This window comes from Anguilla rostrata, chromosome 13 (genome assembly GCF_018555375.3).
Source record: "Anguilla rostrata isolate EN2019 chromosome 13, ASM1855537v3, whole genome shotgun sequence".
In the NCBI taxonomy this organism is placed as follows: Eukaryota; Metazoa; Chordata; class Actinopteri; order Anguilliformes; family Anguillidae; genus Anguilla; species Anguilla rostrata.
Window position 1 is genome coordinate 4,884,660 of NC_057945.1, and position 219,935 is coordinate 5,104,594.

At 43.3% G+C, this 219,935-nt stretch overlaps 6 protein-coding genes, 3 long non-coding RNA genes, 29 other non-coding genes and 1 pseudogene across 46 annotated transcripts; 26 read left to right on the forward strand and 13 right to left on the reverse strand.

Moving 5' to 3' along the window:
- Positions 1–14,595: 14,595 nt before the first annotated feature.
- Positions 14,596–23,325, reverse strand: LOC135238389 (SE-cephalotoxin-like). Of its 2 annotated transcripts, none has more exons than XM_064306225.1 (4): positions 20,604–23,325; positions 18,274–18,419; positions 17,244–17,362; positions 14,596–14,793 (listed from the first exon to the last, which is right to left on the reverse strand). In XM_064306225.1, exons 1-4 carry the CDS (start codon positions 23,320–23,322, stop codon positions 14,664–14,666), a joined length of 3,114 nt encoding a protein of 1,037 aa, XP_064162295.1. In that variant the 5' UTR covers positions 23,323–23,325; the 3' UTR covers positions 14,596–14,663. The 2 variants fall into 2 exon arrangements, with proteins under 2 accessions (XP_064162295.1, XP_064162296.1); XM_064306226.1 differs by lacking the exon at positions 20,604–23,325 and adding an exon at positions 19,009–19,154.
- A 15,269-nt stretch (positions 23,326–38,594) lies between these two features.
- On the forward strand, positions 38,595–39,237 carry LOC135238285 (heat shock protein beta-11-like; annotated as a pseudogene).
- A 4,720-nt stretch (positions 39,238–43,957) lies between these two features.
- trnan-guu (transfer RNA asparagine (anticodon GUU)) lies at positions 43,958–44,031 on the reverse strand. Its single transcript has one exon. It is a non-coding gene; the product is annotated as a tRNA-Asn (tRNA).
- A 128-nt stretch (positions 44,032–44,159) lies between these two features.
- On the forward strand, positions 44,160–44,232 carry trnak-cuu (transfer RNA lysine (anticodon CUU)). Its single transcript has one exon. It is a non-coding gene; the product is annotated as a tRNA-Lys (tRNA).
- Positions 44,233–44,316: 84 nt separating this feature from the next.
- trnan-auu (transfer RNA asparagine (anticodon AUU)) lies at positions 44,317–44,390 on the forward strand. The gene has a single exon. It is a non-coding gene; the product is annotated as a tRNA-Asn (tRNA).
- Positions 44,391–45,486: 1,096 nt separating this feature from the next.
- trnan-guu (transfer RNA asparagine (anticodon GUU)) lies at positions 45,487–45,560 on the reverse strand. Its single transcript has one exon. It is a non-coding gene; the product is annotated as a tRNA-Asn (tRNA).
- Positions 45,561–45,686: 126 nt separating this feature from the next.
- trnak-cuu (transfer RNA lysine (anticodon CUU)) lies at positions 45,687–45,759 on the forward strand. Its single transcript has one exon. It is a non-coding gene; the product is annotated as a tRNA-Lys (tRNA).
- Positions 45,760–45,843: 84 nt separating this feature from the next.
- On the forward strand, positions 45,844–45,917 carry trnat-agu (transfer RNA threonine (anticodon AGU)). Its single transcript has one exon. It is a non-coding gene; the product is annotated as a tRNA-Thr (tRNA).
- Positions 45,918–47,006: 1,089 nt separating this feature from the next.
- Positions 47,007–47,085, reverse strand: trnan-guu (transfer RNA asparagine (anticodon GUU)). The gene has a single exon. It is a non-coding gene; the product is annotated as a tRNA-Asn (tRNA).
- Positions 47,086–47,204: 119 nt separating this feature from the next.
- Positions 47,205–47,277, forward strand: trnak-cuu (transfer RNA lysine (anticodon CUU)). The gene has a single exon. It is a non-coding gene; the product is annotated as a tRNA-Lys (tRNA).
- Positions 47,278–47,361: 84 nt separating this feature from the next.
- Positions 47,362–47,434, forward strand: trnat-agu (transfer RNA threonine (anticodon AGU)). The gene has a single exon. It is a non-coding gene; the product is annotated as a tRNA-Thr (tRNA).
- A 1,096-nt stretch (positions 47,435–48,530) lies between these two features.
- trnan-guu (transfer RNA asparagine (anticodon GUU)) lies at positions 48,531–48,604 on the reverse strand. The gene has a single exon. It is a non-coding gene; the product is annotated as a tRNA-Asn (tRNA).
- A 126-nt stretch (positions 48,605–48,730) lies between these two features.
- On the forward strand, positions 48,731–48,803 carry trnak-cuu (transfer RNA lysine (anticodon CUU)). The gene has a single exon. It is a non-coding gene; the product is annotated as a tRNA-Lys (tRNA).
- An 84-nt stretch (positions 48,804–48,887) lies between these two features.
- On the forward strand, positions 48,888–48,961 carry trnat-agu (transfer RNA threonine (anticodon AGU)). Its single transcript has one exon. It is a non-coding gene; the product is annotated as a tRNA-Thr (tRNA).
- Positions 48,962–50,051: 1,090 nt separating this feature from the next.
- On the reverse strand, positions 50,052–50,125 carry trnan-guu (transfer RNA asparagine (anticodon GUU)). Its single transcript has one exon. It is a non-coding gene; the product is annotated as a tRNA-Asn (tRNA).
- A 123-nt stretch (positions 50,126–50,248) lies between these two features.
- On the forward strand, positions 50,249–50,321 carry trnak-cuu (transfer RNA lysine (anticodon CUU)). The gene has a single exon. It is a non-coding gene; the product is annotated as a tRNA-Lys (tRNA).
- Positions 50,322–50,403: 82 nt separating this feature from the next.
- On the forward strand, positions 50,404–50,477 carry trnat-agu (transfer RNA threonine (anticodon AGU)). The gene has a single exon. It is a non-coding gene; the product is annotated as a tRNA-Thr (tRNA).
- A 1,086-nt stretch (positions 50,478–51,563) lies between these two features.
- Positions 51,564–51,637, reverse strand: trnan-guu (transfer RNA asparagine (anticodon GUU)). Its single transcript has one exon. It is a non-coding gene; the product is annotated as a tRNA-Asn (tRNA).
- A 126-nt stretch (positions 51,638–51,763) lies between these two features.
- On the forward strand, positions 51,764–51,835 carry trnak-cuu (transfer RNA lysine (anticodon CUU)). The gene has a single exon. It is a non-coding gene; the product is annotated as a tRNA-Lys (tRNA).
- An 83-nt stretch (positions 51,836–51,918) lies between these two features.
- trnat-agu (transfer RNA threonine (anticodon AGU)) lies at positions 51,919–51,993 on the forward strand. Its single transcript has one exon. It is a non-coding gene; the product is annotated as a tRNA-Thr (tRNA).
- Positions 51,994–53,084: 1,091 nt separating this feature from the next.
- trnan-guu (transfer RNA asparagine (anticodon GUU)) lies at positions 53,085–53,158 on the reverse strand. The gene has a single exon. It is a non-coding gene; the product is annotated as a tRNA-Asn (tRNA).
- A 125-nt stretch (positions 53,159–53,283) lies between these two features.
- On the forward strand, positions 53,284–53,355 carry trnak-cuu (transfer RNA lysine (anticodon CUU)). The gene has a single exon. It is a non-coding gene; the product is annotated as a tRNA-Lys (tRNA).
- Positions 53,356–53,439: 84 nt separating this feature from the next.
- trnat-agu (transfer RNA threonine (anticodon AGU)) lies at positions 53,440–53,513 on the forward strand. Its single transcript has one exon. It is a non-coding gene; the product is annotated as a tRNA-Thr (tRNA).
- Positions 53,514–54,607: 1,094 nt separating this feature from the next.
- trnan-guu (transfer RNA asparagine (anticodon GUU)) lies at positions 54,608–54,681 on the reverse strand. The gene has a single exon. It is a non-coding gene; the product is annotated as a tRNA-Asn (tRNA).
- Positions 54,682–54,807: 126 nt separating this feature from the next.
- trnak-cuu (transfer RNA lysine (anticodon CUU)) lies at positions 54,808–54,880 on the forward strand. The gene has a single exon. It is a non-coding gene; the product is annotated as a tRNA-Lys (tRNA).
- Positions 54,881–54,964: 84 nt separating this feature from the next.
- Positions 54,965–55,039, forward strand: trnat-agu (transfer RNA threonine (anticodon AGU)). Its single transcript has one exon. It is a non-coding gene; the product is annotated as a tRNA-Thr (tRNA).
- A 1,094-nt stretch (positions 55,040–56,133) lies between these two features.
- On the reverse strand, positions 56,134–56,207 carry trnan-guu (transfer RNA asparagine (anticodon GUU)). The gene has a single exon. It is a non-coding gene; the product is annotated as a tRNA-Asn (tRNA).
- A 127-nt stretch (positions 56,208–56,334) lies between these two features.
- Positions 56,335–56,407, forward strand: trnak-cuu (transfer RNA lysine (anticodon CUU)). Its single transcript has one exon. It is a non-coding gene; the product is annotated as a tRNA-Lys (tRNA).
- An 84-nt stretch (positions 56,408–56,491) lies between these two features.
- trnat-cgu (transfer RNA threonine (anticodon CGU)) lies at positions 56,492–56,565 on the forward strand. Its single transcript has one exon. It is a non-coding gene; the product is annotated as a tRNA-Thr (tRNA).
- A 1,094-nt stretch (positions 56,566–57,659) lies between these two features.
- trnan-guu (transfer RNA asparagine (anticodon GUU)) lies at positions 57,660–57,733 on the reverse strand. Its single transcript has one exon. It is a non-coding gene; the product is annotated as a tRNA-Asn (tRNA).
- A 128-nt stretch (positions 57,734–57,861) lies between these two features.
- On the forward strand, positions 57,862–57,934 carry trnak-cuu (transfer RNA lysine (anticodon CUU)). Its single transcript has one exon. It is a non-coding gene; the product is annotated as a tRNA-Lys (tRNA).
- A 7,607-nt stretch (positions 57,935–65,541) lies between these two features.
- pfkmb (phosphofructokinase, muscle b) lies at positions 65,542–99,391 on the forward strand. The gene is made up of 22 exons (XM_064305677.1): positions 65,542–65,875; positions 72,868–72,941; positions 73,838–73,915; positions 78,138–78,327; positions 80,950–81,115; positions 82,311–82,355; positions 82,578–82,686; positions 82,773–82,868; positions 83,156–83,248; positions 83,668–83,793; positions 86,091–86,155; positions 86,981–87,044; positions 88,149–88,295; positions 90,684–90,754; positions 91,155–91,242; positions 91,742–91,894; positions 92,901–93,065; positions 94,060–94,121; positions 95,537–95,648; positions 95,749–95,848; positions 98,420–98,525; positions 99,159–99,391. The coding sequence occupies exons 1-22, from the start codon at positions 65,788–65,790 to the stop codon at positions 99,292–99,294; spliced, it is 2,334 nt and encodes a 777-aa protein (XP_064161747.1). The 5' UTR covers positions 65,542–65,787; the 3' UTR covers positions 99,295–99,391.
- A 266-nt stretch (positions 99,392–99,657) lies between these two features.
- On the reverse strand, positions 99,658–99,897 carry LOC135237551 (uncharacterized). The gene is made up of 2 exons (XR_010324852.1): positions 99,809–99,897; positions 99,658–99,696 (listed from the first exon to the last, which is right to left on the reverse strand). It is a non-coding gene; the product is annotated as an uncharacterized LOC135237551 (long non-coding RNA).
- A 1,086-nt stretch (positions 99,898–100,983) lies between these two features.
- On the reverse strand, positions 100,984–104,909 carry LOC135237552 (uncharacterized). 2 transcript variants are annotated; one of them, XR_010324854.1, is made up of 2 exons: positions 103,707–104,909; positions 100,984–102,153 (listed from the first exon to the last, which is right to left on the reverse strand). It is a non-coding gene; the product is annotated as an uncharacterized LOC135237552 (long non-coding RNA). The 2 variants fall into 2 exon arrangements; XR_010324853.1 differs by lacking the exon at positions 103,707–104,909 and adding an exon at positions 102,949–103,170.
- On the forward strand, positions 103,171–140,481 carry itgb7 (integrin, beta 7). Of its 2 annotated transcripts, XR_010324851.1 has the most exons (17): positions 103,171–103,319; positions 114,080–114,149; positions 120,458–120,537; positions 121,988–122,183; positions 125,176–125,346; positions 127,458–127,699; positions 128,023–128,181; positions 128,836–128,931; positions 129,724–129,813; positions 130,547–130,687; positions 131,391–131,581; positions 133,268–133,494; positions 134,187–134,397; positions 135,124–135,323; positions 136,472–136,632; positions 137,842–138,190; positions 138,693–140,481. XR_010324851.1 is itself a non-coding variant. In XM_064304770.1 (16 exons), the coding sequence occupies exons 2-16, from the start codon at positions 114,086–114,088 to the stop codon at positions 137,905–137,907; spliced, it is 2,295 nt and encodes a 764-aa protein (XP_064160840.1). In that variant the 5' UTR covers positions 103,171–103,319; positions 114,080–114,085; the 3' UTR covers positions 137,908–140,481. The 2 variants fall into 2 exon arrangements, 1 of the variants encoding a protein (XP_064160840.1); XM_064304770.1 differs by having other exon boundaries at positions 137,842–140,481.
- Positions 140,482–141,680: 1,199 nt separating this feature from the next.
- Positions 141,681–168,515, forward strand: espl1 (extra spindle pole bodies like 1, separase). 3 transcript variants are annotated; one of them, XM_064304991.1, is made up of 32 exons: positions 141,681–141,881; positions 142,348–142,434; positions 142,890–143,192; positions 144,593–145,309; positions 146,024–146,122; positions 146,730–146,841; positions 147,615–147,742; positions 148,156–148,349; positions 149,041–149,286; positions 149,698–149,842; positions 150,512–150,668; positions 151,436–151,575; positions 151,756–151,890; positions 152,482–152,601; positions 152,748–152,919; positions 153,944–154,072; positions 154,742–154,898; positions 155,421–155,530; positions 156,556–157,709; positions 157,924–158,347; positions 159,251–159,400; positions 160,230–160,443; positions 160,579–160,781; positions 162,077–162,204; positions 162,488–162,610; positions 163,372–163,521; positions 164,094–164,261; positions 164,501–164,605; positions 165,197–165,312; positions 166,748–166,831; positions 167,030–167,194; positions 167,787–168,515. In XM_064304991.1, exons 2-32 carry the CDS (start codon positions 142,354–142,356, stop codon positions 167,986–167,988), a joined length of 6,531 nt encoding a protein of 2,176 aa, XP_064161061.1. In that variant the 5' UTR covers positions 141,681–141,881; positions 142,348–142,353; the 3' UTR covers positions 167,989–168,515. The 3 variants fall into 3 exon arrangements, with proteins under 3 accessions (XP_064161061.1, XP_064161060.1, XP_064161062.1); XM_064304990.1 differs by having other exon boundaries at positions 141,681–141,868; positions 142,336–142,434; XM_064304992.1 differs by having other exon boundaries at positions 141,681–141,868; positions 142,336–142,434; positions 160,230–160,440.
- Positions 168,516–171,750: 3,235 nt separating this feature from the next.
- pfdn5 (prefoldin 5) lies at positions 171,751–177,269 on the forward strand. The gene is made up of 6 exons (XM_064305301.1): positions 171,751–171,908; positions 172,723–172,825; positions 173,177–173,208; positions 174,511–174,585; positions 175,383–175,488; positions 176,234–177,269. Exons 1-6 carry the CDS (start codon positions 171,843–171,845, stop codon positions 176,311–176,313), a joined length of 462 nt encoding a protein of 153 aa, XP_064161371.1. The 5' UTR covers positions 171,751–171,842; the 3' UTR covers positions 176,314–177,269.
- A 1,496-nt stretch (positions 177,270–178,765) lies between these two features.
- On the forward strand, positions 178,766–207,166 carry LOC135237824 (la-related protein 4-like). 4 transcript variants are annotated; one of them, XM_064305316.1, is made up of 17 exons: positions 178,766–179,264; positions 191,377–191,503; positions 191,965–192,126; positions 192,367–192,460; positions 192,912–193,048; positions 194,332–194,435; positions 194,729–194,839; positions 195,691–195,744; positions 197,738–197,950; positions 198,496–198,602; positions 199,481–199,522; positions 200,659–200,847; positions 201,574–201,625; positions 201,842–202,000; positions 205,108–205,229; positions 206,029–206,224; positions 206,657–207,166. In XM_064305316.1, exons 1-17 carry the CDS (start codon positions 179,151–179,153, stop codon positions 207,026–207,028), a joined length of 2,355 nt encoding a protein of 784 aa, XP_064161386.1. In that variant the 5' UTR covers positions 178,766–179,150; the 3' UTR covers positions 207,029–207,166. The 4 variants fall into 4 exon arrangements, with proteins under 4 accessions (XP_064161386.1, XP_064161387.1, XP_064161388.1 ...); XM_064305317.1 differs by having other exon boundaries at positions 206,032–206,224; XM_064305319.1 differs by lacking the exon at positions 178,766–179,264 and adding an exon at positions 187,239–189,050.
- A 2,751-nt stretch (positions 207,167–209,917) lies between these two features.
- Positions 209,918–215,535, forward strand: LOC135237608 (uncharacterized). Its single transcript, XR_010324875.1, has 2 exons — positions 209,918–212,840; positions 212,884–215,535. It is a non-coding gene; the product is annotated as an uncharacterized LOC135237608 (long non-coding RNA).
- Positions 215,536–219,935: the final 4,400 nt, after the last annotated feature.

Sequence of the window (219,935 nt, forward strand, 5' to 3'; positions counted from 1 at the left end):
GAGATGTCAGCCAGGCAGGAAGAGATCTTATCATTGACCTGTGTGGCCGAGGGGGGGAAAGAAAAGAAGAGTTGTGTGTCATCTGCATAACAATGATAGGAGAAGCCATGTGAATTGATAACTGAACCAAGAGATCTGGTGTATAAGGAGAACAGCAGAGGACCCAGTACATATACCTGCGGTACTCCCGTAACAAGTGGATGAAAAGCAGAGGCAGACCCCTTCCAGGTGACCTGGTAGGTCCTATCTGCAAGATAGGAAGCAAACCAAGACAGGGCAGTCCCGGCAATTCCCATCCCAGCCAAGGTGGAGAGGAGTATTTTATGGTTGACCGTGTCAAAAGCTGCAGACAGGTCAAGGAGGATCAGGACAGAGGAGAGGCGTGAGGCTCTTGCAGTGGCAAGTGCCTCCTTCACAGCTAGGAGCGCAGTCTCTGTTGAGTGCCCGGATTGGAAACCAGACTGGTGAGGGTCTAGCAGGTTGTTCTGATGGAGAAAAGAGGTTAGTTGTTTAAGAACTGCTCGTTCAAGGGTTTTGGACAGAAAGGGTAGAAGCGATGCGGGTCGATAATTCATTACATCGGAGGGGTCTGAGGTGGGTTTTTTGAGAAGTGGGGTAACACGAGCCATCTTAAAATCAGAGGGAACATGACCAGAGGAGAGAGAGGAATTAACAATGGAGGGCAGATAGGGAAGGAGCTCGCTGGAAATGGATTGGAGAAGTGTGTTGAGCTAGCCTTTATGGAACTGACACAATAGGTAAATACATTTACTCTGTGAGTTGACAATCTTTATATTGACTAACCTCATCGTCTCTGTTTCTTTTTCCCTGGGGCTCCTGCCCCTACATCGCCCTGAGTTCACAGACTGCTCCTGCCTGTTTCAGATGACGTTGTTCACTTGGCCTCATCATACTGTGACCTTCGATGCACACGAGAGCGGTTTGCAGCTGAGCGTGATGAGGTCGGAATGAGGATCAGCACCTCCAAGTCTGTGGCCATGGTACTCTCCTGGAAAAAGATCTGCCCTCTTCAAGTAAGGGAGGAGCAACTGCCCCAGGTGGAGGAGTTCAAGTGTCTTTGGGTCTCATTCACGAGTGAGGGAAAAAGGGATTCGGAGATCGATGGCCGTCTAGGTACAGCGGCCGCAGTAATGCGGGCATTGTATCGGACGGTGGCGGTGAAGAAGGAACTGGGCCGAAAGGCAAAGCTCCTGATTTACCAGTCGATCTTCGTCCCTACTCTCACCTATGGTCACAAGCTATGGGTAGTGACCGAAATAGTGAGATCGCGAATACAAGCAGCCGAATTGGGGTTTCTTCGTAGGGTGGCAGGGCTTACCCGCCTTGATAGGGTGAGGAGCTTAGTCATCCCGGAGGACCTCAAAGTAGAAACGCTGCTCCTCCGCATTGAAAGGAGTCAGTTGAGGTGGTTCGGGCATCTGCTAAGGATGCCTCCTGGGCACCTCCCTCTGGAGGTGTTCCGGGCTCGGCCACCGGTGAAGAGTTCATGGGGTAGACCTAGGACATGCTGGAGGGATTATATATTCTTGAAAGAATTGAGGAAATATTGGGTAGCATTGCTTTGGAATACATCTTATTTAATTTCGGTGAGGCAAGATAGCCTATATTGTTTGTAGTACCATAACTTGGCGTCATTTTGATATCAATACTTTTAATGGCAGGCCTGGATTTTGACAGTCTGAGTGAATGCGTTATAGACGGTGTATGTCTTGTACGTGTGAGTAACTTGGCATTTTTGTACGTTGAAAACGTGTTTTTGATGAGATATCATTTCTTTTTGCGAAGCGTTTTATTATGAGAGTGAGAAATGCAAAGTGACGTGTACCGTGTAGCAGTTTCAGTTTGCTATATATGTAAAACAGTGGCTGTGACAAAGGGTGCGGTGGCATATAAGTGTAAACGCATCATAAGCGCCCGTGAAATATAGCCAGGGTATGTACTCACGGATTTGACGGCCATCCAACGAGCCTTGATTGACAAAAGAATCAGCAAGTCTGTAGAATTAGAGCTCCCTAGGTCGCAACTTGTGTACCCTTCTGTCCTGCTCCGTTGTCTGTTATTTCGTGGAGATGCACTTTTAGTGTTTGTAAGGTTTATAAGGCATTTTGATAGGCTTATCTGCAGGTGGGAATCCTCTTCGCTGTTTTGCTAGGCTAGAACCGGAAAAGTTGATAGTAGAGATTAGGAGCAGACGCATATGTCCCAGCAGGCTTTGCTTATGAGAAAATAACAACAGTGTGAGAGAAATTAGGATGAAATGATGAAATTGCGTAGTTGAAACAATATGTTTTTAGCAGAATGGGCATGTAGGTGAAGGTTGACATGATCATAGAGTATAGTGCGAAGTAAATGGAGTGACCATGAGCGAGCTTATTTTTGTAAGAGGAAAGTCAAACTGGGACCCAGAAAAGGCTGGCATTTGAACGAGCCTACACGCTGGGACTCATCCTGTACTTCAAAGGACCCGAGAGCCTTGTGATAAAACAATAGGTTACTCGGACTTCCTCTGGATGAGCAGGCCATTTGGCTCTCTGGACTGTTACCCTCTGGACAAGACTGAGAAGGGGAACTGGACTGGTTGTTTATGGTTGTGTGAGCAAGCCGTTGGCTCTCTGGAATGTTGCCATCTGGACAACTAAGATAAGGGGAACTAGTCTATTTGTCTAGGGTTGTGGGTGTGTGTGTGTTGGGACCATTAAGGGTGAAAAGATCATCAGGCCTCTGGCCAAATGGTGGGGCAACTGCGCGGGACAGTACCACAGTGCCCTTATGTGGGCCCCTCTGCCATTACACTTTTTATTTCTTTTCTGGATCTGGACTCTAAACCATCTGTTTATCATATTCAAAAACCCCGTAAAACCTTACAAACCATGCACGTTTTCATTATATTACTGTATTATGCCTTATGTAGTAATAACATGGATTGCATGTAAAATGGTTCAACAAAAGGGTATTGTCGTGACAACTGCACCATAATATTACATCCCCTTGACATGTTTGGTATGGACGTATTCAGGGAAATTCAAAAAATTGAATGAAATATGTTTCATACCAAATAGAATTTGATAAAACATAGTTTCAGAAACTATGGGGGAAGGGAAAAAACTATCCCAATGGAATGTCCTCTCTGGTAATCATCTCTTTTTCCCAATTTCCCCACTAATTGTTTTGACAACAGCCCCCAAACGGTGGGGCCCTAAATTCCAGATTTTATTATTCGTCCAGGTTAAATTATGGCAATGCCGCCTAGATCAAACACGGGGTTTGGCTTAAAAGGAAGGGAGACAAAACAATCGAGGAAGATCGTAATCGACTTCCCACATTGCACATACTCTGTGCTCTGTGTGTAGCTAGACAAGGAAGATCGTAATCGACTTCCCACATTGCACATACTCTGTGCTCTGTGTGTAGCTAGACAAGGAAGATCGTAATCGACTTCCCACATTGCACATACTCTTTGCTCTGTGTGTAGCTAGACAAGGAAGATCGTAATCGACTTCCCACACTGCACAGACTCTGTGTTCTGTGTGTAGCTGAACAGGGAATGTCGCAATCGACTTCCCACACTGCGCAGGCTCTGTGTTTTCGTGTGTAGCTAAACAGGCTGGAGTAAAAAAAAAAAACTTTTTACTCTATATTTATGTTTTAAAACCTTCCATATTTTAAATTGATTGTGAATTTGAAGCTAATGACCTACCTGCCTGTTAAATAAATTCTTCTTATTTTTAACTTGCGTGGTCTTCATGACTCTAATCCATTTTATCTTCTTTTCAGCCGAAATTCCGATTAAATACTCAGGGGGACAATTATGACTAGGACCTACTGATCAGGGGTCTAGTACAGCGAACGTCTTTAGTGAGGTCCTCAAGTTAGATAGGCGACCACGATCTGCCCGCTAACGGGATTGGTGTTGTATTGGTTCTGGTGTTTTGGCTTAAGAGGACCCATGGGCGTTATACGCCGGTTCTTGTCAAATTCGCCTTAAGGAGCCCGATAGATACACACTGTCCTGGGCTCATAACTATCTATGCGCAAAGGAAGGCATGTATTATGGTGGTCAGCCTCCTACCCTCTGGAGGCTTCACCGAACTTGGATTTAACAATAGTCCTAAACCCGGGAGCATATATTCAGGAATGATGGCACAAGATAGAGTCGAGTGTAACCACTCCAAGATCCACGTATAGTTAAAACCAAATTTTAAATTTTAATTTCATTTGGAGTCAGATTATTACGAGAGTAAAACCTAGTAACTGTTACGCTTACTTGCTGTGGTCAGGGATATATTTGATGTGTTGTTCCGCTCATTTGTGAGTATTCTGATGCTCCCATTGGAATATTGACGGTCCGGCGACAGATCGGATATATCTCTGATGGCAGCATAGCCCCGTTTGCGAATGGAGAGTAACCAGAATGCTACTGGTCCGTTTCAGGCCCGTCTTACCCGTGGCGACAGAACCAGTGCATTCTTAAGTATAATTGTGCCCTGTTCTTACGAACAGAGGAAAAATAACTAGCATCTCGGTTTTGAATCACACCAGCCAAGGGAAAACATGCGGTGCCTTCCCCTCCAGCTACAAACCCTCATTGGTCTAGCTGTGAGGTGTTTACATTTTCCTTATCGAACGGTATATATAACAGTCGCTATAAAATACTTGTTATCAAAGTGGATAGTTAAGTAACGTGTGAAATCTATTGCACTGATGTGTTTTTCTCATGTTCGGTACTAGTAGTTATAATTATGAGTGAATCGTGATTTTAAATGTAATGTTTTATTGGGGAGTTGCAGGACGTACATACGTAGTAATTGTTTGTATGTGGCTAGATGGAGAACAGGGCGAGGTAACCTGAATGTAGAAACGTGGCATTTGCTGATAAGAAGGTTTTGTACGGTAGCCAAGTGAAGAAATATAGTTAGTAGAAATGACACAGCGGTGAACTGGTGTAACTTTTTAATAAAATGAATACATTTGCTGTCATGAAATGCATATGGGTGGCCGTGAGTGAGTTTTGGTAAAGCAAATATAAGCGTAAGAAAACGTTAGTGTAAAAGAGGAAATTATCTGCCTGAGGGCGAGGCGGGATTCAAGCCTTCAACCGGAGGTTTGCCAGTCTGTGACTTTGTTAGGGCAGCACCATGACATAGCTATGCAATGCGTGAAATATCATTAGCAAACCTGTCCGTGGTTTTAAAGAAGAACACAGGCGAGTAAGCACAGAAGAGCTCCCGTTGAATCCATATGGCTTTGCAATATTGTAGCCGGTTAATAATTGAACGTGCAGACGATACGTCATAATGCAGTGTATACGTTCGGTGAACGGCGGGTAGCAAAAGCAATAATTGAGAAGTAGTAGACAATTATTAGTGAGGGTAAAAGCAAGTTAAAGAAACACGCTCCTAGCTGGGCTTGAACCTACAACCCTGTGTTTCCAAGACTGTAACCTTGCCCACTAGACCACAGGCAGACTAGCTGTTTGTACTGAAAATGTTTCAGAATAAAAAGGTATGGGTATTTTGCGTGTGTATGCGAGTTTTTGATTGGCTCGTGTAGGTGAAGATTTGGCTGGTGTCGGTAAAATGTCCAATGGGGAGACATGTTATTAGTGGGATAGGTGGCAGGAAAAATAAGAATGAGAAGAAGAAGAAGAAGAAGAAAGAGAAGAAGAAGAAGAAGGAGAAAACGCAAAATCCCCTTAGTTTGGGGCTTTATTGTGTGGACATGTGAAGTTGTTTATGAAATCTGTCTGTTGAAATGGGGTCAGAATGTACAGAATTTAATGTTTTTAAGGGCTGAGTGTCTGTGGCTGTTGTGGTTATTTCTGTGGGGAACCCTGAAAAGTGCCAAACTCTCGGTGCTGTATAGGTATAGGGCATGCCCCCGCCAAGGCGTAACTTGGCGGGATGGCATACCTGCCATCCCAATAGGGCATGCCCCCGCCAAGGCGTAACTTGGCGGGATGGCATACCTGCCATCCCAATTACCCAGTAAAGGACTTTCAACCCAGCACAACAGATGCAGGGAAGTAACTTACTCAGTTTATTCTCCGGGAATAGGTCCTGGTTTTGCAGGATCCTGGCCAGGTTCTATGTAATTTTTCTGTTTGCTGCTTGGCTGAATGGCAGGTAAGTGGTGATAAGTGCTAACGACTCATATCTCCAAATATGAATTGTATGGTGTGTACAATATTTGCACTGATAGTGTTCTTAGATAGGCTATCAGGCAGCAGTGTCAACGGAATATAATTCTCCTACAGTTATTAAACAGGAGGTGACAAGCGGACCGTTCTGTGGATTCCGCTTTCCTTCATTTTTTCCATACCCTTGTTTGAGCAACAAATTATTTCACGCTTTTTTGGCCATAGATTTTACTTCTTTTTTTTATTACGTTTCCAAAGAGGAAAGTGAGTCGCCTATTGACCAGGTGTGTATTTGTCAATGTCACTTACACTGTGAATGAACATGCGTAGAAAATTAATTCCATTCAAATAAAGTAATCGGTTCAAGCGTTTACATGGGTAACATTCTCCTACTGATCAGATGAACAAAAGGTTTACACCACCCCTTTCAAACTGAATGAAACTACTTTTTGATGAATGAAATACAATGAACAGAACAAAGAATGCATGACACAGATTACAAAAGGGCCTTCAAATCTGAAAGAACACAGAATAGGATTAAATAAATAAAAGGAAAAAAATAGAGTACAGGAACTGAGAGCTGGAGAGCAAAAAGGCCCCCCCTCCCAGTACAAGTCAATTAATTCAATAAACTTCATTTATCCCAGAGGGCCAATTAATTGCTGGGAATATCTTAAATCAACATCAAAAACAGACACTACACAATATGCACAGCAACCTGACGTCACATAAAACTGAAATAGACAAGCAGAAAATAGAAAATGGAGTAAAAATGTGCAATAAAAAAGGTATCATGTATTTATATATGTGTGGTGTGGGGATGGCTGGTTTAAGCAGCCACACCTGCCCTGGGTCAAGTTAATTAGACCTGGCCAATTGGATAATTGGTTAAGAATTAGATAATTGGCCAGGCTAATTGGACCCAGGAACAGGAGTGGCTGCACCTGTGCGTAGTGAGGTAATCACTGCGCACAGCTTAAATCTGCCATCCCCACCCACACAGGAGAGCCTTCTGTCATGACAGGGTTTTACATCTGCTCATTTGGCTGTACCATCTTGCCAAACCCTTGCAAATAAATGTGGACTGCTTGAACATCATCTTCCTGTGTCTCTGTGCTGGAGGGCCCCAAGGAAAGCCACTTCGGTGGCCTGTGGCAGGCGTGTTTGCCACAATATGCAAAAAACACGCACATGTGCATTGACTTGTGCCCTTCAAGCTCGTGCAGGGGAGAGGTGATTTTCAAAGTAAATTGTCAGATAAAATCTTGGCAATAAAATGCAATGTAATGGGAGGAGAAGTTAATGATAGTTGGGGACTCAATTCTTACACTAGGAGCACAGCCCAGCTACAAGGCCTGTGTGCTCCCCAGCAGGGGTAAAGCAAAGTAAGCAACCGGAGAGAGAAAGATTCAAATTAGGAAATAAAACAATTGAACATAGTAACAATTATAGTTATTTAGGTTTAAAAATAAGCTCAACAGGAAGCTTTAACTTGGCGGTAAATGAATTGAAGGAGAAAGCACGCAGGGCATTCTATGCCATAAAGAAAAATACCCAAATTATACTGCCGGTCTAAATTTGGCTTAAAATATTCCAATCAGTGATTCAACCAATTGCATTATATGGCAGCTAAGTGTGGGGTCTGCTCACAGAGCAAGATTTTGCAAAATGGGACTGTGGCAAACACGCCTGCCACAGGCCACCGAAGTGGCTTTCTTTGGGGCCCTCCAGCACAGAGACACAGGGAGATGATGTTAAAACAGTCCACATTTATTCCACGAGGGTTTGGCAAGATGGTAAAGCCAAATGAGCAGATGTTAACCCTGTCATGACGGAAGCTGCCTGGTGTGGGTGGGGATGGCAGATTTAACCTGTGCGCAGTGATTACCTCACTACGCACAGGTGCAGCCACTCCTGTTCCTGGGTCCAATTAGCCTGGCCAATTATCTAATTCTTCACCAATTATCCAACTGGCCAGGTCTAATTAGCTTGACCCAGGGCAGGTGTGGCTGCTTAAACCAGCCATCCCCACACCACATACCCCCAACGCCAAACTGAGGCCAGGGAGAATCACGGGCCGAAGCCTACACCCCCCCCCCCCCCCACCCCACCCCCACCCCCACCCCCACCCCCACCCCCACACTCCCAAAGCAAAAGACAACAAACAAAAACAAAAACACTCCCAACACGCTAAAAAAAAAAAAAAAAGTCAGGGTGGGGGGCCCCGGAACAGTCCAGTACATGCGGCGACCCTCCTTCGGATGACAAGGCAGCCCTTCTTCCTCCTCCCTCCTGGAGCATGGGAAGTCCTGGGCTGCTCTGCTGGCTGGTGGGGGCGTCACCGGCTTGGGCTGTTCCAGGGGCTGTGGTGGGGTGGCTGGGCTGGTGGGCTGGTGGACTGGCCGTGTGGTGCTGGGGACCAGGAACCCTCGTGGCTGTGGTGGCCGCCAGTCGGCTCTGCTGGCAGGCGGCTGCAGGCTTATCCCCTCATGGGCTCCGGGCAAACCAACCAGGCCAAAACAAAGAACTAAAAACAACCAAAATGGACGAGAAAGGAAGCAAAACGGCGCGGCCACCGCTCGTGCGCCGCCCGTGGCTGACCCGCCTTCCCGGCCAAGTCCAGCTCACGGCGCGACCACCTCTCGTGCACCGCCCGTCGCTGACCTGCCGTCCCGGCCAGGTGCAGCTCCTCAGCATCCCAGCTGAGGATTGCCTCCTTCCCCTCCCTGGTCATCTTCAGCCCCCCATTTTTGGCCCGGAGGATCCACCCGAAGCCCTGTCGGGAACACCTCAGCCGCCCCTCCTCCAGTGTGCTTCCTGGCTGGCCCTCCTGTGCCTCTTTCTTGTGCCGGAGGAGCCCCACGTTGGGCGCCACTGTGGCAAACACGCCTGCCACAGGCCACCGAAGTGGCTTTCTTTGGGGCCCTCCAGCACAGAGACACAGGGAGATGATGTTAAAACAGTCCACATTTATTCCACGAGGGTTTGGCAAGATGGTAAAGCCAAATGAGCAGATGTTAACCCTGTCATGACGGAAGCTGCCTGGTGTGGGTGGGGATGGCAGATTTAACCTGTGCGCAGTGATTACCTCACTACGCACAGGTGCAGCCACTCCTGTTCCTGGGTCCAATTAGCCTGGCCAATTATCTAATTCTTCACCAATTATCCAACTGGCCAGGTCTAATTAGCTTGACCCAGGGCAGGTGTGGCTGCTTAAACCAGCCATCCCCACACCACAGGGACAAACACCCCATAGAAACCCTACATGCAAAACTTTGTAAAAACATCCTCCATGTCCAGAGGAAAGCAACAAACAATGCATGCAGGGCAGAATTAGGCCAATACCCATTACTGATTAACATACAAAAAAGGGCAGTTAAATTTTGGATTCACCTCAAAATCAGCAACCCCCACTCTTATAATTTTGGACCCCAGGAAGATTAGCTGCACACTGTGTATTGCTAATGGGGATCCTAAATAAATAAATACATTTCAAGGCCCTGAAATACAAAGAGATGAGCCCAAAGAAGAGTCCCCTCAGCCAGCTAGTCTTGAGGCTTAGTTCATTAACTCTTACCAATACAAAGCAGCCTCAAAACAGCAACATACAAACAATTAGAGTCAACCAAATTATAGCAAAACACAAACAAAATTACATCACCCATTGGGACGTACAAACAAGAACACAAAGCTAATCAGAGTGCTATCGGACCCTAAAAAGAGAGTATACTGTGGCAGATTACCTGACCACAGTGAAAGAATTAAAAACAAGGAAAATATTGACAAGATATAGACTCAGTGAACACAACCTGGCTATTGAGACAGGTAGACACCGGCAGACCTGGCTGCCCAGAGAGGACAGGTTGTGCTCACTTTGTGACATTGAAGAGGTGGAGACAGAGCTTCATTTCCTCATGAAATGTGAGAAATACAGAGAGGCAAGGTCACTGTTCTTCCTCAAAATGGAAAAAAAATCTGCCCACAATTTGAGATGCACTCAGAGACAGAGAGGCTGCCATTCCTTTTGGGAGAGAGAAGGGAATATGTGGATTTGGCAGCACAATACATTCCCATTTGCCACAAACTGAGGGACAGTGAGTAACACTGACACCAAAAAGCAAAGTTATTATAATTCATTGCCATTTTGTATGCGTTATCTTCTAGATGTAGAATTTTATTTCTGTCTTCTGTATTTTATATTTGTTCTGTTTATTGTAGTTAAATTGTTATTGCCTATCTGTTATGTTTGTCACAGCAGTGTATGCTTTGGCAATGTAAGTGTACCCTTACCATGCCAATAAAGCTTATTTGAATTTGAATTTGATTTGAAAGAGAGAGGGAGCTCCTTCTGACAAGGTCCTTATGTAGGGAATGCACTCCTTAGTTTTGGTCTTCCTTATTACTTTGGTTAATTGTATTATTGTATTATTGTTAGCACCTGTCCCTAGTTGTCTTTCCAGTTAGTGTCTGTATATATACTGCTCTTTTTCCTTTGTTCCCCACTCGGTCTTTTGTTTTTGCTCAAGCTCCTAGCCCCTCGTGGTCCCTTGACTGTTTACTGATCCCTCGACTTTGCTCTCAGTGTCCTCTGTTTGTGGTTTGTGCTAGTTCTAGTTTATTACTTGCTTGTTTTCTATTTTGTTATCCTTATCATAATGTGTTGCTATTTTTGTCTTAGTGTTTAGTTTGTGTTTCGTTCCTTTCAAACTCAAAGTGCTAGAGTACAGAACCAAAATAACAAAAAATGTATCGCTGTTCAATGAATTACGGTGCTCACTGTATTTTTAAATAAACCAATATGTTCCCCATCCTTGACCTACTTGTGTCACACCCACGCTGGAAGAGGGTCCGTGGGCCCTGAATAATCACTAACCGATGGCACAACCACATGTAGCACTTTAGTGCAAGGATGTTTACTTGCGGTTTGGGTCCTCGCATTGCCGAAATGAGGAAGTTACGGAGAACACAGAAGATAAGGGCCGTAGAGAACAAACAACACCAACGCCAAAGACAAACGAAACCCAAGCTGTGATACGTAAAATAAAACATGAACATGAGTACTAGTATGTGTGTTTTCTTATGAAAAATGGTGGCCTGTTTGCAATACAGTTGTTAGACGTGTGAAATAGGGATAAATGAGTTCGGAATGTGTACTTGCATTAGTTAATGTGCTCACTCACTAATTAAACAAACATACCATTACAGCTAAACTAAAATGAAATATAATTTAAATAACCCACAGCCACTATCCACACACACACACAGACACACACACAAACACACCCTTTGACCCAGACACAATTGCTACGCATATGCTGGTTGTATGTATGTAAGTATGTGTGCAAGTGCTGCTAGTGGATTATGTGTGTGTCAGAGTGCTACCGGAGGCCAGCGACCAAGCCCTCGATCACACTCTGTTTCTCTTGTAATGGCACATTTTTAATACCTTGCCATTCTTAATATCTCAGGCATTCTGACTCCTGGTTATTGTAACACAAGGGGTTTCTGGGTTCTAACAGCTGGAGTGAACTCCAATTTTTCTTATTCTTTTTGGATTAGATGTGTCTCTTGAAAAAAAAAAAAGTAATATCCACTTTGTCATTGGTCACATTTACATTCACACAGTAATGCTATTATTGTCTGTACTGCGAGTAAGGCAGATTAAACCCATTTACATGTTTCTGCAGAAAGAGCCGTTTCCCTTAGACTACACTTTACATGTAAACAATGGATAATTTGATTAAACTGTATTAGCCTAATCAGAGGGGCCAGGTTTTCCTTGGCCCTACTCTTCTTTACCCTGTCCCGCCACTTTTCCTCACATAAATTAGCCTGCACCAGCTGTCACAAGTGCTACAATACTACACGCTTCTATCTGCCTCAGGTACACTATATGGCCAAAAGTATCTGGACACCCCTTGTTATTCATGTTTTTGGCTAGGACCCTTAGTTCTAGTGAAGGCTAATTTTAATGCTATAGCATGCTATCACATTCTAGACGATTCTGTGCTTTCCAAACAGTCTGGGGAAGGCCCTTTATTGTTTCAGCATGACAGTGCCCCCGGGCATCCTGTGAGGTCCACATACAAATAGTTTTGTCAAGAACGGTGTGGAAGAACTTTAATGGCCTGCACAGAGCCCAGACCTCAACCCTATCCAAAATCCTTGAGATCAATTGGAAAGCTAACTGTGAGCCAGGTGTAATCGCCCAGTGCCTGACCTCACTAATGCTCTTCTGGCTGAGTGTAAGCAAATCCCTGCAGCAATGCTCCAACATCTAGTACAAAGGCTTCACAGAAGAGTGGAGATTATTATAGCTGCAAAGGGTGAACCAACTCCATATTATTAAAAATAAAATTAATAAAAAGAAAGAGCTGTCAGCTTAAGTAACGTGGTTTGACAGAAATGGTGAAAACAGGTGGAAAAAAAGACAGACTGAAGTCGGAGTGATCTACCAGCCCACTGTCCCACAGGTAGGCATTGAGGACCTTTCCTCAATAGCACCAAGCCAGTAGAAACTTGGTGCTTGGATGCCCCCCTGTTGCCGATCAGTCAAATGGTTAATCACACACTTTTACAAAAGCTGACAGATCGGTTTTGGATGGAAACATGCAATTATTTCAGCTGTATGTATAATGCAATTAATGAAATGAAGCATTATGGACTGCTAAATTGTTTCTTACTCTGTGGGACATAAAAAAATTATTTGCTGGGGAAGGTCTCTTACTGGAATGGCTTCACACACATGTATTTCAGTAAATCAATCAGCGTATTAAAAATGACAAATAAATACTCTTCGTAAACCTGGTGTTTCTTGTATTGTTGACAAATGGACATTTATGTTCAGGGATGGGCACATAGACCCCTTGTGGCTGGGGCCCCGGCATCCTGAGATCATTCAGCTCAGGCATTTACTGCTCCTGCAACCATTCTATGAGTGGAAACTACAAACTCTCTGTTCTAGCTTCATTAGTGGACAATACACTACAAAGATACCAAATATGGGGTTTACAAGCACCACCAATATTGTGTAGTTCATCCATTAACAAGCACTCCCAGCCAAGTCTCATCTACAACTATAATGATCAAGGTCATATTTTACCATACAGTTGTTCTAAAGCAAAAAGGTGTATTTTCAATACAATATTGAAAATACATATAATAGAAGCCACCATAATAATTGCCTCACCTTCCTGACACACTTGTATTATGTTTCCGAAGAGCACTGAATTTGCACAATGTCAAAGCCCCCACTATTCATGACAGCCTCACGTTCCAAAAAATGTTTTTATACTTCTGACATTTCAGACTATTACTTCTATACATCCTCTTCTGTTCTCTCAATCCTCACTGCCCCGAGCCACCCTTACAACAATTTAGCTTTTATCAGTCTTCTGTAGGCACTTGGTCAGTTTGCACCGTCCTTGTGAAAATAATGACCATCTCTTTAAGACCTTTATGTGCATGACATCATCTGCGCATGCAGAATTCTTAACCTTCATCTCTCAACACTGGTGTGAAGGTTTCCTTCCCCCCACCAGGTGAATAAAAGTGAGCGACAGCAATCTCTTGCTCTCTCTTCCTGACCTTTTCACCCAAGATGCTATTGTCCTTTTAGAATTCTCATAAGCCTACCTCCAGTTCTCACAGGTAATTGGTTGATTGAGTAACTAAGGGGCTAATTACTTTTTCACATGGGTGACATGGATGTTTGATAACTTTTTTCCATTTTTACGGCACTTCCTTTCCAGAGTGGAATGATTTCATATTACATTTATGCATATTAATAATTTTCTGTAAGAGTAATAGCCTGTGGACACAAAAATGGAAACATATCCTCTTTGACCCGTAAACATCTGTTGGCACCAGCACCAAGAAAAATTCCTTATCCCTTGCTACATAAATGGTTGAGTGTCCTTATCAGAGCTTTTGAATTTGTCATGGTTGACAGTTGACTAATGCAGAAATTAAGGCACATAGAGTCAGCTATGTGACTTGAATGTGGACATTCATGACTTCATTTCAAAAGCCTCTGTCAGTTGCAAATTAATCATGTGAATAACCAGGAAGGAAAAGCTGAGGAAAATATTTTGGTTGAGTCAATCGAGCGTAAAAATGCCTTATATGGGCAAACTGCTAGGGTTATCAAAAACATACTGACACAGGTATGCTCAAAGAGTTTATTAATAATAGTCAGAATACTTTGAATATGAGGACAGTATTAATATTTCTGCAGAAAGATGCCAAAAAAAAGCAAGCAGTGAATTTGTCACACGTCACTGATCCTTCATATACATCATATTTGATAGATTTACATGTGACAGATGTGTATATGAGAGAGAGATGGTTCCATTTAAAGCAAAGGTTTTCTTAATTGACAAGAAATAAATGTCTATTCTATGTTTTATGTTGATCAAACTCAATAACTTTTTTTAAAAAGTATAGAAGTGAGTGATTGTTGAAAGACAAAACATGCTTGCATTTTCCCCATCAGGATTCGATGAGTCTAAATACATCGTTTTTTCACAAGAGTGTAGAAATTGCCATCACGGTTACCCCGGTTTTCAAACCCATAGTGACACAGCAGTCCACTTCGAGTGTTAAAAAGTTTCCCTGGAATGCCATTGCTCTTCCGGCTGAAAGACAGAAAAAATACGGTTATTATATGTGAAATGTGACACTGCTCTCACCTATAAGAACAGAGTATTTCCCTGTGTGTGTGTGTGTGTGTGTGTGTGTGTGTGCGCGTGTGTATGCCAGTAAACAACTATTATCTCTGTGTGGAACAACAGACCACATTAAAAAAAACCATCATTTTAGGGTTAAGAAAGTTGTTCAGTTAGGGTTACAATTAGCAAAAATTCAGATTAGGGTTAAGATTAGGGTTGAATTGGATTGTGGTTATTTTTAGGGTTGGAATTTTGGTTAATATGGGCTAGCAGATTAAGTCAAAGTGGCATTCTGAATGCAGATTTTGTTTTTGCATCGCCACAAGGATAAGCCAACATGGCGTTTGTGTGTGTACAACCTTCATAAGCTCTAATGCGGTGACTGAAAGCTGCTGCATTTGACAGGAAACGAGAGTTTCCACTGAAGCCACTAAATAAGAGTCCTCTCCACCTGGTTTCATATACAGTCAAATCCCCCGTCTCTGTCGAAGAGGGTTAGGGTTAGGCGGTGCTGCTACTATTTACAATGGCCTTATTCATGCAATTCCAAAACCAGATTATAAATTTGATTCCTTTGAAGTGTTAATAATGAACCTTTCTCAGCCCAATGACGGTAGGCACTGCCCTTTTTTCTCTGCCCATTGTCTTGGTGACTGTTTACAGACCTCCTGGCCCATACTCTGGCTTTGTTCATGGCTTCAGAATTTCTTTCTCACTTAGCGACAAAGTGGTGACGTTAGGTGACTTTAACTTGCACTATGAAATGCAAATGATCCTCATACATCTGTGTTTATGAACAACTGGCTTAACTAAAAATGTTGTCAGTCCCACACATTATTGCGATCATACTTTAGATCTGGTCTTAAGTTTTGGTGCTGATGTCAGTGATGTTGTAGTGCACCCACATAACCCTATTCTGTTTGACCATTTTCTTATAACACTGCATCGACAATTGGCCCACCCCATTACATCAGAAGATGTACACAGGTTGCACTATTACTTCTACCATTGCTACAAACTTCATTGATATACTTCCAGAATACTTTGATTTAGACATTTCAGCTTCCTCCCTGTCTGTGATCTTGCAGAGGGATTAGCTATTGCATGTAAACCCCTTGATGTAGCTGTTCCATTAAAAAGTAAAAACGTTATTGAAAAGAGACTTGCTCCTTGGTATGCTGACCATGTGCAAGCTCTTAAACAGATTCCATCAACTGGAATGCAAGTGGCGTTCCACTAAACTGTAGGTATATCACCTGGCATGGAAAGAGAGTTTAAGTGCCTATAAGCATTCTCTCTCCAATGCAAGGTCTACTAACTAACCCCATACTCACAAAGCTACTGAAGGAGCTATTGCCTGTTCTTAGCAAGCCAATTCTCCACATAATGAATTCTTCACTGTAATCTAGCTATGTTCCTATATCCTTTATAGTATATAGGAACATAGAAAGCATCGTAGTACTGAGACAGCCCTTGCCCGAGTATTGAACGATCTGTTTCTCTCCCTCGATTGTGGATGTATGTTCTTGTCCTGCTTGACCTGGCCTGAGCCTTTGACACTATAGGCCACCATATCCTCCTCCATAGGTTAGAAAAAGTTGGTGTCACCGGGCAGATTCTTATGTGGTTTTAATCCTACCTAGCTGGCAGATCTCAGGCTGTTAGGGTAAACAATATGTCTTCTGAGTATTCCAGGGTAAATTCTGAAGTACCTCAAGGATCTGTGTTGGGTCTTTTGCTCTCTTCTAATTTATTAAAAGCGGATGTCTGGGCTTGGGGCAGCACAGTGGTGGGTAGTACTGTTGCCTCCTGGGTTAGAATCCTGGCCTGGGCATTTCTATGTGGAGTTTGCATGTTCTCCCCGTGTCTGCGTGGGTTTCCTCCAGGTACTCTGGTTTCCTCCCACAGTCCAAAGACATGCAGTAGGCTAATTGGTGACTCTAAATTGCCCATAGGTATGAGTGTGTGAGTGAATGGTGTGTGCTCTGTGATAGATTGGCGACCTGTCCAGGGTGTATTCTTGCCTAATGCATGCTGGGATAGGCTCAGACACCCCCCTGTGACCCTGCTCTGGATAAGCGGATATAGATAATGGCTGGATGGATGGATGGATGTCTAGGCTGGTTAGGGAGCTTGGCGTGAAGAGTCAAGCTCGCCCCTATGGAGCTGACATACTAGGTAGCTTAGCGTTATAGTGCCATTATATAAATGTACATTTACATACATTTACTGTGTATGTACTCCTCACAGGGAGTTTTCTTTACCACATTGGGATTTGGGGGGTCAGGTCTGGTGTTTGCTCTGTCTCTTCCCTTGCTACTGTGTAAAGCATCTTTGTGACAGTGCTCATTAAAAAGCGCTATACAAATAAAATTGAATTGAACTGAATTAAAAACTGAAGCTGAATGAAGACTCACCTGCACACCAGGTAAGTGATCCAGGGCCATGGAACAGCCTGGCCAATCTCAACGGAGTTGGAGTTCATCCCGCCACTCAACCACTGCACTCCACTGCCACCACAGGGGTCCACCAGCACCTACACAAACAACCAAGGGGCCAGCTTTAGCATCTCAACCTCAGCACCCTGCTGATATCTATGATTTTCGCTCAAAAAACCCCCATTGGGCTCCATTCATTTTTTACTTTGTGCATTATATTAGAAAGAAAAATCACTTATTTTTCCAAGGTAAGATATTTTCTCCTACCACACAAACAAAGATAAGAATTTATTTATTATTATTTATTTTAGCCAACATCATATTTGCGCGTCCTAGTTGAAGATCTCTACACTTCCAGAATACTTTGATTTAGACGTTTCAGCTTCCTCCCTGTCTATCGGTGATCTGGCAGAGGGATTAGCTATTGCATGTAAACCCCTTGATGTAGCTGTTCCATTAAAAAGTAAAAACGTTACTGAGAAGAGACTTGCACCTTGGTATGCTGACCATGCGCAAGCTCTTAAACAGAAGTCTCATCAACTGGAATTCAAGTGGCGTTCCACTAAACTGTAGGTATATCACCTGGCCTGGAAAGAGAGTTTAAGTGCCTATAAGCATTCTCTCTCCAATGCAAGGTCTACTAACTTTCAAAGACTATACAAGAAAAACTGAATAATTCCCAGTTTCTATTCAAAGAAAGTTGAAGTATGTACATTTTAATTAAACAATATTTGGACATGTCATGATTGCATTATTTATTTATTTAGAATAATTGCACGATTAAAGACCATTTAATTATATCCATGTTTTAATTTGAATTATATAAATCGAATAATTCTTCAGTTTTAAATCAGTCATGTAAGCTTCACATTGAGGACAGATTAATTCCATGTTCAATAATATATTTAAACGATTATAATTAAGCTGAAGATCATGGAATATTTCGGTGATCCTTGTTAATAAACATTAAAAATCGACAGAAAAAGCTCATGCAGACACTCACACATACCTCAAAACTGGTAGCCCTCTTTTCAGACCAACCATATTCATAATTGCAGGTGTTGACATTATGAATCCAGATCCATCCTCCATGCCATCCGCCATCTGGGCCTTTAGCTCGACAAACATGGCGTCCCGTTTTAGACGTCACGGTATCTGTGAAAGGTCAGAAATCATGAAGAAGTCTCATTTATTTCTGTCAGGCTGCTGTTCTGCTATTGTGGTTTTACGATCATGTTGGGCCTGTGATCTTATCAGTGCAGTGCACTGGTCCTCACAGTCATCAATGGCCAAATACTGCAGATTTTGTCTGGTCACAACTCAAACATTGCTGCTGTGCTGATCCAATGCTCAAACTTAGCTAACGTTAGCTACTTGTTACCTGCGATTATATTAACGCTAGCTAAAGCCATCATTTTAGCTTCCCGTTCTTAGCCATCTACAAGCTTGTTGAAATAACGTTGCTAGCCAACTCCAGTAACATACTTTAGCTAGCTTGCTACCTGATGCGCCACTAGACTCCATAGGACAGATAGTAACTTACCATTAAATCTACCTCATTGTTTTACGAACTGGCTATTCATTCTAAATTTTCTAATGATAACGAGCTAGTCGTTGTGACTACAGAAATGTTGATAGCCTCGCAAATCCACGCCCACATCTCTGCCATCTGTAAGCTAAAGCGAATGAGAACAGCAGTTTTTTGGTTCGGCACCTTATAATAAGTTAGTTCTGGGTTCTTTACCCTGTTGGTAGTGCATCCCATCACACAGCAGCTTTTAGGCATTTTCCTGTTGTTTGCTAGCAGATGGAAATGACAAGGAGGCACCATCACGCAATACAAAGTCAATGGAGAGCAATGAGCAATGAATTGTTTTCCCCTCCGGGGTGGCGGGACTTCATTGTGCTCTGTCTCTATACAGCCAAAAATTAGCCTGGGGGGGCACTGGTGGAAAAAGATTGAGAACCATTGCTATAGGGTGTTGTCATGGGATTTAGATATTTACATGAAGGATTGGTGGACTTCTCTGAAGGTCCAGCTACGTGGTTCATGAATGCATCACTGATGCCCTATGGTAAAGTATAATCTGAAGAAAAACATGTTTTCAATTTACAAAATTGCTCACACATAACATAATAATGAGAACAGGCCATTCAGTCCAACAATGCTCACCATTTTCCAGACTAAATTAAATCTGATTACCTACAGACTATATAGTATCTAACACTGTATCAAGCCTAGTCATGAAAATTGTTTATTTGTGTCTGACACGCACTTCCTGTTTGTGCTGGGAAGAGTGAGGGGTGTTTGAAAAAGTTTGTTACAGGATTGTATTTTGCTTTCAAGTGTGTATTTGATATTAGTTTGAGCTTTTTGTTTAAACAAAACCCCCATATTACAAGTAAGGTGAGACAGTTTTGCTCCTAAGAGGGAACTCGTTGTTGCTGTTAGGGGACGGGGGGCTTTTCAGCTTTGTTCCTCCCTGAAGCACTCCGATAGTAAACTAGCCGGTTAGATAATTCGGCCTCCTTCTTGCTGAACGCAGGTTTTTTTGTGTGGTTTTTTAACCTCCCAGGAGCAAAATATGATTGTAGTTAGATAAGGGTATTGTTGCATGCTAACATTAACTGTAGTTTATCATAATATTATAATCTGATCCCGGGTAAATTTAGGTTGTAGTCTGTGAGATAAGCAAAATATTTCTTAGTACAGGGGTTCCTCCAGTCATTGCTATTTAGTAAAGTGCTAGCTAAGTTAGTTGTTTATAACCAGAGGAATTCCACTCTGGGTAGCTCTTCTCAGTGTTATTTATTCAACGTTTAACGTTAGATAGTTAAAAGTGCCTTATTTATTTATTTTTCCTCTCCGGTTTCTGCTGCTAGTTGTCCAGAGCCACCTGCAAGTGTGGTCTTCATGCTTCCGTTTCGGCAGTAACTTACTTTAGACATAGGGAGAGACAGGGTGATAGTTTAAAAAAAGAAAGCGATTTCCAGGGCGAGTTTGTCTGCCACCATAGCCAACTGGTTGAGCACCTTGAGAGTAGCCTGTGCTACAAATTCTGTCCAGATCATTACATAGCACCAGATCCAGAATCGATTGCCGTCTTGTAGGCTGATTGACGTACTGTGCCAAAAAAGGTCATTTATAACATCTAAAAATTCTTCATTGACAGCCCCTAATTGTAAAGCATTACCACAGTTACATCCACAAAAACTCAAACCTGATGCAACATGATAATGATAAAGGACTGGATGCAGGGTTCATGAATACTATAAAAACCACATATTTACAATAACTCTTTTTACTTATTTAATCGTTACTCAGCTCAAGCTACGTACTTTGTGGTATGCGATCCAAGGATGTACAAGGCTCCCATCTCAGGTTTTGGTAGCGGCATCCATATGAGTGTGCATCATGTCCATTCCACAGAATCCAAGGACTCACGCAGGTGCAGTGCTGGACATGGTTTGTGGTGGAACACCGTGCATTTAGCCCACAGGGAAAGACACTGCATCCATCCACACATTTAGCATTGCGGCACACTTCACTGTCTCCACACACACTGTCCTTGGTGCATCTGTTACAAGCTCTGGGAGCGAATGATGGACAGGGCTGCTTGGTGCATCGGTAGGTGTCACTGGTCTGTCTGTCATCAATGGTCCAACCACTAGAGCAAGAGGCTGTACAGACCGTAGTTCCATTCTCAGACTTGCAGGTGGTGCTTCCCCTCCTAGGGTGAGTGTAGCACACAGGCAGGGCACTCCATTGTTTTTTAGAACACTGCACTGTCTTTGGAAAGGGCTGGTAATCCTCTTGGCATGTCAGTGGGACCTCCTGCTGGTCTGTGCTGTGATGGGGCTTCTCACAGTAAGTGTTGGACAGGAGCTCTGCCTTGAGCAAGCCACAGCCGTTCCTGTTGAACAGGCTCCACTGCTCAGATACATAATGTTTAAACACACTTTTGAGGTATTCATCAGACCTCATAAGTGCACGTGCTCGTATCATTTTTTTTACAGCTGTAGGGCCGTACTGCAGTGCTTCTGGAGTCACTCCCTTTTGTGACTCATGCTTGATCAGCAAATACCTCTGCCATCCTAAGACGGCTTCCTGCTCCATAGCAAACATAATGCGAACAAAATAATCAATTCTCTCACTGTAGGATTTAGAGCATACTGTCCTAGGATTTGATTGACTCTTATCATCTTGATTTAGTGGTTCTGTGAGCAGAGATTGTCGAAAAAGGTCCAGGATATTGGATTTATCTCCAAAGCCTGTCCCTTGCATCATTAGATCAAACTTGTGCATCATGTAAAGGAATGTGTTTCCTTTGGTAAAAAGGGATTCAACCTCAGAGACAAATTGATCCTGAGACATTGTTTCATTTTTAAGGAAATTGTGCACTTTTGCCAAATATCTGAATTTGTCAATCACATCATTGTACTTAATGAATATTTGTGCCCACTGGATGTCTTGCCATAGGGTGTTAAACAGAGCTCCTACATATTCTTTCATTTCCTGAAGACCAATATAAATAGCAGTCAAGTCTGGTACAGGCTGGTAAGAGATACCAATGACTTCACTCTCCATGGCTGCGTAGTCAATGTCATCCTGAATACTTCCCTGACAGGTTGGACCGTAGAACATTTTCTCACACTTACAGATTCCGCTTGATGTGTCTTTGATTTGTCTACACTCACCTTTGTTACAGTTCACATCAGAGCAAGGATGATTTTCAACAAGTTTCTGACTCTTTAAATAGACTGTATATGTTTCATAAACTAATATAGGTTCAAGCAAGTCTAAACATTTTAGTTTCACAAGCTCATTATCAATTGTTTGAGCATAATCGGGTCGTTCATGAATGTATTCTAAATATTTCATAGTTCTCCTTTGGAAAATAATGGGCCACTGGGATATTTTGTCCTGACAGAGCCTTCCTTTGCTATTCCACTCCCGTTCCATTTGAGCTTTCATGCCTTGATGTACAGTGAACCCTTTTTCCCTGTGTAGGAGATGTATTACTACTTTGTCTTGAGCGATAACTTTAATAGAGTTTCCGTAGGTCCTCTCTTCTTCATCTTTTTTATCATGCACAATGACTGTCCAGTTATACCAGTTGAACTTCTTGTCCAAGTGCTCCTTGATAGTGTATGCAAGATGCTTATTGTCTGGCAAAGGCTTTGTTCCAATTTGCTGCACATCCTTCTCTGCCCAAATCTCAAAGCTGTCAGCACAATCAATCAAGACATCCTGTATCTTTGTGTGAACATTATTTAACTGTGTGACTGCCTCTCTCACTTTATTCTTACCATCATAGCCCTTTAATGCATAATAATAAAGATTCAGTTGCAATCCAGTGACCATCAGGGAAGTAAAATATGCAGTGAATTGCACAAGGGTTTTAAAATCCCCTTTAGACTTTTCAGTGACAAGTATCAAAAGGTTCTTATTTAGACTGGCTGGGTTGCTCTCAGTCAGGTACCCATGAAAGTTATGAACGCTGCTCTCTGTTCCAGTATTCTCGTAGAAAGTGGTGAATCTTTCAGCTAATCTGGTCTTCTCCTTTTCCGTTTGTGCTGCAGAGGCACTGTCTATGAACTCTCTCAGTTTGGTCCAGGAGTTTTTGATGTTGTTTTCATCATTGGAATAGACACTGGCATACACTGTCCATTCCATTTCTTCTGCCAGAGAGTTTATTTGGAGTGAGATGGAGTCCAGTTTCCTGTTGACCTCTGAAAACTGGACCTTCATGAACTTTAAAATGGGATTTTCTTGGGGGATAAAAGCAAGGATAAAACCCACCAATGCCCCAACAAAACCTAGAGCATATGCAATCTTTCCCAGCTTTTTAAAGACTTCCAAGACTTTTTGGATTGTCTTTGCATCTTCTTCTACAGTCAACTTTCCCAGTGCACCAAGACCTTCTAATAGTTTGACATTGGTGTTTATCCCTTTTTCCACTTGAGTTACAACAACTGGATTGAGATTGGCAGTTGAGAAACTGCTGTATAGCAGGAGATAGAGCACAGAGAGGAAGATTCTCTTGGACTTCATCATTGTTTCCCTGTAAGACAACAACAATCAACATGAACAATGTCAATCAAAAAGCAAACACTGTATTACTAATGAAATGGTAATGTCTCCCTTACTGAGGCATTTCAAGGGGAGATTTGTCTTTTCTTAGTGTAATATGTAAGCTGTTTTTAAAAAAGCATTTTCTACATATAGTAAATGTAACAATGCAATTCCCCATAAACAGAATTTATCTGGGTGGTCTGCCCAAATAGATTTCCTGCTCCTGTAAAGAATTTTTTGTGTTTAAAGAAGCATCAGGTTAGTTCAGGCAGGCTATGAGATTCAAGTCCATCTCCGGCTGAATCAGCTGTTGGCTTGGCTGAGTAGTGATGTCCACCTCTCACAGTCCATTCACATAACGGAATGGTCTATTTAATGGCCACCCTCAACTCATTTGGCTGCTTCCTGCTGTAGAGTATGTGCATGTTTGCTGTGCACTGCCAGTGTAAGCATGTAGGCCTAGACTATACACCATGATGAGAGTGTTGCGATTTATTTTGCATTTTTTCTTACCTCTAAACTCCCCACAAGTGTGAGCTAGAGATTGTGGCTAGGTAATGTCATGGACTTTCACTTATTCCATGTTTAATCAGATTAACAACCCAATCAGAATAAAAATGTCTCACTTAACCACCTCAAACGGAATAACCATCCCATTTTGAGATTTCATTCGGTTTGAAAGAAGTGGTGTAAACCTTGTGTCAATCCAATCGATAAGAGAATGTTACCCATGTAAACAGTTGAACTGACTACTTTATTCGGAATAAACGTTATTTCTATGTATGTTCATTCATAGTGTAAGTGATGTGGACGAAGACACTACTGGCCTGTGGTCAACTCACTTTTCCTTGTGGAAACATTAAAAAAAAGTAAAATCGCAGAACACCTTGATGGTCAAAAATCCACAAATATGAGTTGTTCAAACAAGTGTGTGGAAAAAATGAAGGAAAGCAGAATCCACAGAACTATCAAGTCGTCTTCTCCTGTTTAATAACTGGAGAATTAGCATATTACTAACATACACCAGTATTCATAAAGATTAGAAGTGGTCAGGAGATTGTAGGAAGGATACAGCTTAGCTAGGCTATATTTTCTTACTTTGCAGTAATACACGTTTAACACTGGATAACTATTTTGTTAGATGTAACAGTCAACTTATTCATAATATTACTTGCAGCCATATCTCTCAAGGCTAATAAAGAAAAACTAATATGTTAATTTCAATATTGTCTTAACAACAATTAAATTACTTAACAGTCTCATCTCAAACAATGAAACCATGTAACAATCTTATCAAGTGTCTCTTTGTAACCTTAGTAAAACATGTATACTAAAGTAAACTGCAAGAGGAAGCCTACGAATAGGCCGGTGCAGAACAATATAAGACAAAATACCTAACCAAAAAAGCTTTAAAATGTAGATTAAAAAAGCATTTTAAAAAGCGAATATAACTGCAACACGTTACATATGTTGAAGCATTTTTGTAGTTAGGGGTGTGGTATTTATTAAGTTTGAAAACATTAACATAGTGCAATTATATAGGTTTGGTTACAATGACACAACTGACTGATGTCACCATACCGGTCGCTAAATGCAGTTTTCATGCAATGGCATGCCAATTTGCAATTGAAAATCCTGTTTTATAAATGCTTGATATTATGAATACATCACCACTATTATCAGTATTTGGTTGTTAGGAATACGTTTGGTGGCTTGCTTCGCAGACACAAAATGGCATCTTTTAAATTTTCTATATGTGGTCCTATTGACTGAAATGTACATGTATAGCTAAACATTTGCCATTTTTGCAATTCATTTTCCATTCCCTTTTAACTCTCTATGGGAATTTTTCCCCCAAAAAAACTTAAATATATCGAAAACTATTTGGAATTTCAAAAAATATTTTAATTTGAACAAGCAAACTGCTCTGAACCAAACTTAATATTATGAAGTTGGAATGGTATGTCTTGCTTAAAAGCTGTAGGAGGAGTAGCGTACAGAAATTTAGGTGGAAAGAAAATAAGAATAAGAAGAACAAATAAAACCACAAGCGGTAATTAATGGGCTCAAAGCAGAATGCAGTAATTATTATCTTTTTAATCTGTAAGGACCTATATTGGATGAATGGTACAAAAATTTTCAGTGTCTGTCCCAAAATTGGTTGTACCTTGCTTTTGTCAACAACGTTACATTTCATCACGACCAGCCATTGCTAAGCATTTCACATGCCCACTGAAACATGATTTGCTAATGGTGGCCATAAGTTTTGTGGTGATCAGACAAAGCATTCACAAGTTACAACTGTTTTAGTAAAAATGGCCATGCCCACAACAATTGCTATCCCAATACTGTTTTAAAACTTCCAACATTTTTGATAAATATTTAATTACAGACTCCACAGATTCTTTTTCATTTTCTGAAGCAATCACACTAATAAGGATACGTATACAAGAGAACAGGCAGTGGGTTGCTGAAGCTACCACGCTAATAAGAATAATAAGTATGCAAGAGAACAGGCAGTGGGTTGCTTAAGCTACCACGCTAATAAGAATAATAAGTATACAAGAGAACAGGCAGTGGGTTGCTTAAGCAACCACGCTAATAAGAATAATAAGTATACAAGAGAACAGGCAGTGGGTTGCTTAAGCAACCACGCTAATAAGAATAATAAGTATACAAGAGAACAGGCAGTGGGTTGCTTAAGCAACCACACTAATAAGAATAATAAGTATACAAGAGAACAGGCAGTGGGTTGCTTAAGCAACCACGCTAATAAGAATAATAAGTATACAAGAGAACAGGCAGTGGGTTGCTGAAGCAACCACACTAATAAGAATAATAAGTATACAAGAGAACAGGCAGTGGGTTGCTGAAGCAACCACGCTAATAAGAATAATAAGTATACAAGAGAACAGGCAGTGGGTTGCTGAAGCAACCACGCTAATAAGAATAATAAGTATACAAGAGAACAGGCAGTGGGTTGCTGAAGCAACCACACTAATAAGAATAATAAGTATACAAGAGAACAGGCAGTGGGTTTCTGAAGCAACCACACTAATAAGAATAATAAGTATACAAGAGAACAGGCAGTGGGTTGCTGAAGCAACCACGCTAATAAGAATAATAAGTATACAAGAGAACAGGCAGTGGGTTGCTGAAGCAACCAACTAATAAATATTTTATAGTATACAAAGACAGGATGGGTTTGCTGGAAGCAGCACATAATAAGAATAATAGTATTCAAGAGGGGCTTTATTGTGTGGATGTGTGAAGTTATTTATGAATTCTGTCAGTTGAAATGGGGTCAGAATGTACACAAATGAATGTTTTTAAGGGTTGAGAGTCTGTGGTTGTTGCGGTTATTTATGTGGGGAACCCTGAAAAGTGTCTCAGTGCTGTATAGGTATGGGGCATGCCCCCGTCAAGGCGTAACTTGGCTGGATGACACACCTGCCATCCCAATCTACGCACTGGCTGCCTTGTGAGACCCAGCAACCTGCCCTAAGCTTGTATATATGCTTTACATCTTCAGGATTAATATAACTCAGTGGGTTGGCTGTTGTAATATAGAATATGTGTAAGTAAATAAATCATTTATTTATATACATGTATGTAATTAGATACGGTTAACTGTAGTCATATAGACTATGTGACTGAAAATGATATGGAATGTTCTGGTGGGCGGGGTATATTTTTTTTTTAAAAAGAGAGTTAGTTCTTATCCCTGTTCTTAGCCTTTGTCAATCCCCTTCTTGCATCACCTCAATAATATAATTTTATAAATTGCTGATAATTAAGCACAGATGAGGATTGACATGGATGTTTACAAATTCAGTTTGATTACTTACTACCGTGGACATACTGCAGTATTTTTAAATCTGATGAAAAATATTAGTTACTCACACACACAAAGCACTGTCTGTAAGTCATTCATTCAAATCGAGGCCCGGCATTAAAAGTATTGATATCAAAATTGCGCCACATTACATGAAACAATATTGTCTTAGCTCAGACAAATTAAACAAGCTGTATTCAAAAGCAATGCTACCCAATGTTTCCTAAATTCTTTCAAGTAACTTGGCCCTGTGTGTGCAAACATACAGTGCATTAATGGGGCAAACGTGTTAGTTTTGCAAGATTCTAGATTTATTCAATAGGCCTCAATATGTGTCATATCTGTATTTATGTATTTATACTTGACTTGAATTTTGCTATTTTCCCCGCTGCAATACAATACCCTACCAGTCTAATATATTTCCATTTAAAATCTGTCTTCTCTCCCCATTACTTCACTTACAGGGGACAGAATTTCTCAGTGGCTTTACCTCAAAATCCCAAGAGCAATCCCCTGGCAACACCTACGGTTGCTAAAAATCTCCAGGAATGTGATTTTCTAATTCCTGGACATGTCTTGCCCACTCATTTTAAAAAGTACATGAAATTAAACATAATGCTGATTGACTCTTATTTTGTGATATCTGAGTGAAACCATGTTCCTTAGTCATACATGCATACAAACGCAAAATAACCAGGCGCACAAAATGAATGCTTGCTCATTGTTCTCAGTGGTCACATTATCCTGCAGGAAATGAACAAGAAGGCATCAGAAAACGACAGTTTACCTGACAGTTCGATGTAACAATTGTACTTTCTCAAGATGCTATCATTAGTAACACTTTTTTGTTTGATTACAATCACCAAATTGTGGAGTAAAGACCCAAATCAAAAAAAATACGTCTTTGTCCCAAACATTATGGAGCTCATGTTATTTTGCGAACATTTTATATATGCATTTAAAAAATGCAGTATTTCAGAACATTTGCATTTTATAATTATAGGCCAATTTTAATACTTCCATTATTCCCTAAAGTTTTAGAAAAGACAGTGGCACAGTAATTAATAGTATTTTTGGAGCATAATAAATTGTTACATGCAAATCAATTTGGTTTTAATCCCAGGTACTCAAAAGCTTTATAGATGAGAGAAATGTATTTGGAACCATCTTCTTAAATCTTAGAAAGGCTATTGTAACCATCAAGCATGTAGTGTTACTTTTCAAACTATCCATCCATCCATCCATTATTTATACCCGCTTATCCTGGGCAGGGTCGCGGCGGATGCTGGAGCCTATCCCAGCATGCATTGGGCGAGAGGCAGGATTACACCCCGGACAGGCCGCCAATCTATCACAGGGCACATACTTTTCAAACTAAATAATACATTTTTTGTCTCAAGCAAAGACATGGTTTGACTTTTTCATATGAAACAGGTCTCAGCTGGTCATTATGGATCATTAGAAATCTCTTTACTTTGAAAATAAAATGGGTGTGCCACCAGGTTCCGTGCTTTGTCCACTGCTGTTTAGTTTATTTATTAATAAACTGATTTCTCCCTGACTGCTGCAAAGTGCATATTAAGTACTGTGATCAAGAAATGTTGCAAGATTACAAGTACCCGAGGGGTATTTCTGATTTCACATTCATCATTTTATGGACAAATTCAATAATAGGAAGAACACTCAAGGCATATCTTTTTTTACAGATCAGATATGATCACAATCATCATAGTGTGTAACTTCCTGGTACCAGGTATCAGCCTCTACCACAAGACCATTAACATCTCTCTATAATCAAATTAAAGTTCTGGCCAAGAAACCCTTCAGATCTCATCATTGCAATATGTTAAAAAACAACTTGCTTAGTTTTGGCAATTTAAAAAAATATAAATATAATCTAATCATATTTTTAAAGTGTCTTCATAATTGAGTTCCTTCCATGTTTAGCGCTTTTGTTTCTCCCATTCACTATACAACTGTAAACACAAGGGTCATCTCAGATAGAGACTGTCATACTACTACACTTTGCAGGGCTTCCTTTGGTCAAACTGCATTTTCAATCAACAGTGCAATGTTATGGAATTCTCTGAAACAAATTTGGGACTTTAAGGGTTTTTCAACAGCGTTTAAGTCCTGGTTGAAGATGGAACATAACTGAGGTCATTTACTGAAGTAGTACAGTATGTGGGTGAGTGTATGCCTATTTTCCCACTGTCATGCTTTCTGTCATGTTGATTGCATTTTGTTAATTACAAAGACTTGGCTTACAATTATTTAGAATTTTTATGAATATTTTGATTTTGTTTTCTTTTTTTAGATTGGTTGTATTTCATAATATAATTGCTGTATATTTATTACCTATTACAGAACTATTGTTGAAATTAGCTTTGGCCATAAACACGCTTTGGATATATGTCAAAGCTATCATAAATGTCAATGTTATCTGTACTAGTCCCTTTTAAATAAATTCATACATGAAATGAGAATGAAAAAGACTGTATCTGTTGCCATATGTAGCATTTTTCTACAAAGAAAATAAATCCTTACATTTCATATTAGATTTATCCATTCTCATCAAACAGAAGTCACATAAATGTCACACAACAGAAACAGAACAGAAACAACAGAAAGCCTACCTTGATCTCAGCAGAGACTCTAATTGTAATGTGTGGTCTGTGCTGCATATATAGGTGGTGGGCCCACTGTGTGGGGGCGGTGTGGGTGCGGGTACATTTTGTGGAATTAGTAACTCCCCATCTGTTAGTTCCCACCTGTCGGGACACTTGAAGATGGTTATTGTGGTCGTTATCAGAAGTCCAACATCTGTGGAAATGTTTCCCCACGCACATTCAGGCGAGCCTCAGTCTGATCAGAAGAATGCTCATGCCTGCCGCCACACAGCTGTCCTCAAAATAGAAAGAGAGAGAGAAAAAAAACTCAAGGAGTGTGTCCAACAACACAGCTATCTTTTGACACACCGAACACAGGACAGGACATTTCCATTATTTATCCGAAACTTTCTATCCAAAGTGACTCATATCACATGAAGCAGTGGCCAGCCTCCCCTAGAGCAATGTGGGGATAAGGGCCAAGATCAATGCCCCACCTGGCCCTGACGTTTTCAACCAGCAATGTTTTGGCAACCAGCGCAGCACCCTAACCACTAAACTACTGCCCAGCACCCTAACCACTACAGTCTAGCACCCTAACCATTAAACTACAGCCCAGCACCCTAACCACTAAACCACAGGCCAGCACCCTAACCACTAAATTACAGCCCAGGACCCTGACCACTAGACTACAACCCAGCCCCCTAACCACTAAACTACAGCCCAGCACCCTAACCACTAAACTACAGCCCAGCACCCTGACCACTAAACTACAGCCCAGCACCCTAACCACTAAACTACAGCCCAGCACCCTGACCACTAGACTACAACCCAGCCCCCTAACCACCAAACTACAGCCCAGCATCCTAACCAATAAACTACAGCCCAGCACCCTGACCACTAGACTACAACCCAGCCCCCTAACCACTAAACCACAGCCCAGCACTCTAACCACTAAACTACAGCCCAGCACCCTGACCACTACAGTCTAGCACCCTAACCACTAAACTACTACCCAGCACCAGAGCCACAACAACCGAACCTGAAACCCCTAGACTACAGCCCAGCACCCTGACCACTAGACTACAACCCAGCCCCCTAACCACTAAACTACAGCCCAGCATCCTAACCACTAAACTACAGCCCAGCATCCTAACCACTAAACTACAGCCCAGCACCCTGATCACTAGACTACAACCCAGCATCCTGATCACTAGACTACAACCCAGCATCCTGATCACTAGACTACAGCCCAGCATCCTAACCACTAATGCCCAGCCCCCGAATCACTACAGCAGAGATCAATGGCCATCTAGGTACAGCAGCCACGGCATGTATCAGACGGTGGTGGTGAAGAAGGAACTGAGCCAAAAGGCAAAGCTCTCGATTTACCAGTCGATCTCCGTCCCTCCTCTCACCTATGGTCACAAGCTATGGGTAGTGACCGAAAGAGTGAGATTGCGAATACAAGGCGGAAGTCGCTGCAGAGAGGGACATCTGGACTGCTCTGCTTTCCCCTTTGCCACCGCGATTCTGACGTGGACTAAGTGGTTAGAGAACGGATGGATGGATGATTAAAGTAAACATTCCATGTGTTACCATTCTCTTGTGGAATCAGCGGAACTTGTGCATCCTGGCAATTGATGTCCTAAAGCACAGGCAGGAGCAGCCACAGGAGGAGCAGCAGGATCAGCCACGAGGAGCCGCAGGAGGAGCAGCAGGAGCAGCCGCAGGAGCACCAGGAGGAGGTACCATATGCCCAGGATATGGACAGGAAGAGGCTTTGCCTCATTCATCTCATGCTGCATTCACCTGCTCAACAAACTTTAATTACCAGCCCTGGCACTTCTATGGCCTTAGATGATGCACTTATCCTAGCCTACTAGAGAATGTATTCTTTTCTTGTTTATTGTGTATGTTGTTTATTTCAATAGACAAGGAGGAGGAGGAGGCGCAGGCTGAGGTACCACATGCCCCAGATGTGGACAGAAAGAGGCATTATCTCATTTGTCCCATGCACCATTCAGCTGCTCAATAAACTTTAATTGCCAGCCCTGGCACTTCTATGGCATTATATGATAACATTATGATAGCCTACTAGATTACGTGTTTTTTGTTGGTTTTGGTTTTGTATCAATGTCAATATATGTCTGGTGTGCATGTTTGATGTTTTTATGTACATGCTTTTGTAATGGTTATTGTGCAAAGCAAGTTCCCCTTGGGGCAATGAAGGTTTTCATTCATTCATTCATTCATTTGCGAGCCCATATGCAACATATAGTAACGAGAATTCTAATTTACATAAATTAGCTGACTTATTCAGACGGAGGAAAGCGAAGATGCCCCATGCTCCTCCTGTCCCAGTCAGAGGAGGAGCATTTATTGACCTCTCCTCCAGTAAGTGTAGTGTTGATTGAAATTGATTAATATTAGTGATATTGCACAAATGTATAGTTATTGAAATCTTATAAAGGTTATAAAGTCACATTTTCCCATACAGCTTATTTTAAGCAAAAAGGCATGTTTTCAATATCAGTACATTTCTCAGTATGACAAAAAAGTAAAGAAAATATATATACAAGGTTCTTTCCTGTTCTTTACTGTCCAGGAAAGAAATGTTTGCAGTCCGGGAACAGGTCCATGTTTTGTTGGATCATGGCCAGGTTCTATATAATTTTTCTGTTTGCTGCTTGGCTGAATGCCAAGTAGGTGGTCATAAAAGAGTCTAGAGACACTCTATCATGTGTAAATAGGTGTGTGTGCATGGGTGTGTGGGTGTGTGCATGTAAAAACATTTTATATTGGGATGGCAAATATGCTATCTTACTTCAAATGGTAAGATGGATAAACACAGAGCCAAGTTACCTGATTATAATTTAGGAACCATTGGGAAGCAGTGCTTTGGAATACAGCTTGTTTAATTTGTGTGAGCTAAGATAGCCAATAGTGTTTCTTGTAATGTGGCCTAATATTGATATCAATACTTTCAATGGCAGGCCTAGATTTTAGTATGAGTGAGTAACTTTTTTTGAACACTGAGAACGAGTGTTTTTTTTTCTTCAGATAGCACTTCAAAAACATGGTCACAAAAAGTGCTTTACAAATTTAAAAGAACATTACATTAATGTAAGGTTCTTTTAAAGGGATTAAGGGATTAAAGGGATTAAATAAATAAACAAGATAAAATTCTGGCAGTACAGTAAAAAATCACAAATAAAAGATCACTTCACAAGCTAAGGACCACTCCGTCAACTGAATGCAAACAAGGATGTTTATTCAGCAGGTGTTCGCAACTGAAAGCAATAAATTGTAGATAAACAATGTAAATGTATCGATGACCAGTATGCGGTATGGGGAGAGAGGGAGAGAAGGAGAGAGAGGAGAGAGAGAGAGAGAGAGAGAGAGAGGATGATGGGGCCCATAAAATGAGAATGAAGAAGAGCAAACAGGTATGGTGAACAGGAAGGATTCTTTTAGGGAAAAGAAGAAGGGGTGTGTTTGAGGTGTTCCTGCTCCTGAAACTCAGCTATTATTGCTTCAATTTATGACTTAAGAACCACACCATCAGCTGAACGCAAACAAGGATGTTTATTGAGCAGGTGCTCACTACTGAAAGCAATAAATTGCATATTGTATTCTATTGCAAAAAAGCATACAGTCAGGTCCATAAGTGTTTGGACAGTGACACAATTTTCATCATTTTGGCTCTGTATGCCACCACAATGGATTTGAAATGAAACAGTCAAGATGTGATTTAAGTGTAGACTTTCAGCTTTAATATAACGGTTTTGTCAAAAATATTGTGTGAATAATGCAGCTGCCAGGCCTCTACTGCAGCTGTCTTCAGTTCCTGCTTGTTCTTGGGGCGTTTTGCCTTCAGTTTTGCCTTCAGAAAGTGAAATGCATGCTCAAGTGGATTCAGGTCAGGTGATTGACTTAGCCATTGCAAAACATTCCACTTCTTTGCCTTAAAAAGGTATTGGGTTGCTTGCGCAGTATGCTTATAATATAGCCCTATACACTTCAGAATTCATGCATTTGTCAGCAGTCACATCATCAATAAATACAAGGGAACCAGTTCCAGTGGCAGCCATACATGCCCACGCCATAACACTACCTCCACCATGCTTCACAGATGAGGTGGTATGATTCGGATAATGAGCAGTTCCTTCCCTTCTCCATACTCTTCTCTTCCCATCATTCTGTACAAGTTGACCTTTGTCTCATCTGTCCATAGCATGTTGTTCCAGAACTGTACAGGCTTTTTTAGATGTTTTTTGGCAAACTCTAATCTGGTCTTCCTGTTTTTGAGGCTTACCAATGGTTTACATCTTGTGGTAAACCCTCTGTATTTACTCTGGTGAAGTCTTCTCTTGATTGTTGACTTTGACACAGACACGCCTACCCTCCTGGAGGGTGTTCTTGATCTGGCCAACTGTTGTGAAGGGGTTTTTCTTCACCAGGGAAAGTATTCTTCTGTCATCCACAATTGTTTTCCGTGGTCTTCCGGGCCTTTTGGTGTTCCTGCGCTCACCAGTGCATTCTTTCTTTTTAAGAATGTACCACATAGTTGATTTGACCACACCTAATGTTTTTGCTATCTCTCTGATGGGTTTTATGTTTTTTTTTTTCAGCCTAATGATGGCTTGCTTCACCGACAGTGACAGCTCCTTGGACTTCAAATTGAGAGTTAACAGCAATAGATTCCAAATGAAAATGCCACACTTGAAATCAATTCTAGGCCTTTTATCTACTTACTTATAAATTAAATAATGAGGGAATAACACACACCTGGCCATGGAACAGCTGAGCAGCCAATTGTCCAATTACCTTTGGTACCTTAAAAAGAAGGGGACCACACCTAAAAAGTGCTGTAATTCCTACATCGTTCACCTGATTTGGATGTAAATACCTTCAAATTAAAGCTGATGGTCTGCTCATATTCATAATTTAATTTTAACTCCAATATGCTGTGGTAGACAGATAAAATAATAATAACTTTGTCAATGTCCAAATTGCTGCGGACATGACTGTATGTAAAGATATGGAAGACCAGTCTGCGGTGTGGGGAAGACTTTGCCAAATGATTCACATTAGCTCCCGGGCTCAGTGAACCCCCAATGTCTTCCTAAGGAAAGAGCGCTGACTGCGCTACTCAAAGATCATGTTTATCTGAGTGGACATACAGTTCATGGGCTCAAGATGACCAGTAATCCATTAGTTTGATCGTGTCACCTGATACATCTTATCATAAAAAAACAAAAAAGCTAGCAGGAACATGGAGGAGGGTGACACAACAGGGAAGTCACATCACGGCTTGCAACACTGTTATGGCTGCTACCTTTTCTGCTTCCAAAATCACAAGCTAACTAATAATTTAGTATGCCAAAATAGGATATGAACATTTTTATAGATGTATGAAATGTACAATGTATGAAACTATAGTATGCATCAGTTATTATAAATATCATGCTGCATCTGGTGAAATTTCATAGTATGCAAATACAGGACACTATGCTGGCATGAATATAGCACAATGCATTATGATAGTTCACAAGCCAAGCAACCAGACATAAACTAATAATAGTAGAGGGTGGTTCAAGTGAAGTGGAGAGAGAGTGGAGAGAGTTAACTCCGTTGCGCAGATGCCGAATCTTGCCAATCCTTGCCCATTCAGGGGGTACCCTATTTAAAGCTTTATAACTCCAGATGTAAGAATCACAGAGACTTGAAAAATGACTTAAATGAAGCAAGACGATGATTCAGCTTCCATAATATTGTACCATTTACAATACTAACTTAGATGAATTTATATTCGTAATTTAGGAAGAAATAAAGTGCCACCACAAATGCAATTGTCCAGGTAAAAAAGCAAAAATTCATTCATTTTTCAGTTCACAATGAAATACTGAGAGATCCACATATAAAACAGGTCAAACCATACATGTCCTGGATAAAAAACTTCTTGATCACAAGTACAGAAAATTCTAAGGGTGGATGTGTAGAACTACTCAAGATCTATGAAGCAAAATGTAAGCAGTGTACCCAGTGTATCCAAATCTATCCAAAATGTCTAAATTATGCATTATACAGATCTGGGGAAGGGTACAAAAAGAATTCTGCAGCATTGAAGGTCCTGAAAAACACAGTGGCCTCCATCATTCTTAAATGGAAGAAGTTTGGAACCACCAGGACTCTTCATTAGAGCTGGCCGCCTGGCCAAACTGAGCAATCGGGGGAGAAGGGCCTTGTCAGGGAGGTGACCAAGAACCTGATGGCCACTCTGACAGAGCTCCAGAGTTCCTCTGTGGAGATGGGAGAACCTTCCAGAAGGACAACCATCTCTGCAGCACTCCACCAATCAGGCCTTTATGGTGCCGTGGCCAGATGGAAGCCACTCTTCAGTAGAAGGCACGTGACAGCCCGCTTGGAGTTTTCCAAAAGGCACCTAAAGGACTCTCAGACCATGAGAAACAAGATTCTCTGGTCTGATGAAACCAAGATTGAATTCTTTGGCCACAATGCCAAGTGTCACATCTGGAGGAAACCAGGCACCACTCATCACCTAGCCAATACCATCCCTACGGTGAAGCATGGTGGTGGCAGCATCATGCTGTGGGGATGTTTTTCAGTGGCAGGAACTGGGAGACTAGTCAGGATCGAGGGAAAGGTGAACAGAGAAAAGTACTGAGAGATCATTGATGAAAACCTGCACCAGAGCGCTCAGGACCTCTGACTGGGCGAAGGTTCACCTTCCAACAGGACAATGACCCTAAGCACACAGCCAAGACAGCGCAGGAGTGGCTTTGGTACAAGTCTGTGAATGTTCTTGACGGCCCAGCCACAGCCCGGACTTGAACCCGATCAGACATCTCTGGAGAGACCTGAAAATAGCTGTGCAGCAACACTCCCCATCCAACCTGACAGAGCATGAGAGGATCTGCAGAAAAGAATGGGAGAAATACCCTAAATACAGGTGTGCCAAGCTTATAGCGTCATACCCAAGAAGACTCGAGACTTTAATCGCTGCCAAAGGTGCCTCAACAAAGTACTAAGTAAAGGGTCTGAATACTTTTGTAAATGTGATATTTCAGTTTTTAAATGTCTAAAAACCTGTTTTCACTTTGTCATTATGGAGTATTGCGTGTAGATTTATGAGAATAAAAATAAATGTTATCAATTTTATAATAAGGCTGTAACGTAACAAAACGTGAAAAAAGTGGTCAGAATACTTTCCGAAGGCACTGTATGTACATGTGCGTATGTACGTATATATATATAAATATATATATATATATACATATACAAATATATACACATGTATATGTGTGTGTCTGTGTGTGTGTGTGTGCTATTTTCAGGAAAATGTGATGTCTACACCATCCATTATAGGTTTAGCTTTTTTTATGCAACACTCAGAGACAATAAGTGGCTTATCGTTAGCTTTATATTGACAGAATATCAACTGTCATCTTCATAAAAACAAATGTAAAGCAGAACTGACTTTTGGACCCTTTAAAATTAAACTGTTTCGAATCATTGTTCGGTGACACAATTTTGTTCCAAAAATAATGAATAAAATATGAAATTCCAACCTATTTCTTTATGCTTTCATCATTACATGATAATTTAGCACTGAAAGCATCATGGATAAATATGTTTTCATTAGTATTCTGAACATTTTAGCACCCAATACATTAAGTAAAGGCATATAGTTTAATATAAAATTTTAAAAATAAAAGTTGTGATGGGTATTCACCTAAAAAATACGAAAGTATAGCTGATCAAAGAATGGCCTAATCATAATGAAAATCTGCCGACACAATTATATTTCTTATAGGTTGACATAGTTGACATAGTCCCTCACTCTTGTTTCTGGTACAAAGATTATAACTTTTAAATCTATATATACTTTGTTTAGTTTACTCAATGAGCTCTCTAAGCTATTAATATATGTGTTTTGGCATAAGTATATGTTTATGATTTCCAAGATTTTTTGGATCTGAGTGAGTAAAACCCAGGCTCATGAATTTGAAGTTTTGGGGATTTTTTGGGATTGGACTGAATTTCGGTTCACTTCACACATTTAAAAAGGCAGTTGAAAATACTGACCAGAAAGATTAAAATACAAGTTAAAATATTAACGTATATTTTAATTATGGGCAGTTTCTTAGACTACAAAATCGCTTCAAAGATAAAAACACACATGTTGATGGAATGTTACCTATTATGGAGGAGGGTTTTCACAAACGTGACATCTACAGTTTCCATTATGGTTTTCTTTGACAATAAGCAACTGTCAGTGAGAGTAGACGGCATTCAAGAAGCTTTACATTGATAGAATATCAACTGTCATTTTCATCAATACTAATTTTAAACTGAAGTGATTTTTGGATCCTTCAATAATAAACTGTTTTGATACAATGCTATTTAGTGGACACAATTTTTTTTAACCAAAAACATTTTTACATTCAAAAATAATTCATATTTAGCGATGTTGGACAGCGAGTAAAATAAAAGTGTAAAAGTATTATGTGTAGAGACTACAGTAGACATGCTAGAGGTGCATGTGTTAGTCAGTATAGTAACTCTGTGACCCTGACAAATCTGGCAGGCACCCAGCCCTGTACGTTTCCTGCTGTGTAATATGACTGGAGCAACGTCATCACGCAGTGGAAGTCGGTGGAAATGACAGGAATGTTCCTGAAGTGTCGGAAGCTCTCAGTGCGTTGCTTTAAAAGCTCTGAGCTTTGACTGCTGTGACAGAGACACTCTTAGCTAACTCTGCGCACACTGCAACTTACCAGCAAAAAGGAACAACGCCGACCCCTCAGTGACGTATTCCAGCCTTCCTTCGGCCACTTCATGGATTTCCACTGGCCCGCACGCAGTGTCTGGCCGCAGATACAACCTCTCTTCTTTCAGGAGGACATGCTGCAGAGACACATGCAGGACATGAGGAACAGTCTGAACCTGCTAGACAGGCTTCAGCAAAGGATCTTTGAGCAGAAGCACCAAGCCCCAGTCTATTAGGCCATCCAACCAGTCTCATATAAGCTGGAGAAGGAGGGAGATCACTTTGCCCTGACACTGGACACTAAGGACCTCTCACCAGAGGCGCTGACTGTAAAACAGGCGGGATGGAAGCTACAGATGTGTGGGAAGATGGAGAGGAAGCAGGAGGATGGAAAGGGCTCCTACTTGTACAAAAGGCAGGAGTTCAGACAGGAGTTTGATCTGCTTAAAAGTGTGAACCCCAATGTGTTGACGTGCTCCCTGTCGGACGGGCAGATCTAGATACAGGTGCCAACGGCGCTGTCTGGGGGGGCCGAGAAGAGAGTGGTGCCCATAGACCACAGCCCGGGAGAGAACAGCCCTGCAGTTCCAGAGCTCACAAGCAGAGGGAAGCACAAAGAGACACAGAATCACCAGCAGAGAGCAGAACTGCCCTAAAGACTGTTGAAATGTGACATTTAGTATACTCTAAATATTTTCGAAAATAGTTTTAAAAAAATGTGTCCATTCTCATAATGTGCATTTTTTGTTTTTTTTTAATTAAACCTCATGTAATAGCTTTATATGTAAATAAAATCTTAAATCCCAACATGCTTCTTTTTGGCTTTGTGACTACATGGTAATTAAGCAGTGAACATGAGATTCTTTCTCTAATAATCACTCGACTTGGATCTCATGTATATTTAGGATTCCACTGTGAAGCAGAGAACCCTAATGTAATTGCTGGAATTCCTATTATTATTCGCCTGTATTTTGTCCGATAACTCGTTTCATACATTGGTAACGTTTTGTCCATTTCGACACACAGACAGTCCAGGCCACGCGTAACCTGGCCATAAATAAATGGCATAGATTGGCCCATAGGGGGCGCTACAATAAGCATTCTAAGTCAAAGGCTCATTGCTGCCACCACCTTTGTTCTAGTGAAGTGAAACTTGATACACATATGCAGCTGGACATTCTGAACAATTTTGCAATTGGGACCTATAATAAACGCCTATAATTTTTTCCGCCTTTTTAAATAAAAAAAACATTCAAAAATCGTCTTCTCATGAACCATAAGTACGAATGACACGAAATTTGCAGGGCAGGTCCAGGGGATATGCATGAACATAGTTTGAGAAAAGCTATGGGATTCCTCAAAATTGGGGAAATTATTAAGCAGTCAATTTTTTTAATTCAGAGAAATTCAATTTGCTGTAAAATCATGACACAGTGATAAATCCACTTGGAATTTGTCAGGACGGCTAGAAACATGATGGTAAACGTCTACCAAGTGCCATGGTGATATCTTGACTTGATATTTGAAGAAAATAAGGCCGTTTCAACTTTGACACACCTATCTTTGACACCAAAAGTGGCACTGATTGGCCCATAGGGGGCACTATAAAAGCACTGAAAGTACAAGGCTCAGCCCGGTGTCCCGCTTGTCCTAGAGATGTAACCCCTCATTAATTAACCCATAGACATATATACATAGACGCCACGCCGCATTGACTGCTTCGGCCCATTGCTGTAATACGTCAACGTCGCCTTCATATTGGACTAGGCAAGACTGGCCTGAAAACAAATAGAAGTAAACACGGGAGCATTTCTCAACCGATTTCAATGACTCATTTTTATATTCAAGGGTTTATGATCTATGTGGAGTCCAAAAAATAGTTTTATCTTCAGTTACTTAGAATCTCGATAGTTAGGCTATAATCGCTGCTAGACGCTCAAGAGAGGAGTGTGTATCAACGTTAGGTTTACGTGAACTGAATTACTTGGAAAATAATTCATTGTCATAAGGAATTGCCACAGTTAATTTTAACCTGGCAAGCTGGCTAGAAAGTAATAAATGCATTGCTAGCTAACTTGAGTAGGATTGTAAGAATTCAATCAAATCAATCAAATCTTCAATCAAATCAATCAAATTTTATTTGTATAGCATATTTTACAGCAGTTGTCACAATTAGCTTTACAGACAACCCTGGCTTAAACCCCCACAAGAGCAAGCCTAAGGCAACAGTGGCAAGGAAAAACTCCCTGTGGCAGATGGGAAGAAACCTTGGAAGGAACCAGGCTCAAGGGGGAAACCCATCCTCCTCTAGTCGGCTCAGGGTGCCAACTGGTGACCAACATGTCAGTCAGTTTTATAGGGTTTATGATGTGGCTCAGATGATGGGTGTGGCTGGGTGGCGGTGATGGGGAGCAGTAGGTGGCGACAGATGTGGGTAGGGTGGAGGCAATGACGAAAGAGGGACTGGACCACAGAGGTGGGGGAGACCAGACGACTCTCAAAGCACTCTCGAAGTTGGGGGCAAGGGCCCCGCCGGCAGCGTGGGGAAGAGGGTAGAAACGGCTATTAGGGAATTTGCAAAATAGCAGACAGTGTGTAAAGTGGAAGTAGTATGTATACCCCGCCAGGAGTAATATATGGTATATAACCTTGATTGTAAGGCTAGCTTTGCTTGTTAGCTACCTACCAATGTTTTCTTGCAAGTCATGTAATGATTTTGAACAAATTAAACTGAACATAACCACAATAATTTTAACCTGCCAAGCTGGCTAGAAAGTAATGAATGTATTATTAATTTTAGCTGAAATGTTTTTCATTAGAACAAGCTTGATTTCTTGCTTTTTGCTTACTAGCTAATGTGAGTAGGATTGCAAGCATCATTTATCATTTATAAAGGCTAGCTTTGCTTGTTAACAAGCTACCAATGTTTTCTTGCAACATTAAATATGTGTTTTGATTTATTATTTTAATACATAACATATTAAATGTCCAAATTGCCCCGAATAGTTTCAGGCTAACCATTTGCTTTCTAGCTATATTAAATTGTAACATTATTGTGGTTATGTTCAATTTAATTCAAAATCAAAACAAGACTTGCGAGAAAACATTGGTAGGTAGGTAACAAGCAAAGCTAGCCTTACAATCAAGGTTATTTGATGCTTACAATCCTACTCAAGTTAGCTAGCAAGCAGTGAAAAAAACAAGCATGTTCCAATGATAAACGTTTCAGAATCAGCATCTAAATGTTATAATGCATTTATTACTTTCTTGCCAGCTTGCCAAGTTAAAATTAACTGTGGAAATTCCTTATGACAATGAATTATTTTCCACCACGTAAGTAATTCAGTTCATGTACCTAACGTTGATATACACTCCTCTCTTGAGCGTCTAGCAGCCATTGTAGCCTATTAGAGATTCTAAGTAACTGGAGATAAAACTTATTATGTAATCCACGTAGATTACAAACCCTTGAATATAAAAACGACTCATTTAAATCGGTTGAGAAATGTAAACGTTATAGTGCTTTTTATCCAGAAAAACCGCAACTCCCCCGTTTACTTGTATTTGTTTTTAGGTATAGGTTTTTAGGTCTTGCCTAGTCCAATATGGCGACGACGTTGAGGTACGATCCTAAGCAAAGGCACATGTATATATGTCCACATGTACATGATGATACTTGTCTAACTGATAAAGTTTTCTTTTCTGCACTTCTGATTTGTCAAAACAACAGGACAACAGTTTCTACAATTACGATAGGTCAGGGGGGCGGGATTACTGTATTAAAGACGTGTGAGCAATGAAATCTCTCTCTTTCCTTGTGGTCAGCAGTGTGAAGCCCCCAGTGCAATTGTGTGCGTTTATTTTCCATTTGTACCGCCTAGCTACATCAGTAAGTGCTTGTAATAGTGCTGGTTTTAATAGAATAACGTTACATTCGTCCACGTCATTGTCAAAGTGGGTGTGTTGTTATCAGAGCGATTCTAGTGGAATCCGCATCAGTGAGCACCTGTTAAGTATTATCGGAGCTAGCTAGCTTGCTATTGCTACAGAGTGTTGCTTCAGCTTGCATTTAGCTTTATGGCAATTTAGCTCGCGCTAACATAATGCTAGCGCACATTCAGCACTGGGGACTGGAACCAGAGACTGTAAAATATGGAACCTGGACACTGGCCGTTTATCCAGATGGCGCTCTATGCTACCAGCAATAGCATAGTAGCACCTCTGGCACCGGGAAACCTGACAGCGCTCTGTGTGACCGGAAAAGCACGGAAGCACCTGTAGCAGCAAGGGAGAAAATCTGCATCGTTCACAGTAAGCACATTTCGATCAGGCCTGCAATGGGGGTTCTTTTATTCTTTATTATTGCCGGCTAGTTTGTTTTATCTTGTGTGTGGGCCCACAAAGTGTTTGCAATTGTATTGTATTGCATTTAAGGTGAACACTTGTAATTTCACTGCTGTCTTCTATTCTGGTAGCCATTCCTGTATGGATTATATCAATATTGATAGTATAACGTATTGACGCTAATAGAACATTATTATTGAAATATACTATGTTGTATACATATATTATTATAGTGTTTTAAATAATATTTGACAGCTTACTAGCTAAACTTGTTGAATTCAATTATTGTATGAATACATACTAAACTTTGAGCTAAAGAGTACCTACAACTTAAAGGTATATTGTGTTCAGTAACCTTACATTGAGTGAAAGATAGGGTTCACTTTATTTTTTGCATACTTACCTTAGGGGATAAAGAGTGTTTCTTTCATACTCGCCTCAAGTGGTTTGTTTCCACTTACCCTTGTTTTACTATTTAACTTAAAGGGTTGAAGATTAAAAAAATTATTCCAGTGACACATTTTTATTTTAGTAAATAAATTACATATTTTTGCTACATCTTTTTTGTTTATTTAAATAGATACATTGAATCTATCAAGGCTGCAGGTTTAATTCTGTTAACATCGGCCATCTTCTATCTTATGGTAGGGTCATATAATATTCACCTCGGTGATCAGAGTATATCCAGTGAAAAGGGGAAACACACTTAAGACATACTGAGTAATCTTAGGGTTAAAAGAACTCAGGCGCTGTATATCATGTCCAGGAGTACTGAGGCAGCGTTACAGAGCGGTGATACTTGGTCCAGATGTATATCTGGACTAATCAAACAATTCAGCCTTTACGATCAATTTTGTCCATTCCGTGGAACCCGGTCCATTGCTGCCATGCAGCTATATTTTATCTTTTTTTTTTATTACTTGGGCACCTCCTTTTTTTGTGGTATTTATACCTGGGACTTTGCTACCGACTACATTACTGGGACTCCGGTGTCACTGTAATCTCTAGACAACAAGCTAGACAAAAGCCTGCCGTCCCTGGGTGGGCTCGAACCACCAACCTTTCGGTTAACAGCCGAACGCGCTGTCCGATTGCGCCACAGAGACTGACGTGCGAGCGTGTCCCTAGGTGTCTTTTTTTTTTTTGAGTCGTGCCACTATCCTACGTGAGAACGTCAGGCACCAAGGCGGTGTCACTTCCAGGAAGTGGTGGTTTTCCCGATCGTCTGGGAGGGGCCCGGCTAGCTCAGTCGGTAGAGCATGCGACTCTTAATCTTAGGGTCGTGGGTTCGAGCCCCACGTTGGGCGTGGTGTTTTCCTCAAAAAACATTTCAGTAAATGAAGAAAAGGGGTTTTGAAAGAGCAGGTTCCCACAGGTCGTGCCTGCTGTTTGGCGCCGTGGCTTAGTTGGTCAAAGTGCCTGTCTATTAAACAGGAGATCCTGGGATCGAATCCCAGCGGTGCCTCCGCCTATGATTCCTTTGGTTTTTACCCCTCCCAAGCCTGACCGCCTCCTTCCTGGTACGCAAAGGGCAGAGGTAGGATTCTCCTCTAGGTCGTGTGCGAACAGTGGTCAGCCCGAGGCCAGGGCTGGCGACACGATCGTTCAGGACACGTGTGACTAAACATATGCTTTGGATACGTGTTTCATGATGCCATGCTTTTTTTCCCCATCTCATGCGAATGTTCCGAAACAGAGCTACAAAATGAGTTATCATTTTATGAGATTGGGTAAATATTTCCAGTGATATAACTTTGAAACTTCTGTTCTTTGCAAGAGACAGTTTTCAGTAAACTGGTGTCAAAGATTATATTGGGAATGTTGCCCTTTCTCATCATAAAATACACCCAGAAACCAAGAAGTATCGCATGAAATTGCTACATTTTGTAGTCCCCAACCCACTGCTGGCTAAAAATTCAATGAGATTAATTATGGTGGTGTTCAAAGCAAAAATTCATGAAAATACGAAAGACACACATCCCCCAGTTTAACCCCTGATTTAGGTAAATAAAAACTAATCAATTTTCATTCTTCCACTTGCCTAATTATTTTGGCATGACTCCCCCATCATCACATTACTTGATAACATTGACACCTGCTCTCCTTATTGATATATAGCCTAACAATAGTCCTTAAAGCAGGTCCCCTAATTTTGATAGCCTCCATCGACAGGTACTTACCTCTGGTATGTTAACTCTGCCCTAATTGCTTGCATGTGAATTCTTAGAGGACACTGTTGGAATCGTCGGATTACCATGATTATTGAATTGTTTGGACCTGTTTTCTATATTTGCTTAACACTCAGCGTGGGACCCTACCAGTGATAAAGACTTGGGTGAGATCAACCTTTTTTTGGCTTTTTTCATTTTTTGATGAAGATCAAACATTTTGGTCTGCAATGATTGGATTATATATTTTTTCGCCAATTACATTTTTCCTTCTGCATTCCTGTTGCTGGTCCTTTTTTTCTGGTGTTTATACCTGGGACTTTGCTACCGACTCCATTACTGGGACTCCAGTGTCACTGTGATCTCAAGATGACAAGCTAGACAAAAGCCTGCCGTCCCTGGGTGGGCTCGAACCACCAACCTTTCGGTTAACAGCCGAACGCGCTGTCCGATTGCGCCACAGAGACTGACGTGCGAGCGTGTCCCTAGGTGTCTTTTTTTTTTTTGAGTCGTGCCACTATCCTACGTGAGAACGTCAGGCACCAAGGCGGTGTCACTTCCAGGAAGTGGTGGTTCCCCAACATCTAGGAGGGGCCCGGCTAGCTCAGTCGGTAGAGCATGAGACTCTTAATCTCAGGGTCGTGGGTTCGAGCCCCACGTTGGGCGTGGTCTTTTCCTCAAAAAAGTTTTCAGTAAATGAATAAAAGGGATTTTGAAAGAGCAGGTTCCCGCAGGTCGTGCCTGCTGGTTGGCGCCGTGGCTTAGTTGGTCAAAGTGCCTGTCTAGTAAACAGGAGATCCTGGGTTCGAATCCCAGCGGTGCCTCCGTCTACGATTCCTTTGGTTTTTACCCCCCAAGCCTGACCGCCTCCTTCCTGGTACGCAAAGGGCAGAGATAGGATTCTCCTCTAGGTCGTGTGCGAACAGTGGTCAGCCCGAGGCCAGGGCTGGCGACACGATCGTTCAGGACACGTGTGACTAAACATATGCTTTGGATACGTGTTTCATGATGCCATGCTTTTTTTCCCCATCTCATGCGAATGTTCCGAAACAGAGCTACAAAATGAGTTATCATTTTATGAGATTGGGTAAATATTTCCAGTGATATAACTTTGAAACTTCTGTTCTTTGCAAGAGACAGTTTTCAGTAAACTGGTGTCAAAGATTATATTGGGAATGTTGCCCTTTCTCATCATAAAATACACCCAGAAACCAAGAAGTATCGCATGAAATTGCTACATTTTGTAGTCCCCAACCCACTGCTGGCTAAAAATTCAATGAGATTAATTATGGTGGTGTTCAAAGCAAAAATTCATGAAAATACGAAAGACACACATCCCCCAGTTTAACCCCTGATTTAGGTAAATAAAAACTAATCAATTTTCATTCTTCCACTTGCCTAATTATTTTGGCATGACTCCCCCATCATCACATTACTTGATAACATTGACACCTGCTCTCCTTATTGATATATAGCCTAACAATAGTCCTTAAAGCAGGTCCCCTTAATTTTGATAGCCTCCATCGACAGGTACTTACCTCTGGTATGTTAACTCTGCCCTAATTGCTTGCATGTGAATTCTTAGAGGACACTGTTGGAATCGTCGGATTACCATGATTATTGAATTGTTTGGACCTGTTTTCTATATTTGCTTAACACTCAGCGTGGGACCCTACCAGTGATAAGACTTGGGTGAGATCAACCTTTTTTTGGCTTTTTTCATTTTTGATGAAGATCAAACATTTTGGTCTGCAATGATTGGATATATTTTTTCGCCAATTACATTTTTCCTTCTGCATTCCTGTTGCTGGTCCTTTTTTTCTGGTGTTTATACCTGGGACTTTGCTACCGACTCCATTACTGGGACTCCAGTGTCACTGTGATCTCAAGATGACAAGCTAGACAAAAGCCTGCCGTCCTGGGTGGGCTCGAACCACCAACCTTTCGGTTAACAGCCGAACGCGCTGTCCGATTGCGCCACAGAGACTGACGTGCGAGCGTGTCCCTAGGTGTCTTTTTTTTTTTGAGTCGTGCCATATCCTACGTGAGAACGTCAGGCACCAAGGCGGTGTCACTTCCAGGAAGTGGTGGTTCCCCAACATCTAGGAGGGGCCCGGCTAGCTCAGTCGGTAGAGCATGAGACTCTTAATCTCAGGGTCGTGGGTTCGAGCCCCACGTTGGGCGTGGTCTTTTCCTCAAAAAAGTTTTCAGTAAATGAATAAAAGGGATTTTGAAAGAGCAGGTTCCCGCAGGTCATGCCTGCTGGTTGGCCCGTGGCTTAGTTGGTCAAAGTGCCTGTCTAGTAAACAGGAGATCCTGGGTTCGAATCCCAGCGGTGCCTCCGTCTACGATTCCTTTGGTTTTTACCCCCCAAGCCTGACCGCCTCCTTCCTGGTACGCAAAGGGCAGAGATAGGATTCTCCTCTAGGTCGTGTGCGAACAGTGGTCAGCCCGAGGCCAGGGCTGGCGACACGATCGTTCAGGACACGTGTGACTAAACATATGCTTTGGATACGTGTTTCATGATGCCATGCTTTTTTTCCCCATCTCATGCGAATGTTCCGAAACAGAGCTACAAAATGAGTTATCATTTTATGAGATTGGGTAAATATTTCCAGTGATATAACTTTGAAACTTCTGTTCTTTGCAAGAGACAGTTTTCAGTAAACTGGTGTCAAAGATTATATTGGGAATGTTGCCCTTTCTCATCATAAAATACACCCAGAAACCAAGAAGTATCGCATGAAATTGCTACATTTTGTAGTCCCCAACCCACTGCTGGCTAAAAATTCAATGAGATTAATTATGGTGGTGTTCAAAGCAAAAATTCATGAAAATACGAAAGACACACATCCCCCAGTTTAACCCCTGATTTAGGTAAATAAAAACTAATCAATTTTCATTCTTCCACTTGCCTAATTATTTTGGCATGACTCCCCCATCATCACATTACTTGATAACATTGACACCTGCTCTCCTTATTGATATATAGCCTAACAATAGTCCTTAAAGCAGGTCCCCTTAATTTTGATAGCCTCCATCGACAGGTACTTACCTCTGGTATGTTAACTCTGCCCTAATTGCTTGCATGTGAATTCTTAGAGGACACTGTTGGAATCGTCGGATTACCATGATTATTGAATTGTTTGGACCTGTTTTCTATATTTGCTTAACACTCAGCGTGGGACCCTACCAGTGATAAAGACTTGGGTGAGATCAACCTTTTTTTGGCTTTTTTCATTTTTTGATGAAGATCAAACATTTTGGTCTGCAATGATTGGATTATATATTTTTTTGCCAATTACATTTTTCCTTCTGCATTCCTGTTGCTGGTCCTTTTTTTTCTGGTGTTTATACCTGGGACTTTGCTACCGACTCCATTACTGGGACTCCAGTGTCACTGTGATCTCAAGATGACAAGCTAGACAAAAGCCTGCCGTCCCTGGGTGGGCTCGAACCACCAACCTTTCGGTTAACAGCCGAACGCGCTGTCCGATTGCGCCACAGAGACTGACGTGCGAGCGTGTCCCTAGGTGTCTTTTTTTTTTTTGAGTCGTGCCACTATCCTACGTGAGAACGTCAGGCACCAAGGCGGTGTCACTTCCAGGAAGTGGTGGTTCCCCAACATCTAGGAGGGGCCCGGCTAGCTCAGTCGGTAGAGCATGAGACTCTTAATCTCAGGGTCGTGGGTTCGAGCCCCACGTTGGGCGTGGTCTTTTCCTCAAAAAAGTTTGCAGTAAATGAATAAAAGGGATTTTGAAAGAGCAGGTTCCTGCAGGTCGTGCCTGCTGGTTGGCGCCGTGGCTTAGTTGGTCAAAGTGCCTGTCTAGTAAACAGGAGATCCTGGGTTCGAATCCCAGCGGTGCCTCCGTCTACGATTCCTTTGGTTTTTACCCCCCAAGCCTGACCGCCTCCTTCCTGGTACGCAAAGGGCAGAGATAGGATTCTCCTCTAGGTCGTGTGCGAACAGTGGTCAGCCCGAGGCCAGGGCTGGCGACACGATCGTTCAGGACACGTGTGACTAAACATATGCTTTGGATACGTGTTTCATGATGCCATGCTTTTTTTCCCCATCTCATGCGAATGTTCCGAAACAGAGCTACAAAATGAGTTATCATTTTATGAGATTGGGTAAATATTTCCAGTGATATAACTTTGAAACTTCTGTTCTTTGCAAGAGACAGTTTTCAGTAAACTGGTGTCAAAGATTATATTGGGAATGTTGCCCTTTCTCATCATAAAATACACCCAGAAACCAAGAAGTATCGCATGAAATTGCTACATTTTGTAGTCCCCAACCCACTGCTGGCTAAAAATTCAATGAGATTAATTATGGTGGTGTTCAAAGCAAAAATTCATGAAAATACGAAAGACACACATCCCCAGTTTAACCCTGATTTAGGTAAATAAAAACTAATCAATTTTCATTCTTCCACTTGCCTAATTATTTTGGCATGACTCCCCCATCATCACATTACTTGATAACATTGACACCTGCTCTCCTTATTGATATATAGCCTAACAATAGTCCTTAAAGCAGGTCCCCTTAATTTGATAGCCTCCATCGACAGGTACTTACCTCTGGTATGTTAACTCTGCCCTAATTGCTTGCATGTGAATTCTTAGAGGACACTGTTGGAATCGTCGGATTACCATGATTATTGAATTGTTTGGACCTGTTTTCTATATTTGCTTAACACTCAGCGTGGGACCCTACCAGTGATAAAGACTTGGGTGAGATCAACCTTTTTTGGCTTTTTTCATTTTTTGATGAAGATCAAACATTTTGGTCTGCAATGATTGGATTATATATTTTTTGCCAATTACATTTTTCCTTCTGCATTCCTGTTGCTGGTCCTTTTTTTCTGGTGTTTATACCTGGGACTTTGCTACCGACTCCATTACTGGGACTCCAGTGTCACTGTGATCTCAAGATGACAAGCTAGACAAAAGCCTGCCGTCCCTGGGTGGGCTCGAACCACCAACCTTTCGGTTAACAGCCGAACGCGCTGTCCGATTGCGCCACAGAGACTGACGTGCGAGCGTGTCCCTAGGTGTCTTTTTTTTTTTGAGTCGTGCCACTATCCTACGTGAGAACGTCAGGCACCAAGGCGGTGTCACTTCCAGGAAGTGGTGGTTCCCCAACATCTAGGAGGGCCGGCTAGCTCAGTCGGTAGAGCATGAGACTCTTAATCTCAGGGTCGTGGGTTCGAGCCCCACGTTGGGCGTGGTCTTTCCTCAAAAAGTTTGCAGTAAATGAATAAAAGGGATTTTGAAAGAGCAGGTTCCTGCAGGTCGTGCCTGCTGGTTGGCGCCGTGGCTTAGTTGGTCAAAGTGCCTGTCTAGTAAACAGGAGATCCTGGGTTCGAATCCCAGCGGTGCCTCGTCTACGATTCCTTTGGTTTTTACCCCCCAAGCCTGACCGCCTCCTTCCTGGTACGCAAAGGGCAGAGATAGGATTCTCCCCTAGGTCGTGTGCGAACAGTGGTCAGCCCGAGGCCAGGGTGGCGACACGATCGTTCAGGACACGTGTGACTAAACATATGCTTGGATACGTGTTTCATGATGCCATGCTTTTTTTCCCCATCTCAGCGAATGTTCCGAAACAGAGCTACAAAATGAGTTATCATTTTATGAGATTGGGTAAATATTTCCAGTGATATAACTTTGAAACTCTGTTCTTTGCAAGAGACAGTTTTCAGTAAACTGGTGTCAAAGATTATATTGGGAATGTTGCCCTTTCTCATCATAAAATACACCCAGAAACCAAGAAGTATCGCATGAAATTGCTACATTTTGTAGTCCCCAACCCACTGCTGGCTAAAATTCAATGAGAATTATTATGGTGGTGTTCAAAGCAAAATTCATGAAAATACGAAAGACACACATCCCCCAGTTTAACCCTGATTTAGGTAAATAAAAACTAATCAATTTCATTCTTCCACTTGCCTAATTATTTTGGCATGACTCCCCATCATCACATTACTTGATAACATTGACACCTGCTCTCCTTATTGATATATAGCCTAACAATAGTCCTTAAAGCAGGTCCCCTTAATTTTGATAGCCTCCATCGACAGGTACTTACCTCTGGTATGTTAACTCTGCCCTAATTGCTTGCATGTGAATTCTTAGAGGACACTGTTGGAATCGTCGGATTACCATGATTATTGAATTGTTTGGACCTGTTTTCTATATTTGCTTAACACTCAGCGTGGGACCCTACCAGTGATAAAGACTTGGGTGAGATCAACCTTTTTTTTGGCTTTTTTCATTTTTTGATGAAGATCAAACATTTTGGTCTGCAATGATTGGATTATATATTTTTTCGCCAATTACATTTTTCCTTCTGCATTCCTGTTGCTGGTCCTTTTTTTCTGGTGTTTATACCTGGGACTTTGCTACCGACTCCATTACTGGGACTCCAGTGTCACTGTGATCTCAAGATGACAAGCTAGACAAAAGCCTGCCGTCCCTGGGTGGGCTCGAACCACCAACCTTTCGGTTAACAGCCGAACGCGCTGTCCGATTGCGCCACAGAGACTGACGTGCGAGCGTGTCCCTAGGTGTCTTTTTTTTTTTTGAGTCGTGCCACTATCCTACGTGAGAACGTCAGGCACCAAGGCGGTGTCACTTCCAGGAAGTGGTGGTTCCCCAACATCTAGGAGGGGCCCGCTAGCTCAGTCGGTAGAGCATGAGACTCTTAATCTCAGGGTCGTGGGTTCGAGCCCCACGTTGGGCGTGGTCTTTTCCTCAAAAAAGTTTCAGTAAATGAATAAAAGGGATTTTGAAAGAGCAGGTTCCTGCAGGTCGTGCCTGCTGGTTGGCGCCGTGGCTTAGTTGGTCAAAGTGCCTGTCTAGTAAACAGGAGATCCTGGGTTCGAATCCCAGCGGCTGCCTCGTCTACGATTCCTTTGGTTTACCCCCAAGCCTGACCGCCTCCTTCCTGGTACGCAAAGGGCAGAGATAGGATTCTCCTCTAGGTCGTGTGCGAACAGTGGTCAGCCCGAGGCCAGGGCTGGCGACACGATCGTTCAGGACACGTGTGACTAAACATATGCTTTGGATACGTGTTTCATGATGCCATGCTTTTTTTCCCCATCTCATGCGAATGTTCCGAAACAGAGCTACAAAATGAGTTATCATTTTATGAGATTGGGTAAATATTTCCAGTGATATAACTTTGAAACTTCTGTTCTTTGCAAGAGACAGTTTTCAGTAAACTGGTGTCAAAGATTATATTGGGAATGTTGCCCTTTCTCATCATAAAATACACCCAGAAACCAAGAAGTATCGCATGAAATTGCTACATTTTGTAGTCCCCAACCCACTGCTGGCTAAAAATTCAATGAGATTAATTATGGTGGTGTTCAAAGCAAAAATTCATGAAAATACGAAAGACACACATCCCCCAGTTTAACCCCTGATTTAGGTAAATAAAAACTAATCAATTTTCATTCTTCCACTTGCCTAATTATTTTGGCATGACTCCCCCATCATCACATTACTTGATAACATTGACACCTGCTCTCCTTATTGATATATAGCCTAACAATAGTCCTTAAAGCAGGTCCCCTTAATTTTGATAGCCTCCATCGACAGGTACTTACCTCTGGTATGTTAACTCTGCCCTAATTGCTTGCATGTGAATTCTTAGAGGACACTGTTGGAATCGTCGGATTACCATGATTATTGAATTGTTTGGACCTGTTTTCTATATTTGCTTAACACTCAGCGTGGGACCCTACCAGTGATAAAGACTTGGGTGAGATCAACCTTTTTTTGGCTTTTTTCATTTTTTGATGAAGATCAAACATTTTGGTCTGCAATGATTGGATTATATATTTTTTCGCCAATTACATTTTTCCTTCTGCATTCCTGTTGCTGGTCCTTTTTTTCTGGTGTTTATACCTGGGACTTTGCTACCGACTCCATTACTGGGACTCCAGTGTCACTGTGATCTCAAGATGACAAGCTAGACAAAAGCCTGCCGTCCCTGGGTGGGCTCGAACCACCAACCTTTCGGTTAACAGCCGAACGCGCTGTCCGATTGCGCCACAGAGACTGACGTGCGAGCGTGTCCCTAGGTGTCTTTTTTTTTTTGAGTCGTGCCACTATCCTACGTGAGAACGTCAGGCACCAAGGCGGTGTCACTTCCAGGAAGTGGTGGTTCCCCAACATCTAGGAGGGGCCCGGCTAGCTCAGTCGGTAGAGCATGAGACTCTTAATCTCAGGGTCGTGGGTTCGAGCCCACGTTGGGCGTGGTCTTTTCCTCAAAAAAGTTTTCAGTAAATGAATAAAAGGGATTTTGAAAGAGCAGGTTCCCGCAGGTCGTGCCTGCTGGTTGGCGCCGTGGCTTAGTTGGTCAAAGTGCCTGTCTAGTAAACAGGAGATCCTGGGTTCGAATCCCAGCGGTGCCTCCGTCTAAGATTCCTTTGGTTTTACCCCCCAAGCCTGACCGCCTCCTTCCTGGTACGCAAAGGGCAGAGATAGGATTCTCCTCTAGGTCGTGTGCGAACAGTGGTCAGCCCGAGGCCAGGGCTGGCGACACGATCGTTCAGGACACGTGTGACTAAACATATGCTTTGGATACGTGTTTCATGATGCCATGCTTTTTTTCCCCATCTCATGCGAATGTTCCGAAACAGAGCTACAAAATGAGTTATCATTTTATGAGATTGGGTAAATATTTCCAGTGATATAACTTTGAAACTTCTGTTCTTTGCAAGAGACAGTTTTCAGTAAACTGGTGTCAAAGATTATATTGGGAATGTTGCCCTTTCTCATCATAAAATACACCCAGAAACCAAGAAGTATCGCATGAAATTGCTACATTTTGTAGTCCCCAACCCACTGCTGGCTAAAAATTCAATGAGATTAATTATGGTGGTGTTCAAAGCAAAAATTCATGAAAATACGAAAGACACACATCCCCCAGTTTAACCCCTGATTTAGGTAAATAAAAACTAATCAATTTTCATTCTTCCACTTGCCTAATTATTATGGCATGACTCCCCCATCATCACATTACTTGATAACATTGACACCTGCTCTCCTTATTGATATATAGCCTAACAATAGTCCTTAAAGCAGGTCCCCTTAATTTTGATAGCCTCCATCGACAGGTACTTACCTCTGGTATGTTAACTCTGCCCTAATTGCTTGCATGTGAATTCTTAGAGGACACTGTTGGAATCGTCGGATTACCATGATTATTGAATTGTTTGGACCTGTTTTCTATATTTGCTTAACACTCAGCGTGGGACCCTACCAGTGATAAAGACTTGGGTGAGATCAACCTTTTTTTGGCTTTTTTCATTTTTTGATGAAGATCAAACATTTTGGTCTGCAATGATTGGATTATATATTTTTTCGCCTATTACATTTTTCCTTCTGCATTCCTGTTGCTGGTCCTTTTTTTCTGGTGTTTATACCTGGGACTTTGCTACCGACTCCATTACTGGGACTCCAGTGTCACTGTGATCTCAAGATGACAAGCTAGACAAAAGCCTGCCGTCCCTGGGTGGGCTCGAACCACCAACCTTTCGGTTAACAGCCGAACGCACTGTCCGATCGCGCCACAGAGACTGACGTGCGAGCGTGTCCCTAGGTGTCTTTTTTTTTTTTGAGTCGTGCCACTATCCTACGTGAGAACGTCAGGCACCAAGGCGGTGTCACTTCCAGGAAGTGGTGGTTCCCCAACATCTAGGAGGGGCCCGGCTAGCTCAGTCGGTAGAGCATGAGACTCTTAATCTCAGGGTCGTGGGTTCGAGCCCCACGTTGGGCGTGGTCTTTTCCTCAAAAAAGTTTTCAGTAAATGAATAAAAGGGATTTTGAAAGAGCAGGTTCCCGCAGGTCGTGCCTGCTGGTTGGTGCCGTGGCTTAGTTGGTCAAAGTGCCTGTCTAGTAAACAGGTAGATCCTGGGTTCGCATCCCAGTGGTGCCACCGTCTACGATTCCTTTGGTTTTTACCCCCCAAGCCTGACCGCCTCCTTCCTGGTACGCAAAGGGCAGAGATAGGATTCTCCTCTAGGTCGTGTGCGAACAGTGGTCAGCCCGAGGCCAGGGCTGGCGACACGATCGTTCAGGACACGTGTGACTAAACATATGCTTTGGATACGTGTTTCATGATGCCATGCTTTTTTCCCCCATCTCATGCGAATGTTCCGAAACAGAGCTACAAAATGAGTTATCATTTTATGAGATTGGGTAAATATTTCCAGTGATATAACTTTGAAACTTCTGTTCTTTGCAAGAGACAGTTTTCAGTAAACTGGTGTCAAAGATTATATTGGGAATGTTGCCCTTTCTCATCATAAAATACACCCAGAAACCAAGAAGTATCGCATGAAATTGCTACATTTTGTAGTCCCCAACCCACTGCTGGCTAAAAATTCAATGAGATTAATTATGGTGGTGTTCAAAGCAAAAATTCATGAAAATACGAAAGACACACATCCCCCAGTTTAACCCCTGATTTAGGTAAATAAAAACTAATCAATTTTCATTCTTCCACTTGCCTAATTATTTTGGCATGACTCCCCCATCATCACATTACTTGATAACATTGACACCTGCTCTCCTTATTGATATATAGCCTAACAATAGTCCTTAAGCAGGTCCCCTTAATTTTGATAGCCTCCATCGACAGGTACTTACCTCTGGTATGTTAACTCTGCCCTAATTGCTTGCATGTGAATTCTTAGAGGACACTGTTGGAATCGTCGGATTACCATGATTATTGAATTGTTTGGACCTGTTTTCTATATTTGCTTAACACTCAGCGTGGGACCCTACCAGTGATAAAGACTTGGGTGAGATCAACCTTTTTTTGGCTTTTTTCATTTTTTGATGAAGATCAAACATTTTGGTCTGCAATGATTGGATTATATATTTTTTCGCCAATTACATTTTTCCTTCTGCATTCCTGTTGCTGGTCCTTTTTTTCTGGTGTTTATACCTGGGACTTTGCTACCGACTCCATTACTGGGACTCCAGTGTCACTGTGATCTCAAGATGACAAGCTAGACAAAAGCCTGCCGTCCCTGGGTGGGCTCGAACCACCAACCTTTCGGTTAACAGCCGAACGCGCTGTTCGATTGCGCCACAGAGACTGACGTGCGAGCGTGTCCCTAGGTGTCTTTTTTTTTTTTTGAGTCGTGCCACTATCCTACGTGAGAACGTCAGGCACCAAGGCGGTGTCACTTCCAGGAAGTGGTGGTTCCCCAACATCTAGGAGGGGCCCGGCTAGCTCAGTCGGTAGAGCATGAGACTCTTAATCTCAGGGTCGTGGGTTCGAGCCCCACGTTGGGCGTGGTCTTTTCCTCAAAAAAGTTTTCAGTAAATGAATAAAAGGGATTTTGAAAGAGCAGGTTCCCGCAGGTCGTGCCTACCGGTTGGCGCCGTGGCTTAGTTGGTCAAAGTGCCTGTCTCGTAAACAGGAGATCCTGGGTTCAAATCCCAGCGGTGCCACCGTCTACGATTCCTTTGGTTTTTACCCCCCAAGCCTGACCGTCTCCTTCCTGGTACGCAAAGGGCAGAGATAGGATTCTCCTCTAGGTCGTGTGCGAACAGTGGTCAGCCCGAGGCCAGGGCTGGCGACACGATCGTTCAGGACACGTGTGACTAAACATATGCTTTGGATACGTGTTTCATGATGCCATGCTTTTTTCCCCCATCTCATGCGAATGTTCCGAAACCGAGCTACAAAATGAGTTATCATTTTATGAGATTGGGTAAATATTTCCAGTGATATAACTTTGAAACTTCTGTTCTTTGCAAGAGACAGTTTTCAGTAAACTGGTGTTAACGATTATATTGGGAATGTTGCCCTTTCTCATCATAAAATACACCCAGAAACCAAGAAGTATCGCATGAAATTGCTACATTTTGTAGTCCCCAACCCACTGCTGGCTAAAAATTCAATGAGATTAATTATGGTGGTGTTCAAAGCAAAAATTCATGAAAATACGAAAGACACACATCCCCCAGTTTAACCCCTGATTTAGGTAAATAAAAACTAATCAATTTTCATTCTTCCACTTGCCTAATTATTATGGCATGACTCCCCATCATCACATTACTTGATAACATTGACACCTGCTCTCCTTATTGATATATAGCCTAACAATAGTCCTTAAAGCAGGTCCCCTTAATTTTGATAGCCTCCATCGACAGGTACTTACCTCTGGTATGTTAACTCTGCCCTAATTGCTTGCATGTGAATTCTTAGAGGACACTGTTGGAATCGTCAGATTACCATGATTATTGAATTGTTTGGACCTGTTTTCTATATTTGCTTAACACTCAGCGTGGGACCCTACCAGTGATAAAGACTTGGGTGAGATCAACCTTTTTTTGGCTTTTTTCATTTTTTGATGAAGATCAAACATTTTGGTCTGCAATGATTGGATTATATATTTTTTCGCCAATTACATTTTTCCTTCTGCATTCCTGTTGCTGGTCCTTTTTTTCTGGTGTTTATACCTGGGACTTTGCTACCGACTCCATTACTGGGACTCCAGTGTCACTGTGATCTCAAGATGACAAGCTAGACAAAAGCCTGCCGTCCCTGGGTGGGCTCGAACCACCAACCTTTCGGTTAACAGCCGAACGCGCTGTCCGATTGCACCACAGAGACTGACGTGTGAGCGTGTCCCTAGGTGTCTTTTTTTTTTTTGAGTCGTGCCACTATCCTACGTGAGAACGTCAGGCACCAAGGCGGTGTCACTTCCAGGATGTGGTGGTTTTCCCGATTATCTAGGAGGGGCCCAGCTAGCTCAGTCGGTAGAGCATGAGACTCTTAATCTCAGGGTCGTGGGTTCGAGCCCCACGTTGGGCGTGTTCTTTTCCTCAAAAAAAAAAAAAATGTTAATGAATAAAAGGGGTTTTGAAAGAGCAGGTTCCCGCAGGTCCATTACATTACATTACCGGCATTTGGCAGATGGTCTTATCCAGCGCGACGTATATCAAAGTGTATAACCATAACCAGGAACATGTGTGTCGAAAACTCAAAGGAGAAGTACCATTCCAAGTGCAGGGAACAACCGCATAGTTCAACTTGGACCCTGTAGGTTAAACTGATTAACACTAACACAAACAAGAACAGCAACAACAACATGCAGGCTTTTGTCTGCATTAAGTCACCTACAAAGCAGCTACCTAGTTACAACCCTAAGCTTACAGTCAATTTAGAGGTTTCAGGGAGGGAGGGAGGGATGGGGAGAGGTGAGTCTTCAGTTGTTTTTTGAAGTGGGTCAGTGTCGCAGCTGTTCTGACCTCCACGGGGAGGTCATTCCACCATCGTGTGGCCAGAACAGACAAGAGGGGGGTGCGAAGAGGGGGAGGTGCCAGGCGTCCTGAGGTAGTGGAACGGAGCGGTCAGGCCGGCATGTAGGTTTTGAAGTAGAGCCCGACCGATGCCGATCCCAATTTTGGAGAGTCCTAGCCCACCGAATACCGATGTTTTGATCGATATTTTGTCAAAAAGTTCAACATTTACAAATCAATTTGAAAAACTTTTATTTTATCAAAGTTTCTATATTTGAGGACATTTAACTTATAAGCAAACACATAAATAAAAATAAACACACAAATAACTTTTTGATAGATAAAAAAATGTAAAAGATGATATTAAATTAAATATATATACCATCTTCAAGTGGTGTGAATTCAAAATAACTCCACACGTTGCTTTTACTCCTTTCTTTTCTCGCCATCTATAAAAAAATTAATTTAAAAAAATCGGTTTTCCAGTTTCAAACGTATTTTTATGAATATTATTATTGTTGTTGTTGTTGTTAATTTGTTATTATTATTACTTAGTATCTATTCTCAGTAAATGAATTATATTTTCTTATTTTATTCCTACTACATGATCTCAAAGAGTAAGACTTTATCTAGAGAGCTTCCCTGTCCATAAGAATTTGGAGGTGAAAAAAACTACAATGCGCTGTGACGCGTGACTAGATGACACACATTCACTTGCAATAACGCATTAGCTATTGACATAGCCTCATTATTTCTTATTATTTATTCTCAGTAAGTTAAATGAATTATATTTTCTTATTTTATTCCTACTACATGATCTCAAAGAGTAAGACATTATTTAGCGGAGCTAATGAGTTAATCAAGTGTAATGTTAGATGAAACTCATTGACGTAACGTGAGGCTTGTCCATAAGGATTCAGTGGTGAAAAAAACTACAATGCACTTTCGTGCAGGTTAATCGCGCTAAGTGTTGGTTGATTCACTTCTCCAGCAGCAATCCTTCTCTCATGTTATCACAACAAAGGTAGATAACATGGCTTAAAATGATCCACGTTAGAAGTGTTTTGTCTGCGTTTTTACTGTCTGGTTAGCTTGCTATGATGACGCGTGACTAGATGACACACTCGCTTGCAATAACGTGTTGGCTATTGTCACAGCATCATATAGTAGCTAATATCATTATCTCAGATTAAAAAAACAAATGTGACGCATTCAATCACCATTTTATTTTGGCTGGTTATTTAGTTGAGAATACAGCAATGTCCTCTGGAAATGTAGATCCTACGCTGCTTATGTGCTCACTGCCACTATATAAAGGCTTGCTAGCCAGCTAGCTTGCTAAAGTGAACCAAATATGTTAGCTAGCTCGCTCGCTTTATAATGAGGATTGATAAACATAGTGGTCGTATAAACGCATTTAATTAAAAAAATATACATACCTTTATTGCGGCAATCCAATCTGTGCAGACACTCTTGCAGTGGGGAATATTAACTGCCGATCCCGATGTTGTCAAAAAAGTCAAATAATGGCCGATATATCGGCCAAACCGATATATCGCTCGGGCTCTAGTTTGAAGATCTTGTGGAGGTATGCTGGGGCTGATCCCTTGACTGCCTGGTATGCTAGGACCAATGTTTTAAATTTGATGCGAGTCATAACAGGCAGTCAGTGGAGGGTAGTGAGCAGGGGAGGGACGTGGGAGTGACTGGGGAGGTTGAAGACCAGATGAGCTGCAGCCTTCTGAATGAGTTGCAGGGGTCTGATGGCAGATGCCGGTAGTCCAGCCAGAAGAGAGTTGCAGTAGTCCAGGTGGGATAGTACCATTGCTTGGGTACTATCCCAGAGAGGGTCAGTTTTTTTACTTCGCTTACAAAAGAAAGATAATTGTTAAAGCCAAAGCCAGAACAGCCAGAATGTTATTGTAGCTAAATGACCCAAGCATCTGATTGCATGCATAATCAGGATGGAGGCTAAAAAATCGAGTAGACTGACTAAGATATTTTTTAAATCATTGTTTGTTTTTATGATGGATGGTTGCACTGCAGCTACCAGATCATCCACTTAAATATATGCTGAACTTGGTTTTGTTTTCTAAACTAAGGTTCAGATGGAAATTACTTTCGGAGCAAACCTTGGAGTATAAAATATGTAGAGACTGTGACGCCAATAGAAACCTATGGGGAGCACATCAGAAACAGTACAAATTTTTCACTCAACAGACATGCTCAGATGTGTCCTTGGTCCCATGCTTAAGTCACATGTACAACAAGGATATTGCAGAAATAAGTTAAAATAATTTTTAAAAATTAATATCTTTGTCTGTGTGGCAGGAAAACACATTTGACCTATTAATAATAATAATAATAATAATAATAATAATAATACATTTTTCCACCTCATCAATTTTCAGCTCAGCAACTGCCACTGGTATTTAGGCTACCTTTATCGAAGCATTTAGGCAATGTTTTAGTTAGTTTATTAGTCACCATCCGTTAATACTTCAAATAACAGAACAAAATATTGGTGAGACTGAACCTGATTTGTGCAGGGTTTTTAAATTTTTATTTAGAAGGGCTTAAATTTATTCAGCCTCCAATAGCTTAGTGTAAGCTATTATGATGATGAGACTTCAGTTTTTTTATGCTGTCCAGTAAGCAGATTGCTTATGTAGTACATTGTGCTGCCTATTTGAAAAAATGTGATCGTTGAACAGCTCGGGGCATACTTGACAGCATTACTGAGAAAACCTGATTGTAATCTGTTTTCAATAGCCTAATTCCCTCCACATAAGCTGTCCAAAATGGAGAGACAAATGCATTGCAGTTGAGTCTCTGCATTCACAAGTCGTGTTGTAGTAGCAGTCCCAGGCAGTTAAATGAGTGAATCCACGCTGCTCCGTAGATACGGTATCAGCATGGCATCGGTAGCAATATCAGAACCAAAAAATATGCTCAGGATGGGAGCATCTGTGGATCCCCCCCCCCCCCCCCCCCCCCCCCCCCACAGAATTAATTGCATAAGATGGTGCCCTGTGCAAAGATAGAAGCACAATACACATACACTCCTGCTGGGAGCAGATTCTAACTAAGGGTATAAAGTGACATCACTTCTATTAATATCAATTAATTCCAACATGGGAGCTGTATGTGAGAGGCACAATGTGGGAGCTGGTTGTTCTGGTCTCCAAGTTGTTTCTCTGCACTGGACTGGTTACCTGTGTGGGACTCTGGATTCTGAGAAGCACACTGCATGGTTCTGATCAAGGCAACGGGTTGTGCTGTGAGTAATACCTGTGTATGTGGCTGTTTGACTTTATGTGAGTGCTATGCTGTGCCTGCACTGGTCAAACCCAGGGGATGACTCTGCAGTTCGGTGGATACCCATCTTAATGTGAATATATTTTACTGAAGCACAAAGTATTCATTGAGAAAAGGAAAGTGGATTGGTAGAAGGAAACAATTGGTGAAATTGCTTAAAATAGTTTGGCTACAAAGTATATTATCACAGGTTAAAATTGCTTCACAATTATATGGATATCTATGGTGGTTATGGTAATTTGCCACCCTTATTATTTGGTAAATGCTCTTTTATTAGTTAAACTTAAGCTGTTAAAAACACAATTAAAACTGATAAAACATGCTAATGGGCCATATGCGTTCACTAGACAATTCATTTTAGTCAATGTAAAATGAACGTAACTGTAAAATGTTCACAAATGGGATGGTGTTTATTGGGAGGGATTTTTTAGCCATGAGAGAACTTTTCCAAATATCACTCAGGAATGGGTCATTCTGATTACTTCTTAGAGTAGGAAATTACTTTATTCAACAATTACATGACTGTCATGGATGTATTTTGCCAGCCTTATACTAACATGTGCAACGACTTATGCACTAATAACATTTTTTTTTAATTAACAAAGACAAAGCCTGGATTGTAATATCTTTTTTATTATTTGAAATTGTCAGAAGTGTCGGTTGTTTTCTTACGCCAGCCCTTGTGGTCAACATACAGTAGCTAGCTAGCTAATGTTAGCCAACTCATTTCAGATCACCTGACATATCAATAGAAGCAATATAAAATAAACATTAAATTATAAAAAGATAACGACTGCTGTCTGCATGAAGCTGTCCCTGGCCTATAATCATGTCTGATTTGGCTAATTTATTCAGACACATTATTTAAATCTAGGTCTACAGTAGCATAGCCATGTAATAAATGTGAAGACATAACCCATCTCAACAGATATAGATTTTGTACAGTATATGTTTTACATTTCTAAATACACTTATTATGTGCAGCTATTTTGTGTTTTTCCTCGTTTGGTATTTAGCTATTCTAGGCCCTATTTCACAAAGCAGGATTACTGGGTTAGCTGGACTCCAGTAATACTCTATTAATATGACCCAATAAATGGTCATTTCTTTTTTTTTTTTTTTTTTTACAAATCATTGAATTTATTGTTTCAATGTGTTCTGTTTTACCAGGCATGTGAGAGGATATGGATGAGGCACTGGGCAATAGGACTGAATTTACACTCATGAAACACACATTACCTTTTCATTTCACTTTAAAAATAATTCTCATAATTGTCAATAATTATCTATAATTGTCATCATCACTCAATATGTTTAATTTCTACAACACCTTTTATGAATAGACTCATTTGGGGGGGAGGGGGGGTGAGAATACATGGGAATGGCATTAATATTCAAAACTGAATTTTACAGTCTAGAGTGAAGAGGCTGTGTTTCACTAATTCCAGTATATCTCCGCTGTAAAGATAATGACAGGCATATTTATTGACCAGGAGATGTCACTAGAGAGGCGGGCGTCAAATGCTTCGTGACACGACACCTCAAACAACGCAATTGCCTCAATCACGTCATTGCTTCAGAAAGCTTCATTCTGCTCCTCACGACTCTCTTCCTCGGGTGAGTCTTTTTAAAGCCTGTTGCCCCAACCTCTCATCCTCTTCCCCACAGGTGCTCTGCATCTTGTACCTTGATTCAGTTATTAGTGAAGCTGATTCAATGATCACCCCACTCTTAAAGGGCCGGCACACAATTTCCGGTCCAGGGGATCTGCTGGCATCAGCATTTCTAAGGGGAGTGTAGATGAGACTGTGCATAGTACTGTCGCCCTCGTGGCAAGAAGGTACCAAGCTTGACTCCTAGCCGAGGGCCTTCCTGTGTGGAGTCTACAGGCTGTCCCCGTGCCTGCCTGGGTTTCTGCCAGGTACTCAGATTTCCAACTACAGTCAAAAGACATTGGACACAGTCTAATCGGAGACTCTGAATTGCCCGTAGGTATGTCGTGTGAGTGAAGGTTGTGCGGGCCCTGCCGTGGTACCATTCACCCACTGCATGCTGGGATAGGCTCCAGCCAGGATGCAGGGTATTCGCTGATAAAGTAGTATGCTAACTTTCCAGCGAAACTGCTGTTATTCTCCATTTATGCTACATTCCGTCCTCTCATCCCATGGCCTGTTTTGTCACTACTGTGCTGATGGCACACAATGTTTTCTCTCCTTCCCTCCAACTGATACACTGGTCGCAGCGAAAGACGTCTCAGGTTGGCCGATAAACCATCACATGAAGCTCAGCTTAGCTAAAACAGACCATTCCCAGTCAAGGCCTCCCGCTCCAATTGTGCAGGATGAAACGAGCAGCTCCACCTAGTGGCCAGGCACGACTGAGCTACTGTATCCTGAAATCCTGACTTTCAGTTCATTAAATCACTCCACTGTTTACAGGTTTGATTTGAGTCTCTACCGTGAGCTGATGTCTGTAACACATGATCCAGGGAGGACAAAAGGAACGTAATCATTATCTGATTTTGTACATTAATTGGAACCTGTACATTTGAGTAAGATTATACTTCTGTTTGGCCAAACATGGCTTTTGCCTTCTTTCACTAGAAGGAAGAAAAGGCTAAATAAATAGAAAGGAACAGAAATCTGTATTTTCCCATTACAGTACATCTTTGGATCCAAGCATTTTGATGTTTGTTTAATAAAATACACTTTAAAAAGGGATATTTCAGGTCTCGTGTGGTGCAGCCCGTAGAACGCTTTCCCTATGCTCATTGTGAGCTGTGACATCGGCAGTTCGACTCCGACCGCTGACCTTTGTCGCATGTCTCTCCTTCTCTCTCCTCATTGTTCTTCCTGTCTCTCTCCACTGATCTGTCAAATAAAGCCCAAAAGGGAAAAAAAAAAAAGATATTTCTCATGCTTAAGATTATACTTCTGTTTGGCCATCACTAGAAGGAACAAACGGCTAAATGAATAGAAACAGAACTCTGTATTTTTACATCTTTGGATCCAAGCATTTTAATGTATGTTTAATAAAATACATTTTAAAAAGTGATATTTCACGTTTATTAACATGAAGGGCAGCTGCAGAATTAGCATATTTCTGCTGAGCCTGGCCAAGCTTCAGTAGACAACAAGCATTTAAGCTAGTGGTTAATTCAATTATATTTTTTGAGCTGGTGGTTAATTCAATTAAGGAAAAGTGTTTATGTGTCTAAGAAGCAAACAGACAAAAGAAAAATAACAGACAGTTGAATTATATTCTCAAATTTAAGGGCCTTGTCATGTTAATAATAAATGTGAATATGCTTGAGTCTGATGCCATTTGCAGAACTCCTGTTTTCCTGATCGGTTCCTTTAGATTTAGATGATACATCCAACATGTATTGGCACTCAAAATCGCATGATGATGCAACTTGAATTCTGCCAAGCACCCACATACTGCAGATGTAACCTGATCATCCCAAAAAAGTCAACCCAGGTCACAGGCAATACTGGCCCTCTCATCTCAGGGTTGTTGCCACTGGAAACACGAACAATCCATGTTCCACATGGTCACAAGGCACCCAGAGCTGCAAGGTAACACAGGCCTGGGTACCTAAACAAAACATTTCCTTACAACATTAACTTGAAAGTTCTTGTTGACATTCAAACCACAAAATAAAGATATAATTACACAATATAAACCATTATTGATTGTGCACTGAGATCACCTTTCACACATTACTTGTAGAAATTATTGCTGTTGTTGTAAATTGAAAAAAGTTTGTGACAGAGTTGATTTAATATTAGGAGCAGGGGGTTGGGGTGGCTGATTTTATATTTAGTTCAGGGTGGAGGGAGGTGTGTGTGTGTGTGTGTGTGTGTGTGTGCGTGCACGCGAACATGTTTGCGCGTTGGTGTACTTGATAGCATGGAAACGCAGCGCCTTATAAACTGATATCTTGCCCCCACTCATCCCCAAGAAGCAAGGAGCTAGCCTGTGGGGAGCTTTCACGGAGAGCGAACTGGGTCGGCCTTATCCGCCTCTGCCTTCTGTTTCTACACCTCTTTTTCTTCCCTCTCCTCCCTTTCTCCTTTAGGCCGCCCGCGGTCGCCTGCCAACGCCATGCATCAGCCGGAGAGTTCAGTCGACACCAACAAATTGGGTGTCGGCCGCTCCATCGCGGTGCTCACCTCTGGGGGTGATGCCCAGGGTAAGCTATGCGCAGTGTGGGGTGGGCAGGAGGCACATGGTAAAATGTTATTTTCCTTTACGCCCTGGAATGGAAGCTCATCACTGTAAGGAGAACTTCGATAGGAAGAGAAATTCAGTTCATCTGATTTTGTTCAAGGAGGATAAAGGTTTTCGCAGTAGAACACGTGGCATGTCTGTCAGGCTGCAAGGGTTCGCTCCTATTCAAAATGTCTCCACCGCAGTTAACTTATAGGCACATCCTGAACAGTCAGTGCTTCAGTTTTAATATTTGCTTGCCATCTGTGTTGAGCAAATAGCTTGTACGTCATTTTTTTCTGCCTGTTCAACTTTGTCAGTCTACTTTTTTGTGCCATAATGTCTACCAGGATTCCTTTTTTAAATGATACAAGATTTCTGCACAACACTGATGACGTGGGACTTGCAATGATAGCTATATTAATAAAGAACTGAAATAATTGTGAAACTGTGATGGCAAATAAGGGACTCTGCTTTTCTAAAAATTGATATTAATCGCATTGCATCATTTAAAAAAAAATAGGGTGTACAATTCACACTTATACCTAAGCAAAGTTATACCTATTGTAGCTCTCTTGCAGGAATGTTGTAAAGCGCTTGTCTCTGAGTTTTGTAATGCACTTGTTGTAAGTCGCTCTGGATAAGAGCGTCTGCTAAGAACCTATAATGTAATGTAATGTAATTTCATCATTGACATGAGTAGCTACCTGCGATTAACTAATCAGAAAGGTAGTGCACGTAATACAAAACTCTGGACCCTGGCTGGGGAAGTCAGGATGATATAGAGAGAGGGGAAGGACCAGAAGTATTTGAAATAATATACAATATAAACAACGTGGCTCAAACATTTGAATTAAGACATTCCTTTTACTTGGCCACCTCTCTGAGCCTTAGCAATAACTGTGGTGAACTCGCTTTAAATAGCATCTTTAAACTGTTGCTGCAGGCAATTAAACTGTCTCTCTGCTCTCAGAGACAGATTTGTTTGTTTTGTCAACATTTGTTTATGACTTTATTGATGCAACTAAATGCAAGGGTGCATGTAAATATGTTAGCCTTTCTCGTAATAATGCATGACTGCCAAGAAAAAATTAACATTTGTTTACTTGTGTGTTACTTGAGTTTGTGAACATCAAAATTTGACATTGTAAAAAAAATGAAATTAAAGTTTAATAAAAAATAAAATGAGTTCGAAAGTATAATACACATTTGCAAATTATAATTTGTAACTGATTACAGTCTGTATTAATTAATTATTATATATCAGTGGCCTTTAATTTCAAAATGATTGTCAAAAATTTTAAATAAATAAAACTAGTGGTCAGGGATTTCTTGAATGTTAACAACAACCTCATACACTTCTTCTCAGGTTTGTAGAAAGAGAATTATTTTCAAGTTGGCAGAAACCATTTTATGACACGCTGTTGCCTTGACCTTTAATTAAGTGATATTATTCACCTTTGACCTTTTCTAGTGTCTCCTCCTGTATAATGTGATCATGTAGCACGTTATATATAAAGTTTTTTTTCCTTCTTGCTAGTGAATTTTTTGTCTGGATTTCCGGAACTGTTAATCCTGACCTTTGCTTGGAAATATCTTCTCCCTCCCTCCCTCCTTTCCTCTGTCCCTCCCAGCTGGCTAATTCAGTCACTTTCTTTTACTAATAGCACTTTATTCATCAGTTAGATTTGACAATTAGCTATCACATCGTCCCCAAAATGTATCAAAATATCATCCCTACTGTCTAGATAAGAGAGGTAAGCCACAGAAACAATTTGTGTTTTAAGACTCCCTCTCTCCCTCTCTCCTCTTCTTGCTGTCATAAGGGGATAATTTTACAGGCGTGACCTTTAGGTCACATGACATGGGGCAGTAGAGGAGGGAATACTGCCCCATTCCGCAGTTCTGCTCTGTTGAAATGCGAGCTGCCACGGGTGAATTTGTTGTAACCTAATCCAGACTCCTTGCCCTTTAAATCTGCCTGCATGTTTAAGAGAGACAGACGATGAAATCCCCACAGCCTTACACAACAGGCTGTTTGCTAAAGCACCATTTCTCTACTGGTGGCATGTCCTGCTAAATCAGTATTTTTCTACTGTTGGCATGTCCAGCTAAATCAGTATTTTTCTACTGGTGGAATGTCCAGCTAAATCAGTATTTCTCAACTGTTGGCATGTCCAGCTAAATCAGTATTTCTCTACTGGTGGCACGTCCAGCTAAATCAGTATTTCTCTACTGGTGGCCTGTCCAGCTTGCTTCTCTAATGATGGCATGTCCAGTTAAATCAGTATTTCTCTACTGGTGGCCTGTCCAGCTTGCTTCTCTAATGATGGCATGTCCTGTTAAATCAGTATTTCTCAACTGGTGGCATGTCCAGTTAAATCAGTATTTCTCTACTGGTGGAATGTCCAGCTAAATCAGTATTTCTCTACTGGTGGCCTGTCCAGCTTGCTTCTCTACTGGTGGCATGTCCAGCTAAATCACTGCTTCTCTACTGGTGGCATGTCCAGTTAAATCAGTATTTCTCTACTGGTGGTATGTCCAGCTAAATCAGTATTTCTCTACTGGTGGCCTGTCCAGCTTGCTTCTCTACTGGTGGCCTGTCCAGCTAAATCAGTATTTTTCTACTGGTGGAATGTCCAGCTAAATCAGTATTTCTCTACTGGTGGCATGTCCAGCTAAATCAGTATTTCTCTACTGGTGGCACGTCCAGCTAAATCAGTATTTCTCTACTGGTGGCATGTCCAGCTAAATCAGTATTTCTCAACTGTTGGCATGTCCAGCTAAATCAGTATTTCTCTACTGGTGGCACGTCCAGCTAAATCAGTATTTCTCTACTGGTGGCCTGTCCAGCTTGCTTCTCTAATGATGGCATGTCCAGTTAAATCAGTATTTCTCTACTGGTGGCCTGTCCAGCTTGCTTCTCTAATGATGGCATGTCCTGTTAAATCAGTATTTCTCAACTGGTGGCATGTCCAGCTAAATCAGTATTCTCTACTGGTGGAATGTCCAGCTAAATCAGTATTTCTCTACTGGTGGCCTGTCCAGCTTGCTTCTCTACTGGTGGCATGTCCAGCTAAATCACTGCTTCTCTACTGGTGGCATGTCCAGTTAAATCAGTATTTCTCTACTGGTGGTATGTCCAGCTAAATCAGTATTTCTCTACTGGTGGCCTGTCCAGCTTGCTTCTCTACTGGTGGCCTGTCCAGCTAAATCACTGCTTCTCTACTGGTGGCATGTCCAGTTAAATCAGTATTTCTCTACTGGTGGCATGTCCAGCTAAATCAGTATTTCTCTACTGGTGGCCTGTCCAGCTTGCTTCTCTACTGTTGGCATGTCCAGCTAAATCACTGCTTCTCTACTGGTGGCATGTCCAGTTAAATCAGTATTTCTCTACTGGTGGCATGTCCAGCTAAATCAGTATTTCTCTACTGGTGGCCTGTCCAGCTAAATCAGTATTTCTCTACTGGTGGCATGTCCAGCTTGCTTCTCTACTGTTGGCATGTCCAGCTAAATCACTGCTTCTCAGTGCAGTTTCAGTGGACGGGGCACAGTATTCTCCACCTCGTCACCTTGGTCTGTTACCTACCTGATGTCCAGCATTCTGCCACAGTGGTGGCACAAATCAGCTGCGGGACAACAGATTGATCGGAAGTTGTTGCCATACATGAGTTTGGCAGGACTTGCATGTTTAGCTTCTGATTTATCTTCACTGCTCTAGTGCAGATGCCTTTAAATCATAAGAAAGGGGGAAATCATATTTCTTAAAGGTCATATATGAAAATGCCCTATAATACAGCTGCCTATTGCCACCGGGCCTCATTCAGAAACCTTTTCCTAAATTCTTCTTACATTTGTTCTTAATTAAAGGTATAAAAAGGCATGATTAGACAATTAATCCAAATCCAGCAAATATACCATTGCTAAGTGTTGGGTTTGGCTGTGGGACTTAACGTGTCATAGAATAGCATAACATAAAATTACGATGGTCTTAAAAATCCCCAGAGTATCTGCCCCTACTACATAACCTTGAAAGCGATTCTACACAGTGACTACTCTCTGTGTGAAGAAATACTTCCTGATGTCTGTGTGGAATTTACCTTTTGCTCATTTCCATCTATGGCCCCTCGTTCTACTGACAGAACTCAAACTGAAGAATCCCTTGTTGTTCACTTTGTTAATCCCTTTTATGAATTTAAAAGTCTTAAACAAATCACCCGTAAGTCTCCTTTTAAGCATCTTAACTCTTTCCTCATAATGTTTATCTTTCATAGCAGGAACCAATTTATTTGCTCTTCTTCAAACTTTTTCCAGAGCCTCTATATCTTGCTTGTAGTAGGGTATCCAGAACTACATATAGCACTCTGAGTGCGGTCTGACAAATTTATAATATATGTGTAACTTCCCTTGGATTTATATTTAATATATATCCCTGCATCCTGTTGGCCATTTTAAATTGTTACAGCACAATGCCTAGAAACTGAAAGGCTTTGATTAACTACTGCTTTTGGAAATTGAGCATGTTCAAAGTTTTGTTCCTTCCTTAAAGTAGTCCAGCTTCTGCTTTATGTTTTTATTATCACAGATGTAGAACCTTATGCAGAACTTTACATTTTCTATACTGAATTTCATTTGTTAGGTTTCTGCCCACTTCTGGGTTCTATTTAAATCTTCTTGGATCACTTTAGTAGATTCCAAACTGTTAGCTGAGCCCCCCAGTTTTGAATCATCAGTAAATTTAACTAATTTTTAGTATTTAAATGCCCATGTCAAGGTCATTTATGTAAATAAGTAAGAGCAGTGGTCCCAACACCGATCCTTGTGGAACTAAACTTCCCACAGTACTCTGCTCAGATAAGATCCCTCCTACTATTCTTTGTGTACTACAATGTGCCCATTCTGAACCCACTCTGAAATAACTCCTGTAATTCCCACTGTCTTCATTTTGATAATGAGTCTCTCGTGTGGTACTTTACCAAATGCCTTTTCTAAATCTTAAGCCTTGTTTCAGGTAGCCTCCTCAAAGAATGCCCAAAGATTTGTCAGACATGACCTTGAGCTATCCCTGAGGATGTTGTTATTTTCAAGAAATAAATCCAACTTGTCTCTAAAGATAGAAGCCAGTATTACAAGTGGTGCAAGTCAAACTGACGAGCCTGTAGGTTCCTGGATCAGTATGGTCTCGTATATATTGTTATTATGTTACCTCGCTTGCAGTCATCCGGTATTTCTCCAATTTCTAAAGACTGCCTAAAAATACCTGCTAGCGGTTTATAAATGAACTCTTTGAGTACCTTTGAGTATATGCCTAAGGGCCTGCTGCCTTATTTGGCTCTAGTTTATGTCTTTAGGTCATTTAGGTGGTATTCACACTGGCAGTTCAGTCTGAATCCAGGATTGGTTCACCTAAACAGTTGGTAGAGTGAAGGCTTTTTCTGACCCCGGGTGGAGACCAAGGAAACGTACCGGAGTTTACCTGGACAAGGAGATCTGAGAACAATTCCAATTAAACTGTGGTACGGTTCACATCTAGGGACAAAGCAATCTGTTCTCATGCAGGAAGAGAAATTAGGTGTGCGTGCCAAAATATGGTGCCTATCATTTTGTCATTTTATTAATAATCATATTCTGTGCATCTGCAGCATGCCTACATGTGAGACACACAGGCTCAAGTGTCCTTCACTGTTCTCAGCATTGTGATAGTGACCAGAGGCGATCGTTGAGCTGAAAAACTGATCATTGGTCTCAAATTAATTAATAAATTTTCCTTAATTACCAAGCCTGCCAGCAATGTGAATAATCAATTGGCAGGATTGTTCAGATCTATGAATAATCCATTGCCATGTAAACACACAGTGTCTTCCTGATCATAATTTTAAAGAAATTAAATGTTAGATTCAATTTAAATGTAATGTTGGAGTACTAACATTAAATGTCTTTTAATCCTTAGGTACCCATAACAAAAAAATATACACCACTCATGCGTTAGCATTCAGGACAAATGGATAAGTAGGCTATCGACAAAATACACAATTTTGCAATGCAAATTTAAAAAAAAAAATTTATTACTCGCTTAATAGCCTAATTGAGGAGAACTGGTCATATCTGATAGTATTGAGTGAGCTAGTTTGTGATAAGAAACAGGTCAAGACCAATAATCAGATCAAAGGGAATTTTTCCACCTGTCAATTTTCAGCTCATGGGTTGAGACCCCAAATAAACAAAAACATAACTATAAACAAGAATTTTAGGCCTGCATTGTTTTCCATTTTTACTGGTAGTCACAAGTTTGTGTTCTGTTGGCGAGCTAATAAGCTACTCACATAATAACCAATAACCAAATCGAGCGCACTCTCCTCCAAGCCTCGTTGCCTGGCAACAGTGGTAAACTGCTGCTGGTGGCACTTACATTGATGATGAAAGTATTACGCAAATGTACCATGTACAATAGCTTATTTTGTATTATAATTACATGGTTATATAAATATAATTGTATTGATAAACATTTTGTTGTTAATATGAGGTCTGTAACTACTTAAAATGCATAAATAATTAAACATTCTAAGTAGAAACCTCTTCAGCATATATGCCTTTACGATGTAGATTTCTATTGTACCGAAGAACAAATTCAGATAAAAATTACGAATGCCAAAATGTTCATGGAAAGGTTTGTGAGCACAATTAGCAGTCGGATGTCATCACACACGTTTCGTGAACGAGGTCCAATGAGCTCAGAGGTAGAGTGTGCCTGGAAAAATAGTTTCTAGGGATGATTTATTATTCTATCAAATAAGAAATAATAAAAATTGATGCAGCTGTTTCCTGCCTCCCGCCCAATGCGTGCTGGGATAGGCTCCAGCGACCCCGCTCAGATGAAGCGGGTATAGATAATGGATGGATGGATAGATGGATGGATGGATGGATGGAGTGAAATACACCATGTAGCTGGTCCCTGAAACCTGTGTTGTGTTTCAGGTATGAACGCTGCCGTGAGGGCAACTGTCCGAGTCGGCCTCTACACAGGAGCCAAAGTCTACTTCATCCATGAGGTCAGTTCTCTGTTATCTACAGCAGCGGCTCTGAGCTGGAGGGGGAGGGCCATGATTCATCAACCCACTGGTTTTTTTTCTAAGAGAGCACATCCAGAATCATCTCCCGTCTCATCAGTATTAACCTGTACGGCCATGAGTCTGAGGGTAGGGTTCGGTAGCTGTGACCTTACAGAGCCTTTATGCGTCCCTTTTAAACACTCACAGGCAAAGGCTCTTCGGAGGGTACACGAGAAATATATACTGTGAAGTGAAAGGTGTAATCAGCATATATGTGGCATGTAAAGCTAAAAATGGCGCAGGTGTTTTGGAGAAAGGGTATGTGATTCAAAACCCAACACTCAATCCAAGGTGGTAGACTCATAGGCCGATGAGATCAAGAATCACAGGATTTTGTTTTATGTTTTATGTCTTGGTAGGATTCTTGCTTGCTGAACAAGCTTACTCTACAGGGTTGGAGTCCTGATCGATGTGGTCACTTCTGGCACTACGATCCTTACTTCACTCTAGTGTTTCTTTTGCGCCTCTACATCATGAAACCTATGCACTTGTTGTACGTCACTCTGGATAAGAGCGTCTGCTAAATGCCTATAATGTAATGTAATGTAATGTTTTAGCGTAAGCCAAACACTACAGGTGTTTGAACAAAGGTGACATTATAAAATATAATCTCGGTATATCACAACACGTGTCACAGTTCTTTATTGCAGAAAGTAAATTTCTGAGAATTGTATTAGACTGGATGGCTTTGAAAGCCTTGTATTTGTATGGCATTGAGAGGGTTTTAGGGCGGATGTGGTGAGATGTTTGAAACGTAGTGCGTGGAACGGCCGTTTTTTCCTTGGTTGAACGTTACCTTTGCCAGTCTGAGATGGCCATTGTGTCAATCTCCTCAGGGCTACCAGGGTCTGGTGGATGGCGGGGACAACATTCGACCTGCCACCTGGGAGAGCGTGTCCATGATGCTGCAGCTGGTGAGTCCAGTTAATTCATTAACACCAATTAAATTCAGATCAATTCAGTTAAATGTTTGTTTGTGTAGAGTTTTTTTCGCAGAGGATCAGTGTCTCAGATCCAATTCAAGTCTAGCCCTCGGGGCCCCATGAGCAAGCCAAGGGCCCCATTAATTAGATTTCTCAGATTTTGTTTATCGAGGGTTGCCTGGGGTTAGTCGTAGAACTGCTTGGCAAAAGGTTATGAGGCAGACATCGCGTCGGTTTGCGAGATCATGCTTTCTATTATTAACAACTGTAATGTACCTCTCCCTCTATAACTGCTTGTTGGGGCCATCTAAAATCTGTGGGGAACAAATTTCTCTGGAAGCAGCATAAAGAAAACAAAATAGAAGTACGCTTTCATGTACAATAAAACCAACGTGTTAATGTGTTTTTCAGTGTACTGCCAGGTGCATTGGTTCATTAACAGTGCTAGAAGTTTAAGTCAAGCTGGGTCAGCAGAAGCTACTTGTGTGCCTACAGACTGTTTCCTCTTCAGTAATACTCTGTCGTTCACAACATGGCACATTTCACAACCTGAGAGTCTGCTCAGTGTAGGATCTTTAAAGCCTTTTTCTTGTAACTTTCAGTCGCCCTGCAATCGATGAACATAGACTACAGTCATTATGACATTACTCTACATTTCAATAACGTTTTCATTTTGAGAATGCAAGATGATAGCATTTTTTGCTAGCAGTCAGATCAGGGTCCTGCTTCACGTATATAGCTAACTGAGTTAACCAGATTATTTCGCAACATTTTGGGATAAACCCAGGAGCAAGTTCACAATTTAGCCAGTCTTGTTGCCGGGACAACAATGTCTTGAGCCCAAACCTTCACCTGGTTACCTGAATAACATGAACGTAGCCTATATTAACCACCTGGTGAAATCACACACACACAGCAGTATAAATGGATGCACGTTTGTAAGATGTTCTTGTCAATGAACGAGCCATCATTGAAAGATGAGCATTTAGATAAGAAATGTGTTTTTAAAGACCAACAAGATCCCTTAAGTCAATGGAATGAATATCTTTATGAGCACCACTGATTTAGTTATGAGGGAGTTATTTACCACCAGCAATGAAAAATTTTAACAGGGCAAATAAATATTTGGAAGAAATAAAATGAGAAACACTGTAAATATTGTTTTATTTTTGCCAAATGAGCCTGTTTAACCTTTGTGGGGACACAGTAACCCAACCTAGCCTGGCATTTGGGACAAGACTGAGAGAAGGGTGGGTGAGCAGCTCAGATGATGGGATCAGATACTCAGGAGCCAAATGAAAATACCAGAGATTGACAGGAGAGTTCATCAAGCATGACGTTTTATTTCTTTCCGCCTCTTTCTCTTTCATCGTTCTTGTCTCAGACACACTTTTTCACACATTCACTCACTCATTGACACAAATCAAATACAGGCTGCCAGGGCCTGTCCACTGGGACAGACTGTAGTCCATGTACCCTGTGTGAGTCTCAGTTTTGCATTTCTTATGGGGAAGACTTTAGAAAGGTTTAGTGACATCGGAGTAGTGGTACACCAGTCCGATGTGCAGCGTTGCCTAGGCTGCACAAAAATGATCTGCACGTTGTCAGAAGGAAATCTTTCCTGAAAGCTCATCACAAAAGTCAATATTTGATGAGTGCAAGACAGATAAGCCAGAGACTATTTGGAACACTGTAAAGTGGATTGGTGAAACACAAATTTAACTCTTCTGGCTATAACCACCAAAGATACATTGAAGAAAAGTGCACCTTGCCAACCGTTAAGCATGAGGATGGATTTATTGTGCCTTGTGATTGTGTAACAGCCTGTGGCATAGGAAAGATTGTGTATAGGTAGAAGGAAGAATGGATTCAATTAAATATCAACAAATCCTAGAAGCTAATGTCCCAGAGTCTGTGAAGAAACTGAAGCTGAAAGAGGTTGGCTATTTCAACAAGACCAGAATGTACCTCAAAATCAAGCAGGAGCTACATAAAACCCCTTCATGCTAGCCCCCTAGTGGCCAGGACACCGGCGTCCTGAGACTGTCCAGCTCAGACATTCAATGCTCCTGCAACCAAACTATGAGTGGAAACAACAAGCTCTGTGTTCTAGCTTTATTAGTAGGCAATACATGACAGCTGTGTCCTCCCACAGTCATGTCCTCCCACATGCAGGTAAGCTAATTGGAGACTCTAAATTGCCCATAGGTATGAGTGTGTGAGTGAATGGTGTGTGTGCACTGCGATGGATTGGTGACCTGCCCAGGGTGTATTCCTGCCTCTCACCCAATGCACGCTCCATCCCCATGCATCCCCGATAGGCTCCATCCCTGTGACTCTGCCCAGGAATGAGCGGGTATAGGTAATGAATGGATGGAACAACATAAGCTAACAATAGCCTGAAGGTATGCCAATACGGTGGTGAAAAACACTGCTCACCAAATAGTGAAATAAAAAAGAGGAATTCTAGTGTATACCATGGTGGCTCAGTCATTGTTATGTTTGGTGTTTGGTTTTTATGGTGAAGTTGCCAAAAAAAAATTTTGTTAGTGGAATATCATTTTATTACTGTAAACTTATTGTACATAATGTGGGGTATTAGTATCTCCGTGGGCTATACTTGTCACAAAATACTGATTAAATTTTACTGTGTGCTGATATGTGGTAGATGAATGTAAAATTTCCCTTGTAGCGATCATAATTAATAACATTTGTAAAATGTTGTCTCATCCCGATGCAACAAAAGATTACACATTGTGGAGTAGTCTAAAAAATAAAAAATACAAGAGTGAATGATTACGTGTTTACTGTAGGTATGTGTACCACAGTGTGTCACAATGTTTTTTCATTATTCTTCAACGTTATCATCTTAAACGTTCATAAGGGGCAAATGTATATGCTTTATAATGGAAAAATTATGGACAAACATTTTATTCATTTTTGGAGAGGTTTTGAATAGGTCTTTGGACCCCTAAATATCTTAGACCCTATACTGATTAAAAGATCGAATGGTAATTCCAATTTGAAAATTATGTAAAAAATGAGGTTTATGAGTCAAAAACGGTTGATTTTTCATGAAATAAATTATTAGGTTTACAGCAATGTATAATTTAGACATTTTGGATAGCTTTAGAGACACTGAGGAACACCAGGGTACACTACTTACTATTTGCTTCATAGATCTTTAGTAGTTCTGCATATCACCCTCAGAATTCTTTTTAACACTTGTGGTCAAAGTGTATAATCTAGGGCAGTGGTGTCAAAGTCGTGCCATGGAGGGCCGTGTGTATGCAGGTTTTCATTCCAGCCTCAGATCTTGATTATATAATTAGTTAAATTATTTGCTGAATTAGGGATGCAGGTTTGTGCACAATGGTGACCCGACTCTATGTGACCGCATTGTCTAAAAAAAATGTTTCTTATATTCTGTGCTTCAATGCAGTTGACAAAAATATGGTTGAATGAGTAATTGGAGCTTAACATAGAGCAGCATTTAATTGTTGAAGAAAGCTGCATATCACCCGACCTTTACATGGTCAAAGTTTATAATCTAGGGCATGTATAGTTTTACCTACATTATGTATGTGATCTCTCTGTATTTAATTTCAAACTAAAGGAAAACAGCTTCATTTTTTAATTTGTCTACCTAAATTATGAATGGCTTAGTATTGTAGATGGTACAGGTGTCTTGCTTTATTTAAGTCATTTTCCAACTCTCTGTGATGCTCACATCTGCAGTTAGACAGCCTTAAATAGAACACCCCAGAAATGGCCAGATTTCTTATCTGCGTGAAGCAGTTAAAGGAATGAAAGGTTAAGGTTTTTGAATGGCCTTCACTGTCCCCAGACTTGAATGTCATTGAAAATTTGTGAGATTTCAAACAACATAAAATAAGTCTGAACACTGCTATCAGTATTCCTTCTTAGTGCATCTTAGTGTAGAGTATTCGCTTCATGCGAAATGGGAATGTTCTACTGAAGCACTTGTTATCTCAAAGGTTGTTTTTCAAATTCAAATTCAAATTCAAGTTCAAGTTCAAGTTCAAGTGAGTCTTGCTAAAGACATGTACTGTGAATTGTCCAAAGCATATGCATATTACAACTGTCTAATGTAAAGTGTGTGTGTGCGTGCGTGCGTGCGTGCGTGCGTATGTGTGTGTGCGTGTGCATGTGCGCGCGTGCGTGCGTGTGTGTGTATGTGTGTGTGTGCTAGGGTGGCACCGTCATTGGCAGCGCCCGATGCCAGGACTTCCGCACAAAGGAGGGGCGCACCAAAGCAGCCTTTAACCTGGTCAAGCTCGGCATCACTAACCTGTGTGTCATCGGAGGCGACGGCAGCTTGACCGGTGCCAACCAGTTCCGTACGGAGTGGAGTGAGCTGCTGGCCATCCTGGTCAAAGCGGGTGAGTGTACCAGTAGGAGGGTAAATCCACATGAGTTCTCAATCATTTTAAATACAGCATCCTTATGCTTAGCATGGCGAACCTGGAGTCCTAACAAGTACAAGTCAAATGATTAGATGGCATACAGCAACTACAGGTAATCACATGGCAGCAAATACAGGAAGTGCTGCCACGTGAAAGCACTGAACAGACCTCACCCTATGAACCCGCCTTCTGAGAGGACTGTGACATCATAAATAGCCGATGGTATTTTCAGCACAGCGAGGCCAGTATCTCTGAGCTGTGTGCCCGGCGTGCTACCAGTCCAGTCTAAAATAGAACACATACCCAGCCCAATGCAGAATGAGACATGCTCTCAGTACAGCTGGCATACTTTCCCAGTCCAGCATAACACCGAAAGGCAATGGACTCCCATATTAGTATAAAACATCATACACTCCCATTTGTCAGTCATAGTCCAATTTAGGCCAAGATCGAGCCTCTGCCCTGTGTAAACCAGCAGACTCAGGCCAACACAAGCCAGACCCCTCACCCAATGCAGTGTAAAGTGAAGTACTCTACCATTAGAGTCCAAATCAAAATATTGTCTATACTGAGCTTGTCGCACTGATGGGTATTACATAGTGGACTGTTAAATTCACCATTTGCCTCCATGCTTTGGTTTTTCCCTGTGTCTCCAGAGGGACAAAATGGCTCTTGGCATTCTGAAAAATGTAATAATAATTAATATTATTTTGTATAGCTTTCATTTAATAACACAGTTTACACAGTTCAGTTTACAAACATGAAAGGATGGATGGAGTACACAGAGACAGTAGATTTAAACTCAAGGGATGCAAATAAAATCAGTTAGGAATTAGATTATTAAAAGATAAAAAGGACATAAAGAGAACATAATAAATAAATAAAAATTAATCAAATGGCGAATAAATTTTAACAAAGCACTAAAACAAAAGCAAGGAAATAAATTACACAAAAGCAAGTCTGTAAACGTGGGTCTTAAGAAGAGATTTAAAAGATTTAACTAGGCTGGTTTGAGTGGGAGTGTCAGGAGGGACCTGTGTGAGGCTCTCATAAGGAACTAAAGGGTCAGTATAGCTGGGAGCCAGACCATGCCAGGCCAAGTGTTACAAGGTATTATTCAGACCGTAAAATCAATCGGGAATTTTACATGGGGCCAGTGAAAAGAAGCTAAGATTGTGGTGATACACTACATAGCCAAAAGTATGCACACACCTGACATCCAACATCTCATCCAAAATTATGGCCATTAATATGGAGTTGGTCCAACTTTTGCTGCAATAACAACCTCTACTTTTCTGGGAAGGCTTTATACTAGATGCTTTATACTTTACTGCAGGTATTTCCTTCCATTCAACCAGAAGAGCATTTGTGAGGTCAGGCACTGATTGGGCGAAGCTCCTGTGCTACATTTGGCTTTCTAAGTCCCAAAGGTAAGTTGAGCTGCTTAGCTCCTGGGAGCAATAGAGTTACCTGTAGCCCTAGCAGTAGGTTAATCAAGCTTCTGGAAAGTTGCTCTCCTGTAGCAGTAGAGTTAGCCTTGCCAGCTCCTTAGCAGTAGAGTTAGCCTTGCCACAGCTTCCTGTAGCAGTAGAGTCAGCCTTGCCTTAGCTCTCTGTAGCAGTAGAGTTAGCCTTGCCACAGCTCCCTGTAGCAGTAGAGTCAGCCTTGCCTTAGCTCCCTGTAGCAGTAGAGTTAGCCTTGCCACAGCTTCCTGTAGCAGTAGAGTCAGCCTTGCCTTAGCTCTCTGTAGCAGTAGAGTCAGCCTTGCCACAGCTCCCTGTAGCAGTAGAGTCAGCCCTGCCACAGCTCCCTGTAGCAGTAGAGTTAGCCCTGCACAGCTCCCTGTAGCAGTAGAGTTAGCCCTGCACAGCTCCCTGTAGCAGTAGAGTTAGCCTTGCCACAGCTCCCTGTAGCAGTCGAGTCAGCCTTGCCTTAGCTCCCTGTAGCAGTAGAGTTAGCCTTGCCACAGCTCCCTGTAGCAGTCGAGTTAGCCTTGCCACAGCTCCCTGTAGCAGTCGAGTTAGCCCTGCACAGCTCCCTGTAGCAGTAGAGTTAGCCCTGCACAGCTCCCTGTAGCAGTCGAGTTAGCCTTGCCTTAGCTCCCTGTAGCAGTAGAGTTAGCCTTGCCTTCGCTCCCTGTAGCAGTAGAGTCAGCCTTGCCTTAGCTCCCTGTAGCAGTAGAGTCAGCCTTGCCTTAGCTCCCTGTAGCAGTAGAGTCAGCCTTGCCTTCGCTCCCTGTAGCAGTAGAGTTAGCCTTGCCTTAGCTCCCTGTAGCAGTAGAGTTAGCCCTGCACAGCTTCCTGTAGCAGTAGAGTTAGCCTTGCCTTCGCTCCCTGTAGCAGTAGAGTTAGCCTTGCCTTCGCTCCCTGTAGCAGTAGAGTTAGCCCTGCACAGCTCCCTGTAGCAGTAGAGTCAGCCTTAATCCTCTTCTCTGCTGCTGCTCTGTTGCTGGTAGGGATTTGTGATTTTAAAAAATCACTAGAAACAGAAATTAAGACTGATTGATTGACTGATTGATTCATTGATTGATTAGTTCGCACAGTCTGCTGTCCCACAGTTCTGAACTTTGTTGTTTTCTTGTCACTTGCCTGCTTCCAGGTAAGATCACTGTTGAACAAGCCAAGGGCTCCTCTCACCTGAACATAGTGGGCATGGTGGGATCCATCGACAATGACTTCTGCGGCACTGACATGACCATCGGCACTGACTCGGCCCTGCACCGCATCATGGAGGTGGTGGACGCCATCACCACGACAGCGCAGAGGTATCCGAATCGCCACTCAGCATCCCTTGGTTGGGGGTCCATTCTAGTTCAGTCATGTCAGTTTCAGTATCAACATTCCTTTTATCATTTGAAAAAGTGGCAATAATGAATTCAAATGTAATCGAGTCCAATGCTGGGTGTGAAAGTTCACAGTGAAACTGTCTCAAATGTCTGAAATGAAATTGAAACACATAATTAGTAAAGGTGACTGCTAAGCATACAAATGATGTAATGGGTTAGTACCTGTTCTCTGCTGAGAGGCGTCAAGCACAGTAACAATGATTTTGCTGTATCTGAATTGTGTACTAAACAAAAACAAAGTGCAGATACATTTATTTATTCTGCAGAATAAAATGGACTGCACAGAATGCTGTGTGTGTGAGTTTGTATGTGAATGAATGGGGGAATTAATACTTTATCATATATTAATATATAATTATATATAATGTGTCTTAGGTTTTATAACATCAGGCCCATAGCAGCTAATTAGACATGCTTGTCATTTCCAAATTTACAAATCAAGTTATAAAATAAAGAAATCCATACTGTACATAAATAACTAAGCAGTTGTGATATACATACACAAAATCATGTCAACAGATTGTCCACTAAGTTAACCAGAATTAACAGAACATACTGCACAGAAGTATGTTTTTCTCTCAGCAGTACAGTACGCTATATTTATTTGGCAGACACTTTTATCCCAAGTGAAGTACAATAAGTGCATACTGAAGGTCATTGGAACAACTACAAAACTCAGGTCTGGTAAGGTACAATACTCATTAATGTATGTAACAGTAATTCCTAGCCATGAACACATTAAGTCCAGTTCATATAGTAAGTATAGGCTAGGTTAGAAAGTTATGGTAAGTCAAACTAGGAGGCATGACAAAGAGCTGCAACATCAAGATAACGATGCAAGTGCAATATAAGTGCTGGAAGGAGGTACAAGTGTAACATGAATGTGCTACAGGAACAAGTTAGAAAGATTCACATGACAAGAGCGATTCTAGATTGGGAGTGCCCTGCAAAGTGGTGATAGTTAGTCCAGGTACAGTCTTGATGCGTCTGCAGGCCACAGCGGAAGCTGGGCAGTGACTGAGTGAAACATGCTCTATTGCGAGCGCAGTGAACGGCATTCAAGTGCGCGTGTCTGTGTGCGTGTGAAAACCTGACCTGACCCTTCTGTTTTCAGTCACCAGCGGACATTTATCCTGGAGGTGATGGGCCGGCACTGTGGGTGAGCAAACCTTCACTGCTGAACCAAAATCTGCCGTGCTGAGGTCACAACACTGACAGAGTGTGTGACAGTGACATTCTGCTCATTTCTGTTGTAGCTGGGTTTGGATGTGTATCCCTTTTTAAACTGCGTGTGTGTGTGTGTGTGTGTGTGTGTGTGTGTTTACAGTAACAAATAAAAACAGTGACAGTTATAGTAACAGTGGTTGTGCGTGTGCTGCAGGTACCTGGCCCTGGTGACTGCGCTGTCCTGTGGTGCTGACTGGGTCTTTATTCCAGAGATGCCTCCTGAGGAAGCCTGGGAAGAACACCTGTGTAGGAGACTGATGGAGGTACTCCCTACGCACCATCAAGAGCTCCTTCCTGCAGTGCTCTTCGCCTGATGCTGAAGGGGTGCTATCTTTCCCCTCTCTTTTAGACCCGGGGGCGGGGCTCTCGTCTAAACGTCATCATAGTAGCAGAGGGGGCCATGGACAGGAACGGCAAGCCGATCACCTCCGACCTGGTCAAGGATGTAATTGTCTGGCCTCGGCTTGCTTTCCGTCTGTCTCTCTTTCCTTCTCACTCTCATTCTGTCCATCTCTGCCTCTTTCTCTCTATTTCAAGTGTAAAAAACACTGTACGGTAAAACATTTTATACATTGCCTAAGCGTATTTGACATAAAAAGTAATATAAAGAGAAGTAGTACAGATAAAAAAATAAGAAGAATAGCATTATAAGTAACAATGGCTATTAGCATTATCTGCCAAATATGGAGGAAGATTCGAGTTTGCTCTCTCTCTCTCCCTCTCCATCTGTAGCTTGTATCCAAGAGGCTTGGCTATGACACTCGAGCCACCATCCTCGGTCACGTCCAGAGAGGGGGCACTCCCTCTGCTTTCGACAGAATCCTGGTACTGTTGACCATCCTGAATCCTTGTTTCAGTCACTACTTTTTAATGTTGGGTAGCTGCAGTCACAGTATTGGGAGTGATCTGTGATCATCCAGTCTTTTCTCTTAGGCTCTGGCAGGTCACTGCGTGGAAAGCTGCCCAGTTGATGCCCAAGCTTTTCCTCTCCCTGAGCATTTGCATTTGTTGTGCTTCAGACTGGGTTGGGTTGATGAGCACAGTTTCATTAATCTGGGGAATATTTTCTGCGTTCTTTATATTCCATTTAATGGTAAAGATACAAAAAAAGATATAGAAAACAAGGTGCACAACAATAATTATTCAGCATTCTCTTTCTTCTTCCCTCTCTCTCTCCCCTTCTCTTATCTCTCTCTCTCTCTCTCTCCTTCTCTTATCGCTCTCCCATTCTCGCTGTGTCTCAGGCCAGTAGGATGGGAGTAGAGGCTGTGATGGCTCTGTTGGAGGCCACCCCAGAGACCCCCGCCTGCGTTGTCAGTCTGTCAGGGAACATGGCGGTCAGACTGCCACTGATGGAGTGTGTGCAAGTGGTGAGATATCCCTGCTTTACACACACACGCACGCACACACACACACTCACACACATACACACACACGCACGCGCGCACACACACGCACACACACACGCACGCACGCACGCCCACACACACACACTCATACATGCACACTATACACACACACGTACACGCGCGCGCGCACACACGCGCACACACACACACACACACACATACACACACACAGATACACCCACTACACGCACTCATACACGCACACACAGACACACACATACAGACACACACACACACACACACTACTGTGTATATATATTTATTGGGCTCCATGTTTGGGACGAAGACATATTTTTCTTGATTTGGCTCTGTACTCCACAATTGTAGATTAGTCATGAAGCAATTTTCAGCCTTTATTAAAGGGTTTCACCCTGTAGAAATTACGGCACGTTTTATACATAGCACCTGCATTTCAGGACACCATAATGTTAATGTTATGTAAATGAAAGCAGTCATGTACTTTGTACATGTAGTATTTTGTTGCATATCCTTTGCATGCAATGATTACTTAGTTTAGATTAGTCTGTGAGCCATAGACATCACATGGTGCTGAGTATCTTCTCTGGTGATGCTCTGCCAGGCCTGTACTGCAGCCATCTTCAGCTCCTGGTTCCAGGGGCTAGTTGCTTTAAGTTTTCTCTGCAGAAAATGAAACACATGTGCTCAATTGGATTCAAATGAGGTGAATGACTAGGTCAGTCAAGAATCTTCTAGTTTTTGGCTTTTAAAAACTCCTATTTTGTTTTAGTAGTATGTTTGGGATCATTGTCTTGCTGTAGGATGAAGTGCCTTCAAATGAGTTTGAGGGGGACAGGTGAGGGGGCATGCTTTGGATCTTGGGCTGTTCCTTTTGGCCTCCGCACTTTGAGCTTGCCATCATCTTGATACTTGGTGAATCTTGTTCTCATCTGTCCACAAGTCATTTTTTCAGAACTCTGCAGGCTCTTTTGGGTAGTTTTTAGCAAACCGCACTCTGGCCACCTGGTTTTTGCAACGAACTAGTGGTTTTCATCTTGCTGTGTAGCATCAGTAGTTTTTTTGGAAAGTATTCTGCTGACAGTAGTCACTGACATGTCTATGCATGCCTCCTGAAGAGTGTTTCTGTCAGACAGGTGTTTGGGGGTGTTTCTTCATTGTGGTGAGAATTATTCGATCATCAACTGTAGAGGTCTTCCTTGGCCTACCAGGCCCTTTGCGATTACTGAGCTCACCAGTGCTCTCATTCTTCATAATAATCTTTTAAACAGTTGATTTTGGTAAGCCTAAGGTTTGATGTCTCTGACTGTTTATTTCTTATTTCTTAGCCTCATAATGGCTCAGCCTTGACTTTCATTAGTACAACTCTGGTCCTCATATTGAGAAATGCCTACAATGAAGACTAGATACAGAAAGCTGTCTTATACCTGTGCTAAGGAAGCAACTGAACACACGTGACTAATCAGAAACACCTGTGAAGCCATTTGTCCGAAATAGGTATTATGTTGCCCTGAAATGGGGGAGGCAGGGGCTACGTATAAAAAGTGCTGTAATTTCTACATGGTGAAACCAAAGTGTTCAAAAATACCCTTTAATAAAAGCTGAGAATTTGCTCTTTAACCACATGCCAATTGTTTGATTACAAATCTAAAATTGTGGAGTACAAAGCCATATAAAGAAAAAAAAAGAAAAAAAAAAGTCTTTTTTTTTTGTCTTTGTCTAAAACATTATGATGATCTTTGTAAATATTATTTATTTATTTTTTTAATCTGTTGACACCCATGGCAATACAATGTTCAGGTACACTATAAAAGAATGTTGATGAAAGGTAAATTCCATTAATAGACATCTCCTTTGGCTTCTCTGCATTTACTTAGTTTATTCACATTTATGATACAGGTTTTCATATGGTGTTGTGCTTTAGCCTGCTTAAGATTCAATTATGTAATTCTGATTATGTAATCTTCAGCAGATGTTTTGTTTGCATAACAAGAGGGCTTGTATTTCTTGCCACTGGAGTATTTTTTTTTTACCTCAGTTGTTTGCTTTTTGAGGGTTCAGACCTGGCTTTTTGTCCAATTTTCTTTTGTATTTCCCCTGTAAAGCATTTTTGTTACAGCATCTCTGTAAAAAGCACTGTACAAATAGGGGAACAGGAGTGGAGCTAGAGCTGAACCAACTGTAAAGATGAAAGAGATGATCTGGAGTGTATGTATGGTAAAGGGGAGCATGTTGAGTGTGTTCAGAGCAGTCACTCTCTCTTTCTCCTGGTTTCCTGTCAGACTAAAGACGTCACTAAAGCCATGGCAGAGGGTCGATATGAGGATGCCATCAAGCTCAGGGGAAAGTAGGTCACCCATTTTTACCCTCTTCTGTGAATGTTCATCCATCCATTAATCACTCCATCTCCATATTTCAAGTACTCATCTCTTTGTCTACATCCATTAATTTCTTAAATACAGTTATCATATTTAGTAATTAGTTGCAAGCCCAGACGATGGGGATCTTCCCTATGATGTGATGTTCTGCTAGGTCTGTACTGCAGCCATCTTCACTTCCTGTATGTTTCAGGGGAATTTTGCCTTCAATCTTGTGTTCAGCAAGTGAACACACACGTTCAGTTGGATTCAAGTAGGCTGACAAACTTAGCCAGTCATGAAAATTCCAATTTTTGGTCCTGAAGGTCCCTGGTTGCTTTAGCAGTGTGTTTGGCGTCATTGTCCTGCTACAACGTACAGCGTTGTCAGATGAGTTTTGAGGCCTTTGGTTGGATCTGTGCAGATAAGATGTTTCTGTACACTTCACAATTAATCCTGCTGCTGCTGTCAGCAGTCACATCATCAAGAGAAGTGAGGCAGTTCCAGTGGCCACCATATACACCTAAGCCATAATACTGCCTCCACCATGTTTCAAAGATGAGCGGATGTAAATAACCTTACATTAAAGCTGACAATCTGCACTTCAAACCTTTTTGAATTTCATATTCATATTCCTTTTTTAATTTCAAATTCAGTGGACTTCAGAGCTAAAACAACAAAAATTGTGTCACTGTCCAAATACTTACTCGCCGCAATGAATATGTAAATGAGTTTGAGAAAATTGCTATATTAATAAAATTCATTACTATAATGCTTTTCCTTTGTCTTCTGTCTGCTGATGTTTTCTTACCTAGGAGCTTTCAAAATAACTGGGACACCTACAAGATGTTGGCTCACGTTCACCTTCCAGAGACAAAGGTGAGGAACTCTGTCACGGGTTTCCCATAGGAAAATGGGTAGTCTTTCCTTATTAGGGGGAAGGTGGAGTTTTTTATTGGTTCTCACTGCAGCTGACATTTCAAACTAATCCCCAATGCTATTAATACAAACATTTATTAAACACAAACTATTAGAAAAATAGTAACATTTTCAATAATTTCTCTCTCTCTCTCTGCCTCTCTCACACCCACACACACACACACAGTGTGTCAATTTGTGCTTTGGTAGGTCCACATTTTATGATGCAGCTCTCCGAAATTAGCTGACTAACGTTGCATGCCACTAGAAATATCTCCACTTCAGATTGTTCAGTTATTGATCGGAATCACAACAAATCCAGATTACGGTCTCTTGTAAAACTAACTAAAAAACGAATAACTTTTTCAATGGATGTTTTTTTTCCAGTTTTGTGTCATATAGAATTGTGTATAAATATGTATTTGTATTCATATGGTATATTTGTAATGAATTGCTGTAACTTTTTGCGTGTTACATTGCTTGCTATGATTTTGCAAAACAGCTACTTGATTAAAGAGCAAAGCTCATTTTGCAGTAATCTGGAGATATGAGAAATGTAGTGCAAGTTCAATTCCAGTGCCGTTATTTTATTGTCCACCCGTGAGCATGTGTTCACCCTGAGAAAGTTGGCATTTACTGCTGCGCACATGGAAGCATGTGCCAATATCAGAGACGAGCATATTTGTCAAAACCATCTGAGCAGGTGCGTTAGTGTGAATGGGGCCCAATATGAATGTAGGCGTACTTCAGTCTAGAATCTACAGTGAGAAGGTATTCCAACACAGAATTACATTCACCTTCTCATCAGCATCTCTCTCTCTCTCTCTATTCAATTCAATTCAATTTGCTTTATTGGCATGAAATGCATACAGTAAACATTGCCAAAGCATTACATAAAAAACACACACACACAAATACAGCAATTCCAAATAGAAGGAGAAAAAAGAGAAACAAAAAAGCAATAGACTATTGAGAGGATTTAATTAACTGTAATTATATTTACAAGTTGAACTCTCTCTCCCTTATCTCTCTCTCTCTCCGTCTCTCTCTCCCTCCCTCCACCAGAGCAACATCAACATTGGCATCTTGAACGTCGGGGCGCCCTGCGCTGGCATGAATGCCGCGGTGCGCTCGGCCGTCAGGATCGGCATCATCCAGGGCCACCAGATGTTCGCAGTGCATGATGGGTTCGACGGGCTGGCTCACGGAATGGTGCGTGTGCACTGGCGTAGCCTCTCCAGCATGCTCGGCGTCACATTCATCACCATTCATCAAAACGCTTTTTTATCAGTAGAACTTGTCAGGGGTTGTCGGGTGATGCATCAGGCTAAAGTACAGGTTCTCAGTGCAGTGACACGGGATACTTGTTTAGTGTTTGTACTCACAGTGCCGTACAGTGAATACAGAAAGTATTCACCCCCCCACCCCTTCACTCCTTTACTCTTTAAATTTTGTATGCATTGATATATTTTTATCTTTCACAAACAACAATAAATTCAGCACATTTATGATGCAAATTATATTCAATAACATGTAAAAAATGAAAGGCTTACATTTCTCATTACAGTATAAATGTTCCCCCCACCAGAGTCAATGGGCCTCACTCACGAAACGTGTACAATCACATTTGATTGTAAACTGCGTGTAAGAACGTTTCCAAGAACATTTCGGCATTCATCATTTTTTTATCTGTATTTCTTTATGGCTGTTTTCCTTATGCAAGTCACATGACCAGGGTTGCGCATAAAAATGACAAAAAGCCAGCATTCATGATCTCATACACCTGGGATATGCACATAAACAAAGTTCAACACCCGCGTCATGAATCTCATATAGTTTTCTCGTGTGAACATTTTTAAGAACAAAAGTAAGAATAATTTAAGAAAAAGTTTTGTGAATGAGGCCCAATATTTTGTAGATGGGTTGTTGACAGCCATTACAACTCTTTTCAGGTGCATCTATGTGAGCTTTGCAAATTGTGATTCGGAAAAACATGCAAATTTGCTCCAAATCTGCGTCGTTGGACGGAATGTTGGTGGACGGCAATTTTCAGGACGTACCACAGATTTTCATATGAACCAGCACAGGATCAGGAACTTTTCCTGACTGAAAGGATTTGCCTTTATATGGTTCAATTCTTCTTGTCATTTGTGGCACCGGCCTTTCCAACACCATGCATACAGTTAGGATAGTGTTACTTGGATGATGGGGTGTGTCTTGTTTGTGCCAAACGTACCGCTTTGCTTTCAAGCCCAGGAGCTCAGTCTTCTTCCAGAAGGTCTCGGGTGTCACATGACTTCTGGCAAACTCCAGGCATGGCTTCACATGAGTCTTTCTCAGAAATGGCGTCCGCCTCACCGTTCTCCCGAAGAGGCTAAGTTTGTGAAGTGCTGAAGAGATTGCCGATCTCCTTTCTCCCATTTCATCCAATGAGCTCTGCAACACTGTTCGTGGTGTAGCTGGTCACCTCGTGGTCACTTCGTTGACCACTGCCTTCCTTATTTGGTGGCCCAGCTGGTACTGTAACACTGCCTAATCTAGTGTAGTGTTTGGGTTGTACCATATTTTTCCAATGGGCTTTATTGCAATCCTAAGAAAAAAAAATGGTCCAATGTTTTGCCATTTTATGACCTTCCCCATCTTTTTGCCTCCAAACACCTTAATCACAAAGTTCCGTGACCGGTTCCTTGGTCTTCAGGACAGCCTGGCCGATCTGCAGTTTCAGTGATGAGACCTTGCAAAGTCAGTGACAATTCTGCTGTTACCGTGTAGTTGAACATTAGTGGATTCAAGATCAACACAGGTGATACTCGTCCACGTATTATGTGTAATCCATTAAGAAAATTGGATACACCTGTGTGGCCCAGTGCTGGGGTGGTCACCATGACACATGAAAGAAAATTTCTTAGCTGACCTCATTTTATTACCTACTTGAGTATAAACCCCAAAATAATTAATGAAACATTAATATTATAATTGCATTGGCACAATATCTAGTGACTAAAAGTTTCTTTTTCTCACTTTCCTGCTTTCCTTTTGTGTTTGGTCACGGTGGGTGTAACTGGTTAGAACTTAATTTCTTACGCATGCAAACAAATTTCCGAAAGGTGTTGGGGGAAAACAAAAATCTTTTTATTGAATCTGTTTATTGTGATCCACAGCAGTCTCACACAGACACAGAGGGCTACCCCTGTGTCTCTCTTCCTGGCCAAATTTAGATTGTTAATGCAAGGATGGTAAATAAATCAAGTAGGAGTTTTACATTTAAATATAATTTTGAAAATATCCAAATACTTGATCTCATTTTACATTATAGAGGGTTACTTATGTAGGGGAAAAATCATCTTTAAAAATATTTGAATCTGACTTTACAGCATAGCAAAAATGAGAAATAATCAATGGGGGTGAAAACATTCTGATGGCACTGTTTATGAAAATTATCAGATAGAGTACTTTGAAGGGTTTTAGATCCATCAAATGCAACATTGTGTTTGAAAATACTTCAAATACCCCAAGTGTATTTCAAGTGCATGCTAACAGATAGTATATTTGACACAGCAGTGGTAAACTAAGGCCACTCCCACCCTTCTCTATCTCCAGATTGAGCCCATTAACTGGGGTGGTGTCGGAGGCTGGACAGGGAAAGGAGGCTCAATGCTCGGCACTAAAAGGTAAAACCCTGTGCATTCTGGGAGTATGAGTCTTTAACTAACAGCAACAGTAAAACAGTCGCTTTCCTTGCCTGACGGCATTGCTGCTTCTCCACAGTATTTACCACCTAACCTACAACAGAAGAGCCATACACACATTTTTAGTACACAGTGACAATACAGTTGATTGTTCTAACATTTTTGTAACAACAAGCTTCCATCAAAAAGTGCAGAATTTATCTTTGTGTACTCTGAGAAACTACAGGCTGTTGAATGGCATGTGTGATAAACATGCAAACTAAAAAATCTGTTGAAATAGTGGGTGCAGTTTGAAGCTCACACATTATTAATCCTGAATCTATTACTATCACATCTGTGTGCGTGTGTGTGTGTGTGTGTGTGTGCATGTGTGTGTGTAAAGAGTACTTCCTGGAGACATGGTGGAGGACATCAGCCTGAACATTGCTAAATTCAACCTCCATGGGCTGCTCATCATTGGAGGCTTTGAGGTAAGAGGCCCAGGAAAGCAGAGACACTACCACATCAAAATGCTTTGCTTTTAACAGTGACTATCATCCCAATTACAGTTTATTTCTTTTAGTTCTCAGGCCCAAATTGCTACTAATTCATCTCTTTTTTGTCCATAATTACAAACCCTACTGCAAAAAAGACGCATTAATCGCAAGAAATAAAGGTGCGCTTTAATACACTCTCCCTCTGTCTTTAATTGACATTCAGTTTGATTTAAGAGATTTTTGATGGGACAGTATGAGCATGTAGCCAAAGCTTAAGACACAACCAGCAAAAAACAAATACAAAAAAACTAAAACATTTTTTGTTCAGTTTTGTTCAGTCCTGCTTACCACATTAATAACTATGCTGCGCATACTTTCTCCCTCTTTCTTCTCCATCTCGCCACCATTCTTTATAACCTCCCTCTCTCCCTCTCTCCCCTCATCTCCCTCTCTCCCTCTCGTCCTTCTCTCCCCTCCTCTCTCTCTCTCTCAGGCATTTGCTGGTGGGCTGGAGATAGTGAAGGCCAGGGAGAAGTATGAAGAGCTGTGTATCCCCATGGTTATAATCCCCGCCACTGTCTCCAACAACGTGCCCGGATCTGACTTCAGCATCGGCGCAGACACCGCCCTCAACACCATTACCACAGTCAGTGCCTTAACACACAAACACACCGCCCTCAACATCATTACCACAGTCAGTGCCTTAACACACACACACCGCCCTCAACACCATTACCACAGTCAGTGCCTTAACACACAAACACACCGCCCTCAACATCATTACCACAGTCAGTGCCTTAACACACACACACACCGCCCTCAACACCATTACCACAGTCAGTGCCTTAACACACAAACACACCGCCCTCAACACCATTACCACAGTCAGTGCCTTAACACACACACACACACACACACCGCCTCAACACCATTACCACAGTCAGTGCCTTAACACACACACACACACACACACCGCCTCAACACCATTACCACAGTCAGTGCCTTAACACACACACACACCGCCCTCAACACCATTACCACAGTCAGTGCCTTAACACACACACACACCGCCCTCAACCCCATTACCACAGTCAGTGCCTTAACACACACACACACCGCCCTCAACCCCATTACCACAGTCAGTGCCTTAACACACACACGCACACACTGCCCTCAACACCATTACCACAGTCAGTGCCTTAACCAACCACCACACAACACACGCCTCAACACCATTACCACAGTCAGTGCCTTAACACACACACGCACACACTGCCCTCAACACCATTACCACAGTCAGTGCCTTAACACACACACACACACACACCGCCCTCAACACCATTACCACAGTCAGTGCCTTAACACACACACACACACACCGCCCTCAACACCATTACCACAGTCAGTGCCTTAACACACAAACACACCGCCCTCAACATCATTACCACAGTCAGTACCATAACACACACACCGCCCTAAACACCATTACTGCAGTCAGTAACCCTAACCCTAACCCTAACCATAACACAAACACACGCATGCACACACACACACCACACACACGTGAACTCCTTACTAACTCCTAACAGTGTCTCCCTGACCCGTAACTCTTCTTTACTGTTCCCCACCGTCGCCGCCCCTCCCCCATTCAGACCTGTGACCGGATCAAACAGTCGGCTGCAGGCACCAAGCGCCGTGTGTTCATCGTCGAGACCATGGGTGGGTACTGTGGTTACCTGGCAACTATGGCTGGCCTGTCCTCAGGGGCCGATGCTGCCTACATCTTTGAAGATCCCTTCACCATTCATGACCTGGAGGTGAGTAGAGCAACCCCCATAAAAACACAGCCATAGCGCCAGACTCGTTCCCCACACACTTAAAACTGCTAATCACAGAGCTACACCCACACCCCACACATTCAAACTGCTAATCACGTAGCTACACCCATACCCCACACATTCAAACTGCTAATCACACAGCTACACCCACACATTCAAACTGCTAATCACATAGCTACACCCATACCCCACACATTCAAACTGCTAATCACATAGCTACACCCATACCCCACACATTCAAACTGCTAATCACATAGCTACACCCATACCCCACATTCAACTGCAACACTAGCTACACCCATCCACACATTCAACGCTATCACAAGCTACACCCATACCCCACACATTCAAACTGCTAATCACATAGCTACACCCACATCCCACACATTCAAACTGCTAATCACATAGCTACACCCATACCCCACACATTCAAACTGCTAATCACATAGCTACACCCACACCCCACACATTCAAACTGCTAATCACATAGCTACACCCACATCCCACACATTCAAACTGCTAATCACATAGCTACACCCATACCCCACACATTCAAACTGCTAATCACATAGCTACACCCATACCCCACACATTCAAACTGCTAATCACATAGCTACACCCACACCCCACACATTCAAACTGCTAATCACATAGCTACACCCACACCCCACACATTCAAAATGCTATTCACATAGCTATTATTATGCAACTATTTTATACATCCCAATACAATGTCACTGGCTGAAGCAGAAATAAGTATAAACTGGAGCTAACCACCTGGTTAGTCAATAGAATCTATGGTACAAAAGCAGTTCTTGGCATCAGTAAATCTCAAGTCACATGACCAGCGGCCTACGCATCACTTACACTGCTACTGCCCCCAGTCTCTGTGTAGCAGGCACTGGTATAAGAGCTACACAGCACCTGTGCACCCAGAATGTCTGACCTGGCATTGATGGGCCGTTGTTTGCAGATGAACGTGGTGCACTTAGTGGAGAAGATGAAGACCACAGTGAAAAGAGGCTTGATTCTCAGGTGCGTTTCCGTAGAAACATCCAGGGCGGCTTTGAGCAACTTCCTGCTTGCCCCTTGCATACACTAGTGTAAGCAAATAGATGTTACAGCTGTGGTTCCCAGTTCTGCCCCCTTCCACGTTGACATGGAATTTTTATTCCCCATGGCATGCATACTTATTTCTGACAGAATGCTAATGGATTCCGATTTCCATCCTGCAAGACACAGATAATTAATGAACAGAATGATGCCCATATGAGTTTCACCTTAATGCCAGGAAAGTGTGGGGTTCCCACACAAGGGTAAACCCTTGAGAGAATTAGCTTCTGAAAGTGAAATGTGGCTGGGGAAAAAGTTATGCACAGTGTTTCCATTTGTGGGACACTTGGGCTCAGCTTTGTGTAAACACATATCAAAATTTGGTTGCTTTGTTCAATCCACTTTATTCTGGGGTTGTAGATGTCCTGTGGTACTACTGGGAAATTAAATCTGGTTTCAGAAGTACATTTAATCACTACAAAATAAAGAAAATACAAAATGATGTTTTGATGTTTTCCAGAATACATGTATGTGCTGTATGCTTACTGAGTGAGATTCCCATAGGATCAGGGTATTTAGTCATTTTGATACAAGCTATTTTTTTCATGCTTTGTACCATGTATATACTTTTTGTTTTGTAAGTCAATGGATTTATTTAAGACATTTGAAAACAGGTGGAAGTTCTTACAAAAAATCATGGGTTTTAAAGAGTTTTTAAAAGCCATAATTCTGAAGAATCTTTTTCATCCCACTTGAGTTAAAATCCTTTGCCTTCACAGGGGAATAAGATTTTCTCTTTTAAATTATGCTGACGTTGCAGTGGCATTTTTGTGAAATGTTTGGTTATGTGTGAATGTAAGGTTGACTCTACCATCTAGTGGTCAAATTTAAACATTATATGCCTACAATAAAAGTCTCACTCCTAATGTGTGAAGACCTGAAGTTATGAGCAAGCATCATCTAGCTGTATGAAACTGGATAGACCTTCATTTGCTTTGTAGCTGCTATACTTTCTCAGTTGAAGTGAAGCTAGAAATCTACATAGCTGGCAGTTTTACTGAAATGTTGTGCAGCCAGCTAGCAAATTTATTTTGGGGTGGTCAAAAGCTGACAAGCTGGCTTGCTAGTCAGTTGCTATCATGAAACTATTTACTAGCTAGGTAGCTATCCAGCTGCGTATGAAATAGACAGAAGGAAAACAATATGATGTTGCATTCACACGTTAAATAATTAACAAAATACCTATGTTAGTACTTAGCAGGGGAGCAACAGCTCACAACCTGAGCAGGTGCTGTGATGGTGACTTCAGAGCCACGCCTCTGTTCTGAAGCCTCAGAATTCGCTAGTTTGCAGGCTGGTCTGTTCTCTGACCAATCACAACTCCTCTCTCCCTGCAGGAACGAGAGATGCAATCTCAACTACACCACCGACTTCATCTTCAACCTGTACTCGGAGGAGGGGAAGGGCATCTTCGACTGCCGCAAGAACGTTCTGGGACACATGCAGCAGGTCTGTGTGAAGCCAGATTCACGCTGCACGGAGGGGCCCTTGTGAAACAGATCCCAATTTCAGGCATTCTGACAGATGTGACCTCTCTCCTTCTCCACAGGGTGGAACCCCGACTCCGTTCGACAGGAATTTTGGCACGAAAATGGGGGCCAAGTCTGTCCTCTGGCTGACTGAGAAACTGAAGGAGTGCTACAGACACGGTGAGCATGCAGGAAAGGGGGCTACACAAAATGGCTGCCTGTATTTCTTGCTTTCTTTCATGGTCTCCAAATGCACCATTATCAAATGGTAGGCTGCAGACTCTGAAGCTGAGCTGGGGGTTATACGGCCAAAATATCATATGATATTTTTCATATTATTGACGGTATGTAACGTGATTCGATTTTCCGATGCAAATTACAGGAGAAGTAAACTGAAAGTGACTGTAAAAAAAAAAAAGAGTCAATCAAAACAGTAATCAATTTCATTGTTTTTATTCGGAGCATGAACACTGAACGCTGTGAAATGTTCAATAACTTTCACAAATTCGCTAGCAAACAAAAAGCTCTATGTGCACCCTGCAAATGTTAAGCTAATATACAAAATATTCAAGCATATTTTTTTCCCCAAGCTTCAAGGTTTGTAATTAAATAAAAAAATATATATATACTTCTAGGTAAGACTGGGTGATATACCAGGCCTATAATTATAAAATGTTCTAAGCGTGTATGTATTAACAATCAGTGCTGCCACATGGCGTATCTGCATTGTTTTGTCTTCTTTTCCTTAATCATACCTCGGCGTAAACTCCATTTTGTGTTTCCGCAAACATTACATTACATTACATTTACATTACATTACATTTACATTACACTACATTTACATTACACTACATTTACATTACATTACATGTACACAACATTACATTTACATTACATTACATTTATTTGGCAGACGCTTTTATCCAAAGCGACGTACAAAAAGTGCATTTCATGGTCATGGACAACTACAAAACACAGGTTCGATAGGATACAATACTTATTTTGTACAGCTATTTCTAGCCAAGAACACAGTTTAGTTCACGCAGCGAACACTATTCTGACCTAACCTCTGCAAAGCCAACTAGGCAGAAGAACAAGCTACAGTATTAGGACAAATACAAATTACCAAAAAGTGCTGGGATGGGGGAACATGTAACGAGTGTCATGAAAGGGGGGAGGGAGGGGTGGATTTAGAGTGAAATATACAGAGTGGTGGTAGTTAGTCCAGGTATAGTCTGAAGAGATGAGTCTTCAGACCACAGCGGAAGATGGGTAGTGAGGGAGAGGTTCGTGTTGCTTGTTTAGTCGTGTCATGTTTTTTTAATGAAATGGTGTGAGTTTCGTTCTGTTGACGATGGGAGTGTGAAACCACATACTGCTGTGATTTCCTGCCAGTAGCTATTGCCTATACCTAAAAATAAGGTAGGCCGTAGCACCCAGCCCTACTTTGAAGTGGTGTATAAGCATTATTACATTACAGGCATTTAGCAGACGCTCTTATCCAGAGCGACTTACACAACTTTTACATAGCATTTTACATTGTATCCACTTATACAGCTGGATATATACTGAAGCAATGCAGGTTAAGTACCTTGCTCAAGGGCACAACGGCAGTGTCCTACCCAGGAATCGAACCTGCGACCTTTCGGTTACAAGCCCAGTTCCTTACCCACTGTGCCACACTGCCGCCACAAGCATTATCATCAAGCTTGAAGATTCCAACCCTATAGAGATAAAATAGCCGCGAAACGTTGGCATGCTCCAGCCTGTGATGTTTCTTCCGATGCTTTATGAAACGTGTCACATTGTACAAAGCTGTGCTAATGACCCCTTTGAAACAATGGAATCGCTGCAGGTGGCCATAGGGCTGCTTTTGGATGCCACCTTGTGTACGTTCCGCACAGCAGCCATTGGAGCTGAAAGTCGCTGTTCGCTCTATAAGCAACAGCCTCGTTGGTGGCGGTGAACGCATAGCGCTTGTTCGCGGAAGGGACGGCGCATTCAGGCGATTGGCGTACGGCAGTACAGACAGAAACTGAAAGTACAGAGGCGAAGCTTTGCTACAGGCGAGAATTAATATGCGTATTAAGCGCTGTAGTGTCCGGATGGGATTCAGATCGGGCGTGTCCTAGCGGATACCCAATCCACAAAATACGGTCCTCACGGGAGCCAATGAGGATCCATGGATCAAATCGGGACATCGCTGCTGATTATATCTAATGATGATGACAATATGTATGACAATATATATCAGCATTCAGGGTGAGGGCAGTAGAAATGGCAGGATGTAGGTGAAGGATACACCTTGAATTTGTATCCAGGCAAGTTGTATTGCTGACACTCTCACTTGTGTCTCTATCTTTCTCAGTAGTGTTGAACACACATTCTCACTTGTGTCTCTATCTGTCTCAGTAGTGTTGAACACACATTCTCTCTTGTGTCTCTATCTTTCTCAGTAGTGTTGAACACAAATTCTCTCTTGTGTCTCTATCTTTCTCAGTAGTGTTGAACACACATTCTCTCTTGTGTCTCTATCTTTCTCAGTAGTGTTGAACACACATTCTCTCTTGTGTCTCTATCTTTCTCAGTAGTGTTGAACACACATTCTCTCTTGTGTCTCTATCTGTCTCAGTAGTATTGGACACATATTCTCATTTGTGTCTCTATCTTTCTCAGTAGTATTGGACACATATTCTCCCTTGTGTCTCTGTCTGTCTCAGTGGTATTTCTCACACATTCTCACTCTTGCAGGTCGCATTTTTGCCAACACACCAGATTCTGCGTGTGTTCTGGGAATGAAGAAGCGGGCGCTGATGTTCCAGCCCCTCGAAGAGCTCAAGGAACAGACCGACTTTGAGTGAGACCCTCCTGCCTTCCTGATTCTTTTCTCCACTTGTCTTGCATGTTCGTCTTCACGTTCTACCATCCCTTACAGCCGTCTGCGATAATTAGCACGTCGTGTTATGTAGAATCAGCACGGCTTTGATTCAGCCTAACATACAGCTTCTATGGGTCCTTGGTTTTGGGGGAGTGGGACCCTGAAAAGTTCCCTTTCCTGAGTAATGTTGATAAAAACTAAGCTGAAGAATGACAAGCACTATAGACATTGGAGCCCTAGAGCTATTTTTCACATTTAAAGAACAAAGCAGAACTGGACAAGACTGATAAAAAAATAAATTCTGAAGTTACCTAGTATACAGTTACTTTTGTATATGATTACCCTGGCTGTTGAGCACCAGTCTGTCCCTCTTTACCACAACAGCTCAGCTGGATTGGGTCTGGTGCTACTCCATTAATATTTGAAAGGTGCTTGTGGTGGTGGCAGGGGTATGTCTGGGACCCATGCTGCATACTGTAAGGACAATGGAGCCAGGGATCTGATGGACGGAGAAGGTCGGACAGAGTAGCAGTGTGTGTGTGTGTGTGTGTGTGTGTGTGTGTGTGAACTCAGTCATAGCGTTGGTCTCTGCTGTCCTCTCTCCCTCCAAAGGCACCGCATCCCCAAGATTCAGTGGTGGCTGAGACTCCGGCCCATCCTTAAGATCCTGGCCAAATACCAGATCCCCCTGGACACGTCAGAGAAGGCCGCCATGGAGCACATCATCAAGAAGAGAGGCTTAGTTTAAGGGCATTGGGGAGAGGGAGGGGAGGAGACTCACTGGCACGCACGTGCAAGCAGGCGCACGCACGCACGCACACACACACACACCACACACAACACACGCACAGCACACACACACACAACGATATGCACACACACTTCCTGCACATCTGCACCCACACACACGCACACACATGCACCACACACACACGCACCACACACAGTATGCGCACTCACGCCACACACTATACACTGATATGCACACACACTTCCCCTGCCGCTCTCACACACACACACACACTCCCCCTGCTTCACACACACACACACACACAGATATACACACACACTCCCCCTGCCTCTCACACACACACACATACACTGATATGCACACACACTTCCCCTGCCTCTCTCACACACACACACTCCCCTTGCCTCACACACACACAAATAGATATGCACACACACTTCCCCTGCCTCTCACACACACACACACTCCCCCTGCCTCACACACGCACACACGTGCGCACTCACACACACACATGCACGCACACACATACGCACACACACACAGATATGCGCACTCACTCCCCCTGCCTCTCACACACATATACACTGATATGCACACACACTCCCCTGGCCTCACACACACACAAATAGATATGCACACACACTCTCCCTGCCTCTCACACACACACACCTATGCACACACACTCTCCCTGCGTCTCTCTCTCTCACACACACACACACACACACACACACACACACTCCCTCACAACATTTGGGGCAGAGTACAAAAAATGTAGGCTCAATGTTTTCACTGTGGGCCCTTTGATGAGGTTGTGGCCTCTATTCTTTGCACTCGCGCATTAAAAACAGTGTCTTAAAGACTGAGCATCCTTTGTGTGTTCAAAAACCCATGGAATTGCCACCCGTTTTCCAAGAACTCCATTATCTCCAAAACTATATACAGTACAGGCATGGTTGAAAGCTCCGTCGTACAAAAATGACCAAATTCCCTGACCTTATGGGAGTCTCACTCAGTAAGCATACAGGACACACAAAACAAAAAATAATCCAAAGATTTTTTTTTGTATTGTCTTTATTCTATGGTGATTACGTGTACTTCAGACACTGGCTCAAACCAGATTTATTTTTCCAGTAGTACCCCTGGACGTCTACAACACCAGGGCAAAGGCTTGAACAAAGCGGTGAAATTTGATGTGTTTTCCCAAAGATGAGCCCGAATGGTAGTGCCCGGAACCTCATACACAACATACTCTTTATTTACCCATTCTCTCTTTTTGGCTAAGCCCTGTATTTAATTTTTTTTGAAAGGTTTCATTTTGGAAAGATTTGATGCACAAAACCTATTCATAATGGTCACTTATCACACATATTAAAATTCAATTTGAAACAGTCAAACTGCTTGGTTTTCCCTTGCTGTGCCCTCTAACCCAGTGGTTCTCAAACTCGGTCCTGGGGGACCCCTGCGTATGCTGGTTTTCATTCCAACCTCAGCTGTTAACTTTTCTTAATTAGGTGCTTTTCATGTTTTAGAGCTGGGGTTCCAGAAAGGGCCAGTGTGGGTGGACACACCCGATTCTACTAATCAATCACTAGTCACTGCTAAGCACCTTGATCAGTAGAATCAGGATCAGGTGTGTGCACCCACACTGGCCCTTTCTGGATAAGACTGGGGACCTCAGCTCTAAAACATGAAAAGCACCTAATTAAGAAAAATTAACAGCTTGTTAAAATTCTGCTCTATCCTACTTGCGCTCAACTGTCAGGAGAAAGCGGGGGAGGGGGAACCACCTGTAAGCAGCCCACGAATTTGCATATGCAAACGGCAGCTGTGTGAAATGAGGCAGGGTCGCAGGCACTACCAAAGACTGTGACAGGGCCTTTTACACACAGGTGCCCATTCTTGAAGCACCATATTTACTGAACATACTACTGCAGCAACTAATGCTCATGCCCACAGACAGAGAAAGACCATGCCGCAGAATCTTACGCCATCAAAACATTAGAAATCGGAGATGCCGGAGAGCTTGAATTTCCCCAATTGTGCAAGACATTTAGCCAAATTTGTGTGTGGTTTATAGGTGCACACATAGCATCATACCCAAAGGCTAGATTGCTTACAACAGATAACAAAATATCAAGGCTATCCCAAAGACAAATTTGGCAATTTAAGACAGGGAAGCAAGTTTTTTTATTTGCTTGCAGCCTGCAGGAATGTTGCTCAAATGTTCTTGACTGCAAGCATAAATAAACATGGCAGCTGCAATTATTTTAGGATGAGAATAGTATGCATTAACAAATTTATTAAATGAGTACATGTGTAACCTTACACGTAGCATCGCAGATCACCTGGATGTTGAGGGAGTGGGCTCCTTCACAGGAAACATATGTAAGAGCGTTCTCTGCTGGAGCGCGCAGTTGCACATGCATGCTATCGATGTCACCAGCTGATGTCACCGAGACCCCCAGGGAATCCAAGGTTCACCACAGACTCCTGCATATAACCCATTCATGGCTGGCAGGTGTTACGGAGAACTGAGTGCATTCATTGGCAAGCCAGACTAGGCTGGAGGTAACTGCATGTACGGCTGAAATTATATGGCAGGTTGGGATATGCCTCCAATTGAATTTAGCGGGTGTAATAAAATATCTTATCAATAAAAAGTGGCACAGCTGTGACTTTGACAGCAACGGGGAGTGCACTGGGACAGCAGGCGTTCCTCTCCAGCTCATCTGCCTGGAGAGGACAGATATTTGTGCAGCATTCCGCTTCGCTGAGGGACAGGTACGCGGTCATTGGCCGATGGACCCTCATCTCTGTTCTGTCCCAATCCTTTGTCCAATCAGGTACTCCATGTGGCTGAACAAATAAAGATCACATGAGTGAATGCAACAATATTTAACAAATGAAAAGCTCAACAAGTGATGTTTTTTCAGCGTTCCTGTTCTTCTATCACAAAAGTTGTTTAACAAAAGTTCAAATAATTCATCTGTGTGAACTTTATAGAGATTTCACTGGGTCTTGACACCCTCAACCTCAGAAATCTGTTCAAATACTTGTGTATTGCCACGAGTAATCAAATAATTAGCCAATTTTATTCACCATTACTTTGATTATCTAATTCAGTTCAATATTATGACCAGCAATTATGTTGTATTGTTTATTATAGTGTATTTTTTAAATACACAATAATAATATTTCACGTTGTAATCTTGATATTTTAATGCATGGTTGTGCATGCTTGTGTGTGCAACAGACAGGAGGGTGTATGCGTGTTGCGCACTCGTTTGTGTAGGCACATTACTCTGACAATATTGCGCCCTTAAAATAACAATAAAACAACAGTAACATGACTTAAAACCAGACTTTTGTTAGTGTTAGAGCAAACGCTTTCATCTGCATCAAAATAATCAACCATGCGCTGGACCACATGTGACTAGCCTAATTAAGTTCATTTGACATTTAAGCAGCTTGGGTGCTGCACGGCGGAAATTACAATTGCGTCGGTCTGAAACAAGCAAAGACTCATATTTGCCCAACCGCCGCTGAGCGCCGAGTGTAAGACAGCCCTGTATTAATTACACTTGATTGATAGATGAAGTAATTCATGAACTTTTACATTTCTCTTATAATAAGATGCCCTCTTTAACATACCCCCTCTGTAGTCCGATGTGAAGACTGTTTCAGAATGTTTCCTGTCTCTCGCTGAATAAAAGGCTACTGCTTTGTTCTGCTTCACATTTCAGCCTGTCTGAAATATTTTTCCACAACGAAATTAATATGAAATGCAGAAAACAATAGATTTTTGTTGTTTAAACATGACATTTACATGTATTAGGCTTCTACTTATAAGACAGAATTTTTCCCCGCCCCCGTTTTACTGTTTGGCAAATGAAAATCGGAAAAAGGAAATGCGCAGTTTGCGAGACTCGAACGGAAAACTGTTTGCCACGGTGTGCAGTACACGGATCATCGACCCATTCGTTTCGTGTGTAACCACCGGAATCCTTAGAAGCCGGTGAAACGTAAGTATTCAATATAAAACCGAATCAAGGCAAATGGAAAGATTAAATCAATTGACGGGGAAAGGTAAAAGGATGCTCAAGCAGAAAGCAAGCCGAAAAAAAAGGAGAGCTAACATTGTAGAAACCTTTACTCAGCCTGAGTAAATGCTAACGCATTCATCTATTCAAAGGAAATGACTTGTGCGTTTAGCATATTGTGTCTCGCAATCTTACATTGTTTTAGAAAAGCAGTTATTTTTAGACAAACAGTAGACTAAGTGAAAACGCCATGTAATGCGCTTATTGAGGTTTTTCTGCACATACTAATGTTAATCAATGAAACACATTTCCAGTGGTAACCTGTGACCAGCCACACCCTCAGATTATGAAGCATGAGGTTGTATTTACGAAAAACGATTGAGGCACAATCAGCTTCATAATTTACCATGAAGTGAGTGGTGGTAACGTTCAAATCCTCAAGGAAAGCTGTTTTTGTTTTTTCTTAACACCCCGGTAAGCATTGACAAAACAACTGACCAATCTGATGTAGGCCTATGCTTAATAGTGTACACATGCATGCGATCAGGTGGCTGTTTCTTTTCCATTAATCACTTGGAGCATCCAGAAGATGATGTTATGTCAATGCAGCAAGGAAACTAGCTGAACACTTAACATTGCATACGTTAACTTAAAATGTCAAACACGCTGATGAGTACAATGAATTTATTTAACAAATATTAAACACCATTTAAAATGCGTAAGGTCTCCCAGAAAGGATTCTACATGTAGATGGTTTTCAACATCTAGTGTCCCTAATCTCCAAAACTGCAGTCCTCTCCATGACCTCCCTGGGTACCAACCCTATCCTTTTCTCTTTAGATGGAATTCTGTAAGCATGTTGTTTGTTGTAGAAACGGTTACATTTATACAGATGGGGATATCACGTTTTTTTGGTCATTTGGAAACAGATTCCGCTAAAATTGACACACAAAACCATACGGATCTTTCAGGGACAGACGACTGCTTAGGACAGACGACTACTTAAAATGATGTATGATTTGATTTACTGTATTGTAAATAAAAATAATGTCTTGTATCCAAAAATTACTTCCGTAAGAGATTTTTACTGAACTCGCTTAAAAAAAGTTTTTTAAAGAAATGTTTCGAATTGGTCCTTTCATTTGACACTTGGTAGAGGACTGAATTGCACGTGTACAATCCTGAAATGGCTACTGTAGCAGCAGTGTACATTTACGATGCATTTATACTGACCCTTCCCTACTTTGTATAATTTGAGGAGGTGAATATGAACAGTCTTCCCATCCAAAAAAATCTATATTTAAACAAATATAGGGTAGCTTTCTAGGATTGCTAGCCAGGCAAAAGTGCAGACACCTCCCCTGCAGAGTTCAACCGAGCAAGGTTGTTAGCCTGTTGTCAGTAAACTGTTAATTTACCAATTGATTGGATTTGTTCAATTCAGACCTTACGTATATTAACTCAACTTTAACTTTAGGCTACGTGGTGACATGTCACATCGACTGGTACAGCTGTTTGGATCAAACAGACATTAGGCGGGAACCAGAAAATAATGTCCAGTTTTGTGATAGATTTTCACCGATATAGGTAGGCCACAAAAAACATAAATATAACCAATACATTAATTGAGTACTGCTTGCATCATACAACATGAAATTGTCTTGAATTGCCTTACTTTGTGTTAATGTTTAATGCTGTTAAGACTGTTAGGTGTACCCTGCGTCCTGTTAGTTTTTACCCCAAACTCGGGTCAGGTTGCTAGTGAATGGTGTGTCCAAGAAATTTCATTGTCATGCATAATCATAGCCAATGGATGTAGGTTGTTTGTATAAAAAAATATTAATCTATCTCTAGTAATATATGAGCCAAATTAAAAACCCTTAGTTATTTCCCCGCTCTCCCCTACTATAATGTACTAACATACCTACTATATAATAATGATATTATAATAATCAAGTATATCGTAGTGTGTTCTGTAAAATTAATTCTCTCAGATGAATTTGTAACTGACCATGTAGGGTAATTTACGTTTTGTAAGATGATGAACAGTTTCCAAAAGAAAAAGAAATCAGCTGAAATGTTCTCGGATGTTACATATAAAAGGCAACTTGACAGCCATTCTTCAGACAAACTTACGAATCTGTGCTGTGGAACCCCCACTTTCGTTACATTCCAGAATTCAGTTTTTATCATCAGTCAGGCTTCATGTCGCGAAGCACCGTTTACGAACAGATTAACAGGCTGTCATACAGTCATCCAACACTTCGTATTCATTGCTTTATTTCCAATCTAATGTGCTGGACTACAGAACCAGAGCAACAAAAATTGTATTAGTGTCGCAATACGTTTACATTTAACTGTGTTATAATATAATATAATATATTATAATAATAACAGTCAGTCAGTGTGTGAAAAACTGGCTCACTATTCTCTGGCCCATGAAAATCTAATGATTTATGTGGATCACAGGCTTATCTTTGACTTGTGCCAAAGGAAACATTTTTCCAGCTTAGGTGAGGGTGGGTTTGGTTCTCGTGGGACTAAATGTTATCTGATAGGTTTAATGAACACTGTTAGTGTTGAATTTACACTGGAGCTTTTTCTGTGTATAGTGCAGTAGATGTGAAAAGTCTTCAGTAATGTTTCAGCTGAAATTCCTATAGACCAATGTACATTCTGTCCTCATTCAATGCAGTAGTTATGTTTTATTTTCACTTTTCTTAAGCAAAGATCACATTAACAGTATCTCTAGCTGTCGCATTAAACGCTTGGGAGTGTCACTGAAGTGCTCACACTCAAGCCCCACAATTTATATAGTACAGCATTTGAACAGAAGTGCTGCTACAAGTGAACAACTGAGACAGAAACGGGGGCACAGGAAGTAAAACAAAACCAGTGACTGGCAGCACGCTCACCACAAGTCTGCAAGCCTGCACGCTCTGTCACATGGGAATGTTTAAGCAAATAGTAGCTCAAAGATGATTGGCTGCTCTGATTGAAATCTTGACTATGTCAGACCTGGAGCCGAATCAAACCAGTTTGTTTTGATCGATGATTGTGGCAAAATGTCATGTTTACCAGCTTTAATGAGTCACATTGGACAACAGAAGCGCCCAAGCAATTAATAAAACCTGAGACAAATGAGTGCGGGACCTTTAAAGCTGAAAATATATTTGCAAACAAATATAAACCTAACCAAAATTTTTTTTGGCAGAGAAACAGTGAAAAAGGAAGAAGACATGAACAATTACAAGTTCTTTTCCCGAAAAGCTCTTCCTCAATTTTGGCATAGTTCCTGTAAAGGTCGTAGCTTACCATCATCACTAAAACAAGGTCTTTACCGCAGAGGACACTTCTACAAAAAAGTTAAATAAACTTGCAATTTAGTCTACGCCCAGCAACTACACTTTAAATAATTAAAGGATCCCTGTTTTTCCGGACTAATTCCATCATACTGATTGGTGTTGGTAATAATCTTGTCACACCTTTGTGGAGCTTTGTTCCCCCTGAGAACTGCTCCACTCTGCTTTACAGTGCAGTCTAATCGGGCCACCTTAGACTGCCAAAAGGTCTGACAAAATTATTAATACTGATCAGTATGTTGGAATTTTGAAGGAAAAATGGGTTCAAGTCGGGAAAAGAACCCCCTTTGAAAAACAATATTTAATTTCAAGGGATTTATCCTGGTTGTAAATAGAGTAAATGTTAAAGTGAATCCCTGAATGAATTTAAACAATCAAACAGCTTACGTAAAATTTCAGCAATGGGTGAATTTGCTGAAATTTCAGCAATGGTTGAATTTGCTGAGATTTCAGCAATGGATCTATTTACACAGCTGGATATACACCTACCGGCCACTTTATTGTGAAAAAATTATTAGAAATTTCTAATCAGTCAATCATGTGGCAGCAACTCAGTACATTTAGGCATTGTCAAGATGATCTGTTGAAGTTCAAACAAAACATCAGAATGGGGAAGAAAAGGTGATTTAAGTGACTTTGAACGTGTCGTGGTTGTTGGTGCCAGACGGGCTGGTTTGAGTATTTCAGAAACTGCTGATCTACTGGGATTTTCACGCACGACCATCTCTAGGGTTTACAGAGAATGGTCCGAAAAAGAGAAAATATCCAGTGAGCGGCAGTTCTCTGGGCGAAAATGCCTTGTTGATGGCAGAGGTCAGAGGAGAATGGCCAGACTGGTTCGAGCTGATAGAAAGGCAACAAAAACTCAAATAACCACTCGTTACAACCGAGATATGCAGAAGAGCATCTCTGAACACACAACACGTCGAACCTTGAAGCAGATGGGCTTCAGCAGCAGAAGACCAGACCGGGTGCCACTCCTGTCAGCTAAGAACAGGAATCTGAGGCTGCAATTGGCACGGGCTCACCAAAATTGGACAATAGAAGATCGGAAAAATGTCTGGTCTGATGAGTCTCGATTTCTGCTGTGACATTCAGATGGTAGGGTCAGAATTTGGCGTAAACAACATGAAAGCATGGATCCATCCTGCCTTGTATCAACGGTTCAGGCTGGTGGTGGTGGTGTAATGGTGTGGGGGATATTTTCTTGGCACACTTTGGGCCCCTTATTACCAATTGAGCATCGTTTAAACGCCACAGCCTACCTGAGTATTGTTGCTGACCATGTCCATCCCTTTATGACCACAGTGTACCCATCTTCTAATGGCTACTTCCAGCAGGATAACGTGCCATGTCACAAAGCTCAAATCATCTCTAACTGGATTCTTGAACATGACAATGAGTTCACTGTACTCAAATGTCTGGCAGTCGGAGGGTTGCCAGTTCAAACCCCGCTCTGGGCGTGTCGAAGTGTCCTTGAGCAAGACACCTAACCCCTAACTGCTCTGGCGAATGAGAGGCATCAATTGTAAAGCGCTTTGGATAAAAGCGCTATATAAATGCAGGCCATTTACCATTTACCAAATGGCCTCCACAGTCACCAAATCTCAATCCAATAGAGCACCTTTGGGATGTGGTGGAACGGGACATTCACATCATGGATGTGCAGCCGACAAATCTTCTGCAACTGTGTGATGCTTTCATGTCAATATGGATCAGAATCTCTGAGAAATGTTTCCAACACCTTCTTTGAATCTATGCCATGAAGAATTAAGGCAGTTCTGAAGGCAAAATGGGGTCCAACCCGGTACTAGCAAGGTGTACCTAATAAAGTGGCCGGTGAGTGTATACTGAAGCAGAGCTGGGTCAAATACAAATACATATTTGTATTTGTATTTGAAAATGTAGTTAAATACATATTTGAAGTATTTTCAAATACAAAGTATTTCATGTTTAAATGTATTTGATTTATTTAATTATTTTCATGTAAAACCAAAGACTTTCCCAAACCGTATTTATACATTCCTTTAAATAAATACTTTACTGGGAAACCAAATACTATTTCAAATAGTATTTAGAACCTTTTAAAATACAATTATAATTTTAAAACTTTTTGAAATATTACTGTGATAGATAACATAAATGGCTGAGCCAGCAACAATGTAGGCTTCATACTGAAGGGGGTATCCCAGAGTTCTTTGTACAATCTTTGTGAGTGGCCCTCGGTGTGATGTCAGCGAGTTATAATACTGAGGGCTCTCCAGGGGAACTACTTGGGGCTAGGGGTTGAATTTTGATTATGAGCAAGGGTACCCTGTGCTGGCAATTTTAAAGAACCCATGCGCTGCCTCTAACAGACAGTATCCTAAATCCCCGTACATGTCTTTGCATGGGGGGTATGGCAAAATCTGACCTTTTGATAAGCTGCTTGCCATTTATTTATACCCATGCTATCTTTTTAAAGTTAGTGGCCTTTTACTGTGTTTCCTCTTTCAGAGTGTTCAGCAGCCATCTGTTCAGTTCCACCTTTTACATTTTGTAAGGTTAAACACTGATAAAATAGAATTCTGCCGTGCATATTCACTACCAATTAACACTAGAAATCGGTACAGCAGTCACTTGACATGTTCTCATCAAAATACTGTCCTCTAATTTGACAAAATGCTCAACTTTCAGAGCTGATAGGTTCTCGGATATCCAGTGCTGTTCAATTCTTTCAACAGCCTTATGTTCTGAAAGTATATTCAAATAATTCCATTAAATCAAACACTTTGTATTTGAAAAATTAGTATTTCAAATGTTTTTTAAGATATATTTGAAAGTAATTGCAAATACAAGCAAATGCTCTTAATGTATTTGATAATACATTTAGTAATTTAAATACCCAGTATTTGTAAATGCTGAATTTCAAATAATTTCTAAATAAGTATTTAAAAGTTATTCAAATACTTTAAATATGTGTTTGACCCAGGTATGTACTTGTAACATCCTTATGTGGATTAGAGTAAATCACCGAGTAGACTGGCTACTATAGCACTTCACGATACCGGTAGCTAAAGGTACATTTAATACAACTGTATGGCAATTTGCATTTGACAATCCTGTTTTATAATATAATGTTTTTATTATTATTATTATTTAATGCTAAATACTGATTGAAAAAATTAAGCTAGGAACATTTGTACACAGTGTGTGCCTTGCCGCTAGCTAGACGGTGGTGAAAGCTAGTAATTTAGTTTCCGACCAATAGTTAATGTGTAGTTCATTTTGCTAAATGTATTTTCTCATTTATGTGCACATATAATTGGTTGTCCTATGGATTGTGGGTAGTTTTGCTACAAGAGTACTCAGCCTGTTACGGGGAAAAAAGAATGTAAGTCGATTATGGGTGCCACTTCAACCCTGATAAACAGTGATTAGAAATATTCCCTTTTTTTGCCTCAATGCACAGTGAAACGTGAGTTGTGAGAACTAATATTTATCCAGCTCAAAAAGTAGTTTTCCCATGTTCCATTTTTGTTTCTGAGACATTTTTTACAACAGAAGACCACAGCATATGGCATTTCATTTTATCAAGTATGTCAGTTATGCCATGAGCCACGAAGTGCAGCAGAATGCTAAGCTAGCACTACTGAATGGCCTTACACCATTATCCATTGCATGTGCTCCTGTTGATGTATCTCTTTGTGTTATCAAGGTATTGCTGACACACTTCAGATACCATAGAAGTTCAAACTATGATCGTACTCCATGTAGGCTATTCATCAATTGTACAGCTTCCTGTGACGGTACGGGTGCTGGGACCCAGGCGCAGAGTGGAAAAAAACACGAAACTCAAAAGGGAGAAAATTAACAAAGACTTTACTTACAGAAAGGCAAACAAACAGGGAACAGAAAAGGACACGAAGGGCAAAAACACAAACTCAAAAAATCTAAATAAGGCAAACAAACAGGGAACAGAAAGGACACGAAGGGCAAAAACACAAACTCAAAAAATATCTAAATAAAACAGAAAACAAGAGGAACTCACAAACATGGGCAGGGCAGAACACAGGCAGGTAGAGGACAAGGGCAGGTCAAACAAAACAGGCAGGTATAATACGGTCAGGAAACAAACACAAACAGGTAAAAAACGCAGGCAGGTACAATGGGTCTGAGGAAACGCAAATCGGGAACAAACACAAGCAGGGCAGAACACGGGAAGGCAGAGCACAAGGGAAGGTCAACAAAACACAGTCAGGCACGAAATACAAGCAGGTACAAACGGTTTGCAACATCGGAAACAAACACAAGGAACCAGCACCCGAGTCAAGGGAACAGAGAACTTAAATAGACAGGGGGTAACAAGACACAGGTGAACTCAAAAAACAATCAAACCAGAAGGAGGGGAAAAGACACAGGTGGGAACAATGATGGGATAACGAGACAATGAAACAATCATACAATTAACAGGGGGGGAGCAGGACACAAAACAGAAGTGCCGCCATCTGGCGGCCCAACAGGGGAAACACAGACAGGAAAACAGGACCATGACACTTCCACTAATCAGTTGAGTCATATGTTCAACCAGAGTCTAGTGTTGACTGGATTATGAGTAAAACAACCTGCATATAACTTTATCAAGTTATGTCAAGTAAAATCACACAATGATTCTTATTGTTTTATGTACTATTGGTATTCCAGAGTTGCAAATATGACTGTAAACCCCTTATGTTGATCAAAAAAGGCAGGAATTTCTCCGTTTCAGCCTATGGGAAATTGAGAGTTATGGTGCAGTGGACGCCATATTGGTTGCTGCTACTCCAGGCGCCTCCCACCTCTCCAGTTCCTGCATGCGCTCTATGGGGCTGCGTCAGAAATCTTTTGAAATAAGCCAAAAGATCTGGCTCTCCAAAAGGAATGAATGAATCCTATCACTACTCAGTGATTGTGCTTAATAAGTGCCCACTAATATACATTGGGCTCCAGAATTATTGGCACCTTTGATAAATATGCACAAAAAATGCTTAAAAAAAAAACATGATAAACTAAAAAATAATACAGTTATTGACATAAGCTTTATTTTCCGGCATGTGTAAACTAGTGTGCTTGATTAATAATTCATTGGAATCAACCAAAGTCTTACATTTTTTAAATCAAAAAAATATTTTCCCAAAGAACAGTTTCCACAATTATTGGCACCCCTGGTTTAATACTTTACACCCCTGGCAAAGATGACAGCCATGAGTCTTTTCCTATAATTTGTGATAAGGTTAGAGAACACATTTGGAGGGATTTTTGACCATTGCTCCATTTAGAACTTTTCAGAATCATTGATATATTTGGGTTTGCGCTTATGACCCCCCCTCTTCTGAACTCTTCAGTTCAGACCACAGGTTTTTGATGGAATTTAAGTCTGGAGACTGAGATGGCCATTGGAAAACATGGATGTTGATTTCACTTAAGCATTTCTGTTTAGATTTTAATGTATGCTTGGAGTCATTGTCCTGCTGGACAATCTACCTATGACTAAGTCCTAGCTTCTTAGCAGACACAACCAAATTTTCTGCCAGAATTTCCTGGTACTTTGTTGAATTCATTGTGCCATTGATCTAAAATAGTGCCCCGGGAACACTGCCAGCAAAATCTCCAAAATATGAATGACCCACCGTCATATTTGATAGTAGGTATGAGGTGCTTCTCCTGTATGCATTCCTCTTTTGTGACCAAACATGTTGATGGTGTGTATGGCCAAAACATTCAATGGTGGTCTCATCTGACAATAGCACTCTCTTCCAGTCATAATTCCAATGAGGTTTGGCAGGCTCCAGATTCTTGGTTGTGTTTATTGTGCTCAGTAAGGGCTGTCTTCGTGCTACCCTTCCAAAGAGTTAGTTGGTATGGAGGTGCCATTTTATGTTTTTTTTAGACTTGTTGACCGCAAGAAACTAACCAATCTCTGCATTTCTTAAACAGTGATCCTTGGGTTATTAATGGCCTCCCTCACCATCTTCCTCACCGTCCGTGGGGACAACATGAACTTGCTTCCTCTTCCTGGCAAATTTGCAACCATTCCATATGTTTTACACCTTTTTATAATTGCCCTTAGAGTGCTAAGTGGTATGTTTAACCGTTTATGTCTTTTTTTGTACCCATTACCAAACTTGTGATGGTAAATTACCATCGGTCTCCTCAATTGACAGTTATTTGGCTTTTCCCATGCTGATGGATGACAAAGGGATTTTGTATGCTTGTTACCTCATTTTTATTCTCTAGTGAAACTGGAAGTGATGGAATGACACAATATAGTTCCTTTAGACCGAGATGAACTAAATTAAGTAAAATTGTATTGGTAATTTCATTTTGTTTGATTTTACTTACAATAATTGTTAGGGGTGCCAATAATTATGGTACCTATGGTTTTAATTTTAAAAAAAACATTGAAGCATGAGAGTAAATGTATTGAAATAAAAGTATATAGTTTTCCCATATGTTTGAACATATAGATTATTATCTGTGTCATTTATATATCATTTTTAAGGGTCCCAATAATTCTGGAGCCCACTGTATATCACTGGGGCGGGAGCTGAGTGGTTACTGATACAAAAATACTCTATCACCCTCTTGCTGAGGGATGATTGCAGGTGGAAAAAAACTGACCTAGATAAACTGGTTTCCTGCACAGAATGGCAGTCCTGCACAGATGTCTATTACACATTCATTCGATAGTGGTCGTGTGGTTTTCTGTTCTCATAGCATAAATTTTCCCTGCGCGTGTGAGACGGCTGACTAATACAGTGGTGACTATGCGAATGTCTAACATAGCCAGCTGTCGTTTAGAGAACTGAGCTAAAACAGAACTTGAGGCCTTGAACAGTTTCAGGACTCAAACAGCAGTAAGCGCTTCTTTGTTCTGAACTGCGTATCCACTGTAGAGTTTCTGTAACCAGCTGAAAAGTACCATTTTAGCAGCAGGTACAGAAAGTTACTCATCGAAAACCCAACATAAAAACCTACATCTACTCTTAGAACGGGTTTGTCTTTTATACGGTTTAAATATTAAGTTGTGCAGAAATAGACTCTTTTCATATTGCCATTTTGGTAGCATTCCAACATTGGTCTACATTACAGCAGTGATCCAATTCTCTAGCCGATCAGTCTAGCTAAAGTCTAAATTAATGCTGACATTTCTCTGAAAGCCACTTACAATTTGAAAAGAAGTACATTTTATATTCACTTGGCAGAAAACAGCCTTTTCTCTTTTGAATTATTTGTGGCCCATGGAAGACTCGTTTGTGGCCCCTTATGAAAAGGGAGGCGATGGAGGACAGCATGCAGAGCAGCGAAAGAATAAGTGAGAGTCTGTGGTGTTCTGTCATTGTCACTTCGCTTCCTTCTCAGACGACGATGAAAGGCTTGTGGGTGCTGGCAGCTATTTCCCTGTACTGCGTTGGAGGGGCAGAAAGTACAGGTAAGCACACTCTCATAACACTGTCTTGCACTTAGTCAAAAAGCCCTCTGGATGCCTACAATTACACTTTTGTGATTTTGTGTGTCCCGATTGAGGTCATCCCCAGCTAGCACACATCATTTTTTCAGTATGGTTCTGGTGGACAGCAACTTCTAAATTCTTTTTAAAAAAATTTAACAACTTTTTTAAACCACCACAACTTTCCAAATGAGGGGTTTATTCTTTCGTTTGTTTGTTTGTGTTAGTGTGTCTCTTTGATTGACATGAAAAGTTTTTGTATTCACTGAAGGATATGATTTGACGTGTGTGAAAATTGGGATGGCAGGTATCCACAACAGCCACAGACACTCAGCCCTTAAAAACATTCTGTACATTCTGACCCCATTTCAACAGACAGAATTCATAAACAACTTCACATGCCCACACAATAAAGCCCCAAACTAAGGGGATTTTGCGTTTTCTCCTTCTTCTTCTTCTCTTTCTTCTTCTTCTTCTACTTCTTCTTCTCATTCTTATTTTTCCTGCCGCCTATCCCACTAATAACATGTCTCCCCATTGGACATTTTACCGACACCCGCCAAATCTTCACCTACACGACCCAATGAAAAACTTGCATACTCACGCAAAATACCCATACCTTTTTACTCTGAAACATTTTCAGTACAAACAGCTAGTTCGCCTGTGGCCTAGTGGGTAAGGTTACAGTCTTGTGAACACAGGGTCCGAGGTTCAAGCCCAGTTAGGAACGTGTTTCTTTAACCTGCTTTTAATAATTGTCTACTACTTCTCAATTATTGCTTTTGCACCATATCTACCCGCCGTTAACCGAACGTATACACTGAATTATGACGTACCGTCTGCACATTCAGTTATTAACCGGCTACAATATTGCAAAGCCATATGTATTCAACGGGAGCTCTTCTGTGCTTAATGGCCTGTGTTCTTTAAAACCACGGACAGGTTTGCTAATGATATTTCACGCATTGCATAGCTATGTCATGGTGCTGCACTAACCAAGTCACAGACTGGTAAACCTCCGGTTGAAGGATTGAATACCGCCTCGCCCTCAGGCAGATAATTCCCTCTTTTACACTAACGTTTTCTTACGCTTTTATATTTTCTTTACCAAAACTCGCTCGCGGCCACCCATATGCATTTCATGACGGCAAATGTATTCCTTTTATTTAAAAAGTTACACCAGTTGACCACCCAATCAAAAACTCGCATACACAGGCAAAATACCCATACCTTCTTACTCTGAAACATTTCGAGGTTAAGTAGCTAATCTGCTTGTGGCCTAGTGGGTAAGGTTACAGTCTTGGGAACATGGGATGCTAGGTTCAAGCCCAGCTAGGGACACGTTTCTTTAACCTGCTTTTACCCTCACTAATAACGTTCTCTTACGCTTATATTTGCTTTACCAAAACTCACTCATGGCCACCCGTATGCATTTCATGACGGCAAATGTATTCCTTTTATTAAAAAGTTACACCAGTTCACAGCTGTGCCATTTCTACTAACTACATTTCATCACTTGGCTACTGTACAAAACCTTCTTATCAGCAAACGGCACGTTTCTACATTCATGTTACCTCGCCCTGTTCTCTATCTAGCCACATACAAACAATTACTACGTCTGTCTGTTCTGCAACTCCCCATTAAAACATTACATTTAAAAACATGATTCACTCATAATAACTACTAGTACTGAACATGAAAAAAACACAGCAGTGCAAATACATTTCACACGCTACTTAACCCTCCACTTCCAAAGCTAGCGCTTTATAGCGACTGTTATATATACCGTTCGATAAGGAATATAAGCTCGCTCATGGTCATTCCATTTACTTCGCACTATACTCCGTGATCATGTCAACCTTCACCTACATGCCCATTCTGCTAAAAACATATTGTTTCAACTACGGAATTTCGTCATTTCATCCTAATTTCTCTCACACTGTTGTTATTTTCTCATATGCAAAGCCTGCTGGGACATATGCGTCTGCTCCTATTCTCCACTATCATGTTTTCCGGTTCTAGTTTAGCGAAACAGCGAAGAGGATTCCTACCTGCAGATAAGCCTCTCAAAATGCCTTATAAACCTTACAAACACTAAAAGTGCATCTCCACGAAATAACAGACAACGGAGCAGGACAGAAGGCTACACAAGTTGCGACCTAGGGAGTTATAATTCTATCTACGGGCTTGCTGATTCTTTTATCAGTCAAGGCTCGTTGGATGGACGTCAAATCCGTGAGTACGTACACTGGCCATATTTCATCTGCGTTCCTAATGCGTTTACGCTTACGTCACTGCATCCTTTCTCACAGCCACTGTTTTTACATATATAGCAAACCGAAACTGCTGAACGGTACACGCTCATCAGACTGTACAAATTCACACAACGATAGCCATAATCCACAACCGTTTCTTACAGGGTCGCACTTCTCACTCTCATAATAAAACGCTTTGCAAAAAGAAATGATATCTCATAAAAAACACGTTTTCAACGTACAAAAATGCCAAGTTACTCAAAAGTATTGATATCAAAATGACGCCAAGTTACGGTACTACAAACAGTATAGGCTATCTTGCCTCACCGAAATGACATAAGATGTATTTCAAAGCAATGCTACCCAATATTTCCTCAGTATGACTTTTCCTAATTTGGTGGGATGAAATGATAAACGTGCAATAAACATGATTCTGTGTTTTCAAAAGTCAGAAAGGTGTGAGTAGTATGAAAGTGTATACAAAGGTGTTGGTGTATAAAACACAAGAAAATTTACAACCTTTTTGGCTGGACTGCAACAGCGAGGCCAGCCCTACAAACGTGAATGTCTGTGAGTGACTGACTGACTGACTGAGTGATGAAGTTACACCATTGGTCGGCCAAGTTATGAAGTTACACAATTGGTCAGCTGGATCACGTGTGTTAGGTCCAGCCATATACTAGGTTTTAACCTGGTCTTGTTTATATTTTATTTCTGATACGGGTGACACTTTCCCACACAGGTCTTACCTCAAGCCTTAAAATAAGAAGTCTCTCACAGTTCCTGCAGGAACTGGATTTGCAAATGGATCAATTCTTAAAGCATTCTGTTAAGTCACACTAAATTGGGGAGGGGCAAACAGATGAAAGGGGTACCTGCACACATATCGAGCCCATATTTTTCTTTGAGCATGGTTCTGCCACAGGCATTCAGAATATATGGCGAACCTCCAGCTCCAGCTGGGCGGGTGTCCCCATTAACAGACGGCTCTGAAGACCTCCGCTCAGGCGGCAGGAGGGCGGCATTCGGGGGATGCCTGGGCTCACGGTCGCAGTGAGCGGGAGGGTGGTCGATCGCGGGGCAGTCTGTGCAGCTGAGATGATAGCGGTACCTGCTGCCATTAGAATGGGTGGAGGCCTGACAGCGCGGTAGCATGGCTCAAGGTCAGTACTGACCGCGAACACGCTATCTATCCTCCACACTGTCACAAAGCATCAAGTGTTGTCATTTAGTTCATACAGTATATTCTCTACAAAATAATTGTTCACACAAAATACGGTGAGCTCCATAATGTTTGGGAACAAAGACATATTTTATCCTGATTTTTATCTAAGTTGGGAGATACTACGAAGTGTCAAAGTGAAAATGTTTCTTTTACAATAATTTGTATCGGTTTAAATTGTGGGGTCAATTTGACCCCCAAACATAAAATGCGTCATGAAGTTTCAGCATAATAAGAGGGCCAAAGGATAATTTAGTTTTTTTTTTCTTTACTCGGTCCCATTTTCCTTAAAGGAGTACCATGGTGATTTTCACACTTTCTCGGTTTTATGTGCTGTTTGCACAAGCGGCATTGAAGAAACACAATGAGTACGGTATTAAATATGTCCGTTCTGTATTTTTGGAGAAATTTGCGTTTTTAATTTATTGTCCTATTTTCAACCGGTTGAGAAAGTTGTCAACTTGGTGCGTCACGAACACAGTAACCACTCCCCTTTCCACGCCCCGTAAACCCATGGATAACTCGAGACCCATAGTTTGCGCCGCTGGTTTACAGGCAAGACAATGCAAATATTTGACTAACGTTACGTTCACTTAAATTAGAGTGCCTTTTAAGGACTATTAGATTATTTCTGGTTATATTCATTTAGCTAGCTAGCTAACGTTAGCTAGATAGGTAGTTTACTTTCATAAGGCAATGATATCGATAACGTTGGCTAGCTAATTTGCTTTTATGAGGACGTTATAGTTGTGCTTTTATCTTAACTTGACTAGCTAGATAGCAAAAATTATAATTGGATGTAAGTCAACGTCCTTACCTTAGCTATCTATCGATACTTGATATACTACTAAGCTAGCTAGTTTGTGAAAAGTCTCCCAAAAAGAGCGCGTATCATGGGGGTAGCTATGGTAACGGGGCACGGTCTGTCAATCATAGCTAACTGACAGTTCTCATTACCACGCCCAGACGGTTCGGGTGAACTTTTATAGTGGGAAATTTAGGCTTAGAAAAATACGTTTTAAAGTACATTGAAATGACTGAATAATAAAAAATTATGCACATTTCTTTTGTTGTTGCCTAAAGACAACTGGGAAGTGTCACGTTCAACCACCATGTTACTCCTTTAACTATTTCCACCAAGCGGTTCGGTAATGTTTTAATATTTTTATATTTTTATTTTGTCACACCGTTCTTTGCGGAGCTTTGGTCACCCTGGAAACCACTCCACACTGCTCTGAAATGCGGTATTAGGAGGTCACACACATTAATTACTGCCGAGCCTGAAGGGGGCGCTCATTCACCTAATTTTCCGTCAGTTTATTACCAGGTATTCTGTGTTTCAGTTTCGGACAGACTGCTTCTTTTAGTGGAAAGACACATTCTTCTCTCAGTAAAAACTACAATTTCCATAGAAGCATATGCTGCTAAGGAAGTTACTATAGTGAACAGCTCTACCAGCACCCCCCTGGCTGCATTAATACAGACTGCTGCTGTGCAGGTGTAGTGTCGAAAATGAAAGTTATTTTTAAGTCTGGAGCAATAACTGCTCACAGTTATCTATTAAATACATTTGCATATACTAATCAAACTTTTATTCGGTGGAAAACCACATTTAGGAGGCATTTCAAGGATCGTTTGGCCCCATTGGATTGCATTGCAAAGCAAGGTGAACAACACTGATGTGACAAACTTTTTATCATTACCAATTAGAATTGGTTCAGAAAAATGGGTCCAAGTCAAGAAAACCCCCAAAGATATCCATTGAGGAAATTTCAGCATGTTTCTGTATTAACATTGCTACACAGGTGCTTGGGCACAAAGAGCTTGAGAAGGAAATAAGTACTGGCACAATATAACAACTGATATGTTTATTATTTTGAATAAATGCTATACATCTGTTCATATTTATAACTTTGAAACACAACATTGATGTTAAAGTTGCTTGTTGAGTTACCTGGAACTCATTTCTTGCTTTAAACTGTGATGCTCAAATGTCTGCCTTTCTAAAGCAATGACAATTGTTTTATTCATTAGCATGTACTAATAGTCCATTTAATGTTATTTAACGGTGTGCATTTAGCAAATTGATAACATTTATAGCACACGGCATCCATAAAGAAAATTTAATTTGATCATCACCAAGTTATTCACCACTGAACTACATTCAGGGCTACCTTGAAAAAAGAGATGGAAATCTCAATGGAACTCACCTGGTAAAATAACAGAGAAATAAATAAATAAATACATAAATAAAGGTTGCAGGTTTGATTACCGACTGTTGCTGTTGTTAAGGGTGTTGCTACCTTTGAATATGGTACTTACCCTGAATTGCTTCAGTGAAATATCTAGCTGTATAAATGGATTGTATGTATTAAAAAAAATGAAAAAAATCTAGGTTGACTTCTAATAGCTGGAAGGTAATGTGTGTGTGTATATATACAGCAAAGGGCATCCTCTCCTGCTTTCAGCTAAAATTTGAACCAGGCTAGTACCTGTATTGTCTACACCGGTGTTTCTCAACCCTGGTCCTGGGGACCCACTGCCCTGCATGTTTTAGACGTCTCCCTGCTTCAACACGCCTGATTCAAATGAATGGGTTATTCTCAGGCTTCTGCAGAGCTTGATGAAGACCGATTCATTTGAATCAGGTGTGTTGGAGCATGGCAGCGGGTCCCCAGGACCAGGGTTGAGAAACACTGGTCTACACTACCCAGCACTGGCCTGGAACCCATTTGTAAGAGTGAGGTGAGGCGAGGGGGGTAACTGTGAGGGAGGGTGTGGTTCTGATACCCTGTGGTGGGCATGTTTCCCAGGGTCAGCCAGAGGATGCCAGGCCCAGCCCAACTGCAAAGAGTGCCTGAAGGTCCCAGGCTGTGCCTGGTGCTGGCAGCAGGTGAGGCTGACCTTTGACCCCTCAAGCTCTTCTGCCCTCTCTCTCTTCTTTTCTCCCACTGGTCTTCTTTTCCTTTTATCACCTGTTTTTTTCTTTATCCTCCCATTTGAAATGCCCAAAACAATATGTTATGGAGTGTCTTTTAAGTATAATAATAATAATAATGGTTTTATGGTGTTTATTTTTTTATTGCTTTATTATTTTTTAACAATGCATCAGCTTTGAACTTTGGATGAGTATGCTTGCTAAGGGATTTGCTGTCATGAATTCATTTTTTCTTGAAAATGTTTTAATTGTATTTTATTTTTAAAAGATTTTTCTTTGCACCCCTTCACTGACAAAAAGTAAAGGTCGAATGTGTTGAAGTCATTTGTGTACAGTGTGTTGAGAATATTTCCAGGTTCAGTGTTCAGTACACACTCAGAAGAGTTCACCTGATGGGCAGTACGGTTAACAGAGAAGACCAGGAAGAATAAGAATAACATCAGAGGCAGAAGACAAAAAAAAATGTCTTGTGGTATCTATCTAAAGAAACCATCTTAAAACTGCGCCACAACTACAGGAAGAACTCAGTGAAACTAGAGAGAAGACAGTTTCTCAGTGAAATGGCAACCACCATCATCTTGACTAGAAGGATGTGTATCTACTAATTGCCTTGCTTGTGCTTTTTGTGACAATGCCTCAAATATGTTTTGAGATATGATTTTGTATCAAAAAATTTCCCATTGATCAACACTGATGGAACATTCAGAACCTGAACAACACTCTTGCAACTGACGTCACAATGGGCCTCTTCAGCTGCCACAGGCCATCTCTTCCAAGCTTCTAATGGCCTGTCCAATCTACGCAACATTTTACAATCATTTGAGGTTGTCAAAGTTACACTAGACAATTACCTTTTGACGTGGCTTGTGTCACCAGATAGGACACATCTGGGACGGCCACTAGCGACTGCAGATAGGGAGGGGGAAAGGGACAGGGGGAGGGCCACTAGTGACTGCAGATAGGGAGGGGGAAAGGGACAGGGGGAGGAATCGGGGGAGATGAACAGTGTATAGAAAAAATTCTCACGTGAAGTCTTTCAAATCAAATCAAAATGTATTTATAATAGAACAGTTCACAAACAATTGTCACAATACGCTTCACAGACAATCCTAACCTAAACCCCACAAAGGAGCAAGCCTAAGGCAATAGTGACAAGGAAAAACTCCCTGGTAACCGAGAGGAAGAAACTTGGAAGGAACCAGGCTCAAGGGGGGAACCCATGCTCCATGGGGGAACCACCATATCACACTACACGGGATAAAATCACTGATTGTCGTCCCAGGGGCTCATTGTTGTTCCGGATTGGGCCATCATTGGGCTAATATCATGTAATGCTAACATCAAAGTTTGTCCTCAAGCTCTCCTTTGTTGCACCCTGACGTTGGTAACCAACTTGAGTCCACAGGACTTCCTGAAGGCTGGGGAGCCAAACGAGCGGAGGTGCGACACAGCCGAGGCTCTCAAGGAAAGGAATTGTGAGAAGGGGTACGTGGTCAACCCACTGTCCCGCGTAGAAGTGCTGAAGAACATCGACCTGCGGAGTGACTCTGAGAACGTGGTGCAGCTGCAGCCCCAGAGCCTCCACCTCAAGATCCGTGTCGGTAAGAGCCGGTACTCATGCCATGTCATTCAGTCTGTCTGAACCCAGTGAGCCAAATCAAAGTTCGGTGTTTTATTTTGTTACGGTGTAAACTAAAAAGTATGATTGCTTGGAACTCTGTTACCTCCTGGCTGGAAAACAATGGTTTTGGATGTGGTAAGGGAAAAAAATTCTACTATGTTATTGTCCTTGGCAGCAGTTTAGTATTATGGTTAGGGAACTGGGCTTGTAACTTAAAGGTTGCAGGTTCAGTTCCCTAGTAGCATGCTGCTGTTATACTCTTGATCAAGGTACTTCATTTGAATTGCTTCAGGGTGTAAACACCTCACAGCTAGACCAATGAGGGTTTGTAGCTGGAGGGGAAGGCACCGCGTGTTTTCCCTTTGCTGGTGTGATTCAAAACCGGAGGTGTTATTTTTCCTCTGTTCATAAGAACAGGGCACAATTATACTTAAGAATGCACTGGTTCCATCGCCGCGGGTCAGATATGAATGCGCTGCTTCATATCCCGCTTAAGACTGGCCTGAAACGGACCAGTAGCATTCTGATTACTCTCCATTCGCAAACGGGGCTATGCTGTCATCAGAGATATATCTGATCTGTCGCCGGACTGTCAATATTTCAATGGGAGCATCAGAATATTCACAAATGCGCGGAACAACACATCAAATATATCCATGACCACAGCAAGTAAGCGTAACAGTTACTAGGTTTTACTCTCGTAATAATCTGACTCCAAATGAAATTATAATTTAAATTTTGGTTTTAACTATACGTGGATCTTGGAGTGGTTACACTCGACTCTATCTTGTGCCATCATTCCTCAATATATGCTCCCGGGTTTAGCACTATTGTTAAATCTCAGTTCGGTGAAGCCCCCAGAGGGTAGGAGGCTGACCACCATAATACATGCCTTCCTTTGTGCATAGATAGTTATGAGCCCAGGACAGTGTGTATCTATCGGGCTCCTTAAGGCGAATTTGACAAGAACCGGCGTATAACGCCCATGGGTCCTCTTAAGCCAAAACACCAGAACCAATACAACACCAATCCCGTTAGCGGGCAGATCGTGGTCGCCTATCTAACTTGAAGACCTCACTAAAGACTTTCGCTGTACTAGACCCCTGATCAGTAGGTCCTAGTCATAATTGTCCCCCTGAGTATTTAATCGGAATTTTGGCTGAAAAGAAGATAAAATGAATTAGAGTCATGAAGACCACGCAAGTTAAAAATAAGAAGAATTTATTTAACAGGCAGGTAGGTCATTAGCTTCAAATTCACAATCAATTATAAAATACGGAAGGTTTAAAAACATAAATACAGAGTAAAGTTCTTACCCAGCCTGTTCAGCTACACATGAAATCACAGAGTCTGCGCAGTGTGGGAAGTCGATTGCGATCTTCCCTGTTCAGCTACGCACAGAACACAGTGCAGTGTGGGAAGTCGGTTACGATCTTCCTTGTCTAGCTACACACAGAGCACAGAGTATGTGCAATGTGGGAAGTCGATTACGATCTTCCTTGTCTATCTATACACAGAGCACAGAGTATGTGCAATGTGGGAAGTCGATTACGATCTTCCTTGTCTATCTACACACAGAGCACAGAGTATGTGCAATGTGGGAAGTCGATTACGATCTTCCCAGATTGCTTTGTCTCCCTTCCTTTTAAGCCAAATCCCGCGTTTGGTCTAGGCGGCATTGCCATGAATTAACCTGGCCAAATAAAATCTGGAATTTCGGCCCCCACCATTCGGAGGCTGTTAAAACAATTAGTGGGGAAATTGGGAAAAGGAGATGATTACCAGAGAGGACATTCCATTGTGATTTTATTTGGTATGAAATATATTTCATTCAATTTCTTGAATTTTTCTGAATACGTCCATACCAAACATGTCCAGGGGATGTAATATTATGGTGGAGTTGTCATGAAAATACCCTTTTGTTGAACCATTTTACATGTTATCCATGTTCTTACTACATAAGGCATAATACAGTAATATAATGAAAACATGTGCATGGTTTGTAAGATTTTACTGGGTTTTTGAATATGATAAACAGATGGTTTAGAGTCCAGATCCAGAAAAGAAATAAAAAGTGTAATGACAGAGGGGCCCACATAAGGGCACTGTGGTACTGTCAAGCGCAGTTGCCCCACTATTTTGCCAGAGGCCTGATGATCTTTTTACCCTTAATGGCCCCAACACACACACCCCCACAACCCTAGACAAAGAGACTAGTTCCCCTTATCTTGGTTGTGTCCAGATGGCAACATTCCAGAGAGCCAACGGCTTGCTCACACAACCATAAACAACCAGTCCAGTTCCCCTTATCTCAGTCTTGTCCAGAGAGCCAAATGGCCTGCCCATTCAGAGGAAGTCCGAGTAACCTATTGTTTTATCACAAGGTTCTCGGGTCCTTTGAAGTACAGGATGAGTCCCAGCGTGCAGGCTCGTTCAAATGCCAGCCTTTTCTGGGTCCCAGTTTGACTCCCCTCTTACAAGGGTCCATTCTGCTGTATAATTGGGTCCTATGTAAGAAATGCAAATGCTGTTGAAGTCAGTCTGGATAAGAGCATCTGCTAAATGCTTGCAATGTAATGTAATTCTCAAACAAACAACTTTACCGTAACATTGTTAAATGATGCAGCAACATTTTTTGCTTGCTGGGAACACAGCAGCATTGGGATTACTGTGAGTTTTTCTGGCTTTTCATCAATTCATAGATTGTCATCAAGGAAAACTGGACATGATGGACATTCACGTCTAAATAACCATATATATGCTATAGCTAATTCAAACTGTTGGCTTGGGGTAAGGGAATAGTTGGTCAAATCACAACCAAGTCTATAGAAGTTCATACTGTACCAGCTACAGTTGGCTCATTGTGTGCTTTATACATGTTTTTTCTATCCTTTGTAACAGAAGCAATGTGTTTCTTTGGATGTTAGTCGTCTATGATGAACAGTGGGCGCTGTCTCTTCCCGATCCCTCAGGAGTCCCAGAGACCTTTGAGGTGTGGTTCAAGAGGGCGGAAGGATACCCCATTGACCTGTACTACCTGATGGACCTGTCCTTCTCCATGAAGGATGACCTGGAAAAGATCAAGAACCTGGGTGAAGAGATCCTCAAAGCCTTGAAGATGGTCACACAGAAAGTCAGGATTGGTGAGTGCCCTGACCTGAACCTTGTTCCCCACCAGCTTTCCTCAGGTCTAAGAGACAGTGGGAAATTAAATATTCCAATTCCAACATTTCAGCCATGCATTCTTCTGGAAAAAGCTGAAGCAAAATAAAAAAGCGGGAAAGAGGATTTTGACAGAAAAATGTCATATGCAATTAAAGCCAAATTGCACTGTAATTTAAATCAGCCAAACTTAATTGTAATTTCAATCAAAATGTACTAATTGTTTCAGACCAATAAAATAACCATAAGCACAACCACACCTGGTGGAAGTTCTGGACTGAAATGTGACTGTAGCCACAGCAGGGGACCAAAGGTATTAATTGCATGATGTCATCGAGCAAGCTGAGGGTCGAGGCCCTATTGGTGTAAAGAGGCTGCCTTTAGCTGTCAATAGATTAGTGACTCCCTCTCGGATATTAAGACTGGATGTCTCATGTCGAATGATGCTGCGGACAGGCTAGTGACAGAACATCCCTTATACAGTGGTTATCAATGTGGGCTGTGATGGTATACTGGTGTGACAGTGTACCGTGATATTGAAAATACAAACTATTTCAAAATAAACTGTATACTATGTTGCAAATGAAGTTATCGCACGTGTCAAAAAATCCAGTTATCAGCCAAACTAACTAAAAAACCATAATGAAATAATATAACATCAGAGCTGCTACAGTGTTTATTATAATTATTATTATTATTATTTGTCATGGTTCTGTGGTTTGTCTGCGTTTCCCTTTTTGTGCTGCCAGATGACAGTTTTTAGTTCTGTTCATTTACCCTGTTTAATTGTATTATTGTTTTCAATTATTCAATTATTGTTTTTTGGTTGTCTCGTTTTCCCTTCCCGCTCTGTGGCTTGATTGTGCATTGTGCCCTGCTGTGTCTCGTCAGTGTCTTGTTTATTTAAGTGCTTGTCTTCCCTGACTCGGGTGCTGGATCCTTGTGTGTGCTTCTGGTTATGTTTCTGCCCTGCTTGTTTCCTCCTGAGAGTAGCTCCCCGTGTGTTTCTGCCCATGTTCCGTTTTTACATGCTTTTTGGATTCTTGGAGTTTCTTGTTCTTGTTTCTTGTGTTTTGAAGTTTTCTTTGTTTTTTGAGAGTTGCCCTGCGAGGTCTTTTGTTCCCTGCTTTTGTTCCTGTTTCGTAAGTAAAGTCCTTGTTTACATTTACCGTTTGGAGTTTTGTGTTTTCCTCCTCACTCTGCGTTTGGGTCCTAACCCCCCACTTCTGTGACAATTATTATAGTAATCATCGTCATCGTCATCATAAACTTTAAACTTTATATAGTGCTTTTCATATATATCTAAATAATAAAACTAACAATAAAACCCTAATGAAAAAGGAATTAGAAACACAATAAAGATTAAAATATTAAAGTTAGTTAAAATAACAGTGAGGCATACAGTTAAGAACAGGAATTAACAAGTGTTTTAAAAAATGGGCTTGTAAAGGAGACTTAAAAGTGCATACAGTAATGTCTCAGTGGCTCAGATAATGAATTCCATAATTTAGGAAATTATGTAATATATATTATATTGTTTTAAAATTAAGTCTCTGGCTGTGGTTAAAAATTTATGAAGTTGTACATGTGATACATTGTTTAAAAATATGTTAAAAAATATATATATGTGTTAAAAAACAAGAATACAAGAAAAATGCATCACAAGATCATGATGTTTGGTTACACGATTATCGTACTGTGAAAATGTCATTGTCCTACCCCAGCCTAAAATTTTTGCTGAAGTAGGTGGCTCAGTTTGCAATTGAATAAAGCCAATGTATCTTTCTGTAAATCCAACGAGCTGCAGGTTGAGAACCATTGATTAATAGGCAGTCTGGTTTTGCTGACTTACCCAGTGGTTTGACTTGCCTGGTGGGTTGACTTTCCAGGAGGTTTGACTTACCCAAAGCCTTGACTTGCCCAGCGTTTGACTTACCCAAAGCCTTGACTTGCCCAGCGTTTGACTTACCCAAAGCCTTGACTTGCCCAGTGGTTGGACTTGCCAGGTAGTTTCACATCCCCAGCGGTATGACTTGGCCAGCGGTTTTTTCATTTCATTCCTCCCCCCCCCTTTCCCCCGAATGCTGGGTAGGCTTTGGCTCCTTCGTGGACAAGGTAGCCTTGCCTTACGTCAGCCAGGTGAAGCGCAAGCTGGCCAACCCCTGCCCCAGCCGCATGGACAGCTGCCAGCCAGCCTTCAGCTTCCACAACGTGCTGCGGCTCACCGACGACGTGGCGGACTTCACCACCCGGGTCAGCATGCAGAGGATCTCGGGCAACCTGGACTCTCCCGAGGCTGGCTTTGATGCCATGGTGCAAGCGGCAGTCTGCCAGGTGGGGATTTTCATTAGGGGCGGGGCATTCTCTTTAGAGGTAGGGCATTCTCTTTAGAGGCGGGGCATTCTCTTTAGACTTATAGAAAAATATTTTGAATAGTGAGAGGGATTACAAACTGAATCTAACCCTAACCACACGATAAAGTGCTAATTCTTTTTATTCGGCTGCATCAGAAAAAATGCCTCAGAATGCTTCACCACTGTATCTCTGAGACTTGGGGTTTTGCAGAAAGGCTCAACCTCACAGATATCTGATTTTTTGCCTTTTAGCTTTGCCATGCTCTTTGTTTCGGCTGATTTGTGTTGCGGGTTTCTCCGCAGGAGGCTATCGGCTGGAACAACGTCACCCGCATCCTGGTCTACACCTCCGATGACACCTTCCACATGGCAGGCGATGGCAGGCTGGCTGGCATCTACCAGCCCAACGATGGAAAATGCCACCTCAACGCAGATGGGTACTATGACAAAGCCACTGAATATGTGAGTGATTGGCTGCATAGAGAGAATTGTTCTCTCTTTTTCTTGCCCTGCTTGTTGTTTGAGCTTAGGGCTAAACGTCCTCTTTAGCGTGGAATCACAGGATGTTGATGTGTCAAGAGGCTGTGCTTCAGTCAGGTGCATTATCCAAGATCTCTGAAACGCTGCATGCTGACGTTTAGGGCACAATGGTTTTTCAGTTTGGTGCCGTTCTTATATGGTGTCACAGAATCAGGTGGATCAAATGTGTTTTACATCGTTTATGATGGCACTCATGCATTAGCTTAGTATTTTTAGTGTTAGCTTTGCAGCAGCACAGCTACTAGCTCAGTTGGCACACAAAAAATGTGTGCTAACTGAGCTAGTTTGCCGAGGCACCCCATGTCATCCCTTGATTCTGTGGGAAATGGGATATTTCTCCGGCTGTTGACTCTCCCAGCTCATTTCAGCGGCAGTGTAGTGCAATGGGTAAGGAACTGGTCTTGTAACCTAGAGGTCACAGGTTTGATTCCCGGGTAGGACACTGCTGTTGTACCCTGCATTGCTTCAGTGTATATCCAGCTGTATAAATGGATGCAATGTAAATGCTGTGTAAAAAATTGTGTAAGTTGCTCTGGATAGGAGCGTCTGCTAAATGCCTGTAATGTAATGTTTCAGGACTACCCCTCGGTTGGCCGTCTGTCCAGGGCCCTCGCGGCCAACAACATCCAGCTGATCTTTGCTGTCACAGATAAGAGTGTCCCCAGCTATCAGGTTAGCCCGCTTTGCCTAGTATGCATGTAATGTGTTCAGGGTCATGTTTAATTGGACACCAGTTTTTTCATGTCAGTTTTTCACACTTTCCTCGCATTACCAAAGGTAACATGCAAACACTGAGGCCTGGAACTGTTACTGGGGTTATCGTATAATATGGGGCCTGGTACAGTTTTTTTAACTGAAAATGTAGTGGTTAAAAGGTGTGTATGTGATCTGTAATGTAAATAATTTACTAAGGAACTGATCTTATGTTTGTACTGCAACTATTATTTTTTGAAAAACTGTATGTGGAAATCCATCCATCCATCCAAGATCTATACCTGCTTATGCTGGTCAGGGTCGAGTGAGTGAGAGGCAGGAATACACCCTGGACAGGCCACCAATGTATCACAGGGCACACACACCACTCACTCACCATTCACTCACACCTATGTGCAATTTAGAGTCTCCAGTGAACCTACCTGCATGTCTTTGGACTGTGGGAGGAAACCGGAGTACCCGGAGGAAACCAACATGGACACGAGGAGAACATGCAAAGTCCACACAGAAATTCAAACCTAGGACCTTTCTGCTGTGAGGTGACAGTGCTATCCACTGCACCACCATACCACCCACCAAACATCCCTGTCCCTCCGACCCCCGTCCCTTTCACCCCAATGCCCATCTCTGTCCCCCTTGACCCCCATCCCTGTCTCCCCTGACCCTCGTCCCTGTCCCCGCTGACCCTCGTCCCTGTCCCTCCCGACCCCCATCCCTGTCCCCCCTGACCCCCATCCCTTCCCTTCCCAGGCTCTGAGCAAACTCATCCCCAGGTCAGTGGTGGGAGTGCTGGAGGCTGACTCCAGTAATGTGGTCCAGCTCATCTCTGAGGCCTACGGGGTGAGTGCTGCTCTGGCTCCAGGTTGCCTGGCTGCTCGTCTCTTACCCAGCATATTTATTATGCGTTTTTGTTATGCATTAATTTGGGTCGCCATTTTTCCCTAAGCAGTTTTCAGACCTGCATGTCAGTCATCCCTCAGGATGAGGGCAGTAGAGCCTTCGTCAGTCACACACGTTAGGCAGTTATCACATTGCACCTCCCCAGTAATTCACACTTATAAGTTAATTGCCATTTTACAATGATTGACAGGAATGTTGTTCCCATCCTGTCACACACTGCAGTCTGTGTGGTAATTGGAAGTGTAGTAATTAACTACCGTAGAATTTCTGTGTAGTGTTGTGCTGTATCATTGTTTTTTTCAATTTGTGGGAAGTAGCCTACACGCTTAAAAAAAAATAAAAATAATAATAAATATTCAAAACAATTAAATGGTGTGCAGCAGGAGTAGTCTAATTAAAACAATTAAATAGATTAAAGCAGGTGAATTGATTTTGGGATAACATTTTTCTGGCTAACCAAGAAATTATCATTTTAAGAACAAATCATCTTTGGGAAACTCCTTATCAGGTTGATAATAAAACATTTTTATTATGAATTACAGAATGAAGGTTATTTCTGCATACTCTTTGTAATGTGTGTGTGCATTTTAATGTGAGTATATGTGTGTGTGTGTGTGTGTGCGTGCATGCGTGTGTGTTTTCATGTTGACATGTTTCTGGACTCTATCCACAGAACCTGTCATCCACCATCTTACTGGAGCACTTAAGTGCCCCTGAAGGACTGAACATTTCCTACACGTCCAAATGCAGCAATGGCGTCCACACGCCGTGGCTGAGGAACGGCGAGTGCAGCAACGTCAAGATCAACGAGCAGGTTCGCCGTCTCCCGCCGCTGATGAGAGCCCCCCGGTGCTGCCGGTGCACGTGGCCGTGATCGACGCTCCTACCCCGCCGTCACGCCAGCAGGCGATTCAGTCGGCGGGTCGCTCACGTGTACTAGGCTGAGGGAGGGGCAAGAGCTTCCTTTTAGTGTGCTCTTGTGCAGCTACAGTTTTTTGAAGAGAAATAACGGCCTTACACTGCGTATTAAAGATGTATATTTGCACATAGCTTGTCCTTTAGTTTCTATAGCTATGTCATGACACTGATAATTATTATTTGTGACTGCTCACTAGCTAGCTACCGATATCTCTCTCTCGGTAGCTAGGTAGCTACCTAGGCATCTCTCTGTCTTACAAGCTAGCTAGCTAGCTAGCGATCTCTATCTCTCAATAGCTAATGTTATCTAGATAGCTAATGAGAGAGAAAGTTAGATGGTAGCCAGCGGTCTAGTGGTGTATAAAACTCAATGTGTTTTGGTGTCAGGGTGACTTATTTTGGTAGAACAAGCCACGTATTTGCCATATAGTCTGCTGCCTATCCTAAAGTGTTTAGCTGCTTCTCCAGTGCAATAATTATTTTACAAAATGGTGTCATTTTGAAACTTTACTCCCAGAATGCACCTCACTCAGTATACAGGCTTTCTCCCAGATCTCTCCTCACTGTGTCCATGCCGTCTTCCTGTTCTCCCCTCGCAGGTGAATTTCACCGTGAAGGTGACCGCCACCTCCTGCCTGCCTGGGGTAGAAACATTTGTCATCAAACCGCAGGGTATTGGTGAGGCGCTGAAGGTCACCGTGGAAACGCTGTGTGATTGTAACTGCGGGGAACCAGAAGAACACTCTCCCCACTGTAATGGCAACGGCACACTCAGCTGTGGAATTTGCAGGCAGGTCAAAAGCAAATACTGTAGCGATGGTGACCAACAACGGTCATGTTGGCAAAGTGCTCATCCTGCAGACTCTGAAACTTATCACATTTTCTCATTGTTTCTCCTGTTTTTAACCTATTAATTAAATACTTGATACGCCATCCATTTTATAAGATCATTTTAGGAAAATTGCTTCCCCATTTTCCCCCAAATGTAGAAGAGGCTTTTCAGAGAAGCAGCTGTGCCTCCTGAGTCATGTCTATGGCACCTGTGTAACTAGTATAACTAGTATAACTATTATAACTAGTACCCAGTCCCCAGTCAGGGAAAGCTCCTTTAGCCTTTCATTAGAGTTTCATTAAGGCTTAATATTATGGAGGACAGTGAAAATTGTAATTGTTTTGACCCTTAGTTGCACTACAGACTACTCATTGCCATTACAGTGATAAATCATGATAAATGTTCTAATTTTGTTGTGTCTGTAATCGACTGCTGCTTTCTTGGCCAGGTCTCTCTTGAAAAAGAGATTTCTAATCTCAGTGAGACTAACCTGGTTAAATAAAGGTTAAATAAAATAAATTTTAAAAATTAGCTAATGGAGGGCACCAGTAAGATTTTTAGCAGTAATGGACCCCGAGTGGCTCGTCCATTTTTAAATATCATTTTTCTTTAAAATAACCAAAAAAGAAGCGCTGTACAAGGAGGGAGGGACTCAGGGGGCAACAGTGGCCTGAGCCCACTATTCCCAAATTGAGGAATAAAAAGTACAAGATAAGCACTCTAAGTCAAAGAAAACATACAAAAACATACATACTGTGGCATGTATTGAAAAATACAAAATAATACACTGAATAATAATTTGAATACATGGAGGCCCTTCAGTTGCTTTTTCAATACACACCAGTATTTGGTCATTTTGCATAATAACGCGTCATAATAACATGTCAGACATATCACATTGAGACCAGAGTGCCAATAATTTGCGTATTTTTCCAATATTTTCAACGTTTCAAGTACCAGTTTCTTATTGCACAAATAAGTTTGTAGTGTCCATTGATATCATTGGAATGTGGAGATAAATGCTGAAAATACTGCAGCCTTCCACTGTCAGAAGTAACGATAAATCAAGAGCATCAATGCATTGGAGCTCCAGATATGCAAAAATGTATATATATATTTCTTTTTTTTCTGCACAAAGAGAGAATGCTTATAGGAATTGAATATGCTGCCATATATTGTAAATCTTAGGACTTTTTTGGACGATATAATAATATAAAATATGACACCGTAAAATATATCTTTAAAATTTATTGCAATATCTGAAAGCAGCAATAATGAGCAAATCTCAATGTATTTTATTTAAATATATTTGTTTTGTGAGGGCAATGGGATGGAAATGTACAGTACATTCCATACAATGAATCCCCATATACAGAAAAATCTACGTTTGTTTTATATATTTGGAGGAGCGATGTGGAAAGCGGTGTGTGACCTAGCCTCTGCTTACTTTGTGAACTGGACTTATTGTGCTCACAAATAACTGTTACATAATGAGTACTGTACCTCATCAGACCTGTGTTTTGTAGTTGTTCCAATGACCTTCGGTATGCACTCATTGTACGTCGCTCTGGATAAAAGTGTCTGTCAAATGGATGTGATGTAATGTGATGTAACGGAAAGGCTAAGGTGCTGTTTGGTGTTCAGCTGTGACGAGGGGCGCCTGGGCCAGCGGTGCAAATGTGAGAAGCACGGGGACAAGGACAGCGTGGCGGCCATGGAAGCCCAGTGCCGGCAGACTAACGAGTCCCAGCTGTGCAGCGGGCAGGGGTCCTGCGAGTGCGGCGCCTGCGAGTGCCGCCCACGCCACCGGGGGCAGTACTGCGAGTGCGACGATGGCGGCTGCCCCCGCCACAACAACCAGCTGTGCGGAGGTGAGGCCCAGGACCAGCAGGGAGCCAATCAAAGCGCTTTTCTGATTTTGGGCCCTGAGCACTCATATGCAGATGCATGTAGGTGCAGGGTGGTATCTAGGCTCATAATTTCATCTGTGGTGTGTACATGCAGGGCTGTATCTAGGCTCATCATTTAATCTGTGGTGTGTACATTCAGCAGTATATCTAGGCTCATCATTTCATCTATGGTGTGTATATACAGGGCTGTATCTAGGCTCATCATTTCATTTGTGGTGTGTACATGCAGTGGGGTTGCTAGGTTCATCCTGTTATCTGTTGTCTAGAGCACGGTCATCATGTTAAAGTACTGGGCTAGATAGTCTTGAGTTCTTTTATGTTTTCCTTTCAGTCATCAGCCAAATTAGGCCTTGGCCCTGTAGCTCAAGGGTGTCAAACAGAATCCCAAGGGGGTCGCAGTGTTTATGTGTTTACCTTCCAATCATCTGCCAGTTAAAGCCTTGTGAAAAGGGTGTGTGGATTCCTTCGCCAACTAACAACTTAAATGAAACACCGATAACACCCCAAAAACCACCAGACACTGTGGCCCTCCAGGACTGGAGTTTGACACCTGTGCTATAGCTAATTAACGACTTGAAATAATCTGTTAATTGCTGGACAAAACACCAAAAACCAGAAGATAGCTAAACAATGACTACGTTTGGAACCCATAGGCCATGGTGACTGTAACTGCAGCGTGTGCGACTGTCACGCTAACTACATCGGCGCCGACTGCGGGTGCTCAGTACTCAAGGATAAGTGCATGGGGAGAGACGGCAAGGAGTGCAGTCGGCATGGCCGGTGTGTGTGCAATCAGTGCGTGTGCTACCAGGGCTTCTTCCAGGATGACTGCTCCGAGCTCAGGGCACCGTGCAAAACCTTCCTGTGAGTACCATTCCCAACCGCCAGACACCCGCGTCAACCACCTGTCACTGACGAAATTATATGTGGGTTAAAAGACCTTTGGGCCTTATTTTGGTGACACCAGTAACACAACACACACATAGGGGGCGCTAGTGGAATAGCCAATTCCTTCCTGTGGAAATCAAATATTTGCTGCTTCCCCCTGGTTTGGTGGTTTTGCGCTCTGTGGTAAACCCGCTTGTGTAAACTTGGGTTGTGCGGTGCAGGGGGATTTCGGACTCACCCTCCCCTGAAATATTTAGGACAGTTCTAAACTGCCTATTTGGGGTCATAGGTTTTCACTCAGTGCCAGCCGTATCTATTGTTACACTGGTTTCGCGCAGTCCTGATGCTGAAAAAACAACGTAAAATGTACGATTTCATGAATAACAATGCTTTTACACATCACTTACCTTGTATAACCGCATATTATCTTGGCCATATGAACTTCTGTCTGAGTAGCGAAAAGAGTGCGTTAGGACAGTTGGCTTGTAGTGCAAGTGATAAAGGGATTGGTTAAAAAAAGATTTTAAAACTTGAAAAAATTTAAAAAATTTAAAAAAACTGTCTTCACGATCGAGGGTTAAGTAAAACATGTTTAATTTCTGTAACCTCTGGTTCTCACTGTGTTTCTGCACCCGGTCCTCGTTTTGTGTGCACGTACTCAGAATTTTGTACGAGTTTCTGTGAACCTGTGTTGTTTTTCAGGGAATGTGCTCTGTGCAGTTTGTCAAGTGAGAAGCCCCAAGGTGAGCAAAACTGCAGCCGTCACTGTGGCTCTGTGAAGCCTCAGAGAGCAGACCAGAACCAGAACTGGGACTTCCCCTGTCAGCATACCAAGGTGCGCTTCAGAGTGGATCCAGAGACGGAGGACGGAAGTATCCGCGTCATCTATACCGACCCCCCAGGTGGGTCCCTCCACGCTGACTGAGACCCATACACCTGTCACTGCACTACACCCGTTATTGGTATGGTTGCAGTGCATGGAAATGTATTTACATTGTAAATATGGGCCCATAATCCAAAAGGCATGTCCTTGTCTGGCTGCTTGTTTGCCTGAAACATCCAAAAGCAGAAGTGCCACTGAGTTGAATTCATTTTCATTGATATGGTAATGATAATGCATGTGATAATATATACACTTTGCTTTTTCAATGTAGAAATTACAGAACTTTTTATGTTTAGCGCAATATTAATGCAATGCTTTGTAAATTAGTCATGTTTGATTCTTTGTTGCATATCATTTGTATGCAATGACTGCTTGAAGTCTGTGACCCATAGACATCAGCAGGTGCTGAGTATCTTCTCTGGTGATGCTCTGCCAGGCCTGTACTGCAGTCCTCTTCAGCTCCTGCTTGTTTCAGGGGCTAGGTGCCTTATGTTTTCTCTTCAGCATATGAAACTCGTGTTCAATTGGATTCAGATTGTGTGAATGACGTCCACACATCTAAGCCTAACTCCTCCTTCTTTGCCACATTTCTTGCAACTTGAGTGCCTTTTTTACTTACACTACAGGCCAATTGTATTAGGTTACGTGTGGTTTAAAAAAAAGGCTCAGGTAGATTTCAGTCAATTTAACTCCACATCCCTCCCACCCTTCCATCTCCCACTGATTTGGATAGATGTCCAATAATTTGTTTCATTGTAGTTAAAGGCAAAGGTGGCTATTTTGAGGAAAATCATGTCTAAGATTGTTTTCAAGTAAAACTCTTTTTTTGTTATTGTTAGTATAAATTGAAAAAAAAGTGTTTGTACACTTGTTTTCAGTTTTGTTGGTTTGTTATTGAAAGAATGCTAATAAATTAACCGAATTCTTAACTACCTAAAGTTTTTTTTATAATAACCTTGAGTGGCCTAATTCTTTTGGCCTATACTGTATATATCTAGAGAGGGATATTTCTTTATTAATGCGTTCTAAATATTGAATACACACAGAGAACAATTTTGGTCGATAGCTAATTGATCTTCATCATAGTTTTGGAATGAGTGGAAATAAAGGGGTGGGGATTCCCTGTGATTCCTGTCACCCCCCGGTCACCCCTGTTGACTTCTCCAGAGCCCATCGACATGACAATGGTGGCCGTCGGCAGCTCAATTTCAGGGATCATCTTGATCGGGCTGGCCATCATCATCATCTACCGGCTGCTTCTGGAGGTGTACTATCGCAGGGAGTACCACAACTTCATAAACGAACAGAAGAAATCTCGGTGGAACGTGGTAAGGACAACGTGCTCACACGCCTCTCCTCATATCACCTGATTTTTATGTATGTTTGCCTCCATGCTGATTGGTGTGTTTTAATATCTATGAATTTGAGTGAAGGAACATGCACTGCCTTTGTGCTGATCTGTGAAACAACGGAAACTGTTACTTAAATGTTTAGCACAATTTGACACTTACGTATTTTGGAAAAACATTATGATATATGTATATTAACATATTAACAACAAATGCATTCACCCTATTAATTAAAGGTTTTCAAAAGAGGGGAAAAACATGAACAAGTAATGCACAGGATGGCAAATTATGAATTTTTCTTAATTTATATATTTCAACAATGTCTTTGTTCTGTGCTTTTTGTAACAGTTCTGTTCTTGAGAACCCGCAATATTACTGAATGACCAAGAAAACAACAGCATTCTAAACAAAAGTCACAATATTTCCGCTTGAGCAGTCAATAAAATTGTTTAAAAGAACAATGTAAGGCTTTTTAAAACACTGCAGAAGAATGACACAGTGTTTGCAGATGCATACATGTACATTGCACTTTTTTAAATTAACCTAAATACATTTTTATGTGAATGCTTCAATTAAAACCTATGATCATTCTTCATGCATGGTAGAATTTGGTACTCTTTGAACTGAAAGGTGAATTTTATTTATTTTTCTGTGTCAGCAATCAGTTTTGGTTATATGCAATTTTAATACCCTTCATTCGCAGTCAATGGGATTTTCCACCAGCATGTCTAGAGACTAAACTAGTCTAGAATAGACCAACACTACTATCAGGATCTTATGGTTTTTATATTTTTGTATATCCAGTCGCAAAGTCTTGTACTACACCCATGCCAATCCCCAACTCATGATACACTACAATTGCCCCATGAAGTTAATTACTTTTTTTCTTTATTTTGCCATTGTCATGACATAACAGGTCTGTGTAACTGGCATTTATTGGTATTTGGCAAGCATTTCTTAGCTTTTAGCTTCATAGCAGTTTTAATAATTATATGTGCAGCAGATGATTGGAGGCAGTTCAACATCTCAGTTCACTGAACAGAGCATATATGTACATAGGAGCAAGTGTGATCGTGGTGTGGTAATAATGTACTGCATTTAAATAGCACTTCTCATAGTCTCAAACTTTACCACACATCAGCAGAAACGGCCTCTGACTGGTTTCCTCTGTCTTCTTGGTTTGTACAGGACCCCAACCCGCTGTTCCAGGAAGCCACAACCACAGTCTTTAACCCCATGCACATTACAGACTGATGCCTGCTCTTTACCTTCATGCACATTAACCCTTTAACTGACTTCTCAACCATGCGGTAGAGCTGACTTTGACAGTGAAAAACCCTATGAAAAAAAAAAAAAATCTGCCCAGCATCCTGATTGGTATGGGGCCCCAACCCCCCTTAATCAATTTGCATAAAGAGTATCTTTTTTCAACACAACTATGTGGAGCAGCAGTTCCTGCACTTTCCACACTCTGACAATGGAGGCAGCACCACAAATCACTCCCCAAAGATTAGGGCATAAAGCAGGAATTTGGCAGGTAAGGGATAAACCATGATGTTTTTCAGATAGAAGAGACCTTAAAGAATAGGAATATGATATTAAATATCAAAAATGTTAAAATCCATTTTGCCAGAATTTTACAAAAACATGCTCAACCGTGCGGTTTATGTCAGTAAAGGGTAGAAATGATCATGAGGCAGGGCAGATGTTAGCATAGTAGTTAGTGTGGTAGGAAGATGTTTGAGTGGAAAAAGTAAACAAATACAGTTATATTATATTACTAAAAAACAATATTATCGTATTATTATATATTGCCTGGCCAAAAAAAAAAGTCGCAGTTTGGATTTTTTTGGACAGTGCCCACTGTACAAGCCTCTGGAGAAAGTGTTATGATCTGGGGTTGCTTCAGTTTGTCAGGTCTAGGCTCAGCAACATTATGCGGCAATAAAATTAAGTCAGCTGAGTACCTGAATGTACTGAATGACCAGGTTATCCCATCAATGGGTTATTTCTTCCCTGACGGCACGGGCATGTTCCAGGACGACAATGCCAAGATTCATCGGGCTCAAATTGTGAAAGAGTTGTTCTGGGAGCATGAGGAATCATTTTCACACATGAATTGGCCACCATAGAGTCCTGACCTTAACCCCATTGAAAATCTTTGAGATGTGCGGGAGAAGACTTTATGGAGTGGTTCGACTGTCCCATTGTCAATACAAGGTAATGCAATTCTGGACGGAAATAAATGTTGTGGCATTTCGAAGGTTGTCGAAACAATGCCATGACGAATGTGCACAAGTTTAAAGTTTTTTAAGTTTTGTTCATGAGTTTATACTTAAAATAAAATGACGATGTATGAAACGGTGCCTGATTATAAAGCAGAAATGCCACACAATGGAGTATCTATACATGTATATAGATGTTTGTTCCAAAACGTAGTTAATGATATGTTCGATATGAAATATGTAATCAAAATGAAATCAATGATACCTGGAATGAATGTTTTTTTACATACATATTTAAACTGTTTTGTTCATAGAAACAAAATAGTTTAAACTTATAAAATGACAATTAGTGTCTGATTTTAAAGCAGAAATGCCATATGATCCAGTATATGTCAATATATACATATTTGTGGACCTAGCCATTGTAATTGATGGGACATTTACAGGCCAAAAACATGTTGATGGAGTGTAAAAAAAGCAATGAACTGTTTTAAGGTTTTAAAGAGAGATTAAAATGATTGTGTTTCAGGAAAAATGTTCAGAAATATAGCAATTTGTGAATAGCATCTTTTACCATAAACTGGCATCTCAACTGTACGGTAGAGGTCTATAATTTCTAAAAAAAAGGGGTCAAGTTATGAAACAAACTGTTAGACATTGTTATTTGGTGCTCTGGCACCTATTTCAATGAGTGACAGATAAAGGGTTAAAGACTGAGGTGTCAGAGGCCTGTTCTTTAAAAACAACCGTGGTGGTGGATGCAAGGTGGACGGTTATCTGCGTTTCCCATTTTCGGCCACCAGATGACAGCACTTCAGTTTTTAATTCTGTCCTTTTACCCCGTTTAATTGTATTATTGTTTTCAATTATTCTATTGTTTTTGGGTTGGCTCGTTTTCCCTTCCCTCTCTGTGGCCTGATTGTTCATTGTGCCCTCCTGTGTCTCGTCAGTGTCGTGTCTATTTAAGTTCCCTTCTTCCATGACTCAAGTGCTGGGTCCTTTTTGTGTGCGTTTTGGATTGTTTGCGCGGTTTGCGCGGCTTTGTTTCTGTTGTTTTTGTATGTATTAAAAGTAACATCCTCGGTTTTGTGCTTACCCTTTGGATTTTGAGTGTTTTTTTGACTCTGCATTTGGGTCCATTCCCTCACCCACCCTGACACTAGGTTCTGTTTGTTCATCAGTGACAATATAAATGCTCATGCAAATATTTCATATGGATTGACTTCAGTCTGAAAATCACTGCAGGAGCAGTGATTTCTTTGTAATTTGCTTTTTCATGAAAATTTGGCCTCTTGTAGTTCTTTAAAAAATTCTGAACAATGTTTATAATGCAGAAAGACTCTGTTTCCCTGGATTTCTAGTTCTGTGTGATCACATTTTCATGGCAATTTATTATTTCCATTATTACGGTAAATAGCCATTCAGATTTGAAAACTTCCCTTTTTCGTAAACAGTGTTTTAAACTTTTCCATCATTCTGCGAGGAATAAAAATATGAAATTGGACCATTAAATTTATATATTAAAGTGCTAGATTTATTTTTTACGTTTTTCATATTATGAACCATTTTGCTAATGACAGATTAAATGTTTTTATGAATTGTTCCCTGTGTAATTGTTTATTGTTTTCTTTTCAAACAATACGATAGTGTATTTGTGTGGGCTATAATTAGGGATATCTCTTTGTTTAGGGCACTAGTTCCCAAATTTGATTCTGTGGAACTACTTCCACTCCATCCACATTTTCAATCATAGAATTTTAACAAGCTGTTAATTTTTCTTAATTACACTTCATGTTGAGGGATTATCTATCCTCAGAACCACGCTATGTCAAAAATAACTATGCAGAATACAAGTCCCATATCCATCCATCCGTCCATGATCTATTCCCGCTTATCCTGGTCAGTGTCACAGGAAGTGCTGGACCCTATGCCAGCATGCATTGGGCAAGAGGCAGGAATACACCCTGGACAGTTCAACCCATCGCAGGGCACACACACCATTCACTCACACACTCATACCTAGGCGCAATTTAGACTCTCTTCTTTGGATGGAAACTGGGGAGTACCCACGCGGACACGGGGAGAACTCCACTCAGAAAGTCACCTCCTGGGATTTGACCGTGTGTTAATATGTCCAAAACCTGGTGGCCTGAAATGGTGGGCTATGAGTAAAAAGTGCTGTAATTTCTACATGGTAAAACCAAAATAAAATAATACCCTTTAATAGAAGATGAAAATGCTTTAACCATTTGTGAATTGTTTGATTACAAATAAAAATATGTCTTTGTCCCAGATGCTATGGAGTTCATTGTATATAGTTTAGTAGGCCCTACTTTTTAAAAGCTGTAAGATTCTCACAAATTCAAAAGCTGCAGCTTGATTGGTTCTCTATGACCTTGTATGGTTGCATTGATTGAACTGGCTTGTCACCGTCATGTTTTTTTCTGTAAATGTAGCAACTATTATACTGCAATTATAAGAGGTGTCTTCAGTAAACATATATCTTGCAAAAACGTACATCATTAGGAACAACTGTTCATACACTTAATTTTTAAGTATTTTCCCATTTTCATCTGTGCCATAAGTCCCTATTTTTATATTTGTTTAGCCGTTCGTTTTACAGTATTGTAAAACGCATAAATTGAGAAGGATTTGGGCTGAAAGGATGCTCACTTGCTTCCCCCGAATTTGCATCGCAAGAAAAACTACAACAACCAAGTAACTTGTTCTGTTCTGTAACGTCATGACGACATTGATGCCACATACGCTGATTGGCCACACGGTAATTTTAAACAATGTGCGCGGCCTTGTTTGTCGTGATGGTTGTCATTTGAATTGCAGTCAGTTCGTACATTGTTGTGTATTAAGCGAGGCAAAGTACCATCCTAGAACCAGACTTTAGCTAGTTTCACGTATTTATTGAAGTTTTTAGTTTATTTATGTTTTTAAAGGGAACGAGTACTAGCGCATCGATGTCCCGAAAAGCAACGGTAAGTTACTGTAGTAGTTTATAAGATATCTAGCTAGCTACCTCGATTAAGTTTCCAAACTGGTCATGAAGCTTTAACGTTAAATCACCTTGCTAGCAAAGTTAATTACTTGGCATTAGCCAAATGTGTGGAGATAACACTAGCTAGTTGACTTCCTGCAATTAATAACAGCTACGATAAGTAAGAACAAGCATTTGTAGTTGGATAAAACAGCTCTCGATATTTTGTTTTTGAGTGTTGACTGTGGTGTACACCGGTAGCTAACTATAGTATCGTGCTGGATTTGGCTAGCTTGAGCCACCATGCATTAACTTTCAACCAGAAAGTATATTTATGCTATCTAGCTGGCTGGGTGTTAGAATATGCTAAGATATTTGAATCGCACTAAGTTGTTTATTAGTTGCGTCGATAACATGTGAGTTGTCGGCTAAATTACTGTAGTTATTTACTCGAAGTTGATTCCACAGTTGTGAAAAAAGCTGAGAATGAAGTGTCTGAAGGTGGAAGATTATGTCAGGCGCACAGCTTGTCCGGATGAAACGCGTATTCTCTGCCGTGAACTTGAGGTAAGAAGTGTGCATCCGACCAGGGCAATTCGAAGTCTGTCAAGTCTTGAAAAGTTGTAATATATTGGTGTTCTTCGAGAGTCAATGTACTTGGCTAGGCTGATTAACCAACAGAGAATGAAATGCGTCTTTCTTGCTAACTTGCAAAGCTCGCCGGTATTTACAGTTCTCGTGAACAGCCACCAGTCCCTGCAGAGTCCTTGCTTGCTTGTAAACACAATACTTTAAAAGTAGAGAGTTTCCTCCTTATTGTCACTGTTGAAAAGTTGTTCTAATTCCTAAGGAATCCTTAAATTTAATGCATGTATCCTTAAAATATAACTGCATATACAAAGTGTAAAAGTTTATACAGAAAATAAAAATCTCTTTTGAGAGGGGCCCCTGTAGTAGACATTGTTTTTTTTAAAGGACTTGAATGAAACGCTAGCTGCCAATAACTGCCTTGCCTTGGACAGAGCTTTGTGAAGAATGGGCTGGGAGCGGCGGGCCGGACCGTGTGTGACCGCGTGATCCGGGCCTGCAATGAGCGGCTGGGGGCTGCTTCCCTGAGCGCCGAGCACCTGGACTGCCTGATGGGCCTCGTGGAGCTCGCGCTCCGCGGCTATGACAGCAGCACGCTGTCCGCGCCGCAGTGCGACCCGCTCTACATGGAGAAGATCCTTTTCCACGTACTGAAGAAAGTGGCTACGCGTGGTTCCCAAGCCTGGTGCCAGTTCCTGGGGGACTTGCTTTATGACAGACTGGCCTTGGCTGCACTGGTAAGGGAGGATGAAAGTGACGGGTGGTGGGCCTTTTGTAATTTATTTAGTTATATTTTTAAAATTATTTTATTGCTGCTGTATCTCGTGCCAATCCAAATGATGATATAGCTCACTGTGCCAAACCTGGTTCTTTGGAAGATGCATGTTCTGCTGCTGTTTGTTTCCCCATTTAAATAAGCAACTGCTTTACGCCCCAGTAGGTGCATGAGCTGCATTAAAGGGGAATTGCACCTTAAAATGATATTAACCTCATTTAACAGATCAATGCGGGACTGATTAAGCACCTCTTAGTGGCTGGCCAAAGCAATCTCTGTACAGAAGTAGCGTATGTGAAACGTGCAAATTTGGTTGAGGTATACATCATAATGACACACACCTGTACCATTTTTCATTTTTGAAGACCTACAATGGGCAGCAATGCCTCCCCCAGCCTCTCGCACTCGGCAAAGGGGGCATTGACCGAGCTAAGAATATATAAATCCTGTGTTCCTGATCCTTTGAGCTGAACAGCCATTTTGGGTGGGCAGTGCGTGTTTTTTTTTTTCGTATGCTCCGTGTTGATTGGTTAACTGACCGGGAAAGACGGCACCCCTCCAACCACCTGCCCACACTCTCACTCCTGAAAAGCAAACAAACAGACATGGTGTCTGTAAATCATATGCTGCCCCGTGTATGTTTGAGCTGGAGTCGGATCTCGAATTTAAAGCCACAGAGGTCAACCAGGGCCCTGCAGGAAGTGTCCGAATGGTAAGCTTTTTCCGTCCAATCACAAGCTATAGGTTGGCTGTTGCACACCTAGCTACTTGGCTAGAGAGCTGCGAGGCACTTTGACAGCTCGCTGTGCAGGCCGTCTGTAGCTCCTTTGCCACTGTCCTGCAAAATATACCGGGTCCGCTTTTTCCCCAACCTCCTCTTCCTTTTGAAGGCTGTGCAGTAAAATGCGCTGTGACAGGCTGTCAGTCAACGAATGCGACATGTCACAGCGCATTTTACGGGGCCCGTTTTACAAATCACGTCTGAAATCCGGCTCGCTTATTCATTTGTAATTGCGCTTCACGGTTGTCAATGCTAAGTCATGAACAGGTGGGCGTTGCCTTATTCTTTTGAGCGGCTTCCCACGGGTGGTGGGGGGAAAAAAACCGGCAAATCCCCCGGTTCTCCCGGACCAGGTTTGGGGAGCCCTGTTGTGGGCAGCTCCTCAAACAGTGGCTGTATCCGGAAACTCCCAATTTTTCTGCCTGTACTTCCTTTGCGCGCGTGTAGACGGGTGAAGGATATTTGGCATAACCCTGGCCTAGTTGATCAGTCCTGGCTGAGATGGAGGAGCAGTGGGAGGTAGGAGGGTGTGCCGCTGCATTTGGACAAGGCCCAATATGTCTTCCTGCTTCCCCTCCCAGACTGCTGACCGCCTCCTGCTGGCTCAGAGCTGTTTCGCGGTGCTGTGGAGTGAGCCCGCGGGGCCCGGAGGAGGCGGCGGCGGCGGCCCTCAGCCGTCCCCCGACCGCTGGATCGCCAACCAGCTGAAGACGCTGCGCTTCCTGCTCCTGCAGCAGCGGGACCCCCAGGCGCCCTCCAAGGTGGCCAAGCACGCCGAGGACGCCTTGACCAAGTACGCCAAGGCCCGCGGGGTCCTCGGGGAGGGCGACGCCCGCCACCTGCTGGAGCAGGTCCGGCTCCACCTGCTCGGGCCTCGGCAGCGGGGGGAGGACCGGGCGGGCTGGCCCGCGCTCTGCGAGGTGTCCCTGAGCGTCTGCCGGCTCCTGGGCCAGGCGGGCCTCTGGGACCTGGCAGCGGGGCACCTGGAGCGGGACGTCGGCTGGATGCGGGGGTCCCCCTGCCTGGCTGTGGCCCTGGACCTGGCCCGCAGAGCCACCGAAATCCACCGCGCCCCCGGCGGGCAGCGCGGGGCGGCGCTGACCACGTGCGCCCGCGGCCTCCGGGCCCTGCCGGCCGAACCGGGGCACCAGGAGCGCCACGCGGTGCTGCAGGGCTGCCAGCTGGTCGCCTGGGTGCTGGAGGTGGGCCAGTACGGGCCACTGGGAGGCTCGACCCTCCTGGCCTGGTTCTCCTTCCTGGAGGGATACCAGGAGTTTTTGGAAAAGCACATCCAGATGGTGAGTACAGACCGCCTGTTTTAGGGAAACGTAACGGACCACTCAGCCACTTTCAGATTTTAGCCTCCACATCAGTGTGGGTTGGAAAGGACTATGGATTTCTCAAAAGTGTGTTCCAGTTGGGAAGTTTTGTGTTCTTCTCAAAAAAAAAAAAAAAAAAAATTATGGATGTAACTCAGGTAGGAAAATTGGCATTGTATCATAATCTACAAAAAATTTGTTCTGATGACAAGCTGTTTGTTATAAAATAGACCTCATAAATTTGACATTTCTTTCAATCTGTTCTCACAAGTGCTTCTGATACCACCTAGAAGAAGAATGGGTGCTGCTGTCGCTTCAGTCTCCGAAAAGAAGCTAGTGTGAAGTTTTGTTTGGCCCGCATTGTAGAGTTCCCCTGAAGTGCAGTTACATGTTTTTTTTTTTTGGCCCTTTCCCTAATTACTGTAAAAATGACAAGCCTAAACAGTTACATTGTACTCGTGAATATGGACTGCATGAGAAGCAGATGGGGTGCTTGATCCTTTGTCTGAAGCTGTTATTTGTTACTGTTCTACCCCAGTCTGCAGGGTTTTGTTTGGCTGAAGCTGTTATTTGTTGCTGTTTTACCCCAGTCTGCAGCGTTTTGTTTGGCTGAAGCTGTTTTGTTACTGTTCTGCCCCAGTCTCCTGGGTTTTGTTTGGCTGAAGCTGTTATTTGTTGCTGTTCTACCCCCAGTCCGCAGGGCAGCAGATGGAACAGAAGCACTACCACACCCTGTGCTGCATCTTGCAGCAAAGCCTCGTTGATGCATATGAGAGTCTGGAGGCCTCACAGGTAACTGGAAGGAATCTGCTCCTCAACAAGCACCACTCACTTCTCATCACTAATCCAGTTTCCCACAGACTTGGACCAATGGGTAATTAGAAGTTCAGCTTGATGTGGAACATGTGTTTTGCAGAACATTTTGCACTCCACAGCAGAACGCAATGATTAGTACAGATTGGGATATCACTGTTAGCATGTGGTCGCTTTGGCCATTTTTGGTTTAATGAAACCTCTCTCTTCCAGAAATGCTCATTACTTTAGTAGAGTCATGGAAAATTGTCTGAATTTAGGGGGTTGTGCATCTTTGTTTATGGCCTGGTTATACGAACAAGTCCAGCAATATTAGTGTATTGATGGTGTAAACAAATTTGGTGGCTTATTGGTATACATGAATTCACTACCAAATTTCATTTGTCTCTGAAGAGAAGTGTATGGCCTTGTATTCTTTCTACAAAATAACGTGCCTCCAAATGTACGTCCACCTTGCAGAACGGCCGCCATATAAGCTTAAGACTTGCACAATAAAAATGTTTCTGACGATGTTTCTTTGAGGAAATGTGATTTGATTGGACGTGGCCTGCGGGTGTTGTTTATCGGCTGTCCCTGGTCCCTGCAGCTGGAGGAAGCGGAGTCTCTGGAGCGCGTCCTGCTCTACTGCCAGTCCGCCGCCAGCAGGCTGGTCGACGCCCTGCGGAAGCTGGCCAATGACAGCACCTTCGCCAAGGCCGGTAACGTACATATCATTCGCTTCCCTGGTGTTTCTCGGGCCTCCATTGGCTGTTAAACTCGTTTCTGCTGTGTTGCGTATATTGTGTACGTATAGCATTGTGTCTGCTGTGAGTCCAACTCTCTGTATAAACACAGAATTTTTTTCATGGTGGAGCGGTCTGAAGACTTGATGAGGAAAGTGCTTTGTGAAGTTATTGAATGGTGTAATTGCTCTGCGCAGTTGATTGTGCGGTTCAGCTTGTTTCTCTGTGCTAATGCGCTGCTTCCTGTTCGGTACCTGGCCCTTGGGCTTGCGGCTTTTGTGTTCCGTTTGTGCAGCGTTTGTGCAGCCCTTCTGATGAGGGCTTTGGAAGGCACTCTGGGTCTGTGTGTCTGCTAGATGAATAAGTAGTATTGAAACTTACCGGAGGTACTGGTTCACATGTTGACTGAATATATATTGACCCCCCTGTGCTTTAAAAAAAAAAAATCCTTCTTTGCATGTTCTTTCTGCTCATAAGTAGCTTGATTTTTTGTATTTTTAAAAATATGTTATTATCAGTGTTTGTTATGAATCAAGCCAATGCAAAAAAATTGGAAGTACGTCCATTTTATTTTGGAGTACAATTTAGAAAAACGTTAGGATTTTTCTACAGTCGATTTCTATTGAGGACAGGCTCCCAGAGGGACGGAGATTAGGGGCTTTCGGGGACTCTGTTCAGAGTCTGGCCGCAGGCCGCTGTGGAGCTGATGGACGGCGTGTTGTAATCCGTGTTCGTCTTTGTCTGGGCAGTCTCTGCGATTAACAGCGTGGTTCGCGGGCTGCACAACCGCAAGCTGTACGACCAGGCCTTCTCTCTGGCGGAGATCCTGTGCCAGGAGCTTCGGAAGGACCGCCACCCGTCCCTGCCCGTGGAAAAGGTGAGACGCTTCTGAATTTAGCATTTTTGAACCTGTTTTGAATCGTATTGAACCTGTGTTTTGTAGTTGTCCATGACCATGAAATGCACTTCTGTGCGTCGCTTTGGGTAAAAGCGTCTGCCAAATAAATGTAAATGTAATGCGTGTGTGTTTGTTATATTATGGTTTGGTATATTGTGATTGTGTTCATTTGATTTCATATTATTGGGTTAGGTTGTCAGTACAGTAACCAGTACTGCGTGGAAGTTGTTCACCAAAACCCTGAATTGCAAAAATCTATTGATGTGCTTGATCTTATGTTAGATGTGATGTCTCTCCATTGGGAAAGGTCTGCAGCTGCTGTTAGTCTGTATTCTGAGCACAAACGCTGATTTTTTTTTTTAACGCCCGACGCGTCGCCTGCCGTCCCGCAGCTGAACCGGACCTTCATGCTGGCCGTCCTGTGCTCCCGGAGGGCCGGCCGGCTGGAGCAAGCCCTCGACTGGGTGGGGCACTGGCTGCGGGCCCTGGGGGGCCGGGTCCTGGATCACATGGCCGAACCGGTGTCCCTGTGGGCCAAGATCAAGGCCGACGCCGCCCGGGCGGGCCAGGAGGACATGCGCCTTCGGTAGGTGGGGGATGGTCTGCATGCGTGCTGGGGGGTTCCTGGTGCATTTGTGCTACTGCGGCAGTGTAGTATAATGGCTAAGGAGTTGGTCTTGTAACCTAAAGGTCGCAGGTTCGATTCCCCACTAGGACACTGCCGTTGTACCCTTGAGCAAGGTACTTAACCTGCATTGCTCAGTGTGTGTGTGTAAATGTTTGTGTGTGTATGTGTGTATATATATATATATATATATATATATATAAGTATATGTATATATGTGTATATATATATCCAGCTGTATAATTGGATACAATGTAAGTCGCTCTGGATAAGAGCATCTGCTAAATGCCTGTCATGTAATGTTCTGTGGTTTGGTGGAGTGACTGCTTGGGGTTTATTCTCCCTGGTGCTGCTGTTGGAGAGTTAGAAGGTCTGAGAGTTTTGTGTTCACCGTAAATTTGGCAACCAGCTCAGATTTGAAGAAAATCAGTGAGCGACTTAACTGTGTGATCAGCTGCTTTGACTGATTGATTTAGTGGCCCGGACATCGGGGGGAAAACGGTGAAACTACTGAAGAGGTTTAGCCGCGTAAGCGCTGTACCAGGGAAGCCAGCATCGGCGTTAGCCATTTTGTGTCTGGGGCGAACACGTTGATCCGCTGTGACCCGGTCGTGTTCTTAAACCCCTCCCACCCCCCCCCCCCCTCCTTTAGGACCCTGCGGGACGGCCTGGGGCAGGACCCCCCCGGGGAGGGGGAGGCGATGATGTGCCTGCTGGAGGAGGAGCTGAGGGCGTACCGAGCCGGGGGGGGCGACACGGCGCAGGAGCGCTACAACGTGCTCTGCGACCTGCTGGAGCTCTGCCCGGAGGGTGGCGCCCGCACGCTCCGCCGCGCCGTCTACCTCTGCGACATGGCCCAGGTGGTCTGCTTCCAGGACTTCAGCGAGCAGACGGACTGGTAGGCCCCGCCTCCCCGCCCCCGCGCCCCCCCCCCCGCCGAACCCGGGCCGGCTCGCGCGCGGCCGCCATCGCCTTTTAAACGAGTTGTCGTCGTAGGCGCGGAGTGACTACTGAACTTTGAGTTGACGACTTTATAGAAAATGAGTGCGTTGTCAATTTCATTAGCTAGCTAAAAGAGGAGAAACTAAGAATCCACACGACGGGGAACCTTGAAGTCTCTTTTGCCCAGCTTTGTAATTGACAGTACGGTTGTTTTTTCTGTTTTCCTGACACTGCTTGTACTGTACTTAAAATGGGGCACCTCCCAAGGGATTGGCCAGATTTGGCATCCACGCGAGGGCTTGATGGCAAAAAAAACAGGCTTATTGCTTTTTTCTTCCTGTACCATTTCCTCATTGCTGTGGTCCAGTTCGGCCGTGGACTTTACCCAAGAGGCCCTGCGGCTGCTGGAGGAGGAGCCGGAGACGACGGAGAACTCCGACAGGCTGAAGGATCACAAGGCGCAGGCCTTGCTGTGGTTCTACGTCTGCACCCTGGAGAGGAACTTGCAGGAGGTACTACCTTGCATGGATCTTTCACGTCAGTTTAGGAATGCCCTTTGGGTCCCAGAGTGAGAACTTTAGAAAGTAACACAAAAAAAAAAAAAACCAGCACTGAAGTAATTTTTCTGTCTTATTATCCTGTCTCCTGAGTGTTCACTGTGATATGCTGTCTCACTTTCACTGCTGTCTGAACCCGTCTCAACCAGAGGTATAACAGTTACAGAACTGGACTGTAGGTTTGGAGGAGTCATGTAGCAGGTATAACCGCTACAGTACTAGACTGTAGGTTTGGAGGAATCATGTAGCAGGTATAACCGCTACAGAGCTGGACTGTAGGTTTGGAGGAGTCATGTAGCAGGTATAACCGCTACAGAACTGGACTGTAGGTTTGGAGGAGTCATGTAGCTGGTATAACCGCTACAGAACTGGACTGTAGGTTTGGAGGAGTCATATAGCTGGTATAACCGCTACAGAACTGGACTGTAGGTTTGGAGGAGTCATGTAGCTGGTATAACCGCTACAGAACTGGACTGTAGGTTTGGAGGAGTCATGTAGCTGGTATAACCGCTACAGAACTGGACTGTAGGTTTGGAGGAGGCATGTAGCAGGTATAACCGCTACAGAGCTGGACTGTAGGTTTGGAGGAGTTTGACCGTACCGAACCCCCCCTCTCCCCCCCAGGCTAAGGAGAGGGAGCAGAGGCTGGCTGCAGCTCGGGAGCAGTCGGGAAGCCTGGAGCCCCTGGGGACCAACGACCTGGACTATGAGGACAAGCAGAAACGGCAGGACAGCCAGCAGGTGTACGAGAGCCTGCGCTTCAACCTGATGGCCCAGAGCAGTAAGTCTTACATGAATGAGTCTGGAATGATATGCAGTGTTTAAAACGTATTTACTGACATTTTCTAGGGTTAGGGTCTATAGTGAGGAAAAATGGTACACAAATGTAATGAGAGTTAAAAAAGGATAGTCATGATAGGCACTACAGAAGAGTAATCTCTCGGAAAGCTGTTCCACACAGGTGATATGGCATAAGTGTTGTCTTTTCCTGGTTTTAAGGGCAGCATTTCAGTGAAGTGATGTAACTTTCTGAACTTACCTGACTCTTCTAGTTATTACATAGGCATTACTGATGATTATTTATCAAAAATCACATTGTATAATTTTGTGAGTACCAATAGTCATCCCCACAATATCATCACAATGTTTTTGACCAAATACCTCAATATCGATATTTGATTTTGTCCGTATCGCCCAGCCCTAGTCTGTACTGATTTGACTGGGAGACGTGATGTGTGTCTGTACTGATTTGACTGGGAGACGTGATGTGTGTCTGTACTGATTTGACTGGGAGACGTGATATGGTGTGTGTCTGTACTGATTTGACTGGGAGACGTGATGTGTGTCTGTACTGATTTGACTGGGAGACGTGATGTGTGTCTGTACTGATTTGACTGGGAGACGTGATATGGTGTGTGTCTGTACTGATTTGACTGGGAGACGTGATATGGTGTGTGTCTGTACTGATTTGATGGGAGACGTGATATGGTGTGTGTCTGTACTGATTTGACTGGGAGATGTGATATGGTGTGTGTCTGTGCTTGTCAGAGCAGTGCCAGTCTCTGGACCGGGCCTTGGAGTTGTGGAGGGCTCTGCTGGCTGCAGGGCCCAGGCCGGCCGTGAGGAGCAGCAAACAGACTGGTTTTTCCATCGTGCTCATGGGGGCCCTGTACAAGCTCATGGGGAAGGTGAGGATGCTAAAGGGAATCATGGCTGTTTGTCTCACTGAGGTTTATCATCTGAAAGTATTGAGAACCTGGCCTGGTTGCCACTGATAGTTCTGCCCTTCTTTTGGGGACGTACTGTAATAAAGATCCTGATAGCTGCTTCTTGAAGGGTGGTCTAATTTGCATTAAATATTGTTCCAGCCACTGCAGGCGCTCGAGAGTTACCAGCTGGCCGCTGGTCTCGCCCGCGGAGCCGGCGACGCCCATAACTGCGCCAGCAGCCTGTGCCAGAGCACGCGCCTGCTTCTGGAGCTGGGCGCCCCTGAGCTGGCACAGGTGAGTGCCCGGTCTCACACTCAAACCTGCCGCTTCCTCTCTGACAGCTGGGTTCTTGTGTTCTGGGTCTGTTCATGAGAGCTAGGCGCATTAGTAAACTTTTAGCGTTTACATCTGAAAATCTCATATTACTTTACAGAGGGAGGGAGGGGCCGTGCCTTATTTAGGCAGTTAAACTGGTTTCCCTGTGCTAGTGGATGTGATGAAGACTCCTATTAGAGCAAAGGTTCCTGCAGGATTAGGAAGCAGAGAAAACCGGTAAATCCGTGACCCTGATCCCAGCGAGCGGAGCTGTTCTCTCTGACCCTGATCCTAGCGAGCGGAGCTGTTCTCTCTGACCCTGATCCTAGCGAGCGGAGCTGTTCTCTCTGACCCTGATCCTAGCGAGCGGAGCTGTTCTCTCTGACCCTGATCCTACCGAGCGGGGCTGTTCTCTCTGACCCTGATCCCAGCGAGCAGAGCTGTTCTCTCTGACCCTGATCCTACCGAGCGGGGCTGTTCTCTCTGACCCTGATCCCAGCGAGCAGAGCTGTTCTCTCTGACCCTGATCCTAGCGAGCGGAGCTGTTAACTCTGACCCTGTGATGCGCAGGTGCAGCTGGAGCAGGCGGAGCAGCTGCTGCAGCCGGGCAGTCCCGGTACAGAGGGGCCGACGCCTCTGGACGTGCAGGCTGTACTCCTGAGGGCCCAGCTCTGCCACAGCACTGGCCAGGTAAGGGGGGGAGCAGCTTTGGGGAATATAAGCCTTTATAAAGCCTTTAATGGAACACTACATTAATGGGTGAGAATTGGCAGTCTTAACGGAGAGGTTAAGGGCGATTCTGACTGTGGTACCTGGGCTTGGCTGTCTCTCCCCAGGTGGAGTCGGGCGTCTCCCTCCTGAACCAGGTGCTGGAGAAGGTGGGGGCGCACCCCAGGTCCAAGGCGTGGTACCTGCTGCGAGCGCAGGCCCTGCAGACGGTCGGCTCCTACCTGAGCCTGGGCGTGTCCGCGCTGCCCCCCCACCTCCGCCAGAGGATCGCCGATCACGGTGCGTTAAACGTCCGTCTCCATGACGCCCGCTCCCCCCCCCGTGCAGAGTTCGGTAAAGATGCAGTGCTGGTGGGCCCCCCCTTGGGCCCCCTCGTACCCCCCGCAGTCCTGGTCGCTGTTGGCTCCCTCTGGATCGGGCGGCCTGGCCTACGGTAGTCCTCACCCAGGGCAAGGTGCTGATTCTGGAGCACCTGAAATGTGTGGTATTCACTAGCAGCTTTGCTTCAGGCTTGCTCTGAGGGCGTTTAGGCCAGGGTAATTAACCTAATTAAGTACATACTTAATCCAGGCATATCTCTGCCTCTCCAGGACCTCTGCTTGCCTAACTGTCCTGAACCAATTTTTCTTCTTTTCCTACATTACATTGCATTACATTTGTTTAGCAGATGCTTTTATCCAAAGCGACGTACACAAGTGCATTTCGTGGTCATGGACAACTACAAAACACAGGTTCCCTAGGACCTCTTCTCCCCCCGCTGGGCGTGGAACCCTCTGGCCTCGCCCAGGTTCATTAACCGTATAAAACCAGCTGGAAGATATTTGGCGTTGCATTCCTCGTCCTGAGTTAGGTTTAAAAAAAAAAAAAAAAAAAATGAACAAAAAATCCTTCCCGTGACACTTTGGATGCTGGCCTGAGTTTGGGGAAGGGGAGGGCGTTGCAGACGGTGAGTTTGGGGAAGGGGAGGGCGTTGCAGACGGTGAGTTTGGGGAAGGGGAGGGCGTTGCAGACGGTGAGTTTGGGAAGGGGAGGCGTTGCAGACGGTGAGTTTGGGGAAGGGGAGGCGTTGCAGACGGTGAGTTGGGAAGGGGAGGGCGTTGCAGACGTGAGTTTGGGGAAGGGGAGGGCGTTGCAGACGGTGAGTTTGGGGAAGGGGAGGGCGTTGCAGACGGTGAGTTTGGGGAAGGGGAGGGCGTTGCAGACGGTGAGTTTGGGGAAGGGGAGGGCATTGCAGACGGTGAGTTTGGGGAAGGGGAGGGCGTTGCAGACGGTGAGTTTGTTTGTTTGTTTTTCTGCATTTCAGGATTGAGGACTGCTGACACTGCTCTCGACGAGAGCATGAAGTGGCTGTGCAGTCTGGTGGTGACCCTGCTGGGGAGCGGCCTCTACGGGGCGGGGAGCGCCGGCGCCGACGCGCGCTTCGTGGATCAAGGTGAAGCCGCGTCGCGCGTAGGTCTCGTGGCAGACCAAGGCGGAGAGACGCCTGGCTGATGATACGTTTTTGGAAAACCTTTTGGATTATAGCCGTGTTCTGACCAGTCGGGCTTTTCTTTTTCTCTTGGTGTTCTCTTCTGTGGTTTGAATAGACGTGAGGCTATTATAGATTAGTTTTAAAAGTTAGCACTGTAAAAATTGGACATGGATGGGGACATTTAATTTACTGACATTTGGGTAGAAATCTGTTATCTTTTATTTTATTTATAAATAAATACATTTATTTTTATTTACATTCACCAAGTCACACACAACTCTTCTATAAGGGCCAAGTTAGCGTCTTATTTAAAGCTCAAACTTGTAGTACAAGGAGTCTGACCAGGTTGACCCCTTGATTTAAATAGTCTGCCCTACTTCCAGAGATGTACCCTGCTAATAAACTATTAGTTGATTTACCTCTGGAAGAATCATGATCTTGTGTGACTGAGGTTCTAATTTGAGGTGGAAATTTAGGCCAACTGAACCCTTGACCAGGAACATAGTGCTGACAAGCAGACTTGTTGGCACCAATCTGGTTGCAGGACACTGATTTTGTGAAGCGTAACCTCCCTTTGCCGATGGTGTAGGGTGCAGTGGCTGATGTTCAGCGTGTGTGTCTGTAATGCAGGGGACAACGTGCTGCTGAAGTGGCAGGTGCTGTCGGAGGTGCTGAGCTGTTCGCTGGGCGTGGTGGCGGTGAGGAGCCACTGCGGTACCGTCCCCGAGGCCAAGGCTCGCTGCCTGGAGGCCCTCAAACTGGCCACCAAGCTGCAGACCCTCAGCCAGTGAGTTACGGGGGCTGGGTTAATAAAGCCAGAGGGTTATGGGTGCTGGGTTAATAAAGCCAGTGGGTTATGGGTGCTGGGTTAATAAAGCCAGAGGGTTATGGGTGCTGGGTTAAAACTAGTGGGTTATGGGTGCTGGGTTAATAAAGCCAGTGGGTTACGGGTGCTGGGTTAAAACTAGTGGGTTATGGGTGCTGGGTTAATAAAGGCAGAGGGTTATGGGTGCTGGGTTAAAACTAGTGGGTTACGGGTGCTGGGTTAATAAAACTAGTGGGTTATGGGTGCTGGGTTAATAAAGCCAGTGGGTTATGGGTGCTGGGTTAAAACTAGTGGGTTATGGGTGCTGGGTTAATAAAGCCAGTGGGTTATGGGTGCTGGGTTAAAACTAGTGGTTTATGGGTGGAGGGGTAATGGAGCCAGTGAGTTATGGGTGGAGGGGGAGAGAGGTAGAGAGTGAGTAGGGGAGAGAGGGGGAAGGAGGGTGGTGTGTGTGCAGCTCTCTGACCGCTGGTCCCCCCCCAGCTGTGCAGAGCTGTTGGTGGCGAAGGCTGAGCTGGAGCTGCAGATGGCGGAGCTGGAGCTGAGCGGGATGGACCTGGAGCAGGTGGAGGGCCTCCTGGACCTGTGCACCGGTCAGTACCACTCGCTGCTCTGCGCCTGCTCGGAGACTGCCACACTCCGCTACACCAGGGGGCGCTAGAGAACCGCGCCAGCAAACCACTTTGCTATGAGGGTCTGAACACGGTGGAGCTTTGTTCATTTCCATTTTATTGAGTGGGACAGATGCACGTTAATTTATAATGGTGACAGAACCTTTGAAGGCGCTATTTTATAACTGGGCGTGTTTGGGAAAAATAATGAAAAAGTTTATCCCAGCCAATCAGAATCGAGTTTCCAGCCAAACCGTTGTACATTTTGTGTCGGACAATATTTGTGAGTTGAAGAAATTGTATGTGTGATATCTGATGCTGACTGTGTTTGACCTGATAGGCTAAGCATTAAGACTTCATTATGTTGGAAAAACTTGGGTACTGATGTGCGTTGTTACTGGTGTGTGGAATTTCTATATAGCGAGTGGGCCGACCAGGATGCTTTCAAAAAATGTATTCCTTCCTGTGCTAAGAGTCGATTTGGAATCGATCCCATTTATGCGGTCACTCGATCTATGAAAAAATTGGAAATCACCGTCCCTAAAAGGGAGTGATTTATTGATGCAAATTACATCATTTTGGTTCAAAGATGTAAATGCACAAACTGAAATTCACAGGGCTCTACAATATTTTACACTGCGTTTTTGGCGAGTGACTGATGAAGTTACACCATTGGTCGGCCGGTTCGGTCCAGCCATGTACTAGGTTTTGACCTGGTCTTGTTTCCAAGGAGCTCGTTCTCCTAAGATGAAGAATTTTGGAGCGCACTAATGTAACCGAATTAGTTTTGCTCCTGAATAATTTTTCCGCTTGGCGCACGTGGATTTTCAGGAGCAAATGCTCCTAAAGTGGGAGCCCTGTAGAGCCTGATCCAGCTTAACCCCTCAGCGCACATGCCAAATCTGTCCAGTCTGTGCCCGTTTAGGCGGTACCGACCACTAGGGGGGGGTGTGCGCTAAGACGTTAAAGGCGTATAAATAAATGTGATTTCCCCGGTGCTTTGGCAGATTTCGGCGGCACGGAGAAGAAGGCGGGGCTCAAGATAAAGGCGCAGAAGGGCCGGCTGCCCAAGAAGGCGTCCCTGGCCCCGGGGCCGTCTGAGGAGGAGGAAGACGGCGGCGCCTTCCTCCGCACCCGGGCCTTCCCGCGTGAGCCGGCGGAGACGGGCGGGGAGTGCGGCCTGTCGGCCTCCCCGCCCCTGAGGGCGCGGCCCGAGCGCTGGCTCTCCGCCCTGGGCCACGCGGCCGGCTGCGCCTGCCCCTGCTGCTCCGAGCCGCGGCTGGGCCGCGTGGTGGTGCGCTGGGCGGCGGCCCGGGCCGAGCTCACCCGTCGCCTGCGCCGGGACGGGGCCGAGGGGCGGAGCCGCAGGCTCTTCCTGGCCGCCCTGTCCCGCGCCGCCGCCGCCAGCGCCAGGCTAGGCGCCGGGCTGGTCCGGCTGGTGGGGCCGAGCGGCGGGGGGCCGGGAGCCTGGCAGCCCTCCTTCCTGCACGACCTGACCGCCAAAATCTACCTGCGCATGGCGCTCTCCGGCGTGGAGCCGCAGGCGGGCGGCGGCGGCGGGCGCTCCTGGGAGCCGCTGGAGTCCGGCCTGGCCTTCGTGGGCTCGCGCTCCGCCCCCGAGCTGGCGCTGGTCCGCGCCGGGCTGCTGGCCGCCCAGGCCCTGGCCTCCATCCTCGCCCTGGCCTCCAAGCAGGGCTGCCGGCCCGAGGACCTGTTCTCCCCCCGCTGGGCGTGGAGCCCTCTGGCCTCGCCCAAACACAAGCCCGCGCCCTTTCCGTCGGCCAAGAAGACCAAAGAACCCAACGCGCCGGAGGCCAAGAAAGCCAGGGAACCGGCCGCCGGCGCCACCGCGGTGCCCAGGCTCAAGATAACGTTCCCCTCCGGCAAGCTCAAAGCCGCCAAAGCCTCCCGGCCCCCCCCCAAGTCCGCCTCCACCCCTCGGGACGCGTCCCGCGCCTTCGCCTTCGACGACGAGGTGCCCCGGATCGCCGCGTGCACCCCGGTGCCCAAGGTGCGGGCCCCGCGTCCGGCGGGGTGCGGCGGGGCCGCCAAGCCGGGCCCCAAACTCCAGTTCCGGGTGTACGACGAGTCGTCCCCCTCGGTGGACGGACCGGGACCCGTGCCCGCCGCCCCCAAACGAAGCACCAGGTCCCGATTTAAGGTGAGGAAGGGGTGGGGGGTACTGCTGAGCCGGGTCCACAGCAATGGAAGACGCTCCTGAGGTGTAGATCCTCCTGGTCTGATTGTACAATGGATAAATACCATGTTGACCTGATTGATTGGTTCAATGGTGGATGGATTGCTGGATTGTTGGCTCGGTTGATTGGCTGGCTGTGTCTGTGATTGACAGGCGTTTGCGCCGTCCCTGTTAACAGGTGGAGTTCAGCGAGGAGAGCGACGCGGAGGCCGACGCCCCAGCGCCGGCTGGTCCGACGCGCCCGCGCGCAAAAACCGCCCCCACCCCCGCCAAGCCCAGCGCGCGCGCCCCGGCCCAAACGCCGGGAACCGCCGGCGGCACCGCCTCCAAGCCCAGCGCGCGCGCCCCCGCCCCCAGGAAGCCGGGCCGGCCCAAGAAGAGCACGGCCCTCCCCGCCGACTCCGCCTCCTCCGCGGAGGACTGCGCCCCGGCTCGCTCCGCCCCCAGGAGGGGTCGGCCCCGGAAGCCCGACGCGGGCGACGAGGAGCCGGAGAGGATGAGGAGCATCCGGGAGGAGGAGGCGCGGCAGGAGGAGGAGAGGAGCCTGGAGACGAGCGTGGAGGAGCTGCGGGCGTCGGACACGGAGGAGCAGGGAGCGCAGGGTGGGTGCGGCGGTGCCCTCCTGGTACACTCCACACCAGACCTGGGTCAAATACGTATTTGTTTTGGATTCCAATACTTTTTTACGCTTTACTGATCTTGTCTGGTGTACTGGAACCAATGAAATACTCTCAAAAAGTGCAAACCCCGCCTCCTGATCATATTGGCAGGCAAGATCAAGAACCATAGCACAGAAAAGTATTTGAATCCAAAACAAATACGTATTTGACCCAAGTCTGCTTCACACCAAAGGAGTCTGTTTATTTTACACAGTTTTCAACAAAGACTACATGCTCAAAAACATCAATCACGGTTAAGTAGACTAGGGGGAATCCTTTGTGGGAGAAAAAACAGGTTTTAGTGGATCTGAGAGTTTATAGATTTTTACAGCAGACTTAGCACTTGGGAAAACTACAAATCCCCAAAGTTTTTTTGCAGTCCATGCATGTTGGAAATGAGAGCTACCGCATTTGTTCTGCCAGGCGCCTCTTGATTTAAGTTATTCTAGCGGACACCGTACCTCTGTAACTTACAGCTCAGTTACGTATAGCGCCAAACAACGCCTTGAGGGCTTGATGCCAGAGCTCATTTACCATGTAACGCTCACCTTGTGCACTCATGAGCACCACTGTGAGCATTACACGGACCTGCAGTTTCACAAAAGCTGACATATTTTTTTAAGTCAAAAGGGATTTTTAAGTATTCTCTAACCTGAAAGTTTAGCTAGATGGTGTGCTGAGGAGTTTGATGGAGCTTGGTTGAACCTTTACTCTGTTTCATGCGTTTCTCATGAGCCTAATGGCAGTGCTGGCTCAAAGTAATTTCCCTCCTTCGTTTTAACAGGGTTTAGTCAGGCCCCAAGATGTCTGGTTCTCCTCCTACAGTCTCATCCCATGTCCCAACAGGTGGTCTGCTGGACGTCCCGGACAAGGATTTTGAGGTGTTAAGAAGGGAACCGGTGCCGCATCAACCGATGGAGGGCCTTTGGGAAATTAGGGGTGGGGTGCCCTCTGCCCCCCTGCCACCCCACGCGACCTACCCCAGCACTGGGCCTGGTGAGACCTGAGCTTTGGGATTAGTGTGCATATCACTGTATCGTCCAAAAACCTCCGCTTGAAATTGCCATTGAATTGTTCAGAAGGACCAAGCTTTGTGTCCAATCACTGTGGATTAGTCACATGGGCTTTTGAACCTACAAACATTTCTTTTTAGTTGCGAGACATTTATTGTGGATTGATTACTGGATGGCAAGTAACTAAGCAAGTGTAAACATTTGTTCATGACTTTTTTTTTATTTTTATGAAAACCTAAAAACAATCCACTATATATATATATATATATATATGTTTGAGACAGATGTATTTTTTCTTGATTTGGCTCTGTACTCCACAATTGTAGATTTGTGATCAAATGGTTTGTGTGTCGTTAAAGATGCACATTATGGGCTGTCTCGTGGCGTAGCCTGTAGAGCACTGTCCACATGCTCATTACGAGCCGCGACGTCGGCGGTTCGAGTCCGACCACACGACCCTTTGTCGCACGTCTCTCCTGCTCTTCCTGTCTCTCTACACTGTTTTGTCCAATAAAAGCTGAAAATGCCACAAAAAAAAGCACATTCTCAGCTTTTAGTAAAAGGTACAGCTTTTTATTAGGTAGAGCTGCTCGATAATTCAAATAGCCTGCTCCTCCAGTCGTGGCTGCAACTCAATATAGTAAGGATGCAGACATGGTGAAGATAATTAGTTGTTTGGCCAAATAAACAAAAATAATTTTGTACAAATATATTTTTAGTTGTTTTTGTTTTTTAGTCGAAGGGTGGTTATCCTGTATAGAATTATGGCGTTAAACGTTTGGGCTGCTGTAAGGGGTGTGACTGTCCCACAGGTGGTCTGTCTCTGGATGGGGTTCAGCACCTCCTGCAGGAGGCGCTGCTGTCCCTGCAGCACCTCCCCCCTCCCGGCCTGTACCCCCAGCTCTGCGGCCTCCTGGCGCTCTGTCTCGGGCAGAGCGACCCCGTCGCCACGGCGATGCTCCACGCCCAGTCCCTGGGCCTCACCGCCCGGCACCACATGATCTGCCATCTCTCCACCCGGCTGTGGTGAGCACCTCGGCGGTGAAGGCTCATGGGATATGTATTACGGGGTGGGGGGGGTGAAAGTGTACACCATCAGTGCCACTATAAAATATGTGCCAACTTGCACTGATTTGGGAGATCTGTTTCCCCGTTGCCCAGGAAACTGAGGAAGGCGGCGGCGGCGCCTGATCTGTCGGCCAGGCTGAGGGGTCTGAGTTTGGACGACCCCGTCCCGCTCTCGCCCCTGCAGCAGCGCCTCGCCCGCCTGGAGGCCATCTTCGCCTTCCCCACCGTCGAACCTGAGGCCTTCCCACACCAGCTGGGCCACGAGTTCACACAGCAGCTCCAGCACATCCCCCCCGGTGAGTCCACAGCACATCCCCTCCAGCACATCCCCTCCCCTGAGCCCACAGCACATCCCCTCCCCTGAGCCCAGAGCACATCCCCTCCCCTGAGCCCACAGCACATCCCCCCGGTGAGTCCACAGCACATCCCCTCCCCTGAGTCCACAGCACATCCCCTCCAGCACATCCCCTCCACTGAGTCCACAGCACATCCCCTCGGCACATCCCATCCGGTGAGCTCACAGCACATCCCCTCCCCTGAGCCCACAGCACATCCCCTCCCCTGAGCCCACAGCACGTCCCCTCCCTGAGCCCACAGCACATCCCCTCCCCTGAGCCCACAGCACATCCCCTCCCCTGAGCCCACAGCACATCCCCTCCCCTGAGCCCACAGCACGTCCCTCCCCTGAGCCCACAGCACGTCCCTCCCCTGAGCCCACAGCACATCCCTCCCCTGAGCCCACAGCACGTCCCCTCCCCTGAGCCCACAGCACATCCCCCTCCCCTGAGCCCACAGCACATCCCCTCCCCTGAGCCCACAGCACGTCCCTCCCTGAGTCCACAGCACATCCCCTCCCCTGAGCCCACAGCACATCCCCTCAGCACATCCCCTCCCCTGAGCTCACAGCACATCCCCTCCCCTGAGCCCACAGCACATCCCCTCCCCTGAGTCCACAGCACATCCCTCCCCTGAGTCCACAGCACATCCCCTCCCCTGAGCTCACAGCACATCCCCTCCCCTGAGTCCACAGCACATCCCCTCCCCTGAGTCCACAGCACATCCCCTCCCCTGAGCCCACAGCACATCCCCTCAGCACATCCCCTCCCCTGAGCCCACAGCACATCCCCTCCCCTGAGTCCACAGCACATCCCCTCCCCTGAGCTCACAGCACATCCCCTCCAGCACATCCCCTCCACTGAGTCCACAGCACATCCCCTCCAGCACATCCCCTCCCCTGAGCCCACAGCACATCCCCTACAACACATCCCCTCCCCTGAGCCCACTGCACATCCCCTCCACTGAGTCAACAGCACATCCCCTCAGCACATCCCATCCGGTGAGCTCACAGCACGATCCCCCAAGCATCTTGCCCACCTAAAGCAGCAGATGGGCCAGAGGAGGCACTGTTGCCCCCCTGAAACCCCCCCCCCCCCAGCCCCCACCGTGGCAGCCTGTTGAGACTCTGACCATCAGACATTTTACGTCTCCCTCTCTGATTTCTCATCAACGGTAATAAAAATGGATATAGCTCTTGTACAATCAGTGATAATGTAACTGATGATAACCCTCCATGTTTCTCTGACCTCCCCAGGGGTGACTGTGTGCCTTCTGTCTGTGGTCAGCGGGCAGTTTGGGGAGATGGGGGACACCGTCCTGCTGTCCCGTCTGGAAAGGGGGTCCCCCCCCATCACCATGCGCATCCCCACTGCGCAGTGCGAGGTACGCAGCTCCCGCACCCCTGCCTGCCCCCATCACTAACACCGTTTCTGCAGTGCTCTTTAAAAGCTGTGCTTTAGGACATTAACACTGCTTCTGCAGAGCCCTGTGAGTGCTGTGCTTTAGGACGTTAACACTGTTTCTGCAGAGCCCTGTGAGTGCTGTGCTTTAGGACATTAACACTGTTTCTGCAGAGCCCTGTGAGTGCTGTGCTTTAGGACATTAACACTGTTTCTGCAGAGCCCTGTGAGTGCTGTGCTTTAGGACATTAACACTGTTTCTGCAGAGCCCTATAAGTGCTGTGCTCCAGGAGATGGACAGTGTGCAGAAGCAGCAGAAGGTGTTGAGCAGTGTGGCTGACAAAGCTCAGTGGTGGGAGGGACGGAGAGCGCTGGACCAGAGAATAGAGGTAAAGGAGAGAGTGACAGATGGGTTAACTATGAAGAACGTAAAAGTGTAATTTTACGCAAGGCTCTGCATTCTTTAAAAATTTGAATAAACAAACAAGTTCGTATATTTGTAGAAATCTGAAAACCCATCTAGACTTGACATTTTACCTCCTGTCGAGAGCAGGGGTGTCCAGTTTTATCCGAAAAGGGCCAGTGTGGGTGCCGGACTTTGTTTTGGCCCAGGAGTTGAATACCTAATTCTATTTAAGCAGGTCTTGATTGAAGGCCATAATTAGCTCATTCCTGATGCTGGTCCCAATGACCTATTAAGTGCCATCATATTGATATCACCAATTTGGCTAGTACTTTCATATCAGTCCTCCTTATTCAATTTGACATTTGAGGTTGTCCCTTTTGTTAAACCCCCCGCACCTTGGTCGTCTTGCTGTGTAACGTAATTTTTTTTCAGTGATCAGATTTTAAAGGAGGCTTGTCAGGGAGTCCCCAACCCATTGTGCTGTGTGCATATACACACACACACACACACACACACACACACACACATTTAACCCAGCCTGCCTGTTCAGTCCAAATAATTGATCAGTTGTGCGGAGTAAGTATGGGAAAGGGTTACGGTTCTTCCTGTGGCTTTCTGGGCCCAGTGTTGGGGGCCCCTGCTGTATGTGACTGAAGTCTGAGATTGAGAGCGTGAGGTCACATGATTGGTTTCTGTGCTGAGGGACAGAGTAGCTTGCCTCTGATTGGTTGTTTCTTTGCTCAGAGGCTGCTGGAGGAGATGAGGGACATTTTGGGCTGCTGGCAGGGCCTACTGCTGCCCCTGACCTCTGACCCTCGGCTCTCCGCCCACGCCGAGGCCCTCCTCAGGACTCTGAGCGAGTACGGAGCGCAGACCACCGAGGAAACGCTCAAGGTTTGGGCCGTGGCTACACACCCCTGCCGCACACCCCTACCACACACCCCTGCCGTACACCCCTACCACACGCCCCTACCGCACACCGTGCAATGAACTGAGGGTTTGTGCTGTAGCTCCACACCCCTGCCGCACACCCTGCAGCACACCTCGCAATGAACTCAGGCTTTGTGCTGTAGCTACGCACCCCTGCCGCACACCCTACCACACACCCCTACCGCACACCGTGCAATGAACTGAGGGTTTGTGCTGTAGCTCCACACCTCGCAGTGAACTCAAGGTTTGTGCTGTAGCTACAAACCCCTACCGCACACCTCGCAATGAACTCAAGGTTTGTGCTGTAGCTACAAACCCCTACCGCACACCTCGCAATGAACTCAAGGTTTGTGCTGTAGCTACACACACCCTGCCGTACACCTTGCAATGAACAGTCAAGGACATGTTCAACGAAGGAATTGATCCCATTTTATATTTTCTGTGCTTTTCAGCAGCTTTACCGTGACTGCTCTGTGACTTTAGCCAGTATTTTCCATGACAAACACCCAGCATTGATGGTGAACATTCCCTTCCAGGCTGTGCTGTCTGCTTCCCCGCTCCTCTCTCCACGAGACCTGCAGTGTCTGGCCCGCGGCCTGTGTGCGGGCAGAATGGAGGAGTCCCTGGCTGCCCTGCAGGAGGCGGTGTCTGCCCTGAAGGACAGGACCGAGCCCCAGGGCCATGTCGTCCTGGTGCTGGACAAGGTATGACATCAGTCTTCCCCCTTTTTTTTCTTAAAGTGTGCAATCTCCATCATGTGTCCTAATGGGGATTTCAACATAAGTAAACGAAAACGCTAATTTTTTTTGTCATAAGTCTGGCTTATGCTGGACAACCAGGTGGTTATAAATCTCCCTACTTTAGTTCATATGCTAAATACAATTGGGGGAATGTGTGTGTGTGTGTGTGTGTGTGTGTGTGGCCCGTGTTTGTCTGGGTACAGTATCTCCAGAAGCTTCCGTGGGAGAACATCTCGTGCCTGAGATCCCGCACTGTCACCCGAATGCCGTCCCTCCACTTCCTGCTGGGCCACTGTGCTCTGAAAGAGGTGAGCCTCTGGGCCGAAAAACTCCATCACAGTGCGTGTGTGCTGACACGCCCACTGACCCTGCTGCTATGGGAACAGGGGGTGCAGTCGTGTAGTGATGCTGAGGGAATTGGGGTACCTGGGACTGCAGGTTTTATGCACTGATGGTGGTGCTGCCATTGTACGATGGCACGAGGAACTTTGCCTGACCTTGGCTAGAAATAGCTGTACAAAATAAGTATTGTATTTTATTGAACCTGTGTTTAGTAGTTGTCTGTGACCATGAAATGCACTTTTTGTACGTCGCTTTGGATAAAAGCATCTACCAAATAAATGTAATGTAATGATCTGCTTCAGTACATATTCATGTGTGTAAATGGATTGTGTGGTAGGAATGTAAACGGTGTCACTCTGGATCAGAGCATCTGCTAAATGGATATTGTGTAAGTGTAAAATATGAACTGCGATTGAGTGCTTCTCACCCTGGCTTAGTGACAGCCGTGGCTTGCAGGCTCATTCGGTGGGTCCGCTGGGGGATGAGGAGGTAAAGGGTTACTGAAAGTGTCATATGTGCAACGTAAAGATGGATGTACCTCTGTGGGCTCCCTTCAGCTGGACCCGGAGTCTGTCCTGAACGGCGGCGTGGATCCGCAGCAGGTGTACTACGTGCTCAACCCCGACGCCAATCTGAAGGACACGGAGGAGCGCTTCAAAGAGTGGTTCACCAGGTGAGCGCGGGAGGGCGGCCAACAGGGGGCAGCTAGAGCAATGAGCACCGCCGTCCCCGGTGGCCGAATTCCTCCCGTGTATCCCTCGGACGCCGCAAAGCCGACCGCGGGCTGCCCCCCCCGGAGGTGTGCTGGCCACCAGCCGGCACTGACGCGGGTGGGATTCGACCCAAAACCACGGCGCTCGCGCTGCCGGTGGCGCTCTTACAGTTCTGAAACGGAATTGTCGCATCTGTAGGGTCAGATTATTTTTGAGGAAACGTCAAAATCACCCTTGGGTGGTTTCGCACAAGATTAATAGAGCTTGTTTTTATTCTGTCGAATAATATAACTCTACAAATGCAATATTTATGGCGCTGCTGGGTAGCTCGCTCGCTTGGTCTCGGATCGAACCCTTGCCAGTGCTGTGTGTGGCTGGCAGCCCCAGGGGAGCGGTGCATTGCTGGCTTTGTGTCGCTCAGGGACATATGGGGGGGAAGTTCATTCGGGAGGGATCTATGCATTATACTGTGCGTTTCAGAGGAAAACTGCGCATTGCCCTCGCTCTCCCAAGCTAGCATTGGGGGCTGCATATGAGCATGCTTATACATTGTTGGTAAATTGGACACTCTAAATCCGGGTGGGATTAGAGATGCCAAATTTAAAAACAACAACAACAAAGAACTATATTAAAGAGGGGGGGGAGCAATCCATGATGGAAAAACTCCTTTATCTATCGATCTCAAGATGAGCCACTGAACAATGTTACAAACGAGCTAAACTACACTGCAGCGACTTAATCAGGGTTAATAGCCAAAGGGTTCAAGCATTAAATTGTGAACCACATGCTGGGCCTAAGTTAATAAATGTGTATGACCACAAGGAGTTTTTAATTAATATATTAAACTCCTTGTGGTCACTTAATCAGTCTCTACACTAGGAACCAGGAGACTACTGTTGGCAGATAGTCCTACACAACACCAAACTCTGCCCAGCATATTCCTAGAAATAGCTAGTCCTGTGCTCTGACCCTTGGGTAGGTTAATCTTGCGTACGCTGTAAAGGGAAGGGTTCCAGGGGAAGAGGCACTGCGGGTGGGAAAGAGGCCCTCAGAGCAGTAGTGTGGGCCTTCTGGCTCAGATGGCTGGAGGCAGGGGGGGGGCACTGTACCGGTGTGGGCGGGGCTCCGGGGGGGGCGGCGTGGGTCTCCCGGTGCACAGCTCCTCCTGAGCACGGTGCAGCACGGTGTACTTCCACAGTTCAAAATGAAGAAGTATTTTTGCGCTAAGTTGTATGATATGTGATGACAATCGAAAACTGCTATTGCAGCCAGTGGAAAGCATTGTACTAATGTAATTTGGATATGATGTGCCAGAACTATTAGCTTGTGTAAAATACTGGTTGTGTTTCCTCAGAAGGTTGATGTTGTGTGTAACTAGCCCTCCTCTCCTTTAAGTGAGTCTGCCTGGCAGGGTGTGTGTGGAACCCCTCCTTCTCCAGACCAGCTCCAAGAGGCCGTTGCCACCAAGGATCTCTACATGTAAGTGTGTCACTTTCAGTTTTGCTAACAATTTTCAAAGTTGTAATAGGAACATCATACATATGTTTTAATTAAATGCACTTTATTTCCACTGCTCCATATCTGCAACCCTCCTTCTGGAACCTTCTTCCTGGAACCCTCCTTCTGGAACCTTCTTCCTGGAACCCTCCTTCTGGAACCCTCTTTCCCTTTCTGCAGCTACCTGGGCCACGGGGCCGGGGCGCGGTTCCTGGACCGGCGCAGGCTGCTCAGCCAGGAGCTCCGCGCTGCCGCCCTGCTGTTCGGATGCAGCAGCGCGGCCCTGGCCGTCCGCGGCGAGCTGGAGGGGGCCGGCGTGATACTCAACTACCTCATGGCCGGGTGGTAAGAGAGACGTCCGTGTTCTGTACACTCGCAGTTACTCGCACGGTCCATGCTAAAAAAAACAGGCTACATAAAACGTGCATTTCTCCAATCACTGTAGAATCCTACTTATTTTCTTGCGGAAATCTTTACAATTTTGCTGAGCAAATACTCACTTTGTCTGTATTCAGTTCCCTGCTCATAAGCTGTCCAGAGACGGTAGACAAGTAAAGTGCTCTTCAGGTGCATTGTAGAACCAGTCGCATCCTCAGCCAATCAGTTATCGCTATCAGCCGATGCTGTTCGCGTGGATTCCATATCTGTATCGGTGCTAAAAAACGCGGATTGGAGCGTCCCTAGTTCTAGCCTCATACAGTAGTATTGTGATCAGCACTGTATCTGTATCCACATTGTAATGTTGCATCAGTATTTTTACCAGCATTGGACAGGAGTCTCAGTATTGTGACTGGCAGTGATGTATGACCTCAGTATTGCTATGTATATTGGATTAGTTTCATTATAATGATTGGTATCCTATGATGAGCTTGGATGTATTTTCTCTTCCCTAATGGCTGTGCTTGTGTAAGTGTGTTGTTTATGTGCGTTACCCCAGCCCGCTGGTGGTGGGGAACCTGTGGGACGTGACGGACCGGGACATCGACCGCTTCACCACGACCCTCCTGCAGTGCTGGCTCTCCGCGGGACGGGGGGCGCCTCTCCTGGACCACATGGCCCCGTCCCGCCAGGCCACGTACCTCAAGCACCTGATCGGGGCGGCGCCCGTGGTGTACGGCTTGCCCGTTTCTCTGAGATAGGGGAGTGGCCTCGCTCCGAATCCTCCACCCCCCCCTCCCCCAGCAGTTTCAGTGATTTCTCTCTCGATCACATCGTCCTTCATGTGTCTGTACATCAGAGTTTATCTCATTGCAAATGATGCCTGGTCTACCTATTAGTGGCGTTAGCTAAAAAGCCAAAGGGAGGCGTTTAACGTTCATATTAACAGTGTGGCAAGCAATATAGGTTTTATTTTTTGACCACGGATGGGAAAATAATTTTGGGCCACACTGTCTTCCCTTAATTGTGTATACTTTTTTACTTTATTCTGATTTTACCAAATCTATTTTATCATTCAGTTCCTCCTCCAGAAGAGATGGAATTAATACTTGGAATATGTATTTCGTAAATAAGTTTTATTTTTTTGTTGATGTAACTTTTATTTGCCTTTTTAAAACACCATATAGTCCTGGTGGCTTCAATTCATTTTTAAATGGACTGAGACTTTCTTTAATTGCATGCATTTTGAAATGTACATTAATGTATTAATAAACTCTTGTATTAAATACCTAAGTGCAATGATTACTGATTTTGTGCATATGTCCGTTTATTTATGATGAGAGGTGCTTGATGCCCATTGGATTAATGCAGCTTTAATAAGTGTGTGTGGCACAATAGAAGTGCCTATTTAACTAGACAGGCTGGCACGCCTTCAGCTAACCTAAGCTTGTGAAGTCCCGGAAGTAAGCCTGTACTGCGCATGCAGAGGGCAAAACACTGGAGCTCCCTTTGAAATTAATGGAGAATATCAGAGTTTTGACGGAAAAATGTAACTTCCACAATGGTACTCTGAAACTCTTAATGGTAGTTATATTTAATATGAAAAGCTACCCTCTCCAGTTCCTATGTATACTCTAAGGCCTGGCTTCTTCATTCAAAATCAAGGTCACCTGGGTCTGCTAGCATTTCCATACATGCCACAGAGCTTGATAGGATGTTAATTGCTTAATTGTATCATGCAGTACACCTGTAAGGAAGCATCTGCATTTATGTTTCTCTACTCATTTATTCAGGTTTTATGTTTTATTTGTTACCTGTCTGTATATATACACACACACACATATATATGCATATAACTGCTAACCAAGTGAAATGTCAATCCTTTTCTCACATTTGCAAAAACGATAGTCAAAAGTGGAACTTTATGATTGACGTGGGTTCCATTATGTCTTCCGTTAAGCAAGTACAGCATTTCACAATAAGAATATCATGCCTGGGTGGTGTCAAACATGGTGGTAGTGTGATGGTGGGGGAGGCTTTGCTGCCTAGGAACATGGACAACTTGCCATTACTGACGGAACCATGAATTCTGCTCTGTACCAGAAAATAAATTCTTAAGGAGAATGTACGATCCTCTGTCCATGAGCTGAAGCGTAGTTGGGTTATAAAGCATCTGCTGAATGGCTGAAACAAAATAAAATGAAAGTTGTCGAGTGGCTCTGTCAAAGCCCTGACTTCAACCCAATAGACATGCTGTGGCAGGGCCTGAAATGAGCAGTTCATGTTTGAAAACCTGACAATTTGTCAGAATTATAGCAGTTCTGCAAAGACGAGTGGGCTAAAATTCCTCCACAGCGAAGTGAAAGGCTGATATCAAATTATAGGAAGTTTAAGGGGGCAATGGTTTTTTCACATCATAAAATGACATGTGCAAATGTTTTCATCATTTCCGTCATTCACCGTGACGGTCAGAACAGCAGAGAATCTCACCACTTTCAAACGCAGACTGAAGACTCATCTCTTCAGGCTGCACCTCTCCCCACCCCTCTCTAGCCTATAGTTCAGCTCACTGTATCTAGCTAGGATAATTTGATTATGTTAGTGTATCTGGCAGGATTGTTTTTGTATGATTAGGTGTGATTCCAGTGCTAGTTTGTACTTGGTAGGATTCTTGCTTGCTGAACAAGCTTACTCTACAGGGTTGGAGTCCTGATCGATGTGGTCACTTCTGGCACTACGATCCTTACTTTACTCTAGTGTTTCTTTTGCGCCTCTACATCATGAAACCTATGCACTTGTTGTACGTCGCTCTGGATAAGAGCGTCTGCTAAATGCCTATAATGTAATGTAATGTTTTCAATTATAAAAAATAATCATATCTTTGTGTGTAAGAACATATGTGATTTATTTTTCTAATATAATGCAATACATTAATATTTGAGTGGAAGTGCTTCATTTTTGCTGTCAAAAAGGAATTGAGCTCAAGGGGGAAACTGGCTATTTGAGAGAAGAGCATAGATATCAGCAGGGGGCGACATTACATCCAGTGTTGAGGTTGAGAATCGAAAGCTGGCCAGTTGAAATACTGTGCTTCCGGTTTTCGGACGGTTTATATTTGCGAACGTTTTCTGTCAAATTAACAGTTCTTTAGCGGTATTAGAATTCTGACCACAGCTGATGCATCACAGGTTACATTTACTAGAATTCTGAGTTTCCGCTTAAATCCTGAAACAACTTAAAATCTGTGTTTGTAAAACTGCACATTACTGCTTTTATGAGTTATTAAATGAATTAGTTATTAAAACGTGTACATTTTACAAAACATCATTTTTTTAACTTCATGGATATAATTAATTCATGTTTTTTTAATATTGCTTTTTATAATTATAATAAAATATTATGGATTCATTAAACATTGTATCAAGGGCAGGAGCGAAGCCAGCTCAACTTGTAGTGTAAATCTTTAAATATATACATATTATAGGAAGCTAAAGTAGAATATCACAGGAATAGCAAATTCTTAAATGCTGTACTCTCAACATTACTAAACTTGCTAAACTAAGTAAGGAAATTTCTTAATGTATTTTCTGTAGTGCTTATTGAATGTGTGGAATTCAAAATCTTAAAAAACAGGAACTAAATCATTGTGGTGTGATGAATCTGATTTTTCTAAATGTCTAGTTTTTAAATAATTTGTTGGGGTTTCTCACTGCTGTATTACTGTACAAATTGTTTCTGGGTGGATTGTAATTATTATCTCCATGCAAATATTTCTCTCCTGTAAAATCAAAGGATTCTAACTCAGTAAGAATGTGGTGGAATGGGTTCCTTAATGGTCTACTATAAAGATCAGACAAGTTTCAAACAGAATATCCTTAAGCCCTAGGAATTATTGCTGGGGTTTAACTACATCCACACTCATTTGCATTTTAGGAATCACAAAAAAGCAAAGAATTCAAAATTTGTTAAACCCAACAGTATTGTAAATTGCAAGTTCTAAGGGTATCTTTGATGTGTATTTTGCAATACTGGATAATATTTGATATAATTATAGGATTGTTTATGGAATTTAGGAAAGAGTCTTTGATCCGCCACATCAAAATAGAATCTGCCTCATCAAAAATGAAGAAAAAAAAAAAAAGCAAGTCTGGCAGAGGCACCTCATATCAATGGCAGAGGATGCTACTTGGCTATGACGGGCAGCTGCATCAGCAACATGGTCAGGGCAGTTGTACCGATAGTTTAAACTCCAACCATAATTCTAAGGGTGGTGGAATTAAGAGTAACCCAAAACAGAGGGGCTAGTGACTAGGAGGTGAATGGGGACCCGGGTAACAGTAGACATCTGAAGAACCCATTTCAGCCAACTGACTGTGTTACAATTCTTTGCATTTCCTAGAGAACAATATTTGTTCTGGCTCACAGACTATAGCCAAATGTTGCATTAATAATAAATTTGGTTAACCAATTAATGAAATTCATTTATGAAGATTTGTTTGCTGGCACAAAAACTTGGAAAAAGCCGCAAATGTGAGCTACTATTGTGAAATTTTCTTCTCTCTCGCGCGTAACGGAAGTTACTTATCGCCTGCTTCACACTCCTCAGGCGTTCAACATGGCGGTGAATCTAACCGAACTATCTCTCCCACAGTTGGAAGGTTTGAAGGGCCAGCTGGAACAGGTACTTATTCACAAACATCTTTTTCATGTTTGATTTTGTGATCAGGTTAAATAATGCAAGAAACAAACGAAATTTTAATCGACGACAGATTCTGTGTACAACAAATTGAAGCTGAACCCGGCCTCTACTTGGCTAACATGTCAGTTGATGCACAACGTGCTTGGCAAACCAGCAAAAACGATATAAGAAACCTTAGCCGTGAGTTCTCTTGATCATATTTATCATCTCCTCTTGATTGTGAGCTGCCTAAACAGTGCGCTATCGAGTCATTCTGTGTTCGGCGAACTGTGAAGCCAAGCCTGCCTGCTTGACTGTGTCAGTTGATGCACAATGTGCTTTATCTAGCAAGCAAGCAAAAACCATATCGTGCAGGAAACCTTAGCCTTGAGTTCTCTTGTTCCCATTTCTCATGTCCTCTGCCTAAACGGTGTGCTGTCGAGTCATTCAGTGTTTGGTGAACTGCTTTAACTAGCTGCCTCGTTAGTCAGATAGGAGTGGTTTATAATACAGACATTAAACGAAATTATTCCCAAGGCAGAAATTCTATAGTGAGCTAGCATGTTAATTTGTCAGTGTATATCAGTATTTTATGTACTGTATACAATGCTTGGCAAAATAGCGTGCGAGTTAATGCATAATCATCCTCAGTGACTTGTGATTAATTTAGTAATCAAATGATCATTGTGCAGGTCGTCATTAATTTCGTTTATTTCACAGCTGTAAACGCATAGTAGACCGAGCAAGCATACATAAAGTAACCACAATGACTGCTGTCCAGTGGTTTTATAAGCAAATTAACAAAACTATTTTACAGGAAATCGAGTTCTTGACTTCTTCAATTGGTCAACTGAAAATAGCCCAGACAAAGTATGTGGAGGCCAAGGACAGTTTGGGCGTTCTCAACAAGGACAATGAAGGTGGGCCATTACGACCAATTTGACAGGATGGGTAATGTTACAGCTGTACATGGCAGTGATCTTATCTGAGCAGGGTACTGTGGTACTGTTATCAAGGGCAGGAGCAAAGCCAGCTCAACTTGTAGTGTACATTTTTTAATATATAGGCTACACATTATAGGAAGATAAAGTAGAATATCACAGGAATAGCAAAATCTTAAATGCTGTACTCCAAACATTGCTAAACTTGCTAAATTAAGTAAGGACATTTCTTAATGTATTTCCTGTAGTGCTTATTGAATTTGTGGAATTCAGAATCTTAAAAAATAGGAACTAAACCATCACCTCCCATTCCTCTTTCTCTTCACCCAGGAAAAGAGCTTCTGGTCCCCCTCACCAGCTCTGTATCCTTATGAATTCTCTATGCCATATGGGCCCTGCAGTCTGGCCAGCCCCAGCTTGTCAGACTTGGGAGTCTGAGATGAGCGTGCCTGCAGTGGGTTATGGGTAATATGAAGAGGAATGCTTCCACTGTGGATGTTTTTGCGAGATATGGGCCAGTTGGTGTCTTTTTAGTGGCTGAAAATAATGGTTTTTGGGTGGGGGGGGCACCATTGGCACTCTGGACACAGTTATGAAGGTTGTTGGTGGATTAAGGCTGTAATGTTTTGTATTTGTCTTCGGCCTGTTTATTGTCCAGTTTCACTCTAAACTGCATTGGAAAGAGAAGGTGTGTGATGTTACAAATGTTTATGCTGTCAAATAGAAGCAAATCGGTATCAAATAGACAATAGCTTTGTGATAATAGACATAGGAAGTTTTCAACTATAAGTATCAAATCAATTCAATTTTATTTGTATAGCGCTTTTTACAGAAAGCTGTCGCAAAGACTCTTCACTGCTGGGGTGCCCGCACTTTTTTGACTTGTGATCTACTTTTCCAGCGATAGCTTTTCACTATGTCATGTCTAAGCTCAAAAAAATTAATCTGTGCTTGCACACAAATAAACAAGTTCAAGAACACACACTACAACTCGATTAAATTAAGAAATATGTACTTTAAGAAGATGACAATGTAAGTAAATAATACAATCATTTTGAAGGTAAACAAAAATACATAAGAAATAAGGAGTAAATAAAATAAGTAAATGGAAATTCTCAGAAACAGGGAAACTGTAGGATCTTATCAAAATTCTCGAGAAAACATGCATTCTTGCAGTTGTCAATAAGTCTCAAGGAGTCCATAACTTACTTAAAACCAATTTTAAAAATATTGACTTAAGGCATATTCTTTTGGAATTTTTGCTTATGAATAAAGAATTTAGCTGCACTTACAATACTATTTGTAATCTTCTCAGTTGCTTGATTACTATAACGAAAGTAGCAGACAAGGTCTATTAGCCAAAGAAGGCTGTGACAAACTGATGAAGTTGAAGATGTCACATATACTTAATTGCATGCAACCAGTGTCCACAATTTTATTCAGTAAATCTAACAATTAAGTTAATATAACATGCTTAATATGGCTGAATGTTCATAGTATGTTTCATTTTGGAGGGCATTGTCGCTTGGCTTTAGATCGGCACTAATTGATGTGTGAAAATTCTAAACGCGTTTGTTTATTTTTTATTGTTTTGTAAGAGTCTGTCCCATAGTGTTATGGAAGTCTTCAAAGCGGCATTGTATCCCTTAACCCTTCTCCTTAAGATGTATGTTCCTGGGACTCTCAGTGATGTGGAGCACGTGTTGGTGGATGTAGGAACAGGCTATTATGTGGAAAAGGTGAGATGAAAATCTGAAACTACCTCCCGTATTGACTGTGAGAAAAGGAGTCTCAGAATATGAGTGAATGCATTAGTACCCAACTAATGCCCAACTTATGGGCAGTTTAGATCGCTGGTTTTGAACATTCCTGTCTCTGATTGTATCTGTTTTTGATCTTATCTGTGCTTGGTTTTATTTATTGTATTCTAGTTATTATTATTACATACTATGTTGGTTTTTACTGTTGCTATATTCTGTGATCTTTTATTATACTTATTGTGTCTTAAATGTTTTTGTAATCTCGGCTGCATTGAAAATGAGGGCCTGGCCCTCAATTGTACCTCCGAGAATTAAGTAAAGGTTATGATGATGATAACATTGTCATTGCACCATATCATGGCAGGTTTTACGAGGCTTAGCCAAAAATTAAACCATATTCGTTTATTTATTTTAATAAATTTGGCACCCAACATGCTGCTATGCATGTTCAATTCACACCTTTATTTCAAATGCCCATCTTTCTACAGCTGAAGCTGCATTCACACGCGAACCCCCCTGCCGATTTGGGAGGGTGAACTGCCGTTCTCCTCTGAAACACTCTGGTGTTGCCAGATGCTTCTTTTCGCACTACACACCACAGTCCATAGGTCCCCAATCGACCTAGGGGTTGCTGCTAGATAGTGTTGAAACACGGACCCCTAACCGACTGAACCCTCCTGTACCCTAGGCAACACAACCCCCAGTTGCATGATGCCCTGTGTACTAAACTATGTACATAAAAATGGATGTTGATTTTCTTGATTGTTTTACCCTAGAACGTGGAAGAAACCAGAGAATTCTTCAAGCGCAAAATTGACTTCCTTACGAAGCAGATAGAGAAGATTCAGCCGGCCCTGCAGGAGAAGCATGCTATGAAGCAGGGTGAGATTTTTTTTCTTGTTTCTTTAGCCCTCTATGAGCTGTTATTCTCCAGATTTAGAATGCTGAATCATACTTTTTGGCCCTGCTATTACTCCAGCATCCAGTAAATAAGATGTTTGTTGACCAATATTTTTGGGAAAAAGCTACCAGTGGTTATATGCCAGTATTCCATGCTATTAAATGTAAATGTCAAACGATTTACAAGAATGGGGACACAAAACTACCGTCAATTGACATTGACGTTCATTTTAAACCATAAGATTAAAAAGTACATAGAAAATCAATTTGTGGTCAAGTGCAATGCAATCCCCTGTAGTCTTTTAGTCTTTTGTGCAAAACTACTTGGAAAGTATTGATCATTGAAAAATGAAATGAATTTTTTTCATGGCACTGTTATCTAATGAGCCTTGCTATCACAATGATTTTTTTTTTGTTGCTGTGTTATGTACTGGAGCTTTATATGCGGGTTGGGTATTCATGAATTTTTGAGTTCTTTGTGGGAAAAGATTGCTGCTCTGTTTACAAAATGTGTGACCTTTTTTTTCAGATTATTGTTTATTAGTCTACAGCTCATTAATTTTGGTGTACATTCCTATCTTTTAAGAAATACACATATATATAAATAATTTTAATAAACGTATTAAAAATAAATATGAGCAGATGATCAACCAGTAAGTGGCAGCATAGACTGACAGTTTGTGACAGTGTTGCACCTAAATAATTTTCTCTGTTTCTTATTTTCCAGCTGTAATTGAAGTCATGAACATGAAGATTCAGCAACTGCACAGTCAACAGACATCACAAGCTGTGACTGCCAAGGCCTAAGAGAAATTCTGGGTGTGGGAGGGCCAAGGGAAGAGGGAAGGCTTATTAGTAGTTAGTTAGTTAGTAGTTAGCGGACTTCAACACAGAATATTGCAAGAAATTGTCATTGGAACAAGTAACACTCAGAAGAAGAAATTGCACTGTTTCAAGCTATGTTGGTTAAAGACAAGAGCTGGAATGCACACTGTTTAAGTCAATTGTCACTGAAAATGCATCATTCAAAGGTGTCCCAGGACATTGTGTAAATAGTCCTGCTAGGGCCTGATAGGAGTTGAGTTAAAGAAGTATCCCCCGTTCATATGTATGTGGGATGGAGGAGCAAAAAAGACTGGAGAGGAAAGAAAGTTACCATTTCCTTTCATTCTTACTGTGTATTACATCTGAAACAAAAAGGTTCGCAATGGGGGGGAAAAAGTGATGTTAACACACTGAGGGGCAGGGTCTTGAGTTATTTGACAGTGTTCAATAGCATGGTCATCTTGCCTAATAAACTCTAAAGCCACAAAGACTCACTACATATAAATGATAATGATGCACGTCCTCAGTCGGTTAAACAATTTGGTTGGAACACATGCTCCCATTTGGTTATGTTTAGTTTGATGAACAAGCTATTCTGCATATGTGTATCGGATGACATTGTTTTTGCGTCAGTGCTTTTGTGGCCTGTGGAATGTGATTAAATATTGCTGTCACTGCAGTCCAGTCATTTAAGAATTTTCAATTAACCTTTTTTTCTTGTTGTACGTTTCTGTGTGAACAGAGGTGGGATGGCTCATTGCACTCTGGATATCACGTTAAATTGACGATATTTGGTGATTTCTTCAGCTCTTGACTGTTATAATACACTCACAATTGAATGCAATGTCTGAAGTTGAATAAAATGACTGTACTCTTATGTTCTTGTATGTTTAAACACCTGAAATACAGCAATGGACAAATAAAATTGCTCAAGTTTATTTCGAAGGTCCTGTACTGTACTGTAATGTAATGACAAAGATCTAATAATCAAAAATCTAATAAGACATAGAAGGACACTTGGTAAAGTCAGTGAAGGGAGGTGTACAAAAGTATTGAAAACAGGTGTGGCAATAATTTTGACATGTCTTTTTAGGAAAGAAAATCGTTGAAAACAAAACTTATTCTCTGAAGAATTGTATTTGTATAAAATGGCATTTCCCATTTGTAGCATTTGATATACACTACATAGCCAAAAGTATGTTGACATCCAATATCTCATCCAAAATTATGGCCATTAATATGGAGTTGTTCCAGCCTTTTCTGCTATAACACCCTCCACTCTTCTGGGAAGGCTTTATGCTAGATGTTGGAGCATTGCTGCAGGGATTTGTTTCTATTCAACCAGAAGATCATTAGTGAGGTTGGGCACTGATTTGGTGATTAGGCCTGGCTTTTCAATTGATCCCAAAGGTGTTGGATGGATCCAGACACTCAAAATAGTAAACCTGGATCTATATTTCTCTTCAAGATCATTTTGATTCCCTGTGATTCAAGAGCACCTAGTACTCGCGTTTGATACTGTTTTCTCCCATGTGAGTGCTTGGTTGTGCTCTCCATTGCCTGGTGTTGGATGGAGTTGAGGTCAGGGCTCTGCAGGCTATTCAAGTTTTTCCATACCATTCTTGACAAAACCATTTCTATATGGACCTTGCTGTATGGCTGGGGGCATTGTCATACTGAAACAGAGAAGGGCCTTCCCCTAACTGTTGGGGAAGCACAGAGTCATCTAGAATGTGATTGTATGCTGCAGCATTAAGATATGCAATTCACTAGAACTAAGGGGCCTAGCCCAAACCATGAAAAACAGCCCCAACCCCAGACCAAGGGGTGACCAGATACTGTTAGTCATATAGTGTAGTTTATTACTTGTGTTGCTTATTTAGGCTTTTTTGCCATCTTTATCATTGGCCCCAGTAATTCTGGACCTGACTGCTATCTGAAGGTACTTTACATACATGTGTATATTGCCAAACGTTGTATACGTGTATATGTAACTCTAAATATATATACAGATCCTCACAGTGAACATTGTACAGTATGAATGTAAAAAGTAAGGAAAACCCCATTGAGGCAATGTGGGAGAAATATTCCCTGATACTTTCATTAACAATCGAGGCGGACCTGCCTGTATGACCATCTCTGCATATAATTTTTATTGAACACGACTGCTAAATGATTTCCAAAAGATAGTCGTTACAACGTTAGTCTAATAAAACTTTTAAAACATTTTAAACGGCGTACTAATGCTACATAATATAACTAATGTGTTTCTCCATTTCTTTTCACTAGATGACCAGCTTGATAAACCGAACCGACCTGTATAGCTTTGCATTGCAGAAAGCTGATGGTTGTCGACTGTCGCTATGCGGACTGGAGAAGTGGCTCGTACGTTGCTATGCGGCGTTGCGAGTGTTAGACGGTTGCTAGGGAAGGGAGCGAGAGCGAGGGAGGGCTTAACTGCGCGTTGTGTGACGGGATGGTGGCGGAGTGGGAATTAGCGTCTTATCGGTAACGTTAGCACTTTTCTGTGCTTAGGAAAGGTGTTCGTCCCCTGTGCCTGTTTCGTTGTCCGGCCATGAATGCGGGTGCTGTTTGGTAAAAGGAAATTAACCGACAACGCGTATTTCTAGTTGCCTCCTGTCCCGTGTTCACTATTTGGCTGGTTTGTTAATTTCGTTGATTTTTATCGCTTTTGGATAAATAATTGAAGACTAGCTAGCTAATTGGTTAGAGTAAAGGGCTGTTGCATTCGCCCGGAGAGAGGTGTAGAGCCGAGAGGAGAGGGAGCGGCAAGTGGGGGAAACGGGAGAGAGCGGCCGATGAGTTCGGAGCAGGGTGGTCAGCCGCAGCAGCAGGAGGAGGCCGAATTGGGACCGGACACCCAAGGGGAGGGGGATAAAACACCCAAAACCGGCAGAGAACAAGGCGACATGGTGAGTTGGGCCTTGCCCTGAATTAGTCCAAGTAACGTTAGCTAAGTAGCTGCTAAGCTAGTTGGCATGAGGCAAACTCTTATTAGCAGTACCAAACGACAGTAGTATAACCCTTCCCACCGCCAACCGCCGATCCGACTGCAGTCGCCTTTTCCAAATATAGTTAAACTGAGCAGGCGGAACTAGAATAACTTGATAGCGGGCAAGCGCAGCTGTTATTCGACAAGTTATCTGGTAGCTGGCTAAATGACAATATGTCGATATTTCCCCCTTGGCTATGGACAACTTATTGGCTAGGACGGTATACTAAAAGCAAACTTGTGAATCGACCTCGCTAGCTAACTAGCCACTGTAGCGCACTGAAGGTGATGTGTTCAGCTAGGTAACACACGTTTGCTAACGTAACGTGTTAGTTAGCATTTCGGTCTACGCCGAATTAATGTAGAAGTGACCGGCGTGTTTGACATGCATAATTTCCCATGTGGTAACGTTAATTGAGAACTAATCTAGCAAGCTATTGCGGAAATTCCAGAAAACCCTGTTCTATGATTTGTAACCGTTTGCCGGCTGCCTAGCTAGCTTCCAAGTCAACTAAACTAACGTTAGTCTAGCTAACGTGATTTTGTAGCGTTCGTTCAATGAACGCTTTAGCTAGGAGCAGCTGTTACCACAGAAGTGTCTTTCACGACGTTACGAGTCTAGTCGAAGTTGTCGCTTCAAACATTAGACACGATGTTTGTAATAAAAATTTTAAAAATCTATAACGGTATTGGCTGTTTAACTAAATGTCTGACACATAGTGAACATTTTGATTTAGTGTTGAATTTGGAGATTAATAGTGACAGTGCGCTAGCACGCCACACAATACAGCGAACGCATTGCGAACTTCTAGTTCAGGACTTTCTCCTGCACGCCACCCCCGTACCCTCTTGTGGAGATTTGAGTCGCAGTAACGATTATATATATTATTCATTTATCAATTAAATGTATTTTACGGCAAGTGTGTCTCGGGAATTGGCTAATAATTGATCAGTAGGCCTCTCCTTTCTCGGTAGGCCTTTACTGCTAAGTACTAGTTCAACTTCAGTAGGTAGCAGCTAGTAGTTTTGTCTCTGGGCATAGCTAACTAATAAGTCTCTTCAGGACTAGTAAGTTAACTGGAGTTTTGAACTTGTTTGACAAATGGTAAATGATATCTGACGTTATTAGCAACAGTAGGTGTAATTTCTTTGAAAAGTGTATTTGCATGACAGAAGCTGGTGCACGTTCACACGTGATGTGTCAAACGTGTTTCTCATTGTTAGCACTTTAACATTAGCTTGCAAGTTAGGCAATGCTATTTGCCTTCCTCGTGACTTACATTTCAATGTCAGTGCGTCTAGCAGTGCAAGTTGCAAGGTCCATTCTACTATTGAAGGTTAAGTATGGCTGCAAGTCATAGTAGAAACGCTGCATTGCATGCATATCTCTGCTGGATTAAAAAAAAAAAACTTTAGTTAACCTGACATGTACACAAGATCGCTGTAATCAGTTCAATCCACTATGCAGCCCAAGACTTGTGTCAAATGGCCGTTGGACTATGTTCTGGTTCTGTCTCATATTTTTGTCAAAACTAGGTATTAACATGGGGATGCTATTTGTCCTGTCATTTTGTTATTTGATTGATGAAATGCCAGAAATAACATTTTCTTTGAAACCATTGATACAGTACAAAACAATGCAATGCTATGAGACATGAAAATTAGAACTGGATATCTGAAAACTGCTAAATCTTCTGATTGAACCCTAAAGGCTTAGTCTAAGCTGTGGATGTGCATGCCCTTTGCATTACATTTATTTGGCACACGCTTTTATCCAAAGCGACATGCAAAAAGTGCATTTCATGGTCATAGACAACTACTAAACACAGGTTCAGTAAGATACAATACTTATTTTGTACAGCTATTTCTAGCCAAGAATACAGTTTAGTTCACACAGTGAACACTATTCAGACCTAACCTCTGCAAAGCCAACTAGGCAGAAGAATAAGCTACAGTATTAGGACAAATACAAATTACCAAAAAGTGCTGGGATGGGGAAACATGTAACAAGTGTCATGAAAGAAAGGGGGGAGGGGGATTTAGAGTGAAATATAGGCCTGCAGCATGGTGGTGGTTAGTCTAGGTACAGTCTGAAGAGATGAGTCTTCACGCCACGGCGGAAGATGCGTAGTGAGGGGGAGGTTTGGAGAGGGACGGGGAGTTCGTTCCACCACTGGGGAGCTATGGTGGAGAAGCTCTGTGATCCCTTTGGTCGGGTGGGAGGGGTTACAAGGCGCCCTGCTGCCGCAGAGCGGAGTGGTCGAGCAGGGACATAGGATCGAATCATGTCCTGCAAGTAGATAGGGGCTGTCCTGTTGGCTGCAGTGTAGACAAGTGTCAGGGCTTTGAACCGGATCCTGGCAGCGACCGTTAGCCAGTGGAGTGATCGCAGCAGAGGAGTGGACATGGGAGAATTTTGGAAGGTTGTAGAAGAGTCGGGCAGCGGCAATCTGAATCATCTGTAGTGGCTATATGTCACAAGCTGGCAGGCTTGCAAGGAGAGAGTTGAGCTGCGTTTCCACCAAAATTACCCGGAACTTTCAGTCCCAGGTACTACTTTACCAGGAACTAAAAGGTTCCTTCAGCCAATGGTTGTCTGCGTTTCCACCGGGGTCTAAAGTACCACGAAGATTAGGCAAATTAGCCCACTGACGTTGTCGTCGGTCCATCTGTCATATGATTTCTTCTGTAACCCCATACTACCACCGAAGTAGCCTACATTATTTTCTAATAACCGGGACAGCCCGGAGGGGTTTATTCCACATATATACAACGGGTTACCAACAATGACTATATATGGTTACTTTTGTATTTATTGATTTTCATATATCCTCTCAAACACATTCATTAACAGCAGAAAACATGCACACGTTGTAAACAATTTGCTGTTTTATTACTTTCTCGTCGTCAATTCCATATAGGCTAATCGCAAAATGACAAGAATAGAACGAAAACTCGGACTTGCGTGAAAATGTAAATTAGTAGTGGTACAGCCACCGTTTGCTTTCCTTCGAAGTTACTGCTAGCCGAGCAGCGAAGTGTGCCCTCCAGATGCGAACCATGCACCATAAATGAGTCCATAGTCTTCCTGGTCTTTTCGTGGAATTGAAAAATGGCAGTAAAGTTGAGTAAAATTACGGAAGTCTGAAAAAGCTAAAGGGAAGATTACTAGAATTAACCTGTTATTTTACCCGGTAAAAAGTGCGGAAGGTGATTTCCAGTTTGCTTGTACTGTATCACTAATGTTAATTATGCAGAACTACCGCATACCTCACATAACTGTATCAAACGTTTTGAGTCAATTAAACGGGCTAACAAAGAAAATCCGGAAGAAAATATTCAGCAACCGAATTAATCCGTTTGAATGTTTTGGTAGCCTACGTAATATGCTGTCCCAGCACGAATGCTTAGCATTTTATAAAACGAATACTAAAGCAAGAAAAGAACAGAAGAGCACACGTTATAATTCCAAGACGTTGACAGGCTATAACCAAAAGTAGGCTACTGCGCCGCATAACATACAAGTTTGATTTGAAGTTATTATGAAAATAAATTGGTTTGCCGCTGCATATTTTCAAACATGGCGGGTAATGGCGGAAAATAAATACAACACAAATGCTACGAGTACTCGACCAATAAGAAATGTTCAGCGCTGCAAGCTCCACCCAAAAGGTTCCTGTACTTTCAGAAAGTTCTACCCCCCGAGCAGGAACGTTTTGGGGGGTAAAACAAAGCCCCCAGAACTAAATTTAGACCCTAGTTCCTGCAGTGGAAACGCACTGAGTTCCTCAAAAGGTTCCTAGTTCCGGGGTATAGTTCCTGCGGTGGAAACGCGGCTTTTGAGTAATCAAGGTGAGAGGTCACCGTAGCCTGGACGAGCAGCTGGGTGGAGTGTGTCGTCAGGTATGGTCGAATCCTTCTGATGTTGTACAGAAGGAATCTGCAGGACCATGATGTTGCCTTGATGTGCTCCTTGAGGTCCAGTTGGTCATCCAGGACCACCCCCAAGCTCTTGGCAGAGTGAGAGGCAGTCACTGTGGTGCCATCAACTGTGATTGAGAGCTCACGTAGTAAGGAGGTCTTGCATGGGAAGAAAAGCAGCTCAGTTTTGTTGAGGTTGAGCTTCAGGTGGTGGCTGGCCATCCAGGTGGAAATGTCAGCCAGGCAGGAAGATATCTTATCATCAACCTGTGTGGCCGAGGGGGGGAAAGAAAAGAAGAGTTGCGTGTCATCTGCATAACAATGATAGGAGAAGCCATGTGAATTAATAACTGAACCAAGAGGTTTGGTGTATAAGGAGAACAGCAGAGGACCCGGTACAGATCCCTGCGGCACTCCCGTAACAAGGGGATGAGAAGCAGAGGCAGACCCCTTCCAGGTGACCTGGTAGGACCTATCTGCAAGATAGGAAGTGAACAAAGACAGAGCAGTCCCAGCAATGCCCATCTCAGCCAAGGTGGAGAGGAGTATTTTATGGTTGACCATGTCGAAAGCTGCAGACAGGTCAAGAAGGATCAGGACAGAGGAGAGGCGTGAGGCTCTTGCAGTGGCAAGTGCCTCCGTCACAGCCAGGAGCGCAGTCTCTGTTGAGTGCCTGGATCGGAAGCCAGACTGGTGAGGGTCTAGCAGGTTGTTCTGATGGAGAAAAGAGGTTAGTTGTTTAAGAACTGCTCATTCAAGGGTTTTGGACAGAAAGGGTAGAAGCGATACGGGTCGATAATTCATTACATCGGAGGGGTCTGAGGTGGGTTTTCTGAGAAGTGGGGTAACACGAGCCATCTTAAAATCAGAGGGAACATGACCAGAGGAAAGAGAGGAATTAACACTGGAGGACAGATAGGGAAGGATCTCGCTGGAAATGGATTGGAGAACTTTGCCATCACTGTGACCACAACATATCTCTGCAGAGTAGCAAAACAAAGCAGTAATGTTTGGTGAGGGTTGGTTTCGTGTTGGTTCCTTCAAGACCACAGATCTATGCAATAGTAACAGAAAATCTGTGGTAGGGAATCTCTTCGTTTCAGCGATGCACAGACAGGTGACAAATTAAAGGGAAAAATCTGAATGAATGGGTGGAGAAACATAACGAATGCAGATGCTTCCATACAGGTGTACTGCATGATAGTTTAGGATTTAATATCCTGTCATGCTCTGTGACATGTATAAAAATGCTGAGCAGGTGCAGTTGACCTCAATTTTAGATCAAGATTGAAAGAGGAAAAGATTGAAGTGACTTTGAACCGTGGTTCATTATTGGGGCACAGATGGCAGGAGCTTCAGTCACAAAGACTGCTCAACTGGCTAGTGTTTCATTCGGAACAGTGACTAGAGTGACATAGCATTTAGATCTATGGGAAAGACATCAGTAAGTAGGGTCGGAAATTGCGGTCGAAAATGCACATTCGATGACCGTGATACTCGGGCATTGGTGCGATACGTCAGGAAAAAACAGAAGAGCAACGCTTCTCAGGTGACAATGTTAATGTGGGACGTGATCAGATTGTGTCAGTAAGAACAGACTGTGGACAGCTACATAGAGAGGGATATTATACTAGGTTTGCAGTGCACAAACCCCTCATTACAAAGATGAATGCATATTTGAGAGTTCAGTGGTGCAATAACTACAAGGCATGTCGGGGTCACTGAATGGTTTGAGTGTGAAACTTATGTGAATCATGTTATGGCCTTCGCAGTTGCCAAATCTCAACCCAGTTGAACACCTAAGGAATATTTTGGACTGGCATGTTAGACAGCACTGTCCAGCACCATCATCAGAACACCTAATGAGGGAATATCTTTTGGAAGAATGGTGTTCCATCCCTCCAGTAGAGTTACAAAGACTTGTAGAATCTATGCCAAGGCGCACTGAAGCTGTTATAGTGGCTCATGGTGGCCCAACACCATACTTAAGCCGCGTTTCCACCAAAATTACCCGGAACTTTCAGTCCCAGGAACTACTCTACTAGGAACTAAAAGGTTCCTTCAGCCAATGGTTGTCTGCGTTTCCACCGGGGTCTAAAGTACCGCGAAGATTAGGCAAATTAGCCCACTGACGTATGAAAAAGCAACGTTGTCGTCGGTCCGTCTGTCATATGATTTCTTCCGTAACCCCATACTACCACCGAAGTAGCCTACATTATTTTCTAATAACCGGGACAGCCCGGAGGGGTTTATTCCACTTATACAACGGGTTACCAACAATGACTATATATGGTTACTTTTGTATTTATTGATTTTCATATATCCTCTCAAACACATTCATTATGTTTTTATGCGAACATTCGCTTTCATATCTTGACATCCGAAGCGACAGAATGCATTCACATTTATATGTATAACTGGCAACAACAGCAGAAAACATGCACACGTTGTAAACAATTTGCTGTTTGATTACTTTCTCGTCGTCAATTCCATATAGGCTAATGGCAAAATAACAAGAATAGAACGAAAACTCGGACTTGCGTGAAAATGTAAATTAGTAGTGGTACAGCCACCGTTTGCTTTCCTTCGAAGTTACTGCTAGCCGAGCAGCGAAGTGTGCCCTACAGATGCGAACCATGCACCATAAATTAGTCCATAGTCTTCCTGGTCTTTTCGTGGAATTGAAAAATGGCAGTAAAATTGAGTAAAATTACGGCAGTCTGAAAAAGCTAAAGGGAAGATTACTAGAATTAACCTGTTATTTTACCCGGATAAAAAGTGCGGATGGTGATTTCCAGTTTGCTTGTACTGTATCACCAATGTTAATTATGCAGAACTACCGCATACCTCACATAACTGTATAAAACGTTTTGCGTCAATTACAACGGGCTAACAAAGAAAATCCGGAAGAAAATATTCAGCAACCGAATTAATCCGTTTGAATGTTTTGGTAGCCTACGTAATATGCTGTCCCAGCACGAATGCTTAGCATTTTATAAAACGAATACTAAAGCAAGAAAAGAACAGAAGAGCACACGTTATAATTCCAAGACGTTGACAGGCTATAACCAAAACTAGGCTACTGCGCCGCATAACGTACAAGTTTGATTTTAAGTTATTATGAAAATAAATTGGTTTGCCGCTGCATATTTTCAAACATGGCGGGTAATGGCGGAAAATAAATACAACACGAATGCTGCGAGTACTCGACCAATCAGAAATGTTCAGCGCTGCAAACTCCACCCGAAAGGTTCCTGTACTTTCGGAAAGTACTACCCCCCGAGCAGGAACGTTTTGGGGGGTAAAACAAAGCCCCCAGAACTAAATTTAGACCCTAGTTCCTGCGGTGGAAACGCACCGAGTTCCTCAAAAGGTTCCTAGTTCCGGGGTATAGTTCCTGCGGTGGAAACGCGGCTTAAGACACTTTGTCGGTTTTTCCTTGAATTTGTCACCCATCTGTTAATGAGTTTTTAATTGATCTTTCCAGGGGGAAGCCACTCAACGCTCCCTTACACTAGTATTGTCATTTTGTTTTTGTAGAGTGGACAGAAATGGTATAAATGTTCTTCGCCATATCCCCCTTTTCTCCATTTTTGGAATAACAATTAAATTAGCTGAGCAGTTTGGTTGGGCAAGCAAAAAAAAAAAATTATTAGGGGCAACATTTGTCAACAAATATTAGTCTGCACGTGAGAACATTCATGATGGTGAAGTCACATTATGGTTGTGAAATACTTCCTTTCCCACTAAAATTTCACAAACAATATTAAATTGGTGTCTGTAAAGTCTGTTATCATATCAAACCTTTAAATGGGTAATAAACATTTCATCAGGTTTTTCGAGTTCTAAAGCTGATTATCTTGTTTCCATTTGATATATCACACTAGTCCTATAGTAAAAATAAATATATTAATAAATTAAAATCTAATTAAGCCCTGCCGCCATCTTTTTTGTAAAAAAAAAAAACAAAAAAAACAATGCACTGCCCACCCAAAGGTGAAAAGCTCTGTTTCATTTCCCATGGAGCTCAGCCCAAATTTGTGACGTAGAAGTAGGTGAAAAATTCTAAAAACCTGTTTTCGCTGTGTCATTATGGGGTATTCTGTGTAGATTGATGAGAATAAAAATGAATTTAATCAATTTCAGAATAAGGCTGTAGCGTAACAAAATGTGGGAAAAGTGAAGGGGGTCTGAATACTTACCAAAGGCACTGTACATTGAATCTCCTTTCTGACACCATGGCGTTTGGCCCCTTGCACATAGACTGTAGAAAAAATATGGCCAAAGTGACTGTGACATCAGCCATTGACTTTCCATGGGCAGTTTTCATGCCGCCATGTTGTACAAATTGTAGCCGGAGGCTGCACAGTAGGCAAAAGCTGTGACCCTTATATGGTCATGAAGTCTGTGCCGGGCCAGTGTAAATGACAATCTGGAGCTGTTACTCGAGAGTGGGTGAGATGCTGCCCCTCCCCGAGTGACTTGAAGTGATGCAAACTGTCCTTGATTGGTCCTCAAAATATTAAAATATTGTCAAAATGACACAACCTGTCACAAGGGTTGTCAGAAAAAATAGGCTCTATTGAAGGTAATCAACCAAAACAGCCTTGTGTTTGCTGAATGGCCGTTGAACTATGGCACTGGTCATCCCAGTTTTCTGACCTGAGCTCAACTTAAATGGCGTGGTTTGAAGAAGGCCGTTCACAATCACAGGACAAAAAAGGTCCTAATGAATTTAGAAAAAGAGTGCATCGAGGAATTGTCAAAGACCCCCCTCAATGTGTTTACAAATATGGTATAATATAGAAGACATTTCAGTCGTGTTATCATTGCAAAGGGAAGGTGCACAAAGTTCTGAAAGTGAGGTGTGAAATAGTAAATGTATAAATGTGAGAAGTTATTTCTATTCTGTTAGCTCTCATTTCTCAAAATGAGAATAAACCCATAACAATTTAACCTCCCCAATCTGTCTTGAAGTATCATTTTTGCAAAGTGAAAATGGCCTTCATAGTCAGGAGTGCAACATAATAGTTAGGGAAATGGGCTTTTAACTCTGAGGTTGTTGGGTCAATTCCCAGGTGGGGTACTGTTGTACTGGAGCAAGGTACCGGATATCTAGCTGTATTGACATAGAATGTATTTATACTGTATAAATACATTCTATGTCAATTTAATCTGTGCAAATCACTTTGAAGGAGGGCGTCTATCAAATGCCTAAAATATAATGTAATTTATGAATTGGAAATTTATAACCCACCAATTTTTTAAATAAAAATGTAAATTATCTTGCATTGCGAACAGACCTTAACTGAGCAAACGGCTGAACTGTTTGAGTGTATTTTAAAAATGTTTTATTATTATTAACTGAAAGGACTCCTTCACTGGTGTTGCGACCTTTTGCGCAGCTTCTTACAACCACCCGTACGTGGGGGAGAGTTTTAAGAATAGTTCCGGAAGAAGGCAGGGCTTGCAGATTTGTGGTGTTTTAACCAGTGGCAAGGCCGCGATTACGAGTGTGTTTGACAAGCGTGGCGAATGGAACTCCGGCAGTCAACGTGACTTTAACAGGGGAGAGAGCAGTTCTGTGAAATGAGAAGATCTTGAATGAGAGCCGGTGGAAGTTTTTTTTTTTCTTTCTTGCTCGGGACTTGCACTTTCATTAACGTTGAATAAGTCGCAGTTGAACTTGGAATTTTTTAGTAGAGAATCGGAGTGTACACAGTTCTATGTAAAACAACTTGCCGCGTATCATAAATACTGGTAAATAATGATTTTGTTCGTTGAGGTGAGCACAAAAACTTTTTATGTCAAATTTAACACGCGGTGTTACGGGCTGCATGCTGGGTAGCTACATCGCTAACAGATTCCTAGCCATGCTCTTCCCAAGTTTTTCTTTAAAGCTTCTGTGGGGGGTAGTTGTTGAGTTTGAGAGATTTTATATTTTGTTTCCGTAAAATGAACCGTGTGGTTTTATCGCTGGCGAACTAACGTTAGTATTTTGGTTTCGCGCCACCTTGCTAGCTTGCTAGGTTAGCAAGCTCAAACGCCACAAATTAACCCTCGCTAACCAGCAGACTGAAAGTTAGTTCCAGCTGAAATAGCTAGCGACCAATGTTCCTAACCATTCTGTTCTTATGTATGTATTGGAACCACGTCATTTTTTAACCGCTGAAAGCAAGAGGGCCCAATGTACCTGCTCCACGTTCAAACTTGTAACTTGGACTGCTGATATTTCGCATTGATAATTTGTAACGTTACCACACCGAGTACATTGATATCTACCTAGCTAGCTTGAACCGTATCAATGCACTGACTGAAGTGTCACATGCCCTTTGTCAAAATTGGCAACTGAAGAGAATGCCGGAGGCTTTGGCAGACCGTAGCACCGTAGATGTATATTTAGCAGGCTAAATTGTCACCTTGACCGTTTCACATTTACAGTTTAGTGAGCAACTAGACAGCAAACTAATCAGATTAGCTTTAGTGAAAGCAGAACTATTTAAAAACGCGTTGAGCTCTGCGTGTATGGACGCAGGGTACTATTGTATGCTTTAGGATCTTTTGTGTGGTTTTTGTTATGATGGATCCCGAATTAAAACCAGTACAATTTGGGAATACTCCAATTTACAACGTCACAAGTCAAACTTCAGCATAAAATGCAGGAGATATCCGCACTATATCTGGGTTCTGTTTGCAGGTATAGAATAGTTTTGAAATGTAAGGCTTTAGATTTTCGATTTTAAGTCCCATATCAAGCTTTCTTTTATGCCGTGTCTACATTTTTAACAAGTAATGTAAAACTAATTTCAGCTATTGAGGATTTTTTATTAAGGTGCTTTGGAGTTATAGTAACAAAACTGAATCCATTCAGAAAATTATGACACTTAAAAACAGTTTATGTTCAGATTATCATTTGGTGCAAATTTGCCGCGCAGTAATGGGTTCCATCATTTATTGTCCTGTGGCTTCAGGGTTTAAGAAGTGGGTGCCGTTTTCAGGCTGCGGCTAGCTGGCAAGTTAATAACGAGCAGTTCGTTTAGACCAGTGACAGGAAATGTCCGATGTTCTTGGAGAAAATTGAGGCCGTTTTGAGAGTGAGGGGGAGAGAGCACAGACCGTATATTTTTCACTCAGTTCTAACGGGGCCAGTAAAGTCGCTTACTGGTTCACGGTGCGCAAAGTTCCACGGCAGGTAATAAAAGCCTGAGCCGAAAATGGGGTTTGTGCTGGGGTTGAGCCACACGCTCTGCCCATTCACAAGCAAGCAGAGCCTTCTAGTAGCTGTTTCTACTGTTCAGCCAGCTCTGTTAAACAACCCTTATCTTAAATAAAGTGTCTTATCTTATCTTCTAAAGCTCAGTTCTCTGAAACTATTAGTCTTCACAATGTTTTTTTTTTTCTTGTAATTGAAGACTAATACCTGGGAAGTTGAGCTCGGTAAATGTTAATCACTGTTTCTGAGTTGAGTGGTCTGTGTTATTGTACTTTGGGCATTTAATCTTGGGGTTCATCGCTTAAACATTCACATTTGGTTAAAAATGATTTTATTATCCTGTCCTCCTGCACTGACTGTTCAATTCAATTTTATGTGCAAACCCGCGTAGATTTGTATGACAGCGAGAAGTTCATTCTCCATGTTTTCTGTTGGGTCATTTGCTTCCACCCAAGACCTCTTGTTTAGTTTCTTTTTTTTGTTGCTGCTGTATATAGATGGTTATATTCCATGGTTGCCTAAAGGCAGCTTAGGCCTTTTGAATTCCCTTGCGTGAGGTGTCTGTTTTCCCCACACGTGATGGAAGTATTCATTTTTTGCATTGTCTGTGTGTGGAAATCAAGGCCAAGGGCACAGCTCTTGTGGGTGTGAACTGTACATCACAGTGGAACCATTATATTCATAGATTACACGCGCTGGTAATATTTGGGTGTATTTTGTTTTTCCCAAAAAAACGTTACTACTTTTCTTTTGAGGCCATCAATGGTTGCGGTAAAAAAAAAAAAAAAAAAACGGTCCCGCCCCCTGAAGCATTAGACGAGGCGGGTGCTTTATGGAGAGAATTTGCGCAGAGTTGTAATGACCGTTTTTTTCTGGTTCGTCTCGTTCTTCCTGTCAGGTGACCTCGAAGGGAGCCGGCCTGAACCCCAACGCTAAGGTGTGGCAGGAGATCTCCGCCCTGCCCAGCGACGCCCCTGTTCCGCTCTCCGATTGGTCACCGCCCAGTCCCACTGGCACCACTGAGGGTGAGCTCACAGTGCTGGGCATTTCTCTCTCTCACACGCACACGCGCACACACACATACACACATACACACATACACATACACACTCACAGTCAGTAAGTCATACACACATACTCTGTTACACATTAACATACATAGGCATGCAAACACTCACTCACAGAAACGCACACAACACATACTCTCTCAGGTGTGCCCATTGCCAAATTGAGTCATGCACACACACATACACGTGCACACGCTCTCAGAAGCGCGTGCACACACACTCTCACAGTAACATGCTCTCATACATGTGCGAGTACTCTTATACATGTACACGCAGTAGTGGGATCTCAAAGCTTTCTGCCATGCAGCTAACTTTGCTGCGTTTTTTTCGCCGCTGTAAATTGACGTTTCCCTCTTGGATTGGGCTCGAGGGGAGTGGACACTGACTCGCTAATGGCCTGCATGCTTCTCTGTTGCCAGGTCACCCCGAGGCCCCGCCCACTGAATGTAGTAAATCCTACATCATTGGTCTTGACAGTGCTGGGGAGAGCGGTCCCTCCGCGCACCCTGAAGGAAGCGTCAACGGCGTGGACTCTCCAGACTCGGCGTTCTCCCCCCACGAGCCAGCGACTAGGCCGGATGGTCAGTATTGGGGGAAAAACGCCGTCCGCCCAACCCAAAAGAATAAAAAAAAATGAAGATGCTGAGGTCGAGAGAAAGTCGTTTTTTAAACTTGCGTGGAGGTAGTGCTGAAGGGAATCGGAAAGGCGAGCTCGATGGCGCCGATGCTAGCAGGACCCTTTTCCGTTAGCTCGGTTTTTCTGCGCCGCCGATTCGCTCGGGCAGCGTCTGCACGCGCGCTGACCGGCTCTGTCGTTACAGGCGAAGGGGAAGGGGAGCCGGCGCAGGATCGGCCCGTCTCTGCGGAGAACCTGCGCGAGTCTCTGAAGAAACAGCTGGAGTTCTGCTTCTCCAGGTAGGGAACGGTCCTCGGGTCCCCCCCCCCTCGGCCACCGGCTCTGGCTCATTTCTGCTTCTCCTTCGCTAATGTGCGGCTCCTACCCTTATTTCGAATCAGGAAAGAGGGCGTGCACTAGCCCACACCTCCCTGAGACTGCTTTCTGCAGTCCTACACCTCAGCTGCCTGTTTGGGTACCCAGTCGGTTTACTGCCGATCCAGCAAGGCCTGGGCAAGCAGGGTGTCAGGCACCCTCTCCACCAGAGGAGGCGCTGTTGAGCGATGTGGCCGGGAACACCCTGCCGAATGTAACCATCGCTCTCGGTGAATCTTTGGTGTCGGCACACTTGTTGCCTGGCCACCGTCAGGACTGGCCCTATTCAGACCCTGGCACGCGTCGCTGCTGACAACAGGCACCTGGTATTTTTAATCCTGTATTAATGTGTAAATGGGTTTTATCATGCCCCAGGGAGAACCTCTCCAAGGACCTATACCTGATATCTCAGATGGACAGTGACCACTTTGTTCCCATCTGGACCATCGCCAGCATGGAGGGCGTCAAGGCCCTGACCACGGATATGGACCTGATTCTGGATGTGCTGAGAGGTGAGTCTCTCTGCCAGTGTTCTTGTAGCATAATGACTGGTTCTAACTGCACAGGAATAAAGAATAAGCTCCAAAGGGTCTACCATGTGCTATGGACAAAGTTTTGCATGATGGCTGCATTTCAAAGTACTGCATTTCCGGATCACTGGAAGTCAGTCTCCAGCTCCCTCAAACAGAAAATTGAGCTCGCGCAAAACGTACAGAAAACATACACCATATTACTGACTTTTGAAAGGTATTGGGCCCCAGGAAATGAGCACTGGCCTTGGATTTGCATGAATGGCATTCACCTCCTGTGGAATTGCATCACATCCAGTGTGTCCCCTAGAAAAGGTTTATTAGTGGAAAGGGTGTGGCACCCCATGGTCACCTCCAAGGACTGGATGTTTGGCTGTTACAAAGCCCTGCTTTGATTATGGATACTGCTGCTACTGCAAGCTGCTATGTTTCTCCATTTTTGCTATATTGGCCCTAGGTGTTTGCTAGATGAGTATTGCAACTAACAAGGAACTAACTGTAAACAAGGAGGTGGGGAGAATCCTTGCTGTGGTAACTGTAAGCTACGTCTCATCTCGTCACTTGGATGCAAACGGGTCAGTTTCAGAATGTTGGAAAACCACAAGTTTTGCAAAGTCACATTGCAGATCTTTGGTCTGAACTGGCCCTTGTGTGGAATGTTGCTAAAGCAGTCTTTAGGGAAGAAGAATATTGAATTTAAAATAGGACATTCAACCATCCACCCACGGTCTGGTGAATATCATAACCAGTCGTGACATCCAAGCTATGAGCAGCTACAACCGTCTCCTGGATGGCTTTATTATGATATAAAGTTTAATTTCGTGACTAGTGCACCTTTATTGGAGCTCACTTGTGTTTTATTTACAAGTTTAAATACAAGACTCTGCAACCAAGGTCGTTATGTAACACATTAGCTAGCTAGAGTAAGTGGTAAGAGTTTGTGGTAAATGTCACTTTAGCCTGCTGAAATAATTTACAGTCTTTGTTTTTAAGAGTTATTGATTTTTGTAAATTTAGATGGCCGCTGTGATTCAGCTAATATATATTGGGCTGACCCTGATTGGTTTAAGTCCTATAATGAAGCTCTGCAGTTTTTCAGTCTGTACCTGCAATATACTGCCCTTCAGATACAGAACGAGACGTGTAAAACACTGTTGGGTTTCACATTAGATAAATGCTTCTCGTTTTCTGCTGCCAGTGCGTGTCGAAGTCATTGGACCAAACTGACCTGATATTTCTCCCCCCCCCTCCCCTCCGATGGGCAGCCTCTCCTATGGTCCAGGTGGACGAGAAGGGGGAGAAAGTGCGTCCGAACCACAAACGCTGCATCATCATTTTGAGGGAGGTGCCGGAGACCACGCCCGTGGAGGTGAGGCGGGGTCTTTCTTTCATGTCTTGCAGATTCATTCTGCAGAACCGCTGGCTTTCACGTTAAACTGTGCTTTATTACCTAACATCTAACGTCTCAGATTCTGTGTTAACTTACTTTATATTTATGGCTGTTGCTTTTGTTGTTGTTGTTTTTTGTTCCTGGAAAGTTTGACTGAGGGTCAGTAACTCCCCGTCCCAGTATTTCAGGAGAAGGGATTCTCTCCCTTGTGGGGTGAGGCGGCCACAAACAAAACGCTTCCCCGACCTCACGTCCTCCTCGTTTATTTCCAGGAAGTCGAGGCCCTTTTTAAAAGCGACGATTGTCCGAAGGTGCTAAGCGTGGAGTTCGCGCACAACAACAATTGGTACATCACATTCCAGTCGGACACCGACGCCCAACAGGTGAGCGTCTCCGAGCCTGCCGCTGTGGCTTAAGCTGGCGGTATGCTCAGTAAAAAGAAAGAACTTCAGGATTGAGAACCACCGGCGAACATGGCGGTATACTCAGTGAGAACACCGCACCGTTTAAAGTCACTCCACGCCGCTGGGGCGTGAATAATTACGAGGCAGCTATTAACCGGGGCTGGAATCTCGCCCAGATCTCCGTCTCGCGGCTGTAAAGAGAAGGGCTACGCGAGATCACAACACAAAACAAAAAGTTTAAAGTGGCTTTAGTTTATCTAGCTATGCAAAAGAAGAAAAAAGGCAAAGAAGACGGTACGTTCAGTTTTGTCTGTACATTCGGCAAATGTGGAGTTTAGACGAGGGGGTCCTCTTTCTCTTATTTCCGAATGTGTGCTAGGCATTTTTGATGACTTGCTGAAATGCGCAGCACCATTCATCAAACATGCGGGAACTCGCAGAATTTCCATCTCTACAGAAGAGAGATTGGCGTTGACTTTCCGTACATTAGCATGTGAAGTCTGCCGTCTGAACTCTCAACCGTGACATAACCAACCATATGATATTTGGACCAATAGCTGAGAGGGGGATGTCGGAGAACAAGAAATAAGTTTTCCAAAAGTTCTCCCTGGAGGCCGTCACACACACGAACACACAACACCGCGTCTTTTTGTTCGTCAGCTGTTCTCATTGCTTCGTTTTGCTCAAAAAGTTCTACTTCTTACGAAGTGTACTGCCTACTTTAGTCAGAGGGACACTGCTGCTGTTTTTAAATGGCCTCAGAAACGATACCTGACCTTCAGTGTGCGTTTTGGGGATTGTCGTGAAGCCAGTGTGTTGTTTCCCCGCAGGCATACCGGTATTTAAGGGAAGAAGTGAAAACGTTTCAGGGAAAACCCATCATGGTGAGTAGCTCTGTGGCGTTGGAAGCATTGAAGGTGAATTGTGCCTACATGTGTGCGCATGGTTTTGATAAGAAGGTGGGGACTTCAGCCAGCAGTAGTATCTGTTTAAAGTGTGCCCCCCCCGCGAGCCTTTGCTTCTGCAGACCGTGGGCAGCACTTCCTGTTTCAGTTCTGTATGAAGTCGGGCAGAGGAACATACCGGGACGATGGTTATCGAACGCAGTAATGGGCATCGCCACCGTATGGTGTATTACCTTTCTTTCCGCCTTTTTCTTTTTAATTATACCTGCAGCGCTAGCACTAGTGTATGAGGTGCAAATAAAGAGAAGACCAAAGGAAAGGCAATACCAGACATGGCGGCGATGACCGTTATAACTTTCGATAATTATCATTGTGGTGTATCACCCAGCCCATAGTATGAAGGGTAAACACTGCCCAGGATACGTGGAACCAATAATGCGTGTGTGTGTGTGTGGTTATAAAAGTCTACACACCCATATTGAAATTGCGGGTTTTTGTAACGTAAAGCCTTCCGCCCATCCATTTTCTAACCGCTTACAGTGGTAACCCTGAAGTAAAGGCTGAAATTGATAAACCATATCACCCCTTTTCAGTGTGGCCTTGCCTGTTTGGAGGAGCGGGCTATTTGCGTTAACAATCAGGTGTACGTAATAGTGTAGCTGGTGAGAGTGTGTGTGCGTTAAAGCACGCATACACACAATCTTTCACTATCGTGCAATTTTCACGTTGCATTCAAGCTTTCATTCATTTTTAGGTTTATTTAGGAACTAATTTAAATAAAATCTGCTCCGTAGCGGGTAAATTAAAAACGTTTAGATGGCGGTAAAGAGCCCCCTGTGATGATCAGTATCGCGCTTGGAAGGATCCAGGTCACTGCAGCTGTGGAGGCTGTTCTTTTTCCTCCTCCTTCTCTTCCTCTCTTCGTTCTTTTTCCTCCTCCTTTTCTTCCTCTCTTCCATCTCTCTTTCCTCTGCTCACCTCTCCTTCCTTATCTCCCTCCTCCTTTCCCTCCGTCAGTACAGTGGTCCTGCCCTGATGACCGTGAGATTATGAGATCTGAGGGGAAGCTCACACGTGCATGTACACAAACACACACACACACACACACACACACACACACACAGACACAGTTCTTCCCAAAAACAGGTAGTTTCTTGAGACTAAATGAGTTGGAAATGTCCTCTGCAGGACGTTGTCGCGTTCACATACGCACACGTTTGCCTGAGGGCGTGACTCTCACTGCTCCCGAATGCCAGGCGATATCATTGTGAGATTCCAGTACGGTCACTGTGGCGCAGCCCTGCTCTGAAAAGCTGTGCATGAGAAATGTCCATTGTGGGGGACAAACCCATGCGTTACATCATGACCGGTTCACCGTACTGGAGTTGAGCTGACACTCTTGTCCAGAATGACTTCGCGCGGGTGCGGGAATTCCCTAGTAGGGGAAGTGTGGTCCTGAGAGAGCCACCAAGTGCAGGAAGTGCAGGCTTGACTTGTCAGCTGCTCAGTTGAGTATAAAACGAAGTTATGCATACATACTGTACAGAAACAGAACTTAGCGGTTAGGGAGTTGTGATTAGGGCAGGCTGTAAGTGTAGTTTTTTTTAATATGATTCTGTTTGGAACTGTTACCGTGTGTCTGGGGTTCTCAGGAGTCTGTTCAGGACGGTCAGGTGAGCAGAAAGTGAATTTAACCCCTTAAAGCCAGCTTTTCCTGCATTGTGTTTATACTCTGCACTTTATCACTCACTTACCCTCGCTTTCACCTCTCTTTCCTTCTCTCCTGCATTTACCTCAATCTTTCTCTCTCTCTCTGCCCTGTCTTTACCTCCCCCCACTCTCTTTCTCTCTCTCTGTCTCTCTCTGCCCTGTCTTTAACCATCTCCCTCTTTTGCTCTCCCTCTGTCTCTTACTCTACCTGTCCTTTTCTCTCTTTCTCTCCCTCTCCCTCTCTCTCTCTCTCTGTCTCCAGGCTCGGATAAAGGCCATCAACACCTTCTTTGCTAAGAACGGTTACCGCAGCCTGGAGGGTGCAGCGTTCTCTCAGCAGACGCAGTCCCCGTCACAGTACAGCTCGCCCGTCTACATGCAGCAGGTCTACAGCCCGCAGCAGCAGTACCCCCTCTACGGCATCGTCCCCCCGACCTGGCCTTCCTCCCCGACGCCGTACTTCGAGACCCCCCTGGTGAGGCCCCTCCCATCTCACGGTGGCCTAGCTCAGGGGACCGGCTTCATGTCCGAGGTTCTACTGTATTTGGACCATTGAGTATTCCCATATTAAACCTGAAACTGAAGAGGGATTTCTATGCTTTCGGAGATCGAGTGAACGGTAGAGCTTTTTGTATTTGAATGGAAGGCTTATTTACCGGAACTAAACAACATTTAATTTACTCTCCTATTTTTGGAGCTGAGTAATAAGGTATTGTGTCGCTAATACAGGGCGGTGCTTTGTATGTATGGTGCAACAGCCTGACGTTAGATGAACACTCACCAGTCCATTGGTCCTCTTCCACAAGAGCATGCAGTTGTGATGTATTTCTGGTATTGGGAAGCGGTATTCTTACAGGGTAGAAGGGTACATACAGCATATGAGCTGGAGATTCTGTTTTATGCATTGATAAGGTGACGTGTTAGCTGAGGGGCTCTCTGGTGCATTCTGGGTAAGCTCTTAAGGGGCCTTTGGCTGCCCAGTGCCAGGCTGCTGACGCGCGTGCGCCTCTGACATTCCAGGCGCCGTTCCCCAACAGCGGCTTTGTGAACGGCTTCGGCTCGTCCGGGAGCTACAAGATCGGCGGCGGCTCCCTCGGCGGCGGCGGACGGCCCTTTCCCCGCGCCCGGTACGTAGCGTCCGCCCCCGCGACCGCCTCGCTCCGCTCGCCGCCACCGGCTCACTTCCTGTCTGTCGGCCGCCTGAAGCCCCGCGGAGACGCGAGCTCGCAGTGCGTTTCTCCCCAGCGCCAGAGGTGGAAAATCCAGGTTCAGAAAGTATAAAAGTCCTTCCCCAGTGTTTTGTTCCAGCCACCTGGATTTGCTGATTAGCGCTGTTCTTCAACCAGGAGGTAGAACTAATTAGTGGAATCAGCTGGCTGAGTTCACGGGTGGAAGAAACACATGGCAGGACTCTTACTTTCTGACCCCTGGACTTTCCACCTCTGCCCAGCTGCAAGCTGGCTAGTGGGGCGATATCGCCAAACTTTCAGCTCGTTGGGTAGAGAGAGAGGGTGTGGGCAAAGCCCGTTTTCACATAAATTACTTCATGAAGTTTTGGGCAGTTTGGCAATAATGCATGTCCTTGGTACTTCAATGTGCTCTCAGTGTAATACTCTTTTGGTACTGAATGTAAACATTTTTTTCTGCCCAGTGTTGAGAGGGTTACAAGAAAAGGCCTTGGTTTTCTTGCAGTATTTGTAAAAAATAAATAAATAGAAACTAAGAATTTCGTCCGAGCAGAGTTGGGGAGTTTCAATTCAGTGAATTTGGGCAATCAGGGCATGAATTTAAACTTGAATAATCATTCATTGAACTGACTTGAGCCCTGTTTCCAAATAATCAATAATTGTGACTGGTGTGTATTTAATTTTGATTTCGGATTATGGCAAATCTCCTTAACACCAGTACCTTGACTAAAAATGGTACGCTAACTTTAAATGCTCAAATAACGAATAACCAGTTAGCCTGACCCCCTTCCTTCCCATTGTTTTTGTTGTCCCCACAGTGTCCCGCTTTATTCAAGAAAGAATGTAATAAATGCCTTCAGGTATTGTTATTTTGTCCGTATCCACATAACTCAAAATCATTCATCCTTCTCATTGATCATCACTTTGGTTGGTTAGTCTTGGGTTCAGTTGTGACTCTTCCTAACTGTGTTTTCTGCATTTTTTTTACCTCACAAATCCATGGGGGGTGTTTGCAAGCACAGTTGTGTTGTCCTTTAACTTTTGATCTCTGGTTTCTTTCACTGGCAATTTTACTCGACCGGGGGACTTTTTATTTTATTATTTGAGTCATCGTCACTAACCGGTGTTTCTTTGTGTCTTTCATTTTTTAAATTGCTTTTATTTTTGTTTTTCGTAACAGACCGCCTTTGAAAGTTCATTCTAACTTGCGAACTAGCACTCCCTGCCACATTCATGAGTATGTCTTGAAATTTTAGTTTGAATAGTAAAATCCCTGAGCTGTGAAAATAATTGTTAATCTTTATATTATACATAAAGAACAAAAGAAATGTCTTGATATTAATCTGAGATTGAGAATGTATTATTTTTATCTTGAATGCTCCGGAATGCTTTTGCACTGCTCACTACGGAAGTGCAAAAGAGCTGCGTCCATGTTTGGTTCATTTTGCATGCATTGCAATGAGTGTTCCTCATTCAATATTTAGTTTGTTCCCCATTCTACATTCTTACTGTTCCGCATTCAACATTATGAGTCTTCCCCTTTTGACATTCCGAGTGTTTCCCTATGGACATTCTGAGTCTTCCACTTGTGACATTCCGAGTCTTCCCCTTGTGACATTCCGAGTGTTTCCCTTGTGACGTTCCGAGTGTTTCCCTTTTGACATTCCGAGTGTTTCCCTATGGACATTCTGAGTCTTTCCCCTTGTGACGTTCCGAGTCGAGTGTTCCCCATTCCACTTTTCGAGTGAAAGCACACTAGGTTTGTGTTTTATGCTGTCAGGTTTGTTTACTCGGAAGCCACGGAGTGACTAGTTCTAATAGCGTAGGTTTCATCTGCAAATAAATGCAAACGAGCCCTTGTGGGCGAGTACTTCACCCCAGCCGTGTTGCTACGGCAGCGGTGGGTGCTTTTCACCTGGGGCCCGTGTGGCTGCCTGTGTGTTGCAGCTACTGATTTTATTTATTAATTTTTTTTACGAACTTCCTCCTCAAACAGGAACCACGTGAAGACTCACCCGAGGCCCGGCGACGGGGCCCCTGCCTCGGGGACAGCCTTGCCCCTGCTGCCGGGGCTGGGAGGCCCGGTCCTGGGCCCGTCCGAACCCAGCCCCTCCTACCCTCCGAGAGACGGGCACCTCTCTCCCACCGAGGCCAACGGCGACGCCAGCGCGGCGGGGCGGGGCAGGTGAGGGGCCGTCACAGAACACTTATTTTTCTTTGGTGTTGGGGCTCGCTGTAGCTATGTTAAAACCTGGCATTAGGTTGGTTTCCCTCGCATATTCCCAGTTTAGTGGTAGTAGGGCTTTCATTGCTGTGATGTTTATTCTCTATGTTTAGCCGTTGTTGATGGATTGGCTAGTCATAGCATTAGAAATATTGCTGCCAAATTTTATGAACTCCCGCCTGCTATTTTTGGCAAATCGCACAGACCAACCTGAAAGTCGAAACCAGTGCGTCTGGCAGGATTGTTCGTCAGGGTCAGAATTTGTGGTGGCTGTCGCACTGCTAGCAACACCATGCCCAGCTGCACTGCGTGCGTGCAGCCAGATGTGAGGTGTGGCTGCAGAGTGTATGCGCATGTTGTGTGTGTGTGTATATGTACGTGCATGTGTGTGTGGGTTGTGGTGTATCAACCAGGGAGAGAGGGGTTAAGTCATTTCTGTCTTATCGCACATTGGCCTAGTTCCTCTGTATGGTCATTTGTGCTCCTGTAGTCCATCTGCACCAGCTACACACACACACACACACATACACACGCCCATACACACACAGCAGTTAACCTCTACACCTGACCCAATCAGCAGTAAGGTCATGAGATATTGATGGTCTTTGGGGGGAGAGTCTATGTATGAGACTGAACCAAGGTACAGATCCTTAGGGGAAGTAAACCATGATTTTGCTCCTTCCCCAGGAGAGGCTCATATCGAGGCATGAGGAGGAGGAGAGAGGAGGAGCGGACTGCTGTAAGTGCCTTTAATATGCGTGCGTACGTACAGAAAGCAATGCTGCACAGTCGTACACTGGCTGCATTGCAGGGTTTAACGTTAAAAGTCAACTGGAAATGGAAAGGCTTGCATTTGGATGTTTGATTGGACTTTAATGGCTTGTATGTCCCTATGTTAGTCGTAGCTAACTTTAAAGAGAGTTCTGATCGACGGAACTCCTCCCTGTTTCTCCAGAGGCCGCCGCCCCTCGCCGAGACCCAAGCCCCGCCCCCCAAGTTCGACCTGGCCTCCTCCAGCTTCCCGCCGCTGCCGGGCTGCGTGGCGAGCGCGCGGGGCGAGCCGGCGCTGGAGAACCGCCTCTCCGACGTGGTGCGCGGTCTGAGCCGCCCCAAGGTGAGCCGCGGCCCCGCGCGGGCCTCCTCCCGTTTAGGGGAGGCCTCTCCTCCCACCCACTCGCAGGCTTCAGTTTGACTGCTGCGAATGTTTTAGGAAAGTGTGTAATTATCTTCATATTACATTTTGTCCTTCGTGTCAAACAGCTCACTGTTTGGGGGGGGAAACCCCTGCCCTGGAGAATTATATAAAATTTTGGTGACTGGGCTGCTGCCCAATAAGTTAGGCAGGGCATACCCCATTCCTGTATAACACTGAGAGCTTTGCCTTTTATGGCTTCCTACAGGATTACTGACAATAACCACAGACTCTAACTCCTTACAAACATTTTGTCCTGCATTGTTCATAGTGCTGGATACGCTCTAGCCTGGCATTACATAATTTCCCCATATCCAATGAAGATATTCAGTGTACTCAACAGGAGTTTTTTTGAACTGCGCCTTTTAAGCTCTGCTTCTTTAGCAAAATGCGATTAATGGGCAGTACCATTCACTGATTGCGTAATTAGCTTTAGCCTTAGTAAATAAGATATGCGCTCTGAGTTATATATACGTACGTCTAGCACCAGGTATCTTAAGTCTTTCTTCAGGCCTTTTATCTTTCGTACTAGGAACCAATTTAGTTGCCCTTCTTTGAACCTTTTCCAGAGCTTCTATCTTCCTTAAAGCAGTCTGGGTGACCTTACTATATGTGATTTATCTAGTAGTTCTTCATCCCCTATCTCAATATCTGCTAAGGCATTCTGAGTGCTGAATGTACCTTTTAGCCTATTAGCAGCCTCCTCTCTGGTGGTAAACGACACCCAGGTCCCTCACCTGTTAACAAAAGGCTGACTATCTTTTTTCCAATATGCAGGCAGGGAGGCAGACAGACACAGACAGACAGACGGCAGTTGCTACAGATTATAATGTCCTGGTCTCTTGATTGGTTGCGTCAGTATGAATGTTTAATTAACATTTAATTCCTTGGTTGCATGTTGCACAACGTTATACATATTTGGTACCTACATTTAGCTAGATACACTAAAAAGTACACCAAAAGTATGTGGACACCTGAGATCCAACATCTCATCCAAAATTATTGGCATTAATTTGGAGTTTGTCCACCCTTTGCTGCTATAACAACCTACACTCTTCTGGGAAGGCAATGGATTTGTACTAGATGTTGGAGCATTGCTGCAGGGATTTGTTTCCATTAAGCCAGTAAAGCATTAGTGAGGTCGGGCACTGATTGGCAATTAGGCCTGGCTCGCGGTTAGCTTTCCAGTTGCTGAATGGGGTTGAGGTCAGCGCCCTGTGCAGGCCAGTCAAGTTCTTCCTCATAGTTCTCAACAAAACCATTTCGTCTTTGAAAACAGACCACCCCATAGTTTTTCGGATTTTAGCTAAACTCAATTTTTTACATAAACAGAACTACAGCATCATTTTTTGTTGGGCACCAGGTCATTTTGGTATCTATGGAAATTAACAGGCTGACATTGCTGCAAAGGAGGCCAAAACTACAAGAGTCAGGGAATGTTTACTGCCACCATCAGCCCTCAGACCTTGCTTACATGCTTACATCATAAACAAGTGGCAGGTGGAATGGGACCAGTGCGAAGGTAACAAACTGCATGAAATTAACCCAGAAATTGGAAAGAGACTTGTGTTTTCTTTTAAAAGCCCATGGGACCAAATTGTTTTTACAAGGTGTCGGATAGGTCACTCAAGACTCACCCGTGCCTTTTTATTGAAGGGTGAAGAACCACCATCATGCGACTCCTGCAGCATTCCCTTGACTATCAAGCACATTTTACTGAACTGCCCTGCCTTTAATACCACAAGACAACCGTTTCATTCAGGAAGTTCCATGAAAGATGTTTTTAACAAAGTGTCCCCTGAAGGAATTTTAGAGCTGTTATCAGAAGTACATTTGAAACATCTTATATAGGTTTTATTTAATTTTCTGGTTTTCTATTGATTTCTACTTTCTATATATTGAAATATTATCAGTGCCATGTTCTCACCATGAAATGGCCTTAGATGCTGACATGGCTCTAAATAACAAAAAAAACAAAACCATTTCTATGTGGGCCTTGCTGTGTGCCCAGAGGCATTTTCATACTGAAACAGGAAAGGGCCTTTTCCAGACTAGGGGGAAGCACAGAATCATCTAGAATGTGATTGTATACCGTAGCATTAAGATTTGCCTTCACTGAAACTAAGGGGCCTAGCCCAAACCATGAAAAACTGCCCCAGACCAAGGGATGTCCAGATACTTTGTGTATAGCAGTAGGTTAGGTTACTTCCTGCACACTTCATAGATGCATAGAATCCCTAGTGGCTACATACCTGCTGACACGTTAAACTGCTGTTTAGTGATATGGCTGTAGAGTCCATTGTCGGAGAGGAGCTATGTATACAGCTGTGGCTGTAGCTAGTTGACACATTAGCCAAATTTCAAATTGTTATTAGTGTATTTTATAGGTATATGTCCTTAAAATTAGACTGTTTTCATGGTGGGTTGATTGTATGTGTATGCAGTTGTTCTCTGAATGACTACCTTGGTGTTGGTGTTTCTTAAGGAGTGGCACATTAGCAAATGATATATATTTATACTTAGCAACTTGGTGATTTCTCTCAAGTGGACTTTTTAGTGGACACAGTAGGAAGAACAGCTTCCTCCTCTTGTCAATAGTAGTACTCATGTTACAGAACCAGTCTCATGCATTAACTGTGATACTCACCAGTGTGTTTTAATGATGGCCACTAGATGGCAGTGTCAACCTATTATACAGCCTAGGTCTGAAGCATTCATTCATGTGCATGAAATTAAAAAAAAAAAATTTTTATAGTGTTATCAGCAATACTGGCCCAAGTTACTTGAACTAGTGTTAGAAAATGTAAAAAACATTTGGGGTACGGCTTGTTTGTTTTATCACCGGTGCTGACATTTGTATTACAAACCAGTAGTAGGGTGACCGGATCACGAGGAAGGTGGCTGCTTTCTGTGTTTGAGAGAGTTCGTCTGAAGTTCAATAAGCGCATCGGTCAGAAAAGTCATCGTTATGCGTCTGAGCGTTTTCAGCATTTTGACTTCCTGTTGTAATTTTGCCTCGCCGTCTCTAGCCGGAAGTGAAGGATTCTGCCTGCAGTTCCTCCGGCGCCCAGGAGGAGGCGCCGTGCGTCCCCAGCCCTTCCCAGCCGGTCTGCAAACCTATTCCACCCGCTTCTGATCTCCCCGCTGCCAGGTACAGAGGGGCTGTCCGCTCTTTCGTCGGCCTAACCGCCAAGATGTCTCATGTGCAGAGTGTTTGTTGGCCCTGCTTCTCCGGCTCATGTCCCACAGTGCTTTGCACCTGCCCGGACTTTTAGTCGCTACTTCTGATGAATTCTGATCTCATCTACTTGCGTCTCCAATTGGATGCAGAACTTCTGATCTCTAAAAACGCTAAGCTAAGCTTGACTGAACCAGCAGAAGCGCTATTTTGGTTCAGAGAGTTTTACTATGATGGTGGTTCCAGCACTTCAGAAAGATAATGTACTTCAAAGGTAGTTTCGCACCTCTCATCCTACAGTAGCAGGGACCCGGAGTGCTTTGCACCGTGTTCAACAGAGCGGTGATTTCCTCCTTCCTTTTATACAGTCAGAATGTGTGCTCGAGCTGAGTCACTCAAGCAAACACTCTTCCTCTCTCTCTTCATGCAGTAACTTGAATAAGACTCTGAAGATTACTCATCTTGCATGCGCACTAGAGTTGTCCGCACCCTTTTCTCTGTTACCCCCAAAAAACGGTGAATGTGAGCCCCTGGTGGGGTTTGAATTATAGAGCTTTTGCGTTTAAAATTTTTAAAAATCTAAATGCACATTAAAAAATTTTTTTTTACATTTTTTTGCTCGAAATGGAACTTTTTAAAACTCAGTCACAGTTTGTCGGTTGCGGGATAGTTTGACAGAATCTCATATTTGTCTGATAAAATATGCACTCATTTTGGTTTGTGCCATTGTAGGTTTGCTTGAACCTAATTGGCTCTTTCTTCTTTTACTCAGCAGTGTTTCCCATCATGACTCAAAGCTGGAAAAGCCTGATGTCCAGAAAGCAACCATACGTACACCGGGCCCCGCCCCTGGCCCCACCCCCGCGTCCCCTCAGCCCAGCCAAGCCCAGTCGGGCCCCGCCCCTAAACCCTGGAGCTCCTCCTCCTCTGCTCCCATAGTGCCCGCCCCCAGCTCCGCTCCTGGGCCGGTAAGCCATAAAGACCAGTTAGCCTTGTTTCAGAGGTTAGACGCAGTGCTTGTGCGTAGCCAGTTACAGCTGCTCTCTTTCTCCTCCAGCTGTTTAAATTGGCTGTGCATGCTCAGAGTACTACGGTTTTTAAACTGGCCATATTATTTTTGTTCTCCCTCTGCCTCTCTCCCCCCCTTTATCTCTCCCCCCCTTCCTTTGTTCCCCTCTCCCGCTCTCTGCCTCCCTTTTTCCCCTCTCTTCCCTCTCTCCTTTTCTGTCCTCCCTTCTCTCTTACCCTCTCCCTCCCCTTACCCTTCTCTCTCTCTTTCTCCCCCTCCCTATCTATTTCTCTCTCTCCCCCTCCCTCTCTCTCCCCCTCTCTCTTCTCCCTCTCTCTCTCTCTCTCCCCCCTCTCTCTCCTCCCCTTACCCCTCTCTCTCCCCCGATCAGGAGCTGCGTAAGCTGAGTTATGCGGAGGTGTGCCAGAGGCCCCCGTGTAGCCCCTCCCCCGCAGCCGTGCAGCCCCTCCGTGAGCTCCGCGCCAACAAGGCAGAGGACCCTGCCCCCGGCCCTGCCCCCGGCCCCGCCCCCGAGCCCGGCCCCACCCCCAACGGACCCTGCCACAGGCCCGACATCCCCCCCACGGACAGATCCGGAGAGGGCCGGCCCTCCCGAGCGGGCGGGGCCCCCAGGGCGGGGCCCGCTGGCCTCAAGACCCGAGAGCAACAGAGACGCCCCCCCGTGGCAGGACACGGGTCCCCTCTGCGGGCCCCCCGGCGGGGCAGCAAGGAGCAGAACATCCCGCCCAAATCGCCAAAGTGAAAGCGGAGGAACTGAGTGCAGGGAAATGCGAATATTACACACAGATATATGCATATATACAGGAGGCCAGAGAGAGGGGTGGAGAGAGTGTGTGTGTGTGTGTGTGTGTGCGTGTTGTCAGGCGAGAGCTGCTGGAAGCAAGGGTGGTTGGGTGTGTGTGGGTGTTTGTGTGTGTTTGGTGTGGTTTGTGGGGTTGTGGTGTGTGTGTGTGTGTGTGTGTTGTGTGTGTTTTGTGTGCGGCGTGTGTAGGCGGAGCGGGAGCAAAGGGGTGTGTTGTGGGGGTAATCAAACAAAGCAAACCTAAAAACAAGAAGAAAAAGTTGTGACTTGAACTTGTTTAATCAAAGCAATCAATGAGGAGGGAGAAAATGAACTCATCTCAATCCTTGCTACCTTCAAATGTTTCTGTGCTCCTCTGAACGTCCGTATGATTTTTAAAAAATGATAATTTATGGATTTTTTGTTTTATTTTTTTTGACGTTTGGAAAGGAGAGTTTCTGGCAACAGAAACAGACGAAGCCATTTCCCCTTTCAGATGGAATGTTTTTGGTTGGAAGAGAAATGCACTACGAAGGGGAGAACATGGATGCCCATTAGGCAGTGCATCCTCCACTTTCAAACGAGATTATTGTGATTCGTTTTTTATTATAATTTTTATTTCGCAGAATCACTGAATTGGAGAATTTGGAATGTAATTTGGAGTGATTGTGAAGGTTGATTTGCAGTAGTGATGATGGTTTTACTGTTATGAAACAGTAGTTGTACAATTTTATTTTTAGTTTTTGTGGGATGGGGGGGTGGGGGTTAGTTTTTTTTTTTTTGGGGTAAAGAGTGATGGTTTTAACAGAGGCAACAGGAATTGGGCATAGTTGCATAGCTGTTGTAGCTCAAGCTGTCATTGCTCGTCGTGAAATCTCTTGTATGGATGAATCAGCATTTGAAATCGGTTCATGTGAGCTCTCCTAACTCAGCTGGATCTCAAGCAGTTGAGTTCTGAAGGTCCGTCCGAGTGGTTCTGATGGTATCCGCTGTGCCCAATTCGTGAAGCACGGAGGGTTGCTGTGACGAATCACGGGGTTCACAGGTTTTCGTGCAAATTTGGCGAAGATTAGGCCAAATAGCAGCGCCGCTGTCATGTGCATTAGGCAAGTCGGGTGATCCAATAGCAGAGCCTTAGTCATGCAAGGAGTTGGGAAGGAGTTGGGCCAATACCGGAGTCTGAACCCTGCATTAGTCCCGCCTCTTCTGTTCCATGCATTCTGACATTTTTTTGTGTGTGGGGATTTCCCCCCTCTTACAGATTCTGAATGTACTAAACCACTGGTGATCAGTCCTAAAGCCCCTTTTTTCAACTTGCCTCAAAAGTCGCTTTTCCACCGCATGGCTCGACTCTACTCGACTTTTTTGGTTTTCCATCGGGCAAAAGTTGTGGATAGTACCTGGTACTTTTTTTGGTATCGCCTCCGCTCCCTTGGAACCTCGATGGAGGTGATACCAAAAAAAGGTGACGTGAAAACACTGCAGACCACTGATTTGTCAGAAACGGCAGTTTCATGCGACGTCGTTATGACGACCAGCTACATTGACGGAGGTACTATCTGCAGTGGAAAACGAAGTACCTGGTGCCAAAAGCGAGTCAAGTCGAGTTGAACCAGTGCCATGCAGTGGAAAAGCAGCAAAATTGGGTCCTTCAGGACCTGGACATCTGTTGTATCCCAGTTCCCTGCCCAGGTGTAATTGCAGCTTTTTTGCTTTTTTTATTGTCAAAAAATACTTTGTAGCTCAAGTTAGTGAGTGTTAATCAAACAATATTATAAATATTTGACACGACTGACATTTGTAGAAAGACAAAATAAAGACACAATCAGTAGATGTTGCTGGTTAGGCTCATTGAAAGGATGAGGGAAATTAGGTAACATAACATGATATAATGACGAGAGCAGGCCATTCAGCCCAACAATGCTCGCCATTTTCCTAACTGAATGAAATAACGCTCTGATTACCTGACCAGTACTGCTGCAGGTCATCGTGTTTTAGATGTTCCTGGTGAGGCTCATTGAAAGGATGAGGGGAAGTGAGGTCATCGTGTTTGGACTGAAGCGTAGCGATGCGTAGCTTCTTGGATTCTTGCCGGTGGGAGAACCGGAAAGGCTGTTCTGAGTGTCTGGGCTTCGTCGGCTCCGCTTGTCCTTCCCTGACCAGTACCGCTGCAGTGTGTGTAGGAGTAAGACCAGTACCGCTGCAGTGTGTGTAGGAGTAAGACCAGTACCGCTGCAGTGTGTGTAGGAGTAAGACCAGTACCGCTGCAGTGTGTTCAGGAGTAAATCAGTACGCTCAGTGTGTGAGGAATAAACTATTACCGACTGCATTGAGGAAAGACATTACGTGAGTGTGTTGGTAGCTCATTGAGGTGAGGGAAATTAGTACCACTGATTAATGACGGAGGACCAGCAACAAGCTGCATTTCTAACTAAGAATACGCTCATGTTGACTGACAGCACTGCTGCAGGTTGTGCAGGAGTTCGCTAGGTCGCTGCAGGTGAGGGAAAGCAGGTCTCGTGTGTGAGGTACGAGACTCGGATCTGCGTGTGGGAGAACCAGAGCTCGAGTGTCGGGCCGATCGCTCAGTGTCTTCGCTAGACCAGGATCGCTGCAGTGTGTGCAGGAGTAAGACCAGGATCGCTGACACGGCAGTTTGCCTGGTCATCTGTCGTTTACACTGAGATGTTCTGATCTTTGTTTTGGATGGCCAACATTTAAGCATTAAAATTTCTAAATATATATTGACTAAATTTATTATCTGTCATTGGATTGGTCCTCCACGATAAAGTCCTGTCAACTTGAAATGGTCAAATCTTGGTGCTTATACAATGGCCAATAGCTATACCCTAAGAATATATTTGACAAAAGACAAAAATATATTTGCGTTTAAATTCTTATCAGTGTTCCGTATATTCAGAACCTTCTCCATACATAACCCTCACAGTTCATAAAACATCAGCTTAAATTGTGTACTAATCTGAGTGATGCTTATACAAGCATCTTTTAGATTGCTGTCCAGGAACTTGGGTCCCCCCCCCCCCCCTCATCGCCACTTAAATTCTGGCTTTGGTAAACTAAAGAAAATACTTTTGTAGACTGTTTTAAAATGAGAACTGAAAATATTACGTGTAGTCATATTACTGTGTTTAAAACAGTTGCTTGGTGTAACTTAAATGGCAAGAATGTTGCACTATGCAAGCAAAGGAGATTACCTTCCAGGAAAGTGAAACACCTGTCAGTATTCTTCTTTTCTCTAAGGAGCTGTGGCATTGAATTATCCCTGAAGTACGGCTATTGGAAAATTGGTCATTTTACGTGGCCGTAAATGTATATGTATTTTTTAGAAGCTAGAGCAACCAGTGCTAAATGGCGGCCTAAATGGTTGTTAGAACGGTCCCCTCACTTTTTTTTGGTCGTCTCCCAGACGACAGTCCAAGCTGTTCCCCCCGATGTCTTCCTTTTCCGACAGAGGCATGGATTTTTGTGATTTCCTTTATGGACTGTAGGCTAGTATCTGTTTTTTGTAATTATAAATGTTTTTCTCCCAGCCTGTTGTGTAGCCACATGTTTGCTTAAAATGAGTTTGCTTAAATCCACGCACAAACACTTCCAGGCACACCTTCCAATGTCCTTTTTGTAGACTTCGGTGTGGACACTGAGTTATGTGTTAGGGCTACTTCCTGAAGTAAACTACTGACTTATAAGGGGGGGGGGGTGTTGGGTGTTGGGTGTTGGTCCTAACATGGTTGTACAGGGTGTTGGTCCTAACATGGTACAGTCACATTCTGTTTGTGTAGCTGAATATTTAAACAGCCCTTGGTGTCCGCGCCTACCTTTATTTACGTAATCGCTGGAAAGTGGAGTCATAGGGCGGAAGTTCAGTGTAATGGCTTCGAGGTTGGTCTAGTAACCAAAAGGTTGCAGGTTCAATTCCCCGGTAGGACACTGCTGTTGTACCCTTGAGCAAGGTACTTAACCTGCATTGCTCCAGTATATATCCAGCTAATGTAATGGAGCCAGACAAAGAGCCAATATGCCCTCTCCCCCTCCTCGTGTCATCATTCATGCCTTCACTAGCCTGCAGTTCTCAGTGTTATCCAGATCAAAGGCTGGTGTCCAGGAACAATGGCAATCGGGCGAGTTGCTCATCTTCGTTTGTTTTCGTTTTTTGTTCAGCCCAGAATTAGGACAGCCCTTTTTCTGGATGGTAACTGGTGACAAAACATTGTGTGGCTTTGGATTATTTTTTTCCCCTCAGCTGTAGTATTCGTTTAAAAAGACTGGCAATGTTTTTAGAGTATTATATAGTTTTGACTTCTGTTACGGCTTTTAATTTTAATCCCTAGGTGCTCCGCTCTTCATCAGTAGAGTTTGTTAAAGCTGCATGTGAAAATAGTGTTGGGTTTCTACATTTATATGGTTTCAGACTTCCGTAACCATTTTCAGTGCATTGAGGTGTAGCATTGCAGTAAAACATTGAATTAAAACACTAGGGCCAGTTGTTTTAACTTAAGGGCAGCTTGTAGTCATAAACTTGTTTTAAAGATTTTTGTGTATTGTGTAAAATAATTTTGGGTGTGCATGTGTAAGGTGACATTGGTTTTGCGGAAATTCGCATAAACAGGGTTGTTTTACAACAGAGGCTAGGCCCAAGTAGTGAGCAGGGGAAATGTATTACTATTATGTGTGAAGTGCTCCATGATGCTAAATTAGAAAAATTTTAATTGAAAGAGACTGTTGCAACAGAAGTGTTGTGATCTCATTCTGGCTCTGAAAAAGTGTTTTTTTGTTTTTTTTGTTTGTTTTTTATTTTTTTAAATCCTACGTTGTGTGCAGAGTTGACGTGCGCTTGTGTGGGGAAAGATGTGTGGTGTTTTGGGGGTGAAGTAGCTCTGTGTGATCTGTGTCGGTCTGCGCTGTGTCTGGAGGTACCTGTGGTCCAGTGCTGGGTTCGCCTCTCGACCCAACGTATGTGAGTACCTGTGGTGTTGCAAAGAAATAAATCTGGGCGTTTTCTCCCAACACTTCAACGTAAATCTTTTAACCAAAAGTCCTTGACGCAAAGTGACCCAAGTGCCTTGTTGCTCTCATTGGACTGGCTGTTTCAGTGGTATGCAGAGAAAAATGAATCCCCCTGAATTCGATGGCGTAAGATTTGTGTTCCTGTGTCGTCTGCACGGTCCATCTCACCTCAGCAGTTACGTTGGGGCTTGAAAACTGGTGTTTATTGTAGGGCCAGTAAAATCTTTAAATGATAATGCATTCAACGCCGTTATTGGGCAAGACCGGCCCCGTAGACTATACTTTTTTTTTGTTGTTGTTTATAAAATTGTTTTTATTAAGAGCTAAAAAGGCTCAGTTCTAATCATGTGAATGGCTCTCAGCCGTCGGGTGGATCTGGTGAAGACCAGTCCCGGAGCACAGACGGTTTGGTGGGTGTTTGGCGCTCGTTCTGTTCGCGGGTTGAAGCAGCCTGCGGCAAGTGCAGGTAATCTGGCTGGACTCGTGTGAGGGAGAGAAACGACCTAACCAGAGGTTGCGCTGCTCTCGCGTACTCTGTTTTTTTCTTTCTCTTCAGAGGTGCATCTTGAAGAAGCTCTCCATGTAGTACAGAGGCAACGTGAGCATCGATGCTGAGAGCAGCATCACCCACATTGGAATGTTGGTGAGGTTGCAAGCTTGTTGTTTTGGTCCTTTTTCAATGTAGTTGGCAAGGAGAGTGTTTTGAAATCCACAGTAGACCTTCAACATCAGGAGTGTTCTGTTGTAGGTGTCGGGTGCGTGTGGTTGGAGTCAGGTGCGTGCGGTTGTAGGATTCGGGTGCGTGCGGTTGTAGGTCTCGGCTAAGTCATTTGAAGCAGTCTGGATCCTGTGACACTACATCTATTTGAATCAGTCTACCAGGCATTGGTGCCTTCACCAAGCAGTGTAAATGAGTCTGTTAACTGTGTCAAGTAACGTTGAGTGATTTTGTTTGTTCATTTCCTTCATTTTTATTTTTTTCCCCTTTGTTCTTCCCAACTTTGGGATGACCGGTTTCCCCCGCGCCTATTGGTGAATCTTCCACTATTGATTTGAGAGAGCCTGGGGCTGAGGAAAATGCGTCCCCTCGTCTGGAGTGGGGCTGTACCATATATCCAGTCACGGTTTTTAAGGTGTAATAACCACTGCCATGGGACGTGTAGGCCATTTTTTGTCTTTTTTATTGTTTGTTTTTATTTTAGAATTCTTGATGTGGTAGTAAACAACCAAACATCAGTGGCCACGTGAAATGCTTCCTGGAAAAGACATCACTGATATCTATTCAGTGTTGGCAAGACAGCTAATCGGCAGCAAGGTTATACAGCTTCTTGGTGATTGTGATTTATTTATTTACCTTTTTATATCACGCTGTAAGCTGCAAGGCCTTGCTGCTGATTGCCCATCTTATCAGCACCCAAAAGATCTTGGTGTTTTTTTAACCACTTACAACAGTTCCTTAACAGGATAAGCCACCCAGCAGCACAGCTTGAAGGGATTTTGAGTGGTGGTTATCATTTTGAGAAGAAGGGTATTCGAAGCATTGCTTAACTGTTCATTAGGTGGTGGTGGGGAGGGGTGATTTAATTTCCCTTGCTTTCTTTGAGTGGAAATTAAGTTGTTTTTGAAAGCTCGATCATGGACGTGGTCAGGGAAAGACATATAGATTGATATTGACATGGTTTCTGTATATGAAGGCTGTTACACTGATTGGTTATATTTTAATGGGAACTATCATTTTATCCTAGCGCAGGAATATCATATCAGTAGCTGCAACTAGAGATATGTAGACCAGGATCAGCAGTCACATGGGGACTGAACTGTTTAATGTGGGGTTTGGCGGTGTGGAATTGGCACGCTAGGGGTGAGCCTTTTAGGCTTTTGTTTGTGTGCTTAAATACAGAATGAATGCTGTCTTTAGAACACCCATTTTTCCATACGCATATATTGCATTATCGTGTCCTATCCAGTCCAGAGCGTTTTCGTTTGGACATGGGAATGACATCACCATTTACTTTTTTTTTTTTTTTTTTTTTTTTTTTACATGAAATGATCTTCCTTTTCAGTTCAGGTAACCATTGACTTTCTTATTTATTTTTTTGTGATCTGAAATTTTCAGTGTTTTAAATGTATGGGGGGGGGGGGGGTGGTGGCAGGGACTTGAACTCTTTGTCAACTACCAGTGGTCCCCCAAGCAAGATTATGTTGATGCCCAATTTCATGCTGGGGTTTATTTTGCTTTTGTTTTGTAGGTGTTTTGTCAAATATCTGTATATATCTTTGTGTTTCTGTGTTCACACATGATCAGCCTCTTTAAGCTCCAGACCAAGATGGCTGCAGTTTCCTTTTCATCCGCAGCAAATTCAAGCCTTGGAAACAAGTTTGGCTTTAGCCTCTTTAGGCAAACAATGACTTTAATTTAGCAATTAGTGACAGTTCATTTTTTTTGGGTCGGATGGGGGGGGGGGGTTATTTCAGTTGTAGTGTGTCTTTTTGATTGGGTCACACAGCTTTTATCTGTGTAGAAGAGCACAGCTTTTGGTGTGCTAGGAGACAGGTTCATTTTTCCTTGTCAGATGCCGTTGGTATCTTGACTGAAATCAATGCAATTTTTTTTCTTTTTTTTGAGAATTGGGCAATGTACACACAACCTCTGGAATTATACTTTCACTGCACAAGCTGCTTAGGAGTTGAAGTGTATTTTTTGTTTTGGAGCACAAATCCCCAGATGCCCTCATTTATGGCCAAGTTGACAGGCCATCAGAAACCTGTGTAAATATCTAAAAAATCCTTCATCGCACTCACAGGCTATCTGGGCCAATCAGAAAACATAACACTGAAACTGAAATCATGTTGAAAATGTGAACTGTAAGTGTTGAAACGCCAAAAACCAGCAGGCCGAGGAACTGAGTAAGGTTCTCGGCCTAACGGATTGAGGATGGTTGGGTTGTGGGGGTTATTGTTTTGAAACTTCAGGAGTGCGTACGAAGAGAACTCAACACATTTAAGCCCGCCATGGAAAATTAGAAAAGAAAAAACCCGAAGTGTAGCTGCTGCGCAATTTCAGCCAGAGAAACATTCATTTTAACAGCCTCTCAATACCAAAGCTGACACACATATGGTGGGAGGTTTGGAATGTCTTGAGTGTGCGTGTACTTGCGTGTGTAACATTGAATTTGTTGACGATACACTTGCACTACTGTCGCTTCAACCCGTACTCGCATAGATTTCACTGCGGCTTTGTACTGTAGAGACTAGGTGCGTGAGGTTCATGCAATGACTTGCTTTGTTTAAAAAAAAAAAAAAAGAATAAATTAAAAATAGGTCCTTCAAAATCTAACATGAAAGTTATCGTACCGAATATCAGAATGCTGATTGTGTTGTATCATTGCAAAGGTGGGAAACAAAAAATCTAATAAAAATTGAGCTGTAACCTTTTTAATAAATGTTCTTGTTTTACTGTTTTTTTTACTTAGCCAAGCCTGTGGACAGTAACACTGTTGTGCAGTAAGCATCCCAGTAACACTTGTACAGTAAGTATCCCAGTAGCACTGTTGTACAGTAAGTATCCCAGTAACACTGTTGTACAGTAAGTATCCCAGTAACACTCTTGTACAGTAAGTATCCCAGTAACACTGTTGTGCAGTAAGCATCCCAGTGTTAAGTTCCACTGTGTCCGCAAGCTTCTGCTAAACCGTTACACCTTCCACAGCCTGGCAGCCCTCTGGCAGGCCCTCTAAGATCAGTCCCCACATTTACAAAGTCTGCTCTTAATGCTGGGTGCCTGCTCAGTACTGAGTGGAGGGAGGCTATAGTTCAGTCAACCCATGTACACCTGCCTACACCCCCATTCACCCCCTTACACCTGCCTATACCACCATACATCTGCCTACACCACCATACACCCTTACACCTGCCTACACCACTGTACACCTGCCTACACCACCATCACCCCTTCACTGCCTACACCCCCATTCACCCCTGACACCTGCCTACACCACCCTACATTGCCTACCCACCATACACCCCTTACACCTGCCTACACACTGTACACCTGCTACACCACCTACTACCCCCTTACACCTGCCTAACCCCATTCACCCCCTTACACCTGCCTACACCACCCTAATCTGCCTACACCACTGTACACGCCCTTACACCTGCCTACACCACCCTACATCTGCCTACACCACTGTACACCTGCCTACACCACCATACACCCCCTTACACCTGCCTACACCCCCATTCACCCCCTTACACCTGCCTACACCACCCTACATCTGCCTACACCACCGTACACCCCCTTACACCTGCCTACACCACTGTTACACCTGCCTACACCACCATACACCCCCTTACACCTGCCTACACCCCCATTCACCCCCTTACACCTGCCTACACCACTGTACACCTGCCTATACCACCATACACCTGCCTACATCACCCTGCACCTGCCTACACCACTGTACACCTGCCTACATCACCCTACACCTGCCTACACCACCATACAGGATTCAGGTCAGGATTCATTCATCATACTCGATCTCTGGTGGCACGGTAACTATGACCGCAAATAACATATAGGGAATTTGGCTAATGCAGTTTTTCTTTTGGATCACCGGAATATTCCGCCATTTTCAACTTAATCATAATCGTTTTAGTATATTTTTGGACATGGAATTAATACGTATTCAATCCGAAGCTTATGCAGCTGATTTAAAACTGAGGAATCATTCAATTTTATATAATTCAAATTAAAATATGGATAATTATAAACAGTCTTTTAACCATGCAGTGTTTATAAATTATACAACCAAGACAAATTATTTTGGTTATCAATAAAGGGAAGGCAATTAATATGAATATAGTGTACAAAGAATAAACATTGGGAATTGTATATCCTTTGTCGACTATAATATTTTACCAGCTGTATAACAGTTTTAGGTGTTGAATCAGTCACATATTCCTTTTGACTGCAGAATAAGTTATGTCATACAAAATTCTTGATATAATGGTATATTTCCTAGTGGATCTGAAATGTGTGCAATTGACCTGATGTCTCTTTCTATCCAGTTTCTATAATAAATGGATTTGTGCCTAAAATGTAATGTATCTGTTCCGTGCCTAGTGTACTTCTTGGTTCTGATGTGGTCCCACTCCCTGATACAATTCATTGCTTCTACTGAACTGTTCTTATACAGGTCCGTATGGGCTCCTCATAGGTTTCTGTTGGCATCGCTGTCTCTTCACACCTTGGCGGGGCACGCCCCATATCTATACAGCACTGAGAGTTTGGCACTTTTCAGGGTTCCCCACAGAAATAACTGCAACAGCCACAGACGCTCAGCCCTTAAAAACATTCATTTCGGTACATTCTGTACCCATTTTAACAGACAATTCATAAACAACTTCACAAAATATGTCCACACAGTAAAGCTCCAAAGGGATTCTTCTTCTCCTCCTCTTCCATCTCCATCTCCTTCTTCTCCTTCTCCTAGGCGCAGGCTATATTGCTGTTCACATGGTTAGTTGGCTACGTTACAGTGTGTTCTTCACCAACCATGTTATAAAGCTTATATATACATTGTGAAAACTGGGCTTCGTTACTTTTAATGACATTAATCATTTGTGTTAGAGAAAGAATGCGATACAGAACAGTATTTTAACGTGCTTGGTAGCAAGCTTTACTGGAGTACTAGCAAGCTAAGCCAGCTGAAAACGAATGTCTCCGTATGTGGTTAGCTACAAGCTATTACATTTTGATTGCAGTGAAAAAGAACTGCTTCTTTTCATTAAAATGCATGGTGTCACCCACTGCCACCACTTCACATCACAGGCTTGCATAGAGTGGAGTTGGAGGAAGACCTTTCATATGCGGCTTTGTGCAATCCACTGGCGCCTGATCGACCAGCAGGGGCTGCTTGAGAGGGATGAAACGCAGGCCCCTAACCGATTGAGCCCTCACATACCCTGGGTGATGCAATCGCCAATTGTGCGTCACCCTGTGGACCTACCGGCCATATTTGGCCCTAGCACAGCCCGGACTGAGTTTGAGACCATTTGGCTATCCTTGTACCATAGAGTGTGTGCCTTAACTTAATTCTGACTAGATCATGTATCATAACTAGGGACACCAGTTTCAAGTGGAGTGTTCTTGCCAGAAATATGGTTATCCCTCTGTAAGAGCTTGATGGAGCCTTCTTGCATGTCAGTAATCACATTGCCGTCTCCAGTAATCACATCTCCAGTAATCGATCAATGGCCACAGACGATGACTGGCAGCAGTGTTTCCACACTGTCCTGCTGCTTACACTGCAGACGTGCAGCTGCTATTTTATTAGTGTTAGGCGGTAACATTTATTGAATTTTTTTAAGCAACGGGGGCATTAAAATTGTGATTATATATACAAAAATAGCTCATTAAGATCAATCATAGTAATTCATTACTTTGCAGCGGATGTCGGCTTATAAAAAAATGAAAGGCTAGAAATTTGCAATTAAATTTCATCATGGTCAGTTGCTTAAGTGTCCTCTGTGATTCTTTGGTGGTGCTTGGTGTCCATTGGACACTTATTAATAGGTAGATACACGTTTCTGTCAAAAAAGAGTTTATTGGAACTGACAAGTATTTTTTTTGCTTTCTGCACAAAATTTTGAATATTTTTTCACCTCTGCCTCGGAACTCCCCAAGTGTTAGAACTTGGCCTGGTTCAAGTGCAATAATATGTAATCAACTAGTTCAGAAGTACAGTACTCTTCAAACCTTGGAAGTGAGTCCAATGGCAGTGTTGTCAAGTCATACAGCAACTTGCTTGGGGTTAAAACCTTGGACAGCCTCAAGGAATTACTGCACTGGATTAGAAAACCATGGTGTCTTTTGGGGTGTATTAGGGTTATAATTTTCTCAGCAAGCTTTGAGTATTTTGATGTGTCTACCACATTAATAAACCATGTTTATTTAGGTTTCAGATATTCAGAGCATTAATTGCGATGTGTGTTTGTTGAGTCATTGTTCGGTATTCATTTTCCGTTGTTGTATACCTTATTGTATAATACTTCATATATTCTGATCTCTCTACTGTCAAACCATCCATTTTGATTACAATTGTTTCATGTTCTGCATTACATTTGTGCTGTGGCCTTAAACTCTTTTTGCACATCAACTCCTGCAGCTGTGTCAGCACAGCAGTGTTTAATGTGCTGTCCATTTCTCTGCTGGTGCTGCAGCCAGGAACTCAGGCCTGTGTAAAATATCATGCAGACTGCGCTTCTGTTTCTGCCACAATACATAACACGAGCTAGCTACGTATCCTACTCACATTCTGTCAGTCATTTAGAGACATTCCTTCTCTCTTTTTTTTTTTTTTGGCCCACCACCACCCCCTACAACATATTCCAGGTGTTCCCCTTGTGCATACACACCCACCCAATTTATACTTCCTATATACAGATAATAGTAATACTAAAAAGTAGAAATAATGGTGCTGCAGATATTGAGTCTGCCCCTTCGCCCTACCCACAGCCAGCCCACCCCGCCACCATGTGTTAAACATACTGTACAGTGCCGTGAAAATGTATTGCCCTTTCCTGACTTAATCTATTAGCCTATTGTATATTTGTCACACTAAATGGTTTGATCTTTAGACAAATGTAATGTAACATTAGACAAAGGGAACCTGAGTAAAAGCAAAACACATTTTTAAAAGTATTATTTCATTTATTTAATGGAAGAAAAGTTATCAAATACCCATATCACTCATTTAAAAAATAATTGCTCCAGTTAGTCACAAAGGACAACGAAAGCAGCCTCGCAAACGACAGGTTAGAGCGGTCAATTCATCTTGCG

Coding starts and splice junctions, on each gene's coding strand:
- LOC135238389 (XM_064306225.1), bottom strand. CDS start 23,322: ATGATGAAGTCCAAGAGAATCTTCCTCTCTGTGCTCTATCTCCTGCTA. Junction 17,363..18,273: donor AGAGGGCTACCAGTTTTGAG/GTATGTGTGAGT, acceptor TTGTTTGTGTAG/GTGCTGGTGGACCCCTGTGG. Junction 14,794..17,243: donor ATCACTTACCTGGTGTGCAG/GTGAGTCTTCAT, acceptor TCTGTCTTTCAG/CCGGAAGAGCAATGGCATTC.
- pfkmb (XM_064305677.1), top strand. CDS start 65,788: ATGCATCAGCCGGAGAGTTCAGTCGACACCAACAAATTGGGTGTCGGC. Junction 82,869..83,155: donor CCTCCGACCTGGTCAAGGAT/GTAATTGTCTGG, acceptor CTCCATCTGTAG/CTTGTATCCAAGAGGCTTGG. Junction 98,526..99,158: donor AAGGAACAGACCGACTTTGA/GTGAGACCCTCC, acceptor CTCCCTCCAAAG/GCACCGCATCCCCAAGATTC.
- itgb7 (XM_064304770.1), top strand. CDS start 114,086: ATGAAAGGCTTGTGGGTGCTGGCAGCTATTTCCCTGTACTGCGTTGGA. Junction 122,184..125,175: donor CCACCTCAAGATCCGTGTCG/GTAAGAGCCGGT, acceptor CCGATCCCTCAG/GAGTCCCAGAGACCTTTGAG. Junction 125,347..127,457: donor CACACAGAAAGTCAGGATTG/GTGAGTGCCCTG, acceptor AATGCTGGGTAG/GCTTTGGCTCCTTCGTGGAC.
- espl1 (XM_064304991.1), top strand. CDS start 142,354: ATGAAGTGTCTGAAGGTGGAAGATTATGTCAGGCGCACAGCTTGTCCG. Junction 155,531..156,555: donor CCTCCTGGACCTGTGCACCG/GTCAGTACCACT, acceptor GTGCTTTGGCAG/ATTTCGGCGGCACGGAGAAG. Junction 164,262..164,500: donor TCGTCCTGGTGCTGGACAAG/GTATGACATCAG, acceptor GTCTGGGTACAG/TATCTCCAGAAGCTTCCGTG.
- pfdn5 (XM_064305301.1), top strand. CDS start 171,843: ATGGCGGTGAATCTAACCGAACTATCTCTCCCACAGTTGGAAGGTTTG. Junction 171,909..172,722: donor TGAAGGGCCAGCTGGAACAG/GTACTTATTCAC, acceptor ACTATTTTACAG/GAAATCGAGTTCTTGACTTC. Junction 174,586..175,382: donor CAGGCTATTATGTGGAAAAG/GTGAGATGAAAA, acceptor GTTTTACCCTAG/AACGTGGAAGAAACCAGAGA.
- LOC135237824 (XM_064305316.1), top strand. CDS start 179,151: ATGAGTTCGGAGCAGGGTGGTCAGCCGCAGCAGCAGGAGGAGGCCGAA. Junction 179,265..191,376: donor GCAGAGAACAAGGCGACATG/GTGAGTTGGGCC, acceptor TCTTCCTGTCAG/GTGACCTCGAAGGGAGCCGG. Junction 191,504..191,964: donor TCCCACTGGCACCACTGAGG/GTGAGCTCACAG, acceptor CTCTGTTGCCAG/GTCACCCCGAGGCCCCGCCC.